Here is a 288,358-nt window from a genome sequence, read left to right on the forward strand (position 1 = left end):
CTCCCTGTTTTCCCTCATTGCACAATTGGCTTTCCATGGGCCTCTTTGGCAGCTCCAGCCCCTTTGGAAAGCAGAGTTTATTCCTCCCCTCCTCTTTCAGCCTCACATTGAGGAGGAGGTCTGTGGCAGGGACTCGATGCCGCAGAATGTCAATGCCAGAAGTGGTCTTTCTCATGGAAATCAGGCGCGGGAGTCCGGCATTGTCCGTCCAAGAAGGAGAGACGTTGCTTTTTTTTTTCCCCCTCTCCCTTTCTGGGAGATTATATTTGAACGGATGAGCTCTGGCTCTCTCATGCCTCGCGAGTGCCAGATCCTTCCTCAGGACTGATTTCTCCATCTCCTCCCTCACCTACATTGTTGCGCCATCTCCTCTTCGTCACGTCCAATTAGTCATTACGGGCTTATCTTGGCATTTTTCAGATTTCATGGATAAAAATGCCAAATAAGTGGATTTGACATGAATTTACTGCTGCTGAGGACTGTATTTATCTACCCCAATACGTGGCACACAAGCACTGATTACACCGTTTGACCCCCTGGGAGAAAAGGAAGTACTCTCCTCGCCGAACTGAGGGGCAAGAGGAGATGTGCAGGAAGGAAACGACTTCCCTAGGGACACGCCGGGGCCCTATTGATATATCCCTGGCGGCACATTTATTTATGCCCCTCCCAAGAGTTTGCTGTTCAAAGTCTTCCTCCTGGTTTGACTCAAGAGGGATTTGGGGGGGATCAGTAACACGGACACTGCAGTTTTCCAGCGTTACAAATACGAAGGCCCAAGTCCTGGTGTCTTAACATGCAGCTCATGGCGGTTGACAGTCACATCGGCCCCAGGCGGTTCTCTGGTACATTAGAGTAAGGTCACTCCTGGTTGCTGCCAACTGGCCAAACTCATCCCCTTCACAGCCCTGCGAGTCAGCCACAGTCAGGCTCATGGTTTGGGGACTGGAAGAAAAAAAAGAGACCCATCAAAGAGCAAGCTCCAGCAGAGCTGGCACCTACCAGAACCGCGGTGCAAAGCCCGCAGATCCACGCACGGGCTCCCCGGGACGGGCTGGCCTTACCCTCACCAGGCAGGTCAGCACCTAACCCTGCGCACAGCACGCTGCAGCTGCGCAAGAGCCGCCTTCCGCCGGAACGCTCCTGCTCTGAATATCACCAACCTTGAGTGTTTTGCTGGCAGTCGGTAACACAACACTAAATCCAGTTGGGCTGATAAGAAATAAGCCATGTCACAAATTCAGTGATAGTGAAAAAGCTGTCTTTAAAATAATTTTCTTGTTGAATCTCTGCCTTCAAATGAGCAAGACCCAGACCACGTATGAATTCACACTGCAGATCCCGGTCTTGCCGTGATAGGATTTAAACTGGTTTGTTAATACTCTGGGAGAAAGGTATCACGCATTTCAAAGGCAGGGAAGCTGTATCTGTGCCCTTTTATCCACCTTCGGGAAGGGTTTGTTGAATACATCTCAGTACGTATTTTTGATGAATATTGGATTGTATTTCTGAATGAATTTTTCCAATTAAAAATCGTTCGAAACTGTCATTTTGGAGCTATGACAGATATGCGGCACATACAAAGTACGCAGTGTGTTCTGCATGTCGGGTAGATGAAAGATGCAGGGTAATTGCTAATTGATAGTGTATTTAAATATCATGCCTGCGTACTTATCTCATCGCAACTTAGAACCGACAATACGTAACATGTTGTTAATGCACACACCTTTCATGAAACGAGGTACAAAGAGTCTAGTACACCGACCTTGCACAGGTTGCATGCTGTGTGCGCGTAACCTTTTCACAGCTGACAGTGTTTGAAGTATTTACGCATAAAAAATTTATGCATGCATTGTTCACTGAGGCATTGAGATATGCAGCCTTCCATATGTTATACATATCACATATAACATCTATGCCAAGTATTTTTGGGAAACCAAATGCAATTGCCCATATGCTCCCCAAACAATGGGAACGTGCTGCAAGTTGTGGGACTGGGGCAGCAGCTTGATCCTCGGGGAATACTGAAGCACGGTGGGATAAGGGAGAACACCAGAGATGGAAAGGAGCGGGCAAACTGTGACGGCACTAGCTCGGCTTGTGTACGCGTGTGCGGAGAAAAGGCAGCGTTTAACTTCGTGTGTTAGGATTTCCGTCCTCCCTCTGGAGAGGAGGGAAGGATTCACTCCACTGCGGAGTGTGAAAGAACACGTCCTCCCTCCTTCGCCCTTATCTTTCCACCGAAGGATCAGAGGCCTCGACTTCAACACGCTGCTCTGCCCCAGGCTCCACAGCAGCCACGGCCAGCATTCCCCCCGCTCCTGCTCCGCATCCCCCTACCTCTGCTCCCGCCGCAACATCTCCCTCGCAAAGAACCTCAGGTTTCCCTCTGACGCGCTCTCCTGCACGCTCCACCACCAACCCTCCCTCCGACACCGCCCGCAAACACACCGCTGCGGCTGCCGGGACGAAAGCGGGGAACCGCGCGCCGGCGGCGGCCGCAACACGGCGCACGGCACACCGCGAACGACCGGCACAGCTCACCCTGCACCACGCATACACGCACTGCACACCGCAGTCCGTAGCGACCACGCGCGCCGTGCATCACGCACCCCACGCAGCGCACACACCGCCCACGCCATGCGCTCCACGCGCCCCACGCGCCCGGCACGCTCGGGGCGCGCGCCGCCGGGGGGCGGGGTGGAAGCGCGCCGGCGCGCGCTCATTGGCCACGAGGGAGGCGGCCCCTCCTCTCCCGGTGGCGCGTGCGCGCGTGCTTGCGTGCGTGCGTGCGTGCGTGCGTCCGGGGAGAGGGCGGGGGCGGGCAGCGCGCGCGCGAGGTGGAAGGGGGCGGGGACTGGTTGCCATGGCAGTGACGTCAAAGTGTGTCGGGGACAGGGAGCGGAGACACGGAAAAGGTCAAACTAAAGGCGAGGAGGAGACGCGGTCGCCGCCGCGCCGGGGCCGGGGCCGGGGCCGAGCAGGGGCCGGGCCGGGCCCCGGCCCGGGCGGCTCCGCGGGACCCGCCGGCCGAGCGAGGGCGGCGGCCGCCAGCGGGGGGCCGCGAGCGGGCCGGGCGAGGCAGCCCCGGCGAGGCAGCCCCTCCGGTCCCCGCGGCGGAGCCGGCCGCCCCCCGCCGCTTCCCCTCACAGGTACGGGGGAGCGGCGCCCCGGCGGGGCCGCCCCGCTGTGGAGGCGGGCTGGGGCGGGGGACAGGCCGCGGCCTCGGGCGGCGAGCGGGGCGCGGGGAGGGGGCCAGGGCCGTGGCGGCGGCCGCCCTGAGGCGGGGGGACGGGGGCGGGGGAGCTCCCTTAGTCCGCCGAGGGGCGGAGGGGTGCCCTGGGCGGCGGGGCAGGGGGGGGAGTTTGCAGCCCGCCACCCCCGGCGATGGGAGTGAGCCTGGGGAAGGGGCTCCCTACCCCTTTGCACATTGCGGGGTGGGACAGGGTTCTTGCGGGGAGGGAGAGGAGCCCCGCAGCCTTCACTGTGCCCGCCCCGCGCCGTGCCGGGGTCCCTTTCCCACCGCAGAGCCCTTGGGGGCTGTGCTCGCCCCCTCACCGTGCTTTGACCTTGTTGACCTGGGAACAGAAGTTGGGCTTTTTTCTTTTTTTTTTTTTTTCCCCTGGGCTGTAGGGACTTCTGCCCCCCGCCCCGGCCCCCAGCTTTGCATAACTTGTCTCCCGAGTTGACTGTCCCTTCTTCCCTGCACTTTGCCCTTGCTCGGTGGTCTGTAGCGTGAGGGAGTAAAACTATGCAGGGACTGTTTTTTGTTTCTCTAGTGAGAGAGCTGGATCACAAACAAGGCAGACTACCTAATATATATATATATATATACACATCCCTTTTTTCCCCCACAGCAGCCCAGTGCTGAAGTAGGATTCTGTGATAGTATAGAACAAGGCCCTTGGGCGTGATTTTTTTTTTTTTTTGAGAAAACCCTGGACTGAAGCTGCTATTAGCATGTAGAGTTTGAATGCCACAGGCAGTCTGTTGTCTCTTCATGTTCAAAGAATAATTTAGAGGAGCAGTAATGACTCATTAATAGAAAGTATTAGTTGCATGAAGGCAAAACCAGGTGAAGTTTCTTACTTTACCACAGACTTAGTCTGTGACCTTGGATCAGTCTTTCTGCATCAGTCCTCTGTTTGCTTATGAATCAGGAATAGTGGTGCTTTCCAAAAACATACTGTGAATAAATATACTAATGAGTGTGAAATGCTTATCTGCTATAGTAATAACAGGTAGATAGCGATGTTATTTCTACTATAGAAGCATAGAGGCTCTAGCCAGGACACGAGTGGTTTGCTTGCAGAATTTCCCTGTAGTAGCTACACTTTGATGGAAATAGACGCTTGCTTAAGAAGACATTTAATAACCTGTGATATTGCATGATCTGTACTGTGTGGTCATCTTACACTTCATATTTTTATATGCTTTCAAAGAGCCGCCATTCCACAGTGCAAATAGTTTGTGGGTGTTTTTTCCCTCCTGTTTGCCTAGAACAAAGCTGGTGTCCTCTTCCACTGCCAAGGAAGCCTTGTGAATTTCTAATGTGGCTGATTATCTCTGATAGTTGGCCTCTCTGAGCCACATGGTGTTAGATTTGGTGTTTTGGTAGGGAACTGGCAGAGAGGTATTCTGATATACTTGATATGATGAAGAAATTACTTCTGGCATTGGTTTGTAACTTACTGCGATACCATTCAGTTGTACTGGCCAGGGTTGGGTAGTTGCGTTAACTCGATGCTATCTCAGGGTGCCTCTGTATTTGTGAGAAAATACTGAAGGGAGTGACAATAAGTTCATTACGTGTGTAATGAAAGAGAAACTGAGTAGTTCAGTTTTAGGAACAGTATTTTCCCTCTCACCTTATATGATGCTCTCTATAGAAAATCAAATGCCTTAAGTATGCCGTAGGCAAAAACTTCAGTACAGGAATCCTAGAACTGTGAAGGAGTTACCTGTCGTGGTTCACACGCTGCTCTGAAGTGGTGTGCAGCCACTGCAATAACAGCTGAAAGCAGCCAAGCGCAGAGCTGGGAGTTGCTGCTGCTGTGAATACTGACCTGAGTGAGCTAAGTTTTCCCTCTTTACAGTTTTGCTTTATACTAACTTGCGCAGCTAGATTACTTGTCTCTTTTTTTTTTTTCTTTTGTTTTTTTTAAATCTGTTGTAGAAGGATACACCAGGAAGAAGCACTATTTGACTGATATCTTAGGGGTTTTTTTGAAAGTAATTTGGTCTATAGTTTCTCACTTATCTACTCAAGTTAATATGAAACTTCCATAATCAGTTTTAACATTAAATAGGAAAGCTTTTATGTGTTGAGGAGGAGGTAAGCATAACACAGTTGGGGTTGTTTAGGGTTTTTTTCTTTTTTCTTAACAAAACTGAAAGCTGCTGTGGTAAAATGGCAATTCATTGTTAATTCATAATATGTAGGTGCCCTGGAAAAATCAAATACCTGGTTTCATAGCTACCCTTAGGCATCTTTAATTTATGCAAGCAAGGCTTGCTGAGTAACTACTCTAAGTCTCATTGACCTTAGTAGGTTTGCAGAGGTCATATTTTAAAACAGATAAGTTGTGCTTGAACTATTTTTTCAGTAAGTATTAGGAGCAAGTATTTGTGTATGTAATTACATGCTTTTTCCAGTTCTCCATTACATTTTTCTGTTTTTCTTTAGATTCTTGCTTATAAGTGCTACAGTAAATCTAGTGTCTTCTTGGATTTTATTTTTTATCTCTCAATATTAGGAAGAAACACGGGTTTTTGAAAACAAGTTCTTTTTCAAGATCTTGGTAAAACAGAGCAAACTGTGAGGTTTTGCAAACAGCTAGAAAGGCCAGTTTTAGGATCAGAGAAACTTGGCCAGCGCAACCCAAACGTATACGAGTGACATCAGCATTTTCCTGAGCCATTTATGCTATTCACTTCTGTTGGTTCCCAGCAGTGCCTTGTGTCTTATGTAAGCTTGCACTGTACATCCTGTCCTGCTGTTCTCATGCATGAAAATTCATTGGTGTTATCTTACTGTAGGTTTTGAGAGCTGAATAGTTACTGGCTGCTTGTTGTCTCAAATGTCTACGTGCAAATTTCTTACGAGCATGCCGAAGAGATCTATGCCAGGAGCATAATACTGTCCTCCTAGGAGACATCAGAGGAATAGCTTGGAGTGAGACACAGTTCGTCCCCCTGCTCCTTTTGGTAATGGGAACTGTAACCACTGTGAAGTAATGTGGCTATGGAGATTAATCGTGAGAGAGAGGTTTTACTGGACAGAAGCCTTGATCTGTATCATACATAGATGGACCACTAATGCAGTTTTGATGGCTGGTGATTAAAACAGCTGTAAAAACCAAAGGACTACAGTTTCAACAGAAGCTTCAATAATATCAAGACTGGAAAATAAAGGCTTTTATATACTATTACTGTGCAGTTCTTGTTACAAGGTCTTTGAGAGGAATTGTGCCTTCAGATACTAATACTTTAAACTTGTTCTTGTAGTTAGCATTTAGTCATGCATAATGAAGATACTGTCACCTGATGGGTGAAATTGAAGCAAACTCTCCATTATAAGCTCTCAAAACCAAACATTCCTTCTGTTTTTCTTGCTTGCTAAATCTAGCTGAAACTTGCTGGCATAAAATCCTGCAGTAACGCAACGTTTATAGTTTAAGTAAATCGGGCACCTTCTTTGAACAGTATCTAATGTTTCAGTTTAAAAAAAATAAAAAGTGTTTCTTAAATACACTCTAGTCTCTTTTGTTAGTGCTCTAGCAGTGTGAGGGAGCCAAATTCCTGCTTACCTGGCTTGGTGAACGTGGTTGTCCTTGTCTGGCTCAATGGCTTGTTTTGAACAGCTGGAAAGTTAGCTTATGAGCGCTGATGTAGCGCAGTCATGTACAGGGCTGTACAAGATGTAGAGCTCTGCAGTGGAACCATATACAGAAGGGAAGAAGGGTTGACATGGAGGAGAAGCGCACCTGGAGAGGAATGCTGATGTGGCCTCTGGAAGTAACGAAGAAATCTTTTCTGTGGCTTCCCACAAGTGATCTGTTCCATACTCCATGAAACAATTTCTCATTGTAATAGAGAAACAAGAGGAATATAAGACTTGACAAGGAGACTGGTTATCTGAAAAGGAACAGGTGCAGTGCTTTGACACTTAAAAGCTTAACAAATTCTTGTAAGGGAGCTGTTCTTGCAGAGTTTAAGGAAATTTATTGGCAAGACATCTAAGAGGGACTTTAATTTTCATTTTGAGTAGGGAATTATCATTATTGCTTTTATCACACAAATCTAGGAATGCATGGGCTTTTTCTAGTGCTTTTGTTATTTTTGGAGGATATGCAAATCTGTTTTAAAACCATATGCAGGAAAATGGACAGCAGTGCAGTTGTATGCATTTTAGAGACTTGTAGCAGCTGTAAGAGCAAACCTCAAAAAAAAAAATTACTTCAAAAGCACCTGCATGTAGCACATTCAAGATTCCATTACATTATATTTTATTGCTTTACAGATACTTATGTGAATATGAAAGTCCACATATCTGTTGTCATTATTCAATAGCCTTTTCATTCTGTAGATGTAGACAAATAAAACGTAGTCTGGATGCTTAAATCTGCTAAAATATTTATAAGAAAGTTGGCGCTTGGAAAAAGTTTCCCACAGGATGCAGTGGGTGTCAGGTCTAAAGGTCAGTGGCAGACAAAGTAAAGTGAAGGCTCTTTTGGATTTATTTTTCTGCATGTTTTTTAAACAAACCCTCCTTATGTAAAGAAGCATGGAATCTTTCTTTTACTTCCTAAATTTCCAAATGCTAACAGGCATTTATGGGTTCGTTCCTACTTAACCATTTTGTTGAAAACTTTTTTTTTCTTTGGGAGAGGAGAGGAAGAAAAAAAATCAGTGCAGTTAATATATTAATGAACTCTTAGCACGGAAGTTCCTAGTGTAAATCAGAAAAGCCAGATGGAGTTTTAAGCAACTGTCATGTACAACTTAGGAAACGAACATTCCTGATACTAATAAAAGGGCCAGATTGGAACTACATAATTAATCCCAGCGTCCTCTTCAACACATGATAAGATTTGGCTGTAACAGCCAAACTCTTGTGCGTATCTACTGGTGATTAGTGCTCATGCTGCAGCTTAAATGGGAAAATAAGTGTGAGTAGTGGCTGACTTGGTCTTGAATCTATTTCCTGTCTTAAATATGTATGTAGATAAATTATACGTATTAAATATGTATATAAATATATCTACATACATATTTTACGTATATAAATATATTTAAAGACAGGAAATAAGTATATAGGGTTTTTTAAGTGTTACACGGCAAAACGTTCTCTCCATTGGAGTCGATTGAAATGTAATGACTGGGGAGCCGCAGGAAACAATCCTGCAATTAAGTTTATTCACTGCATGTATCAGTGACCTGGAAGAAGTGTGCAGGAAGGTGCTAAAAAAAAAAAAAAAAAAAGGCTTATGAGATGGCACAAAGTCTGTGTCAGAGACAGACAGGAGGAGGAGTGGGCAGATGGCAGTCAGTACAAAACAGGTGAATAATCAGATTGAGAACAAGCTCAATAGACTGTGCAAGTCAGTGTGCTGTTTGCATGCTGCTTGCATTTTTGGTTTAGTTAACGCGATGGGGATTTTTCCTGTTGTGATCTGTGGAACAGAGAGGTAAAAATCTTGTAGCTGGAAGCATATATAATGGTGAAAGCGTGCCTGCCATTGTCAGAGGGAACTTCTGGGATGAGTAGAAAGGTCGGTGCTTTCAGAACTATCTGGACTGGAAAACCTTAAAAAAAAAAAAAAAAAAAAAAAAAAAAAAAAAAAAACCAAACCCTGTTCAGTTTTACAGACTTCACCTATTCAGATCTGTCTTTGGCATGCATAACATGGAATAATATTAAAATGATATAAAATCTTAGTGCCTGGATAACCCGCATGTGCTGTGTGATGACAGATTTATTTTTTTTTCTGAAATGGTCTAGAAGGTAGCAAGATGTATTTGTGATAATTTGCTTACATAATTGATTTTTTCTAGTTTGTTTGAAAACTTTTTGGGTAGCTGTCTAGCCTAACCGTTCGTTGCCTGGCTTGGTGATCTTTTCCAGATTGTTGCTTAGAGGCACTATTGGAGTGATGAAGGTAAAGAAGAACAAAGGGATGGTTGTAGTGATGAATGATTGATCCCGTAGAACCTAGCACAACGCTAAGGTTTATTAAAAAAAAAAAAAAAATCCGGAAATGGAAAAACTCCTCCCCCACTGATTCTTGCTTCAAAAAAATTTGTAGTAATTTATAATAATAATAAGCAATAATAGCAATCTCAGTCTTTCCTGTTTATATTTGTTTCAAAATGTTCCTGCTCTTTTCTTTTTTAGGGAGTTCCGTAAGTTGCAACAGCAGTGAACTGGTCTAGCTGGAGAATGCCCTACTACCCAATAAAGAGGCATTGCTTTGTCTGAGCTGGCACTTAATGAGAAGTACAACCCACCTTGCAGTTTAAAATTTATTTAGTACAGAGAAGTTTTCTATGTCTGAAGCTACCCTTTAGTAATATCAGTGCGCTCCTTGTATGCTGTCTTCTTGGGATGCCTCAGTCTGAACAACACCAGTAAAGAGTTTTAACAGCACAAGAAGGTTGAAGGAATTAGGTCTATATTTCTGCAGAAATGAAGGTTAGAAAGATAAAGGAAAAAAGATTAAAATATTCACAAGAAGTGCCCTAGATAAGATTGTTTCGTGTCTGAGGGCATGTTGAATCTTGTGGGAATGAGGAAGCTAAACTACTAAAAGGCTGTTTAATTCTTGTGTTTAACACTGAATCAACACGATGTTAGATATCAAAGTGGTACTAGTGGAATTTGTAGGAATGTGGGCACTTTTATATAAAGAATATAGAAATGAAATAAGTTAGTCCAAAACAAATCTTTTGCTGTGTCAGAGCAGTGTGGAGAATGAACGTGGGAGGCTTAACATGAGTATAATAAATCAAAATGCCAGAAGAGCCTCAGAGGACTTTCTTCATTCACTTCATTGTTTTCTCTGCAGATACAGCATGGTTCAGCCAAATGCAGGGTCGTCATTCTTCTGATGTTCAAAGTGTTTCTAAGTGTTCCTGAAGACTGAGCTCTTTTCTGTGCGTTACCTTAAACTGCTCAGTTCATCATTTGGAGTGTTCAGTGCACTAACTGAGTACTTTTACATGCAGAAATCACAGTGTGAGTTTGCAGTTTTGGGTGAGCGGTGAGGTATGTTGTGTACTGTTGATAACCTACAGAAAAGGCTCAAATTTGTACCTTCTGGAAAGTACTATTTCCCTAAGCTGATGCTTGGCAACAGAAGATGCCCTGCTGACCCTCTGCAGCTTGGCAGAAAATGCTCCTTAGTGCGTGAGCTTCCTAAGCATGTATCCCAGGGTACAGAGTGCTTGGGGCTGCTGGCACAGAGTGTTTTTCCTTTTTTTTAACCTTCAGTAAACTGTCTCCTTTCCCCATATCCTCAGTACCAGGCAAACAGAATAGTAAAATAGAGGGCAGAGTTATTTAGTAAGATAGAAATTGGAAACAAAAGAGTAAAAGTAGAACAGACTGAAAACTCTGTTTTGGTTTAAGCAAATGATGACCTGGCTAGCTGTTTAGCTGCTGTTACCTAGAATTTCTAAGGCATGTCTCAGCTGTTGGACCTGGACAGTCAGTACTCATAGCAATAGTCTCGCATCAGTGTTAGCTTTGATTAGTATTTAAAGATAAAATTGCTGTGAGTTTTCCATCACATCTTCATTTCTTTTGCCTCATCCTTACTGCGTGTTGTTTGTGGCTCTTCCTGGAGATGGGCACCTTTGCTTAAAGACCGTTGCTTTTTGTTTTTATCAGTATTCATTCTGCTGGCTGACTGGCCCATGTTTGATATGCATCATTATTTTAACATACATTCTTACAACATATGCTTAGTGTAATGTGTATTGTTAACCTGATGTTTTCTGAGAGCACCTTTAGCTTTTTATAGAGAGCACATGTGATACATTATTAGCACTGCTGATAAACTTTGTGAGTAAATGATCTGATTATATACAGATTGTGCTTGTAAATAAATATTCTCATCATTGCCCCTCAATCTCCTCCTTTTGGAGTTTTGCTTATCTTAAATTATTGTTCAGTAAACTTAACCAGTAAAACTTTAACTTAAGAGTAATCAGTATTGCACTTGCTTCTAGAAGGATAAGTAAACACATTTTTTCCATCAAATTAGATTAAGACAAGAAATACTACAGCTAACTAATTTTTAATATTAGTTTATTATACAGGTGTATACTTTATCCCAATAAGACAAAAGCAGTGTTTTCAAGAATGTTTTTCCTGGTGGTGGTTCTATGAGCCTAACTCTCTGATCTCCCTGTAGGTCAAGGACATCTTCATTTTCACATAGCCCTTTGCTGTGGGATAACTAAGCCGTCTGCTAACAGTATCAGGCACTTTCAGGTCACTGGAACATTGGGAATGTTCTGGTATCAGGGAAGCTAGTTCTTCTGCAACCTGTCTCTCATCTGTTCTGAATATATCAAGGGAAGTATTTCAAGGAAATATCAAGGAAAGTTAAGGTGACTTCTAGAGCTTTATGAAGATTGGTATGCTGTATCTCTAGCCTTTATAGCAGAAAAGAAAACTATTAGACTAAACAGAGCTTGCCGTGTTCAAAACTTGAATCAGCTATGATAGAAGACGGATTCTTTAACAAGGAAACTTGTGATATTTTCTTTGCTTAAAATACGCATCTGTCTATTTTGACTCTTCCCTCTTCTGATTTTTTTTTTCCTATTACTCTGTAACTTGAAAAATGAGTTGCTGCAGCTGATCCAATGCTTTTAATATTATTAATTACAAAATAAATGTAGTAGTTGATATCCTCAGATATTATGTGATTAGGCATGATTGTCTGGTCTTGTATTTTTCATTTGATTTCAGCCTGTATGACTGCTTTGAGTTCAAAAGCCTAATCAAAATTTTACAATGAGTTTTTTCACTTTGAATATGGTGACTAAATGACTTGTCTTGATAAACACACTAGTTGGATCAGGAATTGCTAAGCTGGTGGTTCAGTTAAAAGTCAGGTTATGCCAAATATTAACTAGAAGCAGTAAAATCTCAGGAAAGTAAAATGAATCTATGTACTTAAACATTCCTTGGTTCTAACAAACTGACTGAAGCTGTGATTCTGTATGTTAATGTGAAGTTGCATATTACAATATCAGGGAGAAGTACTGGTTTATTTGTTGCTCTTTCTTACACAACACATTTCAGTGTGAAGTTCCTTATTGTCGTAGTTAATGCTATCTGACTTCTTGCTTATATGTAACTTAAGAAACAAGACCTTTATTTACACACCTTGAATTGCTGTTATGTGTAGTATTACTTTTAAATTTCTCCTAAGAATACCAGGCATCCCAATAAAACCAAACCTCTGCTGCAATTCTCAAAGACTGTTAATCATTAATTATTTTCCTTTTTGTGAAAAGGGGAATGTTTTCCTAAGTCGCCTGCTTTAAATGAAAAGGTGAATACTGGTTTTCTGTCAATTTACCGGTACACTACAAATCTACTATTGCAGAATTTTCCTTAATAGTTTAGACAGTTTATAATATGCTGTTAACCTGAACTATGTGGCTGTCTGCTTCAGTCATTTCTTCACCCCTGTAGAATCAAGAAGTTATTTTAGCTGTCTGGTTAATCTTTGCACAGATAGGACTTTCAGATCATTGGAGACTGAAGCACTGTGGTGTGCAGGTTATTGATAACTCTGTGATGTTTCCTGTCTTTTAAGCTACTGCTTTAAGTTGGAGAATATAATTAGTTTGACTTCTTCTGCTATTAAATAGTATTGTAGTTAAGTTGGGATTTGAAAGATTAAATGTGAGATTTCATTTGCATACGGAACTTGACAAATATTGCCAACTGTGATGCTCTCTTTCTTGCATTTAAGTGGAGCCTAAGGCAGCTGACTTTTTGTGGCTTTGTGGAAGGGCGGTGAGTTTTGGTCTGTTGTTGGTGCTTGAGTTTAGTTTATATGACTGGAAGCCTGTATTTGCAGCATTTGCTTAAGTGTAACTTCATTGGTCCCATTGTAGAGGTTAACTTTTTGTTTAGCAGAACATACTTGTTCTAGAAATGCTATGGCTGATGCTTATTACTCTAGTACCAGTTACGTTTTAATTTTCACGTTGGAAGAATATTACAAACTGCACATGATTTTTTTTTTAATTGAATTGATTCCTTAGAGGAATTTCTTGATGTTTTTATAACATTTCTATTGAGTTAATATGGTCTCCACTGACCTCTGCTTGAGCTGCAACAGTTCTGCAGAACTGACCGAGAATTTGCAGTTGGTCACTCAGATAAAGAATAGAAGTAGAGGGTGTCTGTAAAAAGTGCTTTCAGTAACTTGTCCCACACTTGCAGGTAAACGATGTAGAAGAGGTTGAGGAAAATAGCTGATTTCCAAGTTGTCAGTCTCCAGACACCTTGAGAGTTTTTTTTCGGTTACCTATCCTGGTTTCTTTGGCTTGTAAAAAAGCAATTGGAACAGATGATAACTGCTGTGGAAAGCTGAATGAAGATACCTTTCAGCTCTTTCAACAGGTGAAATAATTCTTAAGGACTGTAGCATCCTTGCTCTTCAAACCTCTTTCAGGGAACATCATCTGGTTTATGAACCGAGTATGGCAGGATTCCTATGAAGGGCCATGCATTTGCTTTTTTTTTGTAAACAAATTATTTTTCATATGTAAATGTGGTGAAATGAGGTGGGCAGCTTTAATCTTTTTTTTTTTTGGCTCATTTGTTTTGGGGAGGTGCCTGGCTTTAATGAGATTTTATTTTGGGCTCTAGTAAAAATCCTGATAAAATCAAATTTATAATGTAGAAACTCCAGACTTAACGATGTTTTTGTGTGGGAGCTCCACTTTTGGGCTTGGCTTGCATCTCTCATGCAAACTTTTCTGCAGAGCTGTACCCTTGACCTAATGAAGTAACTAATGTTAATGTGTTAGTAGCCGGCCAGCCACCAAAGGAAGATTGAACCACATCCTTGATTAGAGGTTTTCACAAATATTTTTCGGGAATATTAGTATTCAGAAATGTATTATACTGCCAAGTTCTTCAGGAGAGGTTTTGCCTTAGGTGCTTTAGATGATTCTGACTACTTGGAAACCTTTTTGTTTATTCTTGCATTCTTTTGTTTTGTCTTTGCCTCTCCAAGGTCAGGATGCTTTCTGGACTGATCTGTACTGTCCGCATACCAGCAGGTGGAGCATTGGTAACATAAGACAGACTTATAACTCCCTCCAGCATTTAGGACAAGTGATTGCCATGTAAGTCCTGCCCAGTTGATTTCCGGGGAGGTGGAGTCTGCTGACTGTGTTTGGCATAGAAGTCTGTGGGAAGAGCTCCATGTTAAAATGCAGTGTTAACAAAAAATGCCAAAGGACAGTTTTCAGACTTGCAATTGCGGTGAACTTTGATGCAGAAAGTGAAAGGCAACTTGGTGTTCCTCTGCTGGTTTTTTGTTTTTGGGTTTTTTTTTTCAAATGTCAGTTTCCTGTTGCAAGGCATGGAAGTATTGAAGCTACATCTAAATGGTTATAAAGTTGATAGTACCTTTAAGGGAGCATGATTTTGCTAAATTAATTTTTCAGTTGTTTACTGTGTCTTTGAGATATACAGCTTGCTCATGTTACTGTTCCCCACTCAAAACGTTGATATCAGAGGTCTTAAGTATTGCTATCTTTTTTTTTTTCCTGGGAGGGTGGTGGGGGAATGTTCCTATTGTGGTTGAACAATTCACCTCTATTGATTTAACACTATATTGCCACCAAAACAGGCAGGCCTGCCCTATACAGTACCTTCTTCCTGTCAGTGCTAAGGATTGCACTGCCATCCAGTAACTGAGATCAGCTACTTGCTATAGCAGAAAACTGATCTTTTTTCTTTTTTTTTTTTCCAGGATTAGTTTGCAGCTAATGTAGTCGTTGTCCAAGTAACTTGCATCATGAAATTATAAAATTCCTGTAACAGTGGAGGAAGCAGGAATCCCTCAGCTGGAAGACAGAGAGAGCAGGACTACGCTTCTGCCACAGTGCTCTTACCATGTTCAATTTAAACCATCCTGAAAGTGCACCAGTAGTCAGGCTCTGTGGCGTGAGTATTCTCTTCATGTTTTTTGGAATGGTCACTGTGTAACAGCCTCCCTCACTAAGATAATTATAAAGCAATACTAAATTGCACTAAATGATGTTCTTATTGTGCAGTTGTTTTCTATTTGAGGTGTGATGAAGATCTCAGCTGCATATAATTGTTGCATTCATGCATTACTGTATTTTGCAGGCATGCATAAAATGTAAGTGTTTAGGTTCTGTGATTTAAAATGCTGCTAATAAAAATTGCTTCAGGATTAACTTTCGAACAACTGTGCATTATTATCTCCAGAATGCCTGTCACCATAGGCTGGTTAATGGCGTTCTTTGCTGCTGATCCTGCTGAACATGCAAATCAACTTCTTTTGGCTGAAACAAAATTGAAAGGTTTGCTTCTGGACTTAGCTAATGCATTTGGTTTAAGGCTATTTAGACCATAGGTCAGACTAGAGCTAATTCTGAAGTGAGATCCCCTGGAATATATGTAGTTTGAATATTGTCTTCAGCGCAAACTGTTTTCTTTTGCAGATCTCCTCTTGCAGTACACTACCCACTAATGTGGGTGTAGGCTTTTTTTAGATGAATACATTGGTTAGTTAACCAAAAGGTGTGAAAAACACCAGTCAATGCAAGGAAGAGAGTTCATTTTAGCTACTAGTCTTATTGATTAAATTGAATACCTCTCATTCTTATTTTGAAACTCGGTGACAGCATGAGATAATTCAAGGTTCACTGGAGCAAAAATACCCAAAAAGCAGGATTATAGGGTCAGGTAATGACCTAGGTTTCCCCTTCACCAAGCTGTTTTGTCTATTGCATTGACTTGTTGCTTAATCTGTGTGGTCCTAGGAGTGAGTTGTAGGAACCAGTCCTTCTACTCCTCAGTTACTCCCAAACTGTTTGTTTACTGTAATTGGTTTAATTCTGATTATTACTAAAGCTCTGCATTTGTAGTGTGACAAAAGAACAGTTTGATGGGTCATACTGTCCGTCTTCTGTATTTAGTTTATTATGATTTGAAAAGCTATATTTAATACCGGGAGGAAACAAAATTGAGACTTGCTAGGGAAAAAGAGAGACTTAAAATCTGTAGTCTATCCTTAAATGTAAGACATGCTTGCATATTGCTTAAGAGTGACATTTTAAAAATTTCATGTTCAAAATTATGTCTTGTGGGAAACATTCTACTACCTTTGTCAAATTTGAGGGAGCTTCTACAAGCAAGCTAAGTGAAAATATCTTTCACGTTGCCTGTTCTTAAAGACACTGGCATAAAATTATAATCTTGAAGGTTTTTTCCCAGAAGAACATTATGAGCGAGCTACAAAAGTGACCATGGCATAGTGTTTGGCAGCATATTTAAATTCAGTAGGCTTAGGTATGCAATTTCTATTTTCTCTGTAGTTTATTTTTTAAAATATTTGGCACCAGCTGATTAAAATAGTTTTAACATTAAATATTTGTGATTTCAGAACTGTCGGAGCTGCTAGCACTGTAGTCTGTTGATAACACCTGGCTATTTATAGGAAAGTCTGTACTGATGTCATCTATGGATAATTCTTTTTCCAAAGACTTATTAACTTCATCATGTCTGAGGATAACTATATAAACAAGACTCTAGTGGCTGGAAGCATATCGCAGGGATTAATGAGATCATGGAGTTGCAAGTATAATGGTCAGAGGAGACTTCTGGAGGTCTCTGGTCCAACCACTTGTTCAAAGCAGGGCTCTAACTAGCAACGGGTGGGGTCAGCCGTGGCTTTGTCCTACTAAGCCATGAACGCCCCCAAGGACAGAGAATCCACAGCCCGTCTGGGGAGCCTGTTCCTGGACTTCACCACCCTCCTGGTGAAAACGTTTGTCATCGTGTCCAACCTCAATTTTCCATCCTGCCTTTTGTGGCCATTGCTCTTTCTTATCCTGTCTGCTAGTGCTGAGAGAGTTTGTCTCGACTGTCTTCAGAGTTCCCATCTTGGTAGCTGTAGACAGCTCTTAGATGGTCCTAGCCTTCTCTTTGCCAGAGAAAACAGGCCCATCTCCCTCAGCCTCTCCCTGTGGGGATGTCCTTGAGGCCCCGACCACCTTGGTAGCCCAGGGCTGGACCCTCCTTGGTTCCCCAGCATCCCATTGAAGTGGGGCTCCTCACCTGAGGAGATACCTCACCCAGTTTCTGCAGAGTGGCCTTGCCAGTGGCAGGCCGAGAAGGGCTAACATCCCTTACCTGCAGTCCTCTCTGCGGTTTGCCTTCTCTGCAGTGAGACGTTGGCTCCCGTTTCAGCTGGCTTCTGCCCCAGCGCCTGGTCCCTCTCCAGGAGGGCTGTTACTCAGCCAGCTCTCCCCAGCCTGTGCTGATGCATGGGGTTCTTCTGCCCTGGGTGCAGAGCTTTGCGCTTTTCCTTCTTGAATCTGATGAGGGTTTTTTTGGCCCCGTCCTCGGGTTTATCGTTGTCTGTCTCTGTTGGTAGACGTGCTGCCATTCACTGTGTCAGCCCCCTCTTCTTCTCTGCCCCCCTCCACTTCAGCATCACCTGCCAGTTTGCTGAGGGTGCAATCTGTGTCATCTTCCCGGTTGCTGCTGAGTGTGTTTGGAGCCCTGTGTTGGCCCCCGGGGTCCTCCCTTGCCAGCTTGCAGCTGGACGTTCAGCTGTTGGTTGCAGCCGCGTGAGCCAGCGACCCGGCCAGTTTTCCAGCTCAGCTTCCCTTCTTTTCATTGAGCTCGAGCTTCCTCAGCTCCCAGGTGAGACTGTGGTGGGAGACTGTCTCGAAAGCTCTCCTGAAGTCAAAGTATGTTACATGGGCCATTCAACTTTCATCAGAACCTCCCAGAGCTTCATGTGAGGTTGGTTGGGTACATTCTGCCTTTGATAAATCTTTGTTAACCGTTCATGATTATCTTTTTGTCCATATCTTCAAAAATGAATTCCAAATGGCTGCGTTCCATGTGCCTTCCAGAAGTTGGTGGGACTCTGTACCTCTTGACTTTCTCAGACATGAGTATGGTGGGTTTTGTGCTTGTCCAAGAACCTTCTGTGAATGCCATGACACGTCTTGTAAATGATACTGGTAGTTCTGTATAGAACACAGCAAAAGAAGACTAATGCATTTGGTAGTTGGTAAGCAAAATTTTTGACAGTCAGTATGAAAATCAAAGATTATTTTCATGACTTAGGAAAAAAACTCCTGCTAAAAGTCGCTTCTGTCTTCTGGTGTTTGAGAGAGAGTCTATGAAAGTAGTAATTTTCTAAGTATGTTTGTCAGATCCTATGTAAGATTGATTTGAAAATATGGAGTAATGTTTTCAAAATGAACTGTTTTGCCAGCACTTTATGTCTGTTTCCAGTTACTGTCAGTAAATCCTGAAAATTATTTTCTGAAAAGAACTTGGTGAAATCTACGTCTTAAATAATCATTCTGAGAGTACTTGAAAGGTGTTTTGTATTATTTTTTTATGTTGTATGGTTTTTGTTTTGTTTTTGAGATCGTTGATCCTGAAGTGGATGCCATGATTGCATGCTGTTCTTGTGTGGACTGTTTCCTTTGTGGAAGCAGGCTATATATGTGTACTTAAAAGAATGGGTCTCCTGAGTATTATTGCAAAACAAATAATTAACTTTTTTTTTAACTTGTGCATAAGGACAAAGATGCTTTGTAAAACCAAGTGCCATGCACTTACCTGATGTTTCTGACTTGCATGCTTACTGGGTTGAGCTTATTTTATTTGAATTAATTAAAAAAAAATTGTATATGCTCTGGGAGCAAGGTTAGGATTGATACTGGTGTACAGATCACTTCTCAGTCTGATATCCTTCAGGATTTAATTGCAATGGAGGAGTTGAACTCACTTCATACAGCAGGGGAAATATGTTGTTGTGACACTGTACTTTCACCAAAGTCTACAGGCTGCAGTAACAGTCTCCAGACTCTGCTTACCAAAATTAAGTGTGAGAATGTCGGGATTTGTCATATTTGCAGCTATATTTTGCAAGGATTGGAATATGTTCACACAGGATTATGCTTAAAATGGGAGCATTTGTCTTGTATTGCCTGTAGATCTCTTGGTGCCCTGGCCCTTACCAGCTTCTCCAGCAATCTAGTAATATGGTGTAGACTTAATTGTTGGGCTGCTGATGTTAGCAGACTATCCAAAGGTGTCCTTGTTCAGCAAAGGTAAGCAAAGGAACTTTGCAGTATGAACGTCTCCTTGTGATGGAAACAAGTTGAGAATTGCAGTGTTACAGAGAACTATTGTTGGCAGCTGATATCACCAGAGAATTACAATTGCAAATGTGAGTGAAAAGTCGTTAAATGAAGTATGCTTAAATGTGTCATTGATTCCAGTCTGCTACACCAGACTCAATTGATATCCGCTCAAAAAAAAAAAAACAACAACCAAACCCCAAAAAACGCAAACAAACTAACCCCCCCTGAAAACCTAGCCTGACAAATGATGTATTTATATAGCTTTTTTGGTCTTGTTCTTTTTAGGGAGGTTGTTCCATTCATGCTTGGCCATATTTGAGTTGGCAGGCACGGAGGGCTTCAACGTTTTAGAAAACTTGCTACTGGAAATAGTAATACTAATAGTAAGTTTCCTTACTATTTAGGGTTTTTCTTTGTATTTGTTTTTTTTTTTTTAAATGGGTTGAGCTTTTCTGATACTACTGCAAAGAACATCTATTAAATGTATTCTTTGTTTCTATTTCTTGTCAAGTGTTAGGGTTGTGTTTTGCCCTCCTGCTTCTGTCTTCCACTCTCTTAAAGAGAGAGTGATCAGATCAGTTACTGTATATTCAGTAGTGTGAACTTCCTTTGTATTTTTCAGATTGGAGGATCTTCTGAATCTTAAAGATGCCTTTAAAAAGAAAAAGCTCATTTCCTACAGACAGCTTTGTCATCTTGGACGAGAGATATTGGTTACCTTGAAAGAAGAAAAGGCAGACTATGGGCCCAAACTAGAAATTGGAAGACTCTTCAGGATAACATGGAGACGTGTCATGTAGAGGTAGCTGTAAAATATTTACCGTGATTTGTTTTAATAGTTTGTAATTAAGTATCTCCAAGAATCTACCCCAAATAAAACAATCTACTTTCAGTGTAGCTCTTTACCAGGAATGAGGCAAAAATTCCTTTCTTGTAAGAGGGACCAAAAGAGAAAGGTAAATAGTTGAAACCATGAAATTAGAACTATACTGTGGACAGCAATATTGAGTTATATGTTAAACCCATTGAGTTTGTATAATCAAAATTTCTTGATAAATCTGAAGAAGGAATACTTCTATGGGAACATAAGGAAAGGGATCAAATCTTTATGTGAAAACTGGCGTAATACATTCAGAGTATTCATGTTTCTCGTAAGTTTGTAGTTCTAGTTGTTCAGGTTTCTCTTATGGTCAGTGCGCTGTGATGTAGCTATCCTGCTAGAAAAGTTTAAAATCTAAAAAAGCAAAAATAGCAGTGCATGTTGCTATATATCGTATAGCAATATAAACTGCTGAATGTCTGTGCTCTGAGGAAAAGAAATACAAGTAAGGGTGCTAATATTCTTTCTTCCTTTTTCTGTTCTTGATTGCAGGTTAACCTGTTGGTTGGGATTTTTATGAGGGTAGTTCATTATGATAAGTTCTTAGTGTGGTAGATGGATTTTATTTTTTTTTAGCTCATTTTTAAAGCAAAAGGATCTTGCATTAGCCACTTCCTGCCTGGAGATGACAGATTACTGCAGAACTTCGCAAGTTACCTGAAATAGACTTAATTTGGCTGAATAACTTCTTGGGTATGTTACTCCACCTAATGGAGAGCTGAGATGGTATCCTGTAAATAAACATACCGTTTCTTCAGGTTGAGCTGTGTTGCTCAGCCTGAGGAATACAAGACTGGGGTGTGGTGGTGGGGGATGTCTAATTGCCCTCATCATTTTTAGCCATAGCAGACTAAATTTATGGTTTTGTTCTAACTTTGTTCAGATTCAGATGTGGGGCAATTTTGAATCAAGATCTGGACTTTATTTTGGCTCACACCATCATCCTTTTTCTGTAGTTTGTCCTCCTTAGATCTCCTTTTGTCAGATAAGAATATTATTTTACAACACAGACTTCTAGGTGTTTGTTTTTCTGAAATAATTATATATGGCATATGCATCCAGCCCTCACTTAAATTCAGTCTCAGCTATGTTAGTGACATTCTACTTTCATGCTTTCCCATACATTTTTTAAATATCAAGACACTTTTTTTTCTCTTTCTTTACAATTAGTGATGTTAGATTCAGTCTTTTTCACGGTTTTAGAATTCACGGCCCAATTTAAAAAAAATCCTTCTACCTCTTATACCAAAATTGCTAGTTGCACTGCGTATGTATTAGTGATCAGAAGAAGCAGAGTGTGTGCTTTCCTGAAAATGCACAGGAAATGCAGTGTTAAAACTACTTATGTACGCTTCCTACTCCATCAGAATTCATCATGCATTGTTAACTTCTAGTGCTACAGTGAACTCTCTGTGGGTGTTAGAAGCTCACTACAACATACAATCAATATTCAAGGCAGTAACACACGTGAATCACTGCATGACATAAGTGCTATTGGAGATGATGTGATTTGGATTACGTACGAGCTGCAAGCTACGGTTCTTAAAATGTAATGCTGATTCAGACACACTGTTTGACCCAGGGCAAATAGCTTAATTTATTCTTTGTGATCCCTGAAAAAGTGGAATAAAAATGCTTGTGAATTACAAGGCTAGTTAAAAATGTATAAAAATCGTGAAAATTTAATCACTTAATACTTCAGAGTTGGATAAATTTCTTTGAGCATTTAGTTTAGAAATAAACTGTCGAGTGAAAAGAAGTTGTTCTCCCCTCCCTGACCCCTCTCCCCCCACCAAAGAAAGAAAAAAAAAAAAATTAAAAATTAGGACTTCAATATAAAATGTGTTCTGGCTACTTTACTATAGTATCAGAGGAATGGATTTGTATTTAAATAGTTTGGTATAACTACATTACTATAAAGTAAAAAGGGAAAGAATCCATTAAAAACAAATGTCTGGATTTATATTAATTTTTTTGCCTATATTTATACTTAGGAGGAGTTTGTGGGGGAGGGAGAAAAGAGCATATTGAGAGCATATCAATTCATGTAGCATTAGTCTTTAAACAGACTATACTATAGTATACTACCAAATTTTACAATCCAGATTTAGCTGCTAGGAAATTGGTGAATGCTGGCTGTTGACTTCCATTGTGAAGTTCTTCCTACTATTTTTGAAATTAGTGTGCAGTTCAAGAATCCCTTTTATATTTAGGATTTAATGTTTAATTCTCAATTCTTTTCTGGTCAATACGCATGACTTAAAAAAAAATCATAGCACTAGTGAGCATCTGTCTCCCTCTCAGTTCTAGTCACTTTTTTGCTTGCATCAGGCATCTGTGGCTAAATGGCTTTAACTGATAGACGGACTGATTGACAAGACCTTGACTCCAAAATACACACACAAGCATGCATGCATAGACAGACTCCTTTGACTCTGTTCCCATTGAACTGTTTCTATGTCACAACCGAGGCTTCAAATTCAATGAGTTAGTGGTCATGCTGGTTGTAGAGTGAGGATGTCTTAAGATGTGAGGAGAAGGGAAGGAAGAAGCTCTCTCTGGCTGCTTGCCGCCTCATCCTCTTCCTTTCTCCTTCCTCCCATCCTTCCTCCTATCTCGTTGAACTCTTTGCTCAAGGTGCTAATGTAAGGTGCAGTAAAGGTTCAGTGTGACTGGTAAAATAATGCTTGAGAAAATTGCAGTAAATCTGTGGCCTGCATGGATTTGATTTGGAAATTGTGACTGAACGCAAACGTTAGGTATTGTAATGGTGTCCCTTTTTTAGTATTAAACCTTTTTTGTTATTCCGGAGTATTGACACCTGAAGAACAGTTCCTAGGCAGATGATCATACATTGCTGTTGGAAAATGAGTAATAGGTAAATTTCCTGTGTCAGAAGGACTTTTGTAGTCTTAAAGATTTGCATTGTTCTGTGTGTTTTCTACATGTGGAATTAGGAGGGGATTTCACACTTCAAAGAATATCTTTATTGCTGTTCTTAACAAAAGCAGTCAAAGGCGTTAACAGAAGCCAGCAGTCAATAGTCTTCAGTTTGTGATGACATTAGAATAAATCCTGTTTGTTTTCGATGCTTTTAAGCTTTACAAAAATGAGGGCAGTGTCTTTAATGAAAGCTGGAGTATGCTGTCTACTTACATTTGTTTAAAAAAAGGAAGTGTTTGGGAGACTAGCTGAAAATGCCTCTTAGTAAATATACAGCTTCAATTTTGATTGAACTTTTATAGAAGTTGTATCTTTCAAGCATGTAGTTGTACAAAGTGATCTGTAATGCCTCTACCTTTTCTAACACCACATTTGGAAATGAAAATTTCAACTACTTTTGTACAAATATAATCACTTTGTAAGATGCTGTGTAAGTATTTGTAGTTGACAGTGAGTTTGATAAAACAGCAAGAGACGTCATTGTCATGTATGTTGGCTATTTTGTGATGATTTACATGTTAAAACAAAAGGAGGTTGTGGAGAGTTTGTTCTCTTTGGGCAGGTGACATTGTAGTAACCTTCATTATTCCTTAAGAAGTAAGTGTTAAAGGAAAGCAGTATAAGAAATGGTTCATTGCAACTTAATGCTCAGCAGCCTAATTAGTCAAATACCATGTGCCTACCTCTGCATGAAATAGCCTATTTCTTTCCAATGTAAAATAGGAATTTTCAGTTTTGGAACAGCCTGAAGAGGCCTTTGTTGCAAATGACCACTGGCTTTTTAACTATTTATTCTCAAAAATAATGAAGGTCAGCATGGTATCCATAGTGACTGCATGCAGCTTCCTCGTTAATCTTGGCATACTGCTGTAATAACGAAATTCACTTACTACGTACAAGTTTTCATGTTTCAGGAGGAAACCTTTATTTGAAAATTGAATGTGATTGGGTTTCTGTAACTGGGACATCTTGAATATTGTAGTTTTTCTTCACTTTTAAACTCAGTGTCATAATTTCTTTTTTTATGAGTTGCTATGGAGGCCTAAAGAGAACCCACCCAGAACAAGCAAACTTAAATTGCTGAAGTCTACATATAGTCTGGCAGTAGAAAACTTTTTACGTGCAAAATTCTTTTCTTTCTGAAGGGATAAAGACTGCTAAATGGGAATATATCAATCTGCTTTCAGCTCTGTTAGTAAAAGGAAGACATTCCACTATAAACTACAAAATTAAGTCATATAAGTATTATATGAATATGATCAAGAATTACATGGTTAAAAAAAATCTGCCGCTAGCAGTTTCAGACCCTCCACGTCCATTGCAAAGGCAGGGGAAACTTTCGCTACAGCAGGAGCACCACAGGAGTCCTCTGAATTTTGACTTTTGGATTACTTCTGTGCACAACAGTGTGGAATCGGAGTATTAGGAGAATAGGCAACAACTAACTCGGTGCAATGCACTTAATACATTACTTTGGTTTAAATTATTTTCTCTTTAAGTGTTATGCATTGTAAATATTAATTTTTAATATTATAAAGGTTCTTTTAAATTAGAGAAAATTGGCTGTTGCAGAACAGAATGCAGTCTTGTGGGAGTTTTGATAGTAATTTGTTGAAGATGGGCAGTAAAATGATTCCATCCGGAGGCTGTTCATTGTTTTCCCTCCCACCCTGTCCCTCTCCTTTAATGCTTACCCAAAAATAAGTGGTTTGGGGTTGTTTTTTTTAATTAGTTGGTTGTAATAGAGCTTTAAACTGATCAGGTAGAGTTCTGACACTGAAAGTAAATGTTTTCAGAATTCTGTCAAGTTTCTGATACTTTCTTTATTATGAACATGGCTTTTTTTGCTACTGTCTTTAATTCTGCATATAGCTTTATTTAAAAATATCAATAATTATGAAAGGATAGTTATCTGCAAAATTCACAGGATGTTCAAAGTGGAAGTCCTAATATTATTGAGAGCTCCAGGAATGAGGGTATAGGGAAGTACGGTCAAGGGATCTTTAAAAAAATAATCATCTGTTTTTATTTATATGTATTTTAAATGTATAAATAAAATATATTTTTTTATATTTATAAATATGTATAAATATACATTTGAACCTAAAGAGGTCTTAAAACTTATGTTAAAAATTGAGAATTTGTATTCTAATATGTTGCATTTAGAAACTTTGTTAATTTAATGTAAGTTGAGAATGTAGAACTGTATTTATGTTACTGAATGTGAAAATAAGGTTTTCTTCAGAACTAGCTGAACAGTAATTGGTTGGAATGTTATAGAAGCATGTCTTAAATCTTTTCTTTTTTATTTCCCCTCCTCTAAAGGTGACCAGCTGCTTTCCACTGTTAGACAGTTGCAGTGATGCATAGTAGTCTGTTGCTGTAAACATCCCCGACTGGAAGCTGTACCAGTTCTAGCTTTCAGTCAGATGTTTGCTGCACCTGGCTATTCTTGGACAACATCAGAAGGAAAAGCTGTCATAAATACATATGCGCATATATCTCTCTCTAACGCTGTTTCTATAGACACAGTTGAATTGCCTTCAAATGAATTAACCTGATTGTTATTAATAGTGTAGGTATGATTTCTCAAAATCTAGTCTGAAATGGAGATACAAAGCTGTTGCCTATGTATCACTCAGAACAGAGTTCTTCACTGCTTTGCGGTGTGAGCTACGGAATTATGCTTCACGGGAACATAACAGCGAGTGGCGGTTCATTTCTCGTGCAATTATCCATAAACCAGACTTGCTTTATGAATTGTCTGTTTTAGCAGCTTCTGCTACTTATGACTCTTAGGAAAAATTATTATAAATGCTGTCAAATACTTAGCAGGCATTTTATCTGATGTGCCTTGCTTTTTGTTGTTTTTTTTCTGAAATTCCATGTTCTGAGTCTCCTACGAGTGGGTGGTGCTCATATTGTTTGTAAGCTGGATATAACCCAAGACCAAAATAAAGGTTAAAAAAGTTCGATGGAGGATGTAGTTTGTGGTATGGTCATCTTGGTTTGTGCTACCCCCCACCATGGCACTACAAAGCAGTTTTTTTCATGTAAATAACAGCTTTTGAAAGTACTTCTTCAGAATTAACTCTTCAGTGATTCAGTTCCAAAATGACTGAAAGCAATCGTGTCAACAGGAACAGCTATCCGCAAAAAAGCTTCAGTGCTTTCCACTTTTCCCGGAGTGGGATCTGCACATGCTGTTGCCTGGATCTTCTCTGGGATTTTTCTCCTTTGTTTCTCTCTAGTCTTCTATTTTTAAAGGAATGGCCTATGCGAGTAATTTCTGCTGCTGCTAAGACAGAAAATACTCTTGCACTACTTTAGCTCTCCATTCTTCCCCCTCCCAAAATGTTATCTTTTTATTCCCTAACGCTTAAAAGAAAAACTGTTTAATTTATTTGATAATACAGTAAACCTAGGTATTATTTGTTCAACTTTGCTATAGTGATTCTGTAAAAGAAGATGATGTCCAAAGATACAAATACTTAGGAAAGAGAAAGATTTTCTCTCTAATTTATCAGAATTAAAACTACTAGGATTTCTTGGTCCTAGGGAAGCTAGACTAATTAGGTAATGATTTTCATTAGATTAAAAGGTAATGACTTTCAAGCAGGCAGTGAATGACCAAATGTGAACCAAGGACAGCCATTCTTCTTCTGTGATGGTCCTGTGACCGTAACTATTTTGTTTCTGTTACCTGGGTGTTCTGTCTGGTGACATAGGAACATGTGCGGTGATAGAAGGTACTGAACTTATTTATTGATCCAATTCATCGCTAGCACCTCTACAAAGATTTGTTTTTAAAGCAACTTGCACACTTAATACAATCTCAGTTAAAAATCATGTTTTTAAAATATTATCTGTTTGGCTTGATAATTCATGTAGGTGTATTTATAAAAAAGACTTTGAAGCAGAATCTACAGGTCTTGATTTCTTTTTTTTAAAAAAAAAAAGGTGCTGGTAGTTGTTTTCCAAGCTTTCGTTGCTGTAAATATTTAGCATTTCCTAGTTCTATATAGTATTTGGACTTAGAAGAAAGGAAGTGTTCTCTGTTAACAAACTTCTGTGAACGATCAAAGTAAACATGTTATCTCATAATTAATCTAGTAGACATTTTGGTTAGTGCTGTGTTAGCCTTTCCACATGCCAGATAACAGCAGTGCTTTTTTTATAAGCTTAGTTCATGTGCAGTTTGTCAGTCCAGTCTTGTGGAACTTTACTTATGCGTACATTTATATTGTACTAGTATCTAATACATGTACTCAAACACAGCTGTCATATGTCTGCACATGAAAACAAACTGAAGTGGCTTGTAACTGCAGGAAATAAATAAATTTAAAAAACCACACTGCATTTTTGTTTGAGGTTTTTTTGCCAAGTGTTTGAAATACAAGGATCTCCTTTTTCTGGACATGAAATACAAAGTACTGAACATCTTAACATGTCTCAAACATGGCTGTTGTATGCAGCTGAAGAAGGTGGGGTCTCTTAAAGTGGATGTATATTTATGCAGTGATTCCTGGTGAGCTCACAGCACTGGGATTGCTGGGAAGGGATGATGGGAATTTGGCATGCTAGCTGTGCAGTTCTGCTGGTGGGGAGGAGGAGTTGAAGCAACTGTTGCAGAATTAGGCAGCACAGGGCCACAAATAAAACAATTAATTTGGGGAATGGAAGAGGCAGATTTGCCCTGTCAGCCCGGTGATCAACAAGCAAGTTACCACACCTTGTTAACGTGAAGCCTGGGACTGTTGCTTATATTATAGAGTCATGGATCAGTTTCTGATGTTTTGCTGTGTGCTAATTTTGAAGCGGAGGAAAATACCTGAATGACAACCAGGTTGGTGGTCCAGAGGCCAGCGGCGAAATTGTGGACACACAGCTAGTAATTTTGGGTGGCCGTCATATGCTGTATATGCGGGTGCAACGTACAGTTACCTGTGGAGATGGAAGCTAGGGAGGAACACAAAGGTCCTCACTTGCTGAGCAAGTGGAGTGCCTGTGAAAGACTAGGGTTTGGGGTCTGGATTAGTTGCCTGTGTTTTTCCTCCGAGTGGTTTTTATGACCGCTTAAAAGCAATACATCAAAGTCCTCGGTGACTTCAGACTGGCCTCCGTGAAGCACTGTCTTCCCTTGCTGTGAACTCGCAGCTGCTTTCAGCAGCAATGCTTGAGCTCATGTTTTTCTTCATACAAAGAGCAACTGTTAAACATTTGGGGGGGCTTCCCCCCCTCCTCTGTGTACGAAATAATCTGCATCTGTGATTCCTTCCCAGTACATCTGCAAAACACCTGTTCAGACAAGAGCTTTGAGAAGGCTGAGGCTTGGCCTCTTGGCTGATGGAGTTTATTGAAGTATTCTTGTCCTGGACTGCTGAGATCTTGTTTGTTTGAGACTGTAGACATTAAATTAAACATACCTGTAAAATCTAAGATAAGATGTTGAAGCTAAAGTAATAGTGTTCTGCTCTCTTGCTGTTATAATGACTTGTATTTCTGAGTAGCTAAAATCCATGTGGAGGAAAATAAGAATGAAAAAGATTGAAATAATAGGAGCGCCTTGAAAAAGTTCTGGAGGGGGAATGGGAATTAGTTTAAGAAAATACAACACAAATAGGAAGATGTACAAATGTAGCAACAAAAGCTGTAAAACTTATCACACTAAGGAAACTGTTGAAATGTTCAACACCACAAAGGTTTCGTTTTGCATAAACAGTTTGAGACGGACATCTCTGAGGACTGTTACCCAGTTTGTACCACCCCATTAATCTCCCATATATATTTTGGTGATGAGTTTCAGTTTTGAAAATTACTTGAATTTGAGATTTCTAGAAGGTGTCTACTTTGAGCATCAAGGGCCTTGGCAGGTAAGTGCAGCAGAATGCTGATCTCCACGGGCTGTGAGAAACTTTTCTCCTATTTTCCTTCTTGTACCTCTACAGCATCAGGGACTGTACATGTGTATTACTGTGTTCTGATATTTAGAAGATATTTAGGAGATTAAATGTTAAAAATATGTTCCAACTTCATAATGTTAGTAAGGCTTAATAAGTGTTGCATGTGCCTTACGAGTTGTGCAAATTGTAGCTCAATGTATTGAAGTATGTCTGTGCAGATTCATTTTTGGATATCTTGAAAGCCAGTGCTGTATTTATATTGTTAAGCTAATTTTTAGTTCCTGTAAACATCCTACACTCAGCTATAACAAGTGGTAGGGCTGGGGGGTGGATGTTTACTTCAACTGACTTGGAAAGGCAGCTTTCCTCAATGATCAAGTGACATATTGGCAAGAACGGAATACTATTTTTCAGTAGTATTCAGATAAGTTTATTGTATTGTAAATAATTTCTGTGGAAGTAGTATGTATTTCTATAAATGTCTTAATACTCAAATTATGATTTATATTGGCTGTATAAAGGCATAGATGTTTATTGTGAAGCAGTCTTTAACTGATGAAATCTGTATCTTTTTCTAAGTGCAAATAAACTGTGATAATGTATCTTTGCTTGAAAAGTAACTTCTGATACCCTGAGGATAGAGAAGTAATCTAAAATCTTACATTGAATATTCAATTCTCAACTGCAGCAGTGATTTATTACTTGTTATCTACTTGCTCATTGTCAAAGGAGGAATAGATATATTGGGTAATGCTAAAAAAAAAAAAAAAAAACCAAAAAAACCCCAAAACCCCCAAACCAACAGATTATTAAAGTAGTAAAACTACTAAGATTTAACCATTTCTGTTGCCCTTTATATCTAACAAAATGAGAAACATCTCATTTTGACAGGGAAAATCTGGAGAGGAAAACAAGGAAGGAGACGAGCGTTTTTCGCTTTCTGTGTAACTCTTCTTACATCATGTCTTATCTGCTGGAGTCCCGTTCCTACTAGTGATTGATGCGTTGTTAAATGAAGTATGGCTCCAGCATTTGGAAAATATTAAGTACCAAATTTAACTGTTCAGAAAGAACTCAAGTATTTTTATTAAAATGGAAGCATGAAGGACATGGGATTCATCATCATTGTGAAGCATAACCTGGTTTCTTGAGGATCATTTTTAAAATTTTGTAGCCCCATGAATATTTGAAAGGCTAGACTGAGATGTAACATTTCTTACATGGCAAATACGTTATCAAAATCATCAAGAGAATTTTTCTGCATTTAAATTCACATACATGAGCACCTTTTTGTTATAGTTAAGCTTTTTGCAGTGCTTTTTATTTTTTGCTTCCAAACTAAAAGAGGTCTTCTTAACTTGCAGAACTCCTTGTGGGCAGGTTATATGTAATATATGGCACTGCAAACAATTGCATGCAAGAAAATGCATCAAATTCTGTATTTATGCAGAATTCTAGTGTGTGAACACTGCAGTACAACCATGTATTTACTGTATGTGCATGTCTACGTATATAAAAAGTTCTAGTGGATTTTGACTTAGTGCATCTGTTTAATGCATTGACTTTTCCAGTTGGGGTGAACTAAGGAAGTATGAGGGATGCGAGTTGTCCTCCTTAGGAGAGATCGTGTAGTTACAAAAGCTTACCTCCAGAAAAGAACCTGCATGGCTTTCTATTCTGTTCCCAAGAGTTAGATGCCTCGTGGCATCCCTAACTATGTCTGAGAGAACTTCACTCAAGGTTGCTGGTGTCTCTCTCCTCTCCATTCTGAAAGAGCATTCTACTGTGAGTTGCCATCCTCTGGGAACGTGAGATTTGGACGAGCAGGGTAGGAGCACAGAGAATGCGGCGAGAGGCGAGCAGGCTATACCTGTGAAGCTGTAACGTTGCAGCTTTGGTGTTGCGCGTTACGTGGTGATTAACGTTGACATATGCTCTTGACCTATTTCACTAATGATTTCTACCCTTGCTCATCTAAAGGAACACGCAGCGTGTACACATCTCTCTACTACATCACTGAGAGTGCAGTGAAATGCACTTGCTGTTCTTTCTCAGTCTGGATCAGTTCCCTTGCTTGGCGTCTTCTGCGGCGCCACACACTGATGTCGCCATGGGATAGTGCAGTGACCAAAAAAAGGGTTTGATGGCAAGAAAGAATTGTCAAATCAACATTACCGCCAAGCAAAAGGTGTAAAGATTCATCTTTTCAGCAAGTGCCTCTATCTGGAACTAACTGGTAGCATGGATAGTGAGTAAACGCTCTGAGCAGATGTGGATGTGTATTTGGTGTTTCAGCAGGTTTGTCTTAAATGCATTTGAGATCTAGAATTCATATTGTAGAAATATAAATATGACCAAAACTAAAGTGTTACTGTTTTTTTATTATAGAAAGAACAGTTGTGACTGCTTTTGATGGCACACTTAATTTTTAAGTAGGAGTAAAATGCTAGAATTAGTAAAAACAAAGAGCCTATTGAAGCTTGAAATTTAATTAACATATTTTGAATATTTGGGGTTTGCAGTAGTTTGGGTTCTATAGTGGTTTCAGGTTTGGGGGCTTAAATTTTGTTTAGCTACTCCTTGGATAAGTGGGCAGTAGAGTAGGTTATAACGATAATCTCGTCAAACAATTTCAAGTAGTTTGGCTCCTTATAAGGGAGACAACACACTCACTGAAAAGTGTCAGGACCAGTACCATGAGGTGCAATTTCTAAAGGTGAGCCAAACTCTTGGGGCTTTTTGTTTCTTTTAATGAGGATTTGATAGGAGAACGAGTATTGTGGCTGTGTGCATCCTTCCGTGTGCTTGGCTGCGCATGCGGATGTTGTAAAAATGTAAGCTGCTAACTTGTTTTACTTTCTTTGAAAATCTTAATTTGAGAATTGGACTACTCGTACTGTTTCTCCTCAGCTGTATTTATTGGGTAATGTTTGGCATTGTAGTTTGTGCTAAAGTAAAACAAAGTTAAACTTCCAACCGAGAATATGTGTTCAAAGATTCCAACATAAAATAACACTGCAGAATTTGAAGCTCTGTGTTAAATCACGTAGTTCACTTTTTTTCTTCCATTGTGTTGGTGCTTTTTAAACAGATAAGCCGTAATCCCATGGCGCCAGTGACGGCATAAAACAAAATTGGATAAATAGCTGGGAAAAGGATACAGTGTGCATGATTTATAAGATTGTCTGGAAGTTTTACATAGATATTGCGACAACGGTAAGTCACTTAACAGTCAAAAATTAAATTTCTCTTGAAAAACACATAGGCACAGTTAATGGGTTTTTTTATGGCAATTTTGAAAATACGCATTTACTCTTCTGTTTAATTCCTCCTGTTTTTGTCTTATGCTAAAAATCCAAATGCTTATTTAAATAAAAGGACATTGGTACCCACCTTCCTCGGCTGTTGTGGTGTTCACTAAGATAAGTTCTTCCTGTAATTCAGCGCGCTCCCTCTGAACCAGCTGTGCCAGTTCTAACCAGCTTAGTTCACGTTTTGTAGGGGTTCTGTGGGTGGGGTGAATAAGGGCATAGTTAAAACTACTTAAAACCTCTACGTAGCACTCTTGAATCACTGTTGAATCCACATGATTCTGTAGTAGTTGAGTATGAGTAGTAAGAGCTGAAGAACTGACGCTGAAGTCTGTTCACACAGTTCAGGAAAGCTATAAATTGTTTGTTGGGGTTTTTTTTCCCCCTCTGTTAAGGAACAGCAGACCCCTAACGTGTGCATCTTTAAAAGAGAGGAAAACCTAACCCGTGAAACAACGCATGGGCCCTGTAAGCAGAATGAAGGAAATGTAGTTTATGTCAGTCTGGATCATTTGTTGTCCGATAACATCGCTTCCTCAGTAGAGAAATAATTTCCTGTTAACAATATGGCTTTATCTATCTTAAAAATCTGCCATTTTAATAAAGTGGAAAATCATTTTTCCAAACTTTACACAAGCTTTATCTTTGACAGGAAAAAAGGGAGGTGGCAGGGATGAAAGATGCTTTGTGAACTGAACTCTGTTTACTTAAGGTTATAGAAAACATGCTGAAAACATACATAAGTGCATAGCTTAATGCATTTTTTATAAACACATTTCTCCAGATATTAATAAATTAGTTGAACTGACTATCTACTAACTAGTAGAAAAAGTGATATATTAATAATCTTTTTTGGAGATGTTTCACACTTAAAATCTAAGGAATTTGTAAGCTAGCAAATCTCTCCTTAACCTGGATTTCCATTTAGTATTAATAGTCAACAAAAACGTTATAGCTGAGTGTGATTTCATGAAATGTGATCTCTTTTGTGCCTGCTACACATGAAGTCTTGTCTATCCTATTAAACTAACTGCTGTAGTTATTGCAGGTTGCTTGCTTCCTCCTGCCTGCAATGGAGCCGTAACGTATACCCAGTATTTCCACTTTGGCAGCTACTCTGGTTCTCCGGGTGTAGGCACTTCTCGGTCACATCACCTGCCAAGGGTTTTACTGGTCGAGCTCTGTCAGCTGGAGCCACAAACTTCATACAGTCGCCTTCAGAGAAGTGTTCATGAAATCTTGCTTGCTGTTAAACAAAGGAACACCCCCTCCCCCTTCTTGCATAAATTACAGTCTTCTAGAAAAGCTGGTGTTATGGGATAGAGGCAGGCAAACAAGAAGCAAACTAGATCTTATCAAAGGGAGCGATCTTCGTGAGGAGGGAGGAAAAAAGGTAATTTCAGAGTTTTCTGGTCAGGGGCACTAGTGTGTGTGTGGTCTTGGTGCTAGAGGCCAAGGCCAAGAGAACATCTGTTGGCTTCTGCTTCAAGACACTGAATTACGTGACGTGAAAGCTGCAGGTATGGCTGAGATACAAACTCTGAAAAATCGTGTCATCATTTTTCTTTGAAAAGCAAAAACAGAAGGGGAAAAACTCATCTGAAAATTATCTTAAGTAACCTGTTCTCTTTCAGAGAATTGAAGTAGTCTCCTTTGTATCTTAAATTTACTGCTGTTTCCTATTTTTATTTGCTAAAGCTGATTAAAAATCAAAGAACACCACAAAAAAAACAACAAAAAACCTCTCATTTTTTACCTGTGTAGAGAATTGTTTTCTAGAAAAGTTACTTCCAAATAAGAAACCTAGGGAAGGGAAGGAGAAGCGCTAAAATTCAGAACTAAATTTTTTGAGAAGATTGTATACACAATATCAGTTCCAATTCAGAGGACACTTGCACAGTTTGAGATTTTTCAGTCCACTGTTTAACTCTTTGAGTAGGTTTTGAATGACAGCTATATGCTAATAACAGAAGCCCTACTTTGCATAAAAAGTTTCATACAGGACTGTGTGCCACTGCACCTATGTAGTTAGACCAGCTCATTTAGAAGTTCTAATGGTCAGTCCTTAAAATGCTGGATTTGCATTAGGGATGACAAAATTTCTATGCTCATTTTGGTGCGTGTTAAGAAACTTCAACATTTTAATAATAAAATAGGTTGTTTATAATTCCAATCAAGGACCATTCAGAAGATGATTAATTTTGGTTAATATACCTGCCCCGTATTTTCAATACTGTGAGAAATTCTTCTTTTCTACGAGGGAGTTAAGCATAAGTGGGATTTATACTTACAATATTAGTATATTATCTATGTAAACAAAGCTTTTGAAGCCAATTTAAGCTCCAGGGAGAGCAGGATTGGACTTCTGTTTTTGTCTTAACTTTTTGGGATGACATTAAAATGCAGAGGCGTCTTTAGTTTTGCTGAATTCTGCCATATAAACTTTCTTTCCCATTCTCAATGCCTAAATACCACAGTATGTGCAATGTGTGCTGCTAGAGAGTAAGTGGGTGGCAGTACGATAAGAACATTTTCCATTATTTTACTTGTACATCGTGCTTTATATTGAACTTTGGGTCCAAAAATGGCTCCAGATTAATTTCATATGCATTTATGCCAGAACAAGTGAAAGTGTTTTAAGCTAAATGGAAACAAGATACTCATTTTCTCATGTGGAATTAATCAGGAACAGCTTGGGTTTTTTAACTACGAGAATATATGCTTTTAAATGCTACTACTGATGTTCATGTTCTTGCATTATTTGTTTATTTGAAATGAGCTGAATTTTTCAAACTCTGCTTGGTATTGAATTTCTAGAAGTGTGGACTGGTTAGGTTTTGAGTTGCAGGGGAGTGATGGTGTCACGAGTTGTCCTGGTTTTGGCTGGGATAGAGTTAATTTTCTTCCCAGTAGCTGGTACAGTGCTGTGGTTTGGATTTAGTATGAGAATAATGTTGATAACACACTGATGTTTTAGTTGTTGCTAAGCAGTGTTTATCCTAAGAAGTCAAGGATTTTTCAGCTTCTCATGCCCAGCCAGCAAGAAGGCTGGAGGGGCACAAGAAGCTGGGAGGGGACACAGCCAGGACAGCTGACCCAAACTGGCCAAAGGGATATTCCATACCATATGACATCATGCCCGGTATATAAACTGGGTGGAGTTGGCCGGGAGGGGCAGATCGCTGCTCAGGAACTAACTGGGCATCGGTCAACGAGTGGTGAGCAATTGCATTGTGCATCACTTGTTTTGTATATTCTAATTCTTTTAGTAGTATTATTATTGTCATTATTATCTTTATCATTGTTTTTCTTCCTTTCTGTCCTATTAAACTGTCTTTATCTCAACCCACGAGTTTGTTGTTTGGTGGGTTTTGTTTTGTTTTTTTTTTTTTTTCCGATTCTCTCCCTCATCCCACTGGGTAGGGGCGGGTGAGTGAGCGGCTGCGTGGTGCTTAGTTGCCGGCTTAGTTAAACCACGACACTGGTCCATCGCATCTGTTTGACCTGTTCTGGGCACTGTTACCTCTTGCCTTCACAACTCCCATCGTACCTGGGGGGAAGCTTCTGCACAGAACCAAGCCTATCGATACCTGTTACCCCTTCAGCAGGGGCGATAAAGGTTTCATTCAACTGCAGAACACTTGCCTGTATGCTTGTGAGGTTCTTCCACATTGTATTTTAAAGACGTGTTTTAATTCAAATTGCAATGTTGAAGAGAAACTTCCAAGAACCTGATTACATTTACCTAAGAAAGTAACATTACTTACTGAAGAATTCTGCACTTCAGTGAAGTGCTGCTTTACTCTGTTGGAGTCTTCCTTTTTTCTGTCAAGTAGTCCAGGCTCCTACAGAGTTTTGGGTCCAAAATTTAAATTCTAATGATGAGGCATATGTCCCCCTACCCCAAACTGTTTTGATACAATTGAATATAAATGCTGTTTAAAGCGAGGTTACTTAAATGACGGAACTGATTATTGAAAGGTGTCTTCCTTCCTCCGCTCTTATGGCAGGATGTTCTCCAGTGCTGTGGGGTCCTGCCAGGCTTGTGTTGTGTTTGTCTCCGTTTGCACAGAACGAAAAAGTCTGAAGCTTCGCCCGCTTGTATTGAGGCATTCTGGCTCTCGTGTGCTGTCCAGAGCGTTGCTGGTGCTCAGGAATATACCAGCTGGCTGCATGATTGGAACAGAACTGCTTTGGCATAACCATCACTGATTTCCCTTCTTGAAGATCGCCCCTGTAGCCACAAGGGCTAGTTATTTTCTACTGAACAATTTGGGGGGGGGGGGAAAAGGGGGGGGGGGGGTAAGCAGAACACATTATAGTGTGGTCCTAATCACAAAATGGTGTTCTTCACAGCTTGAGGTTACTGGGCAGTGAATTTATGTGCAGGAATTTAGTATTGCTATTTCTGTAATAAAGTTTTATGTACTCCCGTAAGGACTGATTAATGAAGCCTGCAGTATTAAGCCATGTTATCAGACACAGATGCACAGATAGCTCTGCCCATCCATCTGTACAGGAAATATTGGCACGTCGCTACCTCCATCGTGTTTTTCCTTCTTCTGAAGCTTGTGGTCCCTCCTGTGTATACATGAGTGTCAGAAAATGAGAATTACGAGGCTTGTGAATTTTTTGGTGATGTTGTGGTGACGCAGGCCTTTTTAACTGGACCCTGTCAATTTTTTTCCAGGCATAAAAACACTTTGGCACTTACATTGTTGGGAACAGATGTTTTGGGACTTTCTAGATTGCTATGTTTAAAAGACACTGAAAGAAAATAGAAGACCATGTTTATGACAAATCTATATTTATTTTGTGGGTTGTAGTATTGGTCCTTGAAACTTTTTTTTAATCCACTCACAAAATTAAGGTTCAGAGCTTTGTCCAAACTTAGAAATTGTAGAGCGTTCCAGTTGGTTCCTTTCAGACAAAAGGAAATGCAGAGCTCCTTTAATTGCAATAAAGGAATTCTTTGTCTTTCACTCCTACCTGTCTCCTCAGAAGTAAAGGAAGAGTTCTCCCTCTCAAGGGAAGAGAATAGGGAAGCAAGTGCCAGTAAGGCAAAGTCAGAGATAGTGTCTTTGGTGGCCTTAGGTTGAGAATACAGCAAAGGGAGGAGCGAATCCTCCAAGGTTAACAAAGACAGAGGTATTGAATTAAGGAATGGAGTTTGGTGTAGCTTGAGGGTTTGCTTAACGTGGCTGGGCCGCTGTTGGGCACGGGTATGGGTTGGCAGGTGTGGCTAGGGAATTGTGTCTTGTTGGTTACATTTTGTGTGCTCTGGCTCTGTTGGGATGTGCCTTGTTATCTAGGATTGGTTCCAGTAGGTTGGAGTTTTGTGGCCAGGCTGCTTGCTGGTCGGGGATAGGCCCTGGAATGTGCGGGATGTCTAACAGGACTGTTTATATAAGCTGACTGGGGTTTCACCTGGATGGAGATGCAATTTTGTAGGCAGGACCCTATGCTCTCCCCGCTAGCGAAAATAAAGGTGCTTTGGCTTACAGTCCGTCTGTGAGTCGGTTCCTTTGAATCAGAATGAAGGACCTTTTTTTGCCAGAGTTGCCAGAGTACAAACCTTATTTGTGGACATAAAACAGAAGAAGGGATTATCCAGTGAGCCAGGTTCACTGGATAATGTTCACAAGGATCCAGAAATGTTCACAAGGACCTCTCTCCTTTTTTGTTTGTTTTATAGTGGGTGGCTTTTTCCTTGGTAGTTAAATTTGTCAGATGCACCCGTCTGAATGCAGTTTTGAAGAGCTGCTGTGGCCTAACAAGGGTTATTGTAAGGCTGCCTTGATCTCTAAGGGCTGAGTAAGTTCAGGCTCCCTTTGCTTAGATCTAGGATCAGGAACGGGTACATAATTTTTTCACTGCTTTAAACAGAGCCTGTTCTTCACTCTGAGCTGTAAATGTGTGGAGTAGGGAATATCGTGCTGGTTTATGTTTTAAGGAATTTGCATTGTCAGGGGTAGTTGCAGCTAGGAATGTTTCACAAGGGTGTCTTCTAGGGGGTTCACAAGATGCCATTTTCTTAGGTGTGGAAAGATACCAGGCAAGTCTTACAGATGATATTGTCCAGGGGAAGAGGATTCACCAAATCCTCTAATTCAGAGAACACTTCTGTGAAGGCCCAAAAGCTTAATTGATATTATGAAGATAAACTGTCCATCTCTGACAACTAAATTGTCATAACAAACATTACATAGGACAGAGCCCAGTCTCAGAGTTTTCTGGACTCGTGGCGATCAGTCTTCGTATTTTATGTAGAATAGGAAAACTTCACAGAGCATAAGAATCCAACCTTTTTGACATTGAGTAAAAAAAAAAAAAAAAATTAAAAATATGAAAATGAATCGGGTGAGAATATCCCACTCGCAAATTATTTTCTAATTCTCAAGGATTATAAAGTAATTAGGTGCCTAAGTAGCCCTGAAAAGAGTATTTCCCAAAGTCAGCATGCTATGTGAAAATTTTATCTTCTGCTACTTGAAGGTTTGCCAATGTGTGGTGTTCTTATGACTTCTACCACAGAGATATAACAAAATGTAAAGCAGAAGGAAGTATTGAGTACTGTTTTATCACTCTTGGTTTTAAGTACGTTAGACGTACACTATGACACAGACCTACTCAACTGACTGGTAAATACGGGAACGCAGGGAAACTTGCTCCTGATTTATTCTCAATGTTACAACAACACTTTAAAATCCTTATAAAATGTTAAGTGCCTTGTTGGAATAGTTTAAATTGCACCCTTGGTAACTTTAATCCTGAGAATTTTTTTTGCTGCTTAAACTTCCCTTGGCTAGCAATACTTAAACACAGAGTTGGTAGGGAGAGAACAAGTCATATGTCTTTTTACTGTAAAATGGAATAAAACTTCATTTGTTCAAGATATCTAAGAATCAATATATGACCATACTATAAACTGATTTTTCTGAAGCAAAAATGGGATCTAATTTTACTGAAATATATTTAATACAAGTAGACGGAAAAAAAAAGTATCAGTGGTAGACTTTGCCCATTTCTCTTAAACTGAGATACTAAAAAATGGCAAAAATGCCTACCCCCTCCCCCAAAAAAGGAGCTTCATGCCCAAACTGAAACTCTATATTTATTTTCTAGTAAATCATGAGTGACAACACACACAAGCAGCCCGTCTGTATAATGTCATCTATTTACTGCCACTGTCCTGAGCACAGCTGCTGACGGGAGTCGCTCCTTCTGTAACATCTGTTAAAAATGAACTCATGGCCCTTGGAAACCTTCATTAAAACTCTCTCTTTGTGTCAGATCTGATAAGGCTGGGTTTTTCGTCAGGGTTAGGTGCTGTTCTGAGGCAGCTGCCCGCCATACTGAGCAGTATACCATTTGACTCTCATATATATATGGATGTTGTCTCTCTAATGCCTCATTGTAAACCTGGTGGGCTAAGGACCTGTTCACTTGTCTGTTCATATTCTTTCTGTTCTGCAGGAATTCTAACAGTGATGTTACATCTTCCACTAGTAAATATATTTACATCTATGTTTAGCTCTGGCTTCCTCTCATTAGAAAACTTAGTGAAAACTAAGTTAAGAAGTAAGGAATCTTTTCCACATATGTTCTTTAAGTTATGATTATATGCTTCTTGATCAGCTAAATTGATTGGTCTTCTGTAGGCTTTCGGTGAAGCACAGAATTCCCAGATTTCTAAATTTTTTGCTCCTTTCTGAACCTTCTTGAGTTTTTGCTGCTGCACTGAAGTTCCTATTCTTAATCAGTGAATTCAGGAAATGGAAACTTTGGCCATTTCACATGTTTAGTAGCAGACAATAAATATTTAAATAATTTATGGATGGGTGTTTCATGGTAAAAGTAAAGTTTTTGGATATAGTTTTTCATCTTCATTTTTTTAAGACTGGAAAATTCTATTGCATGTTGAACAATCAGAAATAATTTCCATACAAATCTTCATCTTAAAACTTTTTTCTATTTATTTTGACTGCTTAAAGTACTAATTTAAGATATTGTACCATAAAGACTGTGTATATAGCAGTGGTAAGAAAAGTCAAGATCTAGCGAAGTTTTTTCTAGGGCTACGCTGATAAGAATGTTAGCTTATTACTACTTCAGCTGATGAAGCAGTAGTTAGTATTGTGGGATGCACAACAAAGTCTGCAATACCATATTAAAACAGCCCTTTTTGATGTAGAAGCATTTTAATTAAACCTCATACCTCTTTTTTTTTTTTTTTGATAAATACCTTTTTTTATTTTGCAAGCAGGCAAGTACATTCTGTGCGTCTGTGAACTGTTGTATAAAGTTAGGAGGAGTTTATGCTTTTTCGTTTAGGGATAGAAAAGTTTCCTCCTGTAAATAAGATGTAGGCTAAGACTTGAATCTGTCCAACGTACAGGCTATATCTATATTGATAAATACACTTGCTCCAGGGAGTGATTCCTTCTTCCCCCTGGCTCTTTTCCCACCGCCACCCAAAAGATTGCACCCACAGCGCTCAGAGCTGTCCCCTCTAGACTGGCTGGATCTGCACGACCTAGCATTTGACTTTGGATCTCCTCCATCGCCTGTGTAGCGCTGCTGCTGTCATAAGACAAACACATGGGTGTGTGCTCCCTCCTTTCCTTTTTGGAAGCGTCTGATAGCAGGGGGCTGTGCTGTGGCTCACTGGAGTAGTGTTCTCAGGGCAGGAACCCGAGGTGCATGTTGCATGCCTGGGGGTGATGGTGGGGGTGTATTCTGATGCCTGAGGGTGCAACGGTAGCGTTGCTTGGGTGGTGTTAGAGGACTCCAGGGCAGGAGGAGCCCACTTGGTGGGCTAGGAGAAGGTGTTCCTGAAGAAAAATGGTCTTAAAACTCAGGGATGACTGTTCTGGAAAGAACCAATTCTGCACACTTCAAAAGAAAGCTCGGGGATGGATATAATCATCTAAGAAGTTATTTAATGGCATGGACTTATTCAATTCCTACTTTGCTCTAGTCTGTTTCTTGCCCTCCTTCCACTCACCATGCCATTCAGCTGCCCTGTCTTGCCACCAGTGTATCCTAGTTAGGGATGTCCATGGTTGTAGTCATCATCATACCTCAGTGTGGAGGGATTGGGGAAGACACTCAGCTGCTTACTGTTGCTCTCTGAGACACCTCGGTGAATGAGGACAATACCTTCTGCAGACTCCACAGCCGTCTTACGGCTCCCTCCTGGACTACTGATGGTGCTGCTTCCCTCCAGGAGTAGAGGAACAGGAGAATCTCTAGGGCATTACATGTACTTTGTGAGAGGTGACTGAGAAAGGTTGTCCAGGGATCTGTATGGGCTTGTAGATGGCGGAAAGAAAAGTTGAGTTTCTACAGTTCCAAACTGATTGTTGGGGGAAGGAAGGAAGGAAGTGTGTGTCAGAGGGGCTAAGAAGTGGTTGGAAGAGGCAGACAAGATAGGACAAGAAGGGCTACAGACCTTCATTGCCGGGCTGGTAGCTTTCAGGTAGGCATCAGCTCTTTTAGGGGGAAGGGGAGAGGGAGATACTGTGATATTTCAAGCCTTCCCCAAAGCCATAGATGGGAGGCTTCCGTTTGCCCTCATGGACAAAAGATCCCTGTCTGGGCTTCCCCAGTGAAAGGGATGAGAAGCTTTCCTTGCCTCTCAGGAGTCAGGGAGAGGACTGAAATGCGTATTTCTGTGTGACAGTGGGCATGCGGAGGTTTGCGCTGTGCCAAGCTCTGACCTTTCACCGACAGCTTCGGTACTGAAGCTCTTGCAGACATGGCCTGCCTGCATGGGAACCACAAGGTACGTGAAGGTTCTGCTGGTCCTCGGACAGATTTCCTCCAGTGTGCCCAGATGGGATATTGGAAAATCCTAGAGTACCGAACTTCCCTGAATTTTTGTTTGAGCTGCAGCATTTCTGCTAGAAAAATAGGTAAGTGAGGTCACACTAAACTAATGGCTTCCAACGCCTTGATCTCAGTGATAGCTCACATCTATGAATTAGATTTGATGGTTGTTTTTATAGCAGAATAGCAGTGCTGACTTGAGAGCATTTAATTAATCTGTAGTTGTTGTTAAGTGAAGGCCAGATTCTGACTCCGTTAAATTCCATTACATCTGGGTGACTTCACTGACTTCTAAGGTATTTTCTTCTGGCTTTCATTAATATGAATGAGATTATAATCAGGCTTCAGTTATGGTGCAGAATTTATCAGGAGATACCAAATATGAGCAAAAGTAAACAGTCATGTAAAGCACGTGAAGCGTACACGATACATAAGTGGGTTTAATCATAAACAAGTTTTGCAAAATTGACAGCTGAGATATGACAGGGATGACTAATTTATTAGCATAGCTTCCCTGTATGAACATGAAAACCGAACTCGGGTATTTTTATTAGATGCTTAAGTAATGGTGTTTGTGTTACAAAAATAAACCCCCCCAAAAAAACCAAACCCCTTGATGTGATGTACTAATGAAAGTAGACTGAGCAGATGGTTTTTAGGGACTGCACTTCACATATTATGCAACTGGGCTGTTCTTTCAGAGAGAGAAGTGAGGCAGAAAGAAATACAGCTAAACCTTTAAAGCTTAATTTTTCACTCATTCTTAAAATAAAACAGAAAATGACCTGAAGAACACTCCAAACATAGGGGAAATATTCAGGTGTGCAAGCTACAAAGCTTATTTTCTTTTACCTTCCAATTTGAGCAATTATCTCATTAGAGCACTGGAGTTAAAAACTTGTTGAGTGTGTTTAATTTCTATCAGGGAGGAGAAGGTGGTGGGGGAGGAATCATTCTTGGACCAGGAAGACCCTGGTAGCACAGCCAAGAGAACAATCCCAGATAGAACATACAGTTGCTTGGTTTTGAGATATTACAGAATGAAACCTGAAGATACTAGCTTAAACTGAAGGAGTAATAAAAAAGGAAATTCGAACAGCTTATACCAGTTAAGGAGTTTAACTGGAGCCTCTAGATGGAGTTAAGAGAAATAAAGTCATCTTCTCTTACATGGACTTCCTGTAGACAATCCAATTCAGTGTTGTTAACATTACATTTTAGTAGCTGAAGTATTCAAAAGATGAGCAATATTTGTGATTTTAGGAAAATTGTGAAATTGTAAATCTTCCTTAAAACATTTTGTGGTATAATCTCTATACTACCTTGAAAATTCATCTGTAAGAGAGATGGAGGGGTTTTGGTTAAAATATCCACAAGCACTGTGCAGTGCATGTGTTCTCCTCCTTGTAAGGAGCAAAGAACGAATAGGTGGCGATAGGACTTTTTGCCAGTCAAGCAATATTACTCTGAAAAAGGACTGACTGACAGCTCTTCCCTTGTTAAGGATTTTTTTTCTGTCATCAATATTTATTATGTCGACGAGTGAATTATCGGGCTGTGATAACTGTGGCAGTTGCAATGCTAATATGCAAAGACTAATGAGCAAATCAATGATATCGACACTGCACGAGTTCGATAACTTTTTTTTTGCCTTGTTTCCTAAGTAGGCATGTGCTCCTTTAAAGTGTTGTTTAGATGGTCACAGTAGTCCCACCAGTCTCCTTCTGCAGTCAGTGGGAAAGTCTGGATGCTTCTGAAGACCTCCAGAAGCTGCAGGCAGGCAGGCAGGCTCTGAAGAATTTAGCTGCAGATTTTTTTTCCATGCGTTAGCGTGCTTATCCATACCGAGGCAGGAGAGGAAAGTATGCCCGTGCCTCAGTCACTGCTGCTCAAAGCCCAGCACCTTGGCTTCCAATGCTAGTGACAGTGGGTTGGGAGTTGCCTGTGAGCTGAGGACACTGAAAGGTGCCATCTCCAATCCCCAAGAATGGGAAATTCTTTACTGGATTACTGTACTTATGTAAAAAATATAGTTAAAAGAATCAAAATAGTGAATGTTACGCTTCCAGACTGCATAAATTCTGTGGTGCTTTTGTATGAGAAGGAGCAGTGGTCTTTGATTTTAAAAACATTCAGTTGCACGTATTTGGTAGACAACTGTCAGAGTTTATAACTAACGGTGGTATTTTTTACCACATTTTTATAACTAACAGTGGTATTTTTTATCAGAAAAGGAGATCTTTCAGTAAACAGATGAAACAAACTACCTTTATTTGCTTATAAGGAAATCCCCATTACTTTTCCTTTCTCCTTCTCTGGGTGAAAGTCCTAGGGATCCAGTAATGTATGTGTACTGTTTCTTGTAATTTCAAAACATTTTTAGTAATGAAGCAATGAGTTCTGAACAAACTTACGGTTGCCTTACCCATTGAGCTTGATGGATAGATGAAGGCGTATCATATTCTGTTTGAGCTTATTGGGGAAAAAAAAAAGCACCAGTGGTAAATAAAGTCTGAGACGTGTTTTAGTAGCACAAATAAAGTGTATGTGGAAAAGAGAACGTGGGTAATTGGGTGTGCATGTAAAATATATATATGTATGTATTTAATTGGAGGAACTAAAATTATTTAGCCTAGGTAGTGGTGGTGGCTCTCACTTTCCTAGGAAGGAACTTAAGCTATGAAGTATTTAATGACATGCTAATCTTGCAGAAAATCGATGAAGAATAAGAATAGAACAGCAGTCTGCTGGAGCCAAACATATGATCAAATCAAAATCACACAAATCATGTAGGAACTGTCAGATTTGTAGAGTTTGCAGTTTGGGTATATCATGGTTGTCAAATTCCTACCGTAGAGTTAATAAATCAAAACCAGCGTGATTGGTGCTGTTTTTCCTCTCTGCTCCGCTATTCTATAAATAGCTCGCTGTTCAGTGAGAGCTGTGGCAACTTTCCCGGTAGGAACGCGGTAACAAAGATGTCTGTCTTCTACACCTGTCTTTGTGCCTTTTTCCATACCACTCTCTCTTAGCGGTATTGAGAATATGCTATTCGTACAATGAATTTACTTTTTCTATTTGGTACGTATATATTTCTTCTTTCCGTGAATTACAGTAAAGGTGAGGAGCATGAAATCAGGGTGCTGTCTGGACGTTGCACTGTATTTTTTAATACATCATCACAAATACAAATAATCTTCTATTTTGACAGTGCTACATTTTGAAAAGCTTCTGGCAAAGTTTGCTTTCTCACATGCATTTCTAGCTCAGTCCAGCTGCATGGTGTTCCTTTTGTACTAGACTGAAGAAACAGCGCGTAATAACGTTTCTTCTTAACTTTCATTTTTTTAATATAATTTCCTGTCTCATAAGAGCCTGTGTAAGACAGCAATCCCCAATCAAAAGGTCCTTAAAAGAACAAGGAAGAACACCATTTAAATCTGCACAGTGTTCCAGCTGTGCTGCTGTCTCCAGATAGTCTGACATCACCTAGCAAAGGAGAAACATGCTGTACAGTTGTAATAGGATTAAACAGTATAAACCTGCAAGCAGAAATGTGATTAATACGGGGTGTTTCGAAGTCCTGCAGTGATGATATTGCTACACTGAGAAAACTAGAATCTGTTTATTAGAAGCATTTTCAGTATGTATATATTTTTTTCTGAAGTTATTTATAATTGTTGCCTTTCTCTCAGGCCTGCAGGAGATAATTTTTAAATTAACTGTGCAGTGTAATCAGTATCAGTAGACTATACAATCCTGAAGATGGCAAGAATTATGATAAGCCTCATACTAAGCTCTGGAGAGATTTGTAAATGTGCAGTTTGCACTGCCCCATTTTTATTAGCATTTTCATTATAAAGTTGTTACCAGAAACATAAAGTTAATGTTCTGTAACAAGAAAACAGCAATTATGCAGTCCTAAACACAGAACTCCACATTAAACATAGCAGATAAAAATACCAAGCAGATACAGTTACTCCAGACAGATACTGTGGAAAAAAATTAAGTATTTACAGTAAAGCAGTAACAACTTCTCTTTCTTAAGCATAAAACTAGTTGCAAAACAACCTCCTATAATTTCTGAGCATTCACCTCCTTTGCATTTTCAAGTAGGACTTCCAAAAGTGCACAGCATCAGCTTGAGTTTTTTCCCTTTGAAATCAATGGGAAAAGAAAAGTGACGTAAAAAAAATGTGCTGAATAGCTTTGAAAATTCCTCTTAAACCTGTGTGGTGGTGGACTGACTTTTGCCACACATGATCAAACTGATGGCACAGGGATAAAGAGCAGTATTATTCACAAGAAGGTGAAGGTAAATTCACTTTAAACTCCTAATATTTTTGTTTAATATAGTGCTTTGAGCTTCTCTTTGGAGAATCCTGTATCTTTATTAAACTCAAATTATATACCTTATATACCCTAAATTATATATTTAAAATATTTTGAGAATGCTCTCCTTCATGTCCTCTCCCAGAATCTATCTTAAATGGACACTGTTGAATACCTCCACAGCTGTAAATATGGCTAGAGTTTTCCCTTAGTGGAAAAACAGTTTACAAAACTGTTACTGAAGAACTACTTCCTTCCTTCACAAACTTTAGTCTTTGCTCTCATTAAACAATGGTGCTTTTATTTTAAAAATAATGAAACATGTTCCCTACGTGGTCATACATGTTCGCCCAGGTCTCTGAGTTGGAGGTGAAGGTGATGGACTCAGGCTGTCTCTACAGTGTAAAATGAAAGCTGATACTTGCACTGGTTTAAAACCTGTTCAATTGACTTAAAATTAAAGAGATGTTACGGATCAATGAATGGTGATACAACTCCCATTCCCACTCTCTGCTCTCTGCTCAGTTGTTTCAGTGCAGTTGTCCCTGGGCTGGTTGAGAGAAACAATCCAGGTTACAAATAACTCTTTTTAAACAAGTTTTGTATCATCTAGATTGTTTTGCAGATTGAATATTGAGCACTTGGCTGTGCAGAATTTAACAGGTATAGTTAGATAGCAATAAACTTACTGTTGTGACTGAGGAACAGGTATGTCCAATTTCAGGATTGTAAAGTGGGCATTAATCTAGAGTACGTTTTGAGGGTGTAGTTTGAAGACTTGCTTCAGTGGCAGCGCCACTGGTTGTTACGCTATTTGCAGGCTCCTGAGGTTCGCTGCCCGCTTACACTGCGTAGCTGCTTCTCCTGGTTTCAGCTGGGATAGAGTTAATTTTCTTCTTAGTAGCTGGTACAGTGCTGTGTCTTGGATTTAGTGTGAGAATAATGTTGATAACACGCTGATGTTTCAGTTGTTGCCAAGTAGCGCTTATCCTAAGTTAAGGATTTTTCGGTTTCCCATGCTCTGCCAGCAAGCAGGTGTGCAAGGAGCTGGGAGGGAGCAGAGCCGGGGCAGCTGACCTGAACTAGCCAAAGGCGTATTCCATACCATGGAACGTCATGCCCAGTATATAAACAGGGGGCAGTTGGCCGGGAGGGGTGGATCGTGGCTCTGGCATCAGTCAGTGGGTGGCGAGCAATTGCATTGTGCATCACTTATCTTTTCTTGGGTGTTATTTCTTTTTTTTTTTTGTTATATTCCTTTTCATTACAATTATTATTATTATTATAAGTTCATAGTGTATTTTATTTTACTTTAGTTATTAAACTGTTCTTATCTCAATCCACGAGTTTTACTTCTTTTTTTCCTCCTCCCCACCGCACTGGGAGCAGGGAGGGGAAGCGGCTGCATGGTGCCAAGTTGCTGGCTGGGGTTAAACCACGACACTGCCGAAACCGGTGTCACGGCCTAACTGCATGGGCCAAGCTCTGGCTACGTTTCTGTAATGTCTGTAATGAGTATTATGTCCTCAAAACGACCCAAGGGAAGTCTAGAAATACGAATTGCAGTGACACGTGAGGAATACAAAATATTAAAATTTGTGGTATGGTACTGCTGGCAAACTAGGAAATATCTTTGCAAATATTTGTATTTTTGGTTCCAAGCATTCAGTGTTGGGGAGGAGGAAACTTTTGCTCTAGCAATTAAAAAAAATTAAATTATGGAAGTTTTTTTTTTTTTTTAAAGTTCAGCAGTAATAAAGATGCATCTCAAAGTGAGAACACGCAAAGGGGGCTTCAAGGAGTAAATACTCTAATTAGTATTAATACCTCTCCTTGAAAGAATAATTCTATCAGTTATGTTAAATTAAAATATTTTAACTACATGAAAGGATAACAACTTAGTTTATCAATGTTTTATTCTTTAAATAACATCTAACAAAATACTTCTTATCCCTAGAGAAAAGAATCGTAGTTCCTGATGTACTAATCAAAAGGGAAAAAAATTGTACAAAAGCAGTGCTGTTTGTATGACCTTCTGAATGATCTGATCTAGATCACAACTGTCCCACGCTGCAATGCCCTTTGTCGTGAAAGAAGTGGGAAAAATCTTCACACGAGTCTGTAAAGTGATCTCATCTGTATTAAGAATATACCTACCACGTTTATCCAAAACTGCTTTTTGGTCAAACTGCTCTTCTAAAAAATATGAAATCAGAGACCACCTCTAGGATTCCAGTGAGAACTGTGTACTGCCCAAAAAATTGTTTGTAAGCAAGTACAGTAAACTCACCTGCAGTAAAGTGCACATGTACTGTAGCATTCCTTGTATTAGTAAAGAACCCCAACAGACATTTTGGGTTGGTTTCTTCAATTCTACAGCAAGCGTGCGCAAAGTTGATTTGAAGATTTCTTACAATATGTAGTTTGTCGTGTCTCTGAGTTCTGCAGTTCTGTTAAAATGCTTTATGCATTTTACTTCATAAAATGCTAAAGGTTTTTGTATTTTAAAAATACTAATATTATAAAAAGCATCAGTGAGGTTGGAAAGTCAAGCACTGGAAGCTCATTAAGTGTCAAAGTCAAGACTATCAGCATACTTCTGTTTTTATCCTCTTGCTGATATTTTTTGTTGCAGATCCTTAGGTCTGTGATCACATAATTTACTGTTTTCTCTCACAGGACTACTGCTTCATTTAGGCAATTAAATAGCGCTTGGTATGTGTCCTATATAGAGCTTTGCATCCTCCCCGTGGCTTGCTTAATTTTGTTGTGGGTGCTTATGGGGCATTTATATTGATTTGCTGCTTCGACAGAAATGGCTTTATTTTCACAAAATGCTTGGGGGGAAAAAGGGAAAGTGTGAAGCACTGAAGTTTAGGGTCAAAAGTTTCCCTGATTTTATATGTTCAATTTAAGAGATCTAGGATGAGGGTTTTTAAAAGCAATTATCACATTTAAGCACAGATGCTAAAATTTTCAGCTATAGAAATACGTGACACTTTTCAAAGCACATTGCAAGATGCCATGGTGAGCAACCAGAAAAGGAGGAAGACACAATTAATGAACACTGCTTCTATATCATAAATGAACTCTTTGAGAAAAGTATTATTCTCCTGGAAAATCTATTCTTGATTTCCCTTTGTAAAACTTCGTGTTTACTTCTCAGTATTTCCCAGCTTCTGTAACAAACGAGGCAGAGTCTTGTTTTACAGACAACCTCCTTTGCTATGTAGCCCCAATTCATATCTAGGTCAGGTCCGTCAACAATGCTAAATGAGTCAGAGATCCTGCACAAATGCAGAATATGACTGTGATGTTAAAGATTCCCGGAAATAGCTCATGCTAAACCGAATGGAAATGAAAGCTGTGCGAGGCAGTACTAATTCTAACTTTGTATTGATTTTACTGCTTTAATTCTGTGGGACCACTCGTACTGAACGGCTAAGCAAGACGCGCTCTGGTTTCACGCTTGTGAATACACATTTTCAGTAAAGTGCTTTTCCCATTGCTTGTGAATAACGCCAAACCATGTAACTGGGAAAAGGAGGAGTCGGTGTCTGCTGTACCCTCAGTAAGGGCATCTACACTCTCCTCATGGATTCCAGCTCCAGAAGCTGGCTGAAGCCCTGTGCAATACTTAACTTGCTCTATATGTGAACTTTGCATTCCTTAGCACTCTGTAGGGTTTTTCATTACTATTATACGAGAGTTGGTTAAGGAGAAGTCAACTGATATTGGCTAGACATGGAGGCTAGAACAAGGAACTACTCAGCGGACTGAAGAGAGGGAACTGGGAGCTGTATTTGATGAACACTTGTGTGCGCAGGAGCTTATCTGCGAGTGGCTAGACAGAAGGTGGGGTGAGAGAGTAAGTGCAGAAAGTACCTGGAAAGAGCCTTTGAGGAAAACATGCAAGAGATTCCTGCAGATGAAAACTGGGACTGGGAGCTGAAAGGCAGCAAAAGAGGTCAGACAAGGAGACAGGCAGGAGAGACAGGGAATGCACGGGGAGAGTGGACCTCGAATTTAGTCAATAAGGAAACTGGGACAGAACGAGATGAATAAACAGACCAGGATCAGATTCCCTCTCGAGGTGAGGGCTGTTGTCTGCTTTGAGAGGGCACTTACAACTGATGCTAGTTGTCCCGTTAGCCGGATCAGCTGTTGTGTGGGGTGCATCTCAACTCATGCTGGTGATGAGTTACGTGGGTTTTAATATGATGGCACATGGTGGAATTTCTAGAAGAACTTGAGGGTATTTTTGTTTAAGCTGTGGAAATTCTGATTCAGAGTTGCAAAGATTTTGCTTTCATCTAGCTCTGTGACCTGGCCAGGCACCCCAGCAGTGACAGACGGCCTTTCTCTCCTGACCTCTGACAGACAGAGCTCCCAGGACATTTTGACTAGGCCAGTGTCCTGAGTTTGGCTAGGATAGAGTTAATTTTCACAAGAAGCTGGGAGGGAGCACAGCCAGGACAGCTGACCTGAAGTAGCCAAGGGGATATTCCATACTATATGACATCATGCTCGGTATATAAACTGGGGGAGCTGGCCAGGGGAGGGGAGGAGGGATGGTGGCTCAGGAACAGGCTGAGCATTGGGTTCTGGGTGGTGAGCAATTGCATTGTGCATCACTTGCGTAACACATACTTCTATTAGTAGTTTTGTTGTTGTTATTTCTTCTCTCCTTGTGTTGTCCTATTACACTGTCCTTATCTCAACCCACAAGTTTTTACATTTTTCTTCTGATTCTCCTCCCCATCCCACCACGAGGCGGGGGGAGGAGTGAGCGAGCGGCTGCGCGGTGCTTAGTTGCCGGCTGGGCCTAAACCACAACAGCCAGACACCAAAGCTCAGAGATTCCAGCTCTGATTTTTTTTGTCTTTGGTAAAGAACAAGCCTTTATTAATGTGGCCTTTTACACAGGCTTGCGATTGTGCAAAGCAGAACCGTATGAAATAACTGTATGTAAAAAGCAACAAACCACGCATCGTATTGATGCTCAACCAGTAGTTCGACCTATGTGAAAGATTTGGGACAAGCACTTTTTTTGGCAGGAGAATCCACCCTACTTGCTGTGGTGAGGCTCAGTGACTCAAGGACCAGAGAATGTTCTTTCAATGCCAAGGTCAGGATGAATATTACTCATGTCCTAAAAAGAGCAGAATTCCTTCCTTTCACGGGTGGCGAGTGCCTGAGTACGTGTGTGCTTTCATCTTTATTGCTCCTAGCAGAAAACATTCTCTAGATGGTAGATACAGTAGCGAGCAGGGATGGGAAGAGGGGCAAACAGGGGCCCTAGAAGTAGGAGTCCAGAAGGTGAAGAGGGCGAGTCAAGGCAGCAAGCTAAAGACAAAGGCAGACTCCTACACATTGCTTCTCATCAGGTCAGAATATCTATGCGTGACTCTGCTATGATGTTGCTCTGTCATTCAGGTCAGAGGAGACAAATGAAGTAATTTAGCAGAGGAGTGTGACCATAGCCTCTGGAAAGGTCTGGTCTTCTTTCCCTTCTGCCTTGTATTTGGGTGCCCGACGTAAATTCTAAAGAGCACGTTTCTCTATGAGCTATCTCATGCAAGTCATTCTGAGCAAGAGGAGTAGTGGGGGGGTGAGCATTGGTAGAGTACAGCTGCTCAAAGTCTTTCTGCTGAGGCCCAAGACTCAGTCTGCCTCTGGCCAAGCTCTCCTGCATCTGTAGCAACTAACATAGCAGAACGCAATGTAAGACTGTTTGTGTAATGCTGCAAGTAGTGTAACACCACAGAACGTGACACCAGCTAGGAGAGGCGACTGTTTTACACACAAATGATTTCACTTTCTCATACTTGCCCTGTTATACCCATAAGCACCAAGGATGTTTGTTCAGGTAGTCTGCCCAGAATTACTTGTGGTGACACGGAGGACAAGGGACACAGGCCACTGAGTCCCCAACATCACGCCTCCTGTTGTTCCTTGACTGGCAAGCTTGCTGTTTGGATGCGGCTTTTGTGCTGTTTAGGAGCTGACAGTAATTTTCATCTTTTGCGCGTTCATCTTGCCCCACCCCGTGAGTCATCGGCAACACTGCTGAGTTACTGTCTCGTGTCCTCTCTGGGTGCTGTCTGCCCTCTGCTTTCCTCATCTGGCTGTCTTGAGGAGCTCTGCGTAGATGTGCCATGGTAGCAATGACCTGCTGAGCATAGGCCCCTCTTCCGCTTCTTCTGCTTCCATTGGTACTCATCTTAACGTTTCTGTTAGAAATCTCTGCGCTCCCACCCCTGCTAGATCCTTGACTGCTGCTTCCCGTATGTCCCGGTGAGTTAAATACCAGGGTCCGGCCTTCCTTTTGGCGGCAGGGCTGTAGTTTGTTGTCTTCTCTTACATCTGATCTGAAGGCGTTTGCTTCAATGAGCCCTTATACGTGATGGATTTTTCTGCCCGGGCCAAAAGACTCTTCCAAGAAAAAAGCATGGGGTAAAACTGTGAGGCTGGCTGTTAGGATAAAGATCCTCGTTAGTTCAGCATCTGGCAGAGGCAGCTAGGGAGGGAAAAAGAAAAAAAAAAAAAGAGAGAAAGAGGAAAATTGCAGACATTAGTCCCCACTTTTTTTTTTTGAGATGGGGTGGTAGTAGAGAGGCTGCTTCCACCGCAGCAGGATGATCACCAAGGCTGCACTGGTAACGTTACAGTGGAGTACAGCACAAATGGTCAGAAAATGCCCAAGTGATGGCAGAGGTGGCTCAGGCCCAGAGCTGTGGTCAATCAGGTTTGGGGTTCTGGAGTCAATATTTATGATATGAATCATCATATAGATCTTTTCTAGGTTAAAAACTGTTTTGTCGGACTATACATAGGTTTTGTGGCCTTCTGCCTGTGGCTGAATTTTACTTGTCACAATGAGATATAAGCAGTGATGTTTAAAAAATATTTTTATAAGCTATTTCTCAGTTAATATTTATGCATTATTTCTCTTACAACAGGAAATTATTTAGGTTTATTACTGTAATTAATACTGAAATGAATTATTGTTTTCACAGTTTTTACTCTTTACACTTAATTGAGTACATATGCAGTATGACAAAAAAAAATTATAATACTGTTAATGTTTGGGAAGGATAATGAGTTTCCTACAGAGTCATTTGTACTGAAATTAACCACAGTAACAGACATTATGGAATTCAACACTAAATTAATTAATATTGAATACATGCAACACTTGTGATGATTTAAGAGTGAAAGTGATAAAACTGATTTTCAGTGTTTGTTAGTGTAGAAATAAAACAGAAAAAAACAGAAAAACAAGAGGCAGAAGTGGATGAGTATTCCAGTGGCACTGGTTGTGCTGTGTCACGGACGTACCTGTCTTCAAGCCCCTATTAAGGAAAAAAAAAAGCTGAAGAAATAGTTTTTTTGATCCAGTTCCTACATGATGATTTTGGGTATTAAATTATGTGATTCACCAGACTCTTGATACATGTTGGTATACTGCTCTCAAAGGCAAATGTAAAACTTCTGAAAAATTAACTTATAAAACACGCATGGTCTTAGAAATGAGGCTAAATATCCATCTGAACTACAAGTCATCAGTGTTTGTTTATGGACTTATTAATACGGTGGAAATTGTATTTTCCTCCAAGCTTGTCCAATTATCTTGCAGTAAATACGCAGATGTACCAGGTTCATTAAGACACACGTTTGTAATTATTGGTGGTAAGTTAAAACGACTTTGGTACCGAAGGGCTGTGTCAGTACGAACTGTGCAAGTCCCATCCTTCTCAGGGTCCCGGGGCAGGGATGTGGCTGCTCCGGGCCCGCGCGGCGGAGAGGGGCACGAAGACTTCACCCCAGCAGGCAGAGCCTCGGGCCAACCGCGGCCTGGGCGATGACGGCAGTACCCCCCTCGCCTCCATGTCCCCAAGCCCTGGTCCCGCCGGGATCCCAGCCCGTCACGGCCGGCGGCACCACGGCGGCCGCGGCTGAGGAAACCCGGAAGCGCCAGGTTGCCGCCGAGAGGAGGACGCGACGCCGCCACTGCGCAGGCGCCGTCCGACGGCCGCGGCTCAGCCGTGGGGCGGCGCGTGCGCTCCCTCCCTGCCCTCGCGCCCCGCCCTCTCCCCCTCCCTGCCCTCGCGCTCTCTGTGCGACGTCGCGGAGGAAGAAGCCGCCGTGTCGGACGCGGCAGATTCGCCATACCCCGCCGCCCGGCCAGTCTCGCCCCCGCCGCCCCCACCGATTAAAATAATATTTTCTTTACCAAAGGGGGAAGCCCGCGGGGCCTCGGCGCGGCCCGCGTGAGCCCGGCCCGCTGGCGCGGAAGTGATTTTTGTTTTTCCCTTCCTTCCCCCCCCCCCTTTTCTTTTCAAACCAGGCCGCGCCGCTCGGCTTTCGGTCAGCTCCCCCGCTGCCCCCCCCCGCCCCTTCCCCGCCGCGGTTATGGAGGCTGCGGCTGCAGGTGAGCGGGGCGGCGCGGGGCCGGCCGCAAGCGGCGGGCCGGGGAGGGCGGGGGAGCGCGCACGGATCCTCTTACAGGAGAGCCGGCGCTGACCGTGGGGGGGGGGAAGTAGTTCCGGCGAGAGTCTATTGTCACGCTCCATCCGCACGAGAAGTAGTTCCCTCACCGGCGGGTCGGCTGCTGTTCCCCCAGCCCCGACCGTCGTCGCGCCTCCGCTGGCGGCAAAAGGGGGCTGGGGGGCAGCGGCTGCCGGGCGCCCTGGGGGGGGTTGTGGAGCTGCCTCCCCCGGGGGACCGGGGCCTAGGCCGGGGGGCGCCCCACGGCGGGGTGAGGGGGGGCCGCGGGCCGCCGTGTGCGTGTGGGGAGGCGCCGGGGCTGCCTCAGAGCGGTCCCCCTGCGGAGGAGGCGGCCACGGCCCGCCGGGACGAGCAGGTCCCTCCGCGGTCGGGGGTCTCCAGGTGGTGCCTGGGAGGGCGCCGGAGGGCTGGGGCAGCCCCGGCGCGGGAGCCCGAGGTCCCCCGGCTGCCTGTCCTGTCGCTCCTGTTGAGGAGCGTGTCGGGGAACACCTGGAAAAGAGCAGCTGCCGGGCTGTGTACTATTTGTGTTGAACTAATGCACATCTGGATTTAAAACACTCATGCTTTCCTTTGACAGCTTGTGTAAATAGTTGTAGCTCAAGAGCGTAAGAGTTCAGCTGCAGGAGGGACATAACAAGTTAAAGTTAGGTGTTTCTGCTGCATTGTCATCTCAGTCCTTTATGTGCCTTATATTGGCCTGACTTTCATGGGGATTACACATATAAGTGAAATTACGCAGACGTGATAGCCATAGTAATATTGCGTACATGTTTTCTGCATTTCACAATCGGTATGTGTTCGTTGCAGTACAAGTTTGCGAAGTGATGTTGCAATAATTTAACGCTAGTTAATTACCCTGTATACTCAAATTTGGCTTTTGGTTGTCAGTCCCTGAGAGAACAATTTTTAGAATCCTAAGTTATTTCTAGCTCTCCTGTGAAGTATTTACAGACAATTAGTTTACAACTCAAACAGGATTTTATGCCAAAGAGAATAGCACTATCATCAGGAGAATAACTTGTATCTGAATAGCAGAATATCTAACAGGTGCTGTATTATTTAAGTACTATTGTAAAAGCATTCCACGAATGCTTTATATTCTCTGATCCAACTTTAGATGAGAAATTAATTCTCTTACTACTACTACTACTATCGCTACTAATAAATTTGTATTTATTCAAGCACACTTGTCTTAATAAAAAGTGTTCTGAGGGTAATTGAACCCAGAACTGTCACGAGTGTCCGGTATGTTTGATGCTGCGACTGCTGAACTGTATCTGACTTCAGATGCGTTTCTGTTTTGTGTGCTTCCAAAAATCAGGTTTGGAGCATTTCAGCCAGGGCATCCTGAAGTCGGTGGCTGATCACGTAGTTCGTGCTTATTCTTTGAGAGGTTCCGAGTGTTTTCGGTGTCTCTGGTAGGGTGGCTTACGCTACGATATTGTACGATAGTGTATTTTAGTGGTAACTTCAGCAGTGTTGCATTTAGCCACATGAGGGCAATCTTAAAACATTAAAAAAGACAGTGTCTTTACTATAAGCACATCTATTACGGCTTTTTTTTTTTTTAAATGATGGAAAAGCTACCTTGTTTATATGTTTGATAAACTGATTATTCTAAACTGCTGCAAATAATTTCTTTTCCTAGTTATTAGAACATCTTTTTTAATCCAGTTCTGAATTTTGTATATTCTAGCCAACATAAATGTGTGTAGGCGGTTGTCATCTTTTGAAGAACTTTACTGTAACTTTTTCCAGGAGCATTTGTAAAGCTGGTGTGTGTAAAAGAAAAAAAATACATATGCCTTTATTTGCCTTCATTAGTTAAACTTCAGTAGTTTTAAACACAAGTTTCTTTTGACAAATCTAATAACAGACTAGCTAAATACAGTATGTTTGGGTTACGGTGAGAGTGTGAGGGCACGCTTCAGACAAAGAAGAGAGTTAAGAGCCTTGTGCCCTTTTCCTGTTGGGGCGGCTGTTTCATCATGTGGCATGAGGCGGGTTCTGGTTTCTGGTAATATCTTAGACAAGTCTGAAGCCAGTCAATGTAATCTGGATACTTAGTCTTCCAGTAACTCAAGTTAACCAAAAGGCAGAACTCTAGCCAGTTACTAGTCTGTTTCTCTACCTTTGTATTGGAGATAATGATGTCTTTATGTCAAGTATTTGGAGATTTTCAGACCTACTGTGTCATGTTGGTGAAATATTATAGTATTTGAATGCTAGAGTAACTGAGCTGCGTTAAAGTCTACATTGTGTAGTGCTCTTACTGCGACTTAAAGAAAATCTAAGAAAGTATCAATGATCTGGATCTTAATTTTGTGGCATGCCTGACACGTCATGTCTCTAACAGTGACTCATGATGGATGTCTAAATAGAGAAGTGTAAGAACAGGGCAAGCACACAGTGATGTTTGTCCAGAATACTCTCTTAGGCCTTCTTATGGGCTTGCTGAGCCCCGAGTAGTGTCTTTCCACTCACTTACTAGTTCTTGAGGGACTTTCCTTCCAAGAATTTTTAACACCAAGCGAACATGTACCCATCTTACAGTTATATGAAGAACTGCCTCCTTTCATGTTCTCTGTTTCTCCCAGTGCAGCAGCAGGCAGAGGTCACTTAAAGGAGCAGACAGGAGTTTCAGAGCGATCATTTGCTGTTCATCTCCTCCATGACACATGTGATTTTGTAGTTCTTCATTTTACGCTTTGCCTTTTCTCCGCTCCTCAGTTCCATCCTTTCCAGGCAGAAAAATTCTAATTTATTTAACTGCTTCTTGTATGGAACTGTGCTGTGTTGTTGATTGTCCTTATATCTGTACCCTTTAACAATGACGATGATTATTATTATTATTATTAATTTAGTTTTTTATTTTTTCAAGTTAGAGGAACAATATCCAAAGATGTAAGCCCAGTGTGGATGTTTGCAGCAGTAATCTTCTTTTCTGGTTTTTATAGGTCTGCACGTTATAGGACCATCTGTTTTATAGGACTGTCTGTTATAACTGTAAGGTTTTGTTTTTCAGTAGTGCAGTTCTTAGCTTCGTTTTGAGACTGTCTTTCAAGTGTTTGCCATGATTGAGAGATCTTTCATAGAAAACCTCTCCAAACCTTTATAGAGCGACAGCAAATTGGAAAGCTTGTTTTGCTATGGGCTCACGTTCTTTGAAGGGCCTTTTCCATACTCAGATTACTTTTTACTACACAGGCTTTCAGGCAGGCCTGTTACTGTTGAGGTGTTTTAAGAAAATTGCTGCATTCTGCTTCTTATTTTTCAAGTTGAAAAATTATCCTTGTTGACCTGCCTTACTGTGTTTTTACATTTAATTTGACACAATTTCCAATCTTTTTTTGTTTTTGTCGTTTGACAAAACTTTTATAACGAAGTTTTCTTCTACTAAAGCTTCCTTTCAATGCTATTTAGCTGTGCTAGGTTTTTTTTTTCTTCTCCTTTCTAAAATCTTCTTTGATGATTAGCATCAAATATGATGCTTTTAAATAGCCTTCATGCTGCTTTCAAGGATTTAACTTTTCTTGGAACCTTTTTAGTCCTTTTTGTGGTTTGTTTTTGTTTTGTTAAAGATGCTTTTTATCTTTATATAGTTCACATTGTTGAAGTTAAACACAAACATTTGGCTCTTCATCACTCTTTTAAAGGATTTTTGAGTACTTCTTTAATCACGGTTACAGAGTAACTCTCAAGTGGTGTCACTTTGAATGGGGTCCTGTGTTTTACTTCTGATAAAGTCAAGAACTGTTTCTTCTCATGTGATTTCCCTGACTGCTTGATGGGTGAAGCAGCCATTAATGGTGTCTAAACATTTAATCTTGGCATCCTGTCCTGACCTGACATTTAACCAATCTGCATAAGGGTAATTGACGCCTACCATATATTGTTGTTTCTGTCTTTGTAACCTCTTTTATCCCCCTCAGTGTGTCACAGTCATTCTTACCATTGTGGTCAGACTGTTGCTCATGTAGTCCTAACACTGTGCTTTTCTGTACAATGCAAGTATTTCATTCCTCAGGGATTCTGTTACTTGTTAAAATAGCCTGTTAATCAGATTTGACCCTAAGCTGCTTCTAACAGATGGCATTGCTTCACAAACAATACCTCCTACTTTCTGTAGGTAGTGTCCCACTGGCATTACAACAGTATTTTTCAGAAACTTGTTTGAATGCATGTCTGTCAATAATCCTTGTCTACAGCTAGGCATTCTGATTTTGACATCTCATTGGGCTTCTTGCATTATTGTAGTAGTATGTAGATTTATCTTTTTAAAAGGAACTACGAAGAAATAGAAAACAAACCCAACAATTTGTTTCAACTGTTCCTTGTTTCCTGTTAAAATTTTACTAACTTCTGTGTCATCCTTCATTTGAAAATAGTCTTCATGATTTTACCACTGCAAAGTGAATCACCTTGATCTTTGTGGTCTTTTGCACTTGTCACCTACCCTTCAATCTTTATTTTAAAAACATTTTCATAATCTCTTAAATTTGGGGTTGGATGAAGCCCGATGCTCCTCTGTATTTTTTCTCAATTTGTGATGTTCCCTTGGGTATATACAAAACTGTCAACGTAGTTCTGCTCAGAACAGCACCGCCATGCATTCATGTCCCAAGCGCCTTAACCTAGTGCTTTTTTTCCCCCCTGCTTTTGTTTTCTCTGTCCTAGTATATTTGTATTGTATAGATTTTTAAATGCAGTTTATTTCTTAATCAGAAACATTCATAAACTGCAGTGTAATTTAGTCTTATATACTGTGTACCTCTCTGTAATGTCTGAGAGCCTCTGTAGATGTAGTTTACCTTGTAAACTAAACTTGTGGGCTTGTTAGAAAAAATGTTGAATGTATATGATTAGGTTTTCCATAAAACCATATTAAGCGGTATTGATTTTAGTATCATCTTTTAGTTTTTGCAGGAATGCATCCTATATCAACGTTGCTATAACTGTCTTCCTTAATGTTAAAATAAAAAATGTTTGTGGCATTTAACTAATGATAATTAAGTTGTCCTGATTTTAATTAGCCACTAAAAGTGAGAACAGAGGTGGTCAGGTGCTCCTTTTCTTTGATTGAATGTATTCTGTATTGTGGCTTTTGTCACAGTGGTCATCCTATGCTGGTGAATTAAAAAATAGTTGCTTACTGTTCAGAATAGTTCAAATTCAGATGAAGGAAGCCCTTAAAATAGCTTTCTGTTCTCTCTCGCCTGCTGCTTTTAGTACAGTTAATTTGTTAGTTTTGAACGTGAGATTCTTGTGATGCTGCTGTTCTAATGGTAGTAAATAGTGGCGGGTTTTATATACTTTTTTCCTTACTGCTTACTGAGGATAATGCTTTTGATTTGGAGATATGCCATAATCTTGCATATTAATTTCTTGGTGAATTAAAATAGAGAAAATAGCAGGAAAAAAGTAATGATTTATTTAATTTTTTTACTCCATCAAATGAAGAGAAATAAAATTAGCTTATACCAGCATCTGTATTAAAATGATAACTAAAATGTTATAAGGTCAAGGAAGAGGTTTAAGGAATAAATCTATGGCTAAATATAGCCTTCTGAGGTTAAAGTGTATGTAATAAGAACTTACATTCATTTAAAGATTCTTTTTTGTAAGAGAGAAAAATGCAGCTGACAGCTACTTACATTTTACTGAAATTATGAAATAGTACTCATTACTTGAAGGTATTAAAAACACATAATCATACATTTCACAGTATTTTTAAAAATATTTTGATTTCTTTTTTAAACAGATTAAAGTAGATTTTAAGTAAAAAAAAAACAACAGCAAAAAGTGTCCCTCCAGTGAAGCAATAAAAATCAGAGATACATTATAACATGTTTTTGAAAATTTTGTATATTTGAAATAGCATTGAAAATGAAAAAAATCTCTTAACATGCACAGAGGAATAAGATCTGATGTCTAAGAAAATATTCTGTATGTGAGAAAAAGAATTATTTTATGTTCAGTTCAAACCATTTTTTCACTGAGAAATAATGTTGCTTGTGTTAAACACAAATTATTGGCTTTTTACGTGTTGCTTTCATATTAACTGTTATCTCACAATTTCAATACTTCTACCTAAAGAAGCTGTCAAGGAAAAGTCTTTTATTGTTCTTAGACACTTTAATATCTTACATGCTCAGCATTTGTGTATGAAGAGTTCTTTATTAAAAACAATAGTTTTATTGGAAGAATTGTGCCCACTTTTTATTGCACTTGAGATTTCAACAAAAACCCTTGTATTTTCTCAGTAATTCTCATGTTAGCGTATTATTATCATGTTTGGTATTAAATGGAAAATTTAAGTCCGTTGAATAAAGACAGCTTGTAGTTAATGGAGCTGTGATCTAACAATTGCAGATTTCAAGATAACATAGTGCAGGAGGAGAGCAATGGCAAGACAGAGAGGAAGTCGGGTACTGAAGTAACATAAAAACCTCTTTTTTTATAAGCTTGTTGGACAGCAATGCAGTGCTATGCTTTGCCGGTAGATGAAACTACAATCTGTTTCTGATTGCATTGTAACTTTTGTGTTAGCCAGTTGTAGACATTGTTAAGGTGTTAGATATCGGGAGTTTTTATAAGAATAAGTAATTGTTTTAGGAATATTTTGAAATTAGTGCTGGATTTTAGGCAGTTATCTCTGAATATAGCCCAGTGCTGAGGTATATTTAGCTGGGACTGTAGGATTTGCTTCTCCTTGGTCCACAAGCATAGCTGTTTTTATAGGTACGGGCTTGGAGAGTAGCACACCTTAAGGAAGTACAACTTATTGGAGAAAGATCAGCAACAACATTGTGGGGGGTATCCTGGGGGAGCCCCTGTCACAGGCTGATGGACCTGGCTGCTGCTTTCCCGCTTGCAGATTCAACCGGCGGCAAAGCTGAGTATGTATCCCAGAGACACACTGCACACACCGCACGCGTGAGACACCAACATGGGAGGCACTGCCTTCAACAGCGCCTACGTATAGGACTCACATAAAACATAAGTAGAGACAGCCAAGTCCTCCTCTTCGGCTGGTAGAGATTGAAGTTCACTAGTGCACACACATAGCACTCTCTAGATTCACAAGCACACGCACATTCGCAGATCTCCCAGGTACCGGCATGGCCCCTCTGTCCATCCGATACGACACCTGCACCCACACAGCAGGTTTGGGGAAGATGCAGACACTTGTGTCCCCCCCCCGCCCAGTAGCTGGCACCAGCTATGACCTGTGATCCCACTCCAGCTGCTGGTGCTGAGCCCCTTACCTCGCTCACCCCAGTGCCCCCAGTAGCTGCGCCTGGGACACGCAGCGGTCCCATCCCAGTGGCTGGAGGTGGGGACGGTGAATGGGGGTTGTGATCAGCTCGTAACACTTTGACTCTGCTGCTCCTTCCTCCTCATGCTCTTCCCCTGCTCCAGCATGGGGTTCCACCCACAGGAGACAGTCCTTCACAAACTGCTTTAGCATGGGTCCTTCCCATGGGCTGCAGTTCTTCACAAGCTGCTCCAGCATGAGTCCTTTCCACAGGTTACAGTCCTTCAGGAACGGACTGCTCCAGCGTGGGTCCCCCACAGGTCCTGACAGAAAACCTGCTCCTGTGTGGACTCCCCTCCGTGGGCCGTGGTGCCTGCCAGGAGCCTGCTGCTGCGTGGGCTCCTCTCCATGTGTTGCGGCTTCCTTCAGGGCACATCTGCTTGCTTTGGCGTGAGGTCCTCCATGGGCTGCAGAGTGGATATCTGTTCCACCATGGACCTCCATGGGCTGCAGGGGGACAGCCTGCCTCACCATGGTCTCCACAAGCAGCACGGGAATCTCTACTCCGGCAGCTGGAGCACTTCCTCCCCCTCCTTCTTCTCTGATCTTGGTGTCTACAGGGCTGTTTCTCTCATTTTTCTCACTCCTCTCTCCCATCTCCTGTGTAATGTTTTTTACTCTTTCTTAAATATGTTATCACAGAGACACTACCAACATCACTGATGGACTCAGCTTTGGGCAGTGGCGGGTCCATCTTGGAGCCAGCTGGAACTGGCGCTCTCTGACATGGGGGCAGCTCCTGGTGTGTTCTCACAGAAGCCATCCCTGCAGCCTCCCCTTTGCTACCAAAACCTTGCCATGTAGACCAAATACACATAGTCCCACAGGCGTTCCTCAGATATCCCAAATCTTTCTGTTCCTCTGGTTTCCCTTTTCTTACCAGTTACAAAGTCCAGGTGGCCTTCTCCAAAGCTGTGCCTGCAGTTTCTTGGTGTCCCATCAATTAGTAACTGGAGACTTTTGGTCCTTGGCATTGTCACTGTTATCTCTTGTTTGCCGGGTTTGTGACTCTGTGTGTTCTTGTTCATCATTTATCCCATTAACTTATTGACCTCCTTTGCATTGAAAATATTCTTGATCAGATAGCCTTAATGAAGCAGACTTTCACCTTCCACATACCCTTATAAATGATAAAAAAGACTAAAATCTTATTTAAGAAGTTGATGTTTCTCATCTCATTCTTGGCTCACTACATTCTGTTTCCTGGCTGTACCTTGGATGCACAACAGAAGGAGAACTTTCATACAGTTGTTTTTAAGAGCTTTCATACAGAGAACATTAAAAAACCAAAACAAACTTTTCACTTAATAATTGGATTTGCAACAAATGCTGCATGCTATGACATGACTTACTCCAGAGTTGGAAAACTCTAGTGGTGAAGAGTAAGCGGTCCTGTGGACCTGCACATCAGGTGAAGCGACTGAGCGTCTGGGCTGCTGTGTGCTCCCTGCTGCACCGCTCCCTGTTAGCTCTTGCTGAGCTGCCGGTGAACTGGAGCAGGGAGTTAGGTGACGTGTAACAAACTGGAAATGCAGCCAGACGCTGGAGAAGGAGCCAGTGTTGTGGAACTAGGAGAGGGAGAATAGACCCAAGGACATGATTCTGAGCTGAAGGCAGGTGTTTGTGTTTCTGATAATTCTAGCAAGTTCTGTAAAGAAACTGCCACCACCACAAGGCCTTTTTTTTGCAAACCTTGATGTGCTTGTAGATAGGAAGATAGAAGCAAAGGGAGTTTAGGATCAAGCGTGTGAGGAACCACGTCTGTGGCTAAGTGCATGGAGATCCTCTAGCTGTTTTGCTAGGGTAGAAAATGGCAAATCAGTGGCTTAAATTGTGTCTTCACAGGAAGAAGTACTGCTGGAGAAGAGACATGCTGGTTTTCTCTGTGGTGTAACTGGGTGTTAACCCTGGAAATAAAGATATAGTTTCTTACTTAATCTGAGTTAAGAATACCCGAATCTTCTGGCAAGATTCAGTAGGACAGTGTCTGGTAGCCATATGGTATAATATGCCCGTTGAAGACTGTGGTAGCTTTAGATCTGACCTGTCTACATCTTGTGAAACCTGGAAGCTACGTTTACCTTTAAGATTTTAAGCTAAGAACGAGTACTGTTGGATTCCAACCAGGCCTCAACAGAGAGGGGCAAAGTTCTTGTAGCTGCAAGGAAAAGGGAGGTTGGAAACAGAAGTACAAGTTAACATGAGTAGTTATGTTGAAAGCTTGGAAGTGCGTAGTAAGGAACAGGGAGAGAGAAGAGAGAGTCTGGTAGGGAGCATGGCGTAAGAGATGCAGGAGACAGAAAGGGGAAGGTTAAAAATGCATGATAGGAAGGGGGAGGGGGGGAGAATTGGAAACAAACACTAGTATAAGTTGAGAGATAAAGGAGTTACTAAACTGAGAATAAAGATTATATTACATATGCTGAAGATGGGAGGAAATATTTTAGATTTAATATACTTTATTCTTTTTTTCACTTTCACCATTAGCATTACTAATTGTCTGTAATACAGTCACAAATACCTAATTGTCATTAAAAAAAAAAAAAAACTACGGAAAAAAACCCCAACAAGACAAAGTCCTAGTCTAAGAATGATGTATACGATTTTAAATTGCAGAAAGTTCTTGTTGTCAAGGATTTGATGGTGATGAGGCAGCAAGGTTTGTTTCAGCTCTACTGTAAGTTTAGAAGGAAATAAATAGTTATTCATATTCTGAACTTTATTGCTGTGTATTTTAGGAAGGTTGACCAGGTGCATAAGTATGCATACTATCAACTTTGTTATTCCACAGGCCAATACACATCCAGTGAATTTTTATTTTTGTATTTAACTACGGAGTTCTAGTTCCTTTTAACAGTTGCAGAACTTCAAAGGCTATTACAGAAGTTTTTAACTGTTGCCTGCATTGAAAAGAGTGGTGAAAAATTTTGGATACATTGGAATGGCATATAAATACAGATTTGTTTCCTTGCTCTGTGTTTCTTGTGAAAATAGTTATTTAAAAATAAAACAAAACAATACCCAACCCCTAGCCTACCTTTTATGCAAAATGAAAGGTTTTGATTAGTTAAAATTAACTCTGGACTAGTTTTTGTTGTACAATGATCGAAAGTATATATGACAATAATATATTACCTGATTCCCTTAGAAAAATCACTGAAATTAAAAGTATTTAAGATAAGTGCTTCTTTCTCCCCCCTTCTCCCCACTCCAACTTTAAAGCAAAACAGCGCAGGTACTGTTTTGTGCTTTGTGGAGGGGATTGGGAATAAGGGAGCCTGCTTCCTAGTCTGCGATTTGCTATTTGTTTTTAGTAATCCATTTGTTAATCTCCCTTTGCTGTATACATGCTCAGTATAAAGAAAAAAATTGACTAATTAAGAAATATGCTGAGACCTTTGGAAGAATTAAAAAAAAATTGAAATGGCTTCACTTAAATTATAGCTTAATTTTCCACTTTTCCATTTAAGAAGAAAATAACTGGTATTATTTATTTCAGTGTACACTTAGCACAGTTTATATGGGCAAACTGAAGATAATGAATTAACACAAAGCATGTGTAGTGAACGGAATGTTCCAAATTGGTTTTGGCTGGAATTCCTGTTGTTTGTTTACCTGCATACTTGATTACTGTTCCTTTCTTTCTCTGCATATTTAATTGCTGTCTAATTAATTGCTCTGTTGATTTCCTACATAATTAATTATTCACTAATTAATCATTTATTCCCTGCATAGTTAATTAACTTATTGCTCATGTGATTTTTACACTTAATTGGCTATAATTCATTGCTCTATTACTACACCACCTAATTAGCAACTGGTTAATCAATTATTGTTTGCTTACTCCTAATCTACTTGTTTAGGCCTGTGATCAGCACAGTTTATCCTCTGCTATCTGACCTCCTTTTGCAGCCGTTCTTCCTAAAATAATTTCTTTACTCAGTTTTGTTTCCATCTCACCTCTGAGCAAAGCACGTGCATCTTCTGCATATTCTCCTGATGCTTTCTGCACCTTCACTAATGTACTGTTCTCTGCCACCTGGTCTGTTCACTCCTGGTTTTGTTCGAGCTTTACTTCTGTTTGATGGTTTGTGTAATCAGGCACTTTAAACAACCACAGAGACTTTTGGGGATTCTTCTTGCTCTTCTGTCCATCTCCAAGCCCTCACTGGGAGCAGTGAGAGAGAAAGTGGTGCGTGAGTACTGATTACAACTGTTGCAGGAGGAGACGGGAGACACAAAGCAGTGAGCCTGAACTTTTAGGGAAAACAGCTAGCAGGTCATGAAGCAGAAACAGTGGCAAACAAAACCTCAAAATAGAAGTGTCAGCTAAATCATGGAATGTCAATGTTCAGTGTTAGTTAAACCTTTAGGCAAATGCTCATAGGTTTTGTAGTGTGCATCTTAAATGTGCATTTACATTTAGGGAGAACAGTTGTCATCCACTGGGTCAATAACAGGCTTCGTTCACTTTAAAAAAAAAAAAAAAGAATAATGCTAACTAGAGCAGAACTAGTTCAAAGGAACTGATTCAAAGGAACATTTCCATTAGAAACGTACTGCAATCAAAATAGAAATGTGTGTGTGCTCAAGACAGCAGAATGCCTGAGAAGGAACCCTACTGAGCTCCTAAGAACACGTTGAGTGTATTACACATTTTACATAGTTGCTTGTGTGTGTAATAGAGTATATTTCAAACAGGAACAATATTTGAGTTGTTTTTCAGAGATGTTTTAAAAGAGGTGAAGGCCTACTCTGCCTTTTAGTTTTGAGGTAGTTGTATTATTTCTGAAGATGAGGATGCTTTTGTTATAGTTTCAGGTGCAAATAACTGTAAAAGAGAGCCAGCTCTGCTGTTCTTAAGATTCAGAACACCTTAAAGATGGATTTTTCTTGAGTGGGGTGAACCGTATATTTAGTGTGTCATGAAGGGAGGGGAATAATGTTGAATAGAGGTAGTGATCTTTGCTTGGGATTGTTTTGAAAACGGGCCCCAAAATACAGCTTCCCTGTTCTCTTCCCCCCAGATTCATCCCAAAGTTCACAAAATATCACTTGATTTCTGTACTTACTTGGCTAATCTGTGGTTTGGTTTGTGCCTCAAATAGCACTGGTTGTTCCAGTTTGATTTCAGTGAGCGTATGTCCCTAGTTTTCCTTAGGGAGGCAGAGGGAGAGGAGCAATTGAAACCCATCTCTGGGCCAGGAGTTTATGTATGTAGCTGAAGAACAAGCGTGCTGTTAAAATTGGTTCCTGGTTGTTGCTAGGTTTCATTGGATGCTGAAGGGAGCAGGGACTGTTGAAAATCAAACCATTAAAACAAATGACAGCAGTTTTAGAAAGCAAACAAAGTCTTCTGAATTAACTCTTTGCCAAAAGTTTGTGAGCTGTTTTTTTTGGCTGAGTTTTTCTGAATTGTTAACTTTATATTAACCCTTCTTTATTGTTATTTACTCTCTTGTGGCTTTGCTTTCACATCACAGCTCTAGTACCTGTGAATTAAAAAAAACCCAAAGTTTTGTCTAAAAAGTTCTGTAAAATTTCTGTTTAAAGCATTGACCAAGGAAAGTTTTAATTAAATTCTTCATTTGCTGCTGCTTTGAAGGTGTTTAGTTTGTTGGGTTTTTGGTTTTTTTTAATCAACAGGAATTTTTCATAGAACTTGTATGTCAAAGCATATGAAATACTAGATGTTTTTGTTAATGTTGAATGTTAATATTGCCTCTGAGGCCGATATGACATGTTTTGTTTTGAGAGCAAAGCTTTTTTTCCCCTCCTTACATTTTCCTCCTATTCCTGCCCATTTTTATCCACGTAGATGGGTCAAGATGAGGCCTGATATTTTTTTCAAGTATTGGGATAAAAGAAGAAAAAACTCTGTGTTTGTACAGCTCTGAAGTGAATGGCCAGAAGGAGAAAGGAAGTCAATGTGATTGCGTAGCTGTGACTGTCATATGATGCAAAATTTTGTGGTCTGCAGCGCTGCAGATGTTTTGACCTTCCTCCCCACTCTTTCATTAGTGGCAGAGCCACATCTAAGGATAATGACCCCTGAAACCATGCCCTTAACATTTTTAACTCACAGTGTATGCTCATGGTAACGTGCTAAGGCAAAAATGACACATCAAAGCATACATTTTTTATAAAATCTATTTATTTTCTAACAAATGTTACTATAATGAAGGAAAAATTCCCTTTTCTCTTTTACGGTATTTAATTCTTCCTTCCTTCTTTTGTTTCCAGCACTTACACAGGTAATTAGAGAATTAGACTCGCTTAGGTGAGGTAAGTAGGAAGGTTAAGTACATGTAGGAAAGAACAGTGAGGTCCGTGAACATAAATTAGGATTTGGAGCCCAGCTGTATTTCAGAGCTGCTTTGTAAAGGATAAAATGTTTTGCATTTATACTAACATGATAAACAACAAACCTGGACAATGACTTAATGTCTTAAATAATTTTACCATGTGTTTGAAAAAATGTGAAATTGTAACATTGTCTGAGGCTGGAAGGGAAAAAAAGGTCTTAATCTATCCTGCTTCCTTTTGGGTCTTGTTAAAAAAATTTCTAAGATTTGAGCCAGAAGAAATTTTTTGCCCTGTGAGGATCTGGGTAGGAGTTTAACCATTTCTTAAATTAATTCATTTTGGGATTCATTATGAACGTCTTCATTTAACGGTGTAACATTCTTCGTTTCAGCTTGCTACTGTCTGTTAAGCGTATTAAGTTAACTGATAGTTACTGTGCTAGCTGAATCAAAATCTCAATAGCTAGTGGTAATGCAAATAAACAACTTAAATTTGGAAGTATTAACTCCTTGTTTTTAAACTTATTTTTCAGGGATCAATTCCATCTTCATGTGTAAGCTTTGTAACTTATTTTCACCAAATCAATCCGAACTATTGTCTCACGTCTCTGAGAAGCATACAGAAGAAGGGACCAATGTGGATGACATCATTATTCCGCTCCAACCGCTAACAGTACCCACAAACGTAAACAAAGATGGAGAAGGTACATTCATAAATTGAGAGGAATGTATTTTTTAAAGGCATTTAGTTTTCTAATAAAACGTGTGGTGTGATGATTCTGCATTGTGTATAGAACGATTTACATAGCTTGTTTTTATAATGGTCACTGTACAACTGCCACCCTGAATTTCATTCAGTGCAGAATAGATCGGAGGACAGATGTGGATAAACTCGGGATGTGATAGGGGACGATGACATTGGTCCATTAATTTTAAATGTCAAATATAGCAAAGTCTGCTTCCTACAGCTTTAATTTGAGCTGTGTAATAGCAGTGGGAAGATTGTGTAAGAGCAGTGGAAAGCAACCAGGACACCATGGATGGAGGTGTGTCTTGAGGCTTAGGAATGGTGGTGTGCTTTTTGAGTTGTCTGTCCAACTTGTTTCTTGTGATTCAGATAATATTAATAGTTCTATTCCAAAAAGGAAGTGGCATGATTCATAATTTATAACTGTGCTTTGATATTGACATTGGTAAATAAAGCAATCTGGTAGTCAAAGGTTGAATTAGTTATACAGAACAATTTTACTCTGCAGTGGAAGAAGTGACATTCATTCAATTTTTAACTGATTATAATTGCAATCCCTTGTAATATTAGCAATGGGTTGAAAATAATTCAGACTTCGTAATTATATCTTCTTTTAGACCCTTACTGAGCAATGGATTTATATCGTTGGCAAACCTCTTAGTTAACACAACTACTAGGATTTTCCAGTTGTTATGATTTCTGGATTTTAAAAACTATGTGCTTATGAATAAAAAACACTCTAATATCATACTTAAAAGAATTTTTTTATCATTAACATATGCATGTGATATTTCTTCATTTATTTACCAGCAGTAATTCAGTAGCTATATTAACTTCATCAACATAAGAAGATATTTCTAATAATGGTCATATAGTATTCAGCTGTAGCTGCTGTCTCCTCAGATGGTTGGTGAGGAAAAATTGCACCAGATCATTATTTCACACAATGCCTAAAATTAACAGTGCATCAGAGGAAGATGAATAAATATCAGATCTACATCAAGTTTCAAAATGCCATTCTAATTGTATTTTAACTGTACACAATGAATTTCTCAGGCGTGCAGAATGCATCTTCCTTTCTTAAATCTTTGTTTCCCGTTATCCTTCACTAAATTGTATTTCTGAGCACAGTGAGACTGGTACTTTGTAACATATTCTTATTCCTTTTAGTAAAAAGGCTCTTCTGTAAATTTCTTTTTGCATTTGTGTCAGGGACTATCTGCACTTTCTGCATTGTATGTTGTTAAGCGTTGTGGTGGGTTGACCCTGGCTGGATGCCAGGTGCCCACCAAAGCCGCTCTATCACTCCCCTCCTCAGCTGGACAGGGGAGAGAAAATATAGCGAAAGGCTCGTGGGTTGAGATAAGGACAGGGAGATCACTCAGCCGTTACCATCATGGGCAAAACAGACTTGACTTGGGGAAATTAGCTTAATTTTATTACCAGTCAAATCAGAGTAGGATAATGAGAAATAAAACCAAATCTTAAAACACCTTCCCCCCACCCCTCCCTTCTTCCTGGGCTTAACTTTACTCCTGAATTCTCTACCTCTTCCCCCGAGCAGCACAGAGGGATGGGGAATGGGGGTTGCGGTCAGTTCATCACACGTTGTTTCTGCTGCTCCTTCCTCCTCAGGGGGAGGACTCCTCACACTCTTCCCCTACTCCAGCGTGGGGTCCCTCCCACGGGAGACAGTCCTCCACGAACTTCTCCAACGTGAGTCCTTCCCATGGGCTACAGGTCTTCACAAACTGCTCCAGCGTGGGTTCCTTCCATGGGGTGCAGTCCTTCAGGTACAGACTGCTCCAGCATGGGTCCCCTGTGGGGTCACAAGTCCTGCCAGCAAACCTGCTCCAGCCTGGGCTCCTCTCTCCACGGGGCCACAGGTCCTGCCAGGAGCCTGCTCTAGCGTGGGCTTCCCACGGGGTCAGAGCCTCCTTTAGGCACATCCACCTGCTCCGGCGTGGGGTCCTCCACGGGCTGCAGGTGGATATCTGCTCCACCGTGGACCTCCATGGGCTGCAGGGGGACAGCCTGCCTCACCATGGTCTTCCCCACGGGCTGCAGGGGAATCTCTGCTCCGGTGCGTGGAGCACCTCCTCCCCCTCCTTCTTCCCTGCCCTTGGTGTCTGCAGAGTTGTTTCTCTCACATCTCACTCCTCTCTCTGGCTGCAATTGCTGCTGCGCAGCAACTTTTCCCCTTTCTTAAATATGTTATCCCAGAGGCACTGCCACAGTTGCTGATGGGCTCGGCCTTGGCCAGCGGCGGGTCCGTCTTGGAGCTGGCTGGCATTGGCTCTGTCGGACACAGGGGAAGCTGCTAGCAGCTTCTCACAGAAGCCACCCCTGTAGCCCTCCGCTACCAAAACCTTGCCACACAAACCGAATGCAAGCATGCATTGTACTTTTATGAGAATAGTAGGTAATTACTGTTATGGTCTGAAGCAACAGAAATTAGACATATGCAGCTTTTAAGAAAACAACTTTGCAAATCTAATTATGTAAAATATTCATATGTTAAGTTACATATTCATAAGCTACCTTTTTCATTATTCTTGGTGAATAGTTTTCATCATCTGCTATGATCATATGGTGCTACCTTTTTCAGATTATGTAGCCCAACTCTTTGCCATCTGGTGTCAGTAAGAATGTCGTGGTAAGTTACTTTCACATAGATTTCAACCCGTATTCTAGATATACTTTAATATTTCTTCTTTCCTATCACACAGATTGATTGGAGAAGAGGGTAGTCTGTTCTGAAGTCCTATTCAATTATTTCCTGTGTTCTGTTTAAAAAAATAGGGTATGTCACAGTTGAATATAGGAATTTTGAGAGTTCTTTCAAGGCATCAATGTTTTCCCTCCTGTTATGGAATCTGCAGCAGATAAAACTTTAAAAGTTTATAATATACAGTTTTTTCTCAGTGGACCCTTCTTTGTAGTAATTCAGTATTGTCACTAAAAGGAGAAGTGATTGATGAATGACAGTCTTAGAAATTACAACTTCCTTTTAGTACTCATTGACTGATAGATGAACATTTTTTTGTCCTTTGGAAGCATGGTTTCTCTTCCAAGTATTGGTAAACACTGTAGCTGCTCCAGAATTGGTATAGACGAGTGAATGCTGAGTTATTCATGGAGCTCTTTGTTCTGCCTGAGTAATAAATTAATGATTTTATAAGTACTGTGAACAAGTAAAATGCTGGGCAAGTAATATGTGTTTATTACTCTAATGTTATTTTATTAGCAGTACTCTCTGCTGAATTTTATTTAGTGATGCCACTTTCCCATAGTTAGGTCATGATCTATTTAGAGTTGATTTGTCCTATCCATTTTGGTGGGATGATGTTAGAATTTTTTTTGTCAAGAGGAACCAAGGGTACCAGGCAGATGTTGCTGTTACACAAATTATGCATAGGTCACATTTTGTTCTCTCTTATAATGCAAAAGGCACATTTCATACTTCTCTCATTTGTGCTGTGCAAAAAAAAAAAAAAAAAGAAATCCAAAACCAAACAAAAAAACCCCAAACCAACAGTAAAAGTATGAAGTTCTGAGGAGAATAATTTTATTTTTTATTTTTGCACAAGTCTCAAGATTTGGAAATGTTTTGGTGTAAAAAAATTTTAAGGGATTTCTTTGCTGTGACTACCATAAGCTGAAACATGCACAACATTTAAGTTTGCTTGGTTTTTTTTCTGAGCGTTAAAAACAGAGTTCTTGGCAAAATTTTTGTGTGCACCAGTCCTTTGTCTGTCTCTGATATTACAAAGATGATGACTGACAGGTGCTTCATATCCGTTCTATTTCGCTTAGCACATTTTAATGCACATTATACTCTGGGGTTTTTTTGCAATTACGACTGTATCAAACTCTTTTACCTTTTAATTCTCAAACCTGGAATTCACTGCACGTAACTGAAGGTTCTTAAACTGGGATCTTAGTCACCCTGGGATCCAGAGACAATTCAGGCCCTATGTGATCTGAACTGCACTCTGAAGAGTAGTTTCTCTGTTCCTTCAATATAGAAGACAAATATTAATTAATTTGAGAACTCAAGTGTCTAACCTCAGATAAAATGAATCCTAAAAGCCTGGAAGAAGCCTGACTCTGTCCTGTTTCTCCATATACCATCAGGCAAGCTCTTTTCGACACATGCTAATTTTTCCTTCTACGCAGAGTAGGTATGATCCTTCACCAGATGTCTGCTCAGACTCAAAAAAAATCATTTAAATGCTACCATGCTTTGGTGTTTGTGAACTGAGAGTTTCTTGCAGAAGAGCAAGTTCAAAGTAAATAACTAAAATCTATAGAATAACAATTGGATAATTCCTCAAGAAGCACAGTATAAAGAAGTAAAACACCAATCAAGCAACCTCTGAGATTAACAAGAAAGATAGAAACTCATAGAGACCGATTCTTTTCAGTGTATTAAACTATTAGATAGGAGTAACTTACAGCTAGGATGAAATCTAAAATAACTTGATCACGATCCAGAAATTTCCCCCCTTCCCTCTGAGCATCTGCTTTTGTTGACTAAAATTTTTCTTGGGAGCTAATTGATTTGGTCAGTGAAGTCAACAGTTACATCTGTGAGCAGATGATAGCAAGTTGACTTTTGAAGTAACTACAGCAGTGATGAGAGAAATCTTAAGCAGGAAATACGAGTGCGAAGTGTTGTGCATTTCTATGTTCCCTACATCTCATTGATTTTATCAATGTTTCCTCTACAGTAATATGGAAATGTAAAGTTATGTTGTATTTATTAAGAATTGTGGATGACTTCTGATTTTAATTATTCAAAATACTCATTAAGGAAACATTTTTTGCATGACTTCTGGAATTTATTTGTTGCCAACAATTTTTTATACCAACTTTTGGCTAGAAAGCGCTAACAATAAAGAACCACAGGAAATATTAGAGAGTAATTGTTCAGTTTATTGAAAGGACAATGAGCTTTTGGTTTTAAAAGAGAAACTTTTTCTCTGAATACATCTCAATACTTAAGCAATTTCTTTAAGAGTAATTTAAATTAAAAAGGCTTTTTGTAGAGTGCTAGAACACAGCAGAGCAACTTTGTAGAATATGCATGCTGATACAGTTATACAACAATCTAAAAGAGTGCTTGCAGTGTAATTTCTGTAAACCTGTGGCACTTTGACATCTGCCGATCTCAGTAACACAAATGTTACTGCTTTGCAGCTAGCAGAAATGCAAACAAATACCACTGCTTAAAAATAACTTTGTGTGAAGCTAACCTTTTTTTAAGCTTTAGGGATAGAGGCTCTCAAACTTCATTTACTATTCCTATTTTTCAAAGATCAAATGGATATTAGCTAATTAGCTGTGGAATTTAATTATAGTTTCTTTTTAACTTTAACTTTCTTTTCCAGAGCTTCTTGTAGTGAAGAGGAAAAGGGGCAGACCAAAAGGGTCTACTAAGAAGTTTTGTGTAGATGAAGATGTGGCAGAAAATAACCCTGTTCCAAGTGAAGAAACTCCGCCTGGGACAGAAGAAGGACCGGAACTGTCTGAAGTCTCACCAGGCAGCTTGGAATGTAAGAAATGCAATCGGAAGTTCTCCAACACACGTCAGCTGAGGAAACATATCTGCATTATTGTTTTAAATGAAGGAGAGGAAGAAGGAGATGGAGGTAAGAAAATATCCAAGAAAAATATCTGAAGCGTGTTGTGAAACAGTGTGTTTCCATCCTGTGACCTGATTGGTAACAACTCGTAATCCCCAGTGTTAATTTTAAATGGAATAGAATTGTCTGTTTCTTTTAACACAAAAAGCATGTTGCAGCAAAACTGAGAATAAAGTCAGACAAGGTATTTTAATTTTTTTCAAAACGGTCAAAATGTTTATTGCACCAATGATGATCTTAAGCTCCCTGAAATGCTTCTTTTGCATAAGCAACTGTTCTGTTTCTCACAAAGAGGATTACAGTTTTCCAGTGAGAAGTGGTATGGGCCACATAGGTAAGTATCACACATAGGTGAGGAAGGATGATCCTGTAGAGGTGTTTCTATCCTGTGACTTGGGAAACCTGAATTTTGTCCTGTTCTTTTGATAGATCTAAAGACTGCTTTTCTGCATGGCTTGTTTTACTGTATAAAAAATGCCAGACTATTTTACAGAACTTTATGTGAATGACTGTCTTTGGAGTATGAGAGTTCATTGTTTAAATTTAGCTTTAAGATTAATTTGAATATATTCAGCCTCTCAGAGTTTTAGAATAGAACAGAACAGAATAGAGTTTTTTCAGTTGGAAGGGGCCTACAATGATCATCTAGTCCAACTGTCTGACCACTTGAGGGCTGACCAAAAGTTAAAGCATGTTGTTAAGGGCATTGTCCAAATGCCTCTTAAACACTGACAGGCTTGGGGCATTGACCACCTCTCTAGGAAGGCTGTTTAAAAAGACAACAGTGAATATTCATTTAGGATAGGATAGAATAGAATAGTTGGAAGGGACCTATAACGATCATCTAGTCCAACTGCATATTTTAACTTTCTTCAAAGGTGAATGTCTCATGCATACAAAGTAATACATTTGTCCAAGTTATCTAACTTTATGTGAGTTTTGTGTTTGCGTTAAAATTAGATTTTTGCTTTTGCTATAGTTGCTTAGCATGATATCCTGTTGATTCTACTTGTAGACAAAATTTGCCATTGATTTTTCTCCAGTTTTCTATTACCCTTTTGTGTCCAGTCTATGATTATGATACACAACTGGTATGACTATTCTAATTTCAGTGAGATGCAGAGTTTAACTTCTGTGGCAAAGACTAATTAAAATGGGCTTAGAATCTGTTGACAGAGCACAGAAACTCTTGCTTTGATAAAGTACCTGGTTATTTTTTTACTATCATCAGTGGTAGGATTTTTCAGCTATACATAGTGACCTTTACTCCAGCTGTCTCACCTCTGACATCACAAGTGTCCGTACCCTTTGCTGTTTGTATGTGCTAGGTACAATTTTAACATTGGCATTATTTCGGCAATATTGCCTTTTCTAATGTCCTTTTAAAATAACATCTCAGATCAGAGTATAAACTCAAATTAACTGTTTTTGACCTGTTAGCTCATTAGAACTCCTAAATCTTATCTTGATCTGTTTTGCTACAAAACACACTGGCAGATTTTTCAAAGGAAATTGCTCATCCTTTTCTTTCTGTAAAAAGAAAATAGCCTCAATTTTGGGCAGATGAAACATTCTTTATTTATTCTCTGGCAAAAGCAAACTAATGAAGCAAAGTAAGTTATTCTTGAGCAGCAAATAACAAGGGCTTCCAGTTGTTGGTGACTAGTGCAGCTAGAATGTCTCCAGGCCAAAACTTCCTACCTTGACTGCAACCTGTGAAGGTATTGGGGGCTGTTTTTATCCTGAAGGGATAATTCTTCCTTGGAATACATCTGGGAAGTTCAGTCTTCAGCTATCTACTGATTGCTGTCCCATCACAGGAAAACTTTTCACTTCTGGCTTTACCATATGAACTGCTTTGGGACAACTTTTCAATTTCTGAATACGTAGATGAAGGTAGCATGTGTTTTATTATTATCCTTTAAGAAAATGTGATTATATTGAGTAGCTCAAAACTTTCTGAGGAGTGGACAAGAACAATATGGTCTATGTCTAGGATTGTCTGTCATACTTGTGTTGCTTTACTGGCTCAGAAAACATGTTCTTTAAAATTCAAGCTCTTGGAGTTGAATTGTTATCAGATTCAATTTTCATTCTGGAGAAAGTTTTGAGGATGATGGGTGAACCTTTAAATGTGAACAAAAGTCTAAAATTGAAAAGGCAAGCAAAGAATGAAATTATAAATGTGTTTTTATCTGTTCATGTAATTTCATGAGGACCTTTTCATAATTTAAAAATAAAAAAAAAAATACTTAACCAAATGCACCAAGATTCCTAGTTGTCAAAGTTGTTGACAGCGTCCATGAACTAGAGGTTTCACCCGTATCATTGGCAACTGAAAGCTGTTAAACTCATTAATTTATCTAAGTGGGTTACAAAACTGTCTGGTTTTCTAGTTTTCAGTATGTTCTGTGTTAATGAGTTTAAGTTCATTATTACATAGTCTGTGAAATAGTGGTACTTCTGCTTGTTTCTTAAACCCGATGCTGCTCATTTCATTGGGTGCCATCTTACTCTATAACTCTGGGAAATGGGGAATAATAATTCTGTATAACCTTTTGCATAAAGTTCGTAATTTAGAAATCTTTGTAGTTGTGTTTAGATTATTCTTATCCTGTCTGAGTCTTAAGTAACAGACTAACTAGACTATATGGAAATTGCTTATGCATCTGATCAGTCTTATTCTTCTCAGCAACCCTGCTATAACTGTTTTGAGATGGAGGACCAGAACTACAAGTGGTGTTCAAGACACAAGAGCATCCCTAGTTTATACCATGGCATGATTTTTTTTTTTCCCCCTGTTCTACTTTTTTCTTAATTAATTTCTTAATTCCTCAGATTATGTTTGATTTTCTGACTACTGCTGAGTATTGAATTTAATGTTTTCAGGGAACTATTTAGAAAGACAGCCAGATCTTTCCTGTGTTGTAAGAGTCAATTTAGAGCCCATTGTTTTATCAGTAAAGTTTTTTCTATGTGTGCTTTGCTTTGCATTTATTGTCACTGTAGGTGGGAGTCTGTTCGAAACTACCACCTGTCTGCATGTATGTGTTTATGCACTAGGTTTTCTAACCTTTAATTATACTCAGCAAAGATCAAGTCAGTACTTTAGGGGAGCCTGTGGAGCGACATAGGGTTAGCTGAATTGCTCATAGGCCCCATTGACTGTGGTAACTAGAACTCTGTCTATAATGGCAATTTAGAAATGTAGCTTGTGGGTGCCTTAATCTGGTTTAATTCCAGGTTATTCTGTCACCAGTTACTGATTATTGAGAGATCTTTCCGTAGCTTCGTTGTCATCAAATGGTGTTGAAATCTAAATGTGTCATACACAGATAGTGGTGTAGCTGTCTCAGCACATACTACTGCAAGTATTACACCAGGTATTTATTTTGTGTGTGTGTTTTTGAGTGTGTATAATGTTCAACAAATATTTCAGTTACTTGAGCAGATGTGGTTGATACCAACATTTTCTAGAGTAAACCATCCCTGAGACAACTTCTTGAAATCACACTTATTTTGGTGTATATGAGGGGTACTGAAACTTCTTACTTGATGAGAGTTCTCTGTTGCTGAAGTTCTTAGAGCTAGATGGAGAGTTTTACTGAGGGTCTTTGAACCTTCTAGAGTTACAATATCTTCTCTCACATTTCAGACACAGTAGTTCAGAGTAGACGGCTAAAAATCATCAGGAGCTTTGACTGCAAGTTCTTCTCCCTTAGTCTTTGACCTCTTACCTAATACATACAGGTTGTTGTTTTTCCCCCTTTTTATCCATGTCTTTCCAACTTGAAATTACTTTTATCTGTTTTTCTAATGCTTTCGGGATTTTTCTGTAGTATTTTTTTACTACTTTCTCATGTTTTTCATTTCTTGCAAAGTTTAGCACTGTATGGAGATCTGATTAATAATCAAGTATGTTTTAACTTTGCCCTGGGTCTGGCTGGGGTGGAGTTAATTTTCTTCGTAGCAGCTCATATAATGCAGTGTTTTAGATTTGTGACCAAAATAGTGTTGATAACACACTAATGTTTTAGGTATTGCTAAAGTATGCTAAACATATAAATATTGAAAAGATATATATTGATATTCTGTGTGATATTCTTTGTTGAGAGAAACATAATATATGTTTTGAGCTGAAGTTGAAATATTAGGAAAGGTTTCCAAGTAATAAAATGTTTTGCTCTCTTTTATAGAGCCACAAGGGAAGTGTTGAAATCCTTATCATATTGGACATTTAAAATTACAATGAATAAATCACTATAAAACTGTATTGAAACTGCAGTATGTATTGGTCAGAGGAATAATTGGTGGATGTAATAGGCCTCTGCTGTTCTTTGCTTCTGTGATTAGTGATCCACATTGACCTCCCAGAGATCAGTGTCTCATTGATAGTTCTCCCACTCTTTCAGGAGTCACCAAGCCTTGCTGGTTACTGACATCCTCTGCGCATCTAATTTAATCCTTTGATGCATAATGATTGCTTCCACCTTGTGGGCCCATTCACTAAAGCAGCAAGAAAAAAGTATGTTATTTTTTTGCACATGTGGTGGGTTCACCCTGGCTGGATGCCAGGTGCCCACCAAAGCCGCTCTATCACTCCCCTCCTCAGCTGGACAGGGGAGAGAAAATATAACGAAAGGCTCGTGGGTCGAGGTAAGGCAGGGAGAGATCATTCACCGATTACTGTCACGGGCAAAACAGACTCGACTTGGGGAAAATGAATTTAATTTATTACCAGTCAAATCAGAGTAGGATAATGAGAAATAAAAACCAAATCTTAAAAACACCTTCCCCCCGCCCCTCCCTTCTTCCTGGACTTTACTCCTGAATTCTCTACCTCCTCCCCCCGAGCAGCACAGGGGGACGGGGAATGGGGGTTGCGGTCAGTTCATCACACATTGTTTCTGCCACTCCTTCCTCCTCAGGGGGAGGACTCCTCACACTCTTCCCCTGCTCCAGCGTGGGGTCCCTCCCACGGGGGTCAGCCCTCCACAAACTTCTCCAACATGAGTCCTTCCTATGGGCTACAGTTCTTCACGAACTGCTCCAGCGTGGTCCCTTCCATGGGGTGCAGTCCTTCAGGAACAGACTGCTCCAGCGTGGGTCCCCCACGGGGTCACAAGTCCTGCCAGCAAACCTGCTTCAGCGTGGGCTCCTCTCCACACAGGTCCACAGGTCCTGCCAGGAGCCTGCTCCAGTGTGGGCTTCCCACGGGGTCAGAGCCTCCTTTGGGCATCCACCTGCTCTGGCGTGGGGTCCTCCACGGGCTGCAGGTGGATATCTGCTCCACCGTGGACCTCCATGGGCTGCAGGGGGACAGCCTGCCTCACCATGGTCTTCCCCACGGGCTGCAGGGGAATCTCTGCTGCGGCGCCTGGAGCACCTCCTCCCCCTCCTTCTTCCCTGACCTTGGTGTCTGCAGAGTTGTTTCTCTCACATCTTCTCACTCCTCTCTCCAGCTGCAATTTCTGCTGTGCAGTAACTTTTCCCCCTTCTTAAATACGTTATCCCAGAGGTGCTACCACAGTTGCTGATGGGCTCGGCCTTGGCCAGCGGTGGGTCCGTCTTGGAGCCAGCTGGCATTGGCTCTATTGGACACAGGGGAAACCTCTAGCAGCTTCTCACAGAAGCCACCCCTGTAGCCCCCTGCTACCAAAACCTTGCCACGCAAACCCAGTACAGTACAGAATTAAAAAATGTCCATTGTGCTTACAAATCCGCCATGTACATGCTTAGTAAATAGATTTTATTAATAGAGGGCTTATTTGCCTAAGGAGGTTGCTGTGATTTAAGCAAAGCTGTGTGTATACCTGTTTCTGGTTTTATTTAGTTAAACCAAATTGATGGTTTTGGCTAATGATTTGGATCTGGCTGGCTGGTGGTACTGCCATCCATTCTTTTTGTCCTAAGACAAAACTGGAAGAGTTTGAGATTCTTCCTGAACAGCCATGTGTCTTCACTGTGTCTGCTGCCAGCGAGAAAAAAGAGCTGCTTCAGCCTCTGCCGCTGGGATGAGATGGGTTTGGGGATTTTGGTTGTTGCTGGATTGGATCAGTTCCCCAGCAGCTGCCTCTAAGCTCGCTTGTTTTGAGAGGTAGACAACAGGTAATTATTTTAACCACCATTCCTCTCCCTCACTGCAGCATACCTGAATCTCTGGCAGATACAAGAGAGGACATTTGATGTCTGGAGAATGGGATTTGGGTGGAAGACAGATTACAGCAGTGGACAGATTCTGTTCTCTGGAGTGAACCATTCATTCCTACTGAATTAGGAGCCTGCATAATTCTTAAAGATGGCACTTTTGGCCTTAGTTTAAAATGGTTTTGCCATCAGCTGGGTTCTGATTTAAATCAGTTCTTTCTGTGAGTAGTATGTCAGTCTCTGCAGGAGAAGCAATTGTATATGTTCATTTTGAATGGCCAGTTTACCTTTTTTTTTTTCCAAGCTGCTCTCTTGCTACTATGAAATACCAACATCTTTTAGGGGATAAAAAATAGTAACTTGAATGAAGAGTAGTTTAAAAACATGCCAATTAAGGATGTGTAGCTGTGCCTGCAAAATGTCGTACATCCAATTATGAATGCAGAGAGCAGTACCTTCAATTAATGACTCAAATAGAGTCATTGGACAGATGAACAATCTAGTTCGACAGGACTCTGAAAGCAGTGATTCATTCAGAGTCGACAGTAGCTTTACTTGTCAACACAGACACGACCATTTCTTAAATGTGTTAGAAGGCACAGGCATGGTGTTGTATGTCTTGCACAATCAGAAGCAGGCATTTAAAATGCCTGTCGCTAGATAGGGGAGGTCAGTTCATTCGTCTGTTGGATCAAAGTGCCAGCTGACAAAGTGCTAAGCTGAGTGCTTAGCAAGGGAGATGCAAAGCGAGGCAGTTTGTCTAAATAAATCTGTTTAGGAGTAAGCAAAGACCCTTACCACTTGGATAAACTTTGCTTAGCTATTCTAAGTTTCATATACTCCATTTACTCATAAATCATCTTAAAATCACTTATGGGTGTTCCTTTATAATACAACAAGAATTGTTGTATTGTGCAGGTGAATTGTCCTAGTTGTGAGAGACAAAACACTTATTTTGACACTCTAATCCACAATGCTAATACTTAAGTCATTTTTTCCAGGAAGACAACTAAATTACTGATGGGATGGTCCTATATTGTGGAAAGGCAGTTTGAGCCCTGTGGTCAAAGTTGAAGCTCTTGTTTTTTATTAACACATGCTTTTGTCTCCTTCTTAATCCTTTCCTAAAGCACACCTTCTAGTTCAGGGGGGTTTGGTGTAGAGAGAGTTCAGGAAGAAAGCAGCTGTCAGAGTTAAGATTTTTTTTTTTGGTTTCGTGCTTTGATGGGGAGTGTTGGTTTTGGGGTTTTTTTTAAGTCTCTTGCAGGTTACAGACTATGAAATAGTTACATTTGTGGCAAAAAGTATTGGCAATGTGTGCAGCCCCCACTCCTTATCAACGGATCGTTTCTGGAAGATGCTTGTTCCTCTCAGAAAGGGGAAGAATGGGGCTACTGCCATCAACATGCATCAGATTAGTGAATAAATTTTAACATTTAAGTATCGGAACTTGACTGCTCTATAGAGAGGAGACAATTTTTTTTTTCATGTATCACGTGAGCGTTGAGAATGTTCACACAAATATGCAGCACTAATTGAAGATGTATGATCAGCAAATCAGTTGAATTTTCTCGCTTGCCTGTTTTTGGCCAATATATATGCGTGGGCTTTTTTTGTGTTAACAGAATTTGCATGGCACTCAATACCTTCCTCGCATCTTTGCCAATACTGGTTATAGTTCTCCTGGTAGTTGTTGGATGTTCTCAGCTCATATTGAGAAGATGGAAGCTGAGATTCAGTCCTTTGTTTGAAGTACTTATCAGCGTTGGGTTTCTTAAGAAAATATTTTCACATGGTCATAATCTTCATATTTAGTGCTTAGCATCCATGTACAAGGTTTCTATGCATATGACATAGCAACATTTTAATAAAGAAATCTTTTTATATTGCAATGTTGTATGTTATTTTAAAATCTTTTTAAATAGCTTTTTTGGAGTTCTGTTTTGAAAGCAGGGAGTCATAGTCAACTATATTTATTGTAACATGTCTGTTCTTTTCCACAGCTTTTACCCTTGGTCAAACTAAAGGAACTAGCAAACTGATCTGCCTGGTAGAGGCACATTAGGAGAGAAAAACAGCATGAAACATTTGTTAGCTTGTTGCTGTGGTAATAGTTATTCATTAGTGTGGATCGCTAACAAACTCAAGTCTGTGGTTCGTCCTTTTCTTCCTTTTCTATTTTTTAGTAGAATTCCAATGTTCAAAAGTTAATAGAGTTACAGGTTAACGTGAAAAACATGAAAAGGCAATAAAATGGTTTTGTCATTTGGTTTCAACCACTTTATTTCCTCATTAAACTGACTAACTCTTACTTTGTAATGGTTAGAAAGGAGGATTTAGGAGTAGGGTGCTTGGATTCTGTTCCTATGCCTACTAGGGATTCATTATGTGATCCCAAGCAAAATGGAGAAAATTCTGTTGTCCTCATCACAGCTTTCCTTTCAGTCTATAGTTCTGGATATCTTTTAGCTAAAAAATGCAAAAAATGACTTAAGAGTTTTGTCCACAGGTATATCAAATCTTTTTTTTTTTTCCCTAATACTATCACTAACTCTTACTGTCCACTGAACAAAAGCAGAGTAATTAACCCAATTAATTTCTGTATTTGTTGTTTAACAGGATGTGAAGTAGCCTCAGGGAAACACAATTTAATAAGCAGCTTACATTCTTTGTGTATTCTGATTCTTTATGAGGAGACTTTCTTCTGTTGGTGGCCTGGTCCTGCTGTGAAATTTGTGACGATTCATTTTATTGTTGATAATAAACTAACAAAAACTGTTTTGCGAAGGAAATGTGGAAAAATGTGTTTGTTTCTTCCCATCCCTGTTCACACCCCACACAAAAGAAAACACTGCACACGGAGTTTCTGGTCAAAGGGGATATTTCTTTATGTTCAAATATCCCTTTGAAGTATTGCAGAGAAGTGGCGTGTTAGAATTACATGGTTTCAATATCAATCAATAATTTGCAACTATATTAAGGAGTTAAATGGGGACATAATGAGACCCTTTATACCTATAAAGCAGCAATATTTTCCAAAATCATAGACATCTACAGAGAAGAAGGTAGTTGAGAAGAGGCATGTATCAAGGAATTTATCTAAAGAAATTGAAGAAGTCATTAGCAGGCACTGAAAAGCAGGGGGCTCTCAAGGCAGAGCATAATTTTCTATAATGTAGAAACTGGAAGCTGGGGCAAAAACATTGCTAACATGACTCCATAGAAAGATGGCTTGCTAACTGTGTTTGAATTCAGTTTGCTATGTGGTTGTTGCTTATTCTAGGTATTGTAAATATGAATTTCAGATTTACAGATTAGCATCAAGTCATTACCAGTTGTCAGTATACACATTTCTGCCTCAGTATGCCTGAGAAATCTAAACTAATTCCTACATCCCTTGTTTCCTTCTGGTTTTGTATCTAGTAAAGAGCTTGCAGTTTATCCAAGTGGTAGTTACATGACCAGTCCTAACTATGCTACTTCAATTTGTGCTTGTGTCCTTCATTTTTTTAAGGAACAGCCAGCACTCTTTAACCCTTTGTTCCATTAAGGTAAGACCATGGGAGACAGACTTGTTTGAATCTCAGCTGAATATTAACAAAATATTACTGAAATTAAAACACAGCCATTTCCATGAGGCATATCTTTCCACTGCTTTTGCTGTTTGCATGCCATAAACAACTCTAGATACACTACAGCTTTGCTGTTACTGGTTTTTATTTATATATTGTTTCCCTATCTCAGCAGAGCAGCTACACCATGTTATGAATATACATTGAATGACTTATTCTGGAGATTGTGTCAGCTGCTTTAGATTCAGGGGGAAAAAAAGAAAAAAAGAAATTCACTGGGTTCATTTATAATTTTTTTCCGTCAGTTTTTGCTTTCCTTGCTCATTACCTCTGGAACGTTTGCATAATGCCTTAATTTGCCAAGTTTGTTTTCTCTAGCTTGCATTTTCTACCACTTCATCTAATATAAAGAAATTTTGTTGGTGTAAACTAGCAGCCTTCTGTTTTTATTCTTTATGCTGCTAATTCTTTATATGTAAGCATTTTCTTTTTTTTTTTTTTTTTTTTGGATTTCAGTAAGGAAATCCTCATTGGCTTTAAGGAAGAAATAGCTTCAAGGAACAACTTAGCTGATTACTGATTATTCATTCCTATTTCAGATGAGTGTTTTAAATACAGCTATTGCATTGCTTTCTAGTTAACAAGTCCAAAAGTTATCCAATTTAAGAGGCTGAAGACATTCTGAACAACAACAGTTAGGGATGATTTAGAAGTGCAGGCCTTCAAAATCAAGAGTTACATGTCAGGAGTTAGGTTGAACCGAAGAACTGTTTTGAACCTTAATTCTTCTTGAATCAACACTGAAAAAGAAAAGTATGTTTCTGGCTATTGATTCACAATAACAGTGGGGGGGGAAAAGCCTAATCCAGAGAGACTGTTGGAAGACTTTCCATTAAATAAGATAGATAATGAATCCAGTACTAGGAGAAATAATCCTAAAGTCATCAGAAATATTACATATGGGAAGGAGAAAAATAATTTGCTCCTTAATGGTGAAATCATAAGAAATTCTACAAAGTTTGTAGAATTTTCACAGAAATCCACAGTAGTGTCCAGATAATTTAGAAATACAAATGTTTCTGAGAGTCCATTTTAAAAATTTTGAATTTTTCTTTATTTTGTCTCTTTTCTCTATTTGGATAAGTATCACACTAGTTTTATTAAATACGGGGAAAAGAGTTCCCCTTTAGGGACTCATGCAGCATTTCTTGTTTTGATAACATGTCTTTCTTTCTACAGTAGCATTAATTTTCTCCTAATTCTTTCTTGTAGTGTTAGTGACTGTGTTACCTGCATTTCTTTTGTACATAGTTACATTCTTTTTGATGTTTGCTCTTTAGGTAATGATTCTGACGTTGACCTTGACAGGAAGGAAGATGAACGAGAAAAAACTCCAAAGAGGCCCAGAGTTCAGAAAACAGAGAAAACTGCATCAACTAAGGAGACTGAACAGGTTTCAGGAGCTAAAAATCCTATTATAAGTGTGGTTTTGACAGCCCATGAAGCTATTCCAGGTAATCGGAATCACCGATTATATAATCAAATTTGGTTTTGTCCATGCTGACACTGTATAAAATAGTAATCGGTCTAAGACTGAACTGCTTAGGTTATTTATTATCTGAAAAATATTTAGTATTATTTGATTATCTTGATACAGAATCTCTGCATCTGGCAGCTACATAATTTTAGAACTTCATTTCTTTAGAATGTCACATTTCTTCATAGGTGTGACAAATGCTGGACCTGGGTGTAGTTACCTGCATTAACATCAGTTATGTTTAGTCTGTGAATAGTTGTAAAGAAGAAAATGAAAAAAACAGTGATCAAAGAACAGGAAAGTATTTTTCCCCTGCAATATCTTTATTACAGCTCTTGATTTGTGTGTATATTTAAGATAAATGTAAATTTATTTATGAAAACACCAACAGCTTAGTATATATATAACTTAATATTTATGCATACAAATAGTTTGACAGAAAATACGTATATATATTTGAAAATCGAGTAAAGTTCCTGTATAATGATTAAAGGATTCTTCATCCATAAATTTCTATAGTGCCTTTTCATCAAAGGATTTTGGAATAATTTCAAACTTTATTTTAAAACTAGACTTGCATTTGCCTCTTTATATAAATCATTCACTCACCTGACTGACAGAATCCCTTTTTAATAGTTCTGTGCATTATTTTCAGCTTTGTAGCTTTATTGTTCTCCTTTATTGCTAACATTTCTGAATATTTGTTTTGCTTATAGCTCTCAGAACAACTAGAATGTATTTATTTATTTTATTGTTGTGGGTTGGAAGCTAGCTGGATTTTCTGTGTTGTTCTTTAATATCTTTTGATATTGAGATCTGTGATATGCTTGGACTTTGTCTGCTAAAATGCATTTCTGATGGCAGTGATAGAGGAAGCTGGATGAGCTCACCAACAAATATCCTGTGTGCTTAGAAGGGAAGTAAAAAACACCTTCACATTCATTGTTTGAGAAACATCACACAGGGCTTTGGACTTACACTGAGGTGTTAAAAATTTGCTCTTGCAATATTGTAAGTACAGGGGAAGGTGGAAGAGGGCCGGTGAGCACTGGAAGTGTGGAAACCTGGCTTCAGGGTGGTTTGAGGTCGGCATCGCTTTGTTTCACTAACCGCAGGCCCCTTTCCCTTGTGTGATGTAACCCTGGGCTCTTTCCTAGCTGTTGCTAAACACTCATTTTCCCCACTGTGTCTCCCATCTCTTTTGCCTCTTTCCCACTGCATGTAGCTTCTCCCCCATCCTGGTGCCCGTTCCCCTCACTGCCACCCGTGACGCTCCCCTTCGTCTGGGTAAAGGGGAACATGCGATGGCTGCTTGAGGGGCTCATGTACGTGTTAGTAAATGGGTTCATATAGGTGTTAGTTTATGGATTTATACACACATCCTCCCTTCCTCAGGGCTCTTGAGAACAGCTGTAATTGGGGTTTCCTCTCTCCAGGTGCTAAATTTTATGAACCTTTTAAGAATTTTTGTCTTTGAGATCTTTACATTTCTGGCAAGGACTAGAAGAGTTTTCAAGAGGGGAAGGAAAGACATGGTAGACAGTGCAGTAAAGACCCATTTTCTTAGGAAACTAGCCTAAAGAGGCAAATGAAATAATAGTAAATACAGACAGTGAAGAAAATGTAGTAAGCATGTGATGCGGGAGAGGAATTGAAAATCTAGAGGAGATTGGTGCCTTAATTACTACCCAGTAGTTCTTTGGACAACAAAAAGTTTGGGTTTTCTTTACACATACACTTTTGAGTGAGTCAAAATATTAAAACAACTTCAACTTCGGAGCTATTTGTGTGTAGTACATGTTACATTCAAAAGGCTTTAATGAACCAAAGGGACTTATGGTCAAATGTGAACCTTGCAGCTGTTTTTGAAGGTCGACATTATTTGGTTGACAATTAGTAATTTTATTACGTTCAAGTTCCCAGCTAGAATACGTGTAATAAAAAAGTCATTGCTCTTAAGACAGTCATGAATTATCATCCTACTTTTCAGAATTTGGAAATTCTAGAAGATATTATATAAGTGGTTAACTCTTTGAAGATTCAGAATAAAAATATTTCATTTAATACAATTATGTTTTGATTTATTTTTCTTTGCTTTTCCTTCTATTTTTTCATTAATTTCCATAATTAACTATATTTTAATGTCACTAGCAATTCTTAGGCTATTCCCCTTCCTCAGTAATTCTTTAATGTCTGAAGGTTTTATAAAGATCTTTCATAGTCTTTTATTCCATTTTTCTGGAGATTTATCGTGTGTTGAAGAGGTGAGTTATTGCTATAGACTGTTGTTGAAAAATATAAATAGATAAAACATTTCTCCCTTCTCCCCTGCTTTCTGTGTGCTAGATCATCTATAAAGTTAAGTTGAAAATAAAATTTAAAAGTGCTTAAGCACTATCAAAACTTAGTCATCTTTCTGCAAGCATTAGCATTCTGTAGCCACCTGTTATCTAGCTTTAAAGATGCATGGAAATATCCCTTTTTGTGTCCAGTGCAGTAAAATCCTGTTGAAGATGTCAGATAAGCATTCTGTCAATTAGAAAAATAGAGAAGGCTTTAAGAATTAGTTGTATTTTATTCACAGTATAGAGGAAATATTCAGACTGTATATCTCCTTAAATGAAAACTGGTTTTAGGAGTATTACATTAACAGTTTTCTGTAATTTTGCTATAGACTATTTAGGTTTGGGACACTGCTTTACATCATGTGTTCAGTAGATTATGACTCAATTGATCTCTTCAAAATCCCGTCGAACAAATAGATCAGTTAGTTTTTAACTTCCCAGAAAGGACAGTTGGACAACATTGATTTTTCCCCATGTTCCTTTTCTGTAATGTTTACTTGGGAAGCATATGAAAGGTAATACATTTACAGCTTTAGAAATTTGAAAGCTTGCATTAACCCACAGAGTAAATACAGTTTGAATAAAAGTGGCAGATTTTTTTCTGTGCAAGCACTGAAGTACCTTGACAGGCTTGAGAGGTGGGCCCGTGCGAACCTCATGAAGTTCAACAAGGCCAAGTGCAAGGTCCTGCACCTGGATTGGGGCAATCCCAAACATGGATACAGGCTGGGCCATGAGTGGATTGAGAGCAGCCCTGCAGAGGAGGACTTGGGGGGTACTGGTGGATGAAAAACTGAATATCAGCTGGCAGTGTGTGCTCGCAGCCCAGAAAGCCAGTTGCATCCTGGGCTGCATCAAAAGAAGTGTGGCCAGCAGGTCGAGGGAGGTGATTCTCCCCTTCTCCTCTGCTCTCATGAGACCTCACCTGGAGTCCTGTGTTCAGCTCTGGGCCCCCCAGCACAAGACAGACATGGACCTGCTCGAGTGGGTCCAGAGGAGGGCCACGAAGATGATCAGAGGGCTGGAGCACCTCTCCCATGAAGACAGGCTGAGAGAGTTGGGGTTGTTCAGCCTGGAGAAGAGAAGGCTCCGGGGAGACCTTACAGCAGCCTTCCAGTACCTAAAGGGGGCCTACAAGAAAGCTGGAGAGGGACTCTTCATCAGGGAGTGTAGTGATAGGACAAGGGATAGTGGCTTTAAACTGAAAGAGGGTAGATTTAGATTAGATGTAAGGAAGAAGTTCTTCACTATGAGGGTGGTGAGGCACTGGAACAGGTTGCCCAGGGAGGTTGTGGATGTCCCCTCCCTGGAAGTGTTCAAGGCCAGGTTGGATGGGGCTTTGAGCATCCTGGTCTAGTGGAAGGTGTCCCTGTCTATGGCAAGGGGATTGGATGATGTTTAAGTTCCCTTCCAACCCAAATCATTCTATGATTCTATAACTGGAGGGACCCAAAGACCTTGAAGAGAGGGAGTGCTGTGTTCGTAGACATGTGCACCTGGTATCAGATTAAATGTAGTACAGTTTTTCGTAAACATCGCAATTAAGAGTGAGAGTGAATAACTACAATTATATGCACATCTAAAAATACTTTGTTTTGAATGGCAGATACTTTTATTCATAGTGTATTTTTAAGAACCAGTGAGTAAACTCTGCCAAATATTCAATCTTCTTTTTTTTAATGTATTTAATTTCCCACGTTTAAATTCTGTAATATTATCAAGGCTTCTAAAATCAATTTATATTTCATGCTCAATTAGTTTAATTCAGAAGAGATTCTACTTTGAACATTTAAATTGTTGTTTTATGTGAGTCTTGTAATATTTTAAAGACTCAGCTTGTTACTAGGAGAGTTGGTTTAAGTTCCTATGAAGATGGTCAATGGTAGAATTCTTCGTTATTTTGGTAGAGCTCAAGATATACAAAAATAGCATTAAAGTATTTTAATTCTTGATGCTAATTATTTTTTTATTTCTAAAGCAGTTGGATTTTTTTCTCCTACAAATTCTTAATACCGCACTGTGCAGGTTTTTTTTCTCCCCGATTTCCACTGAGGAACCACTATCTGTAAAAGGTCAGCTGTGTTCTCCTGCTACTATTCCCTGTGCTGTAATTTATGAACACTTGGTTCTTTCTCCCATCGAGATTTTTGGGGAATGAAGAAGAAGAGGAATAATGTCATTTTGCTTACTACTTTGGGACCGACTTAGTTTAACTGATGACAGTCTTTTCCGTTAAACTAATAACAGTCTTTTCTGTTTAAGATGACTTCTTTTTTGTAGCTCACAGAATGATGGTTGTGGGTTTATGACACATCTAAATGGATTTAATATCAGACTGTTGCCAAGGGAGCTTTCCTGCTCGTCTCTTATTTCCCAGTTCACTTCCCCTTTCTTGCACCAGCACTAGTGCTTGTGTCAGCCTGCAGTAAACCGATTCAAAAAACTGGTAAAATAAATACACATACATGTGCACATGCACATGAACACACATACACGTTTTCTCTGTCAGAGAATTTTTTTTCTACCAGTTTTGCTCACTGAAATGTCTCACATTGGGGCCACACAAGTTTCAAAAGTGGGAAGAGGGAAAGCGGTGACAAAATGAGTCTCTCAGGGGAAAGGAGAAGGATTGGGACTACCCCTTTTTAAAGTAGCTGGGTCAGTAAGTATATACTGCTGTCACAGGGGCAGTGCTGTCCTCCTGCCCCAGCCCCTGGCCACACATTCCTGTCCTTTGGATCATTGTGCCTGTTTATGCAGTTGTGTGGTAAAACACACCAGAAAACTAATTATGTATTTGCAGAAGGAGAGACGTGGTGTAGATTTTAGCCAGATCCCTTCTCTGATCCTCTTCATCTTTGTAAACTCCTGTGCTGGCACTTTTAAGGCATCACGAACATGTAGTTTAGTGGAGGGCTAGAGAAAAGAAGCTAACCTTATGTTGATTTAAAGCAAATGTGGCATTAAGCAAAGTTAGGAAAATTAAAGCTGTCCCCTCTGAGTGTGAGCAGGTATCTATATTACCATGGGGTTACAGATTGATTTAGTTTAGCCAATCCAATGTCCAACTCTGTTGAAAGGGGTAGTAATCTTCATCCCACCATCCACAGGTCTGTGTTTCTATTTCTTTGTCCAAGTTAAAATGTGTTTAACCTCATGGTGAGCTAACCTATAAAAATATTAAAAGGTTCTTTTGCGCTTTTTTTAGCCTTTATTTTGGGGGTGAGGGGTAGGTTTGCATGGGGAACATTGGGGGTTATGGGTAGGATTAGTTTCTGTCAGATTCACTTTCAGAACTGTCTTACCACGGGTGATATGCATTTGGAGCACATTCCGTAGGATATTGTAGAAGCTGAAAAAATACATTCCTTCAAAAAGAGATTGTAAGAAACAAATATTCACTTCATACCCGTAGCAAATTATTTTACCCATGCAGACCAAGGTACCTACATTATGAAGGCTTTTTTAAACTTGGGGAAAAAAAAGGAAAAAAAATCCGTGGCTTAAAAATTGATCTAGTTGGACCAGTTGTCTCTAAAGGCAGCTTGGCGCATCTCTATAGGAAGGAAATAAGAAACTTATTGTGTAAAACCTCCCAGATTTTGACAGCCATTGAACTGGTGGTTGCATCTGGATCATCGTATTTAATACATATCTATCAATTTGTCTAAATCCTTTGTTGAATACATTTGTATTTTCAGTCTCTCTAACATCATGCAGTAATTCTTCCATAATTTAATTACACACAGGGTGAAAGTGTACATTCTTTTGTTTTGTTTTAAGCCTGCTGACTGCTTATTTCTTTGAACTGCTCTTTGTTTGTGGTTTATGAGATAGATAATAATTATTCATACTTTTTTCACAGTATTGCTAATTTTAGAGGTCTTTCTGATATTCCTCTTTCATTTATCTCTCTTCCAAGCTGAAGGTCTCTGAGATATGTATCCCTTTTCCAAACAAAATACTTTTGGTTTTGTCTTTGTTACTGTTTTCTAGTTCATCTATATGCTTTTTGTTGTCTGTACTTGAAAGTGTAGGAGGTTCATGGAATTCCGTTGGATTTTAGTAGGAATTTGGTTGATGATGTCTCCTGTTTTATTTCTGATCCATTCCTAACAATTCCTTCCATTGTGATTACCTTTTAGGCTGTTGATAAGTATTGGAGAGTTCTATAGTGAAGGACAAGATACTGTTCTAAGGGACAGACTGTAAGAGATTAGAAGCCATCACTGAGTTTGAGCCAGAGATAAGGCATGCTGGGTAATGCTTATCTGTAGAAGTTGCTGTCAGAATGTCATGAGGAACTCAAATCTTATTACTCTTAAAGCAGATTTACTTAGAACAAATGATATTGACTGAAAAGAGGAAAGCAAAAGGCGTAAATAAAGTCTAGTACACTAAAGTCCATTCTGTGTTTAAAATAGAGATATAATAGTGATGGAGAAAGGATTTTTTTTTTTTTTTTTTTTTTTTTGAAAGAAATTATCAGTACAGTTAACCTCTTTTTTTCCCCCTGGTATTTGTATACTCTGACTTCTTGAAATGATTGTCCAGGGAAACAGTTAGGAAAACTTTTATCTTCCTTATTGGCATATGATATTTTTAATGGAAAACCAGACCTTGTATCTGTTTGCCTTGTTCTTACACTTTTGCCTAGCCTGTGCCTGCTTTTAGAGGCATGAATATTGAGGGCATTCTCTTGGGATGTGGGACATGTGGGTTCACTACCTACTAGGTTGGGTAGAGCCTAGAAACCAAGTTTCTCACTTTCTGGGCATATGCTTTAGTCATTAGTTTATGATATAGCAGTGATTGCTGTGGCTACTGGTCCATTAATAGCCCATACTTAGGCAGCATCCCAAGTAGCTGGAGGCATCTAATGTTTCTTAATGCTTCCGTATCATCCAAGGGTAGGAAGTAACTACCTAACGTGAGGGGACGTGATCGCCTACTGTGAGCAAGTACTCTGTCAGTATGTTCGAAGAATTGGATCTCACTCTTTAGGTGTTTAGAGGTATTTGCCTCTCTATTAACTGCATGGGGAATGTAGGCTGTAGTGCTAGGATGACCTGGAGCATTCTGTCCGCTCCAAGTATGCAAAATACTGGTGAGTTAGTACTTATCTAGTCCACCTAATTTAGGTGATTAAAATTTTATACTGATAACACAAAAGTCTATTAAACAGTTCAACAGTCTTTTCAGGAAATGCTTAAACATCCTGAAAGGCAGAAGGGCACAGAGGAGGTTCAGTGCAGAGCTTTTAACGAGGATCTTTGGCTCACATTCAGGAAATGGGAGGCCTGAAACAGGTAGCCATGCATGTAGAGCAGTTCAAGATCTGTTTTCTTTTAACTGAGTCATTCTAAATAAAGGAGAACTTGCTTCTATTTTTAAAATACTGAACTATGGGAACACTGGTCTGGTGTCTAATGTCAATTTTATCATCTTTATACTGAACCCAGTGATTGAACCGTGTCTCCTGTACTGTAATGAGAAGCTCCCGTCTCAATGGCCTACTACAGTGCAATTTGGGAGATGCAGTCCTGCTGGACGACCTGGCATTTGTGGGAGAGGGAGTGACAGGAAGAATAGAAGTTATAATATTCTGGTAATATTTAGGTTGAAAACTTGTGTATTGGGTTTGCGTGGCAAAGTTTTGGCAGCGGGGGGGGCTACAGGGGCGGCTTCTGTGAGGAGCTGCTAGAAGCTTCCCCTGTGTCCGATAAAGTTAATGCCAGCCGGCTCCAAGATGGACCCGCCGCTGGCCAAGGCCGAGCCCATCAGCGACAGTGGTAGCGCCTCTGGGATAACGTATTTAAGAAAGGGGAAAAAAAAAACGGCACAACAAACTGAAGCCGGAGAGAGGAATGAGAATATGTGAGAGGAACAACTCCGCAGACACCAAGGTCAGGGAAGAAGGAGAGGGAGGAGGTGCTCCAGGCGCCGCAGCAGAGATTCCCCTGCAGCCCGCGGGGAAGACCATGGTGAGGCAGGCTGTCCCCCTGCAGCCCATGGAGGTCCATGGTGGAGCAGATATCCACCTGCAGCCCGTGGAGGACCCCACGCCAGAGCAGGTGGATGTGCCCGAAGGAGGCTGTGACCCCGTGGGAAGCCCGCACTGGAGCAGGCTCCTGGCAGGACCTGTGGACCCGTGGAGAGAGAAGCCCACGCTGGAGCAGGTTTGCTGGCAGGGCTTGTGACCCTGTGAGGGACCCACACTGGAGCAGTCTGTTCCTGAGGCACTGCAGCCTGTGGGAAGGACTCACATTGGAGAAGTTCATGAAGGACTGTCTCCTGTGGGAGGGACCTCACACTGGAGCAGGGGAAGAGTGTGAGGAGTCCTCCCCCTGAGGAGGAGGAAGGAGCGGCAGAGACAACGTGTGATGAACTGACCCAAACCCCCATTCCCCGTCCCCCTGCACCGCTCGGGGGAAGGAGGTAGAGAATTAGGGAGTAAAGTTAAGCCTGGGAAGAAGAGAGGAGTGGGGGGGAAGGTGTTTTTAAGATATGGTTTTATTTCTCATTATCCTACTCTGATTTGACTGGTAATAAATTAAATTAATTTTTTTCCCGAAATCGAGTCTGTTTTGCCCATGACAGTAATGGCTGAGTGATCTCCCTGTCCTTATCTCAACCCACGAGCCTTTTGTTTTATTTTCTCTCCCCTGTTCAGCTGAGGAGGGGAGTGATAGAGCGGCTTTGGTGGGCACCTGGTGTCCAGCCAAGGTCAACCCACCACAACTTGGAAGATCAGTTCTGATCAACTGGCAGAATCTTTAGTACAGAACTGAAAGCATTATTAAAAAACTGTAGTCAAAAAAAGCCATTTTTAGATCCAGCCAGTTCAGTGAGCAACAGAGCTATTATAGTCTGTTTATTTACAGAGTTGGCTGATGTCCGATCTGATACAAAAAGCTTCAGTAGCCTTACACAGTCCCAAATGGCATCTTCTCAAAATATCTCCATTTCCCACTTTAAATCACTTCGAAGGACCCACAGGACCTCCATCTTTCTCCCTTGTCTTGTCTACAGCACTGCTTTCCTCAACTTAATGTCCCTAAGTCTTTCACACATGTTGTTGGGTAACCCCCACTTATTACTGATTTTTCCGATATACTCTACCTGCTTTTTTCCTGATGTTTTTGCTAGTCTGCAGGCTAAAAATTTTTTTAGGGAAACTAGATTTAATAATTTGCTAACCAGCTAGTTTTCTTTGGATGGTGTACTCTCTGTGGTTTAGTTTTGTTGTTCTTATAATTGTTATTTCAGAGACTTTATGTTAATACTGCATGTATTTTGTAAATAATATCTTCAGGAACATGCTGTTTGAGTGGAACAAGAATTAATTTCATCCTTTTGTTGAAGGACTAGCTCATGTATCACTTTGAACTTTCTTCTTCCTATTCAGGTGTTTCATTTTATATAGACATATATGAATAACAGTGAGAATCTGTTAAAAATATGTTGAGTATGTTGACGCTGTCTTTTACTTTCTAGGCTCTTTCTAGGCTCTTGTGTCACGGATTTGTTTGATTCTTACTGTAAATTCTTTCCTATGTCACAAAGGTGTATTGTACTTCTTTTTCCCCTCAGCTTGTAATCAGGTGAATTGAAATGAGGTCAGATACTAAGGTAATACCCAAGAAAAAGAAAATAAAGGGAAACTTACCAAATTTCAGTTTTACCTGAAGTTGTTAACTTCGCTATTTAATTCAAAGATATTTTCATGTGCAGCCTCTCTTGCTTCCTTGTCCCCAGTATATGGTAGAACAATCTTTAATTGCACGTCCTGTAATATTTTTTTCCTAGGATGGATGGGTGTTCATCTATTACTACATATTCAATGTCTTGTTTTCTTTTTGTTATTCAGTATATGGTCCCTCATTTACTATTCATTTGTCATTATCAGACCAGAAAGCAAAACTCTTTTTTTTCAAAGATTTTTCTATAGTACTTGTTAGTAGAATATGAAGATTTCACAAATATTATGTATAATTGTAATATATGTATGTGAATAAATACATAAATATACAAATATATAATTTCAACTTTTGAAGATAGATGAGTTACAGACAGGCAAAGAAGTTAAAAAGGAGGGGATCGATCAATAATGGGTGCTTGGTTTGATATACATCAGGTTTGGGTTTGGTTTTTTTTTTTCAGTGTCAATTAATATTTATATGGATTTTCATTACCTTCAATGCTAACTACGGATGCCCGACATTAAGTTTTCTGCCACTGTTCAAAAAATAAAGAACACCAAGCTAAATAATGTCAAATCAATCACATCTCAAAATATGCTTATTTTTGCCTCAACTAACTGTGAAGCTCTGAGGGACAGAATCTGATCTTACTGCGTTCGGTAGAGCCCCTTTACTCCTGCTTCTAAGGGAGATAGAGAAGTGCGCACGGAACATATTCTTTTATTCTGAGGGGATGGCAGTATGCCCCGAAATAAAAGCAGTAAAAGATCGGTTTAAGGAAAAGATGTGCAAACTTTTAAATGTAGACTAAACAGTGTCTTTTCCCCAGCCTTATTTGCGGAACTGATTAAACAGCTTGGCTGAAGTTTTCAAAGGATGTAGTATAAGGGAGAAACAGAAAAATGAAAATTTCATTTTGAAAAGTTACAGTTTTTAAAGGTGGAAGTATTTGGATGTAGGATCTCATAATAGCAGGCATTGAGCACCATGAATAACCCTCAGAACCAGCAGTCCTAGTGTGTTATTTAAGCAGATCTGTCGTGTAAGTACTGATGTCTTCTGGAAGTGTATCCATCATTTTATGCACGTAAGTTTAACAACAGAAACTAAAATAGTTGAACTAATGATACCAGAGTTTAATGTTTTGTTTGCACTTGTATATTATAGGTAATGCACATTTTAATATGACATTTTTAATGAGCGTTTTTTGTTCTTCCTTTTAGGAGCCACAAAAATTGTTCCCGTTGAGGCTGCTCCCCAAGAAAGTGAACCTACAACTCCAGAGGCAACAGTTCAAGAGCCATCACAACGAAGAGGATATCAAGAATATGCCATTCAGCAAACCCCATATGAACAGGCAATGAAATCAAGCAGGTAATTTTGAAGTACTTATATTTGTGTTCATGCAAAATAAGAATGAAATGCTTCCCTATCCATTTTCATGAAACTGAAATGTTTTCTGAGCCTTTTAAATAAATGAACAGCTGAAAATAGTCTGCGCGTAAGTTGTAGAATTGGAAAAGCCTGTGGAGAATACCTTTTTAAAATAAATTAAAGTAAACATTTCTGTCCATTATGAATATCTAGGGAAATTTTGACATATTATGTCACCCAGTTTCAGTATTGAAAATATAACTGGTTTGGTTTTTTTTTAGGTTGGGTCCAACTCAACTGAAGATTTTTACATGTGAATACTGTAACAAGGTGTTCAAATTTAAACACTCCCTTCAAGCACATCTGAGGATTCATACAAATGAAAAACCTTACAAGTGTTCATACTGCAGTTATGCCAGTGCAATCAAAGCGAACCTTAACGTTCACATGCGGAAACATACAGGGGAGAAGTTCAGCTGCGATTATTGTACGTTCACTTGTCTCAGCAAAGGACATCTCAAAGTCCATATTGAAAGAGTTCACAAGAAAATTAAGCAGCATTGTCGCTTCTGCAAAAAGAAATACTCAGATGTTAAAAATTTGATCAAGCATATCAAGGAAACACATGACCTTCAAGATAAAAAGGTGAAGGATGTTTTTGATGAGCTTCGCTTGATGACACGAGAGGGCAAAAGACAACTTCTTTATGACTGCCATATTTGTGAACGCAAATTCAAAAATGAACTTGATCGAGACCGTCACATGCTTGTTCATGGTGATGAAAGACCCTTTGCTTGTGAGCTCTGTGGTCATGGAGCCACTAAATACCAAGCCCTTGAGCTTCATGTTCGAAAGCACCCATTTGTATACGTGTGTTCTGTGTGCCTGAAGAAATTTGTCAGTTCTGTAAGACTCCGTGCTCACATCAAAGATGTGCACGCAGATTTGCAGGAGACGTCTGTTTTTAACAGTTCTATCAATCAGAGTTTCTGCCTGCTTGAACCAGGAGGTGATATCCAGCCAGAAGCCCTTGGTGAACAGCTAGCACAAAGTGCAGATGAATTGACTATCATGAGTACTAATGCTATGAACACACCACAACCATCTGCTGGTAAAGGTGAATCAACAGCTGCAGATGTAAACCATAACGGTCAACATAATGGTGACTTAAAAATTGATACGGTCCCTTCCTTAGAATTTGAAAATCCTCTGGTGGAGAATGTAACAGAGACGCTGTGTCAGACAGCAGACATAGCAGTCCCAAACATTCAATCCTGTGTAGCATCAGATTGCTTTCTGCTGAAAAATGGTACTTCTGGTCCTGATAAGTTAAAAGTTTCTCCTGCAAATGAAGAGGAAGTTAATCACTGCAGTTCTGTAAATGAGCAGGGTGAAGAAATTCAGCTTTTGCTGTCTGAAGACAAAAGTTTAAATCCGAGTCAGAACAATACAATGACTGAGAACCTTTCAGTCTCTGAAGAGAGAAATCAATCTGCTCCTTCTAGTGAATCAGAAACAAGCAATCTGCCAATTCAAAATTCAGCAGAAACCACAACCCCTTTGCCAGCACCAGAAGCTAACGCAGCCATCAGTCCACAGGCAGCCTCTTCTAATGCAGTTACATCAGACAGTGGGAGTGGAGCTGTTGCCTTTATGCAGATCTTGGATAGCTTGCAGAAGAGACAAATGAACACAGAGTTGTGTGAGAGGATAAGGAAGGTTTATGGAGACTTAGAATGTGAATACTGTGGTAAGGAGCAGTAGAATTACAATTCTTTGGGTTTTTTAAATGTTACGTAGTGGGCCATCTTTTTCCTGCTCTGCTGGTTTATAGTGTTTGATATATTTGTGTGTCTTTGTAGCAGTATTAATTTTGTAGTTCAGTATGGATTCTGGGGTCCAGTGAAATTTACTTTTTGCTGTATAAATTGTGAGAAATTACTCAAATCTCCTCAAAAAACCACTAGCGGAATATGGCAAAGCAGTGCTTTGCTAGGCTCAATTTTCTGTTGATGTGAAATTTGATACAATTAGATTATTTCTGTCCGCATGTCTCTCCACCTCATAACTTTCACTGGGGCCAAGCACATCAGATTTAGGCATGTGATCAGCATTAATCAGTCCATGCTTTAATGCTTAAGCTTCATTATCAGCTTAGTATAAAATTCAGAGTCTTTTTCCTATAGTATGGGAGGATATATGATAATATACATTCTGTACAATAGATACATATATAGTGGCATATTTTTGTGACTTGTTTTGAACCGGTTTTTTTGAGATGAAAATTTTCATTACATAGTATCAGATCAAGACTGTTCTGATGGTAATTGTTTTTTTTTTTAATTTATGAAAGCGGGAATAATAGGCCATTCCCATTTATTCTAACTGAAATTTTTTCAGTTTACATAACTGGAAGGGAAACAATTAGGGATTTATCTTGTAGTCTTCATTCTCGAGAAGGGAAAGGAATCAAAGTTTGGGAAAAAAAGAAGTTTTTGAAACACCATAACATTGTACATTAGATGACTTGCTATGCACTTTTTGGTGCTGTTATGTCAGAAAGGCTTTTAGGAAGGAGTAACACAAAAGGAAGTAACAAAAAAGATTTTGACAATCTCTTTTAGTGTACAGTTGCATTCAGATTCTTTATATATAGGAGAATAGATTTAAAGGACTTTCTCATTAGGAAAAATATCATTGATATGTACTAAAGTTGCTCTCATTAGGCTTTTTCAGGAAATATGACACAATCTTTTTAGACAAAAGTGTTTTTTGTAAACATATTTTCAGTAGCAAAGGGTCTTTAGGACAAGTTTTCATTAAAGACAAAAGGGACAGGATTCAAACAGTGTGTTTTGCCCTGAAAGAAAATCGGGTATGTATCGGAATTTTCACCAACAATTGTTTAGAAATTTCTTTCTTCATGTCTAATTTTATTTTCAGGCAAGTTGTTTTGGTACCAAGTGCATTATGACATGCATGTTCGTACGCATACTCGAGAACATTTATATTACTGCTCCCAGTGCAATTATTCTTCCATCACTAAGAACTGCCTTAAGCGTCACGTCATTCAGAAACACAGTAATATTTTGCTGAAATGTCCCACAGAACATTGCGACTACTCTACTCCAGATAAATACAAGCTCCAGGCACATCTTAAAGTTCACACAGAACTGGTAAGTAACAAGCAAAAAGGTATGTTTGTCTAAATTCAGTGTGATCATCGTAGTGTTTGGAATCATGTGGCAGTCTTTGAAGACACAGGTAAGAGTTCTTACCCGAGCGCTCTCTGTATACTTCTGTGCAGGGAATACATGAGTTACAGCAACTAGATATTTGGTCCCTCTTGTAGTTTCCAATAGAGTACATCTGTATCTGTTTTTTCCCTTTGGTTTTCCCAGTATTCTTCGATTCTTTGGGTTTTGAGAGAGTAAAATGAGGTCTGGTACTATTGTTACTTTACTTCATTCCATGGACCTTAATTCCCTTCCTTCATAAATAGATGACTGTGGTAAAATGAAAATATGTTCCTCTCTTAATTACTATAGACAGAAGAAGTTTAAGTTGTTGAAAAGGATTTTTTTTTCCCCAATAGCTCCAACCAGTTGCAGCCAATCTCTTTGAACATCTTTCATTTTCTGTTGTGATTTCAAAGATGAAGAGATCATGTTTTAAAGGCTCCTATCTTATTCAGTAAGCCTTCCAGCTCTGAATGCAACTGTGTTAAAAACAGGTCTGGTCTACTACTTCAGTGTGCCCTCTTACATGTTTTCTTTGAGACTATACAAGGGGCTGCATGCCTGACTGGAAGCCCTCTTTGTGCAAGACACTGCTTGGTGATCTTGCTCTGATCCAACAGTATCACATGAATAATCTTTTGAGGAAAAATGTTTTCTGCATCAACCCTGCTTGCATTCGTTTCAACAGTATGATTTTAAAAATATATTGTGGTATTCAGAATAAGAAATATTTTAAAACTAAGGAATGAGATTTTTATTCTTCATTGTTGATTAAGATGCTTTTTTAGAAGTGAAATTATTTACATGCTTTTCTTGGAAGATTAAGAAAAAACAGTTATTTTCTTTACATCAGTGTTGCCTAGTTTTTTCTTGTTGTTGTTTTATTGTTCTGCATGAGTGGCCCAAATAGGTTAAGCTATTGTCAGAAAAGGTCTGCGTACCATGGACTTCTTTTCCTACAACATGGCAGGATCCTTTCTGCTTGCAAGGTACGGTTGATCTGCGGCATTCTAGACTTGTATATACCCAGAGAGGTTATAATGTGCATACACTCACACAGTGTATGAACACAGGGAAGTTCCTTCCTGTTCCAAATTGACCTCTAGAAAAGGGTGTTTGGCAAGTGCCTGCTCTCCCGGCATAATGAATTTAGTCCATTTTTGACTGGAGTCTTTCTTGAAGGCCATCTGGAGTGCTTAGGTGGACATATTACCTCACGATTTTATATGAAGGTGCTGGTATTGAATAAAGTACAGTTTAGGATTTCATAAAAAGTTTGACAAGCATGCTATTTGTAATTAAACTTTCTTGACTGATAATGCCAGAAAATTGGCATGAACTACATCCTTGCAATTTGTATTTTTAATAATTTATGCAGTGAAATACTTCCAAAAGGCCGTTTACCCTTCTCCTGGATTTATTTTTATTCTTATTCCAGCAGAGGAGAAAATACCAGTTGTTTAATTGCAACACTCACTCTTCTGTCCTTTCAGAACAAGGAAATATTCACACAGATGGGCCTTTCTTCATTCTTTACACAACATTATGGTTTTCGCTGGCATTGTGTTGTAAATAAATCTTACACACCCTTGATAGAATGCACCACATATGACAAATTCCTCCTAATCACATGAGAAAGCAACATCACAACTCACTTAAAGTACTGTGATAAATATTGTTGTTACACTTCCTTTTACTAGTGAAATGTGATGCTTGAATTAAGGATTCATGTTAATTTTTTCCCAGATGTGGACAGTTTCTGTGTAGCTACTTAAAAAAGCTGTTAATATACAGTGCCTAGTGGTTTCAGGTCATCTTCTACAGTCAGCAGGTAGGCTCTTGGCCAATATTTCCAGCAGCTGAAGTTACTTTAGAGGTGTTTGTAACAGAACAGAACAGTTCACATCCTACTCTTGTGAAGTACTAGTCTTTTGTAACTGCAGGACAGCTTTAAAAAACAAAACAAAACAGATGACACAAAAGGGAACATTTTTTCCCCCTTTTGTCCCCCAATTCTGTAGATATTTTAAACAGAATCTGAATTTGTTATGAAATGTGCAGAAAGCTCACACAACAGACATTCTTTTAGACTGCTTTTGAATTTATTATGTTTATGATGTCCATCTGATGGCAAAAATCTGTGTAAAATGATGTCTGAGACTACTTAAGAAAACAGAGCCTAAAATTAGATATCCTATATCCTTACGTAAGTACCTGTTTTTCAAGTGTGATGAATGTCCGACAGCTCCCACCAGGAGGATCATTTTCATGATACTAAATAGAACCGAGAAAATGCATTTCATAATTAAAAACAGTGTGACAGCAAGATCTTTCAGAAGGATGCTTACTGATGCTTACTGTCAAATTTATTTGAGTATTTAAATGGATTGAAAAATTCATGTGTAAGAATTTACTCAGTAACTAAACTTGGCAGTTCTCATATTGGCCTTTGTGCCCGCTATTTGGTATATTTACTTAATGCATACCTCACTGAACAGGACCACTCATTCCAAAATATAGTACTTTAACAAACTATGCACAGTTACACGTGGAAAGCTACTTTAATGTTAATTTTAGTTTGCAAAATCAATTCTTAATAAATACTAAAATTAAAGCTTCCCTGGAGATAGAAGATATCAAAATCTCAGTTCAGGTCCTTGTATGAATGCATATCTTTCGTTACCTTGTTGCTGGCTGCTTTTCAACTGGATCACTGTATTATTTGGTGAACAGGATAAATGATGGTTATTAAAAAGCAGCTTACTGTTCATCCTTCTCACTCAGTGTATAGCCACCCGCCTTATTCTCTATGCACCATCCAAGTCTTGCACTGAATTTGGGATTGTTTATTCCCTGGGGAATGATGATGGGGAATGTGTATGTGCTGCCTCTTGCCTCTGTATTTGCTACACATTGTTGTTACAGGGAAGATATTTGCTTTTGTAGTCTGGGAATTGAGGCTCAGCTTGATTCAAAACCAAAATTTTGCATATGTTCTCTCATTTTCAGTACCCATCTTTTACCTCTAAGGCTTGTGTAGTGGTTTTTGACAATTTTTGGCATTTTTGGAGCTCCTTAGAAGTTCAAGCCATGACGTGTCTGAATCGCTTCAGTGTCCTAGTACCTAGGAAAGGGCTGGGCAGTCTATAATGACTTTAGAATAATTTACAGTTATGAATGAGCTAGTGGTAACATTAGGGACTTGTTGTGGAACTAAACAATGCTGATGTAGGTACCAGAGTTTGTTTACAACCTCCAGTGGGTTTTACAATACTCAGTATGCTGAGCAGATAAACATCACAGAGAGGTTTGTCCCTGAAATTATTTTAAATCTATATATGTAATTGATACTGCAGGATAAGCACCTCTATAAAACTGGAGTTCAGACCCAGAACCACTGCTTGCTCTTAGGTGCCTACATTTCCTTTTACATACATTTTGGGATGTAAATGATTCTTGTCTTTGGAAGGATGCTTAGAAATTTCATTATGCTGCTGACCTTTCATGTAATAGCGTAGTTAGAGCTTTCGGTAGGAAGTGAGATACTTGAGCTCTGATTGCTTATTTTCCTTCCTGAGGAGTGTTCATTTTCAGACCGTCACTGGTCTGGCTGTGATACCTTTGTGTCTGGAGCAGTGCCATTATGTAGTCAAGAATGCAAGGTACTGGAAAGGGAAGGAATTAACCAAAAAATCTATGATCTAATGATCAGGCGCTCAGTTGGAAAGTGTTTTTTGTTCTTGGTCCTTGCTTCCCTAATGAATGTCACCTAGCCATTCATTTTTACTAGTGGTTATTTCACGAAAAAATGCTTAAGCAGTACTATATGCACGTGCTTGTCATTTTGTGAGCTGTGATTTCTGCTGCTTGCCAGACTTCATAAAAGTCTGTCTAACCATTTGTAAATCTTTCTGTAGCCTCCTTCACATGCGTGCATAGCCGCCTCTTGGATACATCAGATCCTTTTAGCTAAGTTGCATTTTAATAGGACATCAGCTTAATTCAGGGATCTTTCGTGAAAATTTTGATTTGAACATCATGACAACTGTGGTGAAGATTTCTAGACGTCTTTACTCCGTGGAAGTGTAACTCAGGGGCCTAATTTTGTTCCCATAGGCATTAGAAATTAAATTTCTGTTGATCTGAGTAGATGCAGGAGCAGGCTTTGGCTCTCTATTCCTCTGCGAAATTATACAATCAATTGTTGTGTTCATTGAGTTGTAGGAACTTTTGCTGGAAATGCTCTCAGAGTACCAGTACTTAGTAGGGCTTTGTTTTATTTCCTGCTCATAAAATCATATCACTACTGCTAAAAGGAGGGGAATGGATTGTTGATTTCTATAACATATTTGTCTAATTTGGGCCTAAACACTTTTTATTATGGCCATGGTCTTAATTTTACACTATTAATGAAATTGATAACAAAGCAGTCAGGAGTTCACATAGTCTCTTTTGAAATTAGTGGCAGAATTGCCGTATAGATCATATAATATATGATCATATGTATTCTATGTGTGTTCATAAGAGAAGATATTTGTGTCATCGGAATGTCTCTTTACTGATGAGCAAATAGAATAGCTGCTAATGTTTCTAATGTTTGGCAGTGTAGGTCATATTCAGTACTGTTTGATTCATTGAATAAACTTCATAGTGATCTGTTGTTTTAAATGCCACATATACAAAGGCTTTTCATTTTTCTTTTATGGCTGTATACTAGTACACCTACCCCTTGAATTATCTTAAAACACATGCCTTAGAGAAACAAAATTCTCTTCAGAGAGCTATAAATTGGTAATGCAATGTAGCTGATGCTTTCTTAGCACAATTCATTTATATAAAGAGAAAGGCATTGTTATTCCTGTGTAAGTGGCCTTATTTTATAATGAAACATAGCATAAACAAGAAAATTCTGTGATAGTATTAGACTAATTTTTTCACTAGGTTTAAGAATATTTATGGACCTAATTCATTCCTGATTTGTGGAATGTGAACATACTTTCAGTCAGAAAGCTAACTTTATTTTGGAATTTTTTTAAGTTTCTTATATTTTCTCAAATTGGCTAATAGGAGGATTAAGCAAATCTCAGAAAGTGTGGAAGTGACTTTGAAATTTAAGTAGCTGATTAGACTATGCAGCTGGTCTCTAACAAAGGTAGATCCAGCTCTCTTGATACTTTGCTTCTGTTTGTGTCCTTCAAAAAAACCCTCAAAGACATTTAAAAGGCAGGCACAGGATAAGTAACTTTTATTCTTACCAGAGGAAAACTTGCATGCTGAGAATGTGATGAAGGTATTACTACAACCTCAGCCTAAGTCCTTCAAAGTGCCTCTGTCATCGCCTATGACAAGGGCACTCTGAAGAGCTAGAGCTGTGGTGGGGGAGACCTTCTTTGGGGCTCTGTGTTGTGACCTGGGTGCTCTGAAATACTGCATTTGCAACAGAGGATTTCCTAAAGGCTGGTTTTGAGAGTGATGGGATTACACTGAAGGACTAGCACTGTCACAAGCTGTCAGGGCAGCGACAGAAGTACACTTAAACATTCAAAACTAATAACGTAAGCTCCAAAAGTCTGTGGGACTGACCTGGACAAACAACAGCGAAAGGTTTGGCTTCAGCTGGATGCTTTCTGTGAGAGACTGGAGGTTGACAGATACATGTTGAAGGGACTCAGCGCTCATAATAAGCGCAATCTGTTTGTTACACTACAAAAGATACCCCTTTTGAAGTTTCTTTCCTGTAGAACTTGGTATAGATACTTTCTAAGCTTGAAGAAAGCTGTTTGGATTATTTTGTTACTGAAAAAATTTCTTACATCATCACGGGGAAAGATGTGTTCTTGGTGCCCGTACTTTCATGTTGCTCTACAGCTCCTGATACATTTACTGATGATGTTGATTTTTTCTCTCAGGCATAGGCTTATAGGCTTGCCTTCCTGAAGAGTATTAGCAAGAAAGTAAAGTTGTCACAATTATAGCATTTTACTTAAAGTAGTGTGTGTGGAGTGTAGTGTTGGTTTTGTTTTTTTTTTTTTTCTTATTTAACTTTATGAAACAGCAAGGTGTATTTGTCTTAGTGTTCTGGGCACACTGAGAAATACTTAATGAGTATTAAAGATCAGCAACACTCAACTGTACATTAAAAGTATACTATTTTTTTTTTCTTCATTTATTGTATATTTTGAAACCAGTTATGTAGCAAGTTTGAGGAACACTGAGATCTGTCCACAAATTTCAGTTGGCCCCTCAACAGCCCCTAAATGATACTGTGCTTATGTTTTTCTTATATGTACCAAATTACAAATGTGATCATGCAACCCAGTCTTTGAAAAGGTGCAAACATTGCTACAGCGTTTTATTAGAATTAATCTACCAATTTCATTTGAGTAACATGTTCAGGTAGAAGTCCAAAATCATCAGTAACAGGTTTAGGGATAATAGGTTATATCATTTGAGAGACCCTAATTCTGCAAATTAACAGCTCTTTATTGAGAAGATTTTGTCAGCATTGTAGGCTCCTTGAATCTCTTCTTCCAAAAACCAGCTAGTATTCTCTGCTGTTTCTTCTTCGCTTGAGATTCTCAGGGCTCAAAATGGTGACTCTCCCAACTCCTTCGTAGCAAGATACTGTCCTTGCTCTACTCAGGGTGGTAATGCTTTAGAAGCTGCCATCCCCAGTCCCTGATGTCGGTTTTCTCACAGGAGCAAATGACCTTCTAACAGCACAGACAGAATTCTTCTTGTGCCATTGCCATATTAATGGCAATGAGAGCTTCATATCCCATATTCTACTGTCATTAAATTATTTATTGCTATTTCAGCCCATGAGTTCTAGGGCTACTTCTGGTTTTAACTTGTAGGTACTTCAACATAGGGATTTCTTTCTCAGAGGTACATGATACTGAATGAAAATACCTGCTTCGTATTCCAAAACCTGTTTGCCATGAAAACCCATCAATTTTTCCTTTTCTTTTAAGAGAGATGTCGATTTGTAGATGTATAACTACGGCATATAGACAATAATAACCTCCTTGTACATTTTTCCTCGCAATTCAGAGATGCTGTTTGGTCTCGGGTCAGAAACTGGTAGAGTCCAGGACCTTTATTCTCCTGTTACCTCCAAATTTCTCTTTCGTAACACAGGGGTCTGTCTCTTTTTGATACAGTAATCTTCCTTCCACGCTCTTGAAGAAATTTTCTGTCCTCCTGAAATAACTAGTGAAATATCTGTTCTGTAGCTTCAGCTCGCCTTTTACAGAGATCTCTTGGTAGTTTGGTAGGTACACATCTCCCAGCAGGTAGTACGTTATCTGGTTATCTGCCTAGTTGTCAGGACTAACTAGACTTCACTCCATCTGTTGTTTTGATAATCCATTCATATGTTAATCTGGTCAGTGCAGAGGTGACTAGGTGACCCACTCATTTGATTGAGCATCCAGTCTGTTGTGTCAGCGGGTGCTTCTGGAAAGAACAACCTCTTCAATTTATATGATAAGTGGCAAAGATTATTTTAAATTGTGTGATTTACCAATTAATGGAGAAAAGTCCTGCATTTTTAGATGCATTTGTAAAAACAATAAAATTACAATTACACTAAAATTGCATATAGGAAGAAATTGCATCAAAACTCTCCAGTTCAACTTGTTTGATGGTGTTAAATCTTTTATAACATCAGTGACACTGATAAAAGCCACAGTATTCTGTAAGTTTTTAAATCAAAATAGTAGAATAATACTTTATTGGTAATACATACAATGCTGAATATTTATAAAGTAGTTAGAAATGTAGACACTGAATAAGTAATGGCATCTGTCATTGTTAACTCTGCTCAATTTCAGGCCATTAAGTAGTATTATAAATACACATACTGGTGGATGTCTTCAGAATAATGAGATCTGATCCTTAGATTTCAGAAGGGTGGACTTGTGAAAAAACTGAAAAAACCCTGAATATTACTGCTTATGTCAAATACGTTTTCTTCTGTTATGTGACTTGATCTTTCGACTCTTGATTCTCTAAAGAGTCAGTCAGAAGATAGTGCTTACATTTATTGTGCATATTCTCATGTGCTGTAACTTGGAGCCCTTCATTCATGAGGATTAATGATGTGCTTAGAATACTTTAGTATTTGTTCTTCACTTATTTCACTATAAATATCTTCATTTTTTCCTTAAAGACTGAACCTTCAATTATAACTTTGTTGAGAACCATGTATTGCTGAATAATGACTATAGTGATTACACCAGTGGACTAATAATGCAATCTCTTTCTTTCTTTCTTTCTCGCTTAAGGATAAAAAGAGTTATTCCTGTCCTGTGTGTGAGAAGTCATTTTCTGAAGATCGACTTATAAAATCTCACATCAAGACAAATCACCCTGGTAAAAAATTTCTCAGTCTATTGCAATAACTGGATAAAGTTTTAGAGTGAGCAGTGTAATGTGGTTACATTCCAAAGAAAGAGAAGAGTCTATGTCTAATTTAACTGGTTTAGAGTAAGAATTTTATTGGGTTTGCAGATGTTAGAATTTAGAGTGAAAAAAGTTATTGTTCCAGCTTGTGTGTTGTGGTGGAGTATATCAGGTAATTGTGCTAAGAAATCTGTCTTCATCTGGCAAAGAACTCATTTCCAAAAGAGGACCTAGCTGAATTCAAATTAAGCATTGGAAGTTTGGAATTAGGCATATAGACATCCTGTAACAACCCATGAGACATAAAATTCCCAGTGGCCATACGTAAATTGACAGAAGTGCATTTATTGCACATTATTTTGTCTGTAGGTAATTGACGTGAACGCAGAGGTCCCTGAGCTGACTCTACACATGCTCAGTTAGTGTGTGGCTGGGCTTTACCTCCAGGGCCAGCTGAAGTCTGCAGCAGAGCTCTTACTAGAACCCGCTGTGATGTGGTATGGCCAGTATTAAGCTGGAGCTGACAAGCCTGGCTGGATCCAAGTGAACCACTGCAGTCCATTCAAACTCTGTTTATACCTTGCATTCTGGTGCTCTGATTTATCAGTGGAAACACAACATAAAATGAATGCGGTAGGTCAATGTGCTCTGCCTGAGTAAACAATCCTTTCTCAAATCTTGGGAATTCAGTGCCAAAGTGCTCGAGTGACTGGTGCAGGGACTGATTTAAATCTGACTGATGTGAACTCGGCAGAGCCGCACTGGTGTGTCCATGCTTTCCTCCTCAGTAACTGTGTTATGTTGGATAGACAGGCCCACTGCTACTGTGGATGAAGGAGAGTTGACTGCATTGGCCAACATACTTTAATTAACTCATCTACAGTGTTACTTATAATTTGATATTAAGAAAGAAAATACCGGCCATGCTCAAACTGAGTTTGGGGAAGAAAAAATCTAATTAAAATGATGAACTTTTCTTGTCTTTGTCAGAAATACAACATAATAGGTAAAGCAGTAGTTTCTTATCTTCCTACTGCCACTAGATAGTGCTAGACCCGTGTTTTAAACAATTTCCTTCACTTGAATTTCAGACTAACTCCCACTTTAGCTCTTTAGTTACCAAACCTCTTTATTTGCAGACCACTCTACAACAGTGTGGTTGGAGGGCTTGTCATACATCAGGGGACATGTCTGATGCAGCAAATTGAGATGAGGAAAGGCTTCTGTGCTATACTGTAGTCAGGAGGTATGTCACCCAGTAAGCATAGAAATTGAATCTCAAGAGCTGTGCCTATAAAGCCTTTGTGCTGTCTCAATCAGGGAGTATAGGAGGCCTCCCTAAATAATATGATCTGTGAACTAGCAGTACATTATGTAGTGTGCTCTTACAGGTTGCCATTGGTCTGCACTGGTCCATTGACTGCTGAATTATTAGTGTATGCTGTGTCTGGGGTCCAGAGATAACAGTTAACTCTGGAGCCCTGACGTGCTGAACTCATGCATTTAAATACTTTTGAACAATTCATTTGGTATCTGAATCCCTCTAGAAGTATAGTGTAAATTTTTTCATCCAGAAAAGTGGGTTCTTTTAAACTCTGGGTTATAATAGAGGTAAGGTTAAAACAGAAAATCTCAACAGCCTATTATTTTGTGTCCTCATTTTTAATTCATATATCGCAGGCGAATAGAACTTAGAAGCAAAATACCAGATTTATTAGATATATCTCCATGGCAGTAAAGAAATACTACATCTAAGATATGCCTATGCAGTAGTTATGCAACAACACTTTTAAGATATGGAGGAGAGTTAATGCACAAATCTTTTTCCTGTGCATGCTGTCCTTGTAATCAGGAGGAAATCCTTTATTCGTACAACATACTTAATTACAAGCCAAATAAATGTGAGGGGTCTGATGCTATAAACTATCAAGTACTGCAGTGGAATGACTGCAATTGTTTTTAAAACAGTAAGTGGAAAAGAATAAAGATGAAAGGAAAAATGGATACTGTTAAAAGGAATTGAATTTTAAAATAACATATCAAAAATTAATTTAAACTGAAACCTTTTCGTATTTATCATTAAAATGCTATTTCTGGAGCTCCCCTCTCTTTCCTTTCTTAATACCATTCAGCATGACCCCTCTCTTGTCTCTTCTATTTCATCAAGTAGAAAGTATGAAATAAAACAGTACTCCTTCCTCTTCTAGGTTTGCAGAGAATAGGAGTTGAATTCTGATGCCATGAAGGCAGTGGGACAAAACTCTCTGTAGACTTTGGTAGAGCAGTATTTCAAACCAGAGATAAGAGAGCTTGGCTTTATTGCCAAATGATTTGGGTACTCAGCAGTGAGGGAGGAGTCTTGGATTCTCGTCCCAGCTCTCAGAATTATCTACCTTTTCATCCACTGTCTGATTTAGTATGATATTTGTTAATAGTCCTGAGACATGAGAGGCATCTGCTTTCATAGATCCCTACTAAGCAGACATGCTAGCCTGCAGTCATGAATGAAGGATCTAAGCCATAGAAGGCAGATGAGGGTTCAGACTTGTGTCTGTATTTTTCTTTTTTGGGTACTTTAGAACATATCTCTGCTCAGTCCATGGGCTGTTATATTTCCCTTTTGAGGTTGTTTTCCTTGCGCGTATGAGTTCAGGCAGGATTTTTGATTCCACTCTGGGACCAGTTGTCAGGAGACTAGGTATGACAGTTCAGATTTGGTAAAAATCAAAGTTTAGACTGTCACTTTCAAATTTTATAAGGTTTTGGGCATAATAAGTCAGCAGCTTTCATGTCTTAATGTTTAGATTGCATGAGTACTGTAATTTCATTGAGTCATGATATTTAGCATTTTATTCATCTGAAATGCATTGAGTAATTGGATTTATTTTTTAAAAGCATTGGACAGTGTTTTCATTATGTGTGTTTGGGACATTTTAATTTAAACTTCATTATTTTGAGCTTTTTCACTGTGACAACCAAAACATTAGATCGTATGAAGGAAAAACTTAGAGAGTTGAATGTGTTTAGCCTGAATAAGCGAAGGCTAGGAGAGGAATCTTAGTTGCTGTCTTCAGCTATCTAATAGGAGATTAAAAAGAAGTCAGAGCCAGTATCTTCTTGGAACTGTGCAGTGAAGGGACATGAGTTGAAGCAAGGAGATTCTGATTAGAAATTAGGAAGATAATTTTGAGTGTAAAGGTGGTCAAACGCTGGAATGGGCCAAGAGAGGTTGTAGAATCTCCATCCCTGGGTATGTTCAGAACAGGACTGGTTATGCCCCGAGCAACTTGTTGTAACTTTGAAGTTGGAACTCCAAAGTTGGCCCTGCTTGGAGCAGGTGACGTTAGAGGTCCCTTCCAATCACATTTATTCCATGAGTCTGTTTTTTCCTTTAAAGTTTCTGATTATCAGGCATTCTGATCATTATAGCTGTGGCTGAAGTGATTTGTCTTCAGATCCTTGACATCTGGAAATCTGGGGGAAATCTTGAATAAAGTCTTTTGAAAATATTGAAGAAAAAAGTGCCAAATTAGCTTATTGGGAAAGTTCATAGTTGCAAAGTGATTTCTAAGCCAGTGGCACACCCAAGATTTTTTTATATTTAAAATATTTTTTTTTTAACCAGGCAGTGGGGACACTGAGTACACAGATCAGGAGAGAAAGGACAGAACATGCTAGAAGCCCTAAAGGAAAAAATGTCCATATGTTCTTTGCTCAGGTCTTATCTGAGTGGCAGTAGGGGAAGTAGAGCTCTTAAAAAATTGGAGTGAATCTGGATCTAGCTCTTCAATATTACTTATAGAACAAACTCCCTCATGTCCTTCTGGTTTTTATTACTTTTTACATTTCTCTCAGAGGTTTCAATGACTACTATTTCTGAGATTCTTGGCAGAAGAGTTCAGCTGAAAGGACTTATTGGAAAACGAGCTGTGAAATGTCCGTACTGTGATTTTTATTTTATGAAGAATGGATCAGACCTTCAACGTCATATTTGGGCTCATGAAGGTAAAACTCTGGTTTTAAGCTTTTGGGCTTATAGTCAGTCTCATATTCCACACAAGCTTTGCTGACATAAAAAAGAATTCAAATTTATTGCTATACCTGAATCAAAAACTTTAAGCTACAGTAGAGGTTAAATAATTAGTGTAATAGATTCTGGATCACATATGGAACTGCACGCTCATAACATGAATAGACAGCTTAAATGTTTAATAAAATTAATAAGTTTCTGATTCAGTTTTTTCCAAAACTCATTCATAAACATCTATCAAGTATTCTATAATAAATGTGCATAAGGAGTGAATTAAATACATGCTCAGTCTCTTAAAACAAGTAATTTTCTGTATCTTCTCATGAATAATTGCTGCTCCTTTCACATTTGTCCAAAAATACTTGGTCTGGAAATCTATTAGTAAAACAATTGAAATCCAGTTGCTTTGATGTATACATATAAATTATCTGTGTATTTTAATTAAGTCATGCTGAGCATGACAGCTAGCTGACACAGACATAAACAGTGATGAAAAACCCATAAGATAATGTTGATCATATCTATGACTTTTTAGGGAGAAATTCCAGTGATACGGCAACACACAGGTTAAAAATCCCTTGAACTTAAAATCTGTGCCCAGTAAAATCTTGCATCTACCCAGTCTGTCTATTTTTATAAGAGGTGGAAGACCACTCGTATGCTCTTTAGTCAGTTAATAATCTATGGACCAGATTGCCTGTGGTGTTTGAGCATTATTTTGGATTCTTTAGCCATCCCTCTGCATAAAGGGGATAATGGGATTTGGTACTCTTGAACTGTTATTTTGTTTGCAAGGTGTTTGTTCCCATGCAGATAGTTCAGACATTTATACTAGTACTGCATATTTGTCTGAATGCTTTAACTATGAGCTTACTTGCCTGTGTACTATAGTAGCGGTCCTCTCCAGTAGCCTTTACTCCATTAAGGAGTTTGGGTAATGCAAATTTGTAGGCTTAGAACAATTATTTGTGTATTCCATAGATACGGTTTGTTTATTCTGCCAAGAAAGCTTGGAACCCATCTCATCGAACTAGCAGGAGAAAGAGGTGAATAGAAATTTATTCCCAAAGCGAAGTGTGCAATCAAGTCTGCTTAAAGTAGGCTATAATTCCTCATGCTTGTAAATCTAGTTTTAAGGTCATGAATATCAATCTAAAACTGCCAGAGCCTCATGGAACTGTTGAACTACTCTGCCAATTCAGATTTATTCAACTTTTCCTTGAAGGATTTACTTTGTTCTTGTAGACCTTCTGCTAGATGACATACTGTGTGTCTCTCTGTTACACGCTTTGGACTGTTTGAGAGAGGTGGAATTGTAAGTGCTTGCATCTTACTGGGGGGGGGGGGGAACTCCTACTGCGTGAGCCATTAGCAAATCTGATACTAATTAGCAATAAAACACAGCTTTGCACATATGATTTCTGCTTACATATTAAGTACCTAATGAACCAGTCCTCCTTAAAACAGATTTCTTCATTTTTGATTGTAGTAAATAAAGAAGGATAGTTATCTGAAGACTTTTAGAGGGAGATTTGGTGTGTACATCAGCTAGACATCAACTTAGGCAGTCTGGATTCTACTTTTAAATGAAGGATGGACACACCGAGACCAAAATATTAGTATTTGCTTGGTTAAACTCAGTACCTGGCTTCAACAGGGAAGTATTGAATTGTGATGGGTTGACCCTGGCTGGACGCCAGGTGCCCGCCAAAGCTGCTCTATCACTCCCCGCCTCAGCTGGACAGGGGAGAGAAAATATAATGAAAGGCTCGTGGGTGGAGGTAAGGACAGGGAGATCACTCAGCAATTACCGTCACAGGCAAAACAGACTCGACTGGGGAAAAAAATTAATTTATTACCAGTCAAATCAGAGTAGGATAATGAGAAATAGAACCAAATCTTAAAAACACCTTCCCCCCACCCGTCCCTTCTTCCCAGGCTTAACTTTACTCCCTAATTCTCTACCTCCTCCCCCCAAGCGGCACAGGAGGATTGGGAATGGGGGTTGCGGTCTGTTCATCACATGTTGTTTCTGCCGCTCCTTCCTCCTCAGGGGGAGGACTCCTCACACTCTTCCCCTACTCCAGCGTGGGGTCCCTCCCACAGGAGACAGTCCTCCACAAACTTCTCCAACGTGAGTGCTTCCCACGGGCTGCAGTTCTTCACGAACTGCTCCAGTGTGGATCCCATCCATGGGGTGCAGTCCTTCAGGAACAGACTGCTCCAGCATGGGTCCCCCGCAGGTCACAAGCCCTGCCAGCAAACCTGCTCCAGCCTGGGCTCCTCTCTCCACGGGTCCACAGGTCCTGCCAGGAGCCTGCTGCAGTGCAGGCTTCCCACAGGGTCACAGCCTCCTTCGGGCATCCACCTGCTCCGGCATGGGGTGCTCCACGGGCTGCAGGTGGATATCTGCTCCACCGTGGACCTCCATGGGCTGCAGGGGGACAGCCTGCCTCACCATGGTCTTCCCCACAGGCTTCAGGGGAATCTCTGCTCCGGCGCCTGGAGCACCTCCTCCCCCTCCTTCTTCCCTGACCTTGGTGTCTGCAGAGTTGTTCTCTCACATATTCTCACTCCTCTCTCCGGCTGCCGTTGTGCAGTTTTTTTTCCCCCTTCTTAACTACGTTATCCCAGAGGTGCTACCACCGTCGCTGATGGGCTCAGTCTTGGCCAGTGGCAGGTCCATCCTGGATCTGGCTGGCATTGGCTGTGTTGGACACAGGGGAAGCTTCTAGCAGCTTCTCATAGAAGGCACACCTGTAGCCCCCCTGCTACCAAAACCTTGCAGCGCAAACCCCATACATTAATTCTAAAAGAACCCCTCCTTTCTCTTAGTTAAATGATGCTGTCAAGAGCTCGGTATCATTTACACAGAAGCTATAGATGAAATTTCTTAAATGTCGAAATTTTAAAATGTTGACCTTGTTGTCCATGTTGCTCACATGATCTGCAATTTGTTTCAAGCAAATGTCCACCCTCTCATCAAAAGGTACAGCTTGTTTGTTTCATAGTATATTTTTTTATTTTCAGGTGTCAAACCCTTCAAATGTTCTCTCTGTGAGTATGCCACTCGCAGCAAGAGTAACTTGAAAGCCCATATGAATCGTCACAGCACTGAGAAGACGCACCTTTGTGATATGTGTGGGAAAAAGTTCAAATCAAAAGGCACTTTGAAGAGCCATAAACTCCTTCATACTGCTGATGGTAAATGCATGTTTATTAAATTCAAGTTTATTTTAGGGCAGTAAATACTGGCTGTACTATAGGACCTTATTTACAAGCATTTTTCAGTTCAACACTAAATGCTACTTACAAATTTTTTTTTATTCCCAGGAGACACTCTTTGTGAAATAATTCAAAACTTTGCAAAATTAATTTCTGTGAAAGAAAGACAGCTGTCTCTGGAATACTTGATTTTTCTGAAATTTTCTGTTGGCTTTATATCCCTTCATATTCTTACAGAGAATTGTTGATCTCAAGAGAAATTTGAAAATACAAATAGTTGTGTGGATCAGTCTCGTACTGCTTTCTTCTGTGGCAATATTGTTAGGAGCTGCCGAATCCAGTAGCCCAATAGAGGCAAGGCTGCTGCAGCTCTGTGTCCCCAGGTTTAGTCAGCCGGTGGCAAGCCTGAGCATGTATTCTCTCTAGGCACACATGCAGCAGTTGCATTTGCTCTGTAATTTTAATATTTCTGTGATGATAACAGGAAAAAGTGAGATGCAAATCCAGAAAAATATCATCTTCTATATCAAAATTTGGGACAGAACAATGCTTTATTCCTCTGTGATTATCAAATTGAAGTAAATGATTTAGCAGGATAAGTTGTACAGACCTTCATTATGACCTAGTAGCTTGATCTTTGTTACGCGTGCAACCTTGTGAAACCTCATTCCACTTTTTATTGACTATTTAATTTAAATTCTTTTTTAAAAAATTTGCATATTCATTAGCGTTGTTCTTTCACAGAAAGCGCACAATGCATTGTTACATCTTTAGAATTTACGTGAAGTTTTTGTGTCAGAGATTTATTTTTATGTATGCTTATATCTGTATGTGTAAGTGAAAGTGATGATCCCTTTTACATTGATATGATACATATTATAGGAAGCATATAGTTACTGCAGTATTACCAAAGTTACTGTAGTACTACCATGAGTTAGTAAATCACTCGTTATTCAAAAAGTACTTTCCAATATTTTGAAATAACTTGGTCAATAATAAGCAAGTGTTGCACATACATCTAAACATATGCAAGAATCAAGATTTTACTTACAAAATGCAATTCTCAGCTGATTCCTGGCTGGGAGAAGGAGGCAGGTTGTATTTGAATTAAAAGGAAATTTGGAGCATGATCAGACTATAAAGAAAAAAAAGGTCTCTTTTTATGGCGCTGTAAAAAAATCTCTGCATGGGGTTTCATTTCAAAACCTTTCTGTTTTGTTTTCACCATCTGGCACGTCCAAATAGTGAAATTCAGCAATGAAAGTTGAATTTGTTTTTAGCTGTTAGTTCTATTTCTTAAACAAAATATAGATGTGTGTAAGTCATTATTGCAATTCAGCTGAGGCTGCTTTGAAATTTGGCACTGTTAAGAATAGGACTGTAGTCATGCAGGAGCGAGCCTTGTCTGGATTTGGTTTAAAGGTGTGAAGTTAGTTTTAAACATTTAATTCATGCAAGGAACTATATTCTCGTATCATTTACTGCTAGGTCAGGCTGAAACCTTGACTCTAGAGGCAATGTTACTACCAGGAGCCTTTTTTATCTGGCTTCAGACTGTCATCATCATCTGCAGTAACTGAGGTGACTGCTTGTTCCTTTTTGATGCACGTCCCTTTTTGACTGATGCAAATAAATCCAAGACTTACACTCTTTTGCCTTGCTTTTTATACTTCCAAAAGTGTTCCAGGAAATTGCCCGTATCTTTGGAAAATGTGTTTTGCCATTGGCTCCAGTGGAAACAGAATCTCACTGTCTGTGGAGTCTTCAGTAATTTTGCTCATTAAGTCCACCCCAGTAAACTCTTCATGCATTTCAAACACTTGTGAAAAATAAGATAACGTTTGTCACCAGAAATGTAGTGTATGATTTGTCAAGGGACTTTTAGCCTCTTGAATGCTGACAGTTTCTCTTTGCCCAGTGTCCCTTTCTATAGTGACAGCACTTCAAAAGTTCTTACTAGCGCACATCTAGTGTTCTTTGGTTATTTCACAAATAAATGAATTTGAAAGACATTTCGCTGTTTATGAGTCTTGTCTTCCTGACTTATGAATCCAGACAATTTTTGTTCAAATATCAGCCCTGCAAGGTCAGTTTAACCGGTGGAATATAAAGTAGTTTTCTGTTTGCTTTATTCTTCTCCAGAAGACAGAATTCTCAAGAGTGGCATGATAGGAAACAGTTCCGTAGTCCAGGTTTATTACTGTTTGTGATTAGAAATAAACCAGAAAACCTGGTTTTCATTATTTTAATTAGACATCAGAAATTGTCTTAAGGTTTTTCTTAGCTGTGTTTTATGGAAACTTTCACACTCAGTGTAAAATGCTTGTAACTTTTTTGAGCAAGATCCAGAATCTAAAGAAACCTGATCTCTTCAGGATAATACAGAATATTCTGTATTGTACTTCTCCATCCTTCCTTTTGGTTCTTTTCCTTTTGGAGTAGTTTTTAGCACATATTTATTCCATGTCAGTCAAATACAGTTTGCCAGCCAGGGGCATTTAATACAGGATGAAGTCTTTCTGTATTTAATACACCTTGTAATTTGGCTGGAGGTAGCAGGACTGATAGAATCATAAAGACGAAGTATGGAGAAAGGGAGTATGAAACCCAGATGACAGAAGGAAGGAAATTGTGTTATTTTAAATCATAAGGAAAGAAAAGATTTGGGAGAGAGAATGCTTTGAAGGGAAAGTAAGGGAAACCTACAGAATGGTAATATGTTTGGGAGTTTCACTCTTTGCAAAGCCACAAACAGCAACAGATGTTTCTCGAAAATGTCAGAGAGAATTCATTCCTGTTAGAGAATCCTAAAAATACATCATGACAAAATCTGACCATCTTGCCTTAAGAAGGACTCAGACTAATGATTTCAGGGCCAAAAGCAGATTCTTACAATCACGAAGTCTGATCTCTTGCAGAGTACAGGCCATAACTTAATCTAATAATTTTGCATCACATTTCTGCTGGATTGTAGTATATCTTCTTAGGAAGGGCTAAGCAGACTTGATTTAAAGACTTCATATGACAGGGCATCCATCTGATTTCTAAGTAATAGTCATAGTCATTAATCATGCCCTCTGTGAAAAATACTGACTTTATTTTAGACTGAAGGTTCTGAGCATCAGCTTTCGTTAGTTGAAATTCCAGTTCTTGTTCTTCAATTTTATTGTTGCTATTTCAGGTTGGAGGGTTAGTACCTTCAGTATTGATGCCTGACTAGAAAGCTCACAGGCATGTAAAGAAATTTCAAGTATAATGTCTTGTCTGTGGAACTTAAAGTAACGCCTTTCTTTCGATGATACTTCTGAAGTAATTTTTTTTCCACAAAGCAATATATGTAAATTACATTGACTCTATTTAATTGCATTATGTTGTGTAGAAGACCTGCTTACAACACAGACTTCCAGTCTGCCAAGTACTTGAGAGACAGAGCCTGTCTCAAATCTGTCAATGACTTTTCAGATTGGTATCTGAAGGAGCAATGTTTATGCAAAGATGCACCCATTGTCTTTACCCCTCTTCCAGTCCACTCTCTGATTTTTGAAACAATTGATGCAGAAGGGTAGAAGTCCAACAGTTACTGTAACTCCATACATTTTGAGAAAATTTGTGCCCAATTAAAATAAACAAATATGAATCAGCACTCTCCAAGAACAGGTCACCCATTATCCCTAGTGTTTGGTAGCCACCAGCATGTAAGTCACCACATGCAAAGTGTGAACTAGTCCCAATATGTGCTTTCTCTTGCCTTGTGTGACTGTATGTGAGATTTAGGGTTACTGCAGAGATTTAGATGAGAAAGGACAAAATGTCATGATGAACAAGGCAAGTAGGCATCATTCAATCTGATGTTGATGGAGCAACTTGCGCCCATTGTTTTAAAATTGTGTAAGCAGAAGTGAAAGGTTGAAACACAAAACCTCTGTATTGTTTGCCATTCTAATCTTATTTTTGTCTATAGCATATTTTATTTCTCCCTGTATCCAGGGTTAAGCCAGTATAGAAAACCCTTTTATGATAGTTTGAGTCATCATTGAAAGAGTAGTGCTAAACACATAACCAAATCTTGTGGTAAAGATAATAGGTTATGTTATACCCTACCAGAAATACATCAAGAAAACTTACAGTGGGAAACCCAAGAAAATTTAAATGTATTTGAATCATAACAATTCAGTGCTTGGGAAAGAAGTAGGTAAAAACATGTGAACATGACCAAACCTCTGTGTTTTAAGGATTTCCAAATCTGCTTTACAAATAGCAAAATAACTGTGCCTGCAGTTGTAAATAGTTGATTTCCTTCTTCCATTTAGGCTGCACTATAGTGATTCTTTTTCTTCTTTCCCAAGTGACTATCCCAGGAGCATCTAGCCTATTTAATGCTTGTAATTTAAAGATAGCACTCGAGCCTTTTTTCTTCCTTACTCTGCTCTTAGCTCTGTTTAACCAAAATTTTGCAGAGCAAGTGCCAGACTTCTAGTATTGTTCATTGTTCATTCTTAGCATTTTGGAAATCATCTTTTTGAGGAAATATAATCAGTAGTTTTCTGAACTTAAATAGAAAAAAGTTATTCAATTTTCTATTCCCATTTCAGGAAAGCAGTTTAAATGTACAGTGTGTGACTATACAGCTGCCCAAAAACCACAGCTCCTACGTCATATGGAACAACATGTCTCTTTCAAGGTAAGAAAACTACAAATCATGCTTATTGATAAGTCATTTAGAAATACATGGAATTTCAGACAACAGTTCTGAAACTGGCACATTTTCCTGTTTGGTGACAATTACAGCATATTAACATTTTAATATTTCGGGAATTTTGACTTTATATTCAGTCTTTTGAGATAGAGTTATTTTGTTCGTGGACAATTTGCAATTAGTATCTTTACTTGCCAAAAATATATGTATGTTGCAATATAAACCAAACATTATTGGGTTTTTTGACTGTTAGTCCTTGAGAGAACTAATCTAATATGTACCTTAAAATGTCCTAGGGAAGTAGGAAAGCGAATCCCATACATCACTGTTCATTGCCCACCTTAATTTTCTCTGAAAGTTTGCCAGTCTAATGTACTATAGATGAGTTCATATACTTGAACAAAATTGAAGAGAATTAATTTTAAAACACCCCATTTATCTGAAACATGTCTTGGAAAGAGTTTTGAAGATTGTTAATGTTTCTATGAAGTGTTTAGATTAGAGATACGGTTTATTTTAATAAACTGTAGTATGGTTTTATTCCTAAATTTCACATTGGTTCTCAGCATGATAGATCTTGATGTAATGAATTGTGAAATGTTATATTTAGGAAATAGAAATGATACTAGTTTCTTTTCCAGAAAAATCCAGTATTATGTATGTATGAAAATGTTCATTTTAATGTAACACTTTATCTTGGCAATGAGCATATTTCTTATTGAAAACTTCATACCATTTTCATATGCAACATCTTTCATTATCTAACAAATCATTTTGCTTCTATAAAGAGTACACTTCAGCCATTCTTAGTAAGTACCAATGCTACATACCTCCGTAAAGCAGAAAGGAAGACAGTCTTTTGATTCACATTTTAAATTTTGGAAGACAAGACATATAAGAAAGTGAAGCAAGTCATCTAAAGAGATGATACATTTTGAACAAATAATTTTTCTTTCTTAAGTATGTAGTTTTGCTGTGGACTTATCTTTTTAAAAGGATTTTTTGTAAATGAAAATACGTAATTTTCCTTTTTTAATGGCTAACGGGATGAATGTACTCCTAATGCAGTTCTTGAAATCTAGCTGGTTCTGACCTCAGGATCAGCTTTAGAACTGTTGACTCAGCACCTCTTTTCAGTCTTCTGTCAGCCTGCATATAAGTGTGGCTATTCAATGCATTATCAAGAGAACTGCAAAACACTGAAGTAGGTCAATCAGGAGTATTTGTCAAAAGGAGTTCAAAAACTGTCCGTTAGTAACGCATTGCCGTCTTCTGGGACAGTTGTTTGCATGCATATCAAATTCGGAGGAATGTCAGTAGTTATGTGACCTAATGATAATTTAATCCATCATATTTTCAAGCTCCATGAATTTGCAATCCTGCTATCCAGTAGCAGATAACATACAGGACATGCAAGTATGTAGAGAGTGGTACAAGAACACAGCAGTCTGTCTGGATTATTAGCTTGAAAAAAAGACAGTTTCAGCAATAGAAAAGGAGAGTACCCCTCTCTGAATAATTGAATAGCTGAATGTTACAGTACCCTCTGAATTGTAAGGTTAAGGGAATCTGAACACCACTTTTCTTCCTTATTTTTGCTGTTTGGAGCCTGAAGGAAGGTCATGAGCAACAAGCTTAGGGGAATGTTCTGGTCAATGGACCCTGACTGCAGACATTTCCCTGCTTTAAATTCAGCTTCTTAATAAACGTTTCTGTACCAACCATTTTCTGCTGACTACCTTTCGGTGGGCCTGGTTGCTGTGCATGAAACACTTTGCATCCTGTTCTGAGATACTTGACTTTTCCCCAAGGACTTTGGTCAATGTCTGCATTCTTTTCCAGGACCCTAATAGTTGTGTCAAGCTTCCTACAACAGTGACATATCTCAATCAGAAGGTTATTCTCAAAGGCTTACTTTAGGCACAAATGCTTGTTTTCCTAAACTTTGTTCTTTAGAAATGTCTCTCCCTGTCAGTTGAAGGGAGACGTATGTTCTTAAAAATTAATTAATTTAGTTCCCAAAACTTAGTTCACCAAATGGTCAGATGAATGCAAGTGCCAGTGAAAGGGAAGCAGTTGGGAGCATGTTGGAGAGAGAATGAAAGGAAAGGGAAGAGATCAACCCTGTCAGGTACGGTTATCTGTTAAATTAGGTTGGCTGTACAATCATATTGTACCTTCAGTTATTTTAGTTCTCTTACTCCCCCTTTTCAGACCAAAGCTCACGGCAGCTGAGTCATTTCCTTGTAGTAGAAAGTCTCCACGTGGTCAGACCTGTGATCATCAATTATGAAAACACACAGTTTACTGAATTACGAAAAGTAGGTAATAATCTTATAATGTTGAGAATACTTGGTGTCTTGCACATAATAAAAAGTACCAAATTTTAGGTAACATTTAGTTACAACTTCCATTTATATTAAATTTTGGAAGATCTCCTTGGAAGATGCCTAAACCAGAAATGAACGTGGTTTCTCGGGATCATTGCAGCTTAGACCTGTATTCTGAAGAGGTCAGGAAATACAGTCTAACATTCTTTTTGCTCCTAGCCTTTCCGTTGTGCACATTGCCACTATTCCTGCAACATATCTGGTTCCCTGAAGAGGCATTACAACAGAAAGCATCCTAATGAAGAGTATGTAAATGTAGGTTCTGGGGAGCCTGCAGCAGAAGCCCTTATCCAACAAGGTACATCTCCAACATCTAAGACTTGTTATTTTTTTTGCTGAAGCAAACTTGGTGTAAAGGTAAACTTCTGTGCCATATGTGTTCCTCAGTTTATTGGCGTTATGTGATAAATCATTACTACTTTTTAGTAATTCTGAAATGGCCACCTTTTACCCTTCATTCAGTGTCCTTTGTTCTTGGTTTCTAAGGGTGGGTGAACCAAAGTTTTGATTGACCTTGCCTGTACTATTCATTGTTGCATACATTTATCATTTTCGCTTGTTTGTCTCCTTTTGTAAGTAAAGTATCACTATCTGTTGAAATGAATGATAAATTTCTGTCATTCTACTGATAAATTTCTATGACAGTTTTGCAAGGTTGAACTCAAGGTAAGGTTGAGCAAATGTAAGGGAAGAGACTGAAGAGTAAACGGCAGCAAATTATTCCCCCACTAGAAAAATGGGGGGACAAAGAGAGTACAGGTAAAACAGGTTACAAATTGTTATGGTCAGAATCTTGTTTATGCGCAAAGGAAGCACACCTTATCTATATAAGTAAAGCCAAGAATTTATTATTAGTATAATGGAAATCTTAACAGTCTAATTCAAGAATTAGCATCAATCTAGATCTAATTATTATTTTAAAAAACCAATAAAATATAGTTAGACTACTTATATACAGGAGAAATCTCAATAGTATTATTAATACAATTAAAATGGTAACACACACACTTCTTAATTTTTACTCCTTTGCTTGGTGCTATGGTCACCCTTCCACTGTTTTTCTGAGTCCTAAGATGGGTGGCTTCCCTCTGGTGTTGGTGTTGGGATGGGGGTTTCAGTAAGTTGTCAGCATCTGGAGTTCTTTGCTGGGAGGAGTATGATGTTCATCTTGATGGTCTCCCCTTCCACTTGGGGCCCTTGTCACATGTTTGCTTACACACATTTATGCTTTTCTTTTTCATTGGTCTGTAGCTCCAGATTAAATCCAAGTTTACTGCATACACTGCCCTTCATGTATGTTGAATACTGGTTTTTGTTGTCCCTAAGACCAGTTTTATCCCGCTACAGATTTGCATATTTTTAACTGATCATTTCTGAGTTGTTTATAGCTGTGGGTTCTTCAGTGTCAAGCTTGTGCCCCACTTCTTATCACTCCATGCCTGCCCTCCTCTGTGCTGCATCCTGTGTCTCTGCTTCTCAAGACTCTCGTACCAGGCCTGCATTTCCCTACATTACATCTCTGTGTTAGAGTCCTAAATTTCTCATTCTGCCTAGAACAACTGCTTGTTACTGCTGTCTGTGTAAAACTATAGTCATACCACACAAAGACAAATAAAACTAATTAGATATAGACACCTGGTCAATTAGAGAAATTGCTGTCACAGATAAACTAAGTAAAGGCTACAAGGATTTGGGGGAGGATCAAAAATTCAAGATTAAGTATAGGAGCTAATGGAATAGAATCATAGAATCATTTAGGCTGGAAAAGACCTTTAAGATCATTGAGTCCAACCATAAACCTAACACTGCCAAGTCCACCAATGCCAGGGGGAAGAGAAAATCAGATTGTAGTGGTTTTTACCACATTTATATAGTAGCATAAAAAGTTATATTCCTGGCTGTTGTTGTTTTTGTTTACAAATTTCATCCCAGCTGAAGTCCTAGATCCTTCTGAAAAGACGGTCAGTGCCACTAATTGCTTTATTTCTGCTTGATACAGATATCACAAATTGTAACTCATTCCTTGCAGTGTCTGGGTGCTAGCAAAGGAGACATGCAAGTTGTCTGACTCCCATACGTAGTTTTGCTGTTGCACGCTGGGCAGGTGAACAAAAGCAAACAGTTGACTACGCAGTCGGATACCTTTTTGGGTGTAAAGCTCCTTCAGTTCTGGTGCCTGGTGGGGGGCAGTGGGGAAGAAGAGGAGAAAGCCAAATTAAATATTAAATTGTGTTGAAAATATTTTAATGCTTGGTAGAGCTGAGTTTCTTACTTTGTTTCTGATAATTTTAGAAAGTGTTTTCCCTATTATTTTTTTTTTTAAATAGAAACTACCAGCCTTTTTATAATATCTTTTGGGATCTTCAAAATTTCTGGTTTTGTTGAAGAAGAATAGAGACCAAAATAATGCTGTTGTATTAGATAATGAATTAAATATAATTCTTCTAAGATGACATTATTTCTAAGTAGTATTTCCAAATTATTCAGCTATTGCAGAACATTTATCTATTGAAGGCATTAATCGATGTTAAAATAATACTGAAATCATGACACAGAGAAAGACACTCAAATTAAAGTCTGACACTGTCCCTCTAAACTTGCACTATAATGGAGAAATGTACGACTACATTAAGGAGTTTGAGCCTGTGTTATTTTTCTGTGACATTTCTTTGTTTCCTTTTTGTCAAAAAAACAGAAATAATTTAAAAAGTAGATCTTTGTCTGTAAATTTCAGAGCAGGAATGTATAGTAGAATTTTACGATTATTTTCACAGACAGTAAAAGTTGTCAGGGAACCTGCAGTTGTTTTAAAGTTATGTTAAAACTTTATTTGTTAAAAACCCAAATATTTACTTGGTCAGTACTCAAAGCCTCTATTCTGTAGTCGTGCTGGTGAAGGAAGAACTGTGCACTATGGGGAGCTTTGTTTAACTTTCCAAATATCCGAGCACTGCGAGGAATTATTTGTCCATAGCCACTCTTAAGAATAGGTACCTGAGATTGAATTCTGTTAATATGAAATTAAGGATCATATTTATAATATTTTGGACAAATAAAATTAATCATATGCTAGTTAGGTTTTCCTTCCTTTTGGGAGCCAGGTAAATGGACTTCTGAAAATATCTTTTTTCCACTGAAACAAAAAACCTGTAAAGTTGTTGAGAATGCAGGAGTAGTCTTATAATGAAGACATTAGAGTGAGATGAGAGAGAACAGCCTTTGATTTTTTTCTGTGGTGGACATGCTTTGTCCACCACATTGGAGCATCGGGCAATGATTAATGGGATGAAATTTAACAAGTCGAAATGCCGGATTCTACACCTAGGATGGAGTCACGCCAGGCACAAGTATGAATTGGGAGAGCAGTGGCTGGAGAGCGGCCCTGCAGAAAGGGATCTGGGGGTGCTGGTTGACAGCTCAATAGGAGTCAGCAGCGTGCCCTGGCAGCCAGGAGGGCAAACCGCATCCTGGGGTGCATCAAACACAGTATAACCAGCCGGTCAAAAAAGGTGATTATCCCACTGTATTCAGCGTTGGTGCGGCCTCACCCTGAATACTGTGTGCAGTTCTGGGCCCCACAATTTAAGAAGGATGTGAAGGTCCTTGAATGCATCCAGAGGAGGGTAACAAAGCTGGTGAAAGGGCTGGAAGGCATGTCCTACGAGGAGCAGCTAAGGACTCTGGGTTTGTCTAGTTTGGAGAAAAGGAGGCTGAGGGGTGACCTCATTGCTCTCTACAGCTTCCTGGGAAGGCGAAGTGGAGAGGGAGGTGCTGATCTCTTCTCCCTGGGATCCAGTGATAGGATGTGTGGGAATGGGTCAAAGCTGCGCCAGGGGAGGTTTAGACTGGATATGAAGAAGCATTTCTGTACTGAGAGAGTGGCCAAACCCTGGAACAGGCTTCCTAGAGAGGTGGTCGATGCCCCAAGCCTGTCAGTGTTTCAGAGGCATTTGGACAATGCCCTTAATAACGTGCTTTAACTTTCAGTCAGCCACGAATTGGTCAGGCAGTTGGACTAGATGATCGTTGTAGGTCCCTTCCAACTGAAATACTCTATTCTGTTCTTTCCGTCTCTGACTTTGCATCCTTCTTTCTCTTCCCTTGCTTACACAGCGTTTATATTTCCTGTGCTACCACTAGTGCTGTGCCTGCTTTCCATGTGTTCGCCTGCTGTGTGGAGTTTTAGAGCAGTAAAGGGGCTTCAAATCCATGTAGTAGCTATGAAGTAAGTGCCTCTTATCAGGACTCTGCCATGAAGAAAACCGCGTTAATAGGTGCACTTTTCCCACAGGCAACCTCCTTTGCCAGCTCCATGTCCTGCTCTATGACGCATCACATGGATCTTACACATGGGCTCAAAATAAAAACAGGACACCTGCAGATTTCTTATCATACTGTAGCAACGTCAGTTTTTCTCAATGTTTTGGTATCTCACTGGGGAAAAAAAAATGTTCCTTGTGGGAGACTTTAGTTAATTAGGATTTGCATTTGGAGTTGATAAACAGGAGTCCTATTGAAGTTAATAAAAATTTTCCTGATTTTGGAATCAGAAGATCTTCTGTATCTGGGTCACACAGCACAAACATATCATTGTTGACATATTATGCAATATGACAATGTATGTGTTTCTGAGCTGCTTGGGCCAGCAGTTGCAACTTGCTGTCTGACTAGCCTCTATCCAGTTTCAATTTACCATATTCGTAGATCTGAAAAGCAATTTTGGAAAATTATTCATGTATTCATATAAGGGAATAAGACCCTTCAGACCTGATATTAAACAAGTCCTTTGAAATTAAAGGACTATAGACGAAAAGGAAAAGGCGGGAGAACCAGAAAGCGAAAGTGTTTGGAAAAAAGTGAGAAGGGAAACTAACGAAGATTAATGTCTAATAAAAGCTGTCTGTATCTATTCGTATTGTATTCTGCTTATTCCAAGTTACCCACTGAGCCCAGAGTGAATTGCCTCATACTTGCTCATCTTTTCTTCTCTACTCTCAACTGGTTTTTGACTGCATTGCAGACATTGCAAATAATCTTAATTGGAAATATTTATATGAATGTAGACTGCTGGACTCTACTCGAGATTCCTAGAATGAGTTTATAAATAAATGAATGATTCATAGAATAGAAGAGGGAACATGTTCATTTGAGCAACTGCATTGCCAGGGATAGACAGGAGTATTTCATTTCTGGGCTTATATTAGAAATCAAGATCAGCCAGGATCAGAGAAATGCTTGGGGGCTTGGGGGGGTTTTTTTGTTTGTTCGTTTAAATAGAAGTCTATGATCTGACATTTATTTTGGTATTTTAAAGTAATAAAGGAAAATAAATACTGTAAGAATTTGATATATTCTGCATAGGGGACAAGAGGATTATATATGGATTACCCACTAGATTTTTTTGTGAGACCCTGCCTACTTGCTCAGTTGATAGCTTCCTTTTTGAGTTTCATTTGTTTTGTGCTGGGCAAGTCACATAAAATTTTTCCCGAAATTGTTTCTTTTCTCTTCACTGATACTCCTTACCATCCATTGTTTTGTTTACATATTTCTGCACTCTCTGGGAGACAGATTGTCTATTTGTGTTTGTGCAGCAACTTGTGCAGTACATACGTGATGATTCAGTTGTGGCCTCTATGTTCTGTTATACCACTATCATCACATGCTTTCTTTTAACATAAAATAATAGTTGTCTTGTGGAGACTTTAGGCCAATAAATAAAATTGTTTGGAGAGCGTGTGTCAATGCCATGATGGAAAAAAATTGTGGAGCTATATAACATTTGTGTGCATTATTTTGTTGCAAACATCAGTTTTGATATTGAAAGTAGATAAGGTGTGTAATTTGTTGACTTTCTCTGTGTGTTACCAATTACTTTAAAGAATCACCCAGAAATTAATTTTCCTGAGCTTTCATATCAAGTCACTGACATGGAGTTATGTATTACCAGTTTAATTCTATGTTTCCATTATTTGTTCTTTAATTAAAGTCTTAATGACAAAAGTTACAGCTTTAATTTATCTGGTGTATTGTTATAATAGTTTCAATATCAAAGTAATGTGGAAAAGTGTCCTCTTTTTCACAACAGCAGGTTTTTCCTAATACTACAGATTGGTGTGAAATGAATATTTAATTTAATTTTCTGTAATTGATAATATCTTCGTCCTAATCTGAATAAAGGTATTTTGCTTTTGTGAACTTTTGAGTTTCCCTTAATAGGGAAACTATTTCAGTTTTGTCTAGAGATGGAGTATTGAGCATCTGCTATAATAGTGAAGTTTGGTGAAGACTTAGAGTGAGAGCAAAGAAGGGAAATTGTATAGGAATAATAAGTGTCAGTGAAAGACCCTAGTGACTGGGTGTAGTTATATTCTGTTTTATCAAAATAAAAAGTTTATTTCTTTTCACTCGGTAGAATACCATATGGTAGGTTTCCATTACTGTAAAACGGAATGCTTTTTCTCATCACTTTATTCATAAAAGACTATGTGCAACGAGGACTTGGCTTATAACCAGCTTATGAGAGTATATTTGAAGCATTTGAACGTGATGGGTAAGAGTCATCATTTGCCATGATAATGTGGAGTCAGCCATCTGGTGGCATAGTTCCTAAAGTGGCATAACGCACTTCCCTAGCCATTACATTTGTTAGAGTGACTTCTGGTCACCTAATGCAACAATTTATCACATGCAGATTATTTTTGTTCTGCTTTAGTCAATAGGGGGGAAAAAGAGAAATACTTACTTGCATAATTACAAGCAGCTAAGATCTGACATTTGACTAAATGACTTTCATAAGAAAAAGAAGTAAAAGCTGTTTAATCTAGCGTAGAAAATTGGATGCTTATGATTTCGTCATGCTCAGTTTTTTACCTGTAATGCTGCATACTCAGACAGTAAACACTGTGCTAAATTCATACTATGCATCATTTTGTAGATAGACAGAAAACTTAGTTTTACAGTTTTGTATGTTAACATAAACAGTAGAAACTCTCAAAAGCAAAGCTGGTTGGGTGAAGATGACATTATATTGTCAACTCTTCCTAGTTTGCTTTGATAATGTGCCAAAAAACTTAATAATGTTTGTTTGAAACTTGAGAAAACTAGAACAGCTGTCTTAGAGAAGATACATTTTTAAAAAATTATTAAAGTATGCCACTACTGGGTATGTTAAATATTAAGATCTCAGTGTAGTTTATAAGCACTTCAAAGAAAATCCCAGCACTTACTGAAAGAGTACAGTGCACTATGGTTTTGCATTGTGTCCTGAAGGCCGGCACGCCAGGGCTTTGCAAGACGACAGGGAACCAATATTTAAAGCTGAAGCTTGTCAGAGACCCCAGTCTTGTAGATTTTTGGACTATACATACAATTTACATTTGAAGCTGCAGTGATATGTAATGGAGTAGGTATTAAAAATAGTCTTTAAGGAACTCTGTGATTTGAAATAAAAGAGTATTTACAGGGCAAAAGTATTAGTTCAGAATTATTTAAAACATGTGCTAGGCTTTGTTTTTGATGGGCCTAAAGCAGAACATAAGTCATAGACACCCTCAGACTTGAAAGAAATTTCACTTGGAAACTAGGACTAGTCTCCATTGGTGCTGCTAAACTTGAATTTCAGCCAGAATCATGACTGTGGGAATGATTCTGCACAGACTGAAGCATCCCCTAGGTTTGCAGTATTTTTTTGTGGCCAAGCAAAAAAATGGGGTGGGGTTGGTCAAACTTAGTATGTTGTCATTCCTTGAAAAAACTTTTCACTTTCTAATGTACATGCCGCTTCTAGAAATGCTTTTGTTAGCAAAGCAAGCACAAGTTGTCACCTGGTAGATAAGTTATTACTTACTTTGCAGTTTATGTTCTCTCTGTTATAGTTTGGCTATCTCCCTTAACATCTAGCTCCTGAGAAATGAAACCAATACTCCTTACGTGGACCTAACTGCAGAAATGATGCTGTATCTGAGACTAATGCAAATAGTTGTCTGTTCCTGCTCTTTCTTTCTAATTGGTCTGTGGTAGAGGTTCCCCAGGGAGAGAGGTGTAGAGGGGGGGAAAGATGGGAACGGCATTCCTGCAACTTCACATCCACCAAAGGGAGGCATGCAGGCCGGGAAGCAGGATTGCTATAGCTTCCCAGATATAGGAGTTGTTCCAGACACCTTCCATTACCGTTATCCAAAATTGCCTTTTAAGCATTGTGAGAGTTCAACTACTTTATTTTTTTTCTGTTTTTTCATGTTGGACACATGGCTAAAGGAAACCCTTTTAAATTACAGTTTTGTGGCTTGATTGAGATGGGGTCAAATTAAATGGGTCCTTACTGCCTTGAAAAAGAATTTATATGAAAATAACTCAAGGAATTTATTTGTGTTCCTTATAGGTGGCATTAAGTGTCCTGTTTGCAGCTTTGTGTATGGTACAAAATGGGAGTTCAACAGACATCTTAAAAACAAGCATGGAATGAAGCTAGTGGAACGTGATGGGGAGACCAAGTGGGAGGTAAAGCAAAGTTGCCATGGCTTTGGCCCTAAGATTTTAAAAAATTCTAGGGAGAAAAGTAAGGATAAGAATAAGAGGTATTCAAAAATGTGTTCTTGACTTTCTATAAGATCAGGAGGTCATGTGATCTTATCTCCATTTTGAATGCAAACATTGCTATGACTGTTAAGCTTGACTGCTTTAATATCTGGTAGGATTAACAACCTTGTAAGTGCTAATTTTTGCATTTTAGGGCTCTAGTCCTCTATTTGCAGCAGAAAGGGTGAAAGTTTTAGCAAAAACATGTGAAATTGAAAAACTTACTGCATTTTGTTATATGCCAAATATTTGTTGGTGTTAACTGCAAGATGCACAAAGCTGCAGACTTATATTGAATTAATGAAAAAAGCTTATGCCTTGGTCCAGAAAAGGTTGGAATCTAGAAAACTGAATTTGTAAATTGATCAGCTAAAAAAATGGTACCGGTATACAGAATAAGTCTTCTATCATTTGTTCTGTGTTTTCAGCTTCAATCCAAAGTATATAGGAAATCACACTATCACTAAGATCAGACCTTAAAAAATTTAAGTTAGACCTAAGAAGGAAGCTGGGTTAGAAAAAAACAAACCAACAACCTGAATTTTCTCGGTTTGAGGTGGGGTAGGGCAGCTATCTTGAGAGGGCTTACCTTTCAAGCTTTCCTCTGCTGTCATATGCATAGCAATTTGTTCTAAAATGAAGACTGTTACTCTTATAGAGCAGAGCTGACTGTAGATGCAGAAGCTATGGGAAAACCACAGAACTATCTAGACACATTTATTGAAAAAATTACAGTTGGCAAGCTGAGTCTTTTCCACTGCCTGAGTAGGGTATTGTTGGTGTCCAATGAGAGAAGAAAGCCAGAATTCAGCTGCAGTTGGCTGACCTCCACAGTTTAAGACCTGTTCTGCTAAATTTCAGGCAGTCTAGCCCCTGTTATAAATCTAATGCCTGATTTGGAAGAGCTGTCCTGCAGTCCTTGTTTAACAGTTTTTGAGCATCCACAGATAGAATGTTAAGTCCTTGAAAAGTATCGGAGTAGGTTCTATATGGACAGTTATTCAAAGAAGACAGGGCAAGCATTTTAAAATGTAGTCCTGCAAAGTCTTGTATCCACATGCATTTCACAAATGATTCTCTGTACACTCTCCCAGTATATGCCCAAACCTGAAAAAATAAGAGGACATTGAGGATGCAAGCATGTCTCTGCTGCTGAAACAGCTATAAATAAAGAGCAGGAATACATATTAGCAGCTTGTCTTTGAAAAACAGTTATGGAAAGGATAATTTTTCTAAAACAAAATGCCATTTTCAAACTTCAGAGGCATTTTACCAGATCTGCAAGGACATGCATTATAAACTAATTTTGCCCGAAAGGTCTTTACTAGACCCTGATAGAATAGAAGTCTGTTGTTAGTTCTAAAATAACTGTGCAACAAAAATGAAGTCAAGATAATTTAGCATACTTAAAACAACTTTTGAAGTAGACTCTAGAAGAAAACTACGGGATGATACCCCGACTCCCATCTAATATTCTTCTTGAATTCTGTTTCACCCAGTATTTCTATAACTCTTGTTACAGTATTTGTTGTCCAAAACTCATTCCTTTAAACTCAGAACTTTCATTGTTCTCTGAATTGCTAAAATGAGAGTCAGATTATTCATGCCTTGGCTGGGTTTTGTTTGCAAGTTAACTGCTGAAGTTTCTGAAGAAGGATCCACTCAGTATCTCCATATCACAGAGGCTGGAGAAGACGTTCAAGGCACTCAAGCTGCTGTAGCTGCGTTACAGAACCTTAGATACACTTCTGAGAATGGTAAGTTACCTTTTTTAGGTTGGAACACAAAATATATCTTTTTTCATAAATATCTAATTCTTTTGAGTATACTGGGCAATACATGATCTCCTGTGAAACTATTAAAAATGATGAAATTTGTCATCCAGAACTTATTTCCTGGGGGGGTTATATTTTTCTTTGAGGATAAATGAGAAATGAGCATTCTTCATAAATTCGTATATTCTTAAGTCGTTAATACTTATCACACTCTGTTTTGCACTTTATTATTAGGTGTGTGGAATTTCCTGCCTGTATTATTAAATACATTGTGAAATCAGCTATCTTGGCAGAGTAGATGGTGTGTATCTAATGGCAATTCTCTAGCTATTATTTTTCTCCCTGCTTAAGTCAGCCAGACTGCCAAAGTGACACAGTGGAATAGCTCATTTACCATGTTCCCAAGACAGTACTAACAAACTTAATTCTGATGGTACACAAAACTAAGCAAGCTATTCTGTATCAGATTGAAGAAGAACAAGAGTGGGATTAGATAATGATTACTAAGTGGGAAATAACAAAAAATGGAAGAAAAGAAAAAATGTCCAGGTTTCTGAGAGTGTTAAAACATCAGAGACTAGAACAGGTGTTCATATGTTTTGTTGTTATGTATATAAATAAATGCATTGGTTATCAGAAGATAGCATTTTACAACTGTTTACCATTGTGGTCTTTATAGTTCATAATACAGATACATTTCAAAAACTCTCACTTTTAATGGAATTTCCAAGCATGTTGCAATTAAATTACATTACTGACAATTTCTGTGTATTATTTTATTTTAATGACTGGGAATTCTGAATGAGTAAAAGCCTCATGAGAACTTTTCTTAAGCTTTTATATATTTAAATTAAAATAAACATGATCATGGAATATGTTGCACATAACAGTTTCAATTTTAAGCATGAAGCTGTAGTTTTCAGAGTAGAATGATTTGCTTTTTAATGCATCCAACTTCAGATACTCTTCCAGCATATTCCCTCTAGTTATGAAGAACAGTAGTATCTTGTCTAAAGGCAGTTACATAGGAAAAAAACTAAAACAAGCAAACATTTTTCAGTACTCAGATAAACTTGTTTCTTACTGTCATGGTTTAACCCTAGCCAGCAACTAAGCACCACGCAGCCACTCTCTCAGTCCTCCCCTCCCAGTGGGATGGGGAGGAGAATCAGGAAAAAAGGTACAACTCATGGGTTGAGATAAGAACAGTTTAATAACTAAAATAGAACTAAATATAATAATAATATAATAACAATAATAATAATAGTAATGAAAAGGAACAGAACAAAAAGAGAGAGAAATAAAACCCAAGAAAAGACAAGAGATGCGCAATGCAATTGCTCACCACCCGCTGACCGATGTTTGAGCACCAATCCACACCTCCTGGCCAACTCCCCCCTGTTTATATACTGGGCATGACGTTCCATGGTATGGAATACCCTTTGGCTAGTTCAGGTCAGCTGCCCGGCCATGCTCCCTCCCAGCTCCTTGCACACCTGCTTGCTGGCAGAGCATGGGAAACTGAAAAATCCTTAACTTAGGATAAGCGCTACTTAGCAACAACTAAAACATCAGAGTGTTATCAACATCATTCTCACACTAAATCCAAAACACAGCATTGTACCAGCTACTAAGAAGAAAATTAACTCTATCCCAGCCGAAACCAGGACACTGAGGTAGATAACAAAATATAACTACTTTCTGTTTGAAATTAAATTATCTGACCCAGATCTCCATCACAGTATCAACTTCAGTTTGAAAGGATTTGGGGTTAAGAGATGAGCTTTATTCTATTTACTGTCTCTTTCCTAGTTCCAACAGTGATTACAACAAATATAAGGCAGCTTTAACATGACCCTGACAGTCTTTTTCCCTTTCTGACATCTCTCTCATGCTGACACTGGGCATGTGGGAATGGTGGGCTACAGGAGCGGAATTCATATTCCTGCATAACAAAAAACATTTTCCAGCATCCAAATCTTTCCTTTTCACACTTTGGGAGAAGTGAGAGTACAACTATGTATGGGATTTTTTTTGTAAACTTGCCTTTCCTTTGGCAGGGCTACACACATTGAGAGCATTTTAAAAAAAAGGGCAAACATGTTCTGATCCCATGCTTATAAAATGATAAGCATGAGCTCTCTCAAGGAATTAACTTTTCCGTTCAGCATGTTAGTGATAACAGTACTTCTTTTAGGTGGAGGGGTATTGCAGATGGCTGGACAGATGGTAAACATAGGTTTGTAATGTACCAAGTAGCTGTTGTGGTTATAGGTATGGAGTTCAGGTTCTATTTAAGCTGAATGTCTGGCAAATATGCATTTGGATTTGTAAAGTCTTGCAGCTTCCTAATCTACAGTTACTGCTACGAGTTGTACCTATTGTTTGTTTATTCAATGTATTCTTTTAGATCTCTTTCAAATAGGTGTAAAAATGATCAGTGCGGCTTCACTCGCTGATTCATGCATTCCTCGGGCAAATTTGTTTTGTGAATACTATCCTGCCATAGATCTATTATTAAAGTGTCATGTTATTGAGCTATTTGAAATTTATAAACAGCGCTGTGAGTCAGGGTTAAGGCAGGACGGGAAAGTGTGCCTGTAGCACTTAGATTCACTTATTCTTAGAGCTATTTTACTGTAATGATCTTACGGTTACTGTCTTTCTGATAAGGTGAAAGACTTGATCCAACAGCTGTTAACATCCTGCAGCAAATCATTGAGTTGGGTTCGGAAACCCATGATGCCACTGCAGTTGCTTCTGTAGTTACCATGGCACCTGGCACTGTGACAGTGGTAAAGCAGGTAAGAGCTCTTTTCTTCTCTAAACCAGCTATATTTAATTTTCATATATTTATTGTGAAATGAGTATTATTTTGCAAGGCCTAAATTTTGAATGTCCGTGCAAGACACGTATAGAATTTTTCCTAAACTAATTTTTCACTATGTGTTGTGTGTCTATGTGTTTATATGCCCACACACATACATGTTTATACATATATACACTTACATGTTTATACATACAAAAATGCATACATTTTTCCGTGTATAGAAAATACGAGTGAACAAATACACATACGTGTGTGTGTGTGGAAATACAGCTTTTTTTTCTAGCAGGTGTTTTCAGGCTTTTTAAAATAACATACCTGCATTTTGCGTGGGCACTTAGTTCCATTGTCATCTAAAAGAATCAGGAGGTCCTTGGCACAGCCTTCATCCAGATACAGAAGAGCGTGAAAGGACGTTGCTTGTGCAGAACTGTGCGTGCTCTGCAACCATAGTGCTGTAGGAGCAGACCCAAAGATGAGCCATTGTCGTTAGTCTTTGCAGTGCTGTCCTGTGGCTGAAGTTTGACAGACTTGTAGGGACCTGAAGTCATGTACCCTGGGGACAAATGAGACTTCTCCTCAGTCTGAGTTCACACTGCCTTTCTAATGAGTGTTGCAAGACAAATGATCTGCAGGCATGTAACAGCTCCGAGAAGAATATTGCAGGTGCTCCTTAGAGCAGTTGCTTATGTGAGACAAAAGTCAGTGTGACCACCCACATTTGAGATAAAGAAAGAAAAAATCGATTGAGTTGTAGTTGGTTGAAAAGATCTGTGGTTATTTTTGTTGTTACCAGGGAAATTGTGCAAGACCAAAAGATATAGATCAATATCAAAAAAAAGACTGATTGTTAATTTCAGGCTCTTGCAGGAATTCTCCTTCCAGAAAAATGCTGGATTCAACTGATAATGAAGGGACATAATTTGTGGTAGGCAATATAGTTCCTCTTAAAATGAGACAAACCTTATAAGATATTGGTAGAAGTAACTTTAATGTCTGTATATTTTTCTTGAAGTTTGGTACTGCACAGTTTTTGCTAAAAATATTTGCAATGTACACTATTACTAAAGCACTTTAGAAATTAAGAATGATAAGATACGCAAAATCGGCAAGTAAAAGGAAATAATTTTCAGTTTGAGATGGCAGTTGAGTGCAAACATCAAGACTTTTGCTCAGTATTTCTTCCTCACAGGTGTCTGCTAACGTTTCTCCTCACAGTGTTCTCCAAGCTCCACTTGTTCCTGTTCCATCATACCTGTTTACCCCTTTTCCCATTCTGTTCATTGATTCATTGGAGTCTCTGCACTCAATGTGATTGATAGGTGGGGGAAGGAAAGTACATGAGAAGTCTTAAATTCCTGAAGAGTTTAATTATTTATTTGAATGAAGCAAAACTCTTATTATTCTGAGTGCTAGAACTAACTTTTGAGTTCAGTGGTTTTTTGTAGTATTGTGAATGTTGAATTCATGAGAGCTCCATAGAAGTGAGAAGTCTGTAGTCTGTGAAGGCAGTATTTGGATAATTCCTAAACTTGCTGCCCAGATGTCAGGGAGACAAGGCAGAATGTCAAGACAAAGCATTTTGAGATGTTCCTTTGCAATACTTAACAGGTATTTTGATTAGAAACCACACAAGAGTTTGTGGGTTTTTTAAAGAATAACAGATCCAAATTTGAAAACTAAATTCAGTCATTAATGAGAAGAGACATTTTAGTCCTATTATGTGCAAGTTTCAAAACAACTTTAACAGTAGAGTCACTGCCAACATGCATGCTGTGCTCTACGTATGACCTGTTTAAGGGTTGAATGCGGTATTAGCCATTGGTGTTTGTCTATGCTGTCTGTCAATATTACTGAAAACTGTTCTTCCCTTAAAAATTCATCTTTTGAGGCCCTTCTACTAAAAGCGTAGGAGAAAGTGACTGTTGAAGTAGCAGCTGCCAAGGAGAAACTACGTTTTGATATTTGAATATTAAACTTTAAAAATACATAATGAAGAAAAGTCAGTGATTCTTCCTCCTCCAAGTATTAAATCTGATCAATGTCTGATTCATCTTAAAATCTATCGTCTTCCTTGTTAGACCATCTGAATTTGCTGATAGCTTTTTGTAAGTAAATGTTTACATTCCAAATTAATCTTCTCCCTCACTTTTTAATCCATATTTCTAGCCTTTTGAGTTTACAAGCTGCTGAGCATTGATCACTTCTTTTTCCCTTGCCTTGTATACATCAATGACTCTCACTGGTCTGATGTCAAACTGTTACAAGCTCCACTCCTATATCAAATGAAATATTGAATTCCCAGAGCACAGAATCTCTTTGCTGCTTTTCTTTTTTTCTTCCCCCCCCACTTTAGAGTCTTGTTAATACAAAACGCCTTTTTTCCCCTAACTTGAAGTTGCACAGAAGCAAAATCGGTGAAGAATTTCAGTACATCTCAAGCTGAGTGATCTTGTGTTACCTCTGTTTACGCTGGATTTTACTAATGCCTTACTTTGATGCTCAAAGCACTGTTCCTCTGTTAACGTGTTTCTTGCATGTACTGGAATGCCTACTCATTTCTTTCTCTCGTAGCCTCAGTGACTTTTCATTTTGTGTGTGCAGAAGTGTGCAGATCTGTGATTTCCCAGGGGAGGATCAGGTGGCAGTACGCCTACTGAGAGCTGACTGACTGCTTAGTTACCTTTAGTGGGCTTTATGGAAGTAGGACGAGGACCAAGGAAGGTCTGTAGATGATGATGATGATGATTATTTCTCTTTTAAATTTTTTCTCTTTTAATTTTTTCTCTTTTAATTTTCTATATAAATCAGTGTTATATCAAAGTCGGTTTGATCTGTTATACAGCTGTAGTTAGTTTCCAGTTCTTGTCTTCCCACCAGAAGATTGCTTCAGAATTACAGCCACATCCATGTTCAATTTGAGGGAAAGAAGCCTTTAAAAGTTATTAACGTGACTGTAATCCTCTCCTATTCAAAATTGTCAGCTTTTCTTTTTTCTTCAATACTGAGTTGCTTTCTGTGGCATATCACTCATTTTGTACCTACGACTTTGTCAGGTTTTAATTATGCTGAGTTCTTAATTGTTAACCTTGAAGTGATCTTAAGACATGTTCATATTTCAGTTTCCTACTGGAAAATTTATTCCACAGTTTCTTCTGTGACCTTCAACTTCTCTTGTGGATTGTGAGACAAAAAATTCATTCAAGGTGTCAGCAATATATCAGCATCATCTGTCACTGAATTTCCACTCTTGTTCTTTAATGGCCTCACCGAGTCCTTGCTTAGCAGCTTGGTTCCATTTTTTTCCTTAACAACATTTATTGTAGCTGTTCTGATTTTTATGCTGTTTTGTTCTTTTTTTTTTCTTTTTCTCTAAGGACATAAATTATCCAGTTTTTTCATCAGTTTTTACCTTTATCTCTCATTTTTAGCTAGCCCTTACAAGCTGCCTTCATATTTCTATATTTGCACCAAGAAATCTCTTCCAAATCCTAAATTATTAGAACATTTAAAAGTATTTTTTGCTGTAAATGTTACACTATATTGTTGCTATCTTTGTCTCCCATTTCCTTCCTGGAACTTTCTCCCACAGCTGTCCTCTTCCTTACTTTTCACCCATAAAAGTGCCATTTACACTTGATCCTTAAAATGATGTGTGAATCCAGATGTATCTATCAGTAATGCTGCCATCTTCATGCTTTAGCGCTTCCCCTAACGTGTGCTCAGATACCTTTGGTGCGCGGTACTTGCAGTGTTTCAGGTTAATGCAAGACTTTTGCCTGCCGAAACAAACTGTCTTTATCCATAAGTCCTTTTCAGCATATTGCAAGATGTCCAGTGTATTAGCTAGATCTGACTGGTGTATTTCTAAAATTGTTTTCTACTAAGTGACAAGACGGAAAGGATACCATGTTTGAGGTGTTCTGTTAAATTATTGTTCTGGGTTGCATGTAGTCTTATTGCAAGTATCTTAAATCATGAGTACACATTATAATGGAGGTGAAATCAAGATCAGATTGTCTGTTCAAAGCTCCCAGCTCCTAAATTGGGTGTTGAGAAGAAAAAAAAAAATTCAGTTCTGACTTTGGAAACTTTATATTTTTTGTTCATAGGAATGATTTTATGAAAGAAAACGCTTTGACAACATAGCAATAACCAATCCCAGCCTGAATTGGGATTCAGCTTACGATTTTAAACCCCAAAAATGCAAAGTTCACCCTATTTAGCTTGGATTATGATTGGGAAATAGGAATCGTTGTTGGCTCTGATAGTGTCATGTGTATGAGGCCTTTCAAAGGTTGTGTCTAGAGCCTGAAATGACTTTAGCTCATTCTTGCCTGAGAGTCAGTAGACTAACCTGTTACCGAAGTTAAACTTTTTCTGGTACCTAATTTGGGAGAAATCTTGTTGCGTGACAGCTATGAAAACGTACAGCTGCTAAGGAACGTAATACATACCAAATGCCTGAGAAAAAAAGTTGATAATATAAAGTTTTACCAGTAGGATCTGAGATTGGCAAAAATCCACACTGCAACTTTGACCACAGCATGGCAGGAGAAGTGTATCCTTGTCAGTTTGAGTCCTTTACAGTTACTAGTGATCCAGTCTGGATCTCTTTCTGACAGAGCTAATGAAGATATTTCTTTATGGCATGATATTTGAGTTGTTCTGCAGTGCTTAAAGACCAAAAAAAGTAACAAGATGGGGAAAAGGTGAAAGCAAAGAGTGCTAAGTTTGAAGAATAACTAGGAAAGAGGCTAATAAATGCTTAGGAAAGGCAGGAAATATTGTACATAGTGGATGGTAAACACAGACAAGAAATTCGGGAGAAGGCATTTTTGTGGCAACAGAGCACATAGCAAGGTGGAGGGACTGGAAATGTAAAACAAGTCACTTTACTTTCTGTGCATTTGACTCTCTGTGTCCTATTACAGATATATTTTTGCCCTCATGCCTTAGGATGGAGATTGATTAATTTGGTTTTTTGTTTATTTTGCTAGCAGAGGCTGTTCAGTCCGTTATTTATATAGGTGGACTATTTTCCTAGCTCATGTGCTGAATGTAAAGGCAGGATTGGAGGATGAGCAGTCATGCCAGTATCACAGCCACCCTTGATTTACAGTGTCTGCAGCTCTGTGTTCAAAGACTTGTTTTTCACACGATATATCTGTATGTAGATTAGAACAGAGAGAGAGAGTGAGTGTTTAACTACAAACTATCTTGATGTATAGTTATTTCTTTCAGTTAGCATATACATCAAATAAGGATATTAATTGATCCTGAAGAAGTTTGTTCCAAGTTAAACATTTGTTTGATTTAAATACTAAGTTTCTTGTGAAGAAACATTTCCCTCAGAAATGAGCACTCATTTTTTGCAGAGGAGGCTCTTTCAGTGTGTAGTGTCTGTAAGTTATTCTCCAGCGAGACAAGATTCAAAGTGCGTTTTCTTGGTTTCACAGTATGAACATCATTGAAAGCTTAATTCCTGAATCCCTCACTGCATTGACCAGAACATCAGAAGAGTTGTCCCTTCTTGGTCTGTGTCCATCAGCTCTAGTTTTTGTTACAGTTGTTGCTCTTCCATTTCCAGTGCTTGTTAGCAGGAATGTGTAATGGTATCAAGATACTTTCTGTTTTAATTAATTTATTTTTTGTAAATGCAGTGTATTACTTGTACCAAATCTCTTTGAAACAAAAGGTAGAAACTACGTACGGTTCTTTGTCCAAATTTGAATTTTTCTTTTTGCCTCAAATTACTGAACCAGAGCAGTAGATTTTTGGATTCCTAGTCTCAACCAAAGTTTTAAATCAGTATACTATAGTAACCAGTTAAATTTGGTTGGATGTTACCTGGTTTTTGGACTTTTTTCATTTAGATACTGATAGACAAATGCGCTGCTCATTTGCCATGTTTAGGCCTGTAGTATGTTTTATGTGTCATACTGGACCAGAGATTATTGTCCTGATGTGAGAAGCTCATCAGCAGATGATTGTGTAAAGCTTTAAATCTTTTCCTCAATATTATTTTTCCTGTCTGAACAAGCCACTGAGATCCCTCTTCATTCAGAGCAAATCCTGACTGCCGCATATACAGAGAACTGCTAGAGAACAGAGCAGTAGTCTTTGTTCTAACAAAACAAAACCAACACCCCAAAAAAACAACTAAACCTATGCCCATGGTCTTGTTCACCGTGTCAACTCCCTGTTCTTTTCCTTAATTTCTGATTCTTCTGAACAATATATCTGGGTGAGCACTGCAGACAGACATTTTTGTGCCACCTTACTTGTAGCACATCAGCATGTAAAAGCTTTAGTCAAAAATCCAGAGCTTCACATGCTAAGTAATACACAGACATTTGACTTGCATTATCTTTGACTGCAAAATTGCATTGCCAGTCTAGACCATCTTCTCTTGTCCCAAGTAAAGATTGTATCTATCCTCTGAAGTTTTCCTGTTGCTGTAGAGCCATCACTTCAAGCTCATTCTGAAGACGGCTAAGAAGATTGTATTGATCACTAATCATTATTATTAATCACTAAGATGATTATATCAGTCTTTCTGCACAACTGTTCATCAGTAGTCCACTTTCTTTTTCAACCCTATGCGATGTAAGTCTTTCCTGTTATTCAGAAATGCTGATGTCCTCTTCAGGTAAGGTTCTTGGGCCTTGCATGCAGGTGATTAGCAACGGTGCTGACTTATTCTGCATGACAACTTTTATATGGTCTCTTATTTCAACCACTTAGCTAAAACGGTTGTCCAAGCCATCATTATTTTATGCTACAGTTAACTCTGATAGTCGTTTTTCTGACATTCACAGATTATGTTTTGCCCCTTTTGTATTCTTTCAGAAAAATTCAAAGATTACTTTTCTCTGCTCCTCTTGACATCACCCTCTCTTATTCTGTTCACTTCTTTGCCACATCAAACAAAACCTTGTTTTCGTTTCCAAGACTTTTTACTCCTTTCTTAGTGTCGCATTTCTCATTAGCTGTAAAGATTTTGACTCCCAGCTTTGCTCAGTCCATGAAGATTTAATTGCTCGTTAATTTTTTCAAACAAGTTTCTTAATACCTTCTTCCATATTGTGCTTAGTTATGTGGATTTTTAATGAAGAGCAATTTGTACCTCATTGTCTTCTCTCAATTACTCTTCAAAAATATGATGACAGTAATTATCTGCGGTTAGGCTATTGGTATATGGATACTAATGTCTGTCACACAAAACTACCACTGTCTCATTTATGTTGTACTCCCCCACCTCCCTTTTTCTGTGTCTGCTTACTGTCTCTTGTTTTATATTGAAATTATAAGGCCTTTGGGGCATGAAATACTTTTTGCATGTAGCATACCTGATACAATCCAGGTCCTGGTCCAAAGCACTACACTAATATTAACAATAAAGAGCAGTAATTGGCAGCTGAATTCTTTCTCTTTTTCTCCCATTCAGAAATAAGAGACAGGACTGGTGTTCTTATTACCTCTGTAGCTTGGAGTGTAGGGTTAACTCTATTCCTGAAAAGCATAGTAACCTATTTTCAGCCTAGACTTCTACATAATTTGCTCTGAAGAGTAAGTATATCATCTGTTTCACTAACTAAGCAGATCTTTATCAAGCTTAAGAAAACACTGGATTTCCATGCATTTCACCCTTTATTTTAGTTCCTTTCATCCTTTTATTCTGTGATCTCTTCAGGCTCCAGTAAAATCCTACCATGGTAACAGTCACTTTCTTCAAAGGGACAGCAGTAGCAACACCAGCAAAGATTACACATCAGCTTGAAGCTGATCACAGAACAGAATTTTATAGTGTAACACATCTTCAAAAATAAATTTCTAATAATATTAGCATGGCTGTCATGTCAAAGGCTACTGCACGTTGTACTTCAGCAACACACCTTATATTTCAGTCTGGCTCTGATTTGTACCTACATGATGCTGGGTGCTGGTGTTCATCTAGAAAATTTGCCAATACCTGGAGTTACATATAGGTTGACCGTCAAGTTTGCGGTTGCTTTAGGACATGGAGCAATTTGATGCTTAACATGACAGTACCAGCAAAGGAAAGTTTAACTGGGGCAGACGGCCCTGTTTTCTCAGCCTCTGTGGAGATCTTGTCATCTGTGTAACATACAGATAAAATCTCCTATCAAGATTACTGTCCTGTTAGAGCTCTTGAAATGATGGCAATGTTGCCATACTTCCTCAGAGGAAATCTGGTGATACAGTGTTTTGCCAGATGAGTGAAGTTGCCAGTCACAGTCCTTCTGTCAGGATATATTCAACAGCCAATTGCTAAAACTTTTTTAAAATCTACATCACCAGTATGAAGATATGTTTGCCACCTTGCATTTTTTATTTTATGCAAAGCAAGTCTTTCCTATTCAAGTCTCTTATTATTCTGAAACTATTGTGCGCCACATTGTTTTGTAGCTCATTATAGAGGTTCATATGATCAAATTACAGCGTTTTCTATGTGTGTCTGTGTGTGTTTTTCACACAATGTATCTATATGTAAACTAGAACCGAGAGAGAGAGAGTTCAAATTATTCAAATGGCACTGAACAAAATGGTAGAGACAGGCCTGCAGGCACCAGTGTAAGCTGGCACATCACATTTCCAGGTGCTCTCTGTGCTCTAGAATGCTTATATTCACTTTTCCTTTTAATCCTTTCTGTAGATATTTTGTATATTTTCTTACTGTGGTGTCTTACGATATAAATAGGAGCATCTGTAACCTAGTGTAGGGTTTTGAAATCCTGCAAGATCTCTGTGATTAACTTTTCTTCTTCATGGTAAACTGAAAGGCAGCATTCAGTCTGAAATCAAGGAAGAGATTCTGTGGAGGATTTGGGGTCAAGCCCAGCAAGACTGTTTTAAACACTATGGACCTGCAACTCCAGCTGACTTCAAAGAAAATTGAAGATATTCATTATTTCTCAGGACGAGCTCTAGAATAAGAAAGTGGCTTTAGCATCTTACTGCAAATATTTTTTTCACTTCTTTTCAGGGAAGGGAAGAAGTATATTTTCCTTAGTGGCTTGAATTAATTTCTCTCAAATTAAAAGAGACTTGCTTGTTTTGAGAGGAAGAGATTCCTCTAAGAGATACCTATTTTTAATGTCACATGTATTTGGAAGAAGTATATTTTCCTTAATGGCTTGAATTAATTTCTCTCAAATTAAGACAGACTTGCTTGTTTTGAGAGGAAGAGATTCCTCTAAGAGATACCCATTTTTAATGTCACTTACATGTATTTGGATGGTCCTCGGATATTTAAATTAAGAATATTTATAATTTAGAAATGTTGAGCTTCTTATGAAGACACAGGGGTGAAAGTCCCATTGGCTTTTGTGAGAGACACATTTAGCTCGTAAAGAATATTTATGCAGGTACTGAATTGATTTAATATGCCAGCTGTGTGTGGCTTCAGCTTCTTGCTGTCATTCTTTAGCGAAGGATAAGCAGCCAGATGCTTTTCAGCTGGCTCTCAAACAGAAAAGAGGTCTTGGATGCTACTCTTCAAAAGATTTCAGATGCTAATAAAAAGAATTGAGTGTAGTGACTTCATTCATTGTGATGACAGCTGTCCCACTGTTTCATCAATTTGAGGGATGTAAATTAACATTTTGAGATTATTCCCTGTGGAACAATCTAATAGGAACCAAGCAGAAGCATGTAAACATTAAACTGATTTGAAATGTAAATATCCAAAATAATGTGGTGATTTGTCAAACTAAAAGGATTACAGATAGCTGTCCAAAAAAGATAGTAGAAGCTAGAAACACCAGAAATAAGGGCATTAGTCTTCTTTACCCTGCATGACAAGGCTAATAAAATCACATCGATAAAGTCAGGTAGGGAGGTTAAATTAACTTTCTTTATTGGCCATTTTCATTTCAAAAGCATATAAAACTGAATAAGTATTAGATTGCTGCTATTGAGTTGAATGAGATTCTGGTTTCATTTCATTTTCGTGTCAACTGTGCTTTATTTATTTTCCTTTCTTCATTATTTATGTACACTCACAAAACTATATTTAAAATTATTTATGAGTTTTGATTTAGAGTGACTAAAGTGAGACTGTATGAGATCCTTCTCAGACTTTGTTGTGCATTCTTGCAGCTCTTAGCAAATGTAGTGTAATTTTTCTGGCCTGAGGCGTGTTGTCAGAGGATTATGTATAGTGCACTAACACAGGAGGAGTTAGTGTATATTACATAATTAAAGGGCCAAATTTTAGACAACACTATTTGTGTATTTGTTTGAGGCTATCTAGCATCAAGGGCTGTAATTGTGAGCTGATCCATAACAAGCTGTGAGATTTTAATTATCTAACATTTTTAACTGCAGCTTCCTATCTGAATTCGCTAGTAATTAGACTTTTGTCTGCCTATTATGATCTTCATTAGTAGATGTTGAGTATGTCCTTTTCTTTCACACGGGAGCTGACACTGGAGCAGGTAGCCTCAGGAAAGAGGAGAGGACAGTTATGAAAAGGGAGTCCTGTGTATGAATTCACAAAATTCCTATTACTTTCAGTAGGACTTAGGGTTTCTTTAATAATGAAAAAAACCAAACCCATGGGTGCGTGGGGAGGAACAAGAGAAGAAAGTTAATAGTGCTATGTTTCTTTTCATGATTTAGCTCCTTGCTTTTCGAAGAGAGGCTCAAGCTTCCATTAGTAAAGGGTACTGGTGATACGCATATTTTGTGACAACATAAACTAGTTTTTCTGAAGGTGGTTGCAAATTTTATTGTGTCAAGACAAGCATCCAGCGTCACCCACTTTTGTAGGATGTTGAGCTTGAACTTCAGCAGGCACTGTTTAAGTAACTTTCAGTTAAAATGTTCAGATATGCTTGATAAAAGAAACAGAACGTGGAAAGGACTTTAGCCCATTCCAGTAGTTTTATCCCTATAATCTGAATCCTGTGCAACAAAGCCAGAGTCAGCATCAGTAGGTACGATTGTGCTGTTGCATTAAGGTCAATGACAATGCCAAGATTCTCTTTAGATGTTAAATCTTTCACCAGATAAAATCCACATATATTTCATCAATATATTACAGGCATACTGACTCTGGGACCTCTGAATAATTTAACACCTGAACATACTTGTTATTGTTCAAGAAAAAGCTTTGTATAGCCTGATGAATTGAGTGAAAGTTCAAAGTGATATGAAGTCCTAAGGGCTTTGTGCATCTCTGAGGTCTTCTTCATCTGACAGATACTTTAAACATGGAATAAAAAAGTTAAAAGAAAAGTCAGTGTACAACAATGGGAATGGTTACTTAGGGAAAAAAATGAAATTAGAAAAAAGCGTCAGGAAAAAAAACATACAGAACTTCTTTTTCTCCTTGCTGGTCTGTCAGGAGCCAAACACATACTTGGAATCTTCGCTGTAGTTCTTCCCTTCTGTTCCCGCTCCCTTCTTAAGCAACAATACTGGTCTTACTCATATTTTCTTGAACTTGATTGTTCTAATACTACTGTTTACAAAACAATGTCGTATAAATGAGAACTGGAGAAGAACTTTTGAATCAGCTTCTAATTAAAAAAAATAGCCCTTCCTAATTTGCATAATTTAGATTCCACAAAGTGTGGAATCTACCATGTTTGACCTATTCTTTTTAAAATTGCTTACGAGTTCAGTGCTGCAAAGAGCACACCATATACTGCTCTGACATATAAGGGTACCCTGAGATCCAGTAAATTGATATCTATCAATCCTTCGTTCTCTTCTTATTACACTTCGTATAGTTATTGGAAGTACCATGGAGTTTTGCTTTCCATCATGAGATGTAGGTGAGCCAGCAATTCTGTCTTCGTTCCCTGTTGTTTGTGGAAGTGGACAATTTATAGATGCACTTGATGATATGAAAAAAGTATTTGTTGTAGAGAACGTGACCTCCTACAAATTCAATCAGCTACTTTCTTACAGTGAGAAATAAACATGATTTATCTCTGGAAGCTTACTTCATAAAACATTTGCTAAGCCTAAATGAAAGAGAAATAGGCCTTAACAAAAACAGCCCATTTTCTGAAAAGAGAAGGAAGAGAGGATTTGATTAACTGCATGTTGCATTTGCAGGTGGGTTGGCATTTATGATCCAGCAAATAAAACGGCTCTCTTCAATGAACACAGGGAGTGGTATTGTACTGAAAACATCTAACAAATGCCTTTGCATATATCTTCCATACCAAAAAATCGCTATTCCATTCTCTCCTCAAAAGTACATTATTTTATCACTAACACTTGAGAGAATGCATTTCCTCCACAAGACTTACAGTTTTCTGATGTGTTTTTACTGGCCTGGAGTAATTTGCATAGGAATTTTGTATGGATCTGGTAAAGAATTAAGAACTGTTCTTGAATTCTATTAAGTACTGTATTTTAATGATTGACAGACAGCTGTTTGAACTCTTTGAAATTCAATACTAAATTGTGTTGGTTTTTTTCTTTTTGACAATAAGCAAAATGTTCAGTAAAAATTCTGTTATTTTCAGTTGTTTCTGTCACTGTCCTTTCAATAATATAAAAATTGCTGCCTCACAAACAGTAGGTCTTAGGAATCTATTTGAGTAATATTTACATTTCACAGTTTTCTAATAAAAGTCCATTAAGGTTTACAATGAAATTTTTACTTCTATGAGCAATCGGTTGGCTAGGGGAAAAAAAAAAAGAAAAAGAAATAAATGGGTACAGTAGATGTTTTTCATGTGGTTTTTGATGGATTCTCATCTCAGCGCTACTAGAGGAATTGTTTGACTTCAGATTTATTTAAATAAGAGTGGTTTTGAATGAATGACTGCTGAGAGATTAAAACTGTCTCCAAAGACTTATGTTCCTGGAACTTTGCAGCTCTCTGTGCATATAACTGAGATGCTGTGTTACTGCTTTCAGTATTCTGTCTAGCTACACGCTTATTAATCAAAAGTGCTCTCAACAAATTTTCTGTAAAACTGACATCTTCTTTCAAAACTATCTGATTTCTAATTTCTGTGCTGTATTTCCATTAATCATCACAATACCAGGTACTTATTGGAAAGGTGAAATTTCTATAACCTCTTCAATTTCTCCTTAGGTAAAAGAAGAGGAGCAATCAGCCAATCACACATTGATGATTCAAGAGACACTGCAGCAGGCTTCAGTGGAGCTGTCTGAACAGCATCACTTGGTCGTCTCATCAGATGAAGTGGAGGGAATTGAGACAGTGACTGTGTATACGCAGGGTGGAGAGGCTTCAGAATTCATAGTTTATGTTCAGGAAGCTATGCAGCCTGTAGAAGAACAAACTGTGGAACAATCGGTGCAGGAGCTCTAGAGAACAGTGTTGAAAGGAGATGGCTACTTGATTTGCCAAAGCCAAAAGTTTGGGGTTTTTTTCCTAGCCAAAAGCAAGCAAGCTGACAAATTTTCAGGTAATTCGTGAAGCGAGACCTTGTTACTAGGTAGGGATCTGACTGGCTGGATTGTATCAGTAACTTAGACGTATTATGTACAAAACCTCCTCAGACTTTTTTTTTCTAGAAAATGTTCATATTTGCAGGAAAAAGTATTCTTCCCCTTCTTACAAGATCTCTCACCTGATTCCTGTAAAACCCCACAAATATTGTCTGTTCAAAACCGTGTTATCGCACAATGATAAAACATCTATAAAGGTAGCTGTCTAGATGTCTAGAGTGTCTAGAAAGTCCACACCTCCCATTTTATACGTGCTTAATGTGTGCTTGGCTTGACTGGAAGCAGAGTTGTTTTTTCTTTAAATTAGAAGGTCTTCTTATTTCTGAGTACATGCTTAGAATGTGTTTGCCGAGTTGCGGATCTAACCCAAACAAAGGCTCAAGGCTTTAATTAGAAACATACCACAGATGGACTGTAGTTTCTACTTGTGAGATGATCCTTTGAGTTTGGGAGGTATCTAAAGCCATATACGATAATTCTGGGTACCAGTAGGGTGACTGTTATCTAGTTAATTGAATAATGATAACTCTTTCCATCCCACTGGATAAATACTTGTCCAGTACTATATGATGAAACCAAATCTGTCGAATGAAATATTCTTTTGTTTTTAAGAAAAAAATTATATTGAAATTATTTGTAAATGCTGTAAAAGGTGTATGTTCATATCTTTTAAACAGACATGCTTGTAAATATGATTGTGTGAAAGAACTTGTACAAAAAAATTAAGTAAATATTGACAAGAATCTAGATATTCTTAATTATGCATGTATATAGTTCCAGATTTTTCTTCATGAATCTTGAATTGTTTCTGATGTAATATTTTTAAATTTGATCTATAAAAGTTATTAATTAATAACAAAACTGTCATGTTTTCTTCTAATGCTCTAATTTCTTAAGTGTTGGCTTCCCTTTCACAGCCAAGTAAAAAATGCTGTTTTGCATTGACTCTGACAAATTGTTCCTCCAGTTAGTAGTCTCTAATCAAGAAAGTAGCATAATGAAGTCTAGGCGGACCTTTTTATGTGATTGAACTTATTTATGGGCATTCTGAGTAGAAAAGTGGAAAAAAGCTTTTGACTAAGTTGATGTAATGTAGTGAGTTGGTTGTCTGCCTCTTCGAAGTCTGCTGGATTCTAGTAATGCTATACAAAATCAGAGTGCAAACATTTAGTGGTAGCTTCTCCCTTAACTGTGATGATAGGGAATTTAAATTTGTTAATGGAAAAGAACTGAAAATCGTTCGACGTTGGTGGTAGCTATGTTTCCTCTGGTTTAATCTTGAAAGTGCACAAGAAGCCCCAGGGATGTTACATTTGTAGGATGGAGACCTTTTTGCCATTTGGTATCACTGGCTGGAGCTGATCACAAATGTCAGTGTTGATTTCTTATATGTTCAGTAACCTTGACTAGAATGAGCCCAGAAGTGTTTAATAGCATTTGCAATGTGACAGAAACTGATGCACCAAATGTATCAAGTTGCTTAATCCACATAAGAAACTTTGGTTTTGTAATTACTGGTTAAAATTCAGTGTTGATTTGCAAGAATAATGCTTTCTATTATCTGAAAGAGAAGAAAGCAGTCTCAAAAAGTTTTCTTAGAATTTATTGAAATATTCGTGGCCCACTTGCTGTTAAAACCACATTTGGAAGAGCATCACGATCTTATGTGATAACAGCTATGTTCTTAACGTAAAACCTTTCTGAATCAGTTTAACAATGTATTGTATTATTATTGGGGGGGGGGGGGGATGGAAGAGTATTTTGCTATGCATCACTCAAGAATTCTTACGTAAATTATTTCCAGATAGACTCAGTACTTACGTCTATGAGAAGCGTGTCTGTATTTGGAGGAAGGGTTTTGGGTTTTTGTTTATTTTAATTCCAGTATATCACGGCCATGCATACCTACTGTAATTTAAGGCTTGATTTATAATTGATGAGTTATATCACATTTTCCTACACTAAAGCGTAAACATTTTTGTGAATTTTCTGTATCCTTTTTATTTTAAAAATACTTTTCAATTCAGGTCTTTTCTTAAGTTCCAGTTTTTTCCCAACTCTGCTTGGAAATGCAATGGTTGGCAGCATACGAGGTGTAAGTCAGGAAGGACTTTCAGCTGTGTTCGGTACTGCACATTGATTTCTTGCCTCCATACTTAATACATTTTCTTCTTTCTAGAATATGCAACATCTGTAATGCTATGAGAAGATAAGTACTTTCTCTTCAATGTAAGCCATTGTACTTCACAGTCCAAAGATTCGCATTTTTTTCAGAAGCATAAAGAAAACAAAGAGAACTTTGTTTATACCAGGCGTTTGTTTTGAGAGGCCATGGCTGTTCCAGTTGTCTTTTGTCTGGCTTTGGAATGACCAAAAAGGTAAGAATTAAATCTTTTGCTCGGCAAACTCTGCTGCTGTTATCACCTAAACAGCACAGATTGTTTTTAGTGTAGAGCCAACTCCTTTTATCCAATTAATCTTTTCTGAGGGTTAAGTGACCTTTTCAGTTTAGAGGAGACAAGCAGTTAGAGTTTTCAGTTAGTCAAGTAACTCCTGCTTCTGAAGATTATACATTCTTCCCACACACTAGTAATTTTCATTAGCATTTACTACACTATATGATCTTCTGTTTTTTCCTCTTTCTTCGACACCTGAGGAGTATCCTGGCTTTAGGCTAACACTTGGCAAATATTACTCTTTAAAAGCTTATGCATGCATAAATCGAGTAACTGATGGGCTAACTGATCTGCACAGCTAAGAGCACATCATATGTTTCTGGGAATGTGTTGAGCACAGAGGGGAGATAGCGCTTGGAATCGTGCAAAGATTTTAAAAAATAGAAAAAGGAAGCTGCAAATAATTTTAGTGGCAGCAGGGTCTTATTTAATAGAAGGTAAGATTATGATGCTTGAAGCTGACTTCTTCGAAAGGTCTTAACAGAATTGAGTAGGAACACTAGTTCCGGAAGGACCTCGTGTTACAGAATGGCGTAGGCATCTGTACACAAAGGGGAAAATTTGGACCTCACAGGGCAAAAGGCACAGGAGAGGGTATGGGAAACGGAGGCTCCAAAACTTTTTACATCCCTAATTTATTATATCCATAGAGGGTAATTTCTCTTTCCGGAGTAGAAGATGGGATCTGCCTTTCTTTCTGATGTGATTTTGTTTCTGTGGCTGGTTGTGGTTCCTCTCGATCCCAGCACCATTTCTTGATACTGGTGATTTTAATCAGCTGCTGTAGCATTCTAACTTACATGAAGCTGCACTGATCGAGGCTTTGTACTGGATCTGTATCACTTACCTGCAAAATCCATGGGATGAAAAGAGAAAGGAACTGCATACTTCTACTTTGCTGTTTTACCTCAAATTTTGGGTTGTATGAAATCACAGCTAGAGACAAGCGTACTACAGAGATGATAATGTTAGACCAATTGTTCCTACTATAATAAGGAATTACACTTCTTGAGTATGTATACTTGAAATGAATGCTTTTAATGGCATGTTTTCAAACAAGATTACAGAAGTGACATTGCTGCGAGTCTGAGATTTTCGAAATGTTTTAATAAATTTCTTCTAAAGTTGTAAAGTTCTGAGTCCACACAGCATCCTAGAACTGCCATATAGAATATGGCACTTAATCCATTCGGTCTTAATAAAGGAAAAGAAAAATGCTTTCACATTCCAATAAATTTGCTCACAACATGGACATGTGCATTACAAACTTAAAAAAACCAAACCGAACCCAAACCACACAACCCCTCCCCCTGCATCTCCAGAATAAGCAACTACTGTTAGCACAGTAGAGAAAGGAAGAAAGTAGCAGAAATAATAGTGTAAGAGATTCAAATGTTCAAATAAATGTTTTAAGATCCAAGTGGGCCGAGAGTTTGGCATGTGAGGGAATCTTTTGGAGCTGTGTTCAGCTGCAGGATCAGGATTTGATTTTTGGCTTGAACTCTTCATGCCTGCCTATGGAAGAGTCTTGTCATTAGCTGCTCCAGATTGTTGAAGCTTCAGTGAAGTCAACGGAGATGTGAAAATTCACCCAGTGAGGCAGTTTTAAGTACCAGGCCCTTCTGAAGATCAAACTCTTGGGATGAAAGAGTGTTGAACAACCGAGATTGACCACTATGGGAGAACGTTTTTCCAAAGTCACACCTAATCTTTTACGGAGGTAGGAGAATTATCAACCAGTCTTACACCTTAAAAGACTGCAAGCCTGTCTTTTCTTGTCTTGCTTAAATGTGGAGCTGTATTTCTGTAAGAACAGAAAGGCTCAACTGAGGACTGTGCAACTAGCATTGAATTGAAAAGAATATTGATTTTTATTTTTTAATTCTTCTGATCTGAAAATAATGATGACTGTTATCAGGGTGCACATAGCAGAGCTGAGTGAAACAGATGGCGTACACAAAATCGTAGTATATGGATTGTTATAGTTTGTTTTGTGATTTGTGTTGTGTTTTTTTTTCACACCAGATTACAATTTCTGCTTTTTGTAGGTATGTTTGAGCTGTATCTGAAAGTTTAAACAGGGAAAGACATGAGCTCATTTGCAGACTGCATCATTAGCAAAAATGTGGTTTCTTTAAGTAATGCTAATAATACAGTCTTTGCTCATAACATGATAAACTGCAGATGTTCTTTTCCCTTTTGTCATATGATGACAGTGAGGTTACTGAGTTGTACTGCACATGGCTTGACAGCTTCTCAATTTACATTTCCAGCTTTCCCATAATTAGCGGACATCATTTCCATCAATAGCAGCACTGCTCCATTTGTCTTTTTTTCTTCCTTGAAATGAGGACAACTTTGCATCTTGGAAGACTTTCATGTTCACTCAGCCACAGAGAGGTATTTTAGCACATCCTGAAAGTATCAAACTTGATATTATGACATAAATATGCAGTATCGTATTCATCTTTGCTGTAATTCCACAAGGTACAGGTAATTGGTTAGGTGATCTTTCATGTGCTCCTGTTCTCCACTTGCCTGTATTGGGTTTTAAGTGATTAAAAGCAGTGCTACACATTTCAAAGGACAGTGCAAATTACAGAGCCTTTGTTGTATGTTCCTAACAAAAAATTCTGTTCCAGTCTGTTGTGTTCCCCTCTGTCAATCTTCAAGATGGTTGAAGCAGAGAAAGGAAACCATCACGCGTTTCTCTCTTGCTAAATACTAATGGATAAAAATGCTCTGCTTATATGTAAACATAATTCCTAAGGTTTGAACCCTTGCATTTGAATTCTGCTTTGTACAGGAGTGAAAGCAAAATGTTTTAGAGTACCAGCAAAATGTTTTAGAGTACCAGCAAAATGTTTTAGAGTACAAAACATGTTGATGCTTAGGGAATGACTTGCTGCATTGATAAAAAGCCATCAGCTATGATAGGTATTTGTCAAGGGGGACAGACTCAGCCCTCGGTTACAGTGGAGCTAAAGTTCAATGTAAGAATGCTAGAAAGAGACTACTGCAGCTGCAGCAGCATCTGGTCGGCAAGTGACTCCAGGTAGTCAGTGTATTCCTGATAGCACTATGTGCAGGAGGGGACTTCAACTCAAGAGTTCTAGAGTTGCTTACTTGTTTTAGTGCAGCTCTATTTTCCTCTCTCTGCTCTCTAAATGAAGTTTAAGGTGCCTAATAAATCAGTTTGTAAGCCCTTTGGATGAAGGAAGGGGATGGCAATAGTTATCCTAGTTTAAAAAAAAAAAAAAATCTTTCTTCTGCGTGCACACATTGCTCCCACACTCCCGACTCCTCTCCCCCCGAGGGGCGCAGGGGTGGGGACGGGGGTTGCGCTCCGTCCATCCCAGCCCCTCTCGGCCGCTCCTCCCTCCTCACACGTCTCCCTGCTCCAGCGCGGGCCCTGCCCCGGGCTGCAGTCCTTCAGGGACAACCTGCTCCCGCCTGGGCTCTCCATGGGCCACAGTTTCTTCAGGGGAAGGCTATACTTAGTAGAGCCTGGTGAAACTGGATTAGCCTTTTTTTTTTTTTTTCCTTTAACTCAGTAGAGTTTTTTTCTGCTGGGTTCCAGTGACTCCATATCAGCCTACAACTCCTCAGAAACCAAGGGAGGAAGAAGTTGGAGCTAAGGATTACTGAAAATATTCTTTGTCCTTTCCCCACTCTCTCTTGACTTCGGTTTACATCAGTTGACCAGGTGATTGATACCAAGTGCCCATGTGTACCCTGATCAACAATATTTAAGGATTTCACCAGAGGAGAATGGGCAGGGCTTAGTGTGATACAAAAACATGGAATGATGAGATTGTCATTGAGGAAAAGAAATACTAGGCCAAGTAACATGATTAACGTCCTGTTGGGGAGAACTATTAGCTTGGAAGGTAGTACCTGAAATAGTAGAAACTCCTCTTCTTGAGTTGCTCTATTATTGCACTGAGTAAAACACAGCCAGACATTGGGACTGAGCCTGGTGGGAAGAACAGGGCAGCTGACCTCAAAGGCTTCTCTTATACCTCGGATTTCTGGGCATTAATAACAGCAAAGGAGAACAAAATGACATAAGATCTTTTTTATGTTCAGAGCCATACCTAACAAGGATGCTTGTCAGAGTTTACTCTGAAGGAATTGATGGGATGGGCATTGATGGGATGTTAAATAAGAGCAAAATTGTCACTTATATTTTCTTATTCTTATGTCAGTTAATCTTCACGAAAAGTCCAGTGTAAGACTTGAAGTGAGTAGTGGTTGCCAGTAAAATACAAAACCACAAAATAAATGTCTCTGACAGTGCTATACATGACCTTCATATTCTCTATAAAATATTTTTTACGGTCTTGTTTGCTAAAAGTGAATGAAGAGGGAAATCACAGTCAATACATTGCACAGAGCTCTGCCTGATTTTTTAAATGCTGTAAATTTTTCTGCAAAGCTGGAAATAACATTATGAGCCTAGGTAAATTAAAAGGGATCAAAAGGTCTTCAGTGTTTTGGAATGAAATCAAAAAATTAATGGGAATTTATAGAACAAGCTTTGTTATGTGTTTTTCTAGAGTTCAAGGAACGTTATCTTCTGGAAAATAAGGGATCATTTTGTGTCATGCACCCAAATGAAATACACTATAAGTGTATTTTACAGGAACACATAAGATACATGAGACTGAGACCATAGGAGCCACCTCATCTGTAATATTCCTTATGGGCTAGCAATGAAATAAAGGACGAAATATCACAGCGTGTTACGGAGCTAGTCGATGTTTTTACAATGTGTTTCGGAAATGTTTCCCCTTTTTGATTAGCCTTGGTAGCAATTATTTTGCTACTACCATTAGGAGTGAAAATACTTTCTGGGAGCTGAAAGCTGAATGGGCTGGGGGCATTAAAAATAGAGTATAGACTTTTTTAGTGCTAGGTAGCTTGTTCAAATCCATATTCAAATGGTAGTAATCAAGTATTTCTTTCATCTAATGGTAACTGAATGAGTTAAAGAGGTCAAATCCAAGATACGATAGAAAATGTCCAAGTCAAAAAATCTCCATGTAATTGGGAATGAAGTAGCATGTCAGTTTTTACTGAAACAACAAAACTTCAAGCAGCCACACGGAGCCTGAATTTAGGTCATCCTCAGAGTAGTTGAAAAACACCTTAGCAGATCAGTGGGAAAGTTTCTGTGGCTGTTGTGATGCAAGTTCTGTGACATGCCTTTTCTTCGCTGAAAATAAGATTTTCAATTTTGGTGATGACACAAGTGTCAGGCTTTTTAAATTATTCTGTCTGAAAGCTAACATCCAGTACAGCGATATTTTGTGTTAGAACCAATCAGTCCAAGCTGCCAGTATTGGAATTTAAAAAAAAAAAAAAGATTTAAAGAGAATATGTTGCTGGTGAGAGCACTTTTCACCAGTGGGACTGGAGTCAGAGTGGGAAGTAAACAATCCTAGGGCAACTGTAAGAACTTCAGACTAGAAAAAGAATGGAAGACAAAATAAGAAACATTTTTTTTATGATCATTTTATCAGTTTTCATCATGTCACAAGTTCAGGACTTGCAAGACACACCTGAATTTCAAGAAAAAAATTCGTTGCTGATTTCACCTTGTGGCTTGTGTTGTCTCATTACAGCAGGTGCCTGTTCATGGCTCAACAGAAGCAGGGTACATGAGTGATGCTCAGGAATACCAGTAAATTATAATTCTCTAACTGATGTAAAAAAGTCTGGATGATTTAACTCTGGGGTGGTTTTGTGCATATCTCTTACCCCTTGATCAAAGGTCAATCAGTTTATCCAGCAGAAACAGCCGTCCTTCACTTGCCACGAAGTTAGCCTAGACAGTGACATTCTATAAAGTTCCGTTTTAGCTATTCAGGTTGCATTTTAAATCTTTAAATAATGAATTGCATGTGAAGTCTTGTCTATTTAGAGTGCAGTCCCACTAGTGTGGAGATGCTTTCCATTTCTGTTTGGGTGATTCTGGTACCTTGGGTGTTGACTTGAACTCCCGGGCACTGCCACAGCACCAGAACTTTTTACTACAAATCGTAATACTTGCAAGTTCTTATGGCATAACTGTGTTGTTTTGTGAGGTCAGAAAACAGCTGGGGGACAGTAACACGTGAAACTACCAAACTTACTTACTGAAGTGCTAGACCGATGTCCACTTTTGAACCTAGAGGTGTTCACCAAAGACAGTGTGGTCCTCAGGTGCTGCTCTCTTCCATTTGCTGGCGTTTACTCAGTAGCTTCGCCAGCAGAAAAGGTCACGTAGGAGCTCTCTAATCTACTCCAAGGAAACTGGAGCATTGACTTAATCCCATACACTTCCCTTGAAGCGTATTAGAGAGTTGCACCTGAGCCCTCTGCTCCCAGAGCTATTGGGCAACCTCAGGGAGGCGGCTGACCACGAGCGTTTTGGGGACTTCACTGAGGTCAACCAATACGGCTGTGGAAAAGGGGGCAACGGTGACAGGGTAAAACTCCTTACGCTGCTGTAGCTAAGGCTGGGAATATCATGATAAGATGTTTTAGTTTTGTGTTACTTGAATGTGTTTCTTATTTAGAATAAATTCTTTTCCCATTTGCCTGAATAGAATATTTTTTTCCTGGCAAAAGGTCTTTGCTAACATAATAACATCTGCGTTAGAAATGTGACCCGCTGTAGTTCTCTATCTCTCTCTTAAGGTTTGATTTAAAAAAAACCAAAACAACAAAACCAAAAACATGGACGAAGCTGTAGATGGTGTACTTTAGCCAGTCTCAATGCTTTAATTCTCCTGGGTCAGCATGGAAAAAACAAACAAACAAACAAAACCAACTAGCTGACAGAAAATTTCAATTTGTATGTACTTTAGCAGAAAATAAATAACAGAGGCACTGCCACAGTGATTGTGTTATGCTTTTTAGCGATTAGTCTAATACTATTTTTATTTTACTTTACCTGAAGCTGCAGCAGAACTTCCAGCTTTCCATGCAATGCATTTAGCTACAGAGCCTCTCCAGAGCCTTGTCTGAAGTGAGGAAAACAAGGGAAGGAGGTAAAACGATTAGACTTTTGTGTAAAGATGCAAGATGTTACTTTTGAGTAAACCTTACGTTTATTTAGTCATACTTAAAACAGGGAGTCAGCATGAAATCTATTCCTCGTATTCTATACTAAGCAAGATGCACTATGTGCAGTTTACTGCACTAGGTTTTTTGGGTTTTTTTCATTTGGGTTTTTTTTTAACCACCTTAAAACTGTTACAGCAGGAAGTGAAGTGCAACACAAGATCTGACAAGAATTGATAAAAAGGAAATACATTACTATGTCATATTCTGGAGTTAATATAAGCCTATTTATTTTACTATTAGTTTGTACTAGAGCAGAATTTAGTCACCGGTTGATCTTGTGGTAGGTGCTGTAAAATCACACCAAAAATCCTTGCCCAAAAGATCTTACTTTCTAAGTAGGTAGGATTGATATGCATTCTTAAAATACAGTTTTTCCATGTCTGTAAATGGAGAATTTCAGCAGGGAGTAGCTGTAAATCTGTGGCAGAGCCAGGAGAAGCCAGGTATCCTTGTGTTGTCTTTCCTCTTGATATACAAAACATAAGGAAGTTGCAGAACAGCCTACAGGCAGGTGGAGGGAAACATGTGGAACCTCTCCTGGAAGAAAGCTTTTCTCACAGCCAAAAGGGGTCTTCACTGACATTCTTCTCTGCTATGTCTTCGTACAGTGCAATGTCTTTATGCAAAGCAGTGTGGAGACAGTGCCATACGTAGTTGTGTGGATCTGTAGCTCTGTGAACAAGTGAGAGCCTGGAGCTTCTTGAGTTCTGGTAACTGATATTTCTGTGGTAGAGGGAGTGGAAGCATGAAAGCACAGATACTGACTGAATGATGGCAGCATGATTTCAGTTGGTACGCTGTTTTTCAAACAGTTACATTTTTGGTTAGTATTCCCAGCATGGGAATCTATATGGGACTAGCTTTGAACGTCTGTAGATACGTAAAATCAGTGTATTTTGTCATATAGCTACTGTCTAGCCTCTCGTGGTAGACGTTAGTAGATGCCAAGGTAGGAGTGTAACACCAAGGCAAGCATAAACACAGCTTGCAAAACCACAGGTAAGGGATATTCTTGAAAAGCCCGATTTTGTAGTGTTGCAAGAGAGAAGTGTGTCTGTCTTGATTTAACAATATTAATGCCTTTAGCAGCAAAACTCTGTATTTATACTATTCTATAGGTAAGCCACAAGGACTTCTTTCCTCCTGCCAACCCCTCGAAGCAATGAGAGTGCTTTGTCTTAAGCTACAAACTTTGTTTTTTACTTCCTTCTCTGTTTTCACAGCCTTGTTTGCTACCTGTTAGCGTCTGCACTTTATGCTTAAGTTGGTTCACAAAGACTTCAGGGCACTGAGTGCTGTGAGGCATCAGTAAGGTTTCTACACTAGATGTCAGAATGTCCTACGTCACAGCTCAGCATGAAGCCAGGTTGTCGTTTAATTGCGTATTTCCCAGTTGAGCCAAGATCCATCTGAAGTGGACGTTCATGCTTATTCCCTCATATTCAGAAGAATACGCCTTGCCACTTTTGCTCTGCTTTCAGATCTCTTGATGCTTCTTTGTTATGCGGAATGCGTAGGTTGGTCCATTTTTCAACCTTTGTTCAAGGCAGATTGCTTTATCCGCATACTCAGACGTGTAAAAGGATTCTGTGCATTAGAGGATTTTACTTGTTCTGAGACGATAGATCCTGCTTATAAAACAGAAGGCACTAAGACTTGGATACTGTGTGATTTACTGCGAATGCAAACCGTTTCACTGAGGCTGACACCACAAGGGTATATGAATTTGTGTTTAAATCACCCTCCCAGTGATTTAGAAGGACTAGTCAAATACCTGATTTAGAAACTAATAATTGAGCCTGTGTGAGCTGGCAATTATGCATGCGGTAATTGCATGTGTTAGGAGCATGTATCATGAAAATGGGAACCAATGGGATTATACCACTTCTCAGGAGGTTTTAGAGATTGAGAGGAACAGCTAGTGTGGTTAAAAACAAAATTAGCTATGCATACGTGGAGATTATAAAGCATCAGCACACAAACAACAGAACTAATTCTGCAATGCCAATGAGCTCGGGAGCTCGTCGCCACCGAGCGAGCGTCCAACTGCACGGTGGGTTGAGGTGGGAGCTGGGTGGTAATTGCTGCGCTCCTGACACACAGGTGGCTGGGAGACTCTTGCAATATCTGGAATATGAGATGAAGCTGCTGTAAAATTAGATGCAGAAGAGTTGCTCGGGACTTGCTGAAGAGCTGCACCGCCGGTTTCTCAGCATCCAAAGGTCAAGTCTTATTTGCATAAAACAGAGCATTGCAACAGCTCGCCGCGCAGGTAGCGGCCCGCAAAGGTCCCAGCATGCTGCGGTGTGTTTTGAGCCAAATGCCCTTGTGATGATTTTTGTTTTCGTAGTGTTGTAGGCAGGGAGTGAGCTTCTAAGAAGTCAGTCCAGTGAAAGAGGTAGTTTAAAACTTTCGCCAGTAACATGTACATTATCCTAGCAGAAATGCACAACTAATAATAAAACGTTTCTCCCTAGATGTAACTCTCTCTTACATTCAGTTACACAAAACTTGTGAGGCTGTTTATAATAAGGTTGTCTGCTGACTGTAAATAGTATCACAATCCTTCTGAGTTATTCTTGCCATCCTTCTTTGTCATTTGTAAGATAAAAATAGTAGAGGTTAAAGCAGTATCATTCTTTAGTTAGTGACAGGTAGCTACAACTTAAATAAGGATGCAATTCCTTTTTTGATTGAAAATGAATTTTCAGTAATCTTAAAAAGGAAATTCATAGGATGATGGTCTTGAAGATTGCACAGAGCTAGATGTCCAGGTCTGGTCATCAGAGGTGAGGAGTCCTTTGCATGCCCTCTGAAGTGTTTGAATATCATGAAGTTTTTGAAAATCAAGCAGTATGTAACACAACCTGGGCTTCCAGTCTTAGTTTCTCCTTTCTTAACATGGGTATCAAGAGTACTTACCGACATCGTGACTGGTATACCAGTATGCTTATTAAGTCTGCATAACAGAAAACCAACAGACAACAGAAATATTTTGGAAGCTGGCATCAACATTGAAAATGTCGTGGATATTTTGGAGACATGTCTGCCCTTGTTTCCTAAAAGGACCTTGGACCTTGGTTGTAGGTAGCTTGTCTCCAGTCCTGCCTCTGCCCCTGTCTCCTGGATGGACCTCAGACCTACACTGTAGCTTTGTCCGCAGCCGTGCCTCCTGCCCAGTCTCCTGCTGTTCCTCACTGCGTTCCCTAGGGGAACCCTGGACCTGATTCATCACCTTGCCTTGTCTGGGACTGCTGATGGAGCCTGTTACAACCACCCGGCTCTGCCCGTGCGGTTTTAGGTCTGATTGACAGACTGAGGAAAGCAGTTGGACCCTACTGCCTGACGGGCTTGTGAATGCTACTGCAATATGAATATTTGTGAATAATTAGCTTGACCATTTAAGCATGTCTAATGTTCTCTGTGGCCTTTACGTAGCTGCAAAGCACAAATACAAGCCAAAGCAAGTACATCTATCCCAACTTCATTATGTATATCTGTAAGTAATTTGAACATTGTTTTCCTAAACAATTTTTAAATTTGTAGTATAAAACTAGTACTTCAATTCTAAATCTCAAGTTAAGTTGTTCTGCATTAAAAAGAAGCCTGGAAAATTAATTCATCTGTACATTAAGAACTTTGAGCATTGGAAGACATCTTCCACACTATCTATCTATGCTAAAGCCTGAGATGTTGCTAGAATTTTGAAAGGAAAATGTTGCCTTAATGCAAAGTAAACTACTATAATTTTTTTTCTAATCTGCATATTAATTACTGTCACATAGCTGATGCAGTGGGCTGCAGCTAGATTCATCCCATTTAAATCAGTTTAATCCTTTGCAAGCTTGCAAAAGTAATTATTCTGCATTTCCATCTAACACTGTGTAATAGAAACTTCAATCTGTTCAGCTCCTGCTCCAGACCCTTGGTGACCTTTCTGCTCATACACCAGCAACACTGACTGCAATTAATTTCTTCTGTCATTGGGAACCTTCTTACATTGATCTACTCTTCATAAAGGATGGTAAACTCTTACCTGCTGGATTACCCTTTGAATAATGTCTCTCCCTCTCATTTTTACTTTTATCAACTGCAACGTTTGGGTCATGCATTTCACGGCGTGGCTTTCTTGTTCAGCATGTAGACTATATTGCCATTAATTGCTGGTAGTGTTTCCTTGCTTTGGCCAGCACAGCACTCTCTGGGAGTACAGCAGCTTCTCTGCATCTGCTCCATGTGTTACATTTCTGCCTTGGCAACGATAAGTGCTGCGCTGCTTAATTTGTCCTTTGGCTGAATTCGTCTGCTTTATCAGCTTGATTTAATTGACCATGTAGTGAACCTGAGGTGCAAGCCATTTCATCTGACTCGGGGGCAGCGTATTACAGTGGGCAGAGCCACTTTGTGGTGGCGATGCAGCAAACGTATTAATGTGGCAGAGATCTCTCTTAAAAGGCTTGAATTCCGTTCTGCTTTAGGATTATATAGTCCACAGAAAATTGCAGTAAATCACTTCCTCATGGATTTGCGTTTCAGATTCTCCCATTTATTCCTTACCTCTTTTGCAAAATTCATTTCCAATTCAGAGCCCATTGAGCCTGAGCTTTCTTCTGTGACCATCATTAACACAATGATGATAATCACTCTTTCATGAGTGTGGCTATTATCTTGCCTGGTTTTCAGAAGTGTTAAGAGAAAACAGCAAAGACATCACTTGATGTCAAACATAGAGAGAGATATATATATTTGCATGACGTTCAGATGAACTGAACGACTTGCAGAGCTGTGGCTGTTTCTAGGAAGTGGCCCAGAATAACTGAAGCTATCATTACAACATTCTTGTAGCCTTTCTTCTGGGTACAGGTGACAGTTTACTGCAATCATTCTACATAGCTAAACAAGATGTAGAAAATACGCAGCTCTGTAAGACAGGGCAATTTCACAACTTTTCAGCCTTCACAGGTGATTCAGAGATTAGTCCACCTACAATTTTTCTTGCATTACTTAGTATGTCATTTTTATGTGTATGTTTAATCCTTTTATGTAATCCTGCTTCTTTGTTAATCTTTCAAGGACAGATAATTACAACTGTTTGAACTGACATGGAATCTCAGCCATGTTGAGATCGGTGGGGATCCAACAGTAACACAGAAAAGTGAGCAAGATGGAGCTTATTGCAGCTGCTATATTTAGATATGTGCATATTATTAACTAGCAGACACCATTTTATTATACATAATGAAATTACAGAGCAATGATAATCATTTACTTACCGTTATTAAATACTTCTGTAGCTGTAGCAATTGAAACCTCAGTTGGGGTCCTTCACAGTTACCTGAGAAATTACAGTCCCTGTCCAACCAGTCTCCAAGTTGAATTCTGAAGTACTTGCATTGTCCAGTAAAGTACCTTACCTCTAACGTATTCTGCCAAAACTGCTGTCGTGGTTTAACCCCAGCCGGCAACTAAGCCCACACAGCCACGCGCTTACTCCCCCCCGGTGCGATGGGGGAGAGAATCAGAAGGGTAAAAGTGAGAAAACTCGTGGGTTGAGATACAGACAGTTTAATAGGTAAAGCAAAAGCTGCGCGCACAAGCAAAGCAAAACAAGGAATTCATTCACCACTTCCCGTGGGCAGGCAGGTGTTCAGCCATCTCCAGGAAAGCAGGGCTCCATCACGCATAACGGTTACTTGGGAAGACAAACGCCATCACTCTGAACATCCCCCCCTTCCTTCTTCTTCCCCCAGCTTTATATGCTGAGCATGACGTCCTATGGTATGGAATATCCCTTTGGTCAGTTGGGGTCAGCTGTCCCGGCTGTGTCCCCTCCAAATTCCTTGTGCCCCCCCAGCCTCCTCGCTGGTGGGGTGGTGTGAGAAGCAGAAAAGGCCTTGACTCTGGGTAAGCACTGCTCAGCAGTAACGAAACATCCCTGTGTTATCAATCAACACTGTTTCCAGCACGAATCCAAAACAAAGCCCATACTAGCTACTATGAAGGAAATTAACTCTATCCCAGCCAAAACCAGCACAACTGCTCAAACTGTTACTTACACTGCAAATAAAGGACCTAGTGCCTTGGCAGCTTGGGAAGGATGTAGAGATGATAATCCTCAGCTGCCCACCCTTTCACACTCTCCCCACGGTTTTTGCCTTGTGAAGCAGCTGCTGAACTGCTCCTGATTTGCATTCTGATAATACAAGGTAATCTCAGATCATATTATCGTTGTGCATCGGGTTCAGTACTTGCTTCAGGAGCCGCTGAGCTGTTCGTACAGCAAGAGAGGGAACCCTTAATGGAGGGCAGTGTCAGCAGCTGCTGCGGTCATCTAGGCACGCCTCCTCTTCACCGGTCAGAGCCTTACAGGTATCGAAATGAAAATTTGGCCCCAAATGGACAAGATGAAAGGAAAGGAAAGGAAATTTTGATCTCCCAACACAGTCACTTTTGGATCAGTTTGTTACTCCCTGAGCTCAAGAAGAGTTTTGTTGATAATTTCAGAGGCAAAACTCGGGGCACTTTTCCATCATGGGACTGGAAGACAGAGCAGTCTAGATGAATATGGCAAAATGTAACATAAAATCAAATTTTCAAACACTCAAGCAATAGATTTCATTCTGTATAAAGGAGAAACCCATCTGGCAGCCGCTGATGATTCAAAATGTCAAAGATTACATGTTAATTGACTCTCTAGCTAAGAGTTGCTTATTACCTTTCAGTAAGATCTGTGTGCAAGACAAATTGAGCTTTGAGAAGTGCGTGGAAGAGCCATGAAAGTACTCTAATGGGAAAAAACATCATGTGCAAAGGACATCAAAAGTCTGCCCTTGTTTGCTGTTCTGCCTCATTCTTTCTCCCTTTCTAGTTTCTAATAGTTCCAGCCCCGCTGTGCAGCTTTTTAATTAACATCTCTTATTTTATAAAAACGGTGGGAGTAATGCTGCCCCAACCTCCTGTCACTGGGTGTATAGATCAGAAAAAATGGTTTCTAGTCACAAACACGAGATGGAGAAGTAACAAAAGAATGGGGGGGGAAAAAAAAAGCTACTTTCTAAACCATCAGGTCTCTCTGAGTCTGATCCAAAATCCGATGAAAGAAAGGAGACCCTTTTTCCATCGGCTTCAGTGGGCTTTGGAGAGAGCGCTCTGTTCGAACAAGTGCCAGCTGTTCTCCTTTAGTGATTGTAATTGGTAACGGCGCTGCCGTAGCTAAGGATGAAGGAAGCAGCATTCAGTGTCTCCATGGGAAAAAGAATGCCCTTGTAACATCTCGTCCCCTGTGTTTATAATAACAACATGTAGCGAACGTTTGCCGAGGGTATGTTGGTTGAATGCTGGATATGCCCCATTATGGCACTGCAGCCTGCTCCGAGGGCATGGTGGATTCAACAGACTGGTATTGGCATCTCTGGCTATGATGACTTAATCCTTGTTTTGCACTTGCCTGCATCCATTTATCTGGGAAGATCAAAGTGCTGGAAATTAGGAAACTCATTAAAGGCTCCCAGCCCCTTCCTGGAATCAGCAACCCGAACAGGTGCTTAGATACTCTGTAATGGATATTGCACATGAAGTGAATAGAGCAATTTTGTCTGAATGCATCAAGCATGTGCCCCTCCTGTTGCAGGCAGGGAGGGAGGCGGGCAGGGGGGCTGCACGTTGCTGTCAGAGTCAGGGAGAGCCCCAGAACACTTTGCACTGCCCATCGAAAACAAACCCGCCACTTCCAAGCCTCTGAGGAACCAATCCTGCTTCCTTTCTTGACAAACCTCTGCGAAGCAGTTTGTGGTGCTTCAGCACGTAAGGAAGGTACATGGCGTGTCCTGCACGCACTGTCCTGCACAGGTTTTGGGAAGCCTCCAGCAGTGCTGGGGGTTACACTATACCCTCCCAGCTCAGGCCCAAAAGCTCCTTAGCACCTATGGAAAACATACAGTTCTTTCCATCTGTGGTCTTTTATTATCTTTCCTAAAATCTGGCATTGTCTCCTATCACTTTTGCTAAAAAAGAGAGCTTTTTTTTTCCCCCCTCAACCCCCTGGAGACACCATTATCATACAAGCTTTAGCTGGGTGCTGGTCCCAAAGCAGCGTTTAAAGTCTGTGCTTTTTGAAGCGCGATCAATCCAAATATGTAACCGGAGGAAAAGCAACCAGCAGAAGCAGACCTGCACATCACCAGGCATCATTAACATACAGCTTCTTCTTTGGGGGACAAGAGTGCAGACCGCACGTTGAGAAGTGGCAGATTTCTGTTATCGGAGGGTGAAGGGAATGACAGGGCATGCCAGCATTTGTCACAGCTGTGTCAGGGATTGAATGACAAAGGAAGGACAGCAATGTGTCTCTCCCGGCAGATAGTCAAAGATAGTAGCCTGGAGTCAGGGCCACCGTTGTCACTCAGCCATTGTGGAATGCGATAAAGAAACAGCGGCTGCCCTGCCGTTTAGAAGCAGCATGAATTATTAATGGAGCACTTGTAAAAGTAAGTTACCAAAAAAAAAAGAAAAGAAAAGAAAAAAATCAGCATGCTATGCTGCAAATACAGTGATAACAATTCCCTCCCCTCTTCTTTTCTCTTTTTAATCAGAAGATGGAGCATTCCGGGTTGGTTGCTTCTATTTCCATTTAATAACCGAGCGGGGTTGGAGTGACACAGCCTGCGTTCTGAACAGATTCTGCATGCTTTTTCCCCAGTAAATGTTTTGGATCTCTCTCTCCTGTTACAAAACCCTTTATATAAAACCCTGAATGCAAATGGTAAAGTTCCTCTCCTCCCCAGCCCCTTCCAATAACACAAGTTCTCTTTTAATTTTTTTTCTGAAAAGTTTGTCACCTTGTGCAAACCGGCAAGATCAGGTCTGCTCTGTTGTTAAATTTTAAGTCAGATGCCAATTTTTCTCTTCACAAAGTATAGGAGATTGTGGAGTTAAAGTCATGAATTCGTTTTAAAGTTTAATCGCTGCTGGTCTGTTGTCCAGAGAAATTTCTCCTTGAGTGCTCAGACTGAAAGGCAGCTGTGCAGGCAGGCAGTAAATAACAAACTTGAGATGATTGGCGTTAGTGTTTTTAAGGGAATCAAGGATTTATAACCTATTACTTTGTACTGGTGCTCTTCTAAATCCCAGCTGCAGGATTTCTTTGAATTAGTGATGTGCTTGTGATAGCCTTTAATTTTTTCTCAAGTGGTCTTCGGTCCCTTCCTTCTATTTCACCCTCACAAAGACATACAACTTGGGTCTGACAGCCTGAAAACATTCTTGACGGGTTAAAATTAACCCCTTTTTTCACCTCCTTTGTGTCTGAGGTGCACTTGTAATGCTGGAGATGATTTGTAACCGAGCTGCCAGCAAAGCACGGGGAAGTGGAAGTTCTGAGTCACCATTTCCATAAATGCGGTTCGTAGGACACTGTGGGGACCCTTCTGGGGTGTGAGCGGTTTCACGCTCTGCTGGGTCGAGGGAAATGCTCTGCGTGTCTGTCTTCCAGTTCATGCTGGTTTTCTGTCAAGCGTTTGTTTGTTCCTGGCCCTCGCTAATCCTCAGCTTACAAAATAACTCGCATATTCCATCTCCTCCTAACGACCGCGCTGTACAGCTGCAGAAAGGCAGCTGAGCCCATCCACAGTGTAACAAGATGTGAGAAACCAGAAAAGGGCATCAGCAGCACTATCAGATATCGCAGGGAATCCCTGGATGCGATGTTTTGTTATTAAGTTCATACTCAATAGTCATTCTGAGGAGTTGTTTTACTGGGCTCTGAATACTTTCCCTTAGGAGCAGCAAGGATAAACTTCGCATCGGTTTAAGGAAAGGCTGTGATAAATCCGAGTAAGGTTAAATGTGATATAAATATCTGCGTTAACAAAAGAGCAGCTGGCAGTGGCTGTATCTCACAGGGTGAGATGAAGGGAGTGAGATACACGTGGTGTAGCGGCAGCACGGGCTCTCTGTGCGGGAGGAGACGATGCCCTGCGGCCCTCCCACCGCTGGTCCCCAGGACTACAAGTCGAGGAGGAGCGGTCCCTCGGGCATGGGACACTGCCCGGGCTGTTTTACAGACAGATGAACAGAGGATTTGTGTTTATGGCATTGTCTGGCACCTTCTGACAGCGTTATGTACAAACACGTTTTAAAAGGAAAAATAAAATCCTCACCTCCCACAACAAGTGAATAGAAATATGTCTTCTGCTACTGCGATGCTGCCTATAGCATAAATAGAGCTTCACGCTCCTCTAAAAGCTCTTTCATAGCCATTGAAACAGACACCGTAAACTATTCTTGGTAGTAGATAATAAACCTTTCTTTGCATGATTCTGACTGACAAACAAGCAGAAATGAACATACACTGTGGCCAACTGTGGAAAAAGCCTGACTTTTTCATTGTTTCGGTTTAGTTTCATCGCACTAAATTTTCAGATTCCAGTTGTTTTTTTCAAATAATTTTAAAATTAAATGAGTCCTCCTCCGTCTGGAGAAGGTGGCCAGAAATATCGTCCTGCTTTTCTCAGTCCTGCCCCGTGCCAGTGTAGTCCTGGGTCCCTGGGTCACGACAGTAAGGATCATGGATCTAGCCTGTTTAAGACTGGAAAAGCAGAAAAGACCTCAGCCCACCCGTTTCCTGAGGCCGCAGTAACTGCCCTGCTCTGCACAGGCTGAGCAGTTGCATTTTCTGATTGTAAGGGATGCTTTATGCATGAAATAGTGTGAGAAACAGAAAGCAATTTTCCTTTCAAAATGTTGGCACCGTTACATCCAGCTGAGACACGACTGCACAGGAATGCATGAAAATGAAAACTTACTTAGGAAGAAGGGTATAGAACTAAATATCCAGGCTCATTCCAACGACACAGCACAGCTTTGGAAACGCAGGTAGTTTTCCAAATGCTGCCTCACCCACCTCCACCCGCTGGCCCAGTGGCCGGGACATTGGTGTGACTAGAAAGAGAAATCATCTTCTCCGTAGCTAAACTTAACACGAGGGCTTTGTAACGGTGTAATAAGTAAAAGTCATTCTCTGTGGGGAAGATGAAGAAGTGATTCATTTACCTTGTTTTATAGAGGTGTCTTCCAATAATAATTTCCTTACAGCTTACTTGTCCTGTTGGGAAGATACTGTGCACAGGGGAGTCTCGAATCTGTTTACTTCTGCCATCAATAATACATAAAAAAGGAAAGGGGGGGAAAAAAGCCTATAATAACAAATCTTTTACTCACAACAACTTTCATGTGCAGCTTGCAAAGAGGTGTCTCTATAATATGACAGCATGCTTCATCAGTTTGAGGTGGTATATTGGTAGCAGGGCAGAAACAGGCCAGCCTTGGGACTGGACAGGCTGCCGTCAGCTCTTGGGGCAACCATTGCCCACCCACTTGCACTTAAATCAGAAAATATAAATTAGATTTTTGCACAAACCAGATCAAAACTTTACATTACTGAATTACTTAGCTCTTGGCTTTGAGTGCTGTAGATCGGAAAGCTCACCTGTGTTATATCCCCAACTCCTTAGCCTTATCATTCAGCATATAAATAAATATATACATGTATGAATGCTGTGAGTTGTTGTTTCTTTCCCTCCCCCAAGGCACTTAGTCCCTGCATGACAAAAGTAGAAGAAAAATCAAATGTTATCGTTCCTGCCTGAGACAGCATCATTGAGATTCACAGCAATGAAAAGAACTTTGTTTTCTATTACCCAGTCATGGCTGCTGCTATTTCAAATGAACCAGAAATACTTCTGAGTTTCATCCTTCTCAGTTATCACACTTTCCCCTGCTGGGCTGAATGGAGCAAAAACTCTGTTTGTCAAGCGACTGGAGAAACTTTGACGTGAAGCGTTTAAAGAGAATGCTTAAGGAGACGTCGATCACGAGCACACGCACCAGAGGCACCCGGGGCTGTCTTCTCCTTCTGGCTTTATTCCTAAGGTGATTTATTTGCAGTTTCTGAACAGGTTTCCAGTCTTCCTTTCATGAAGTGACTGGGATATTCAAGCTTCTCATTTTACGCCCGAGTGAAGACTAGTAGTTTTAGTAGGGGGAATGCTTGGCACCTTCTGAAAAACAGAGCACATCCCAGCTGTTTGAATTGGACACTAGATTGGGCTCTTGCAATAACCTGCTATTTTGGAAAAAAAGTGCATTCTTTATATATATAAATAGGTGAATATCACTTTCTGGGTGCTGCCAAGTGTATCTTCTGTATGGAATCATATAACTTCTCAGTCTTAAAAAAGTTATTTTTCTTGAATCCAAGATACCTTCTCATAACTTAAGGAAACGTGTTTATCAGGTCCAGTTTTCCACTCGGACTTTGCTGAAGTTCTGCCCGCTTTTGCTAGCAGTGTATTTGACCTCTTGCCCTTAATTTAGAGAAGATATTTTGCTTACAGAGACATTTATCTAACAAGGGCCTGTAAGGGAAGAAAAAATTTGGTTTACAGATGACTTGATTCCCTCAAGGTACGCAAATCAATCACATAAATTGCAGTGTGTCCTGCACTTCAGCTTCAATCAATAGGGGATTAAAACTCAAGTTTCAGTGTGGGGAAAATAAATGTCCATACTGATGCTATTAATAACACCTAGGATTACTAAAAGTGTACTGATGCTTTAAAAATCTCACTTTTTAGCGCTTATGTGTCTTGTTTGGTATTTCCACTGTTCCTCTCTGCTGGGAGAGTGAGAACAGAGGAGGAACTTTGACTTATCCTAACTTGCTGCCAGGCATTTCTAAAAAGGTTTATTTCCTGGAACTTGGTATCCTGCGTGTTGTGTCTGGCTTCACTTGGCTGCAGCAGAATATTAACATGAAAATAAGTCGTGAGCAAAATTAAGAAGGACCTAGTTTAACACAATTTTTTTTTAGAGGGTCTCTGCTCTGCCATGCTGGTCCTCGCTCTGCCACGCTCCTCTTACGTTGTCGTGAGCAAATCACTTAGGTAAAAACAACCCATGGTCGTGTGGCTGTAGGATTCTTAATTCGAAAGCAGGTATTTCCATAGAGAAATTCAGGATGTGTCTGTACCGCTGGATTGGCATACCTCTCCTTTGACTCCAGGTTTCTGGTCCATCTCAGTCTCACTAACTGCCCACTAGTTTTTTCCCCATCTGCAGTGATTAATCTCTTTTGGAATAGTTTGTCTGAGATCCATTAAGATCTGTATGGCCGGGGGGCAGGGATCGCTCTGGTGCCTCCACAAAATACTGTCTCTGGGAGCAGGCTCCCTCTCTGGGGGGTGAAACAATGTTTTGGTAGAAGATGGGAGGTGTTTTCCACACTGACTGGGAGCAGCCTGGAGGCAAATAAAGGAAATACAAGTGCTTGATGCAGTGTTGCATGTTATGCTTGTTGGTCTGCTGGTGGTCAGAGCATTTGGTCTTCTTGCAGAGGTGACAACGATGTTGTATCATCTCTGTTGAGATGAGTCAACAATGTATGTTGACTACCTTTTCCATAGCATGTCCAGAGTTTGGGAGACCTCCATTCAATTCCTTCCCCAGGATGAGAGGACTCAAACTTGCATCCCCGTCACCTGGATGTGGCATTTTCTGTAAAAGTGACTTGGTGCACAACTAAAGCCACCGAGCCACGTGGGAGAGCAAACAGCAGGAGGCCTTGCTTTGCGGAGTAGGCGGATTACTGGGTCCTGGTCCCTGCTACAGAGACCTTTTCAGTGGCTGATATCAGGCAGGATACTTCAGCCCATTTCACAGGCACCCCAAGACAATACTTAATGGTCTGTCTGACTTCTTACAACGTTTTGGTTTTTATACAGTGCTAGAGAGTCCTCTCCACAACTCGGAGCCTGATCAGTTTGTAAGGAAATTGTGAACTCAGTATGTAAAAACCAGTCTACGTGTTGCCTACCCCAGTAGTGCTATTTTACTAATACTTCTGTCTCTAGAGCTGCATCTCTAACTTCACTTGAGGCTGGTACTGAACATTTTCTCCTTCTGATATACAACATAAAAAAGAGACAGAAGTAGGTCTCTATTTTCTGAAGGCATAAAATAATACTCTTTAAAGAAAGGACCATTCTTTGTTGGGATTAAGATCTGCTGCCCTAGCATTTACTACATCTTCTGACAGGTCTTTCCAGTCCTAGACAAAAAAAACAGATTTACTTATATATATTTTTTACTGGCCCACATCTATTATCACACATTTTGTTCTTTTGTATTCAGAAATTGGAGCTTAAATAATGTATTTCTTCAGAAATGAAATTGATAGAATATATTCATCAAAAGTTATTTCCTTATCAGTGTGCTTTTGAGCTAATAAATCCATTGCAGTTGTTAGTGAGTTTTAGAATGATCTCTTGTCTGCTTTAGATGGTTGTCAATGATTTTGAAAAGTGCTTGATGTACATGAAATATGGTTTTGTAGATTGCGTGGTTTAAACTTTGGAGACTTCTGCTTTAATTTACTACAGCGCTCAAATGCTTTTGGCAAAGGAAGCGGCCTGCCTCATGTAGGTCTGAAACCAGAGGCAATTAGGAATGTTTCGCATCAGGAAAAGTCTGTCGTGGCTCTTTACGTGATTGGTTTTGTATCATCATTTTCTGTGAAAGCTGTTGCAGGGAATTGGTGTCTGTCTTCACTGCCATCTGTCAGTGATTGGGAATCTTATAAGCTTTTTAGTGAATTTTGACTCGTCAAAGACAAGATCAGCTTTAGCCAAGCCATCCTGGCAGATGATGATCTAACCTGCTTGTAGACATCTCTGAGCAATATGGGCTTCACAATTCTCACAGGCAGTGTTCTTGCCTGAACTGATCATGCTGAAATTAAAAGTCCAGCATTCTTTGTCCATCCCCCATTTGACCTATTTCTTTCCTAAATCACCCAAACTAGTCTCCAGCTGAGGTCTTACGAGGGCTGCATGAGGAGGAAGGATGTACTCTTGTGGCTGTTGTCATCTTCTGCTCTCGGTGCACTGTGTCCATTGATCCATGGTCTTGCTTTTCACAACATGACCACAGCTTGGTTTCGTGGCAAAAAATTCATCCAGGTTATGGGTGTGGTGGGTCTGGGGGTTGACCCTGGCTGGACGCCAGGTGCCCACCAAAGCCGCTCTATCACTCCCCTCCTCAGCTGGACAGGGGAGAGAAAATATGACGAAAGGCTCGTGGGTTGAGATAAGGACAGGGAGATCACTCAGCAATTAACATCACGGGCAAAACAGACTCGACTTGGGGAAATTAACTTAATTTTATTACCGATCAAAGTAGGGTAATGAGAAATAAAACCAAATCTTAAAAACACCTTCCCCCTCCCCTCCCTTCTTCCCAGGCCCAACTTCACTCCCAATTTCTCTACCTCCTCCCCCCTCCCCGAGCAGCGCAGGGGGACGGGGAATGGGGGTTGCGGTCAGTTCATCACACATTGTTTCTGCCGCTCCTTCCTCCTCAGGGGGAGGACTCCTCACACTCTTCCCCTGCTCCACCGTGGGTCCCTCCCATGGGAGACAGTCCTCCACAAACTTCTCCAATGTGAGTCCTTCCCACGGGCTACAGTTCACAAACTGGTCCAGCGTGGGTCCCTTCCATGAGGTGCAGTCCTTCAGGAACAGACTGCTCCAGCGTGGGTCCCCCGCGGGGTCACAAGTCCTGCCAGCAAACCTGCTCCAGCGTGGGCTCCTCTCCCCACGGGGCCATGGGTCCTGCCAGGAGCCTGCTCCAGCGCGGGCTTCCCACGGGGTCAGAGCCTCCTTTGGGCATATCCACCTGCTCCGGCATGGGGTCCTCCACGGGCTGCAGGTGGATATCTGCTCCACCGTGGACCTCTATGGGTTGCAGGGGGACAGCCTGCCTCACCATGGTCTTCCCCACGGGCTGCAGGGGAATCTCTGCTCCGGCACCAGGAGCACGTCCTCCCCTCCTTCTTCCCTGACCTTGGTGTCTGCAGAGTTGTTTCTCTCACATCTTCTCACTCCTCTCTCCAGCTGCAATTGCTGCTGTGCAGTAACTTTTCCCCCTTCTTAAATCTGTTATCCCAGAGGCGCTACCACCATCGCTGATGGGCTCGGCCTTGGCCAGCGGCGGGTCCGTCTTGGATCTGGCTGGCATTGGCTCTGTCAGACATAGGGGAAGCTTCTGGCATACCTTCTCACAGAAGCCACCCCTGTAGCCCCCCCGCTACCAAAACCTTGCCACGCAAACCCAGTACAGGTGGGTTAACCTTGGACAGCCACCAAACTCCCACTCAGGCAGCCACCCACTCCCACGGCAGGGGCTGGGGCAGCAGCTCGTGTCTCTGACTGGGGTATTGGGGCTCTCCCAGTGCCCTTGTGCCCCTGGGCTCCTCTGTGCATGTGCAAATGGCCTTTTATCATATAACCTAATATTATACACTGATCAAAACAATCCTGTGTTATTTTGTATAACCTAGAAAAGGGCACATTCCTTTCCTGGCAAAGGACACCACGCACCCTCTGTTTAATGCATTTGTCTCCCTTATCCCATTTTTACAGGACTGTTCACCTTGTGACATCCTCCTGAGCTCCTTAGCATTATCTTAGGCAAACAGTTCATCTATGATCACATCTTCTGTGAGACCTGCTCTCACTACTGTGTCAGCAAAACCTTTATGTGATTACGAATGCTAATCAATGTCTACAGCAAGGTCTTCGGCTTCTCATCTTCTGTAGTCTGCATGCTGCTTTTCACGCATCTCAGGATCATTTTTGCTTTTTCACACACCAGGACTTTGTTGACTCAGCTCCAACTTCTGACTCACTACATCCCCCATCTCCTTTTCTGAATAGCTACTGCCTGGGGAGTTAGTCCATATTGCGTGTTTGTACAGTGGATTCTTCGTGCCTTGCACGCTTTCATATTGAATTTCACCCTGCGTGTTTCAGACATCAAGATCATCTGGGAATTTGACCTTGTTCTCGAAGAAGCTCAGCAGTGCCTTCACGCCATTTGAAAATTCGTTGAAGACTCGCGGTTAAACACTGAGCAGAAGGATGGCACCCCACCCCATGCATTTTTCTCAGATTGGCAAAGAACTACTGATAAAAGTCCTGACCAACACCATGAACAATACTAGTGTGAAATGCAGGTATGCTGTCCTACCATTTCTGCACCTACTATATATGATTTTGTTTAGACTGTGCTTTTTCTTATTTATAATATAATATCTTGGAAAATAGTGTCCAAAACTGTGCCAATTAAACTGTATGAAATCCAAAACTTCTTCGCTGCCATGTGAACTTGTATCTAGTTTTGGAAGGAAATTAGATAGGTTCAGTCATGATTTAATTCTTGGCACATTGGTATTTTTCTTATCTAACTCCTCCTTATCTTCCGGATTCTTACACATGGCTGGTCTGATGATTTGATCCAGAACTTCGTTGTGGATTTAAGCCAAGCTGAAAGATCTGTATTTTCCCCAGGTCCTCTCCATTCCCCCTTTTCGGGACTGGGAATGCTTTTGAACTTCACAGTCTGTTGGTAGTTCACCCACCCTTTACAAATTCTCTCAGCTGACCACCAACAGACGCCAAGGTTAACCTCATGAGGCCAAACTGTATTGAGAATATCAAAGGCTCAAATGAGTTTTTTAAACATAGAGTGGCATTTGGGATGCCTGATCATGTCTGAGCATCTGCATGGTGTGTGGCGTGTACCGCATCTTGTACCAGCAGCTGGAGGTTGGGTGAACATCTCAAATAACACTAGCTACCTGTAGCTAAGCAGTGCAGTCAAAGGCCAGCTGTATGTACCTGCCTTCTGCTCTTTCTCATTGGCATTAAATGCTCCCTCTGTTCAGCAAAAAAAGCAAGTCCCCTTTTGAGTTTCTCGCCATCGTTTGTCAGCAGTTTCCCCTCCGCTGAGAAGCTGATCGACAATTTCTGTGGTCTTCCTTTTACTACTAATGTGGACCTGGTTTCCTCTTCCTGTTCTTCTGTATAGAGACCTCTTTCTACCTTCCTTTTCCATAGGCATAGTTTACACTTTTGCTGTGAGTATGTTTTCTCTGAGGAACTGCCAATCATGTTTTGCTCTTCTCTCCTTCAGACTTACTTCCTATGAGATACTGCTGGCTGTGTCCCTAAGATTTGTTCAAGACCGAATGCTAAAGGTGTCTATGGAGTGAATGAAAATTCTGGATCTGAGATTGCACTGAAGATCATCAGGAGCTGGTCTTTTAAGAACAGATATTGGAGGTTAAAGGACTCCCACCACTCATAGAATCATAGAATCATAGAATCATTTAGGTTGGAAAAGACCCTTAAGATCATCAAGTCCAACCGTAAACCAAGTCCACCACTAAACCATGCCCCTAAGCACCACATCTACATGTCTTTTAAAGACCTCCAGGGATGGTGACTCAACCACTTCCCTGGGTAGCCTGTTCCAGTGCTTGATAACCCTTTCAGTGAAGAGATTTTTCCTAATATCCAATCTAAACCTCCCCTGGCACAACTTGAGGCCATTTCCTCTTATCCTATCGCTTGTTACTTGGGAGAAGAGACTGACACCCACCTCCCTACAACCTCCTTTCAAGTAGTTGTAGAGAGCGATAAGGTCTCCCCTCAGCCTCCTTTTCTCCAGGCTAAACAATGCCAGTTCCCTCAGCCGCTCCTCATAAGACTTGTTCTCTAGACCCTTCACCAGCTTCGTTGCTCTTCTTTGGACATACTCCAGCACCTCAATGTCTGTCTTGTAGTGAGGGGTATTTGAGGTGCGGCCTCACCAGTGCCGAGTACAGGGGGAGGATCACTTCCCTAGTCCTGTGGCCACACTATTTCTGATACAAGCCAGGATGCTATTGGCCTTCTTGGCCACCTGGGCACACTGCCGGCTCATATTCAGCCGGCTGTCGACCAACACCCCCAGGTCCTTTTCCGCCGGGCAGCTTTCCAGCCACTCTTCCCCAAGCCTGTAGCATTGCGTGGGGTTGTTGTGACCCAAGCGCAGGACCCGGCACTTAGCCTTCTTGAATATCACACAATTGGCCTCGGCCCATCGATCCAGCCTGTCCAGATCCCTCTGTAGAGCCTTCCTACCCTCAAGAAGATCAACACTCCTGCCCAACTTGGTGTCATCTGCAAACTTACTGAGGGTGCACTCGATCCCTTCGTCCAGATCATTGATAAAGATATTAAACAGAACTGGCCCCAAAACTGAGCCCTGGGGAACACCACTTGTGACCGGCTGCCAACTGGATTTAACTGCATTCACCACCACTCTTTAGGCTCGGCCATCCAGCCAGTTTTTTACCCAGTGAAGAGTACACCCATTGAAGCCATGAGCAGCCAGTTTCTCCAGGAGAATGCTGTGGGAAACAGTGTCAAAGGCTTTACTAAAGTCTAGGTAGACAACATCCATGGCCTTTCCCTCATCCACTAAGCGGGTCACCTTGTCATAGAAGGAGATCAGGTGAGTCAAGCAGGACCTGCCTTTCATAAACCCATGCTGAATGGGCCTGATCACCTGGTTGTCCTGTACATGCCGTGTGACGGCACTCAAGATGATCTGCTCCATGGCCTTCCCCGGCACCGAGGTCAGGCTGACAGGCCTGTAGTTCCCCGGATCCTCCTTCCGGCCCTTCTTGTAGATGGATGTCACATTTGCTAACCTTCAGGCAACTGGGACCTCCCCACTTAGCCAGGACTGCTGACAAATGATTGAAAAGGGCTTGGTGAGCACTTCCGCCAGCTCCCTCAGTACCCTTGGGTGGATCCCATCTGGCCCCATAGACTTATGCATAAGTGGTGTAGCAGTCGCTAACCGTTTCCCCTCAGATTATGGGGGCTTCATTCTGGTCCCCATCTCTGTCTTCCAGCTCAGCAGGCTGGGTACCCCGAGAACAACTGGTCTTACCATTAAAGACTGAGGCAAAGAAGGCCTTGAGTACCTCAGCCTTTTTCTCATCCTTTGTCACTCTGTTTCCTCTCATATCCAATAAAGGATGGAGATTCTCCTTAGCCCTCCTTTTGTTGCTAATGTATTTATAGAAACATTTTTTATTGTCTTTTACAGCAGTAGCCAGATTAAGTTCTAGTTGGGCTTTGGCCCTTCTAATTTTCCCCCTGCATAACCTCACGACATCCTTGTAGTCCTCCTCAGTTGCCTGTCCCTTCTTCCAAAGGTCATAAACTCTCTTTTTTCCCGAGTTCCAGCTAAAGCTCACTGTTCAGCCAGGCTGATCTTCTTCCCTGCTGGCTCATCTTTCGGCACATAGGGATGGCCTGCTCTTGCGCCTTTAAGATTTCTTCTTGAAGAATGGCCAGCCTTCCTGGACTCCTTTGCCCTTCAGGACTGCCTCCCAAGGGACTCTGTCAACCAGGCCCCTGAACAGGCCAAAGTCTGCCCTCCAGAAGTCCAAAGTAGCAGTTCTGCTAACCCCCTCTCCTTACTTCTACAAAAATTGAAAACTCTATCATTTCATGATCTCTGTGCCCAAGATGGCCTCCAACCATCACATCACCCACAAGTCCTTCTCTGTTCGCAAACAACAGGTCCAGCAGGGTGCCTTCCCCAGCTGGCTCCCTCACCAGCTGTGTCAGGAAGTTATCTTCCACACACTCCAAGAACCTCCTGGACTGTTATCTCTCTGCTGTATTCTATTTCTAGCAGACATCTGGTAAGTTGAAGTCCCCCATGAGAATAAGGACTAGCAATCATGAGACTTCTCCCAGCTGCTTATATACTATTTCATCTGCCTCTTCATCCTGGTTGGATGGTCTATAACAAACTCCCACCATGATATCTGCCTTGTTGGCCTTCCCCCTGATTCTTACCCATAAACACTCAACCCTGTTGTCACCACTGTCAAGCTCTAGACAGTCAAAACACTCCCTAACATACACGGCTATCCCACTGCCTCTCCTTCCTTGCCTATCCCTTCTGAAGAGTTTGTTGCCATCCATTGCAGCATTCCAGTTGTGTGAGTCATCCCACCATGTTTCTGTGATTGCAACTATATTGTAGTTTTCCAGCTGCACAATGGCTTCCAGTTCCTCCTGTGTGTTGTTCATGCTGCATGCATTGGTGTAGATGCACTTTCAGTTGGGCTATTGATCCCACCACCTTTACTGGGGAGAAGCCCTAATTCCTATGGGACTGTTCTCAGGTGCTTCTGTGGTTTCTAATGCATCGACAACCTTTACATCTTTGCTGCCATGTGGATCTCCATCCCCTACCTCCACTGAGATGGCTAAGGTGCTGCGCACATTAGTACAGGGACATTTCAAATGTACTCAGCACAACGTGGAGCAGACTGAAGGACCTCGCTAGCACACCATCCCTCAAACATTGCTGCTCCCAGGCTTATCTCTAATGAGCCTGGTTTTAACCCTTTCCCCCTTCAAATCTAGTTTAAAGCTCTTTCAATATGAGCCCTGCTAACTCAACGGTAGATACCATTGCTCCCTGGTCGAGCCGGCAGAGTTACAGCGCCCTTCCTGCACACCCTTCCATGCAGACTCCCACGCAAACTGCCACGCCGCGTCCTGTTTGCTTGCACTGTTCACGGTGCTCTCCAGGGGTTTCTTTTATACATGTTGGGGCTTGGCCGCTGTTGCTCCTGGCACCGCCCAGGTCCCCTCAGCTGCTGCCGCGCGAGCTGCGGGCTCGTGGTGGGTCTCTCCGCTCCCCTGAGATTTCCCTGGTTCAGGGAACCCCTGTACACTGTGCTAGAGTGCTCCGCTGCCGATTGTGCCGGCACCGGAGCAGCTCACCTCGGCGAATGACTTTTTGCATTTGCTTCTTTCATTTTGCTCCTTTCATTTGCTTCATTTGCTGCCAAAATACAAAGTTTCTGGCAATTCTTTCCATCTCCATCTAATCTCTTCTAGGGCTTCTCTGCTGAAAAATGGCAGCATTAAGAGAATTTGCATTTTCAATCCAGTACACCCGACAGACAACACAGTGTTGTGGGGCAGTTATGAATCAAAATTTTCAAGTAAATCATGGAAATAAAGTGTTGAAGATTATCAGCGTGTAGCTGTTTAGAACTGACTTCAATGACTTCATCATGAAAGAATATCTAAGTAGTTCCAATAATTAAACCGAACCAAGTTCTCTGCTCCCACCTGTTAAGTAATGCCAAATGCAAACTGGTTTTCATTATATCTCCAAAACTGAAAGCACATTCTCCATAAAAAATTAATTGGTTTCACCTGCCTTTGCACTTACTCATAAGAAATAACTACGTTGGCTGTAGGCCTGTGGCTGTGAAAATAGCATGGTATTGAAAATCTTTACTTCTTTCAATCTTCTCTTTTGGTCATCAGCACACTGGCTCCATTAATAACTCTTCAGGTTACTGGAATTTGTGCTTTGAGAATGGAAAGAATGAACTTCCGATTTAATTACATTCAAACTTGTCCCTTGTCTTCTTTCTTTTTGTTGCTGTTTTGGTAAGCTGTTTCCGATAGAAGGCACTGATGAATCTAGTTCCACCGAAATCCTTGGCAAGTAGATATTCATGGACCTTTAAAAGGCTGGTACTAAGGTACTGGTCAAAGCCTCCTTCCTCTGTGTTAATAACACAGCATTTCGGCAGCATGGAAATGGCACACGTCTTTTATAGTATACACTTAAAACAGAGGATAACACAAAATCAATGCAACTTTCAACCAGAATAAAGACACAGAACATGATATACTCTGCCCATTTTTAAGCTTCCCATTTGGATGATATAAAACCTGTTTTTCTGTTACTTAAGAGAAGCCAGCACCAACTTTCTGCTATGAACAATAAAATCAGTACTGCAGCATTTATGCTATTATTTTCATCGTAAATTCAGTTTATTTTATGCTGTATTTTCAGTTTGCTTTATGATGAATATTTTTTCTATTAACAACACAACATTGCATCATGAAAATTAGTTCTTGTTAATTAAATACATTAGCCTGCAGTGCTTGTTAAAGCTCTGATTCAGTCCAATAGTTAAATAGATGCTTAATTCCTGTGTATTTTCAGGTCAGTCACAAATAAGGACTATTTCCTGAGTCGTGGGTCACTGTTCTTTGGTACCTTGGAAGATCAGGCTGTGCTATTTTACTTTACCTGGCATACTAAACTAGAAAGATCATCAGACTCTGCCTCCTGCTATTACAGGTACACACAGTTTCTTATCCATGTGAACTGCTGATCAGGATCTGTCTCAAAACTTTGTTCTTGTTATTGATGGTAACTGAGGGTGTTCCAGGCTTTCAGTGCCCAGAAAGTTGGAAACTTCCTCCTGGTTTCTATCTAAATGTATTAATGCCCAGTTTTTTGTCCTGCATTAACCTGGTTCTCCCCCTCTGGAATTGAAAAAACGGAGAGAAGGAAGTAATTTTTAATAAAATCTTTCCTCCTTTTGTCATGACAGCTTGAGCAAGCCCTGTGTGCCCAGATTCCTTTTGCACAACAGCCCAGCCGCATTACTCGCCTTTTCTTCACCATGCCCAGTTTGGTTTCTTGAATGTGGGACCTCACTGGCTCAGAGTACTGCAGGTGAGGTTTCTCCACAAATAAGGACACCAAAGTGCTCTGAGATACAGTGACATTTGTATTTCACTGCATATACTGTAAAAATCTCAGCTCATACGCCCTAGGAACACTTTTGCCTTTCTCACAGATGCCACAGTGGTGACTCTCAGTCGCTTGTGATGGGCAAGTACAAACGAGCTTTCCTCCTCAGTTGTTCCAAGTTATTACTGCCCTGTATAAATTATTCCACTAGCTAATTGACCTGACTACTAAATGTCACTGACCACTTCCAAATAGCATACTTAAATTTCCACTCTTACTGACATTATTTTAACACATTCTCTAAATACTGTTTATCGCTGTACCTGTCAGGTGGTTGTTCTCTACGCCATATGCTGTAAATTCCTTTAGCTGTTCTTCCCATGTCACACCTTGAAATTCTTCTGTTGAACTTGCGGCCCTTGTCTGGCATTACTCCGCTTTATCTCAGACTTTTGGATGCCAATGTAGATCCTATTTCTGCATGTCAAAGCGTTTGCAAGGGCCAGCAGGAAATGTGCCACTGTACTCTCTAGGCAGAGCATGCATTAAGCAAAAGAAACAGGAGAAATTTCTACTACTTGACTTAATCTCCAAAAAAAAAAAGAGTCACTTCATGTTGTATGAACTCTTTGGGACAGCCTGTGGAAGCCACAAAATTTAACAGAAGGTTTAGAAACCATTGTGTCATTTAAGTAAACGGTGGCTCCTCCGCAGTGCTCCAAGCTAATTTGTTGTTTTTCTGAAGTCCAACATTTTTATGTCTAAATATATACCCATGAGGGAAATGTATAGATTAATGCATACGTACGTATAAAATAAAAACAAGCAAATAGTAAACTAGCCACTACTAAGAATTAAGTTTTTAAAGACTGTAAGAATATACTGTGGAGGTAAAATAGGTGCTGTACTCACTCATGTCTCTGTGAAATATTGTACCCATTCAAATCAATTATCCTTTTACAGATGTGATTTCATAAAGGGATAATTAGTTCATGTCTGGAATTGCATCAGCAAAACCAATCTATTTTAATTGTTTCTGTATTAGTGAACTGCAGCACATTTTTTTTCTAGCCACAAAACAAATTTAATCAACTCTGCCAAATAAGAAGTCATTTGTCACTTGAAAGATGAATTTGTTTATTTTTACTGTCAGCCAAAAAAATATTTGCCATATATCTGCATGCATACATTTTTTGCATCTATAAATGCACCTGTTTTGGCCTTTTGTAAAAATCCACTTGCGCTGGAGAATCACGTAGGTGATTCTCCTTTTCTTCCGTTACCTTTCATATAAATTGCTCTTGGGTATACAAGGACTGTGCATGGCAGAGGTCCTGCTGATTCCGATTTAAAGGCTTCTTTAACCAGGTGAAATTAAAAATCTCTGCCTGCAAGGTCATTTTTGAAAGTCACATATGACACATGGACAATGAAACATTGCCTTTTGTTTTTCTCAGGAGGAATTTATTAAACGGACCAAACTAATACAAAGGTGACGAAGCTCGGTGGATAAACAGCACATTTGGAGTGAAATTCAGTCAAAATGTGGTAGATATTTCCCCATATACACGAATATGAGAGATGCACCCCAAAGACTGCTCCAGCCCAGCAGAGTGGGTGGATGTGGATGTATAGACCCATACAGGACACACTTCGCAAACCTCAGGCTCCAAGGGCAGTGAATTTGCGTGGTCCTCTGCAGTCAGCAAGCACCACCCAGTGCCCTGCAACCAGCACGGGGAGCTGTGGGTCTGCCCCATCCAGCCTGGATGTGCCGGCACTGAGGAGGGAGCAAAGCACGTCACCAGTCCATGCTTTCTAGTCTTCTCTGTGCTGTGACTTCTCTATTACACGATGGACCAGGTGCTCTAGTTTGTGTGCGTAGAGTAGCCAGCCCTATTGGTGACTTTCTTAACCATATCATGAGGGTTGGATGCTACTGAGCCCTACCACAGACCTTTCCCTACCAGTGAATTGTCAGTTCTGCATCCATTTGCGTACCAAGGATGCCTCTGCAATTTCCAGCATACTCCTGGGCACAGGAATGTGGCTCCATGTGCTGGTAAATCCCTAGACTGTTCCCTGTCAAGAATTTGTCCTGTTCCAACTTGTACGCTCCCCAGCAGTCCCCGGATACAATTCAACAGCTGGCATGGTCCGGGGATCGTTCCCCAAAGTCGTTTGTGTGCAGCCACTTTGTTTTGGGGACTACCATGGTGTCCTAGCGTGGATGCGGGCTGATGCGTGCCATTTGACTTCAAAGTCCAGGAACATTTATTTGTCATCGTAGGCAGCCAGCGCATCCCACCGCACGCCTCCGTGCCTGTCAGCTACCCTGTGGCACTTGCCGTTTCGAATCTCAGCTACTGCAACAGACCCTTATTCGCTCTCAGCCCAAACGATTTTCAAAAGCCTCCTGCAGGTCAAGATCATGTCTGTGCTCAGGTGTGAGCTAATCCCATCACTCAGCAGCAGGCACAAAGCTCTCTGCTCCTACTGAGGCTTATTCCGCAAGGCGCAGTCTAATTGTAGAGCAACAGCTCTCGCATCTCTCAGCCTGTCATTGATGTAGCTGCCAACCGAAACATTAACTGCAACAGCAAATAGTCAGAATTTTCCCTAGAATATGAACAGTAGGGATCTATTTCCTGGCATATTTCTTTCCTAGGCCTTGGAATACAATAATCTGATAAAATTCTTATTAATATTAATAATAATATATGGTCACTGCTTGATGAGACAATTGGAATAGCTGAAATCTACTCACGGTGTTTTGAATCATGCCTTTTCTGATAAGACTTAGCCCTCTGGAGTAGAGGGCAGAGATTTGCAGCATGATTCTCATGACTCTTTGTGCATTGATAGCTGGATAATTGGGAAAACAAGGGCAATTCAGACGCTGATTCACATTGGATTTACCTGTGGTGGCTGAAGAGGTTACCAGCCTGGAAGATAAACTCTTCAACTGTTGCAGCTAAATCAGAGATGATTGTGAATCTGAGTTATCAGCCTGCACAGCTTACAGCTTGATGTTTTAATGTAAACTGAGATTGATAGTGGTTTACATTTACTGGCAATAGCACCACACCTAATCAGTAATCTGGCAGGGACATTTGGGGATGGCAGGCTTTTAAATCACCCTGGCTTGAAGTGCCAAATCTTGTGAAAAAGGTGGCTTTAAGGACAGGACTGTAATATCTGACTCTGACTTCACAAGCCCGTGTTCATCAGCCCTGTGGATTTCAGTGGACTAATGAAAAATAGCTGACCTATGGTATTGTGATAAGTATTTTTCCTCCACAGAGTTTGTTTGCATATCTCTTGATCTCATGAGAGATCTTGTGAAATCAGATGACTGGAGTAGATTTATTGAAGTGGGTGAAAAAAAAAAGAACTGGATAATGAAAACACAATTAGTTTGATACCAGTTATATCTAAGACTTTAGAAGAAATTTTTAAGGAAAATATAGACATACAAAGCAATGAATTGATATGCTGCAAGTCTTGTTCAAAAACAGGTCCCTCAGAATAATCTGAAGTCTTCTTTGATAAGATATGAGATTCTCTAAATTAGTCAACAATGCATTTGTCTCTTGACATGTAAGAAATTATTACTTAAGATGAATAAACTGGATGTCAGTAAAGAACTGCGAACTGAGTAGGGATGAAATGAAAAGAAAATTTCCAATAGGTTGTGATGCGGGTTAAATTATCACAGGGGGAAAAAAGGGTCTCTGGCTTTGGAAACTAATTTTTAAAAGCATGCATTAACAACCTCTACAGAAAAAGCAGGGGTAAACTTAAGAAAATTGCTTATGAGAAAAAATAAGCAGCACTTTCATCTCAGAGCAGGGTAGGGATATCATTTAGGAAGAGTTAGATGACCATAGGGTGGAGGTGGCCTAAAACGTATCAGAATGAAATGCAAGTCCCACAGGCCTTGAGAAAAGGAATTTTGGCTGCAGCGTGGGAGATCATGATATAAAATAGAGGAGACATACCTGACTATCCATTCAAATGTACTTCCAAGATTAGGATTACCAGGCAAGGTGCTTTGAATGGAGATAAGGAAATACAAGCCTGTCATGAGACTTTATCTGGAATAGCATGGGACTTCTGGTTTCCCATGCCTGAGAAAAAGAAATATGAACTGAAGCAGGTAGAGAAAAGGATAACCCAGCAGTTTTTTTATTGGAGGAAACCAAAAGAGCTTAATTTATTTCACATGGAAGAATGATACCAGAATAATTCCATGATAGGTGTGTGCCTCCATCCAAGGAACGCAGTTGCTGGTGGAGAAGACTGGCGGGTCCCCTTCAGTGCTGCATGCCTGGTAGGGAAACAGCGTTTGGTGCCAAAGTGGTTCAAAAGAAAGCATTTCAAGCCATTCTGAAAAAATATTTCAGTTATGTAAAGGCCAAACTGTTCCATCGCCCTTTGAAAGCTCCTGGACAAGCATGTGGCATATGAAAAATATTACATTGGAGGAGGTGAGGGAGATCAAATGGAGAGGTGGGATCTCAGCTCCTCCGTCTCCCACTGGATGGGAGCGCAGAGGGATGCGACTGCCTCGACTTACTTTGGTTGAAGGCTTTCTTGTACGTTTTCTGGCCTGTGCCACATTCTGCAGATTATCCCAGGCACAGCTTGAGTGCCAGCAGGGTGCAGGAACCCTTCCCAGTAGCAGTTTGCTGATACCTCTGTGACAGAGCGGGCAGATCAGAGGAAGACCACGGTACTCTGCCCCAGTTTGTGCGGCATCTGCACTCCGCTGCAATGCGCTGAACTAACACTGAGTGGTAGTAAAACTCATGGGCTGTGCAGTCCAGACCCAGGCGTGCGAGGGAAGGATGAAGTTTCCTATCAGAGTTTGATGTGAAAGAAGAAATTTAATCAAAATATCGATGCTAGTATGTCATTCAAGCTCTATGAAGAACCCCAAGGCTTGTTTATCCATTGGTTAAACAGATGTAACAGACCTTACCTGCTTCAAAGAAGATTCATAAGAGATGGCAATCAATAAATACTTGTGAAGACCTTTGATGCTTGAAAATGGAAAATGCTATTTTCACTAGACTTATACAACAATCCAATTACTGTTTTGGAGGACCAGAGGGAGAAGAGCAAACAGATTTGATCAAGACTGAGATTCTTTGCCATGATTACACTGAGACCTAAATATAAAAAATAATAACAATAGGCGAAGAAAAATTGATTCAAATAATTATCTTCCAAACTTAGAATAAGTACAAGATCTAGAAACTAAAAAAAAAAAAAAATATTGAAGAAGATGGGCGAGGGCCTTTGTGTCAGATCAGCTGTTTCTGTGTCAGGACTAATGGAAGCAGTGTATCAGGTTAGGAAGGCACAGTCACAAAACTAAAGAAAATACAGGGGGATGATAAATGTGTTTTGATACCATCCTAAGACCTAAGTGTCCCTGAAGAGCTTACTGCAGAAGTAACTGCAGGACGAAATTCAATTCCATGTAATTGCAGTGAAGGCAAAATTGAAGTCACCTAAATTAAGACTGAATTTAGACTAATGTTCTGCAGAATTTGGATACCAACAGCTCAGATCACTGCTTCAAAATGGCAATTCTCTTGATATTCTCCTTATTGTCCGTTGTCTGCGTGTCTCTTTGGTCAGCCCCAAAGTTCCCTATCCATATAAATGCAAATATTGCACATCTCTGCTGTCTCCCATTCAGATCAGGTTGGTGCCCATGTCACCTTCAAGATCCCTTGACATTCAGATTTGGGCACCAATGCCTAATTCCATCCAAGAGCCTGGAGAGCTTCTGGCCTGTGGTGCTATACTTGCAGGAGCTCTCTGCCTTGCATACATCCATATGGCTGACAGACCGCAGATGTTCAAACCCATGACAGTGAAGAAGTCAGTACCTAGAAAGCAGGAATTTAACCTTCCCTGATGTGAGGGGTTTCGAGTCTCTGCCTCTCATGTCCCCAGCCATTGTGCTCCAAGGACACGCACTCCATCCCTCTGGGTGCACAACTAGGAGTTCAAGATTTGTGAGACCAGGATAAGAACAAACAACCTGACTACTCTGAGAAAAGCAGGTGAGGTTTCTGTCTGGGCTAATAAACCTTGTTGACGGAGAGAGCAAAGGTAGGTTTCATTTGGTCCTGAGCACTACTGTAGTAACAGTTTAGCAGTTGGAAAGTTCTGCACTGCACACCTATGTGTGAAAAGGACCTGCCAGACTGACCTTCCTTGTCATTAAAGTTTGCTTCCATTGTGTAGACTTGTTTAAAAATGCCTCTCTCCTGCATTTGTTATGTGCTTTTCCATCTGTCTCCTAGAAAAGGAAAAAATGTCATTTGAATATAATAGAAAACCTACTTCCATGATTAAATGCAATGAAGAAACCATTGAATACAATGATTTTCTAGCAAGAGACTCATACATCTTTAAATCAATAGAGTTGCATTTGCTTGCTGTGATGAGCCAACGGCCCACCTATGGCCGGCAGAGGCTGGATCAGCTGGCTGGCTGCAGGACTCCTGAAGCATGTATTATAAAAACATCAAAAAGAGCAAATTTGTCCTGTCAGCTGTTTTGAGAATAAATCCTGTGCTGGCAGTACACGAAGACTGCACCACAATCGATCTCCTACCTAACATCTCAGCCTGTCTCTTTTATCCCTTTTGCGCATGTGTAGTCTCACCACGGCCCTGAATCTGGCCCTGATTCTGCCCTCTTGCCTGCCCCATCTCTTGGCTTCGTCACTGTGGTGACATCATCTGCCTGCCTCTTCCTCATAACGTGGGCATCTTACCTTTCCCCGCTCCTGCCCATTCAAAACACTGCTGCTCATGACATCCATTATCTCTTCCAACTGCTTATGTTGTTCACTGGCCTACAGTATATCTAGGAGAAAATAGTTGAAAATGCTTCACAGCCTACATTTTTTGCCCTCTTTTCCTTGCCTTCCTCATCTTCCTGTCCTCAGTCAGGCCTTGACATCAGCTCGGTTGCTTGCTTTGTGCTTTCTAGCGAGCTCCTCTCTGCCTTCTCTGAAGTTTCCCCTTGCATGAGGCCGGAAAACCCCAGACAGCTCTGAAACTACTCTGTTATGATTCTCCTCTGAAATCCCTCCCTAAAACAGCTGTTTGCTGTGTGAGCAGGGCTTAGGTCCTTCCTCTTCTGAAACCCCTGGCTTTATCACTTTGGCCGACAGTGTGTGCTGGTTTCCTTGTATTTTCCTTGCCTGCCTGTTGCCTCTCATCTTACATTTACTCCATGAGCTCTGCAAAGCAGAGAGCTCCCCTTTGCCCTGTTTGCAGAGCGTTTAACTGCAGGAGGAGGACTGGTACAGACGTACCGTCCAACTAAATTAATACCCTACAGGCAGCCGTTTGCTCTTTTTGTAAGGCAGGATCCATCTTCTGTTGTTGCCTCTCCATGTTATTTGTCATGCTCACCGCTATGAACAGCATACTCTCCTTATTACTATATGGCATGTACTTTTCCTCACCCTAATCCCTAAAAGAGGCCTACATTTTTACAACACCTCTCTTTTAGACTCCCGGCTCTCCAGGCTTGGCGCTTCTTTTGCTGTGTGTATTTTATTTTTAAGCCCAGAAAGGATCCCTGTTAGCCTGACCTTTGCTGCAACCCACGCCAAGATAGCAATATTCCACTCTGCTATGCTGAATATCATCAAGGCCACTGGGCTGTTGGGAAACACAGTCAGATTGGTCCGAAAAGCCCAGAGAGAGAGAGTTATCAACTATTTCTCTTGGCTCCGGCAGAAATTTCTGCAGCTGTTGTTTTAAAAAAAAAAAATTCCAGGCTGGATTTTTAAGTTTCAGCTTTCAGCCCTCTTATCCCGATTATGTCTTCGTTAGGCACATGAAAGAACTCCTTAAAACCCAATATATTCTACAACTGCAGTCTGGTCACTTTTCAGCCATATCCTGTACCTTCAAGAGTATAATAAATATCATCATGAAAATAATAACTAATAATGACGATAGAATCCATTATTCACAGAAGAGACAAAACACACAAAGTGCAAAACATACAGAATCAAAAGTGAAGGCTTGAGCATAGCCCAAGACATTTCATAAGCTGAAAAATGAAGACTTGAGCATAGCCCAAGACATTTCATAGGCTGGGACATAATTGCTCTTGATTTCTTTATATTGGCTTTTTATCTCAAAGAACCCAGATGATGAATTGCCAAGTGATTTATCATAAGCCATTAGTACATGGTTTCCCTCCCTTCCTCCTCCTCCTCATGCCCTCCTCCTTTGCCTTTGGATTCTTTGCTTTTGATATTTATAAGTTTAGACAATTTGGAAAGGCCAAAAAATGCAGAGCACAAGCCTTTTACACTCTGCAGCCAGTTGGCCTCCTTGTTACTATTTATACACTGCAGTTGCACTCAGTCAACTTTGGTGTTAGACAAACCCATTTAAGAAGGTGCTCCTGCCCTAAAAGATTTGCACTGAATAGATGAAGCATCTGAGAGAAAGAGGTTAAATGACAGTGACTCATCCCGAGTCAGCAGGGAGGCAAAGGGCAGGCCTGGGAAGGAATTTATATCTCAGTGATGCCTTAGTCACTGCTTTTCACATGAGCTAGTGTCCTTTTTTTTTAGGACAAAGAATATTGTGGCAGAGAAATTGGATGTTTCTCTAATCCGTTGTCCTGGTTTCAGCTGAGATAGAGTTAATTTTCTTCTTAGTAGCTGGTACAGTGCTGTGTTTTGGATTTAGTGTGAGAATACTGTTGATAACACGCTGATGTTTTAGTTGTTGCTAAGTAGCGCTTCTCTTAAGTTAAGGACATTTCAGTATCCCATGCTCTGCCAGCAAGCAGGTGTGCAAGAAGCTGGGAGGGAGCATGGCCGGGGCAGCTGACCTGAACTAGCCAAAGGGGTATTCCATACCATGGAACGTCATGCCCAGTATATAAACAGGGGGGAGTTGGCCGGGAGGGGCGGATTGCTGCTGGGGCATCGGTCAGTGGGTGGTGAGCAACTGCATTGTGCATCACTGGTTTTTTTTTTTCTTTTTTTTCCCCTCTTCTTTTTTTGTTATACTCCTTTTCATTGCAATTTTTAATTATTATTATTATTATTATTATATTTCATTATTGGTTTTGTTAGTATTGCATTTTACTTTAGTTATTAAACTGTTCTTATCTCAGCCCATGAGTTTTCCTTTTTTCCCTGATTCTCCTCCCCATCCCACTGGGAGCAGGGGGGAGTGAGGGAGCGGCTGCATGGTGCTTATCTGCTAGCTGGGGTTAAACCACGACATCTGTCAATGGCCAGCCAGTCCATAAAGGACCATTGGGGTGGTCCAATGCAGCTTAATAATCTTTCAAGGTACCTGTATCCCTGGATAGCACAACTGCATTTTTAAGCTGATGGTCAGATCTAGGTTTCCTGGGAAAAAGCAAGGGAGAGATTTCAGCGCCCCTTCTTCCCCCCATCCCAGTAGACCCCATTGCTATTCCTCCATCACGGCACTCAAACCTTGAGCACTGTGGATGTTGGGGCCCTGGCACTCCCCACCCTTTGATCCTGATGGCTGGCTGTGGGCAGCTGGAGACAGCTTGCAATGCTGGCAGCATCAGGGTATACATTTTTCATCCTCCCTGTGATAGGAACAGAGGTGAGGAGTTCAGCACTCTGCCTTACCTCCACTGACATCAGTGCTGTGTCAGCCCTGATGGTATTAGCACAATCTTTTAAAAGCAGTTCATCTTATGACCATGGTGTGCACTCCCCGAGGGCCATGGACAAATGTTAAAGTCTGGAAGTGCGTGTGATGTCATGGAAGAAATATGAAACAGCAGCTGAACTGCTAGCTGCTACAAGGGCAAATTTTGGCTAATGTTCCCTATTAACTCCTAGCTCCTTCTGTCATCCTGCTATCGTGGTAGGGAGAGACTAAAGGAAACAGCTCTCTCGTCTTCTGCTCGAAATTGCCATTTGCCAAGGATTTGCTAGAGGTCTAATTAAAGCAGAATAAATGTATTTTGCATTTCTCACCCAAGAGGGCAGTTTAGATCATAATCAGTGGAATGAATACAGCATGTTTCTGACTGAATTTCCAGTGCTAATGAAAAGGGATACTCTGAATGATGAAGACAAATGTACTTCAAATGAAGAATTAATACTGCTCATAACAGCACAAATATGAAAATCCATATTCTTAGAACAAATGCTTTGGTACTATTAGGAACTTATGTGTCTAAATCTCTGTTAGCATTTACAGCTGGAATAGATAAATATTTGTGCTGATATTTAATGCTTAGTACTAATGTGGCTGTAATTTATATTCCCCCATAATCATGTCAGAATGCCGCTTTGTGTGCTTTGTGCTGTGCCATTTCCACTTTTGATTTTAATGTCCCTGAAGCAACTCTTCATGGGGAAACCCATTCTTCCAGCCAAAGAACAACTGTTCTCAAATCTCTGTGGTGCTCTCTGAAATACAAATAATAACACTAATAAGGCCCAGAAGCTTCTGCATTAAACAATACACAACTAGCTTGTGAGAAATGTTTTCTTTACAGGGGACCTTATGTTCTTAAGATGCACCAAGTGATTTTTGCAAACAAGCAGTTACAGAGGGAACCCATAGCTAGCCAAGATAAGTGGTTATGAAGGCTATCTATAAACGTGAGTTGCAAGAATGTCTTGTTTTTACAGACAGAAGCAAACAAAAAGATGTTCATGAGATAACAGGCCTTACTAAGCAACAGCCTTGCTTGCTCCTGCTCCAGGATCACTCAGAGCTGCATGTCCTGTTGACAGCCTCTGCGCTGGATTAGCCCCCCAAACAGATGCAGGCTTACATCTGCAGAGGTTCTTAAAGGCAGATGAGACGTTTAACCAGATTGCTCTCTCCCATACTCTTTCTTGGAGCTCCCACAGCCTCCCCTTGATCAAGCGCTTGGAAGCACATCCTTGACACCCTCAGCTCACTCTCCCTGCTTCTAGCTGACCAAGCAGGCAAGCGAAGCACATGCCTCCGATGATAACATGAAGGAGCATGTCTCATCCCCTGCCAGGGGAAGCCTGAGCCTGGCCGCATAAAGATTTCCCACAAAACTAAATGGAAACCCAATTTCAAAACTTAACATATGTTCCTGAAGGCTTTGGTAGAATAGCGGTGCAGGCTGTTAAAAGTGACAATTGGTGGAGGATTAGGACTCTCAGATCAGAAACATGTTGTAAAATTTAGGATATATTTTCTTGCTAGGTCTTGCTTTTGCATGGTGATCTGCTGTCACTGTTTTGCGGTGAAATTTCAGTAGTGGTGGACTGTCGGTTGCAGTGTAACCTGGAAGGCTTCCTCTGTTCAAACCTTATTTTGTTGGCATAAGTGACTTGAACAGGACACAGAGGTGCAGAAGTCTTTAAGTAGCCTTCTGGCTGACAGCTGCATTTCATGATAGTTCACCATGATGGGCTATACCATAATTTGTCTTAATTTCTCAGTCTGCTTTTTAGAAACAAAGATAGCAATCAGCTTTGCAGAACTAGTATGTCATCCTACAGAAGATGATAGTATTTTAACCATTGCTATTAATACCTTAAATGTATTATTCAAGGCTTACCCCATCCTTGCCTTACAAACTGTAGCTGTCTGCCAGACTAACTCCATTTGCTCCCATTTAATAAAGTGTTGTAATAGTTTTTCCAAGTACATTCTTTTGCAGATTTTCAATGAATCATTGCTGTTTACTCATGAGAAAAGTCATTGGTGGTATCTTGGTTCCTTGTGATAATGAAGAAATTGGCTTACACAGTGAATAGCTGTTCCTTTGCCATCAAGTTTATGTTAACGTTCACAATATCAATTAAACAACATTTGAGGATCAAATATGTGACAATAACTGGAGGGGCTGAAATAATTGCAAAGGTTAGGTCATGGTGATCAAGCTTCCAATTGCATTTTACAGACTGCTGATGTGAAGTCTGCAGGTTATTTCTTCTTCCTTCAGGTGTCAGAACTCATTTAGGCTTTAGACACTGCCATAAAAGGCAATCAGATCTTCCTTTCCAATCTTCAAAATCATTTTAACACAAGTAATATCAACAGAGTCACATCATTTAAAGCCTTCTCCTACTGCCATACAGCTGCTCAGGCAGTTAATTACAATATGTTTCCAGGATGAGAGGCTGAATAGGCAGTCACATTTCCGCGCTTCATTAAAATGAGCTTAGCAAAATTAGGCTGATAGGATAATGGGGATACCTTGTGCAGTTTCCACTATTCCCAGCAGCAAGGATCATGCCAGATGTTGCTCTCTGTATAAATTATATACCTTGTATTTGTTGACTAGGAATAAGTAATGGGCACATGCTTTCATCTGACATCAAGCTGCTAAACAGAATCATTTTAAAGCCTTATAAAGGAATGCAGCATCTACTTGTGCAAAATAACAGTATATCTACTATCAAGCTTATCATTTAATGCTGAGGAGAGACAGGAGAGTGAAACATTTTTGTTAGGAAAGTACAGGAAACAAGCCACTCCATGAAACAGGTGCCTTTACATGAAATACATCGGGTTTGCATCTTCATCATTTCAAGTAGAAATGTTCTTTCTAACTTTATACAGCTCTTCTCTCTCACCTTCAGGAGTTATTAAGACTGGAAATTCAAATTATTTTAATAGTGTTGATTTGCCCATTGCTGATTCATTTGCAGCGGGTCAGGGCCCCAAAGGTGGGATTCGTCTCATCTGTCTTTCTCTCTGAAAAATTGTCATCTAGTTTGCTACATTCGGTGTAAAATAGCTAGGGGAACAAACTGCCCTTCAGGGAAATCTGTCTTAGGAGAGGAAACGCCTTGATTACTGAAAGAGCTCCAAAACCAGCTTGAGACAAACCAGCTAAATGTGAGGCACCTCGTGTCAGAAAGGGTGAATTCAGGCCAGAGGGGCCCATTTTTTGGACCCATCCATTAATAAGCTTTACTTGATTAACAGAAAGATGTCAGATTCAGATAAAATAAAGTTATTTATTGTTGTTTGTTGGTTTTTTGGGGTGGTGTTTTGCTTTGTTTTGTTTTGTTTTGTTTTTCAGGCTGTACCTCTTAGTTTCTGTTTTTCCTTTTCATGGGACAAATGAAGGACTTCGGCACTCCCTGGCATCCTCCTCTTGGCTTAGCACAGACCAGAACAAATACAGGAGTGCAGGTTATGCTTTACCAAGCCCCTTTAGCCATTTCTCTGAGTGGATAATGAGGGGCCAGTGTGTGTGGCTTCCATGTATGAGGTTAGGGAAAGAAAAGTGCTATATCCTGGTCCTGAAGCCGGTTTTGGTTCTCATCTCTGGGACATCCGCAACAAGCTAAGTAGAATCTAAATTGGAGACTTCCAAGACCCAAACAATGAACAAGACTATTAAGTCTGACTTCAGGTGACTCATTCATCCTCGGGTGTAGCCCACTGGATATTGCGGACCAGCTCCCTTGGCAGAAGGAGCATCTGAGGCATATTCTGCTGGATACTTCAAACGTTACACCTGCAATTTTGGAGTGGCATGGTCAAATGCCAAGTCAGAAATAAGCCTTCAGTAGCTGTTCCTTTACTAACCGCACTGCAATGAAAATGACAAATAGTGTGAGGCTATTACTTTTAAATGGCCATGGGGGGGAAGTAGGTGTCCCTTTCTTTGCTGTTAGCAAGAGCTGTATTCTGAAGATAAGTGAGTGAAGCAATTGCTGAGAAAAGTAAGACATTATTCCATACACCATCCATCACAGATATACCTATTATTTATGATATATGGATAAAACAGGAGGGATTTTCATTTTTTTTAAAATGCCTATTGTTCTATAGCAGTGGGGGGGGTGTTTTTATGAACAGACATACGTGTAATTCCAGTGTGTGCTGTTTTATTGTATTCAGAATTGCGGAAAATAATTAGCCACAATACCAATTTCCCTTCTGGAGCTTAAGAAGCAGGTTGAGAGCAATGGTGTTATTAAGAATAATTTCAGGGCAGTAAATATAGCTATCTAATCATCTATAATGGCAGGCTAGACATCTACATTTGACTGAAATGAAGAAATATATCACTGCACATTCTATTTCGGTGAAAATATACATACATCTATCCTGCATGCAGCAAATGTGATGTATAGAAATAATTTTTCAAAACACATAATTCCTTCAGTGATCAGCTCCTAACCCTCACTCTTGCCTCTAAAGTATTAAAACCAAAACACTACGTAAAATATTGCATCTATTCTGTTAAGCATCTTGATCTACTAAGAAGTTGGAATACTTTAAATATATTTTATATAGATATAAAAGCCACTCTGGATCAAAGCCTATGTCCTGGAAGACAATGAGACGCTCACTGATGGTTCAGTTGTTAAATTGATAAAGTCCTGGAGATCTTCTTGACATTCAGTAGTGGGTCCACATCAAAAATATGAGTCAGTAATTGTGGAGCTGCGTTAGCAGATGGGACTGTTGCTCTTAGCTCTGGAGCATGCAACGTTCATGCCCCCTGACAGCAAAGCATATGGTCTAATAAACGTGAATGAGGGTCAACATTTAACACTCTGCTCTTGAGGTATTTAGTATTCACCTAATGCCCTTTTGACAGAAAGCCTTATGAGACATACGTGGCCAACTCTTCCCACACAGCGTAAGTATAACCATTTATATTCTGCTTGGTGCATGCTATTTATACTTCATATTTTTAGTTTGTGAAGCCTGCAGCATTTAACAGCTTTTATGATGCTACATTTAGAGATGAGACCAGTAATATAGAGAGGTGGCTGAGGCCGAGCTTGTCACAATTTTTGCAAATGTTGTTGTCTTCGGAGATTCTCAGTGATACAGACTGACTGTGACCATAATCTGGGCTCCGTGTGTTCAGCGCCATGCACTGGCCCACATCTCTCAGGGCAGGCACTGCAAGCTGGAGCTCACCCTCATGGGAGGAGAACTGGACGGACTGACCCTGCAAACCGCAGCTGGTTTTGCTAAGGTATTTTAGTAGATTACTTTTGCTAAGATATTTTAATAAATTCATACACTTTTTAGAGGAAAATTAGACTATCAATCAGGTTAAATAGTTTGACTTCTGCAGTGAACACCAGTGTTAGATGAAACTCCCCAGTGCTGGTTTCCTGTTTCCAGGTGAGATCACCTCTCTGCTCGCATTCACTAGTCATCTCCCATCTGCCCACAGGTTGATTTTGACTCAGCAGGGCTCATGGTGAGTTGCTCTTTCCCGATCCATTCCTAAGGTATGGCTTGTGTTAGGCACTTCCATGTGTTTTCTCATATGGCCCTGATTTATTAAGTGGAGCAGGTGACTCTGTGTGACTGATCTGGCTCATCAATATCTGGTATTTCATTGACCTGGATGTGGTTTACAAACTTTATCAGGGTCAGTGCAGATGCACTTATTGATGAACCTCATCAGAAAGATACCAGGTGGCTGACAAAGGTGTCTTCTAGGGATGAGGTGGCCCATTATTAAAGTTTTTTAATATGTTCATCATTTCTGCCTATTTACTCTTCTAATAATCATATGACAGTAAGTTATAGCTCAAAGGACCTTCACTACGCAGGGTATGCAGTGAAAAAGGTGACCAGTGAGCAGCTTAGGCTTGCTGCTGTAAGTAGACTTCATCCTCTCAGATGACATTTAACACTCTCTCCATTTAAAAATAGACCAGGGGTGTTAGTTCATATCTTTATGGCTTTTCTGATCTTGGAAAGTCTTTGAGTATTGCTTTCTATCTGACAAGGAAGAAAGGTAAGAAAACATGTCTCTGTTCAGAAAATCAGTATCAGGCACAGCTTTTCAGTGTGGTTTTATTTTTTTTCTCTTTAACACTTTCAAGGTTGTATCACCAGAAATTATAAATAGTAAATGTGCTATGAGAAGACATTTAGCACAGAGAACATTAGCGTCATCGCTGCTACTAGTTAAAAAAAAAAAACAAACTGACAAAAACCCCCACCCTCCAATGATTAGAGCTGTTTTCTTATGTAATTAAACCAACCAGCTCATTAGCATTAACCATGCTACACATTCTAATGACCCAATTTATTTTAAACTACAGATCCAAGCAGATCTGATAAGGCCACAGTATCCTAATTCTAAAATAATTCCCAATTTAAAGCAGCCTTCTAAGCTCTGTCTGCCATGTCAAACCATGTCCCATTGCAATTGGACTTACTCAGCACACCAGTCCAGTTCAATGTGAAGGAGGAATTGAGAGAGAGAACTTGCAAGCTTTAGACTCAATATGCTCTTGACGGGAATTTGCTGAATTTATTTTAATTTAAATGTATCTAAGGACTAAAAAGCAAAACTATTATGGAAAATGAACTCTTTCCTTTATGTTACAGATTCTTCTCTCTCCCAAGGGCAGCATCTGGCAGATGGTACGATACATTGTGCTGGAATGCAGCTCATATGTATTTAAGAAGCAAGCTGTAATTACAAAGGCAAAGCTTAGAGGATGATTTCTTTTGACACAGCATTTTAGTCCCAAACACCAGCCAGATTTCTTGGCCCTCCTTGGCTTTAGCACTTCAGATAAGGAACCATAGACACATTCCCAGGAGTTTTAGAATGCATCCAGAAAGTGACCATGCTTACATGATGGTGACTACCTCAGAGTGATGAACTGCCTGTGCTCCGAGCCCCTAGGATCCAGCCCAGGTGCCATGCAAAAGCTGTGTGACTCCATCAACACAACGTTGGGCCAGACCTCCTTCTGCTTGGTGCCACCCTAACACGGTCAAGGGGTTTGGCCAGCTCAAAGCCCGGGCAGAGCGTGTTCACATCTTCACACAGCATATCATGTAGCCATACATTGAGTGGGGTCACTGGCTGTCACACGGAGGTCTCCCCTTCCAGGCAACTTCAGTGCTTATCAGTGATCCTTGTTAGGAGAGGATTTTGAGTTTAAATCCGATAAGCTCCAGTTATCTTCAAAGAGAAAGATCATTTACTGTGATCAGATGAGATGGCAGACACTTGCCTTTCAGAAGAGCTCCATTAAATGAAAAAATAAACCTCTCATTAGTGAGGAATTTAGCTCAAGACGCTAAAAATCTACATCTTGGTATTGATTCTGGACATTTAGTAGACAGATTAATTTAAATGTTTACTGTGTCTAATCTTTCATTATGTGCATCTAGATGTTTCATAAACCAATTTAGCTTAGGTATGGAGAGATCAAGCAGTAGAGATGCAAACTTCTATGCAAGAGCATCAGAACATGACATTAATCTCCTTTCTAATTTCCTACACTCCCATTTTTGTCATACAAGGTGACATCCCTCACAGCAACTGGATGATTTATACTATGGAGGGTAATTCTTAACTATCTTTAATATTGGTGCAATAGCTCATCCATCTTAAAGCAAATGATATATGCAAGATTATTTATTCAGGACAGGCATTAAATCATTAAAAAAAAAAAGTCTTATTCCTGAATAAATACAGCGTATCTGTGTTTGTCTCTCTAGTATCAAGTAAATTACATGTGTCCATTATGAGTATGTGCAACCCACCCCAAATAAACGGAGTCTAAAATCTTATGGTGAAATACCTCTCTGAAACAGAACAAGGACTTGAAAAATAAAACTAAAGGGAACTTATCCTCTTATTTCCACAATATAAAAATTGATATAAGTACCATGACATGATGTCAGAAAAGCAGAACCAACAAAATAATTGTATGTAGTCTATTCTAGTTTAACAGTGTCAAGCTTTTTTATGTGGACTCCATGAAGGGCAGCATTATGGTTTATCCTTATCCATGTATGAACATCTTTATGTGTAATAATTAACAACTTCCTCAATAACACTGTGTTCTTGACAGACTTGAAACTTGCTTTGTTATTTCTCCCCAAATTGATAAAGGCTGTCAACTGTAATTGCCTTAAGTTTCTGCTTGCTTATGTCTGGGAATGAATGAGATTGGGCTCTTTGACTACAGTCTGGTGACCAGAAGTTTTGTAGGATCTGTTTAGGTAGACTGCTTTCCATTGAGAAAGCATGTAGCAAATCTAATCTCCTAGGGTTGCACATGTTATGTGTGGAGAGGGGAAGGATGATGGAAGTCTACTATTTCTTGGCTTTAAATTGACAAATGCTCTCTTTTACTAACCAGAAACACCCTGTAACACAGGGACGTGAGAGGAAAATGAGGGGATTCCGGTGAAAGGCATGGAGTGGTGGGAACAAGATACTTTCTCCCAGTTAAACATTGAGCTACTGTTTAATGCCGGTTGGGTAGCTCTTCCGAGGCCCACACCAGAAGGGCTCTTTCAGGACGACGCTTCCCTAACTAACTTTTGAGGATGTTGTGAAAGGCAGCATCAAAAAAAAAAAAAAAAAAAGCCTTGTAAAGGCTGGATATATGGTGCCTTCTGCTTCTTCCCCAACCCAGACCTCTTGGTCATTCACAAAAAGTATTAGATTGCTCTGAAGTGACATGGCAAATCCAAGTCTGTATTTACCTGCCACTTCATTCTCTTCTAGATGTTCACAGATAGTTTGATTACTTTTTATGCTGTTTTTCTTCCTACTACTATGTACTTGTACCAAGGGTCCCCCACAGTATAACAGCCTCTGTTATACTTTGAATTCCTCCATAGTGATAGCAACAAAGATAGCAGCTGCCATCATTGCTAATTTCAGGGCAGTCTTGATCTTTTTTTTCCCCTTTGATTCATTTATTCTCATGACAATATTGCTCTCCATCTCCTTTCCCTCCCTAGTAATTGCCTCCTTGCGGGTGAGCCGCCTTGTGTCTTCCAAGCTGTCATTTTGCTAGGCCATTAAGTCAATTTTCTATAGGGGTTGTAGAGTTAAATATTGCCCACCTCTACTAAAATCAGAGATAAGACAGAGATAGAAAGTTCAGAACAGACTGAGGAATTCTGGGATAGCATTGGAGGACTGTCAAACACAAGCTGAAACATGCAGTTTTAAAAATTTTTGGTCTTGGTTTTCAGTTGAAATGCGCATATTCAATTGTCTGCCTCAAATTAAACATACATCCATTGAGAGAGGAGGGTCTATTCATTTTTAAGCACATTTGGCTACCTCATGCTGAAATCTAGGAAAATAGAAACCAGCAGTCTTAGAAGCCAAGCAAACCTCAGCTTGGCCTGATCCAAAACTCATGGAGGTCAATGGAGAGATTGTCATAGTCTTCCGTGTGTTTTGAATCAGTTCTCCTTGAGATCAGCCATCATCAATCCCTGCTGTGAGAAGGACAGAGAAAAAACCAAAGAAAGACAATCGGAATAAAAATCCAACCCTCTACTGAAAAATCCCCTGGTCTTTATTTAAGTGTTAAATGTAGAAGAACAAATTACTGTAAATTTTTCTTTCATGGTAATTACCCAAATAATTTTTTGCTTTGAAAAGTTGGGGTTCATGTTTTGTGGCATCACTTTTCTTTCTTTTACAGGAATTGCCTCAAATATAAAATTCATGCCTGAAGAAAGAAAAATCAATCAAAGCATAATAACTTATTCAATAGTATAGACTAGTGCTGCCAGTGAAAATTGATAAAGGAATAATCAGAGTGCATTAGACCCCATCCTTTCCTGAATTACATGAATGCAGCTCTTGATGTAGCAGAGGCAGTTTTGATACTTCAGAATCTATACAAAAAGCATGGGCCCAAATCCCCTCCCATATTAATTTGATGCCAGGGTAATTTCATACATTTTGATGAGATCACTTTGCATTTATACCAGTGAGAGAGACACAAGAAAAAGCTTCTACAATTACTGCCTCTTTTCTTTTTTTTTTAAATATGGAGGAAAGCTATAACTTGAACATAGTAAATTTTAGAAACATGATTCTTTTCCTTTGTGGAAGGATGATCTACAATACCATAAATACAAAGAATGGCCATTGAGCAAGGTTCATATATTATACTCTCAACAAAATACTGACCTGAAGACCAGAAAAAGGAAAAAAAAAAAAAATCCCTAATAAAAATATTGATTCTAACATGGGGTCAAGTAAATTAACTTTTTGTTATAAGAGCAGCCATCTAAAAGGGGGAGTTTCATCCTGAACTATTAATCTTTTTTTTTTTTGTTATAATTTTTTTTCTTTAACCTTCATTCAGTCTGCATCCTGAAGAAGGTCTCTCTGCTAATAAGGTTACTCATTCAGTCCTTCTCAACTCCTGTAATTTGCCTAAATTACGGAAAGCAAATTAAGCCAGCTCAAAACAGTATTAACAGACTGGTGCTACCATCATAATTAAATCACAGCAGATGCAAAAGGACGATGGAGACTTGGTTGTAAATATACCAAGTGGTTCTGATGACAGTAATGCATTTTATTACGGAAAACTATCATCATTTTTATGATCTAATGCAGATTTACCCTTTTCTTGCCCTTCATTCACCAGGTAGGACATAAGGTAAATTGGATTCCAGTATGTTAATGTTTTTTTTCCTAGTAAACTGATATTAATATTGCATTCTACATTATTTAGTGGTTGCTCTTGCACCTACACTAGGTGCTGTCAATAAGGGAGAATCACTTTTTTTGAGAGGTATTAGTGTCCTGCACTGTTATCTCAACAAGAGCCTCGTGCAATGGGCTCCACAAGAGACACAGACTCAGCTCTGCCTGTTCTTCCTCTGAGCAGGCACCAGCCTCAGGGTCCTGAGCTGGACCCAAGCAGGAGCTGCAAGAGAGCTGTGGTGGAGTAACGGCAGGACTGTGAGGAGCATAGGACAGAATCTTCTCAGCTGCAGGGAGGTGTGAACCCAAATTCGCGGTCCCTGGAGGCATGCACTAATCATTCAGTTAACAGCAGGCCCACTGCCTCCTCCAGCCATAATTTAAAAGCATGCAATAGGATATTTGACAAAAACAGTGTCATGGTTTAACCCCAGCTAGCAACTAAGCACCACACAGCCGCTCGCTCACTCCTCTCTGGTGGGATGGGGGAGAGAATCAGAAGGGTAAAAGTGAGAAAACTCGTGGGCTGAGATAAAGACAGTTTAATAAGTAAAGCAAAAGCCGCGCACGCAATCAAAACAAAACAAGGAATTCATTCACCACTTCCCATGGGCAGGCAGGTGCTCAGCCATCTCCAGGAAAGCAGGGCTCCATCACGCGTAACAGTTACTTGGGAAGACAAACGCCGTCACTCCAAACGTCTGCCTCTTCCTTCTTTTTCCCCCAGCTTTATATGCTGAGCATGACATCCTATGGTATGGAATATCCCTTTGGTCAGTTGGGGTCAGCTGTCCCAGCTGTGTCCCCTCCCAGCTTCTTGCCCACCCCCAGCGTACTCACTGGTGGGGTGGTGTGAGAAGGAGAAGAGGCCTTGACTCTGTGTAAGCACTGCTCAGCAATAACGAAAATATCCCTGTGTTATCAACACTGTTTTCATCACAAATCCAAAACATAGCCCCATACTAGCTACTACGAAGGAAATTAACTCTATCCCAGCCAAAACCAACACATTCTCCACCCCTCTATTCCATACCATTTACATCATGCTCAGGTCCCACACTATCCAATACATCCTCACTAACAACTACCACTCTCCTTCCCATCCTTTGATATAATACACAGATATGATTCCCTTAGTCTTACAGGACCACCCCCATAAAATGCCCACAAAATACCTACAAAATGTCCACTGAGTTAATTTAGTCCATGACTTTGGGCTCCATCTGTTATGGTGGTCTCTCAGGACAGGAGAGGTGGTGTGTTGCATGGAGTTATTGGGCACCAAAGCCAGCTCAGGTCAAGTCACTGCTGCACTTGCACTGCTCCTTGTAAGTCTTGTCCTCCGTTGGTTCGGGTGGTTCCTGCTATAGTAATTCCTATAACTTGCAACTCAAATCATGGGTTACAACAATTTAAAGGTATTTCCATTACAATTTCCACCCCTGGTCCCTTTGGGCCAGGTTATAGGGTTTAACATTGCAATGAACTCCTCCCCTTGGCCCTGCTCCGGCTTGGACTTATCCACAGACTGCAGTCCCTTAGTGGTGTACCTGCTCCAAGTGGAGCCTTATCTATGTGACACAGCCTCTCCAGGGGTATACCTGCTGTGGCATAGACTTAACCACAGCCACAGTCACTTTGAGGTGCACCTGTTCCAGCATGGCCTTCTCCATGGACCACAATGCCTTCAGAGATATACCTGCTCCAGCGTTGCCTTACCCACAGCCACAGTCCCTTCAGAAGTGAATGTGCTCCCACATAGCCTTACCCATGGCTGCAGTCCCTCCAGGGGAGTACCTGCTCTGTCATGGGCTTATCCATGGTCACATGCTTTGAGGTGCTCCAGCATGACCTCATGCACAGCCACTGATGCTTCAAGGTGTACCTGCTACAGTATGGACTTATTCACAGCCACAGATGCTTTGAGGTGTACCTTCTCCAGTGTGGGCTTATCCTTGGGCCACAATCCTTACAGAGGTATACCTGCTGCAGCACAGATATAACCATGGCCACAGATGCTTTGAGATGTACCTGCTCTGGTGTGGACTTACTCACAGCCACAGACACTTCGGGCTGTCCTGCTTGCAAGTGGACTCATCCACAGGTCACAGTCCCTTCGCCTCGAGTTCACACTGGAGTTCCAGCCTGTCCAGTACAGCAGCACAGAAGCAGCAGCGATGCCCTGGCCATCTGGCAGCCCAGGCACATCACCACTGCTGTTATCAAAATGTTCCCAGGCACAGCAGAGTAAGGTGATAAGCAATACAGCAGTACAGAAGCAGCATAAGCAAAAAGCAGCCACTAACGAGCGCTAGACTCTAATATACAGTGAGGCAAGCAAGCCCCACGGCAAGAACAGGAGCCTGCCGATTAATAGCTAAACAGCAATACCAGCTATAAATTTGATCTAGCACGTTCCCATCAAACCTGTCGTTATCTCGAACCCTTTGAGCCCCGCTTTGGGTGCCAAAAAGGACTGTCGTGGTTTAATCCCAGCTGGCAATTAAGCACCACACAGCCGCTTGCTCCCTCCCCCTCCCGATGGGATGGGGCAGAGAATCAGAAGGGTAAAAGATGTGTAGTTGGAGCTGAGCATCAAGGAGGAAGGGATGTGTCACCTCGAAAACTCAAATGTCATTATAGTTTCACGTGATGTCCTGTGCAAATGGGGTTAATGGCACCTTAGGATACATGGACGTGGATACCTCGAATTCCCAGGCCAAAGAGAAATGTCAGTACTTGGTGACTCCTTAGTGCCCTCCTCTTCTGGGCTCTGCTCCAAGGCACCCTCCTCTCACCCTACTTGCAGGGCAGGTATCTCAGGGTTAGGACTGGACTTGAGCACTGCTGTGCTCCAAATCCTGACCAGGAGGGAGCACACAATATGGTGTTTATGTATCTGCAACATGCTATAGGGTTGTCACACGTAGCCCATCTCTTTGGGTATTTATCAGGCCACCGGTGTGGGTGGCCAACCTTGGAGACGCTGATGCTTTTCTTGTTCCCACAGGACTCTGGGGTGCTGATTTTAGCTTATTGGCTTCCTGTGCTACCCAGTCTACACATCTCTGCTTGTTTACACTTGAGAAAAAAAATCAGCTCAGAAAAAACAAGGCTCTTTTCCTTAGCTTGGAGCATCAATCAAACCAAGCAAGGGGAAATGGAGTGGAAATGGAGTGTGACATCTGGGGAAAAGCCTTCCTTTGATCTTTCCTGATATTGTTGGTTACAGCTAAAGGGGAAAACACTTCACAATTCCTTCATTACTCTCTGGTAGGTGAAGTAATTGTTTCAGATAAGGGTAGTGGTTGAATGTCTACATCCTGCAGCCTATGCTGGGGAACAATGTTGTGATGTTAACATAGTACAAACCACAGAGGACAACTTATATGATGGGAAAATCTAATTAATAGACTTGTGTTTATCCAGACCTAATGTTACCTATAAATTGTTCAACAAATTTTAATTACGTCAGAGAGGCTGCAAGATAAAGACGACTGGAATAGTGTAGACACCTTCCATTGCACTCCTTCTCCTATTACAGCGCCGTATGTACTTGCTAACTTGCCTGTATGTCATATCTGTTTACTGGGTTAATACCTAAATTTTACCCTGCTAATTAGCCCTTCAGTGTTATCCATGGACAAAGATAGTCCTACTGTCTTCTCAGGTTTGATCTGCTGAAATGAAGGTCTGCATGGCTTGTGGTTGTAGAATAGGTGCATGAAGACATCCTAGATAGTAGTGCACTTTTTATCATAATAACTTTTCCTGGCACCAGGCAATAGTAACTTCAACCAGAAGATATTTCTCATAATCACAATAAACAGAGAAGGTGTTTTGATCATAGATGACACCTGAACTCTCAGTTCAGCAATTATGAACTTCAGTGACCTACAAAGCACTTTTATTTTTATTTTTTTCCTTTTAATGCCAAACAAAGCAAGTTTTCCCCCATTTTCTCCCCATTTGTTTCCCCAACAAATGATGGCTTTGCCAGTCTAAACTGGGGGTTTACACAGATTAAGCTAACATTTGGCAGGTTGTCCTTTCTAAATCCTTTACAGTCAAATCCTCTCTCTCCATGTAGTCGGAGAATTCAGATGCATCCATGCCTTGGATGCTCTTTTCAGACATGTATCGAAACATTCAACCTTCAGAATGTGACAGTCTGTGCTTTATGTGGGGGATTCCTATATGACAATTAGAAAACAACAGCAGAAGGCAGCTACCTGTGTCTGGAGGAGCATATTACACCTTGCAGAGTATGTTACACTCAGGACCATCACTGATCTTAGTTTCCATAGTATCTTGGCTGGCTAGAAGACCTCATTCCTTCTTAACATACGATGGTCTGAAACCAGTTAACCACACTTACATTAATTTCCACTTAGATGACCACTGTCTGCTTGCCAATCTGTGCTAACTCCTGTTAGCACAGGACATCACAGTGGCCCCTGCAGTGAGGTGGGCTACCTTGGCATCCTCAGACCTGTTCTAGCCTCTCTGACTCCTAAGTCTTGGTCCTCACCATCAAGGAATACAACAGCCTGGCACAAGCATTTCTGAGTGGTGCCCTTACAGTTTTAAATCATTCCTATTCTAGAAATGTGATCAACAGGCGTAAAAGTTAGTCCAAAAAGCAGCTAATTCCCCCAAGACTCAAGGGGACATTTCCAACACCTATTTCTTCCATTTTTCTAGCCTCTTCCATTTTAATAACTCTTTATAAGAACAACAGACATTAAAAACATGTGAACATAGCTCTGAGACTCTCACACCAACCTTATCTGGAAACCAAGAGAAAAATGAGCCATGTGTGACAAAGACTAGGCACATCAGTGCAGTGCCAGGAGGTGAGGAGGTGCTCAGTGTTATGGTGGTATGGGTGGAATAGGACACCTCTGCAGAAAAGAACAAAACTGAAATTCCATTAATAATTCACTGTTATGGTTTTAAGTAATTAAACCAGAAAAGCTTTCAGCCCTAGCAGCTTGTGAGGTCCTCTTCTTTCTTCATGAGCTTTACAATTCTCCTGGTTAAGCAGGCAAAGGCTGGTGACTGCACAGTCCCAGTTAGTGGCTTCTAAAGCTGCTGCCCACTACATCTTTTTACCTAAGTGCCTCGCTGTCCATATATCTTCAAGCTGCTCTGTGAAGCCTATTCACTATTCTAAACAATCTGGGTTAATACAGAACATAAATTCACATAAAGGATACTTTTTTTCATTATATGTGCAATAATATCTCTAGCGAGTTTCTTTTTCTGTAGCCTAAACATTATAAATGAAAAAAAAAAAACAATAGCAGAATACTGTGCGATCATTGCAAGCGTCTGTCTCCAATCTTGTTGGTCTGACAGTCATTGAAGTAAACAGTTCAAAAAGGGGGTTTTTGTTTGGTTTTTTTTTTGTGGTACAGCAGGAAAAATGGGATATTGTTTAACCACTGTTCTGAACAATTCAGAATTTGAGGATCATTAGATCTAGATCCAAAGACTGTGTTCTATGTCACTAAGAAATGATCAGTTAAAACAGGGCATCTAGTTTTGAACTTTGTGTTTGGACAAACTGCAACGGTCCACGTCAAAACCATGCAGTAGAACACCTTTCATCTCTGGTCTCAAGTCTCTTCTCCTCCTTCATGAGGGATTTTTTTGTTACTGAATTAAAGCAAAATTCACTAGTCACTAGAGTGCCCTGAAAAACTGAGAAACAAAGTGATTATTACTAGTTTCTCTACAACAGCAAATTGCTTCTATTTTAAATATTTCCCAGGAAGGACATTTTTTTTCCAGGTCCTTCAAATAAAGCCAACAATTCCAGAGAGGGTGGCAGTACTTATATTTATTATCTGACAAACCTTATGTAGCAAATGATTACATCTGTCTATATTTTTTGGCAGTTTTGTGGGAGCTGATGCCATCAGAAATGAAATAACCAACTTCTGAGAATGCTTCCTTTTGGTTTATTGCCTCATTTTGTTTTATGAATGCAGCCTCCATAGCCTTTTGTTTTTATTCTGGCTTTCCATGTTGCTGTGCCTGCTACTTTAGCTAGTTGTGTCATCACTTACACTATAAAACCCAGGGGCTCTATTTGGACATAAAAATAACCTCATATGAAATTTCTGAACCTCCACACAATGAACTTGAAATAACAACAATAATAAAAAGCTTCATGCATTTAGAAACAAATCAATTTGTCCTTTTCATAATGTAAAAAAAAAAATCTTAAAAATGGAAAAGGATAAAATCCCACCTTTGTCTCAGTTGCAAGCCCTCTCTGTAACCAGCCAAAGGAGCAAATTTCTCCAGCAGAGAAAGCCCATACAGAGGCCACGTGTGCAAGCTTCTGCTCCAACCAAAAACACCCCTTCAGCGTAAGGAGGACACTACAAGAGAAAAGAGCTGGGGATCTGACCTCTTATGCCAATTCCTGTTCAACATATAATCTCACAGGCCGGGGGGAATGAATGCATGTGGAGTTGGGAGGAAGGAAGAGGGATGAAGGAGAAAAATATGATTTTCCCTAAATAAAATGCAAGTTTCCTTAATATATGTCTCCCTCGCCTCCTCCCAACAGCACAAATTTCTGTCAGATCTTTCCTGAACCTCATTTGATTCCCAGCAGTCCTCCATGCCTTTTCCTCTGGAGGCCTTGCACGTATGCACATATTCCAGTTTTCATTTGCTGTGTCTGTGCCTTCTATTTTTCAAAGCTAATAGATGAGTCTGATGTTTTCTACTATTTTATATTCTGGAGAAGTTTTCCAGCAAAAACCTTGTGAAAAAATGCAGTATGCAGGTTTAACTCGCACGCTGCAGGTTGCCCCACGGAATTGGAGCCCTGTGATTTTCTTCATTTGCCCAAGCAGAATATACTCCATGTAAGGCAGAGATGTCAAACGCACTCAGAGAAAAAGGACAATTACAACTTTTAGCCATAGTCTGTAGTCTTCATCTGTAAAGTTTCAGCCTCGTATTAGACTCAATAAACAGCCTCTCTTTAAACTAAATATAGACCACTTGCTCATGCAAATTACATTATCCCGAGTGGAGCATACCATTACAGTAATTGCATTTACAAATTATGTGAGCATGCCTATGCCTTTTGGGAAAAGTTTTTTTCCTCCACCTACATTAATCTTAAGATTCAAGGCTCCATTGAGATGAAGGGCTTGTTCACACCTCAGGCTCCCTGTGACAGCCCACCATCAATTCAGGTTGGAGAGCTGCCCTGGGCAGCAGGAGGAGGAGTAGGCATTTGCCCGCCATTCTCCGCACTGGTGTGGCCATTCACACCTGAGTGGTAAGTGAATACAAAATGCCCTCAGGTGAAATGGGAACATTCTACACCTCCTTTGTTCTGAAAGTGATTGTGTAAGAAGAATGACAGCATCAATATGAAGCTATAGTTTAAAAAAAAAAAAAAAAAAAAAAAAAAAAAAGAGTACTTATTCTTAGGAAAGAGGTGCATAAGGAGGTGAATAGGGCTGCGAAGCAAGCTGCGATGGTGGCTTTCCCCACAACCTTTCTACTAATGTTTGTTTTTGAGAATTAAAATTCTCTTTGCAAATGCAAGTAGTTACATAGAAAAAAATCACCTCATAAACCACTTTCCTGCCTCCATCTTTTTTCTGGTGTGAAAACCAGTGACCAGCTAGTAAAAAGGAAGATGGGAGCTCAGATTCAGAAGAGAAAAACACCACATCAAGAAGAAGGTATTTTTGGCGCCTAAGATATAATGTGGCACATGGAATTTAGACATGATTTCAGCACTTAGACTCCATGGCTTATTCCAGAGCCGTGATGAAGATGTGATGGCCCAAAAAAGGCAGATCCAGGAAGACCTGTCTCATCTTAGAGATGAAACTGTAATTCCAGTAAATGGTGTCTTAGATAGCAGAGAAACTCAGGAAAAAGGATAGGGGCAGTTGAATAACCTACACCAGACTGATAGAACTGAACGTATTTCAGAGGGGGTCTGCTAAGGCATTTTCAACAGAAAAATGAGCAGTTGGATCTGATAGGAATTTCCTTGCCCTCATGTGGGGAGCGAAATTTCCGAAAAAGGGGACATGACACATCCAAGCAGCTCCGCAGACCCCTCTGCTCCTACTGCCGAGCCAAAGGGAGCGCAGAGCACTCGCTAGGTAGTAGAAACCATTAGGAACCATTAAGGCTAAGAGCAAACTTGCAGCTGTTCGCAAGGTTTAAATAAAAGCATGAGGGCGGTTGCATGGAAAGCCAAACACGATTTTAAGCAGTCTGCAGCTTGATGGCACATTCCCTGAGTGATGGGAGACACCCCTAGTCATAGAGAGAGCTCGAAAATATGCTAATGGCTCTTGGAGGAGGTAAGGACAGAAAGGAGAGATGTTTGCAGAGAGTAAATCTCTCCCTGGGGGGCAGATGAGCAAATCAGATTGATTGTGAAGCTCTGCAGCAGAAAAAGCTCACAGGTGGTGGATGGAATAGTAAGCAGGGAGGAAAACCATCTCCCAGGTGGGTGCAGCGAGTCCTGCGCTGGGCTGTCAGGGCTGCGTCAGCCTGGCTATGGCATTATTAGCAACCGCAAAGGATGAGGGAAGAGACCTGTCTTCTGCAGGGCTGGTGGGACCAGCCAGGGCACAAGGGATGGGATGTTTCTCGGCTGCAGTCGCTGGTGGGGATTTGCAGCTCCGCCGCTTAGGACTGCTGGATAAGGTGTTGGGACCGCTGCCACAGCAGCATAGCAAATCAGCATTAAGAGCTGTCAAGAGGACACTGTTATTAATGTAAAGCTGCTCTTAATCAGTTCAAGGAAGCTGCAAAATTAGCCTCCCCTAGGAGAGCGGCTGAACAAATGTGGCACAGAGAACAAGAAGGGGATTGTTTGGTCAAGTCAGTATGGGAAACTTGGTCTAGAAACCCTGTGATTTCAGTCCCAAGAAGGGAAAGACATAAATTTAAATACATTTGTATCTGCCTTCGCCTCCTCATCCCCACGCTTCCCTTTCCTTCCAACCTCTCATTGGCAGCACTGGCACATGGAGAAAATACAAGTACAACCCTGCTGTGACCATATCAAAGAGACCTTTGCCATGGACTTCAGGGGCGGAAGGGTCAAACCAAATTTTCCCGTGTGCTGTCCACATGGCCAGACCTGAGGCAGGGTCCTTCTGCTTCCCTTGGTGGTTGAGCACTTGCAAGGCACAGAAAGCAAGATGCTAACAGCAGCGAGGGGAAAGGTACAACAGAGAAAGACCCTCTATGTGGATGACCCTTAGGAGTAACGATATGCAAGCATCAGGCAGAGATGAGGAGGAAGAATGAGTAGAGGACCCGCCACTGCATGCAGTGTGATTTGGTCCCAGGGTAGAGAGGGAGGGATGGATTTGCTGATGTTATAAAGAAACATGACAAGGACAAGTAAATTTCAGCTGGCCGGAGCCTTAGGGGAAAGCGTGAGCGCAGTAGCAAACATCCTGCTTAGCCTCATTAAATCAGAAAGCTCCAAGCTCTGTGGCATAGGTGTGCTATAGCATTGCTGTTGTCTATAGCTCTGGGATGGCTTTTTGCTGGAGTTAGATGGAAATGCTCAGAAAGCGGAGAGCGGGCAGCTCTCAGCTCGTCCCAGGCTAGCTCAGCTCCCAGAGCAGCTGCCCAGGACACAGCACTCCCGTGGCCTCGCAGGACCTGGGGACCAAGAGCACCTCACCAGCTGCCCGCAGCAGACATCTGCAGGCAGTATCCTGGGACTGTGAGGGTGCAATGCACTCGGGAACTGGCACTCCAGACGGAACTCTCCCCCTGGTACGGTGACACACATGACCTCCCTGCATCAGACATGCTCTGAGCCCTCTAGACATTAATTTCTCTGCAAAGATCCACGTATCCCCGCCTCAGAGTCCTTTTGTGCAGCCTGACCAGGAAAAAGAGTTTATAAATGCACCAGCTATAAACTCAGGTCAGACTGTGCCAGTACCCAAGCAGTTTCAGAGTGAGCTGTAGGTGTGCAATATAAAGATTCAAATACACCACCTACTTCATTTCAAGCAAATCTTTCTCTCCAGGACATAAAACACTAAATAAAAGCTGCAGTAATGCCTGGGGTATTCAGTTTCTCTAATGGTATAAAGCAGACCAGCCTCTTAGGAATTTTTCTAATTGACAGAAGGTGATTAAATGGAAAGCAGTGAGACAGGAAGTGCCCTAGGTGTTAAATACTTAAAACTGGTTTGTGCCATGGTGAGTAAATGGAATCGATGCTCGGTACCATTATTTAAACACTATAATTAAATTTGGAAATTCAGGTGCTTAATGTTCCCTCTGGCCTGCAGCCAGAAAAAATTACAGTCAAAGGAGAGGGGGCTGATAAACCAGCAAGGCAGCTCAGGTGCGCTGGAGATCAGAGGAGAAATTAGTTCCAGGGTACTAATTGAAATCAGTGGACTTAAAGTGAGGCCCAATCGATCTCAGGGAGCTGAGTGAGGTTTGCTCTCATTTTGTGTTGGTTCAGAGGATGTTTTCTGGCACTCCGTGCCTCCACCTTGAGTTGCTTCTCCATCATCTCTGTTAAAGTGACCACGGTGCTACCTGGGGTAGGATTTTACAGTGATATTTCCCTTGAAAGGCTGCTGTTCTCCATAGCATCAGCCAAAGCACAACTACTCTAAAAACATCTTTAAACTTTCACAAGCAGAAGAGAGAGGGACCACTGTTTCTACAATGGAGACCTACTCCCAGAAGAAGGTCCTACTCCTGTCCCTGAACAGATTGTCACTGCTCTTAGGTGGCCCTTGAGCACTTTTCTGCATGCTCCCCAGCAAGGGACAGCAATGACGCTTTCTTTGGCACCTCTGCACTTCAGTCCTTATGTGGCTCTGAGCTGATTATTTAGATAAGGGCCACAGAGAATGCCTGACATGGTCTCAGCCCAGTACTTATGGCTTAGAAACTGGCATTCTTGGTCTGAATTATGTTATACTAATTGAAGCAATTTTTGTGCCTTCTTTAGGTGGATGTACCTGTAACAACAGGCTGAATAGGGAGCATTACATCACCTTCTCTGCATACTGCCTTCTGGGTAAGGCATTTTCCCACACAATAGGAATATTGGGCTCATGTCCCCATTTTTAATGTGACAGAGTGGGAGCATGATGGTAATATTTCTGCCTCCATCATCTACAGAAGATAATTTAATTTTGGTTCCCCTCAGGTAGCCTAATAGCTGGCAACAGATGTCAAGGAAATCCATAGTGAAAATAAACTTTGATCAGCAAGGCCAGTTGGCCACTGGAGCAGATTGCAAAGATTTTCCAGCTGCTCTGTCTTCAAATCAAGAATGGGAAATTTCCTGGAAGTTACTGGTTAGGCAACTTCCTGAGCTCAGCATAGAAGTAAAAGTGTGAAAGGTGCCTGATAGTAGGATAAGGTCAAACTGACTGATCAAATGGTCCTGTCCAGTCCTCATGTGTGAGAATCTATGAACCATTGGTGCAAAAAGTTTTTGCAGCCACTAAATTTGTGATGAAATGCTGGATTTACTTTTTTAATTTCAAGATTAATAGCTAAAGATAATTGGTACCGAGGTTTTAAATGCAAACTTCATCTTATGTATAACCCCAGGACAGCAAATTATCCAATCATATTTATGCTACTTGTGGCAAAACTGTGCCTCCCATCGCTTGAAAAATAATATTGTGGAGCAAAGTTTGTAACGGGGTTTCTTATTTTCATCTAACAAATTTTAAGGTCAAGCTCAGTAGTTTGTCATTGACAAGGCTTTTAGTCATTTTGAAGAATTGGGAAAATAGGGCAATCAGTGGTTTTCCATGCATTGTCCTACCAGCGTTGCATTCAGAGAGATAAGTGTCCTCATTCAAGCTGCATTTTTCTTAGCATATTTTAACAGGTATATCTGTCTTTGGCAATCCACTCTAGGGAAAAAGAAAATAAAGATCAAAGAAAATTACAATGTGAATCGCAGAAAGATACCTTCGAGCAGTTTCTATAAAGATGAGATTGCCTACTAGAGATGATCATTAGAGAAATTTCCATGATACGTGCAAACAACCTTAATGCAAAATTATGCCTGAGTCTCTTTCAGAGGTTCCTTTATCTAAAACAAGCAGCGTAAGTAGCTCATTCACACCACCACCTTACTTCACGAACAGTGCCGCTGAAATCAGCAACAAGGATGGCAAAATCAGTCCCTGGGTAATCATGCTTTTCAAGAGGATTTCAGTTCTGCAAGATGCTCAGCAGATCCTGCAGAACTGAGATGGACTTGGGGACAAGTAAGACTTTGCAGAATCAAACTGATAATTATCAGGCTTTGATTAGCGTTACCTCCTGGGTATGAAGCTTATATTTCAAGTTTTCATCTCATAAGTAATTTCTCTAACTTTTTCTCATTGCAGCTTCTTGAAATAAAGTCGTCAAATAACTTTGGCACACAAATATATGAATGCCTCACAGTTTATTGGAGGTGATACTAACGACTTTTGGGGCATACTAATTAACCCGATGATTCTTTTACATTGTCTAGGCTTGAGCAAATAAACCCCCTGATTTTCAGATACAATTCCCAATTTATTTAAAAATATATATAAGTAAATTATATACACAAATACAGACATTTTAATATGGTGAGATGATAATTCTTATGTTGCTGTAGTACAGCCTAAACAAGACATATTACTTAGATGTGTATGTCTCGCCCTTATGTCAGAGGTGTCACCCTTAGATATGACCCTTAGACAGTAAACTCCTTGGGGCAGGCAACAGCCGTGCTCTTGCTATGTAGTAGAAAAAGTTGACTGTACAGTCCGTTTTGTGCCATTTTATGCTTATGTTTGTATGAAAGAGGAATGGAAGTAGGGCTTTTTGTCTTTTCTGGTAACACTTACACGTGTGATTGGTTGGACAGAGAGATTAAGGCTTTTGATGTGTAGGATAGGCAGAGATAAGGTGGGGTGTCCCATTCTCAAGAAATGTGGTGGGTATATAGTGGTTGCCTGTGAATGCAGAAGCCTGGAAAGTGTCCATCTAGGATCAGTGCTTCTGGTGCTACAGAGGTTCCCAGCAGTGGTGGCTGTGATAAGTGAGACCGCCACAACCTGCTCCGTGAAACAATATTAACTTCACAGCATCTGCAGTTAAAAACTTGCTGATGTGCACATTGATCTGCCAGATATTTCGAGATTTCAGATGTTTTGGTCTGAAACCTTTGGGACCACAAAGCTATGAATTAGGTCATTCATCTGGGAGGGAGGAGAGCTAGTTTCTTTAAAAGGAACAGCCTTTTAGAAAATAATGTGGATGGGAATTAGCAAGCTTGGGAAATAGCAGACTCTAGAGTGTGTCACTGCCAGTTTACTTCTACGTTTGCAGATAAAGACAGCAGTACACATACAAGTTACCTCAAATTGTGGCTGCTCTTCTGAAAAGAGTTTTAAGACCGCACTTTATTTTTAGGAGAGGATCCTAAAATGAATCAATTTTTTTTTGGCAAGGGCCATACTGAGGGAAGGCTAAACAACTGTGCTAGCCTGGCACAGACACACATGGGGCTGCATTTGCTCTGCAAATAGAGAGCTTCCATCTCCAGCCCCTGCTGTCTGGCACGTTTCACGTGTATTAATTCTACAGAAAAAAACCACAACATGAATTTTGTTTTTTTAAAGCAGATGTCTAATTAGCTACTGGCTGCTATTTTTCTCTTAGACATGCTTTTGGGAGATTAATGATAATGAAAAATTGCTGAATCCCCTTTATCCCAAAGAACATTCATTCCAATACTTTAGATCCAATGCCATAACCCACAACATACTGTTGGATGCTCTACTGCTTTCAAGTATAATCCCCATCTCTGTTTTGGGGGAAGGAAAGGGTTGTTTGTTTTTGTACATCTATGTCTGCTTTGATTCATACGTAATTTATGGTGTGCTTTCAACTGTTCAGTTAACTTGCCTTCTGTGCATACTCCACAAAGCGAACAGAGTTTGTAAGTCAGTTATACAAACTTTTTTGAATGTTTGATGGATTACACATATCTGTATAATAAGATGTGGTGCGCACATTGTCACAGACCATGCTTAACGGATTGGAAGTAGGAAGCTTATAATACCACTATGAACATAAGCATCCGCTGTATTTGCAGGCTACTAGTCAGAAAAATCAACTGAAGCAAAACATATGCTGCCAAAAAGGAAAGTTGTCTGCTGACAGTTGGCCGTGGTATCACAGTGGGAAGAAAGGAGGCCCTGTACTGTACCCTCGCATTGCGATGGAGGCAGGGAGCCTAAAGATCTCTGTCTGCAGAAATTTCCTTGAGCTGAACTGTCTTCCTGCAGAGCTCCAGTTCACTCTCTTTCTCCATTACTTTCATTCAGTCCTTTTCTGCCTCTGCCAGAGCCCTTTTTTCTCTGAAAACCCAGGGATGAAAAATCGCTCTCCATTGTGACCGGAAAGTTAAAGGAGATGGCCCAAGGGTGGTTTCACACCTCCATTTTAGCTGCTTTTGGCTGCAACCTTCACATCCATTTTTGTCATAATTTTTTTTTTAAATCATACAGCCCTGACCTTCTAGCCCTCCAGAATGTGGGTAGAAACTCTTCATATCACACTATATAAAATTTCTCTGTAATTGAAGTGTGCTATTGAAATAGAAACTCAGATGTTAATTGCACTGAGATATCTGAGTCTGGAAGAACATTCTTTTTCTTAACAAGTTCTGGCTATTTGATCTCTGCAAGACAAGTGATGAAACCCCGCTATCACAGCAGTGATGGTAGATCGCTCTTCCAAAAGGGCATCTCTTCAGTAAAATTATTTTTATGAACACTTTCAACTGTTGTCCCATATGTTGAGCGCACTTGGGAGAGGCTTGGCTGTGCAATGGGGCTTTTCATGCCAGATGAAATGGCAGATCTCTTAGGAGTGAATTATTCATACTGATGTCGTGACCTTTCATTAATACACTCAGTTTCAAAAATAAACTTTAATTCTTTTTAATAAGTCTTCCTTGCTTTTTCTGAATATCTTTTTCTTCTAACTCAGAAACAGACATATCCTAAAACTTGAATGTAAATTCCTAAGAAAAGTCTCTTTTTTTTAATCATTCCCCAACCTTTTTTGTTAATAAGCTCAGGAAATTAAGAAAAGTTCCCATATTCCTTTCATGAAACACACCAGTAATTTCACCTTCCATGGAAGAAAGTCACTGTAGCCCTATGTAATTAAACTTCCTACCATATCCTACTAATTATATACCACTTCCTTTAGGGAAATTATTTCCCAATTCCTGTATCATATCACAAGAAATGTAAGGTATAATAATACTGATTTATTTTTACAGATATTTCCCCTCTCATACAACTAAAATCTGTTTTGTTCCCAAACTTCTCTCAGCTCTTTAATATTCAAGAGCTCTTACATTCTTATTAGTAAATAATAGATCTTTGAATTTCAGCCTCTTCTAAGAGTATGGCATTTTTCAAATATAAGAGTTATCTCCATATCATGATTTCTAATCCAAATTCAGATTACTTGCCTTGTTTAAACTTCCGAATGCAGCACAAAGCTTTGCTTACATACCTTCCTTTTTCTTGCATTTGCATTTGCAAACAATCGGTTTGTAAATCACCTCCTCATCCCCCAGTGTGCAGAGTACCTTTTAAATGATTGCCAATACATCTTGGGTTTCATCTAATTAAACCATACTCAACTGATGGATGTGCTTCTGTTTTATATTTCCTTGTGCAATGATATTCTTTTCTTTACCAGGCTTTCTGGGTCACCTTCCCTTAAAATCCTCTTAAAATACTGCAAAAATTCTGGAAACAATAGTAGGACAATTTATCCTGGGAGTCCTAGTTCATTATTTCAGATGGGGTCTAATCCCATGCCCAGTGAAGTCAAATAGAATGATGCCTCATGATTTTTGATTAAACCTGATGCATTCAACTTGGCTGTTCTCAAACTTCCTAGATTTAGACCTGCTCTTTCTTCTCCTCTTGAATAGCATAAGCATGGGCAAGGGCCAAAAGAAAGTCAGGCTCTTTACATGACTGCTACAGAATAGAGATCTTTCAGTGAGACAAAAGAGAGGAAGAGAAACTCAAAACTGTATAGATCAGAGATAAAGACCTGGAGACTGTGCTTCTCTCCTACTGCAAGTATGACCTACACCTTGCCATAGAGCCCACGCTCTCATATCCCTCTTGATTTGAGAATCAAGAGTTGGCTTTGCTCATATCTGCTTCCTGGGTATCACTAGATCACTCAGGTGAAACAAAGACCTTCCCACCCTCTTGAGAGGCGAATGCACACACATCCCGCCTCTCAGGCCCTTCGAGACACAGTCCATGATCAAGAGCAATTATTCTACCTTTTGCTTACTTTTATAAATGAAAGTGGTTAAATCCATATGGCTTTCTACCCATCATCACAGCCTGAATTGAAATACGGATTTCATGGCTGTCTGGAAAGAGAACAGCATCATTTCTTAGGGACCTATTCCAGTCACAACTGTTATTTTATTTCACTGAAGGAAGCAGTGCTAGTTCTTGGCTCTGGCTAAGATGATGGAAAAGGTGGCTGGGTTCAGAAAGGGGAACTTGATTATCACGGTGCTGAATTTTTGGGTACCTATCTATAAGGCACCTTCCTCCTTAGCGCATTTCTTGGTGTTCAGGCTTCATACAAGGCTTGGGTATTGTTAGATGTCCAGGAAAAGGAGTCACAGAGGTTCATGTGCTGTGAGAGCTCATAAACTTAGCCAATAGGATGCTTTAAGGGAAGGCTTAAACTCTTTACCCTCTTAGCAATCCTCAACGGAGTTTCTTCTGTGAATTCACGCCTTGCAATGCTCCCTAATCCCCCTGTCAGGATTCAAGGACAAAACTATTATTGGAGAAAAAGTAAAGCAAAAAAACTAGACACATGGAAAAGAAGAAACCTGCACCTCATGTTGTACTTCGGTGATAAACTTCTACCATTTTGCCTGGGGTAACATCAAAACCTCTAAGGACTACATGGGTTAAGCATTTACATGACATAAGGGTTCAGATCAGGCAGATTACAAGTGTGACCATGCCTCTTGCACATTTTATGTGTCCTAGCCCCTCTCCTGATGGTTAAACTGCTCTTCTACTCTGGTGGGAGTAGGGAGCTTTCAGTTCCAGTTTCAGGTCCTAGTACCATACCCGAAGGCAAGCAGTCCTTGGAGCAGGGGCCAGGACCATTGAGTGAAAGCACCTTTCTCAGAAGGTAAAGTTAAGAATGCAAATTCCCCCAGACCATGGTCTTCTTGATCCTTGGTGAGCTACTATATAACACTTAGATGGGAGGCGTAACACTGTCCCTTCTAGTCCTCTTCTGGGAGGACCTTCTTCCAGTGTTTGGTAGACATGGTCGAAGCATATTTATGGGACTACGTAAGCCTGTGGGTATGGAGGCACCCCTCTGTACATGTCAGAACGGCAGTAGCAGCCAGAACCATGCCGCTAGGCCATCTGTCAGCTTGATGCTGTTTTAGGCAGCAGTTCAAACTAAGAGTGAGCTGGGATTTTATCTTAGGGGTCTCCAGGATGGTTGAGAGCAACAACTCTAAGCAGCCTTTCCTAGTTCAGACACCTGAATTCCACTTGGTTTGAGTCATATGTGATGTTCACTTGTTCAGAATCTGGCTCTGGGCATTTAATTCCCCCTTGTACATAGCCAAAAATGAGGTCCCAACAGCTTTTTTTTGGCAAATTGCTTTCAAATGTACTCAGCATGTACTTTTACATCTGACAATTTGTTTATATACCTGTGCAAAAATTCATGAATTTTTCTTTAAGTCTCCAGTTTTGAAAACCTTGTTGTAAAGCTTACACGGCTCAAAAGCTTCCGTTTCAGTGATTTAGAAAAGAAAGAAAAAGGCCCGGAAAATTGCTTAAAGTGGAATTGTTCCTGGTGTTAAGATACTGTGAAGTATAAATATCAGCAGAAGGATTTGCTTTATTTATGTATGTATTTGAAACAGACATGGAGATACGTTCCTGTAGGAGTCTACGATACTTGTACCAAATGCAGTGCCTCTCGGTTTTCATGTACTATTCTCCTTTGCACTTGGTCTATTTGATTCAATATTCACTTGATCTTTTTGCACTGAATATTCAGCTAGTGCACTAATATTGATTTTGGCATAATTTGGCATATCAGGTAGTAATGAGCAAACCTCAAAGTTTCATATAAAGATCTGCAGTCTATTTCCTATACCCTGCAGGTATTCCCTTCTTTTCACTAGTGGTAGGGAGCTAACTTAGCCAACCACATAAAACATCATCATCAGGTGAAAAAAAAATAAATCGCAATACTTGATCTTTTCAGAACTGACTCATTCAGATCTCAGTGCCACTATTTGAGCTCCTTTGCTTTGGTGGAACCTAATTAATAAATCAGTTTAAAAAACTTGATTAAACAAAACATCCTTGCATCCTGCTCTGAAGATAACCAACTTGATTCACCAGCAATTGCTTTATAAATGAGTATATGAATATTAATATTCATGTGATTTGTTGATGAAGCTGTTCACACCTTTTCAGAATTCTGCATTTTTAAAAACATACTCCCTTCTGTACCTTCTTTGGAGTCTATCATCTTAATAAAGAGCACATTTAGAGCCTGCTCCTCCAATGTGCTGAGTGCTCTACTTAAGTCCTGAGTGCCCTTGGTTCGGTGAGGTCAGGGACATTTTGTGGAGCACTGTTTGTGCTCGACACAATAACAGAACATCCAGTTTCTTTGCTCTAATACTTTGGTCCTTCTGTTACTTAAATAGTTGGTTTATTTTGGCTTAGACAACACTGCTTCAAATAACTCACCTTTTATGAATTTTATCTTCCCTGTCAAGGCTATAGAGAAATGGCATCTGATGTTATTCGTTATAGAGGTAGGTGTTAGAAAGTTCATCCTCAGCTTAGCAGGAGTGGCCCAAACTCCCATCTGCCACAGAGTCTGTTAAGACAAGAGCATGGCAGACCCTTCCTGGAAGATGTATTTACAGTTTAATCAAAGGACAAAGTTAAGAGGCTGCATTATTAGGAACCGTGACTGAAATATATCTCCTGCTTAATTTCCCAAAAAGACTGCAGACTCGGCAGCCCACACAGCTACTGCTTTCTCTTGAGATCTTCCCTTGAAGTTACATGTGCGATACCCAAACCTAAAGAACTGAATAAGAGTCTCATCTTCAGAAGTTTTGGAAACACAACATGCTCATAGATGAACCTCTGTCCTGAGAGGATGCAGTGGGTAGTGTTATAAGGTTCCTGTTATGGATTTACCTGCCTAATGCCAGCATTAGGATAATACAGCCATGGAGCCGAAGCAGTGCCGGTATGTGCACGCAAGGGTCCCTTGGGATCCCATGGGTCAGCGGCACAGGACTTCAACTGGGGGAACCACGAGCTGTCCCTTCCTAGCATGCCATGCCACAGGTTTTCTCAGTTCTTTGCATCTGCTGGGGGATTGGAGAGAAGCTGCAATGCTCTTCCCAAGCCTGTAACAGGGAAATAAATGGAAGAGGAGAACTGAAGGTCCTTACCTCTGCATATGTGATGGTTGACCCTGGCTGGATGCCAGGAGCCCACCAAAGCCGCTCTATCACTCCCCTCCTCAACTGGACGGGGGAGAGAAAATATAACGAAAGGCTCATGGGTCGAGATAAGGACAGGGAGATCACTCACCAATTACCGTCACGGGCAAAACAGACTGGACTTGGGGAAAAAAATTAGTTTAATTTATTACCAGTGAAATCAGAGTAGGATAATGGTACAGTGCTGTGTTTTGGATTTAGTGTGAGAATGATGTTGATAACACTCTGATGTTTTAGCTGTTGCTAAGTAGCGCTTATCTTAAGCCAAGGACTTTTCAGTTTCCCATGCTCTGCCAGCAAGCAGGTGGGCAAGGAGCTGGGAGGGAGCAGAGCCGGGGCAGCTGACCTGAACTAGCCAAAGAGGTATTCCATACCATGGAACATCATGCCCAGTATATAAACAGGGGGGGAGCTGGCCGGGAGGCGCGGATCGCGGTTCGGGAACTAACTGAGCATCGGTCAGCGGGTGGTGAGCAATTGCATTGTGCATCACTGGTTTTTTTTTTCTTCCCCCCCCCCCTTCTTTTGTTGCATTCCTTTTCATTACTATTATTATTATTTTTCATTATTACTATTGTTAGTATTATATTTTACTTTAGTTATTAAACTGTTCTTATCTCAACCCACGAGTTTTACTTTTTTTTCCTTTGCTTTCCTCCTCCTCACCCCACTGGGAGGGGGAGGGGGAAGCGGCTGCGTGGTGCTGAGTTGCTGACTGGGGTTAAACCACGACAGCCTTTTTGGCGCCCAACGTGGGGCACGAAGGGTTGAGATAATGACAGATCTGATCAGAGTGTGTTAAAACAAACTTGTTATAAGTATTCATTGTATTGGTTTGATAGTTACTGGTTACAATGTGGGTTCGTTTGCTCTCAAAGTTGGTGTTGTGGTTCTTGAAATTGCGTTATGTAATGCCCTACTTGCAGTATATGCTCCCTGTTGTGCTGTTTATCATCGGTGGGAACCGGGCTAGAGTTATCACGTTGTTGTTGTTTGTAACACTGGTTTATGATATGATAGAAGTGCAAGCCGTGAAACTAATCGGGTGTTTGTACTCGGCATTGTTGTCACCTCTGTACTTCGGGAGCTGCCTATGGGAGACTATTAATAATTGTACCTTTTACCTTTTCTCCTCTGGGAACCAATCTGTGGAGGAGAGATCTCCGTACTTCGGGTGCTATCTCCTAGAGAATATTAATAACTGCACTTTTTACCTTTTCTCCTCGGGGAGCCAACCTATTGGGGAGACATCTTCCCACATCTTCCTTTTCTTTACCAGGTTAATTGCAATAGCATTGAAGGAGTTTGTAAATTTTGAATATCCTTGGGATGTTGAACTTAGTATGGTCGTACTGCTAGGAATCAGCCTGTTCCTGAATGTGATTCAGATCTTGCCTAGGGTTAAACAACTATTTAAAAATACCACCCAGAGATCAGCTCCCATGACTGCAGCTACTTCAACTCTGGTGACAGGCACTACGGCTACTCAAACTCTGGCGACAGCTACTGCAGCTACTCTAATCCCTATGACAAGCACTGTGGCTACTCAAACCCCAGCAACAGGCACTGTGGCTACTCAAACTCTGGCGACAGCTACTGCAGCTACTCTAATCCCTATGACAAGCGCTGTGGCTACTCAAACCCCAGCAACAGGCACTGTGGCTACTCAAACTCTGGCGACAGCTACTGCAGCTACTCTAATCCCTATGACAAGCACTGTGGCTATTCAAACCCCAGCAACAGGCACTGTGGCAACTCAAACCTTGGCGATGGATGATGCAGCTGAACTAGAGGATCAACCGGTGCCAATATCAATCGCCCCTATACAGAAGAGGAAATATACAAAAAAATCAGCTCGCTTAGCGAAGGATGAAGGTGAAGCAGGGCCATCACGAGAACAGGAGGAAGAGGCAGAACCGGAGATAATCACCCGGTCACTATCCCTGAGTGAGCTGCGAGATATGCGAAAAGACTTCAGCCGTCATCCAGGCGAGCACATTATCACCTGGCTGCTCCGATGCTGGGATAATGGGGCAAGTAGCTTGGAATTAGAGGGTAAGGAAGCCAAGCAATTGGGATCCCTTTCTAGGGAAGGGGGCATTGACAAGGCGATTGGGAAAAAGCCACAAGCCCTCAGCCTCTGGAGGCGACTTCTATCGGGCGTGAGGGAAAGGTATCCCTTCAAAGAAGATGTTGTATGTCAGCCAGGCAAGTGGACCACCATGGAGAAAGGTATCCAGTACCTGAGGGAATTAGCTGTGCGGGAGATGGTTTATTATGACCCAGACGATGGGCAGTTACCCACAGATCCAGATGAAGTCCAATGTTCACGACCCATGTGGCGGAAGTTTGTACGAAGTACACCATCATCGTATGCCAGTGCATTGGCAGTAGTGGACTGGAAAGATGAGGAGGGACCAGCAATAGATGAATTGGCTCGCCGACTTCGGCAATACGAAGAAAGTCTCTCTTCCTCCCTCGTCGCGGCTGTGGAGAAACTGCCAGACACGCTAGCCGAGAAATGGTCCCAAGAGTTCCAGCGATTTGAGGATAAGTTTGGCCGCCCACCTGTACGGACCAATACCTCAGCTATTAGGAGAAGGTATTCTTCTGGGCAAGAGAGAAGAGAGAGAAGGTATATACCACAGGGTACCCTGTGGTTTTACCTGCTTGACCACGGAGAGGATATGAGAAAGTGGGATGGAAAACCTACCTCAGTCCTAGATGCACGGGTACGGGAATTGCGAGGAAAAACAACTACAAATGAGGGTTCTTCCAGGAAAATGGTTGCTTCAGCCTCCAGTGAGCACTGCGAGCGGTGTGGCCGACAAAGTGGAAGGGCTGATCTTACTCCTGATTCTATGAAAAGGAATTCTAATCCATTTTTACAAGTGAGTGGAGAATCCTATGACCAGTACTAGAGGGGCCCTGCCTCCAGCCAGGCGGAGGAGAGGGACAACCGGGTTTACTGGACTGTGTGGATTCGATGGCCTGGCACATCAGATCCACAGGAGTATAAAGCTCTAGTAGACACCGGTGCACAGTGTACTTTAATGGCATCAAGCTATAAAGGGGTAGAAGCTATTTGTATTTCTGGGGTGACAGGGGGATCTCAACAGTTAACTGTATTGGAGGCTGAAATAAGCCTAACTGGGAATGAGTGGCAAAAACACCCCATTGTGACTGGTCCGGAGGCTCCATGTATTCTTGGCATAGATTATCTCAGGAGGGGGTATTTCAAGGACCCGAAAGGGTACCGGTGGGCCTTTGGTATAGCTGCCTTGGAGACAGAGGGAATTGAACAGTTGTCCACCTTGCCCGGACTCTCTGAGGACCCTTCGGTTGTGGGGTTGCTGAGGGTCGAAGAACAACAGGTGCCAATTGCTACCACAAGGGTCCACCGGCGGCAATATCGCACCAACCGAGACTCCCTGATTCCCATCCATACGCTGATTCGTCAACTGGAGAGCCAAGGAGTGATCAGCAGGACTCGCTCACCCTTTAACAGCCCCATTTGGCCAGTGCGAAAGTCTAATGGAGAATGGAGACTAACAGTGGACTATCGTGGCCTGAATGAAGTCACACCACCGCTAAGTGCTGCTGTGCCAGACATGCTAGAACTTCAATATGAACTGGAGTCAAAAGCAGCCAAGTGGTACGCCACAATTGATATTGCCAATGCATTTTTCTCAATCCCTCTGGCAGCAGAGTGCCGGCCACAGTTTGCTTTCACTTGGAGGGGCGTTCAGTACACCTGGAATCGACTGCCCCAGGGGTGGAAACACAGCCCCACCATTTGCCATGGACTAATCCAAAATGCACTGGAAAAAGGTGGAGCTCCAGAACACCTGCAGTACATTGATGACATCATCGTATGGGGCAACACAGCAGAAGAAGTTTTTGAGAAAGGGGAGAAAATAATCCAAATTCTTCTGAAAGCCGGTTTTGCCATAAAACAGAGTAAGGTGAAGGGACCCGCACAGGAGATTCAGTTTTTAGGAATAAAATGGCAAGACAGACGTCGTCACATCCCAATGGATGTGATCAACAAAATAGCAGCTATGTCTCCACCAACTAGTAAACAGGAAACGCAAGCTTTCTTAGGTGTTGTAGGTTTTTGGAGAATGCATATTCCAAATTATAGTATGATTGTAAGCCCTCTCTATCAAGTGACCCGGAAGAAGAACGATTTTAAATGGGGCCCTGAACAACAACAAGCCTTTGAACAGATTAAACGGGAGATAGTTCATGCAGTAGCCCTTGGGCCGGTCCGGGCAGGACCAGATGTTAAAAATGTGCTCTACACCGCAGCCGGGGAGAATGGCCCTACCTGGAGCCTCTGGCAGAAAGCACCTGGGGAGACCCGAGGTCGACCTCTAGGGTTTTGGAGTCGGGGATATCGAGGATCTGAGGCCCGCTATACTCCAACTGAAAAGGAGATATTAGCAGCATATGAAGGAGTTCGAGCTGCTTCAGAAGTGGTTGGTACTGAAACACAGCTCCTATTAGCACCCCGACTGCCAGTGCTGGGCTGGATGTTCAAAGGGAAGGTCCCTTGTACACATCATGCAACTGATGCTACATGGAGTAAGTGGATTGCACTGATCACACAACGAAGTCGAGTAGGAAACCCCAGTCGCCCAGGAATTCTGGAAGTGATCACAGACTGGCCAGAAGGCAAAGATTTTGGAATATCACCAGAGGAGGAGGTAACGCGTGCTGAAGAGGCCCCACTGTATAATAAACTGCCAGAAAATGAGAGGCAATATGCCCTGTTCACTGATGGGTCCTGTCGCATTGTAGGAAAGCATCGGAGGTGGAAGGCGGCTGTATGGAGTCCTATACGACAAGTTGCAGAAACTGCAGAAGGAAAAGGTGAATCAAGTCAGTTTGCAGAGGTGAAAGCCATCCAGCTGGCTTTAGACATTGCTGAACAAGAAAAATGGCCAATACTTTATCTCTATACTGACTCATGGATGGTGGCAAATGCTCTGTGGGGGTGGTTGCAGCAATGGAAGCGGAGTAATTGGCAATGCAGAGGTAAACCCATTTGGGCTGCTGCATTGTGGCAAGATATTGCTGCCCGGCTAGAGAATCTGGTTGTGAAAGTACGTCATGTAGATGCTCATGTACCTAAGAGCCGGGCCACTGAGGAACATCAAAACAATCAACAGACAGACAAGGCTGCTAGGATTGAAGTAGCTCAGGTAGATCTGGATTGGCAGCATAAGGGTGAATTATTCATGGCTCGGTGGGCCCACGACACCTCAGGTCATCAGGGAAGAGATGCAACATATAGATGGGCTCGCAATCGAGGGGTGGACCTGACCATGGACACTATTGCACAGGTCATCCATGAATGTGAAACATGCGCTGCAATTAAGCAAGCCAAGCGGTTAAAGCCTCTTTGGTATGGAGGACGATGGCTGAAATACAAATATGGAGAGGCCTGGCAGATTGACTATATCACACTCCCACAAACCCGTCAAGGCAAGCGTTATGTGCTTACGATGGTGGAAGCAACCACTGGCTGGCTGGAAACATATCCCGTGCCCCATGCCACCGCCCGGAACACTATCCTGGGCCTCGAGAAGCAAATCTTATGGCGACACGGTACCCCAGAAAGAATTGAGTCAGACAACGGGACTCATTTCCGGAACAATCTCATAGACACCTGGGCCAAAGAGCACGGCATTGAGTGGGTGTATCACATCCCCTATCATGCACCAGCCTCTGGGAAAATTGAGCGATACAATGGACTGTTAAAGACTACATTGAGAGCAATGGGTGGTGGAACTTTCAAACATTGGGATACACATCTAGCAAAGGCCACCTGGTTAGTCAACACTAGAGGATCTGCCAATCGAGCTGGCCCTGCCCAATCAGAACTTTTACGTACTGTAGAAGGGGATAAAGTCCCTGTAGTGCACATAAAAAATATGCTAGGAAAAACAGTTTGGGTTACTCCTGCCTCAGGCAAAGGCAAACCCATTCATGGGATTGCTTTTGCTCAAGGGCCTGGGTGCACTTGGTGGGTGATGCGGAAGGATGGGGAAGTCCGATGTGTGCCTCAAGGGGATTTGATTTTAGGTGAGAACAGCCAATAGATTAAATTGTATGCTATTAATTGCTGTATAATCCTGCCACTGTATGTCATCATTATTATAATTATTATGTGCTATATTAATGGTATTATAGTAAGAATTACTTAGATTAATGAAGAATGAACTTTGACAAAGCTGAGTGAAGTGCAGTAGTGATGGAACCAGGACTGACTTCAGCATGCAACAATCCGACACCACACACCATCCTCCTGCTGCGCCCAATGTCACCTGCCTGCCACATCACACCGAAGCCCAATCCTGTTCTGCCGACTGAGCGGACTTTGCATCATCCCTCCTGCGCAGACAGACTGTTACGATAGATGGAGCTCAAAGTCATGGACTGAATGAACTCAACACACATTTGATAGAGATGGCCCATAGATCGCGGGAATGATATCTATACGTATATATTAAAAGACAGGAAAGGTGATGGTGATTAATTGGAAATGTATTGGAAAGTGTGGGATCTGGGCATAACGTAAATGGTATAGAATAAGGGGTGGATATTGTCCTGGTTTCGGCTGGGACAGAGTTAACTTTCTTTTTAGTAGCTGGTACAGTGCTGTGTTTTGGATTTAGTGTGAGAATGATGTTGATAACACTCTGATGTTTTAGCTGTTGCTAAGTAGCGCTTATCTTAAGCCAAGGACTTTTCAGTTTCCCATGCTCTGCCAGCAAGCAGGTGGGCAAGGAGCTGGGAGGGAGCAGAGCCGGGGCAGCTGACCTGAACTAGCCAAAGAGGTATTCCATACCATGGAACGTCATGCCCAGTATATAAACAGGGGGGAGCTGGCCGGGAGGCGCGGATCGCGGTTCGGGAACTAACTGAGCATCGGTCAGCGGGTGGTGAGCAATTGCATTGTGCATCACTGGTTTTTTTTTCTCCCCCCCCCCCTTCTTTTGTTGCATTCCTTTTCATTACTATTATTATTATTTTTCATTATTACTATTGTTAGTATTATATTTTACTTTAGTTATTAAACTGTTCTTATCTCAACCCACGAGTTTTACTTTTTTTTCCTTTGCTTTCCTCCTCCTCACCCCACTGGGAGGGGGAGGGGGAAGCGGCTGCGTGGTGCTTAGTTGCTGGCTGGGGTTAAACCACGACAGAGAAATAAACCCAAATCACCAAAAACACCTTCCCCCTACTCCTCCCTTCTTCCCGGGCTTAACTTTACTCCCTAATTCTCTACCTCCTCCCCCTGCCAGCGGCACAGGGGGACGGGGAATGGGGGTTGCAGTCAGTTCATCACACGTTGTCTCTGCTGCTCCTTCCTCCTCAGGGGGAGGACTCCTCACACTCTTCCCCTGCTCCAGCGTGGGGTCCCTCCCATGGGAGACAGTCCTCCACAAACTTCTCCAACATGAGTCCTTCCCACTGACTACAGTTCTTCACAAACTGCTCCAGCGTGGGTCCCTTCCATGGGGTGCAGTCCTTCAGGAACAGACTGCTCCAGCGTGGGTCCCCCACGGGGTCACAAGCCCTGCCAGCAAACCTGCTTCAGCGTGGGCTCCTCTCTCTCCACGGGGCCACAGGTCCTGCCAGGAGCCTGCTCCAGCGTGGGCTTCCCATGGGGTCACAGTATCCTTCGCGCATCCCCCTGCTCCAGCGTGGGGTCCTCCACAGGCTGCAGGTGGATATCTGCTCCACCGTGGACCTCCATGGGCTGCAGGGGGACAGCCTGCCTCACCATGGTCTTCCCCACGGGCTGCAGGGGAATCTCTGCTCCGGCGCCTGGAGCACCTCCTCCCCCTCCTTCTTCCCTGACCTTGGTGTCTGCAGAGTTGTTTCTCTCACATCTTCTCACTCCTCTCTCCAGCTGCAATTGCTGCTGCGCAGTAACTTTTCCCCCTTCTTAACTATGTTATCCCAGAGGCGCTACCACCGTCTCTGATGGGCTCGGCCTTGGCCAGCAGCGGGTGTGTCTTGGATCTGGCTGGCATTAACTTTATCGGACACAGGGGAAGCTTCTAGCAGCTTCTCACAGAAGCCACCCCTGTAGCCCCCCTGCTACCAAAACCTTTCCATGCAAACTCAATACAGCATAATCTGTCCCTGAGTCCCTGACAATATGAATACAGACAGTAGAAAAATTCCATGAAAATCATTTTTGCTTGGTTTGTCTCCATCTGCAGGATTTACCCTTGGCTGTTCTATTCCAGTTTCTAGGAGAAACTGGGATTCTGAAGCAACTATGCTGAACCGTGGCATCAGTTCTTCCTGGCTTCTCCAGCAATGAGTCCGAGCTCCCAAGCTCGTCCTCTTCCTTTGATGATGTCCTGTCTCCACATTTTTTATCATCTTGCCCTGAGCTTGCTGGTATATAATAAGAAAGGGGCTATCAGCATGTTTTAGGCTTTAGTTGCTGGGTAAGGAAACAGCATTTTTGGGGCATGCATAGCTGGCCAGATGTCTTCTGTACTGGGTTAGGTTTGTGTATGTTTTTATGTTGTTTCAGGCTACCTGAGGACATTTTTGTAAAATGTGAGCACCTCTTTGGAGTGGCCCGAGTCCATCAGCTCATTTTGTAGAGGGTCTGCTTGCCAAAAAGCTGTCAGGTGATAATACCTATAGCCTGTCTGGCTGAGCTTGAAATGGTGACCTGGTGAGCTGGCTCCGAACCATTGGTTTGTTCTTCCAGGCGGCAATAATTCTGTGAGATCAGCACGAGCCTGTGGGATCCTGGTGCTGCTCTCATTACAACTCACAAGGCGATGCCCAGATTGATGAGGCAGGATCTGCAGCACACACACTGAGGGACATCTGGTTACTTGCTATCTTTTAAATGTAAATGCACTTCAGAAAAGAAAAAAATGAAACCTAAGCACCCACAGCTTAAGGCAGTAGGCACATGAGCATCCGTGGGAAACATAATGTTTCACAATTGAACAGCTTCAGTTTTAATTTAATTTTACAGCTTTATTAGCTTGAATAATCATCTCCCAGAAAAAATTCTCAAAACGCATGGTCTGGCAGGAAGAAAACCAAACAGGACAAAACATTAGCCAAATGTGCAATAATGAATACTAATCCTGTCCTGGCAATGAGGAGGAACAGATGACCAAAGCAGTCTTTTCCATCTCAGGCCATGGTGGTTCAATAACAGCACCCTGCCAGGAGTTGCTTTCATCAAAAAAACAGTCCCAAATTTCTAAGCACATCAAAGAAATGTGCTTAGAAACATGCTATGTTCTGCATAGTTTGTGTTCAAGCACAAACTATGAAAGAACTGAGTTACAGGCAAAATACTGGATTACACGATCTTTGCATTAAAGTTGAAGAGTTCATTCCGACATGTTAGATTGTGAGTTCTTCACTTCTCAGCCCCAGAGTAGCTTACAAAAATAATTCCATATATGGAAAAAAACCAGAAAATGTATAATTCAATATCAGAGTGCCCTAGCTAGATCATCAGGAGAGTTTAAGCTTTTAAATCCACAGCTCTAGATACTACAACTCAAGCAAATGGAATTCCTGATGCAAGAGAAGACCCCTGTCTTTTAGGTGGGACAATCATTAGTAGCATGTTGCATTTGTGCACACACAAGTAAGAGGTGTGAAGTTTCTTCTAAATTCTTCCTTGAAGAAGATAAAGTGGGTGTGAGGTGAAGTGGCTGGGGAATAGGTGTAACTTATGTCTCCTTCCTGGATGTTTACCAGTGTCTAGGTTTGAGACTGAAAAGGGGGAATTAAATATTCCACATACAAACAATCTTTTATTTGTCACAAAAAGTTGGAGAAAAAAACCTGGGTACTAGAAAACATATAAAAAAAGTATAACTTCCAAATGTCCATGTACAGAGGAGCATGTAGCAAACATACATTGACCAGTGTCCCTCGCTGTGCAAAAATAGGTGCAGTATTTGCAAAACATGAAATTCAGAAAGTGAGAACAAATGACCAGTTGCCATCACAGTTAGGTCCATGGTCCACATCTGGGATATGCCTAAATTGGCTCTGCCACCGAAGGAGTCCCTCCTCTGACCTCAGAGGAGGTTCCCCAAACCTCCCTAATTCTGTTACTGGGTATGGTGGTAGGAAGGGACCCCAATTTTGAGAAACCATCTACCTTGGATAGTTAATCCTGGGAACCAGAAGCAAAAGCAAATAAGCAGGGTGCATTGAGCTTTGAAATGGTGGTACAGTGGTCCTCAGCATCATAAGCTGCATCTGGTCTTGCTGGCAGCTCATACAGATATTTTAAGCTTTTGAAAGCTAAGCAGTGTCTTCATACTTCCCAAGGGGATCCACTAGTATTTTCCAAAGTTGGACTAAACCAGAAAGGAATAAAATGGCCACACCACAGCCTACGTGAGAAGGACACTGGGATGCATATGTATACAGCACTAGATTCACTGTTGGCATATAGTACAAAATCTATAGCAGCACTGACATTTGAATCTACAATGGAAAGAATAATTTACAGTCATGGCTTACAGCTTTGAGTGCTTCACTGTGCTGATTTTATCTTGACATGATTAAAGTCAAACACTTCCTGTTAACGTGGTGTTTAGAAAAACAAGAGAATCTGTAAGATGTTTTTCTTTTGGAATAAATTCCTGAATATAATTTATTCCAAGTATTCCCTCCCCTTCAGCTGTGCTAGTCCAAAGTTTACATATTACAGAGTACTTGCCTTCTCCAAATTAATTGCAAAACTCAGTCTTTGGAATACTGACAACTGTAAAAACCCAAAACTACAGATGGCACAATTAGAACACAAAGGTTGTGTTGACAGGCTGATAAATGGACAAACTAAGCAAATTTGCTCTAGAAAGGTTTGGGAAAGCATCTCTTAAAGAAACAGGAGATTTTTCTCTTCTCTTTGCCTCCGTATAAATATTTTTTTCTCTGCAGCATTAAAAAAGAAGCTTTATATTGAGAAAATGTTAACAAACAGTGTCCTCAAAGATAGGAAGAGTAGGTTTCTATCAAAACACTCAACTGAAGAAGTACACTGAAGCTATTTTTATTTCTGAAGTCTTTTCAATAATTTTTGGCTCTGACTTAAGAGTGCAATTCTGCTTGAGGGAGTGAGTAGGTAGCAGCGAGGCTTTCTTACTTAGCATGTTTTCTCCCTGTGTATAGGCAGAGTCCCATTTGCCTAATGTCAGAAAACTGATCTGTTTGTCCTGCAGTGTTAGCAATCATGGGAGCTGGAAAAGGGTTTCATTTTGGCTTATGTGTCATTGATTGGGGTCTTAATTAAAATGTAAGATCTGATAACTTTGGGATATGAGTTGCCAGGATGGAGAGAGTGATGACTTTATGTTTGAAAATGAAATTACAAGTCAACTGATGAAAGAGAAGGGAAAAAGCAGTGATGGAACATTCTTATCCTGAATTTGATGGATAATCAAAGGAAAGAGCAACTCCAAAGCCATAGCACAACAGCTGTCTCCGACACCGTCCGTACACACCCAGATTATAAACTTTCCTTCTGTGTCAGGTCCATATTAGCAAAGCTTTGCTGGAATGGCTGAGAGAGGGGCATAAATTTAGGAGGCATCATCCCTAAATCTGGGTGGCGATGGAACTTTTTGACAGGGCTTTTTGATGACAACTAGCCTAGCTTTAAGAATGCAGAGGCTGTTCCCAGAGGTTGCTGGCAGCATCCCACAACCCCTAGTAGAGCTGAATTAGATCTAGCGTGGACACAATGGGCTTCAACACCCAGCAGCCAGCTCTAGCAGAAAAAATCAGGACTAATATAGCTGAGAAAACATTCAACTAGCCCCAGTCTTCAAGCCCATGAGTAGAAACCAAGGCAGTTCAAGATTTAAAAAATAAATAAATGTTTCAGTAAGTTAATTAATTTTCAGCTGTGAAAGTGAAAAAAGAAAAACACACAGTGACTCGGCTTGCAACTTAATATTACTGCCCAGAAACAAAAAATAAACGTCTGAAATACTATCTGTCACAGTGGACTATATCACAAGACAGGTCTTCATGAGGGAAAATAACCTTTTTCAGTAAGTTATTCTTGGTATCTGAGTGGAAGTGGTGAAAAAAGATTTTCTGAAACACAAGGGATGTAGCTGAAGTGGGAGTTTTAATGAGAGGAAGTTCTGACATTTCAGTCAACTACTTCAAAAGCAGTTTGGCAAAGCTGTAAAAAAGCCTTCATTAAAGTGTCCATCAGCTGCACTAATGTATTAAACATAGTCCATATTTTCATAGCGGCATGTGACTGAAAGGCGAAAGGGACTTGGGAGCAGCAGGTCCCATCTGTGTGAGTGGAAAGTAGACATATGCCAGGTGATTCCCCTCTTTCAAGCTCTCTGATTCTTCACAGGAAGAGTATTATTTGCTCCAGTCAACTGGGGACATAGAAAAATCCTATCAAAAAATTGTTTCTGGTCAAATTAAAGCTAGATTATATATATATTTTTAAAGATTCTGTTAATTTCAGAGCTGATGAAATTTTATTTGACTCTAAATATAGTCTTTCATTTTAATTTGGTGTTGTAGAAACACCTTAAGAACTTATTTATCTTGCTTCCTCTCTCCTTTTTAGCGAAAGTTATTTTTAAACAAAGATGCTGCTTTGAACAAAATACAAAGAAAACTCTTGTTTAAAAAAAAAAAAAGGTCAAACCCCCTTATACTGACATTTTGTAAATGAAACAACATACCTGCAGAGAGGAGGAGAGTGTGATGGAGTTGTGGGTAATAAGATACGGCACCATTCCAAAGAAGGAATAAGATGAAGAAAAAGAAACTTAATAAATTGCCTTCACAACGAAATGAGAGACTGAGCTCCAAGACTTCCCACCATCACTCTTGAGAGAGATTCTTGTTCATGGAATACTTAAATTGGGCAATACATGAGGCACTTACCCGAATGGTGATAGAAATGGCCTTTTCAGGATGAGTAGTTCAGCATTATAATTCAAGGGCCCTTTGGGGAGTCAAGTTAACCAGTTTATTTTGTCTGCAAGATCTTGTCATGTAACATTTGTGCCTTAGGCATGCTATCCCAAAATGAATCAGATGATACATTCCCAGATATTCCTATGTTTATAGCTAATCAACTATTTCTACTTTTTTTCAAGGATGGAGGAAAAATAAAATGCATCAGGATGACACAAGCACAAGTTGTTTGTTTCACTTTGATACTTAGAAATGAAAATTATTTTTAATTATTTTCAATTCACATCAGCATAAGAAGTGCCCTATGGACAGCTGCCTTCAGCAACTCTCTCATGTTATGCACAAAAATGGCCAGGGAATGTAGGTCAAGGTAAGAGGCAGGGACATAAAGTGCTAAAAAGAAAAAATCTCAGAAAGGGTGGCGGTGACAAAATAGTGTCTTTAGAAATGTAGGAAATGAAAAAGAGCTGCTGTCCCTCCTTTCTGTATTCCTGTCTGCAAGTGAGCTGCACTAACCAGCCCTAGGCAAATCCTAAAATCAGAGGTAAATGGACTTTTCTGCTGTTGCTGGAGTTGGAGAGGCTCCTGCTGTAGTCACTCGAGTTTAATCTCTTCTTGAATTTCAAGATAAAAAAGTCTCATGTTTTTAATGCAAAGGAAGGTATCCTTCCTATTCTAGAAGAGTATGTCAATGGGCCACCACCCAGAATGGACGTGATTGTCTCCTACTCTACCCGTAAAGCAAATCCTTGTCCTCTTCCTTGGGAGGGGACTTTCCAAAGGGCATCTGGGATTTCTCTCTCTCATTTTGGAAGACAAACCAATAATATGTCAGGAATATGAACTCTGAGCTCTCTTTATCTGCTCTTATAGGGCTGTAAACCTGAAAACTGAGATGCCAGGAGACCTTAGTACTCAGAAGCCTTCAGACTGCAGGTCTAGACATCCTGGTTCACCTGGAATCCTTTTTTGGGGGAATTTTTCTTATAGCTGATCTACAAACAAAAACCAATACCATCCTTCACAACCACACAAGTCTGGTAAGAGTTTTAACTGTCCAGTTTTCACATTCCCCAGTTTTACAGCAACCGCTGTTCATAGACATGCAGTGTTTTCTATCATTCAACAGCCCATAAGCAATGAAGACCAACATTCCTGGTTTGTTTGGATGGGGAATTTGAAAGGAAAATTAATTTTCCAACATCATCCTATGAATAGGTGGCACAGTTCAGAACTGTGAGCTGTTTTCCTGAGTCCTGAATGGCAGCTGGAATATGGTTTTATTCCCACCAATAAAACCAGCAATTAAAAAAATAAAAAATATTTCGATATAATTTTTTTGAAGAGCTGAGCTATTCCCCTAGTACACAGGAAATTTTTATAATTTTATTTGGTTTTGTTCACTGAAAACACATTTTCCTATTAAAAAAATATATTCCAATGGGAAATGTTAACGTAACCTGTTTCTAGTTCCTTGCCAGATCTCAGAGCTGATAGATCACAAATCTTCAGCACTGAGACAGGGATTTCCTTTCAGTTTATTATTCTAATAAGCCACCAGCAATGGATCTACCTATTCTGGAGCTTTAGTCAATAAGTGTCAAGGGCTGGGATTTATTAACTGCCCACTTATGCAAACATGGTTTTCTGCATTCAGAAGATTTACAGTAGAAGACAGCACCTGAGCTGACTTCCCTTATCTCCACATTCAAACGTTCCCCAATGAACCAGAAAGGCTAGCAGCAAAGTGTGCTGCTACATGCACAACATGACTTATGTTGTGCCCAGTCAGGGGCAACATAAAACCTGGTTGCAGCTTCCACTAAGGAAAAGAAAAAAAAAAATGTTGTAATCAATGGAATAGTAATTTTCTGCCTTGCTAATTGTGTGTAAAACCAGCATCAGATAAATCCTCACCTCAACTAGGTTAGATAGAGCTAAATTATGTTATTCTTTAATACAAACAGAAGCCGATAGAAATAAATATGTATAAACTTCCAGTGCAGTTTATTAAACATACTCCTCCGGCTTTTGCAATCTCTTTGAGTGTGATGAAGCACCAGTCTTCAGGTTCTAATTAACCTGCAATGATCAGGGAGGTAAGAATTTGGGAAACCTTATCTCAGGCCAGTAACCACTAGCCATGCTCAGCCTCAGAATGGATGGCAACCTATTTTTGCTTTATTGAGCAAAATTGATGCTGTTTTCATTTGCTGTCCCCCTGACAATGTTAAACAGCATCACAACACTTTGGGACAATGACCACAAACTGTAATGGGCATATCGAGAGAATTAAATTCTGTATGGAAGCCAATTTGCTTTTCATCTCAATTGCTTCTACCAGAGACATAAATATTAAATATTGCCCATACTGTGCATAATGAATGAATCCCTTAAAAAACCTACAAAACTAAGTAGGAAAACAATAGTAAACTACTATTTTGTGATTTCAAACAGTATAAAGTAGAGGTTTTCTTTAACTTTCCCTTAGCAAGGGGAGATGGAAAGCTCCCTTGTGCTGCTGACTAGTTTAGAAGCCTCTCTAAGCCAGGAGAGAGGCTTAGAGAAAGGTATGGGATGCAGGGGGTGAGAGGCTTAGAGAAAGGTATGGGAAAACCAGGGGATGCAGGGGCAGTTACCTTTTGCAGTGGAAACACTGCAAGACCATCTCACAACGAGAAAAAAAAGGGTCTACTGTTCCTGATGACAATTACAGCACAGAGACTAGGTACCTCTGTATAGCAATGCATAAGGGATCATAAGGTTGTAGGATAATCCAGGTTGGAAGGGACCTCAGGAGCTCTCTTGTCTAATCTCTTCCTCAGGGTGGGATCAGTTATGGCTCAGACCAGGTTACTTGGAGCTTTATCTGGCCCAGTCTTGAAAACCTTTTAGGATGGAGATAACAAAAATTTTCTCAGCAACCTGCTGTACTGCTCAGCTGTCCTCACAGTGAAAAGTTATTCCTTATATCCAGCCATCTATCTCCTTTCAACTTATACCCATTGCCTCTCCTCCTCTCACCATGCACCACTGCAGAGTCTGGCTCCATCTCGATGACTTCCCCATAGATACTGGGGGCTGCAGTTAGATTCCCCTGAAGCCATCCCTTCTCCAGGCTGAACAAGTCCTGGTTCCTCAGCTTCTGCTCAGTGGGCAAGTGCTCCATCCTAGCGGCCCTCCACTGACTTTGGTCCAGTTTGTCTATGTTCTTCTTGCACTTGGGGGGCAAAACATTAAAGTTGTGATTGAACATGTTTTTAAGTGTAGGACTTAAGCTTACATGGTGTTAGGCCAGAATTTCCCTCACAACCAGATGTGTAGCAGTGTGCTGTAAGCCACCCAGCTGCTGACCTTTCTGCTGGCACATGCTTCACTTCACAGATTTTAAAGGTGAGCACTAATCTGGTCTGATGCTCTGTGCAAAGATGGTCCAGACACACCTATTGATTGCTGCATAAGCCCCGAACAGTTTATAGATGGTACATAGAAATAACAGCTTGGGTTTTTTCAATCGTCAACAAGACTACAAAATATCACATATTCTGAGTAAAATGCAAAGATACAGAGAGTATGAGAGACAAGTAATCATTGCTTGTTCCTCTTTGGAATGTCCACATTTGGATTTCAAAGCAGCTGTTCAACCATTTATGTTTAAAAATAAAAGACCATCTGGTTCCATGGAGCTCTGGCACATCTGGACGGTATACGTGAGGAACAGTTTCCACGTTTCCATGGCATCATCCCCTTTTTCCATATTTTCCAGTGCCCCAGAACTTTCTGTTTGGATATTAAAATGCAGAGGCAGGAGAGGGGCAGGATCACAATACTTCAGTGCTTCAGCTATTTTCTTCTTCTGTATGAAATTTGGATATTAGCTCAAACACATTCACTAACCTAAATTAGGGTAGCAACCAAACTGATATGATGATTGTTGTTATGACTATTAACATCAGGTTTTCGTGTCTGTAAAAAGTCAAAAGCAGGTTTCGTTCATCAGACCACGCTGTATTTTGCCAGAGATGCTCGCTCCTCAAACTGGATCATGTATTAGGTGTGGATCATGTGATACTTGGCAATGAAGCAAGAAAAAGAGGAAAGTGGAGGGGAATATAAACCATCCTTGAATGTTGAGTTCAAAAGAAACAGAATGTTAAAGGTCAAGTCCTTATCCTTGTGTGCTTACTTACTGACAGGATCTTACTGGCATTGATGTAACTTCTAACAAAGTTACATCAGGATGTAACAAAGGGATGTACAAAGGGATGAGAATCTAATTTAAACAAAAGTGGGATTCCTGCATTTAGGAGAAAGGACCATATGAAAGAAATGACCAAATTCTCCCTTGTTGAAATTTTTGTCTTTTGCTGTCACTCTCTTCTCCATCTTAGGTGAGCTAAGCTTGAACCAGCTATTTCTCATGCATCTACAGCTTTCTTGTGGGTTAAGCAGGCTGTAAGAAGCCAACTCATATTTTGGAATTTTGGAATCTTTTCTTGGTCCTTTGAAAAGATGTAATTTTCTCTTTGAGTCCAAGATGTGTCTGATGACCCTGTGAGATTGAAAAGGCTCAAAGTAAATCATACTGGGGTTTATGGAGTTTTCTCTCTATTGCTTAACATCTTCTTTCCACGGAAACACATTCTGTTTCATTTTTCTGTTACTTAACAAACTCAAGCCCTGGTATTTTATACACCCTAACCTCTGAGAACTTGAAAAAACCCCATAGGGTTCAGAGTTCCATGATGAAAATCTGCCAGAAAAAAATGTGTATAAAATAGCAAAACCAAGCCTGCAAGCTGTTCTCCAATCTGATTTCCTGGAAGAACTACTGTAGATAAATCACAGTACACAAGTGATTCCTCTTTAGATGAACCCAATATTTGGTTCATGATAGATAGTACTGATGCCCACAGGAATTGCTACACCCTAAGCTCATGTCATGCGAGAGAGTACTATTACATGCACAACTGCTTGTGGGAAGAACGATGCTGGCAGTGGATGCTTGTGCTCAGAGCATGTGGAGTACCCAACAGACCTACAATCTCACTACCACAATCCACACATACCTCAAAATATTGACTTGAGTCTAGTCTGGATGCAATAAGTGAATCATCTTTGAGGTGCTCATTGGGTAAGGGTAAGCTCATCTCTTGGAGATGCTGCTCACCACTGTGACACTGAAAGACAAGGGCTCTTGTTGGAGGTGGACCTGCCACTGTCTAGAGAGGTGTTTGTGGCATCCAGAGGAAGGACCCAGAGTGAGGAGTCCTAATCTATGATCCTCTCTAACAATCATGAAATAAACTAGTCAACTCAGTTCAGATCCTTCTGCAGAATGACCTGTGTAGGGAAATCTTTCTGTAGCAACAAATTGTAGATAAATAGAAAAATGAAAGCAAAGTAAAAATCTCCAGAGTTTAATGGCTGAGTTCGGATACACCAAAGCAATATCCACTTCAATCCAATTATAAACCAGTTAGTATATAGTCCTTTACCTGGAATACTGGACAGTGATGTACAACCTACATATACGTAAGAAATAAATGTTCAGAACACATCAGTAACCACGTTCAGCATTAATTGCTTTACTGAGCAATTTTCCACTAGTCAGATGTCCCCAGACATGCCATAACAGAAGCAGCTGTTTTCCCTGAGATTTTCTTCTGGCTGATGGTGTCATCAAATACCACCTCTTCTACGGTAATGACCCCTTTTCCTATAAATATAAAATACAATGCTGGGAAAAAATGTTCTCCACCCTGTAGGGGTTTTCTTTTTTGCCTCATGAACCCAGAATAACTCATGATGATCATTTGATTATACTTCTCAAAGAACACTCAGATAGACTCAATGTCTGCACAGAAAAGAATAATAATAATAATAATAATAATAATAATAATAATATAAAAAAAGAAATGGAGAGATTTACAACAATTCTTGACACAGGGGTTTTATCAGGATAAGATTTTTTCAGAGCTGATAAAATAATTGGGTATAGCCCAATGCTAAACTTCTCTTTGATGCCCAAAACCTTCTGGTGAAATTTAGTTGCGTTAAAAAAAAAAGGAAGACTTTTCCAAATATCTGGCCTCATGGGTACTCAGGTTCTACCTGTTCCTCGTGGGTTTTGACATTAAGTAACCTCTTTCTGCAGTTTGTTGGTGGAAATATACTGAAGTATTTTGTGAAGAGCTTTGTCTTATTGATGTACATTAAGAATTCTCCAAGCACATAACTGAATTGCCTAGTCAAAGGACGCAGGGAAAGGATTTCTACTATATAGAACCCAATTAGCAGATATTTAGGTGTCTAAAAATTTACGTGAGTTTGGGCATGCATTTTTGGCTATAGTTTTGGAGTTTGGCATTTAAACATCACAGAAGTCTCTCGTTAGACTCTGAAGGGCCATTTGTTATTCAGCTCTAATCAGCCTGCCAAAAGAAGAGAAAACTCCAGTCCACAACAGGTAGCAATATTCTATAACACTAAGCATCAAGTTAAAAACAAACAACAGAAATAACTTATTTTAGTAGATGTTTGCAAATTTAAGCTATTTGTCAATCATCTAGCGAACTTTAACGTTACCTTGAAATTATCACCACTTTTCTGCAATGATCATTTTTGCTAAGAAAGTTGCCTTGAACCACTTAAATACCAGATGATGACTGAAAATGGCTGTTTAGCATTCTAAGGAGGTGTTTTCTTATGAGTGAGCTTTGCAAGAGAAAGCAGTCCCCACTTAAGCTTCTCTAAGATCTGTTCTTCCTGAGATCAGAAATCTCATTGTAAACAGTACTTCCTCTTAGCCTAATTGGTAAAGGTTTTCATATTTAGTCAATAATTCATCAGAGCTAAATAAAATGCATAATATGAATTTTATATAAATTCGTAATTAGCAGATTATGAGGTCCTTTCCTGAGCTAGTTTCCTGCTGATGCACAGTTGCCCTGACATGGATCTGTGTTTTCTGCTTTCAAAGTCTTCTTGGCTTAGGTGTCTCTGTAATGCTCCACTGTACGATGCAAGTGTTGCCTTTCTCGAGTGAGGGGACTCTGGGTCCTAAAATGCTGTTGGTACAGGGGACATCAGAGTTCAGTCCAAAATCTGATGATGCCTAGGTTTTCAGCATGTATTTTTAGGCAATTGTTGATATTTTGAAATGTCAATGACAAGTTAACTACTAAAGGAGGGTAAATTGCTTAGTAAACTACACAGAGCAGGATGAAACAAATCTGTGAGCCAGGAGGCCAGGACAGAAATCTATCTTTATGAGTAAAACAATATTTGTAGCCCAAAAAGGGAGAGCTTCATCTGGAAACTGTGTTTCCAAAAGGCTGGGAAGAGCAACACATATACCTGGGATCAGCTGCTCTATTAAAATAAAACACTTTCCTTTTCAATGACTATTTGAACAACAAAAAAATTTACGATGTTCGTAGCCTGTAACTTGTTTTAGAGATCACTGTTTCTATTACACATCTGAGAAGCCTAAAATGCTCAGAAACACAGATATTTTTTCCAACTGTATCATGCTGTCTAACAAATCTCCCTGCAAGTCTTTCTTCACTTGCGAACTTGAACTATAACAGTTACAGCAACACTATCTCTAAAAAGAGCTAAAATGCCATGGAATTGCATGAATAACTTGCATAGATCAAGTATCGCCTTGGGCACAGCAACTGGTCATCTGTGGTTCCAGAAAAAAAAAAAAAGAACGTTTTATTCTTCCTATTGTCTGTAGCAACTGAATCCCCAGTGAGAGCAACGTAGCATCTATCCACAGGCTCTGTGCACAGTTAGCGTCATGCCTTCCTATGAGGAATTTGCAATATACAGGAATGGGAGTGGCAAAAAGGAAATGATATCTTGCGTCGTTGAACAGATAGTCACACCAATATCAAGAGACATGCCTGAGATTTCATAACACGTCTGTAGCACAGCCAGGAATTGCTCTATATTTATCTCAGTGACAGGCCATAATATTATCCATAAACCCAACCTTTTCAGGGCTGAATTAATACAGAGGCATGTGAATGAGAAACGAGTACAGCATGTTGATTCTGCAACTTCAGTTAGAGATTTTTCATTTCTTTTTTTGTTTTTTCTTTACTGCATTAAGACCATCCTAAGGATGGAGGAAAATATTACAGAAAGCAGTCATTGCATTTCAAAGCTGAAGAAAAACATTGGTAATACTCTCATTGCCTGGATGCAAAATGAATCTCAAAGCAATTAGAGGACAATAACAATTTTACATTAAAATGTGTACAGTGTACAAATTGATTTTGCTAAAGGCAAGCATAATGGCAAAAAGACCCCTACTGGCAAAGTAGCTTTGAATATTTAGATCAAGTTTATTTCTTGATAAAGATTCCTAGAAAAGCCAAGAAACCCTGGCTCTTGTGTTTATACTATGGAAATTTTTCTACAATTTACTGCTTAGTCTGCATATCCTTAGATGAAGACGCAACATCTTCATTTTATCCGTGTATTTGTTACTTTTCTCTTCCTGTTAACCTTTGAAATGGGGCACTGAGAAGAGGAACAGTGGGGAAGATAATGGCTGATGCTTTTACATAGAGGCATGTTAATCAGTCTTCTGTTCCAGAAACAGCTTTTCAGCATTGACTACAGCTACGGTATGAAACACGTCAGTAGGTTTTTATGTATCGTAAGGCCCTTGGACATTGCAACCAGAAGCTTAAACACCTTCTGCTGTCTGCCACAGGAGGCTCTTAGCAAATAGAGAGAACATGCCCACAACAGGCACAACTTCAGGCCAGTGTTTCTGAACTTCCATGGGGCAAAGAGCGTCCATGTGAGCTCTCATGCTAGAGACTGAATTGTATTGTTGGTAGGAGAAGCCATGGAGAGCTCCCACAGGGCAGCATCTGTGCCAAGTAACAGTGGTTAAGCTCCTGATAAATGATATCACTGATAAATGTCCTATCAGACACTGAACTGTTTTCTTGAACAGTTGAAGGACACTACCATGTTGGATTTAATCTCACAACAGTTTTGGAGTTCACCTTCCTTTCTCTCCTGTTGTGCTGTTATTTACTTTTCCTTTATATCTCACGCATCTGATTAAAAGAGTGCTAAGAACCAACAGGTTTATCAGACTCTTCGGTTTTGATAGTGCTTTCTTTGGTACCTGATATACCCAAGAAATCAATACGAAGACTTGACTGAGATGTGTTATAGGACTCCGCTGTGAGAGATTAAAGAATGAATAGAGCAATCTCTAAGTACCATTCATGTATACACTGCTTTGTCAGGGCATGGAAAATCTAGTTAAAAGAAATTCTTTTTTTTAGCATAGTGGTGCCAGGAGATAGGTCTCTGGGCAAAGAAAATCTCTGAACTTATCCAGGAAATCCTCTTTAGAAATGCAAAACATATGAGTTGAAGGCAAGGGAAAGTATCAGTTCCAAATTTATTTTACGCATGCATCACTATTAAATTAAGTATGTCAATGTATTGCTTGATTTTATGACTTCTTAAGTACATTTGAGCATAACAATCCCCACAAACCTCTACTGAAACTACTTCTACAGAGACAGCCCTTTAGCTGAATTGCTGTGTTCTAGTACAGGAACCCTTTTACATTCAAAAAAATATATAGTGGCGATAAAGCATGTGAGAATAGCCACATCTCCAGGGAAGATAAGTTTGATAGCCACATTTTTTCATGGCTATTGTTATCCATTAGTCCTTAAGTGAACTGAGCTGTGGAAGAAGAATGAGGAAAATGGGCGTGCTTGTATCTTATTTTAGCAGAGTTAGGACTTCCCTAGTTCAGGATAAAAGCGGGAACTCACTAAATGGATATCCGTTGGGTGTTTTAGTACTGATAGTGGGGAAAATTGTTAATTTGGAGGCTATGTTAAAAAAGAAAAAAATCCTCTGGACATGCAATGTTGTGGTGAGAATGGTGGCTCTCCCTGCCACCTCTAAGTCTATGGATGTAGGAAGTTTTTGATAGAAGAGGCATACTTCGTTTTTATATTAAAATTCATTGACTATATAGATAACAGAACCTTTCATTTTGAGGAGTAACATACATGATAACAATCTTTTTTTTTACCAGGCAGAATGACAATTTCACAGAAAATAACAATAAAATACATAAATACATATTAACAGTTAGTCATTAAAATAACCAGAAGTCCCACAGCTCTCAAAATCCTAGAGAATACCCAGCACCTGGCAGCAGCTATTACACATTTTGAAAGTCTTACATGGAAATCTTACTACAACAACAGACATACCTATAAGCAGACCACAATTTCTTTTCAAGATCTTTCTTCCACAGCTATCTGTGAGTGCCTTTGTGCCTGCACCATCATCACTGCAGCTGTGAAGTCTCAAGCTCACTGTCGAGAGGTTAACCGAGGTCTCATGGTTGCCAAGTGCCAAAATAGCAGGTAGCTCAGTACCTCTCTCTGCATTATCCCTGTTTGATCTTGCGAGGGAGAAGGGTGCTTTTTTCCTAGTTGCTGTGAAATGTTGATTTTGCATTGAAAGGGGATGTTTCTTCCGCTGGAAAGAGTATTGTTTCCCCATATTTGGCCCTTTGCTTCATGCAGCATATTGCAGACATGAAAACCAACTCTACATACACTGGGGAAAGTCAGAGACATTTTACGAGCCCAGCTGGGAAGAAACACCAAGCAAGCGTCATTTTTTTCTGTTTTTTTTTTTGTTTGTTTGTTTGGTTGGTTGGTTTGTTTTGTGAGAGCTGTTGTGAACAAAGAACCATCTAGGTCAGAAAGAATAGCACAGTGGTAAAATCATTCCGCATTACTTTTTTTATATTGGTTTACATTTCATTTTAGCCTCTCTACATACAGCATATGGACTTCGTCTGCAGTCCCTGGATGTCTATGGCATCTTCTGACCTCTGATCAGATGTCTTCTGATCTCATGCATGCTCTCCCTCTTGTGTTTGCTTGTAATATTTCACTGGATCAATTGACCTCAAATTTCTGTATCTGTGACGCATTTATGTCCAACGCGTGACACCTAAATCTGTGGGGAAACTGAAACATGTAGGTCCTTTGTCAATTTATTGGAAATAAATTGTTTTTTCTCGTGCTTTTCTCCTTCATCCTCCACTCCTTTATTTCTCCCTTCTGCTCACAAAATTGGGGGAATAAACTGACATCTCAGAAAATTATGGGAGATTTGGGTTTATATCCTCAGCTGATGTAAATTATGATGGCTTACTGGGTTCTACATCAACAGGGAACCTCATCTTTGAGTTTCTCACACAACATTTCCTGTTTCTGTAAATGGATCACATATTTTAGAGCCAATCAATCTGAATCACAGTAACAAACAGGGAAAGAGATATGACATCTGTTGACATTTTACCGCCTCACATCTATGCACGCTGTGTTCAAGACTATCAGATCCAAACTCTGTTAATTTACTCTGGTTGTAGCACTGTACATTGTCTCCATGTAGGTAAAGAAGACACCCTAAGAGTAAAAGAAGTCAGTTCAGAAAATGAAGTTATTTAGGTCTCCATTATTGTTTCTATTCAAGCAGCAGGGATTATGAGTTAACACTAAAGAACATTCCACCCCGTAAGGACAATATATCTTATCTTACATTTTGGAAACGAATATGAAAAGCATACTCAAGTTTTATAGCAGACACTTGTAAATGCACTTTTCAATTTGTGGCTTTTTCTGTAGAAATGGGTGTTAATTGGCGTTTCCTAGGAATCGATGCAATCTGGTAAAATTGCAACTGAAAGATGATTATACTAGCAGAAAAACAGCTAGTTGTGTTGTAAAAGTGCTCTACCCAGTCATCCCACTATTATCAGAGCTGCGAATCATCCTTTAAAAGCTCTGGGAAGTTATAGTGTACCATCAGGAACAGGGCGTAATCCTAGCAGTCTGCCACTGTGTGAGTGCGATTTAGTATTAAAAACCATTTTATCTCCTGCGAAAGGTGCCTCCCTGGGTAGGGTTGTGGGCTCTTTTAGCAGAAATGGATACCATTACAAACCCACCCGTCTCTGAGGATGTTTCTGCAGCACTGATAAAGAAATGACACTGTTGTTCCCCAGCTGGTTTTGAGCTGTAATGCTGAATAAAAGGAAATATAATATGGGCAGTGGCTAGAGAGGGATCCTCTCATGAACAGAAAAAGAATAAATAGAAATGTTTCCCTCTAGGACCCACAAAGCTCTCGTTCGAAACGCATGTGTACCCCACACAGTTCCCTAGGGTCATCATGTCTTTATGCTCAGACATTAAGAAATTCCATGAGAAAAGACAGACGAGAGCTAAGCCGAAAGATGCTTGGCACAGGGAGGTACAATAATAAGACTAAGCAGGATACTGATTTCACCCTGGGGTCATGATATGAGCTGCTGTATACAGAATGAACTCGGCTTCCTCTGGCGGAACACTGAACTGGTCATTAAACATTGATTTTATTTTTTAGTGGGACAGACAATCCCTAATCGTTTTAGGCTTGGTACCGCTGTGTATAGTAATAGCTCATCTGCTGTGGAGGCAGGTTTTGCCTAAGGCAAAAGTGATATATGGAGTCCTGGGACCTGTTTCAGCAGCAGGTAAATGTCATGGTATAGGAATCAATGTAGAGCAAATGAGTTAACACTGTTCTACCTTGCTCAGATCCACCAACATATTTTCTCTTGGAGTCTGCCCAGAGACTCTTGACTTTCAGGGTAGCTTGCATTTTCCAGGCCATTTTCACCAAGGCTAAGTAGACAAAATTGCCAGCGTGCTGGGGGAAGCCCAGACCTTGTTCTGGGTCTAGTCCAAGATGACTTCCTTGGACTTCCCTTGTTATTTCCAGAAATGCATGCAGATCCTCACCTCAGAACCCTCTTTACTAGGTGCCCATTAAATTCGACTGCTACACTTTCCCCTAGGAAATCACAGGCTGATCTCCCTTCCAGGATTGCGCATAAATTCCTACCCCGTCCTCTAATCTTGTATGTATTTCCCAGCCATGCTCATCTTTCTGTTACCCAGGGTTAGAACATGGTTTAAGGAGAAGGAAAAGGATTTGAATGTGGATCTCTCATGTTTTGATGAAGCCTCTAAGTAACGAACAGTCAGATGAAAGAGGCAGTGGGTCTGTCCTATTTTCACATGGGACCTGAAGTAATAAACTTGCTGTGAGAGCACTTTCCAATCTGAGCCCCAGAGGTGGGAGAGGTGCAGGAACATTTTGGGAACCTTGAAGGGTTTAGATGTGAGGTGGACGTTTAGTGCTTTAACAGGCATCTTCTAACATATTCAAAACACATCTTTAGCGTCTATTAGTGTAACAATCATAAGCACCTAATGGGTTTCAAGTGCCCCCAGAATTCAGCAGCAGGCACAGAGAGGGCTGGTGAACCCACATTTGGAAGTACAGAAAGCAGCAGTGATCTAAGTCCTGTCCAGGGCACCAATCTTCAAAATGAACTTAGAGCTCCTTTTAAGTGGGTGGGAATTCAGATCCTGAAACACTTCTGAGGACCAGCTTGCTTTCTGTCATACACTGCATGAAAATGAAAGATGCCACGTCCTGCACGGCATATGTGTCTGCAGTTGCATGCCATGTTGAGGAATAACCTGTGAAAAGCCATTTTCCTTCAACTCTAGCTGTACTTGCGAGCAATAGAGGGTGCTGAGTGCCTCAGGGTACTGAACACAAAGATCACTAAGAAGTAATTGCACGTATATCTTTCTGCAGCATGAGTTGATGTGTCTGTGCATTCATTCAACAGCAGCACTCCTCTGATTTCAGTGGTGCAGGATCACATCCTTACACCTATCTTCTTGAGAAGATGTGAAAGGACAGCCAGAGATGTTCTTATTTTTTCTGCAGAAAAGAATGGTCTCAGGTGCAAAAGGGAATAGATGAGGAGGATTAAAGTTAAAAGCATGAAAGAAATACTGAAAAGACATCATATTCCAGACCTGTGCATACAGAATAACATTTCAGATTGCATCAAACAGTGCAGCAGGACTGTCCTGTAGCTCATTAGCCTGACTTGGTGTTGACTTTGGAGAGCTCTTTACATATGTCATTTAATGTAATATTGATTTTTCCTACATGAGTTTCATTATTTGTGAGCTCTCCTAAGATGAGCAAGCGTGATGGAAAATGGAGTTTTTCTGTTGACTGGCATTAACACTTTACTTTCCCTCACACTGCTGTGTGTATAGCACAGAGCTGCACTGAAATGTAGACAGCACTAAATCAGCGCCTTGCTCACAAGCATGGTTGTGTCTCATGCAACGTGTCACATCTCCCTGGGGCTGCACAAATATTCCTGTTTTCACCTCCCAGCCCCAGGGAGAGAAGGAAGGTCTGTGCACACTTCACAGGTTGAGGAGAGTGGATCAACATACAGAAAGCAAGCTGCAATAAACTGGCGGCAGAGCTGGGTCCAAAGCACAGGGTTTTCTGACTGAGTCTCAGATCCTGCTTTGCTCCGAGGATGTGGACTAGGACAGGAAGGAGCAGATATTACTAAAAAACAAGAGAGAGACTGTTTTTAAAATCTGAGCTTGTCAAACGGCATTCCTTGGACAGAGCAAGACCCAGAGCCCAGCAGCTGGAGGGGGAGGGATTCAGCAGCCAGCTACAGAGTCTCCTTGGTCTAAGTCTAGTTTTCATTCCCCTGGCTTTTTATCAAGTTCAGCTGTGAGGATCCCAGGATAGGAGAAGGTAGGTCTGACTTACACCACCTCTAACAGGTATAATTCTTTTTTTCTTTGACATGCCAATTTTCTTCCACCTCCATGGTACAGTGGGAGAAATAGTGCTGGCAGCTCAGATATTATATTCTTATGCTATCTGCACTAAGCTCATGTTTATTAAACCTGATCCTGGGAAAGAATGCTACCAAAAAGGACGTGATCCTATTGAAAATAGAGGGATAGTTTGAGAAATGAAGTTTAGCAGTCTTACCAGGTGTACGGGAACAAAGCTAACTGAGATGGCCATCTTGTATTTTCATGCATTCTTAATTTTACACATATGACCACACCTACTACAAGCAACACACGAACAGAAGCATGATCAAGGTGCCAACAGAAATAGATGTCACCCAGCCCACTCCTTGATCTGTACACAGTTGCCTCACAGCCATGTGGGAAAGCAGCTGCCAGGTACCTGCATGGCTGCCTGAATTCCCTGTGCCCCTAGATCCATCAAGGATTCAAGCATGTGGATGACCACTCTGGGAACACGCTCATCTTGTTTTTCTGATCATACCTTCCATTTGGCTGCTCAGGGACTCTATATTGTCTGAGAGCTTCAATAGAATCTGCTGGGCCAGATGATTTTCTTTGAATTTCAACAAATTAAATGCCTGTATTATTTCTCTGTCTAACTGTAATCAGTTGTGTGTGGGTTTGTGCTTTTTTTTTTTTTTTAATCAAGTAGTGATTAAGAATGTGGAATAAAAAAGGGGAGTTAGGGTGATATGAAAGTAGCTTTCATATTCTGAGTGAAGACAGATGTAAGGCCATTACTTTTTGTGAGGAATTGGGATGGCTAGAAATTGGATGGCTTTTAATTTTGTTTTTCAGTACTTCCCTCAGTGTTAGTTAATTAACTGGAAGGTGGCCAGATAACTTGGAGCCTTTACAATGTTTGGGTTTTTTTGCATAAAGAGAGACGAGCCCACTACTTGGTGAAATAATTAGATTAGCCTGAATGATTTAAAGCCTTTGGAGGAGGAGGAGTTGTATAAGCTTTGTATACATAATGCTAAAGCTCTTCTTGATTTCTTACAGGGACTTACTGCGGCCCCGGAAAACCAGATCTTGTCTATCAGGCACTGCTCTGAGAAGTTCACAAACCAAACAGAAAGCACAAAAGGAAGCAGAGGGAGCTGCCAGTGGTTACCCAGAAGCAGGGTAGATCCCAGCAGTGAGCAGAGCTCAGATCTCTGGGTGTCCATGATGATACTCTTTTTGACCCACTCAGATGCACAGACCAGCAGAGAAGACACCAGGAACAGTCCCAGTGCTGTGTCTGAGGTTGTGGTGCGGCTCAAGTCACACCTGTCATGGAGGATGTTCTCAGATGACAGCATCCCTGGGACACGTCTTGCTGAGCTCCTGGTCCGGATAAGCAAGGGCTCTTCAAGTCCTACCTAACAGGGGGCCTGGACTCTGACTGCCAGACTGACATGTCGGGTAGGGCTCTGGCACGAGTGCCCACTTTTCTCGTGGAAGAGTAAACCCTCACGTGGTGGTTTCCTCTCAGGATCAATTGGTCCTTCTCTGAAGATCCAGGACGTGGGTCTAAAGTTATGACAAAGTTGACACTGGATGTTAGATACCAGTAAGTAACCAATGGATCTGTTCATATAAGACAGCATTATCCAAGGCTGATTAATTCTTCCAGGAAAGAGTCCACCCATAGTTGCCTTAGTGAGTGGGACTTCCAGTTGATATCCCAGGCAATGACCTTGCTTTACCAGAGGAACCAGTGACGAGGAGCAGTGACAGAATCTGTGCATGTGACACCCCCCCGCCCCCCAAACCAAGGAAATACTTGGAAAAAAGGGAGCTGCTGCATCTAAAAGGCTTTGAAAATAACAATGTAGGGGGAAAAAAAACCAAAACACACTCTCTCTGTTGAATATCAGTGGCACAATGCCAGCAGGCTTCCTGTGAATACTGTACCCTGTTCCATGTGCTACCACAAGGGTTCAAGTCCACTGCAGCTGCTAATGCGATAAGCCTTAAATCATGACTTTTTTTCACAATACACCAAGATCTCCATTTTATAAGGGTGTAACCTTGCTACAATTAGCAGGGTAATAGATGTGGAGAAAAATACCTCTGTAGCATAGCGAGACCCCAGGTCACACACTCAAACACAACATGTTGACCCAAGGAACTGGAATTTCCTTCATTCTTCTTTAAATGCCTGTTCCAAACACAGCTGAAATCAACAGGAAAGCAGGCTCTGAGCAAAAAATGTTGAGATGATCCATTTGCTTTCAGAATTTCATTTAAACTCTATTCCCAGTTGGAGTTTCATGTAACTGTTTGCAGCTGAACCTGGCAGTCTCTCTGTCTTTTATAGTACTACATAGGTAATATCTTTCTGCAAGGATGAATTATTCTTGTAGTCTTCCATATTAGGCTCAAATTCAGTCTCTCAGTCTTTTCTGGGCATATCTTATTTTCTCCTATCTGCCTTTTTAATATAGAATTTTATGCATATACTGATATATCGTATTTATAACCTTCAGGCATTGGATTATTTTTATTTATAAGGCTGAAGTTATTAGATTCACTAAAATTCTCATGGTAAAGACCAAGTATGTGATGCATATGACTCAGGCACTGTAGGAAGAGCAATACACATTAATTTAGCAGTTCCAAAGTGATCCCAAATCATATGGAAACATAACTTTTGCTGACTGTTTCTGCACCAATTAGCTGTCATGCTCCCCGTCAATTGAAAAACCACCCTCTGCTACTCCATCATTTCATTATGAAGTCAAAATACAGTTTGCTGGTATAGGAGGCTCAGAATAGGTTGGTTCCCCAGTGAATATATCAAATGTTTGACTGGAACTTTTACTGCATGCTTTTGGTAAAGCTACACTTGCCTTATTTAAGAGTTTTAATCTCTTTTTTCCTCCCCCTGGAATGTTCTTGGACACTAGAGCTTAAATGACCCCCAAGGACTTTTCTCTGAGCAATTGTTTGAGTTTCTACTCTGAGTTTCCTGTTTCTGGGTGTGATCGTTCACAGCCTTGAAGAGCAAGTCTGAGTTACTTGGACTATTTGGCCATGTCTGCACTGCTCTGCTAGATAACTCCCAGGGGCTGGAGCGCCCTGCTCACACCACACTGCAAGCCCCTTGGACATCTCCTGACTAAAGCAGGCTCAGCCTTTCTGAACCCTGTACAACCTTGTGAGACATCCCCATCCAGCTCTTCTAGCAGTCAGCCTGAGCTCTGCCTCCATGTCTCCTGCATGCACAGAGATCCCCTCCAGCCAGGGCCTTGGTCAGCAGTGGTGCCGTACCCAGACAGCGTAGAGGAAACCTTGTACACCAGACAGTTATCCTACGTAGCCATGAAATCACCACACTGAAGCATAATAACTTCACATTCGGAGCACTAGAAATATATGGTATTTCTACCAAACAAACACATCAGTGTTTAAGACACAGCTTAGACAAGAGTTCTTCCTTTAAGAACATTTAAAGTCTTGTAAAGCTTATATTAACAAAAATGTTTCTCCTTCTTTAAAGTGTACGTTCTCATCATTGTGTGCTTTCTCATCGTTACTCATATTTTCCACGCCTGTGACGGTTATATTTCACATTGATGTCATGCACGTACTCCACTGCCCTGTACTTATAGAAGGCTAAATTTCACTGAGGATTTTGAGAAGCTTGCCTGGACTAGCTTGTTGTACTTGACATCATTTGCAATCACAGCATGCAATGAGGTATCTTTTCCGGGAAAACAAAACAAAACAAAACAAAACAAAACAAAACACAATAAAAATTCCAATGATCCCCGACCCCACCCCAAGCAACATCATTATTTTAACATGAAGCAAAAGTTGTAGATTATTTGCTTTAGGACATGTAAAGAAGCATGACATAAAATGAGAAGGTTATTGGTTGTAGTCAGTGAAGTCATACAGAGATGATTAAGAGAAGAACTCGGACAAGTAGAATTCCTAGTTACGGATGTCTTCTGTTATGTTTGGTTGATTTATGTGGTTTGAGTAGTAAATTACAATGAAAACCAATTTGGGAAAGGAATATTAAACATATGTTTCAGACATGGTTTTCCATTTAAGAAACATGGTAATATAAAGTGTGCTCAGTCAATTGGCCCAAAGTGATTACTCACAAGGTAAAAAATTGGAGAGAAGATAGACTCCAGTAAAAGGGGAAAACACATCAATCATAATCTCACTTCTTCCCATGCTGAGTAGGCTCAGTCCAACTCCATTTGGTTTCTCAGCTGGAGTCCAATAACGTCCTGAGGAGTATAGATTTCTCAGTTACTCCCAGTGTGGTATATTTTACATGTGATGAGTGTAAAGTGTATTAAATTAATAGGTCTTAGGCATGGGCACTGCCTGAGGACACTTTCATCTGAATGGGAGGATCAGTGCAGGATGTTGGTCTTTTGATGCATCTAAATCTGACCTTTTCCCCAAGGTTCGTCCCCACCTACTCATCTGCCTCCCACCGTTCTCCTTCTCTTCTGTCCATTTTACCTCCAATGTCCAGATTTTCAGACACACAGAAAATAAGGATACATTCAGAAGAGTAAACTCAAAGTCCCAGGTAAGTGTTCCCAGCATTTAGCCTGTGTCTAAGTGTAATCCTCTGAGGCAAGTGACATAAACTTACAGGCCATGGTATGCTTCAAATGTTCTCACTGCACTCATGAAACTGAGCTGAGCTGCAGGCTGGTGAATGGCAAGTTAAGCAGGAGTCACCAGTATGGCCTTGCACTGAAGAAGGCACTTGTGAGACCACATCCGGTGTGTCTGGTTTTGGGATATCTGGTACAAGAAAGACATTGAGGAACAGAGGTGAATCAAAGGGACCGTCACCAAGATGGTCAGATGGTTGGAGAACATGACATTTGAGGAGATACTGACAGAACTGAGCCTATTCAAAGTTAAGAAGAGGAAGCCAACATCCTTATTGTTGACTTCAATTGTCTGGTGGAAAGACATAGAGAAGGTAGAGCCAGACTCCTCTTGGAGGTGCACAGGGAGAGGACAAGAAGTTTCTGAATGCACACAAGTTGCAATTTGGAAACAAATTATGACTTGGGAAACTGCATTCAGATAGAATGAAAATAATTGTAACCATGAGGGTGATCAAATACTGGAATGGGGCCCAGTTTGTGTCCTTTGAGATATGTGAAACAACTGACAAGACTCTGAACAGCCTGCTCTAACTGGATCTACTCTGAGCAGGGGTTTGCACCAGATGATCTCCAGGTCCTTTTCAACCTCAGTTACTCTGTGATTCTGACAGCCTTTGTAAAGCCCAGAAAGACTTTGGTCATGCAGACCCACACTCTGAATATGCAGAGTCCAAACCAGGAATATTAAGTAAGCAACCCTGAGCTCGTTTGAAACCACTCCTACTGCATGGCTTGGTGGATAATTTACATTCCCTGCTGTACCTCTAAACTGGGGACTTCAGAATTTTTTTCTCTTCCTGTTTCTTCTTCTACCCTTTCTCCATCTGGTTTATTAAATGTGAATTTTTCAGGATAGGGTCAGCATTCACAGGCCACTGTGGCAGGTACACCCGCCCTGACTGAGAGCGAAACTTCTCGGCCGGTGAAAAGAGAAAAAAACTTAGAAGCTGCAGTTTGGGGGTCTAGCCGCCCTGCCTGCATGGTGGAGTTGGGTTATGACCACCAGGTACACACTTTGGTCAAGCAATAAGGAAGTGTTGGCCCTTGGCCAATGAGGACTAGCATCACCTTATCTGACCACAGATCAGATTCGACTAGGCTATAAATGGAACCCTGCTGGAGGGCAAATTGAGTCGGTCCTTGTTGGAGCAGCCGGTCTGCAGCCGGGGACTCTCCCCTTGGGTGGGGATGCCACCCAAGGTAACTCCTGCAGGTTGAGAGCCCTCATCTTTTAGGTGAGTGATATGCGCTTTTTGGGTGATTATTTCTAAAGCTTAAGAGTTCTTAAGTTGGTTGTGTAGTATTAATTTCCCCTTACATTATTGAACCTGTGGTTTACTAACATTGTCGGAGTTCTAAACGATTTTGGTTGAAGAATAAATTGCATTGAGTTTAACACCTCTTTAATTTGATTGTGTGAGCCTCCGTGACAGCCACTTAAAGGTTGGGCTAATGTCTCTGCCATCAATGACAACAAAAGGGAAGGATTTGCTATGGCATTTAGCCTGACAAATACACTTGCAGAGAGACATGTGTATATTTATTAAATATGAGGTAAGTGCACTGGCTGCTTTTCTTTCCTACAGTATTTTCTGTTTTGAAAGTACCCCAAGACATTTCAGGTCTTTCTATATTTGAGATAGTAATTGGGAGAACAATTGAAGAGATTGAGCACATATAGTGAAGAAAAAGCGGTGGGAGGCAAAGATTTCTTCAGAAGAAAATATAACACAGAAATTGAGTGCTCTGCATTTAATAAGGCAGGCAAATAGACAAGGGGAAACCAAAGAAAAGGCACAATGGAGACAAAAAAGGCTTATTATGACAAGAAAGCCAGAGCTGTTAACTATCAGTCTGGTGATAAACTATTACAGTATTACCAATACTGTCTCCTGAAGAATGTAAATTACGTGACAAGGGATTTGGCCCCACACAGAGATAAAGAAAGTGCATACAGTTATATTTCCAAAAGGACAAGAAGATAAGAAAAAATTGGGGGTGGGGAGACAGGAGAGTCAATTTATCATTTTAAAGTCACTAGCACAGGCAAAAATACATAAAAAAGGAACAAATTAACAAACCCTGGAGTAAAATAGACCAACAGATCAAGCTTAACTTATGCAGATGTAAAGAGAAAGCAGATCTCACACTGGGTGTTGCTGATTTGATTTTAGCTGAAATTTAGTGCTCTGTTAATCAGATTTCACAAATACAAGGGGATTCAGCTCTTGGGAGACCCTGAGAAATATTTGTCAATCAGCTAGGAAGAAAAACATCCTCCTCGAAGACTGTGGGTGTCCGCAGAGGGCCTGAAAACTTACAAGAGCAATCAGAGAAAAACAGTGAAACTGTATGGGAGCTGAGAATGGTACCAATCAGCTCAAATATGTTTTCTTAAGTGGAATTACAGGTTGCGTACACTTTCAGGGAGAAGGACAAAGCAGTGTTTTCTCAGTGTATTGTACCTTATAGACAAGTATTTTAACAGGGCATCCATGCAGTTACAGATGTCATGACCATGAGTTATTAAGAGCATGCTCAAAGAGAGCAAAAGGGATCCACTGCATATGGGAGGGCTCTTGTGCTCTGCCCGGGACAGTGGAAGCATATCTCCTTCAGTATAAGGGATCAAGGGAGCTGCATGATGGCCTCTCATTGCTATTTTAGAAGAGTTTCATCACGGAGACTGCAATTTCTTGCACACCATGTTCTACTTGAACTACATTTAAGCCTCTCATAGCTGACAGAGCACTGCGGCCTCAAAGATCTAATTTCCATCCACCACATGTAGGAAAACAGAAAGCACCTGCACCCCAGGTAATTTTGTGGGTGTTGTGTGTATTTGCTCCCACAAATGCAAACTGAAAATGCAGTTATTTGTGTTGCAGGAGGCCCCCATGGATGTCAGGAGGAGAGCTCCCAGGCTTCCCCCACCAATGCCAGGAGAGATGCCAAGTCCTCCTGGCCATAGAAGCAGATCGTTCACACATACTAAAAACTACAGTGATCGGGTGCAGGGCTACCTGACAGGGATCCCTTGTACCCCAGCCCCCTTCCAAATAACCAACTTGCCACTAATAACTTTTTCCCCGGTGGTCCCAGGTTTGATACATCCATACCTAAATTTGGTACTTCTGATACTGTTACTTAGGTAATCTTGGCCTTACGTGGTATTACTGATATGGTTACCTTGGTGCTGTTAGCCTTGCAAGATTTGCTTCCCAAAAGACTCCCCGTACTTTCCTTCAGTTACCTATGGAGTTTGGCCATTGCTCCCTTTAACTGCCTGTGAAGCCCAGGCATCCCTCAGGGCACTATCCGTAACTTTTTTCAGCTTCTCTTGCTGGTATCAGTGACCTCCAAAATTTTTTGTCATGCCCAGAGATTTCTCACGACCTGCTCAGTTAGTTTAATCTCAGGCCAGGGACTAATCAGCAACTGGGTATTTGCTTGCAGCTGTGACAATCTGTAATCAAGTATCTTCACCTTCGTGGCAGATCGAGTATATTATGGTTGGGCTGAACGAAACTGGTCTGGAAACCCCTGATCCAACACAAGCCTTTGCTCATTTGGAAATTTAACCATACTGCATTTGGATGAAACTTCAGAAGCTTTATGAAAACCATAAGAAGATGTATCCCAGAGCAGCCAATAGTCTGGTGGGTGAGGGTTTGAGATGGGATCGCTTGCGTGCTGTGTAAATGGACCTGGCCTCTGGGCAATTGGCTGTCTTGGGACAGACAGTCATCTCTCTGATCAAATATTCTCACTTAGATCAGGAAATTTCAATGAAGGGAAGTTTTATTCAGCTGCTAGCTTTTAAAGGGTGTTTTATTTAAAATATATGTAAACATTTTCAATTAAATAAAAAAGTTTCATTAAGAAATTTCCACCCAGGTCTTCTTCAGCTTTTACATACATGAAGTTTTACAAGAATACTTCCTGCAAAAATTAAGGACTGCTGTAGCGCACAACACTAAATTTTATTGTTCTTACAAAAAGCAGAAAGAGAGACCTCTGCAAATCTTGTAAGAATCCAAGTTTTCCTGAAAGCAAAGAAAAGAGAGCAGGCTGAGAGTGTGAAAAGCTTTATTGAAACACCTTGACTCTGAAGGATTGATTTCTGATTCTGAACAAGGAGTCCAAAGTGGTTCCTAGTGCATCTGTACCAGGGCTGAACCCAAGAAGCTCCAAAGAAACGGTCTTCTGACAGCCTGGTGGGAGTCTGCTGGCTGGAGGGAAGGGGTGCTGGAAGACCCTGAAAAAAACCCAGTAGAAATTAACCTTATAATCAGTCATTAATACTGACAGGTATGACAAAGCAGCAGTTCTAGCAGATGGTCCAGTTTGCCTCTAGTTTGCCAGAACTGATGAAAAAAATTCAGGTCTGTTGAATCCTTCCAAATCTGAAGGGGAAAAAAGGGAAAGAGGATGGTACCTCTATGGCATTGCCATTCCTATATAGGTGTTTACGGTTGCCTGGGGTCACCCATGCTGTCCTTGTTAGCTGTTGTTTACTGTTCATGGGTGGACACTGTCAGTTTTATAATTCTGGAGATATCAGTGCTAGCACATCTGCTGTCCAACCCTTGTCTCATAAAGCATGACCAAAGCTTCTGTTTGGTGGCAAATATTCAGATAGCTTTATCATCTCAGAAGGCTGGCCTGAAAATAAGGTGTTAATGTGCACGGATGCCTGTGACAAGGCACTACTACAACATTATATGCAATAAGTCAATAAAAAGTCGACGTGATTTCTGTGTCTCCTTTTATAAGGCACTCAACATGATAATGTATTAAGTTTTGCTTGCATCTTGCTGGATGTTCAAAACCTTCTCACATGGCATTGGCATATTATGCCATTGTTATGTAAATACTAGCATTATGCTCACTAAATATGTCTCCCTTACTCTTTTTTTTTTTCTCTCTTTCTTTTGCAGGACTGTCCATTTCATATCTGTCTCTTGGCCTTGTAAATATGTCCTATGTGTAGAATCATAGAATCATAGAATCTTTTGGGTTGGAAGGGACCTTAAAGATCATCTAGTTCCAACCCCCCCTGCCATGGGCAGAGACACCTTCCACTAGACCAGCTTGCTCAAAGCCCCATCCAACCTGGAGAGTTCATCTATTGGGCACAGCTTCTGTGAGACCTGCTTTGATTAATACTTTTGATGAAAGTATATGAGTCTACATAGTAATCAACAGCCCAGCAGGGCCTGGATTACTCTCTGCCTTGTGACGTTGTTTACAGGAGAAAGACAGCTGGAGCCCGGTACCTGTTAGAGACTGAGGTTGCATACAGGCATAGGAGCATGTGGACAGCAAGGCATGGCAGAGGCGAGTGGTTCTCATCACGCAGTGTTTCATGCTGAATAAGGCCCCTCAGTTACCCTCTGGAGAGATGCAGGCAGTTTGGCAGCTGCTGTTTCAGCCCAGTGTTGTGCTTCAGCAAGTGAAAAAACACATAGCATAGGCATATCCTAACAGACTTTAGACACCGATCACACCCCTCACAACCTGTGCCTTGATCTTAACTGTCCTGTTTATTATTTTACAATCAAAATATTCCTTTTTCTCCTTTTATTTAAACATACACAGCTATCACAGCACAGAGCATGTATTTCATGTACTTCAGTTAAAAATTCTCTTTGCACTCAGACCAAATGTTTGCTGGTTCAAGATCAAAAGAATTTCTCTTTATACCTTCTCATACCAGCAAATTTAAGTGAATGGTCTTTCACTTCGGTCTATTAATGCTGCTGGGTTGGTAACAGGACATCTCCTCAATCTACCATGCTGTCTTATTCCCATTAGCCTGCACTATCATCCCCAAGAGCCTGGAGCCCATGACCCATCTTTTTGTTTGTACAGTTTCATAAAGGAAGTGGCAAAGAAAACCCACACCTCAAACAAAGTTTATTTTCGGTTCAAATGAAACAAAAGTCAGCTGTCTCTTCCTCTTGCCTTCTCCTTTGCCTCCTCATGAAAAAATAAGGATCATCTTATTTTTTCGTAATACCATGAGAAAGTTTTGCCTCCTTTTTCTTAGGAGCGCATAATGAGAAAGAAGCAGAAGGAAAAAAATGTCTTAAAGGGTAAAAGCCAGCTTCGTGTAGAATGCTTAAATCATACTCCTAAAGACATTGTTCTACAGGAAGTAATCAACATTGTTCAGATGTTTTATTGTGTGTGTTTGGATTTCTCTTCAGAGTAATAATTCTGTTTCCTGCATTCAGTTCGTCAGGGGTTTGGAAAAATGTCTTGTAATGGTTTTGTCTGTCCCTTAAATACCTGATACACACTCCCATTCCTATCTCATTTTTAGGCAGACTTTTAGCTGCTGAGATCCTACAGTTCTTTATATTCGTGTGTTTTCTCCTATTCTTGCTTTTCTTCTATTTGGTGTTTGTCCTTCTCCCCTTCCCCTGCCTCCTTTGTGCCTCCGTTAATCTAATTTGTAACAGACAGGGAAGGTCCAAGGAGGACAACTTGGTTATACTGCTTGAATAAGGACCCTTCTAGGTCTCTTAGGGGCACTGAGTGACGAGGATAAAGCGAATGACACAGCCCAATAACTCAGTATAAGCAATGGGTCAAACCATTGGCCCACCCAACAGAATCAGCAGCAGAAGCACATTTTAGTCCCTTTATCTCAAGGCTGTGGTGTCTTTTCCTACACCAGAGAGTTACAAACTGCTTTTGCCAGGTGTCACCATTAGCAATAATTGCAGACCCCAGTTGGAACTGCAGCTCCTGGCTCTGTGCTGGGCTGTGCCCTCTCTGAAAGACAACGCAGATGGAGCTACACAGTCCTTGTGCTTTGGAAAACTTGACTTTACCACTTTACACAATACGTACCATGAGTACATTGAATTATGCACAAATAAATGTGCCTTTTTAGGACTTTATCAATTGACTTCATTTCTAAGTGGTCCACAAAGTCTTTGCTCAGGTCCCTTTTGGTTCCGCTCTTAAGAAAATGTTTAAGAAAACATGGAAAGCTGAAATTTATTTTGACCCAGAGGCTCAAGACTTTGAAGAAGAAGAAACTGCTTTTCTAAATGCAGAGCTTATTCCTGGAGAATCGGACAAGGCAGAACTTTGACAAATTAACCTGACTGCACATCATTAGGATGAGGAGGGAAGGAGGGGTCACACATCTTGGGAATCAAGGAAATGAAACCGTAGATCAGTGGATTTGCCTCCAGCCAAGTAACTTTGACACTGTATTACCTCTGCTGTTTAGTGATCATCTGACCTTTCTTGAGACACTTTATTTTCATATTCCTTTTTTGTCTGAGCCCAACAGCTTGTTATTGAATAAATCACCAGAGGCTAAAGAAAAGGTTCAGCTGCCAACTCACATATTAGATGTGCCTTCTTAGATACACTATTTCCATCATATCCACCACAGATACACAAATATACTTGTTGCTTGTGCCTAATCCGTTTGAGGTAGCTCACTACTGCTTTGGATAATCACTTCCTGCAAGCCCAGTCACATGTTTGGGAATTCCCTACACTTTGCTCACCAAGTAGCTGTGAAAAAATACAGATCTCTTCTGAATTGCTTTTTTCTCCTTAGGCACACTTTTTAAAATGACAAGGTTGAGGAGCGTGCATAGGGGTTACTGTGCTTTCCACCTCTAGTCTGCTGTTTTTAAAGTGGAGGTCATATTTCAGGAAAGCAATTAAGCACGTATTTAACTTCCACTGTGTTTTATGTAACCTGACTGCCACTGTAATACTCATATGATTAAGCACATGTTCAAGTGCAGGGTTGCACCACAGGGCTTCATAGCCAGTGTAATGTGAAATATTTGGACTCTTGCTGGTGTTCTGGATGGACAGGCTGAGTCATTTACAAACAAACTCCTCCTTTATTGTTTGTCATTTGTGTGTATATGTATATATGTAACATGATAAATATGTTAATCATCATATATTCTTGGGCATCCAGATATGATCTTTCCATTTATGGAGACTGAGTAAGACGGTTCATGCTCCTTTAGTGTCACAGTCTAAATGAGACATTTAGAGATGATGAACAAAGAGGAGTTAAGGAAAGGAGTGATAAACCACATAAAAATAACTTGGGCCATACTGCTGTCAGAATGAGCCATATTTGTAAAAACTTAAACAAAAGAAGGTATTTGACGGTTGTTTCTTTTTTATTATTATATCTGTACATTTATATACCTATATGTCTTTGTGTGCCTGTATATGTTATCCAAATGGAAATTCTCATGACAAACATATAGTTCAGATGACTTTTTGTGGGTTTTTTTCAATGACAAACCTACCATCACATTTTTCCACCCTTAAAAGCCATGTCAATCCAAGTTGCCAGATAAACTGGAATGCTTCAAATTTTCAATGCCAAAGAGAAGGGGTAAATAGGTGGCTGGGAGTGGAGGTGTAACACATAATCCTCCAAAGCATTGTAAATTTTTTTTTAATGCAATAAAGCTGCTTTATTCCTGCATATTTTTCAGAGGGAGGCTGTTTCCCAAAGAGGAACACCAAGTTTTAGCTGAGAGAAGGCCAGGGAGGAGAGGAATGGTTAGTGTAAGGCTGAAAATAAGGAGGTGGAGGAAGGGGTGAGGAGGTGGGATGAGGCTTGAAAGAGGAGAACAGAGATGTTTGAAATGATGATGCTATTTCAGTGCAAGGGAGTGGCAAGAAAAGTGCCAGGAAAGAGAGGGACAGAGAAAAAAGGCAGAAAAATGAGAGGGAGGACAAGGGAGAGGAAAGAGCTGAGCAGAATGGTTGAGGAGATATAGAGGAGCAGGGACCTCGTAAAAGTAGGACAAAGAACTGAGCAAGGTATCAAAGGTGCAGCCAGAGCAGTGGGAAAAGACGGTATTGTAGCTGCCAAAAACTGAAAGGACAAAGAGGAGAAAATTAGAGTGCTGGGAGGAGAATACAGTAGCACAGATGAGACACAACTATCATAGGAACCAATGATTTTATAGGTTTTCTGCCTAAAAGGAAGGCAGACGTTGAGGCACACTGTCTCAGCTCACTGGGAGCAGGGAAACTCAGGACTGAGGCAAAGGCTCTCTTTCAGCAAGCTGAAGCAGGGATGGAGCAGGGCCAGGGATATCAAGCAAGACACGGGCTATAGTGGCAAATCCCCTTGCTCTGGCTGCAGCTGTGCTGAAATACGGTACAGAAAGTCCCTTTGCCTAAGCCTGAGGTCAGCCTTTCCCCAGGGTGTGCTGAAGGTGTGATTTGCTGCTGTGCTGAGGATGCTTGTGGCTTGCACACGGGCATGGTGTAGACAATTAAATTACTGCTACCTTTGCTCTGCAGATCTTTAGAGATGACTGTAGAGCTGCTGGGCTGGCATCTTCTGTGAACCCTAAAAGGGTAGGAAAAACTGTAAAAAATGAGCTACTGCTTACGGAAAGTCCTGCCTCTCCTGGGAAGGCACCTCTAAGGCTAGTGTACCTAATCTGAACTCCTTGATTAAATGTGGCCAACATAAAAATTGTCCTTACTCATTTGTTTGGAGACAGGGAACAGTGATTTTAATAAACATTTATTCCAGCCTCTCCAGCCCATTCAGGTAAATTGCTGGTAGAAAATCTGGAGAAGGCAGTGAAAAGGCTTCAAAATCTGAGTGGGACTGGGTCTAGGCTGTGAAGACAAACCCTTTCATGTCAAAGAAGACATGTCAATCATCGAGGTATGTCTGAAAGCAGACATTTTGTATATCCAGATCTAGATTTTGCACCTCAGCTCTAATTCTTAAAGGAAGTGATCTGAATGGATCAAAATATCATCATCAACAAAGGGTGCAAACACTTCTGAGTCATGGAGGGATTTTACACATACAGTAGTGCCATATGAAATTATGTAGGTTACGTCATCCATGTAACCTGCAGGAGCAAAGCCTAAGCTGTTTGCTTGAGACAGGCAAAGGGTCAAGAGTAGAGTCAAGGCTCTCAGATGTCAACCCACCATAGTACACATGGCAATGTTCTTCCAGGTTCTTGAAACTGCCAGAAAGGAGATGGCAAATTGAAAAGAATGGACTGAATAATTAAATTGAAACAGGTTCCTCAAGGGAAAATAGTAATAAAAGTCTCCAGTCTTATCTGAAAAATGATCTGCAGTTTAGAGCTGTTAGAGCGATTACTAACACAGCTGCACCTCCAGTTCCAGCGCATTTCCTCAGATAAGTAATATCAATCATATTTCCACATCCGGCTATGCCAGCAAGCACATAAATTTTATACTTGCTTAACAGAATACATAATGCAGAGAGGCGGCTGTGTATATTTCAAATGCTTTCGCCCCAACAAAACCCAGTCACCACGTCTCATTGCCGAAGGAAGCTACAGATTTATCACGGCAAATTGTACCGAACATGCTGCACAGCTGAAACCCACTGAACCGGTGCACGTCAGCTCTAATGCCTGGCCACTCACAGAGCAGAGAGAAGGAATTGCTGCCTGACTGCATCCCATCCACGAGAAGATGCTTCACAGCTTTGTCCCCAGAAGACCAGCGATCCCCTCCACTGAGACTGAGGCTCTCTCCCACCCCTGCACGGCATCTCTGCTGCCCACTGCCTCCTGCCAGGCAGCTGCACAAAAAGAGGCTGGATTTAACTCTTTTCCAATTCAGAAGATGGTATGAGGCAAGATGTGGTGGCAGCAGACCCATGGGTAAAGACACTTAGCGACAGGATGTTTATTTCCCTCTGAGGAACCTGGGGGGTCATAAGAAAGCTTTGTATGTGGAGAGACTGATGGGGGAAGTAGGAATGTCAAAAACAAGCATGCAATTAAAAAATGCTTTTTGCATTTGATTTATCTTTCATACTCTGGCTTATTAAGACTTCCAGGTGTTCTGAATTGCCCGTGAAGCCCTGCCTCAGATGGGCCAGAAGTACAGGAAAAAAAAAAAAGTCAGAAAGAGCAATCACTCTTGTTGCTACTGCCACAAGTTCTGGTGCAAGGGAATTGAGGGACTTATTAGAATGTGCAAACCTGCCAGGAAGCGTTTTTTCCCCTTTGGTAATAAAGTAAGAAAGGAAGGAAGCGAGTCTGAATCACAAACATGCATCAGAGAGATACAGTCTGAAGTGTCTATCAAAAGTCATTAAATTTTTGTCTTCTATAGAGAGCACAACAGTGGAATAATTGTCATGCTGGGACACCAGGAGGAGCTGAGCGAAGGCTTGTTCCTGCGGGAGATCTTCAGGCTTTTCCACACAAAGAGTGTAGTACCCTGTAATGACTTTAATCAAATGCCTGATCTTAAAAGCGCAGCAGAAATGCAAGCGAGGCTGTGCACCGCGTACTTACTGTCAAGGCAAAACATAGCGGTGAATTGATGACAAACCTTTTTGAGAATGGCTTACTAAGCTTTGTCTCCCATCCCCAACTCCCCTTTCCCCAGACTGCCATTTCTTAGAGGTGAAAGCACTTGAAATCTGTTTCTAGCAGTGGTCTGTGGTTACCTGCAGCTAATCCAAGGTTTCACTGCTGTTGAAGGGGGGTCCCATTCTCCCCACCTGCACTCTTTGGGTTCATGCGTCAGAGCAGTCAGCCAAACCTGTGTTTTTCCAGTCCCCCCCAGTCACCTTATTTCATGGCCGCACAATGCTCATACAGGGAAGACTTGGGCATAATTCAGCAAATAGGAGATGTGTCCCTACGAACTGTCACACAGCAAGCTGAAGTCATCACTTTTGGAGCTGAGGCATAGGTGGCACATCTACCCTGGCTGGGTGACATGGCTTTGCTTCATCTCTGTCATTCATGAGCTGTGTTGTCAGAGTAAGGGATTTTGGAAAACAAGCTGTATAAAGATAATATAAATATATAAAACCTGATAATATAATATATTATATATATATAATATAAATATATAAAAGAAGATGTCTCTCTGCAGTGGTATACACACTGGGTGCATCATGAAGGCTCTTCTTCAGTCAGGTAGGTATGGAGCGGGGAAATGAGGATAACTGGAGAAGTTTTGGAGGTAATGGGAGCTACCACACTGTCCTGGGTTTTTCTGAAGAGAGCATCTGAGTGCCTTGTCACAGCCTGATGCTTTAGGTCCCTCCATGTGGTTGGAATTCTTTTTTAGAAATAAATCAAGATGAAGGAAAATGCTGGAAGTGCAAATATTTCTGATTATGCCAGACTTTGCTTGATCATATCAATTTTGTGTCATTTTCTTAGCTGAATGAGCTCTTTCAAATGGCACCAGACCTGGCTATAATAAGAAAATACACCAAAATAGCTGCTTTTCCCCCTTCACTGTATCTGTTGTCCTAAGATATTCAGTCTTCCCAAGAAGGTCTTAGAATGGTAATTTTGATAATGCACAGCTGGTTATCTTCAGATAAGGGTAATGCATATAAAAGCCTCATAATTATGTACATTCCCTGACTTAGGTGTCAGGATGTGTAAAGGTAATAACATCAATAATAAAATAACATTAAAATAATGCATGAAAATCTACCAACACCATCAAATAGATTTTAAATTTATATGAACACTGTCATGTGTTCCTGTTCTTGTTTTGAACCGTTCACTAACTGCCCAACCAACAGATTTACCAGTTACAGTGAAAGAATGAGGGTCTGATTCTTTCCTCATTTTCAAGTAAGGTTTGCTGAAATCAGTCAGCCCACTCTGGCATAAATGACAGGTGAATCAGTCCTGCAAGGTTAGAACTATAAAATTTCCTTCAGGCAAAGTGTTGTTCTATGTAGGACATAGGTCTTTATGGCATATATATGTGCACACAGCAACATTGGACTGGGTCTATCTGACGATGCTGTCTTTTAGGGGGTCTCATGAGCATCATCTCAGACACAGAGATGCCAAGCTGCTCCGTACAAGATGCTCAGATTATGCCAATAGAAATCCAAGCTCCAAGACAGTGTTCAAGTCCAGACTCATCTATCACACTATCACAATCCCATGCTCAAATGCAAAGTTAGGCTGAGCTCCTGAATACCTTGAGGCAGGAAAACTTGGGTCCAGCACTTGATCTTTGAACTCAGCATTTCCTAAGCAGATCCTGGATGTTTCACATTGAGCAATGAAGAGGCAAAGAGCCATCAAGGCAGATGGAAATTGCAAAGTACATGGGACTTCTTGTGTTTGAGCTGATTCTTAAGGTTTGTCTTTATCCTGTAGTATAGATATAACCTCTGAGCTAGTTGGCACAGACCAGCCTGCCCAGGTCACACCATCCCATTTCTGAGTGCTGTGTTGCTAGAAATAGGCAATTACAAGTCTGGGAATTTAGTAAAGAGCCACAGACATTTAGAGGTTATAAAGAGACTTTTAAAAACTGTATCAAAGGAGCCAAAGACCTGCAAATATTATACCTTGCCTGAGCAATAATTAAAGGAAAGTGTGATATTTTACAGTAAATTATAGGGAATAAAAAGCATTTTATCCATTTCAAGTTTTGCATTGATTTTCATCTGTGCAGCTCCTTTATACCACCTGTGTCCCAAACATAGCACAAGGAAAATAATTAAGTATTCTTCCTGACAAAAAAGAAGGAAATCTAACCCAAGGAGACTGCTTTGGGTTTCTTCCACTGGGTTATGGCTAAAAGCAAGAGGAAGATGCAGAACCTACTGTTGGCAATTCTGGCCCCAGGAAGCAAATGAAGGAGGAAAGCTATGGAAAAATGCTTGTCTTTGAAAAGCTGTAACTGGTGGGTTTATGTACAGCACTGGGATCTGGCAGGAGCGTATCCCTCTCTCCTAGGAACTTTGAAGGTCTCTGCATCTGTGGCAGGCAAGAGGGCACTAAAAGGGTTTGAGTTCAGTCTGTTAATTTTATACGATCAAGCTGTATCATCCTCTTACGGTTCCAATGGTAAGCAGTGAGGTGAACAACGTCTTGTATCCTGTTCAGATAGGGGTTATTAATGTTCATTGACAAAATCTACCTGGCTAACTCAATGGATACCCCAGAGCTGGCTACAGGGTTCTTCCTTGGAGAGTTTAGTAACTAAGCTGTGAATCCTGCAAAGAAAACAATGGCTTTAAACACCTGAGAAAATTGACTTGCGTTCACTTGCCAAAAGTCATAAAAGGGATGATTCGATTTGAGTCTCACTATTGTCACATAATCACTAAACATAGATGTTTGGTGTTATCTGAGGTGCCTTAGTATATTCAAGACATCACCAAGGGCTGGCAGACTTGACACAGGACAAATGGGAGACCTGCACCCTTCTCAGAGGTGTCTGGAGGCCAAGTGGGGTAGGACATCTCAGATGTCCGTACGTGGGCAAATGAATAGAGTCCTCGGTCCACACAAGCAGTGGTGCCTAGCGAGATATTCAGCTGGCCAACCAGCGGGTATCTGCTGCAGGGGGAGGTGATCTGTTCTCCTGCATCCACTGACTTACACACTTAAGACTTGTTTCTGTTGTCTGTACACAGGCATCCAGTGCCGTCTGAGATGCCTTCAGGTATCCCACCTGGTCTCCAGCTGCAGTTGTGGAAAGGCAGGAGTCTACTGTGTGTCCTGTGTCATATTAGCCCTGAGTGGATGGTTTGGATACCAGGTCCATGTGGTCACCATATTGCTGGTTGGATTTTACTGCACTGTAGTGCATATACTGCTTAAGAGTACATCAGCCTTTTCTGTAGGTGCTTTGGGAGTTTGCACCTCTGAAAAGGGAATCCAGCCCTTTTGGAAAGTTTGGGTCTTAATGCACACGCCGCTCAGACACATACAACAGTTGCCTCTGGATCCTTGTTGGAAGGACTTTCACGACAGAAGAAAGAAGAAATGCCCAGGGCTAAAGGAGCTGTTGGGCTTGACCTATGAAGTTCCTCCAAAGGCTTCTTGTTCTCAGATCTTTGGGGTTACACTTACAAAAAATCAGAGGAAGGGTGTGACATTGTGGTCCTTCTCCACAGGAAAAGGAAAATGAAATCCTGCCACTCTATGTCTCTCTCACCCCTTTCCATCCCCCCTACCATGAGCTGGGTGACCACAATGTCACTTATTGATCCTTCTCGCTCAAGAAAGTTTAAAGCATGAACACTGATAGTCAAAAGAGAAATAACAGAATGAAGGTTGTGGCACAGAAAGAGCTTAAAACTGTATATATTAAGGAACTCTCCATACCAAGATCCCTGGCTATTACAAGTTGGCATAGATCTATTAACTTCTGCACAATAGTGCCACTTTATGGGAAGACATGGCATTTAAAAGTTCAGTATATTTAGCCTTGAATGAGAAAGTGTGGGGTTTTTCTCCCCTACAAGATCCAGACAGTGAAGACATTATACATTTCAGCACTGCAGAATTATAGCATGCTGCTCACACATGCTAATTCACAGCACTTTACAAAGTGTAAAGCCATTTCAGTTGTCAATAGATCACAGGAAAAAAGAGAAACTAATGAACTTGAGATAAAAGAAACACTGTGCAGAGCAAATTGATAAGAAATCTTTAAAATGTTTAGCAATCTTGCAGACACAATCAAGAACAACTCACCTGTGACCAGAGATTTGTTTCAAAATGACCCTCATGCAGCAGAAAATGAATGCACAGAGAGGGTGTATTCATAAAGGGATTTATTCCTGCTGCTTTGGGGCATATATCCAAAATTGAAATACTCAAAAACTGTTGCCATTTGCTGAGGAACCTTAATTCCTCATGCAACTTAGGTGTCTGCCAGTAAAATTTACCTAATCATATAATTTTCTGCCAGTGGCATGCATACAGCTGGTCAGGTCCTGGTGACACCGATATATTCGATAATCTACCCAGAAGCTTTTTGAAACCTTGTGATAGGAAGGATCTCTTGATACTTTAGATTGCTGTCCCTACTGTTCCTATAGGAAGGCTGGTTTTGAGCCTCCTTCTTACATCCAAAGCCTACTGTAAACCAATCTATAGCCTACAACCTACGTTTTCTTGTATGCTATTGCTCTTTTGTTTTAAAACCTCTTTCTAAACCTTTTCGTAGTTACTCCTTTTCTGCATTCACAGGAAACAACCATGACAGTTACAGTAAAACCATATGGATTCTGGTTGCTTTGTGGCTTAACTGGATACATTAAATTCAGTCCACTAGGATGATGGTGAGACTTGGACTTTTGTATCTAATTAGCATAATTAGCAATCTGGAGACTGGGAAAAACATCCAAGCATTTTGTAGGTAAAAATTTTTTTAAGTATATACTATCTACTGCTACATCGGTCTCAGCCAATTAGTTTGGTTGTAAGTCCGACACTTACGAGTGCTCAAAGTTCTCAGGCCATATCTCTCTAAAATCAATAAAGAGAGTCCCGAAGTGAGTTTTAACTTTTAAATGCTCATTGGCATTTTCTCAAGCAAACCACAAATACAATTCTCACTTTTTGTGGTTTAAATCATTTAAGCCACAAAGCCTATGGCTACAGGCTTTGCTGTATGAGAAGCTGCATCTTGATTTTAAAACAATTCAAATAGAAGATGCAAAAAGTTCACCCAGAGAACCTGTATTTTTAAATATATAAAACAAGCCAGCTTATTTTTTTAGTTAAAATTGACTTTTAAAAGATGAAAGATAAGCCAAAATAAGCAGCTTTATCTCCAATGAAAAGTTGCACTGGTTTCATGTAAATCCTTTTTTGCCTTCACCTCCCAAATGCCATAAGACAAATAGAACATGCACGCGTGTTGGAATTTTCAAATAAAAATCTGTAGAATTTTGAGTTCATAAGCTCTCAGTTGATAATTAAAGAAATTGATGGCATAAAATAAGAGACCTTATGTTCAGCTCCCTCCAAAACGTCCTGAATGGTGAGGGCTCACTATTACTACAAAGTTACTAAAGCTAGCAAGCTTCAAGAAAGTGTCTATCCTGTGCTTTGCGTTCTCCTCACCTACAACAAATTCAGGTTAAGCTGAACCATAGTGCAGTTCAACATATGTCTTAAGCTGCCACCAGTACTAAAAGAAGAAGTACTACCTTTCCTCTTTTCTGGGCTAATCATATCCAAACCTTACATGAGCTTAGAGAAAAGATAGAGCTGAAAACTAACCAGTCTTTGGGATAACAACAACAACAACAATAATAATTTGTTTTCTGGCTGGATCAATTCCCGAATTTGCTTTACCACACAGTTGTATAGATGTTTCAACCAGTAAAGAAAAGGGAGTGTGGAGACTGAATAGGAATGGGGAGAGTGAAGGACAGTTTCTTTCAGTGTCACTCGATGTTGTCTTGCAGTAACAACCCAAATACCAATGTAGTGAACCTAACTTTACTACAGGCTACATGAAATGTAATTATCAGACTGTTGCTATGGGATAAGAGTACACATAAGGGCAGCTACTGCAGCTCCACTAATGCTTGGTAACTCCTTAAATTGAGCTAATTTAACAGTGGGTCTAAGCCCTGAGAAAAGAATTTGAAAAGAATCAGTCTTAATTATCACAATAGCACCAAGCGTATAGCGCTTCACATTTTCATAGTGCTTTACCATCACTAGCCAATTAATCAAGTCAGTTCCTAATGGCACACTGATATTATGAGTAATTTCAATGTCTTTTGCTTAAGGCTGGGAAAAAATGCTATTAAATCTTCACTCAACTCATAGAAACCTTTCTGTAACCAGAAGTATAAAAGTGTCTGACCTATCTGAATGCTAACTGCCTCTTAGTGTGCTGCTTGCTGGGCAAGGCAGGCTATGCTCTTCCCGGGGGAAGACGACAAGGTACTCTAAAGGCCAATAACTGCAGAAATAAAGGTATTGCAAGAATATGGAGAGGTATGTTAAGTGCTAACATTTCCAGGAAACCAAGGGCCATGAAATAAAGACATGTGAAACCCATTTTGGTTGTTTTCTGAAGCACTTCTGTTGATTGCTAAATGTACATGAGGCTAGCACATGCGGAAATAGATGCATTAAGACAGGATACACCAGGAAGAAAGAGTAAAGCCTAATTCTGTAAATATAAAATCTTCAGAGCAGAATAATTTCGAAGAACTGTGGCTTCTGGGAACAGAAATATTTCTCTAAGCAAAAAGAGAAGGTGTTACAGAAGGCACACAGTGTGCTCGCTTGGAGTCAGGGACTCCAGAGGCAACTGGAAATGGTCCGGTCCTTCTTTGATTTCATCCTTAGAGGCTAATTTAGAGTTGGGTATATATATGTTGCAGAAAAAACTGAGATAGGGATCTATGCTACCATACTAAGGAATTAATTCAATTGCAAATCAGAGGAAGGAATTCTGTTTTGAGTTACTCTGTGTGGAGCAAGAAGAGCCCAGTAGGCCCATAGGACCAGGTTTAAACTAGTGAAGCTTGGATTTTCTTAGGTGGTGCCCCAAGTTGGGCCTTCTGGCAACATTTGAAAAATGTTTTTTCCCCTTTTTTCAACTGAGTTATATTAGCAAACAGATTGTGATGGAAATGAGAACAAACCCTTTATCTGCAGCAGTGTGCATATTGATGTTACATTGAAAAATAAATTATGTCCTGTATAAGCTTTTCTTATTCCTAATATTTCATCCTACCCCTTCATTAGTATAGTAACCTCCTCCTCCATTAATCTCCCGTGTTTGTACTTGCATGTACGAATGGGAATGTGCAAGAAGAAAATGTGGTGAGGTTTTATTTTTTTATTTTTCCTGAATACATTTGTTATTGGTATTAATTAACATGAGAGGAACTTAAAGACTTTTTGTTACATTGTCCACAAGTATTCTGCATCTGTGGTCTTTTGCATTGATGTTCTCTTTCCCAATACAACATTACGGGGAAATTTCCTTTATTCTGGTATACGCAATGTAGTTAAACGAGCTTTCCAGGCTGAACAGACTTCGCTGGTGAGGATTTGGACCAGAGACAGGACCATCAGCAAAATCATGGTGTAAAATACCTCATTGTATTGAGGCAGAGGAAAAGGGGAAAGACTGCTCAATTTAGACACATTTATTTTTTTATTTATTTTGTCTATGGTAATATTTTGATGTATGGAAGACGTGGAAAAGGGCAGCTGTGAAAGCACTGAACTTTCAAACAATCTGCATAGTATCAGTTATGCAAAAATTTAGCCAGAAAACTCAAGGAAAAAGTTTTCAGAGCTGGGTCTGGATTAGATATCTCTCTTTCTTCTTCACATACACTGATTTTGCACTATAACAACTGCATTGACTGTCCACAAACTTTAACAAAGTTACTATTGATTTAATAGTTCTGGTCGCAAGAGGCACCTGGAGTTCTTGGGGTAAATTACGGATCAAAGCTTGGTTGGAGATGGAATAAATCCACACATTAAAGCCAAAAGCTTCACAATTACAGAATGGATGACATGTAAGGAAATGAAACTATAACTCTGACTTGTCAGTTCCAAGAACAAAGGTCTTTATCTCCTGGATAAAAGGAGATATCTTATAAGTATTCTTGGCAACTGGTCCCTTCTCGTCATTACAGGTCAGTTACTGGAAGGTGGACACTCATACCTCCAGAGCTAGTATTTTACAGCAACTGATTCAGCTAGGGATCAGTTTGAAAACCAGCAAAGTTTCCTCAGCTGTTCATGGGTAACTTTCATATGAAAGGGAGGAATCGTGTGTGATGCTGAAAGTCAGAGGGAGGTCAGAAGGCTCAAGAGAAAAAAATGACCTTGGAATACCATGAGAGAACTTGTGCAAACAGCTATTTCTGTGAGTTTTCAGTAGAATCCAGATCAGAGAAGGGCAGAATAGGTGATATATGTCACCATATTAACATGCCTCAACTCTGATGAGGTGGTGGAGCTGCTCTTGCAGGTGACTGACCAGCTCTTGCCCTGAGTGTCTCCTGAGACTCTCAGAAAGATACCTGTTAGCACCAAATGTGCTTTAAACAACGAAACCAAACCACAACTCTTGGCATTATTCTTAAGAAAGAAGGCATCAATACCAAGCTGTGATAGTCAACGTAACAAGAATTATGGCCTAAAAATCTAATGCTGATCCTTTGTTATATTTTGGAAATAGCTTTTGTTTTCATTAATGAACATCTTATTTTCCAAGACAAAATATTTCATCAGATCCTATTTAGTTGCTGTTATCTAGTGAACATGACTGCTTTGTCTTGTAGAAAAGGTTAACATTCAGAAAGATTAATTCCTTCTTTCCCAGAAAAAACATTTTAATTAAGTTCCTAGTGAAACAGATGGACAGTTCCACCCACAAAATAGAGGTATTTATGCAAATATCACTGAACTAATTGATGCTCAGTTTTACCAAAAAGAAGCACGTAAGACGCTTTCATGGTGTCAACATTTCTGACTATGATTTACTACGTTAATGGTTTCTCATAGTGAGCCATTATCCTAAGGGAGAACAAAACCTGTAACTGGACTCAATTTATTTTCCTGATCAACGCAGTTCCATGAAAAGAAAATACATAATGTTAGCCTTACAGTAAATGACACATCCATAGGAAAGTGTAGATCAAGTTTGCTTGAATTTCGTTCCATAAAGAAGAAGCCACATAAAAAAATTTCCAGTTTCTCAGGATACTCTGTATCGTATCATTTTAGAAACAATATGCATTTAAAAATTTACTTATCATTAATTACCATTCAGTTAATTTATAGCCCCTGAAGAAAGAGCCAAACATGAACACCTTATTAATTTCAGTTAATCAACTGTAAAATATTCAGAGGGATCATATGCTTTAAGCCCTTCTTTATTAGAGAGATCTTTATCAGACTACTGCGTACAAAACCTTCTCAAACTATAGGACAGTTCGTATTTTCCACAACCCCTAAGGCTAGAACCCTTAAAAGCAACTGTAAAAGGGAAAATTCATGTTTTGCAAAATGCTGATGGGACCCATATCAGTCTTCCTTTAATATGTGTAATTCCTCTGTAGGTATAAAAATCCTATATATAAAAGCTTCAGAATATAAAGCAACATGGGGCTAGTCCATAGATCTGTAACTTGAAATGAACTCTGTTACCTTAACTGTTCACCTGGAGTTGAGAAGTTCATGGCTTGGACATATGTCTGATGATTTCACCAAGAGTTTGTGAAGTAGAGAGGGAAGACACCGTCTGTGTCTGAAGGGTAGCTTATATGCAGTCGAGTAATCTGAACAGAACATTGAATAAATTCTGTATGCATCAGAATGGACGCGAGTCTTTATTTCTCATACCTCTTAGAGATGTCCATTCCCTTTCTACTATTGCCTGTATGTAGGAAAATTATGAACATGGATTCTCTTACCTCCTGGGAAAGGTTAACTGTAAGTAGATCTAATTCCTTGACTTCCAGCAGAATCATTGTAACTTCCATTGTTACTGAAACAGATGGACAATTGCACCCAATAAATAAAATATTAGTGTAAATATCACTGAGTTAATTGATGTTCTTCTGAACCAAAAGAGGGAAAACAAGATACTTATAAGTTGCTAACAGCTGTGAGTATAATTTACAGCATTAAGGGCTCCTTACACTAAGCCATTATCATGGGCGCAAAGATTCTGGAATCTAATTTATTTTCTTGATCAGTGGAGCTGAATGCAAAGATGGCACGCAGGGCTTGTTGCATAGTAAATCATACATCTATGGCAATAAAATGTAGACACCCTCAAATATACTTTTTTTCCTGAGGAGAAGATAATATAAGGGTTTTAATTTTTCATCTGCTTTTAGTTATCTAAGAGAGAACATTTTTCTTTAAACAATTTTTTTAGACATTCCTTCCTCTAGAGCAAAGTACAAGATTCTATCTATTATCCATCCATAAAACCTGACAAGTCTGTGAAATTTCCCAGAAGATTTACCTCGTTACCACTGAGAATAGGATTTATTCTTTTTGGTGAAAATATGCAACAGTTTCACTGAGGCCACAATTATGAGGACAAATTTCCTGCTTGAAGCTGAATAACAAGTACGTAACATCATACTTCTAGAGATAAAACATAAAAACTGGATGTTCTCCTTGTTTGCCTGATTTTAGATGTAGGTAAACCAAATACCTGTTGGAGTGAGACCAGTAACCCTCAAACCTGCGTAAAGAAATTCAAGAATTCTTTCCCTTTAAATCTGCAAAGCCTTTAATGCAACATCTCCCAGCACAGGAAAATGTCCAAGCTCACTAAATCAGAAGTCAACAAGGTGAGGTTTTTTCTGACTTTTACTATCACCAGCTGCACTAGTGGCCAGTACCACTGCTTGTTTTTTTGGGGGAAGGATGAGATGTATGAGTCTGGCACAGGGATTAAGTAATCATATGCACACAGCTTCTGTCTAGCTCAAAGCATGGAAAACAGCATCACATCTGTTCTTGCAAAATACTATTTAGACACACTAGCAGGTGGCACTATTCAGCGTGGGGAGTACAAGGCACGTTAAAATGATAGGTGGCAGAGTGTGCAGCTGGGAACTATGATAGTGACACCTCACACAGTGGGAACTCCTAGGAATTACCCTAATAATTAATTAATGAATAAGAACATTTCACATGAGATTTGTTCTAGTACTTGTTCCTAAAATTCTGTAAGAACAGAATTTTTACTTTGAGGATAAGGCCATTTTGTTGGTTTTTAACTCATTAGGTTACAAGCTTGAAAAGAAGCACGTGTCAAATTTTAACAGCCTGGAAAAAATCCATCCAGAAAATATGTAGGTTTTTTTCCCCCATAACCTCCTCCAGGAATCTAAATCGCTGGGCCCAGTATAGCAGTTCAAGCTATAAAAGAGTTTACATATTTCAAATGCACACTGACTATTACATTTCTTTTTCCAATCCAAACATCAGAACTCTTTTCCCCTCATTTTTCATAATGTGTTGGGTTTTTAAAAAAATCAATGACAGAAACAAAGAACTGCTGGTGGATGCAGTGCTGACTCAAGTAATCTCTGATAGCTCTCTGCTCTAACAGATAACACATCTTGCTACACTTGCACAGTCACATTCAGGCAGATAATGTGCAATTCTAATTCAAAAAGTGTTTGAACATAATGTTTCTGTCTTGCTGCCTGATCTTTCAACTTAAGTTTCTTTGCAGTGTTAATTCTTACATTATAGTCCATTGACTCTCACAAAAAAAAAGTGTTTCTCTGGCTGTGTTAGAGAACTTTTTACTCATGACTTTTTTTTCCCCACACTGCTGTATCACTGAAAAATACAACAGAGGAGGAGTATAATATAGTTTCTTCTTTACAGGTGAGGCTGGCATTCAGAATTTGTCAAACCTAGAATATAGGGTGAGGACCTGAGGCAGAAAATCAGTCCCATGACACTGGAAACATTAGGACACATGTTACTGCTGAATACTCATGAGAATGGAACAAAGATGTCTGTCTGGGGAAGACCATCCAAGAAGTGCGAGTTCTCTTCTTCTTGCATTCTTCAATACATTTCCTCCAGTTCCCAGAAAAGGAGAAGAAAGTTATATTAAAATAATGAAGATTTTAAGATGTCAGAACATTGGGAGGTATTTAGAGAAAGAAGGATCTTCTCACGTGATGGAGTCTGCAGGAGGAATAGAGAAAATAATCTCCTGGGATGAAGGCTGGCAGGACTGAGCTTTGAGAATGAAATCACCTTAAATCAAAGAGCTTCAAAGTAAGAAATCAATGAAAGAGATGATGAAATTCATGTAATCTTCATATATCGTTATAAGGCATAAGGAAGAGGAAACCCAAGTGAACAAGTATACATTAGTGAACAAAGGTGGGTGGACTGAAAAAAGTCCAGTTGGTGGACGGACTGAGGAATCTAATGGGTGGATGGACTGAAAGAAGAAAGGAAATACTAATATTGATATAAACATTCATTACAAAGTGTCGGAGTTAGTGAAACAGCAGTGTCTAAGCTGGCAATGGTGAAGAGAGTGAAGGAAATGAGAAATCTGTATGCAAAGCCCAGGCAACAAAAGATACAGATTTACTGGTGGTCGTCTATAGAAATATGTCTGTGGTAACATAGAGAGGGTGGAAAAGAAATTATAGCTGGACTGCAGCTATTGAAGTTTATAAGCTATATCTCAAAAAAGCACAAATTTAAACAAAATGACGGGAATATTAGTTAATATAGATGTATGTCAAAGCACTTCACCCATAGCCTTTGATATGACTTTGGTGCACTCCATCTTTCCCTCTTTTCCAGCAGCTTTGAGCAGGGGGGATCTTGCAGCTGAGAGAGTTTTACGGAGAGATGACCTCCTGCTGTTGTTCTGATCAGCTCACTAGTTCCTTGCCTGTCAAAGTGCGTGCACCATGTGACCGAGGAGGCTGCTGCCCCTGCACTCACCAAGGGTCCCACCATGCTGGCATGCCTAGTGTTTATGCTCATAAGACCATCTAGTGACCCCCAGATTTATGCATTCCTTACCCTCTCCATGCATGACATTTATAATTTCAATGCAACTGAGGGAGACAGTTCCAGCCATCTGACACAGATTTAAACACTTCCATGTGGTACTGCAAAACTTTTCCTAATCAAAAGATGGGGCATTCAACATTTTTCTATGAATATAGAAGGAACATAGCCATAGCTAGTTGATTCAAAATCATTCTGGAGAGCTATTTTTAAAGATCTACAGTGCTATGGAGCTGCAGAGTTTTCTGCAATGTTACTGGAGAGAGAAATCCCCATGTCACTAGGGGAAGTTTATTCTCACTTGTAGACTGGTGAACAAATATTACTAATAACACTGTTATGAAGATATTTCTTCGTGCAATATCCAGCATTAATTCTTCACTACTTGGTCATGGAACCAGAGGGCCTTTCAGACTGGCCTTTGATATATAGCAAAGACCTTACAGAAAAGCTGTTAACAGAAATTAACTGTGGATCATGATCTGAGTTATCATTTACTGAAGCTGCCATAGAAAAAGAATATATGACTTCAGGTGAGATACTTCTATTAGAGTGAGGGAATTAATAATTCTATAGTCCAAGGCACTGATGAAAACTCATCTGCAATACTGTGCAACATTCAGGTCAAAAAAGGTGAAGTCAAACTGGAAGCAATGCGGAGAGCGTTCCTGGGTCATCAGGGAAATGGGAAAACTACCTAAAGACAGGAGACGAATGAACTTGAGTGTTTCAGAAACCAAGGTTGGGAGGAAATCTGATTGCTGAGTATAAATGGATCAGGAGATAAGCACCAGGGAAGGAGATGAGCTATTTAAGCTAAAGGCCAGTGCTGGTACTGTAACAAATACTCACATGAATACTTGGTGAGGAAAGACTTTCCAACCATCAGAATGGAGTTTTGGGACAAATTTCCTGAAGAAGTAATAGAACAAAACCAATTTGCATTTTTAAGATAGCGGTTATTCATTTTGTGCCAAGGAGTTAAGTGTTGAGTCTCCCCTCACTAGGGGTGAGAGAGAGGGAGCAAGGAAATACAGGACACTGGAATCCAACCACAAACTCTTTGTCAGTGCCCTGTCCAGAAATGAGACAGAGTTGTCATTCTTTCAGCAAAAAATGATTGCAGCAGCAAAAAGTTGTGCTGTGCAGGAATCCCATTGGCCTTACTTGCCCATCAGATTTGGGTAAAAAGCCTGGAGAGAGAAAAAGATCTGAACAGTTAAGGCTCTTCCCAGTTCAGGGATCCAAAAAGTCAAGGCCATTCATCTTTGGTGCCCAGTTTTAGATGCTTTGATTGCCCCTGACTCATAAAGGCAAATACTATGCCATTTTAGAAATCATGCTCTCTCTTCTTGTCTTTAAGGTATTTCATTTCTGTCCTTAAAATCATTAATTGCCTTGAAAAGCTTTGCTAGGAGGTCTTGTTAGGAAGTATGAGGAAAACCCTTCCTAAGGGACTACTTCACTCTCATTCTGAATGACAGTGAGGGGAAAGTACTGAGACACTTATTCATGTCTCCATGTTTTGTTGTTCAAGAAATACCACACTATTTTCCATGTCCTACAAGAAAGGTGTAATTCTGACTTTGGGATTTTTTACACGACGGTTAAAGAAAGGCAGTAAACAAAGACAGCTGATAAAGAATGGGGAGACAACGGATAGAAGAGCAGCAATTAAAAGACTTGGAAAATGCAAACTTTCTAAGAAGTGCAGTAGTTCAACTAGAGATACTAAAGGTGGTCCAGCATATGGCAGAAGAGAAAATGCAACAAAGTAATTGTTAAAAGGAATGCAAAATTCCGAGAATGCAGGAGAAATTAATTTCCTTATGGCAAATTTCTTCTGTAGAACATAAGGACGTGGCTGCTTGTTTCATCTTAGGATGGGAAAAAGAGAAAGACAGCACATTTCCAGTTCAAGGAGAAAAAAACCCAGAAAATTAAAATAATGGTAACACCAGTGTTTCCCAGCTCATTTCAAATGGAATTGCTAGATTAATATTTATTTTTCTTCTCTAGTTTCTCATCACATCTCAGATTATCAGTTGCTGAAGGCTAATAGATAAAACCAGACAGTATATTTTTCCAGGTTTCAGCCCCTCCTTTCTGTTAATTACAGGCACATTTCAAGCTTTTCATCCCATTTTATTTGTTTTTCAGCATGTATCATCTTCATAATTCATTTCCATGAATCTGATTGTTTCCATTTTCTGCTTCACATAATGAATCACATCTTTGTTTCAAGAGCTCCTTATCTCCTGATCCCCTTTGGGATCAAAAGCATGAAATTTGATACATTAGCCGTTCTATCCCATTACATTAATTAGGAATGAAGATCATGTTTTGAGAAATTGCTTGAACTTTATGAAGCATTTATTGAAATCACTGCCTTTTAAATACGTACAATTGCAAAGCTTCTCAAACAAAAAATAAACACATAGGAGAAAGAGAGAAAGCTAGTCATCAAACTATCATGACTGGAGCAAACATAATTACTCTAAAATTATTGTCTCCAATTGTCTCTGTCTCATAGGCAAAAATGCCAAAGGTAAATACCAAAATGCTCCCCTTTTCAACTTGAAAGAACAGATATAATTTCCTGTAATTAGAAGGTAGGATATGTTATTGGTTTGATTAGGAGTAGTGTCAAATCCAGAGCAAAGGTTGACAAACACCACATTGCAGAGTCAATTTTTGATCGAGTTTCATCTGGGAAGTGTTTTTATCAGAATTTGATGGCTCTGTGAATGGAAAATAGGACACCTTTCCTTCCTCTGTACCTTTAAAAGTTTTAGTTCTTGGCCCTTCCAGTTTCAAAGTATTACACCACCTCCATTAAGAGGAGGAGTTTGCAAGAGGCCTATGACACTGCTCTGAGAAATAAATTAACACTCTCTCTCCCTGCCTCTGCTCCTGCTTGTGCCAGTGCAGAGGTGCCTAGGTCCTTGCACAGATGTGATTTTATGGCACTGGAGTGGAGCTGGATGTCCAGGGGACAAATTCCGGTCCACACCCATGGCACAGAGCACTGCTGTGCAGGAGTTTGACAGAGAACAGGATGGAGAGGAGGGGAGAGGAGCAGGGTGGGGAGAAGGCAACCCACCATCCTTTCCTCCTCTCGGACAGCAGATCCATCTGTTGGATCCAGCAGTTTCAGAGCAATGTCAGAACAAGGTAAGTTGTGTGAAATTCCCACTGTCTCCCTGCTCCAGCAACACAGTCGAGACCTTCGAGCCTGGATCTCATGGCAATTCTGTGATCCAGTGAAGTCCTTCTAACAGGCGCTCCAGCCCATGGCAGTACAGCTCTCTAGGCATGTGTTTGAATACAGTTGAAATTAATGAGCTTTGGTGAGTAGAAATAGCTATGGATGTGCTTTAATTCAAAGACAGGAATACAGGCTTTGCTGGGTCTGATTTTCAGAACATTCTTTGTTTGGGATTGTGGGATAACATATACAGCTATGAATGATCAGATATGTACCTTCAGTTTTCCCTGCTGTGAAAGCATTTCTGTGCTCTTGGCATTATTTCTAAAGAGAGAGAATAACACCTCCCTTTAGCTAAGGGATTTCTGAAAGCCTGTAAAGATTACTCATCCTCCCTACAGACCCAGAGCAGAGAAATTTGTCCAAAAGTCCTCTCTGAGCTGTTTTGTTCTACAGGTTCTGGAGAGGCATGTTCTCCTTCTAAATATCTCAGAGACGCAAAACCTAGGAGCCAAAGCAGACACAATGAAGTTTAAAAAAAATGTACTTAGTGCAAACACAGGCCAATCCACTCAGCCAGCTTAGACAAATTTTGGCAGAGCAGCTGAACTCTTGAGTGCTCAACAGCATGGAATACCAAAAAATATATTCCCTACCTCTGACTTCATATCATTTTTTTTATGGCTTTGCCTATACTGTCCTTTTGTTTTCATTCTTTCCTTTGGTATTTTTGTCTTCCTAGATAGCAATGATAGGTATATTTATGCAGATTGCTTAGTAGGCAAATGTATTCCTGTATGTGCTCTAATGTGTTTCCTGTCATGTTGTTCATTATTCCTTTAGACTTTAATAATGTTCTCAGCTTGATATGGTTAAGAATAATGAAGCATTTATTCCTATTCAAGAAGCTAATTAAAAGACTCTCAGTTTTATTTCTCTTTGGTGGGTTGATGGCTTAATTATAGATGTAACATTCAGGAAAAAACCTTTCTATGTTGGGTGGCCCTGTATAATGACACCATGTCTCTGTTTCCATTTTCTCCATGACATTGTATATTACAGTTCCATGAAAAAAGAACAATACAATGAAGTTTGAAAGAAAATGCTTCTGCTAACGAGCTGCAAAGTTATGATGAGCAATTACTATGTGAAACTTAAAGTGAACATTATTCGGAGCTGGACCGGAGTTTTCCATTGTATTTCTGAAAGGAAAACGGGGCCTGGCTATTGTCTCCACTTGCCACCTCCAACTCAGATCACAAGTAATTGTGCATGAGTGATACATGGCTACGTGCCCATCCCAGGCTTAATCCTTCAAAGTGGAGAAGTCTATGGAAAGTCAGAGACATAGAATGCTTCATGGGGTTTTGTCTTTGTTACACTGTATGCTAAGAGTGATTTAGAGCTACACTGTGATGCCTTCCCAACAGTTTTCCAGACTTATATTTGACATGTATTGTCTTCTTGTTATAGCTTTCTTTGTTAAAGACCATAAATTGTGAAATAAAGAATGAAGACATAAAGGAGCTCTCTGAGTCAGACCATCAGAAGCGTAGTGGAAACAGAAATAACTGTGAGCCCTCCTCTCCACAAACTCGCTGGTCCTGCAGACCTTCAGAGTCCACAAAAAAAGCAGAAGGACCCCTATAGACTAACTCACACTGGAAGCAGAGGCAGAACTGTGTGGCATACTCCAGCCAGGAGATGGAGGTTGTGGAACAAGATGAAAACCTTGGGTGAGAACCAGCTCCTGCCAGGTGTCCAGCAGGGATCTATGGGAATAACTGCCCTGAGAAGCTCTGGAAGGCATCTTCTGGTCTCCTGCAGTAGGATCTGCCTTGACTTCTACCTGGAGTCCTGCTGCAAACTGGACCCTGCCAAATGGTTTATTTGAGTGGAGAAAGGGGAGAGAAGAGGTCGGTACCCTGTTGTGTTCAAGAGTTTTGTATCACATAGGCTGTAGTCTTGAGAGGATCATAAAGGGAGCACTACAGAAGGAGCCCTGTGTTTCCATTCTGTGGGAGGAGACTGGAAACAAGGAGGGCAAAAGCATTTCATCCTTGTACTCTCTCCTAGACTTGTCCCTTCAAAGAGCACAGCCTTTGTCACTGCCATGTGTGATAACTCCTTCAGTAAAGGAATTCAAGGCACAATTGCATTCGTCCAGAGTGACATTTCCACTGAACCGTATCAAAACGTGATGGGATATGGAGACCTGCAGATCTTGGGAGTCAACACCATGACCTTGCCCAGGGTTTGGAGGTTTCTGACTGCACTTACTTGCAGGGGTTTTGTCTTTAAAAAATAAACATTCCTAGACTTTCTGTAGTGGACAATTAATTTTGTTTGCAGTTTGGAGGCAATGCCAGACCTGCCAGTCATGGGTAGCAGGGAATCATCTGATGATGGTAACTTTTCTAGCCAGGATCTCCCATATCCACTTCCTTGAGTTATAGACTGTGGAGGAGTTTTTCCTGCTGCTGAGCATGGCAAGTGCAGCTTCTAACCATATTGACTATCCACTGATTATTAAGTCTAGCATCAGGGACTAGTCCCCTCTGTCTATTTTAGACTATAGTCTTCATTTCAGATATGAATTTCTCTTCTCTTTCTCTTTTCTCCTCTTATTTCTTTTTCTCTTTACTTCTTTATCAGTGATATTAGACTGCAACTTTGAAAGCTTGTAACAAAAAGGCTAAGAAAAGATTTAAGTGCATAACTACAGTAATGTAATAATAGCACTAATAGGTTGGCTCCTTTCCTGGAAAGCAGGTTTATCAGCTGTAGGGGCAGATAATTTTCAGACAGTCAGGAAATCTTAGAGGAGAGAGAGCTAAAAAGTCATACAAAGAGGAAGCAAATATTTTACTAATGGAGGTGGGAGGAAGGTTTTCATCCCCTTAGAATGAAGTAAGACTCAGTAATAAAAGCCTAATGAGGGAAAGGAATTCAGTGTACATGAACACAGGTCTCAGGGAAAGAGTGGACTTGAAGGAGATGTATTAAAATAAGAACATTTGGTGTTTTTAAAATGGTGTGTACTTTCCTGTGCTTGCCTTATTTAGTAAATAACAGTGATGTTTTTAAACTGCCAGTCACACGTTTGGAGACAAAGAGCTCAGGTCTTTGGGACCCAACACAGTGATCTAAGTTATCTAAAGATGGAGAGTTCAAATAGATGCACCAGTTAATAAACCTAACCTAGTGGATATAAACCATTATTTTTATTCTAGATGAACCGGTTTTCAGTGTGTCTGTCAGATATGGGTGCAATCTGAAGCCATTATTTGACCAAAGAAAATATTAAGTAAACATAGATACATACTTCCTTACTTGCAAAATCCACAGCTCAATTTCACTGGCATTTCCATAGCAACATACTTCTAATGTAGAATCCAGGATTACCCTTTAAATATGGGTGACCAGTATGACATAGATTAAATATTTGTCTCCATCTCTGCTGGCAATCAGGTATGAAAGAACTCTGCTAAAATTTAAGAACTGGCACTGTCTAAGCTTGAATGACCAACATCTAAATGGCAACCTAAAGGCTATTTAGCAAAACTTGCTGCAAGATGCATAAGGACTCTGCACTGGGATCATCAGGGCTCCTAAGGCTTAGACTGTCATGCTGAATTAATGGAGCAACATTTCCTAATTATATCTTGGGAACTGATGTCATTAAGAATTGTGAAGGTGCATGGAGGAACTGAAGGCACAGGGGCTCATTGAAGAAAGCTTGAAAATCCAAATTAAAACTTCTGTTAGAACAGCTATTTGGAACCCTTTTTAACAAATGTGAAATATAACAATACTTCCTGTAAAGGCTGGACTAAGGAGGAGCAAAATGTAGTTCCATGATCATATTCTTTGATCTTTCAGACTTTGAAAAAGGCCAGCCACTTCAAGGAACACTCGTTAGGATCTGAAAGCTTCCCGTGCTTGTATATGCCAAGCCCTTGCTGTTGTGAAGACACAGCTGCTTTCCTGTGATGGTGATCCACTCCCTGAAAAGCTTCCTCAGGAAAAGTAGGACCAATTTCACCAGCTTAATGTAGTGTATAAGTGATGGGCTTTGCATAGTCAACAAAATAAACCTTATCTGTTGATTTCTCCTTAAAGTGAGATATCTCCTTTCAGCCAAGAAGAGAATTTGAACCTCTTTGGTTTCATGGATACCAGATCTCTGGTGTGAGGCTGAGATATATGATGATCCAGTGCAATTAAATCAGTTAAACCTGTCAGTCAGAGGACTCTGCTATCCTCTAAGAACAACCTGCAAGCAGCACAGAGCATGCTTTGCTGCACTGCATGCCCACTTTCTGATTATATGGTAGCCTTGAAGAAAACAAGCAAACTGCCTAGGCAATGCTGCTGAATGGTGTTAATGGCACTATACGCCAGGATCTGCACCCTCTAAGGGCACAGGCAGCTCCAGCTGACACTGTGCTTGCAGTTTAACAATAGGCAAATCTTAACGTGCAGGGTTTTTCTCTGATAGCCCATGCCTATTGGCACTGGCACCTTCACCCTCCTGCCCCTCATGTCCTGAGGAACAGCAAAGACGGGGGAAGGCCTCCCGTATATCTGGGGGATGTTGTTCACTTTTGCACGTAGCAGTTTGGTCACAGAGAGATGCTGTGCCTGACTGCCTTCATTACCCAATGCCACATGAAAGCTTTTGTGATCAAAGGAGAAGACTAAAACGGTGCCTGCCTACAGCTGATACACCAGAGGACTTCAAAGAGTTTCGGTGAGTGGGAGATAAAATTGAAGCTCTTCCTGAAACCCAGCACCTGGCTAATCCACATGGGAAGCTTCCTCATAGGAGTCCTC

The 288,358-nt window shown here is 40.4% G+C and overlaps 1 protein-coding gene across 1 annotated transcript; it reads left to right on the forward strand.

Annotated features, from left to right (window-relative positions):
• Positions 1 to 54,996: 54,996 nt before the first annotated feature.
• Positions 54,997 to 151,295, forward strand: ZFAT (zinc finger and AT-hook domain containing). Its single transcript, XM_050892331.1, has 16 exons — positions 54,997 to 55,038; positions 69,272 to 69,442; positions 74,880 to 75,140; positions 86,194 to 86,367; positions 97,662 to 97,812; positions 98,094 to 99,562; positions 100,756 to 100,988; positions 109,340 to 109,427; positions 113,313 to 113,462; positions 116,518 to 116,691; positions 121,305 to 121,393; positions 123,958 to 124,096; positions 132,182 to 132,300; positions 134,009 to 134,135; positions 136,827 to 136,957; positions 150,068 to 151,295. Exons 1-16 carry the CDS (start codon positions 55,020 to 55,022, stop codon positions 150,305 to 150,307), a joined length of 3,735 nt encoding a protein of 1,244 aa, XP_050748288.1. The 5' UTR covers positions 54,997 to 55,019; the 3' UTR covers positions 150,308 to 151,295.
• Positions 151,296 to 288,358: the final 137,063 nt, after the last annotated feature.

The sequence above is a fragment of the Gymnogyps californianus genome, chromosome 2 (assembly GCF_018139145.2).
Source record: "Gymnogyps californianus isolate 813 chromosome 2, ASM1813914v2, whole genome shotgun sequence".
NCBI lineage: Eukaryota > Metazoa > Chordata > Aves > Accipitriformes > Cathartidae > Gymnogyps > Gymnogyps californianus.

Bases quoted from the DNA above. Each gene is read 5' to 3' on its own strand.
- ZFAT (XM_050892331.1), top strand. The intron at 121,394-123,957 runs GTAAGAAAACTA...TTTTGCTCCTAG, and splicing joins AACAACATGTCTCTTTCAAG to CCTTTCCGTTGTGCACATTG. The intron at 134,136-136,826 runs GTAAGTTACCTT...CTTTCTGATAAG, and splicing joins TAGATACACTTCTGAGAATG to GTGAAAGACTTGATCCAACA.